Source organism: Thamnophis elegans, chromosome 8, assembly GCF_009769535.1.
Source record: "Thamnophis elegans isolate rThaEle1 chromosome 8, rThaEle1.pri, whole genome shotgun sequence".
Classification (NCBI taxonomy): Eukaryota; Metazoa; Chordata; class Lepidosauria; order Squamata; family Colubridae; genus Thamnophis; species Thamnophis elegans.
In genome coordinates, this window is record NC_045548.1 from 37,452,024 (window position 1) to 37,740,381 (window position 288,358).

The 288,358-nt window shown below is 38.8% G+C and overlaps 1 protein-coding gene across 2 annotated transcripts; it reads left to right on the forward strand.

Annotated features, from left to right (window-relative positions):
- Positions 1 to 10,176: 10,176 nt before the first annotated feature.
- Positions 10,177 to 146,847, forward strand: SNTG1 (syntrophin gamma 1). 2 transcript variants are annotated; one of them, XM_032222251.1, is made up of 17 exons: positions 10,177 to 10,203; positions 13,707 to 13,841; positions 16,547 to 16,603; positions 19,327 to 19,384; positions 22,271 to 22,314; positions 22,416 to 22,457; positions 59,891 to 59,993; positions 63,329 to 63,411; positions 65,027 to 65,157; positions 68,089 to 68,218; positions 78,869 to 78,907; positions 104,876 to 104,992; positions 105,528 to 105,599; positions 120,316 to 120,468; positions 127,391 to 127,483; positions 144,330 to 144,440; positions 146,375 to 146,847. In XM_032222251.1, the coding sequence occupies exons 1-17, from the start codon at positions 10,177 to 10,179 to the stop codon at positions 146,570 to 146,572; spliced, it is 1,593 nt and encodes a 530-aa protein (XP_032078142.1). In that variant the 3' UTR covers positions 146,573 to 146,847. The 2 variants fall into 2 exon arrangements, with proteins under 2 accessions (XP_032078142.1, XP_032078143.1); XM_032222252.1 differs by lacking the exon at positions 144,330 to 144,440.
- The last annotated feature ends 141,511 nt before the right edge of the window (positions 146,848 to 288,358 follow it).

Below are 288,358 nucleotides of genomic sequence, written 5' to 3' on the forward strand. Positions count from 1 at the left end.
GTTATCTAGCCATCGCAATTGTGTGTGTGTGTGTGTGTGTGTGTGTTCGCAAAGACATACACATACAAACAGACATGCACACACACATATACGATTTATAAAGCCATCATCATTAATTGTGATTCTGGATGGTGTACAATCAACAATTAAAACAATTTCAGCACTTTTAAAATACTTAAAAAATAATGCAAGATTTCAAGAGAATATCTCTTTAAATACAGTGAAATGGAAATGTTCCATAAAATCATAAATCATTCAACAATTTGGTTGTACCTTAATTCTACAAGAATTAATATATACCAAAACTATATGGTATAGGAAAAAAAAACAGAATGCTTATTTCATGAAGAAAGCAGAAGACATGTATTGAGTTCTTCGCCCTAATAATGTTGGAGCTCCACAATGAAGTATTTTGAAATAAGATATTTTCATCCTTCTTCACTTTGGTTTATATAACTATGATTTCGAAGGCTGCTGAAGATCCTGTTGACTGTAAGCTATTGTCCAATTTCCTTGTTAAAGGTTAATGTAAAAATATGCATCCGTCAAGCCTGACATGTAGATTACAGATGATGCTTTGATTTTACCACATGGACAGTCTTTTTTTAAATGTCACCAGACATCTCATTAAGTTAGAAGTGTAAAATGGGTGAGAACATTAACTCAAATGATATGGCCTTATTTTAGTTCAGCATCCTTATTTTTTATTGATTTAGTGTTTCAAATATCATTGTGGTTTAAATACGCAAATGCATTTTTGATTTCTATGTCACAAATTAACCGCTATGTAGAATTGTAGATGTATTAAGAATTGGTGATGACTATTTTCACATGGAGAGACCTTCAACCGAGCCGAGGTGGCGCAGTGGTTAGGGTGCAGTACTGCAGGCCACTTCAGCTAACTGTGATCTGCAGTTCAACGGTTCAAATCTCACCGGCTCAAGGTCGACTCAGCCTTCCATCCTTCCAAGGTGGGTGAAATGAGGACCCAGACTGTGGGGGCAAGTTGCTGACTCAATTTGCTAAAAAAATCTGTAAATTGCTTAGAGAGGGCTGAAAGCCCCATGAAGTGGTATATGTCTAAAATAAATAAATAATAAATAAATAAGGCAGGTGGCACAATCTTTGGAAGGAAGGCATGAATATCAAACAGTGTCTCCACATGATTGATCTGTTACCTGGAAATGGGATTTAAAATTCAGGTTATGGTAGGGTGACCAGACGTCCCGCATCTGGTGGGACAGGCACGACTTTTCATCAATTTTCCTGTGTCCCGCCCGGTTCTCAAAAAACCCCGCTTTATTTTGGGGCTTGCTGGCTCCCCGCCCATCAGCTGCCGCTAGCTCGCTCGTTAGTTCCCCCATATTTCTAAAAATCTAAGCCAGCCCAGCCTGCCGCTCACTGATTGGCCTGGACTCCAGACAATCAGTGAGCTGGCTGGGATGGAAAACGCGGCGTGCTTAAAGTTTTCCATCCCAGCCAGCTCACTGATTGGCTGGAGTCCGCTTAGTACGCAGCATGAGTTGCAGGAGTCTCCATTTCATTTCGCCTTCGCGGCCGTTTGTTTGCTTTGTTTTGCTGCTTCACTGGTGAGTAAACTGGGAATTAGTAACCTGCACGGGGTTAGTGAAACAGCTGCCGCCGCCCTCCTCCCCTTCCCTGTGTGCGAGAAAGGCGCCCGCTTGCCAAGCCCTGCCGCGCTGGTTCCTTCGCGCCCCTCCCACCCCTCTGCCTCCTCAGACCTCCACGCAAGAGCGGCAGAGCGAAGCGGCCACGGCCATCGTTTTAAATGAGGCTCCGCTCGCTGCTCATCCCGTTCCGAGCTGGGAAAGGGGCGCTTTGGCAGGGCTTCCGCAGCGCCCCCAAGGACCATCGCGTGAGGTCGTCGTCGTTGGCTGCTGCTGCCACCGCTGAGGACCTTTAGTAACCTGCACGGGGTTAGTGAAACAGCCTTTGCCGCCCTCCTCCCCTTCCCTGTGTGCGAGAAAGGTGCCCGCACCAGCCCGCTCACCCTTGGGCTCCGGGGGCAGCACCTTCCCAGCTCCGCCGCAGCCGCGCTGCTTCCTCCGCGCCCTGCGGAGTTTTCCCTGTGTCTGCCAGGTCGCGCCCGTCCTGTGTGCGAGAAACTCCGCAGGGCGAGAAGGAAGGCACTGCTCTTCTCCGCCTCCATGTGGTGTTGGGCCTTTTTTTCGCCGTCAGCGGGGGATCGCCGGAGACGCCCACCGGCAGATGGTGAGCGGGGCGCCTCCGAGGCGGGAGGGGAAACTAGTCTGGGCGCAGAAGTAGGGAAGGGAGGGAGCGCAGCGCTAATGGAGGATGCTCTTTCTCCGTCGCGATCTCCTCTTTTTATCTGTGACCATGAGCCGTTTCTTGTATGCTGCAAGGAGAGGCAGAAGCCAAGAAGAGCTGGGCCTGCCTTCTCGCTACCCTCGCTCTGCCCCGGTCACCGGGGATGGGGACAGCTCTCCACTAGACTCGCTGCCAAACTGGACGGGGAAAGGAGAAAGCTGTTCCCACCAGCCGAAGTCAGAACCATGCTGTGACCAAAGTTTGGAGAAAAATGGTTTGTGTGTGTGTGTGTGTGTGTGTGTGTTTGTTTGATTGAGCGAGGGATCCAGTAAGGGAACTGCGCCTATTTAGAAAAGGTAAATTATTGCAAACATTATCAGTCGAAGATAAGTACGGGGACAGGTTGGGTGGTAGAGAGAAAGTGATAAAAGAGTGGGAGAGAGGAAGAAAAAAGAGGGGAGAGAGACAGAAGGAGACAGAGAAGGAGAGAGAAAGTGACAAGAGGAGAGAGAAGGGAGAAGGAGAGAGAAAGTGATAGAAGAATGGAAAAGGAGGAGAAAGAGAAGAGACAAAGAGAAAGAGGGTGAGAGAGAGAAAGAGACAAAGGAGAGAGAGAGAGAGAAGGAGAGAGAAACTGACAGAAGAATGGAAAAGAAGAGAGAGAGAAAGAGAAGAGAGACAAAGAGAAAGAGGATGAGAGACAGAAAGAGACAAAGAGGAGAGAGAAGGGAGAAAGAAAGAATAAGTGAAGGAAGAATGGAAAAGAAGGAGAAAGAGAAGAGAGACAAAGAGAAAGAGGATGCGAGAGACAGAGAGAGAAGAGAGGAAGAGGAAAGAGTAGGAGAGAACCTCATTTCAACCCTGAGATGCAAATATTCTCTTTGATTGGTAATTTTATTTGGCCATTTACTATCCAATACTTTCATTTCTCCTTAAGTTCATGAAGAATTCCCTTCTTTTTATTGAATTTATCACAATACCTTGAGAACAACTTTTTCAGCATAGCTTTACAGCTATTTAAAATATATAGTAATTTAGGTCAGGTTTTCAGAACATTAGTCTATTTATAAGTCAATGGTTGCGACCATTTTTCAGACTTAGCGACCGTTGCAGCATCCTCATGGTCACGTGATCACAATTTTGTTTGGCAACAGATTCGTGTTTATGCTGGTTTCAGTGTCCTGGGGTGACCTTTTGACAAAATATAATTTTTTTAATCAAGCCCCCCCCCCCCCGGTCAATGGTGTCCCTCTTTACCAATCTGCAAATCTGGTCACCTTAGATTATGGCCATAATTCATCCAGTACCTTTGTGACATTTTCAACAGTTCAAGGACTCTTAAAAGTCTATGTCAGCCTTTGAACTACCTGGAAAAACCTGTTTGGATGATCTTCTATGAAAAACAGGGGAAGAGGTGGGAAATATTTTGCTGTTCCTTCACTGCCATGGCATAGGTTGCTCTATGTGTTCATTTCTGCTTTTGGTTTTATGCCAGCAGTATAAAACCAAAAATGTGCACTCCTCATTTCCTGTAGTTCTTCAGTGGACCTATCACCAGTGAGCTGACATAATATCTTTAGAAGCCAATTGATTAATTGCCCAGGATAGCTTGATATTCAAGTAAATCAGCAATGCCTTAATTGCAAGGTCTGGCATATCAGCAAGCTTTCCTACATTGAATTTTGAAAATTCCTCTTTCCCCCACCAAAGCAATAAGTCTTTGTAGCCAGGCCTGGAAAACCAACCCTGTAACTTCTGCAGAAGAAAGAAATATTTATCTACTGTAGCTACCGAGCTGATGATCCATCCATGGCAAATGTACCAAAACTGATTACTTCACTTAAGGAGCACCTTCACCAGTGCAGAAAATCACATTAAATGTGTAACAATTGGGGGAAGATATTATTTGAGATAAATTTATGACTAATGTTGGGGGACATGACCTTCTGAGATTCTTCTTAAAAACAGTGTCAACAAATATTTAAACACTCACATAAAACAATTGTAGGGTCCTTCTCAGCTTAGTTAGAGAGGCCACTGGTCATTCTATACTATCAGGATCCTGATTCTGTTTCAGTCACCCAATTTGAATCACACAAATTTAGAAATCTTGGTTTTGGTGAGACAAATTACTACTTGTATCCTGTGTCTCCATACCCTTTATATCTCTACTTCTGAACAAAGAAACCTTGGGAGAATCTGAGACCAGATGGTACTACTCATCTTTCCCAATGATCTGTCTGTCTGTCTGTCTTTCTCTTCCTCTCTCTCTTCTCTCTCTCTCTCTCACACACACACACACACACTCCTTTTATTCTGGATCAAGTCTTTCAGGATCTATTTTACCACCAATCTGGCATTTAACAGAAGAGAAACATCAGAAAACAGACTGAGGACAAACCAAAGATGGTAACAATAAAAAAGCCGTGACAGCAGCAACAGCAGCAGCAAAAATGCTCTTTTAGCCATGTCCACTGAGCCACTATGCCAGGCCATACAAACAAGAAGCAGAAAACCTGAGCAGTGGTGATAGAAAGGCTGAAAATAATAGAGATGACACTGACCGCAAAAACAAAGGCTTGGCAAAGCTGCTTGTGAACCATTCTATGAGATATATTGCACTATTTCTAGGCATACTGTGAATATAACACAAAATAGATTGCAGACTGCTTGTATTTTTGCATTTTAAGGTTTTAAAAACAATGAAAATTGTCTATATGTAGTCTTTTTACAAGATATATTTCTGTCAAGTATTCAATTCAGTCTCACTTCCTTAGCCTCTGTTAATAATATAATGTTATTCAATAACTTAGTTCGCCCTTTGAGGTTCTGAAAATTCAGAATTAGTTTTGCTTGTTTGGGTTGTGCTGACAAGGTTTAACCATTGACAGTATTTCATTTGTATTATGCTCCAATTTACAAATGGGAATATGTGAAAAGCATTAATCTGTTGGGCAAGTTCTTTTGTGCTGTTTTCTTGTGCAGTAATGGAAAGAACCCTTAGAACTGCATCTAAGATTTCTGGTATAGCCAATATGCAGTAAACAACAACAGCAATGCAACTTCACCAACATAAAGTTGATACATTATCCTGCTTTTAAGTAACATGACTTTCATAGAAAAGCAGTTTTAAGGTCAAATTCAATTTAGGAATGTACCTATAACTACATACTTAATGACACACTGTTGCACACAAGGCATTTCTTTGCTATATAATGGAGATGCTGCTTTTCCAAATGTCTAGAAGACATTTGAACAGTGTGGAAATTGGTACTGGAGTAACCCATAGGACCATGATGGCGAATCTATGGCACATATGCCACAGGAGGCATGCAGAACCCTCACTGCGGGTACATGAGTTGTTGCCCCAGCTCAGCTCCACTCTGCATGCATGTATGCCTCCTGCCGGCCATCTGATTTTTGGGTCTCTGCCCCACGTGCATGGGGAGTGGGGGGCGTGGTGCATCTACCAGTGGCCCATTTTTGGTCCCAGGAGGCTGCAGAGAGGTCTACTAGACCCAAAATGGGGTGCAGGGGGGGTATCGTGAGAGCATCCGTGGGGGGCAGGAGGTGAGCACAGGGGCGTCATGCACGCATGCTCAGAGAGTGTGGGAATATGGGGCATGTGTTGCACATGCATTACATTATTGGTGTGGGCGCACGCATGGAAACGTCGCACAGTGTACATGCTTTTGGCACATGACGAAAAAAGGTTAGCCATCACTGCCATAGGAGGAAGAAGGAGCCACAGAATCTCATCCTTTCCTCCACTGGGAAACTTCAATCTGGTCCCAGGTCTCCTTTTGACTAGAAGAAACTTTGACCTTTATAGAAATCTAGATACAAGCCTATTTATATTAGCGAATAATAATTTTAAAAAGGTTTGCTTTCAGGAGCACACAGTAGCATGCTATTGATTTCCCTTTGCAACAAAAATGATTTAATTGTGTTTTTTAAAATGCTTTTCAGTGTTACATAAAAGGGTTGTCTGCCAAGGGACTGTCAAGTATAATACCAAGCTGCCTATTCGGTGTTGTTTATTTGCACATCCCATCTGAGATTAGTTTAAATGAATCTGCTATTCTTGAAACTTGAGTGTCTGTCAGATGGAAGATAGAAGAAAAATGAGAATACAGCAGTTTATTTTTATTTAGGAATTGCCATATGCCGCCACCACTATCTAAAAAAATCTTCTGCATCAAAAATCTCAAATTTTGTATATTCCATTTGTAATATTCCCCTTTGACAACTTGAAAGTTGGTACTAAGTTGGGGCTGAGAAGGGAGTCAATTTTTCCACATTCCTACATATTGTGACTCACCTGTTTAAAAATATTCCACCAAACCATAAAAATTTGGAGAGTTCATTAACTAATAAAACAGCAGACACAACTGACCTTAGATAGTTGCAGTAAAATATTATTTCACAACTACCCCCAGTAGTCAGCAATATGTCCTCAATGTGAATATTTTTGCATGAACCAATTTTATATTCTTGGCTTTGAAAGCTGTTGCTATACAAGTGTAATATGTAGGCTTTTCTGAACAATCTCTATCCAAGCATAATTAAAATATGTGAGGTGTAATTGTAAAATTGCCATACAGTATTGCTTTTTGAATAGCTACCTGGTTACAAAAGTATAGTGTTGGTTTTGGCTATTTCTCTTGGTGTTCCACAACACTAAATGATTATTTAAAATAATAAATGGCTAAAATATTTTTAAAATATAAGAAATAAATAGGTGCACATTTTGGGAAGGTGATATAATTGTTCTGACCCTTTGGCTTCCCTTTGCACTTCTGATTTGGTTCATGTGCTGGCCCATATGTTCTTGTAACTTGGCAGCTTAGTGCTGATAGGACTCTATGGTGGAGAAGCAGGTTATTATCAGTAGTTGGATGGTGGGGATTCCCTTATGATCATCTCTTATGATCAGCACTATCCTTCTTTGTGTTAGCCAATCTGGTGAAAGCCTGCAACAAGGAGTTGGTTCATCTGTGCTGCCACCTGTTCATGTACTGCTGTTAGCCAGTAGGTCTGGATCACGTGCTAGTCAGGTGATGTCCAGTTCTTCAAGTTTGTGACTCACTGTTGTACTTCTGCTACTGTGATGGTGACTGGTTCCTGTTCTGGGAGATTTCTGGGATCTGCTCCAGATCCCGCACCCAATTGCACTGATATGTTTGTTTTCTTTCTTGCAAATGTTCTTCTAGTACTGTTCAGTTTTTGTTGTTGGTGGTTGTACTGATAGCAGGTTATTGCACTATAGTTGGGAGAATACCTTTGATGGTCTGAAAAATTGAACTTGGAAAAAACAACTTGCGAATGAAATATTTTATTTTAGAATAATAAATGCCACAAGACAGAGTGCTCTTATATTGCTGACCTTTGATTCTCCCAAATGTTTTCTAACAACTTATAACATAATTTTTTTTATCTCCAGTATCACAGTATAACTCCTCACCAGAGAGGATTTATTTGGGCAGAAAGTTTGACTCAATCTGAGTAAACCTTATTTTTCTGATTGGAAGTCTACCAAGAGGATAAAAATGAACTTTCCATCTTGGAAGAAATAGAATTTGTACACAGTAGTGATAGCTAAGAAAATGAAACTGAAATAGCAATGTGTAAGTCATATTGGAATCTTTTTTCTGTTTTTTCTTAGTTCTTTATTAAAAGAGGGAGCTTGGAAAGTTAAAGGTCAGATTATATGACTTAATTTTATTTTCAGACTGATGGATTATTCTGTCTTCCAACTTTTATTTCTTGTCAGTATTAACAGGTAATAATAAAGACCTTTTAAAGTAAGTTCAGTTAGTGAATATTATTGCCTGACAAAAATATAGTTCAATCTGTATTAAAGATACCAAATAAAATAATATTACAGGTAGTCCAACGTAATCTTTAGAATTTTGGTTACTAAATTACAGGATCATAAAAACACAGCATTATGCGACTGTGCTGCTTAGTGTCAGCAGCTCCTGCATTTCCAGTTGCTGTTATTAAGCAAATTCTACAATACCATTAAACACAGGGTCACATAGTCATAATTTCCTACCTCCTTCTGATTCCCCAAATATTTTGCTTTTTGGAAGCTGGCAATGAAGGTCAGAAAAGGCGATCAGAAATTATGATGTCACTGCGGGATGCTGTGACATTGTAATTTTAAGGTGATCACCAGATGGCCAGATTGTAATCACATGAACATTGGTATTCTGCCACAGTTGTTCAGCAGTTGCATTAATGAAGGACCATTTGTGGTTTAGCACTTATATTAAAATGGTCACTGAACAAGTGGTCATTAAGTAAGGACTACCTGTATGACTGGGGCATATATTTTGCATATATTTTAATGTGGGTTTTTTTTATGCCATAGCTTCAAAATTTTACACTTGTATGTATGCAAATAATGAGTGTCTGCAAAATGTGTAGACTTTAGAAGATGCACTGTGCATTGTGTGTTTTAGCTACCACATTAATGCAGTAATCTGGTGTACGTTCCTTTTTGGATGTTTTTAGCCCAGAAGCAAGCTTTCTACCATGTGATTTATATTTTATTCAAAGTATTGTACTTTAGTGTATATGAGTGTATATAGTTAAAAAGTAAAAGATTGATAAGTAAAGTAGTTCAATATTTGTTAAACTGATACTCTGAAATATAATGTATTCGTATTACTAGTTTGATTTGTTTAAAGTTGCATTATTTCCATTTTTAATTAAATATAAATAACGTAATAGTGAATTTCAATTTAGAATAGGAAAATGATAGATGTGTTCCTGATCCTAAAACTAAAGTCACTGGTTGAAAAGTACAGGAAATTCCTCTGTGAATCTGATGAAATTTCAGTTAGAAAGCAGGGCCCAGCTTCAGAAAACTGCAACCAAAGGAACTTTACAGATTAATTCATTTCTGGATACAATCTTTGAATAGCCTCAACTGTTTGAATGACACACTTTATTTCATGATATAATTTTTTTCCTCAATAAATTTGTCTGGTGGTGCTATCATTTTCACACTTACTTCATAGTATTTTGATTTATTTTTTTTTAGACGTTTATAACCACCTGTCTCACAAATGTAACAATAAGCAACCAGTTAAAACCATTAAAAACAATGAATCAAATCAAAATAATAATACAAAGGGTTTATTTGTTAGCCATGTTTGGTGGTTTTATATGCTCACACTGTTTCTTGATTGTGAAAACTGCACGCAAAATTAAATAATGTGGCAGGTATTTCCATAAACATAAACCTCACTCTTTTCTCTAAGTATGCAGATGGGATGATGCACTGTTTTGGCTTTTCCACTTCCTCACAGTACACAGATACACAAAAAAATATTATTTCTATTATCCTTTTCTTCTTCCTTTTTCAATACCATTTAGTTTTTTACTAATATTTCAGATTTTCATCTAGGAATTTACATTGTTAAAAATTATTTTGTACTGAAGTAGAATAAGCCAGTGAACTTACATTTATAGCCAAATTAGAATGTGGGATGATATTTCATATGCAATTCATTTGTAGGTAGTTTTAAATTAGCTAGCCTTCACCCAAAGGTGCTTTTCAAACGGCAGTTGGATTTTCCTTGTTTTTTTTCCCCTTGAAAACATTTTGCTTCTTATCCAAGAAGCTCATCCAGAACTGAAGAAGCAAAATGTTTCAAGGAAAAAACCAAGAAAGTCCAGTGGCCTTTTGAAAAGCATCTTTGGGACAACCATGACCTAGATGGTTGAGAATAGACATTTAGATAACCTTAAATGGTATTTAATGTATAACTTAGAATACCTTAAATTTGGGCATCTTTCTCCTTTGTTGTGTTAATTTTTTTAATTAAATATCTTTCTTTCCTTCCTTTAGACAATTATCTCTTGGTGCCATAGCACATGGATTTCAAGACTGCATGTGAAGAGGTGCAAATTTTTCTAACTTAAGCATGTACATATGTGCTTATTTTATCTCGTTTACTCTCATGATAAACTGTGTGGATTATATGATTTATTAAATGGAGGTTTGCATATTTAAAAATAAAGCAAAACTTTATCAGCTTCATAGCCAGGGCAGGGACAGGCGACTTCTCAAACTTCCATTCTTTGAATGTTTTGTGTTTACAAAATCAAGCTTCATACAAATGCAAAGATGATTTTAATAGGGCTACACTTCACTTAATATCATATCTACAATTATAACCATGTATATATAAGAAAACAATGAACCATAAAAAAAAACTCTTTATGTGTTCATGGACACGTTATGCATGCATTCTTTTTGTCCCCTTTAATTCCATGCTGACCATTGGACTATGAATGTGGTATGCAAAGTCTTTATTTTCATTTCTTTACCTAGCTTTTTCTACATTTATCTCCTAATCTTCCACTTCCTTTGTTTTCCATATTCTAGCATCATTAAGAACTAATTATAAATAACGCTAGAATTTTTTGAAAAAAGTGTTGTATGACTACTAATGAATTTATTAGCATTAACCCAAAACAAAATAATATGAGCTTTAATTTATTTGAGGCTCATCTGTCAGTTCCCTCTATGGGGAATTGAACTCATGGGTCATTGCATTTTTTATGTGATTATATGCAGTACATTAGTTTTAGATGGTCTTCAGGCTCTGGAGCTCAGGAGTGTTGGTGGGTGGAATATATAGGGGCCACCTTTAAAATACTCGATATTTAGCATACTCTTTTTTCTTAAACTCTGAGACTGGAAATACAGGTATTATATTAGGTCATGCTCTTATGTATGAGGTATGTCTATAGAGAAATCCCTTTTGATCTCCAATAAGGATAGAACTCATAAAATTGTATACTTGAGGACATGGTGTAATACAACCTCCATATCTCTCTAGTTTGAAAGTGTAAGTAAAAGGAAGTAGACTTAGAATAATGGATAAATTTGAATAAGAATGGAGTAAAATGATTAGAAACTATTCAGATAATTACAAACAGTTTTAAATTAGCAAGCTACTAATAAAAAGTGAAAGAGACAAAAGCCTAGGATGTGTTCTTCTAAACATCCCTGAAGTAGGGTGTATTGCAATGTTGAATAGCCAAAGTGGGATAAAAAATTGATGCTACTGATAATTAAATGTCGAGATCAAGAGCCGAGGTGGCGCAGTGGGTAGAGTGCAGTACTGCAGGCTAGTTCAGCAGTTCAGCGGTTCAAATCTCACCGGCTCAGGGTTGACTCAGCCTTCCATCCTTCCGAGGTAGGTAAAATGAGGACCCAGATTGTGGGGGCGATATGCTGACTCTGTAAACCGCTTAGAGAGGGCTGAAAGCTCTATGAAGCGGTATATAAGTCTAACTGCTATTGCTATTGCTATAAGCTTCATGCGTAATATGTATATATATTACATCAACATGAATGATTGTAGATCTGAAATAAAATTAGAATTCTATTCATTCTAAAGGTTAAAACTTGTCTTATTTATATAAATCACTGCTTTTTAGAGTCAGAACTGGAATAATAGGATGTATTGTATAGCCACAACTATTGTACTGTGAAATAATACTAGGGGGTTCATATCACTGAATTGGTTGTGTGTGTTTGCTGGGATATGTTTTGTTTTTGCTTTTCTCATGCTTAATTTCTTTATTCATTCTGAATAGGTTTTGCCTATGTGCATCCCACTGCTCACTCTTATTTTAATTTCACTGTGATGCTTAATTAGGCCTACTGTATAGTTAGATGTTATTTAATTCTTGCCCCTAGCTTTTTTCATCAAGCTGCTTGGGAGAGTTTATAAGGTAATTAGCCAGGAGACAAATATAGAGTCAATAACACAACTTAACTATGCACATTTTTTTCCAAGAAATGTTGTGCCAGGAAACCATCAAATGAATTAGGAACTGTTCTTCCAATATACAGATAGACACACATTTCTGCCATCCAGCTAACCTTATTTGGTGGAGATTAATAGAATTAAATGTCACCCTGTATTTGTTTTCCATCATTCCTGTTTTTTTTCTGTCTTCCAAAAATCATATTTGTTTTCTAAGCTGCTATCATCAAGTTCAAATGCAAAGAAGCAAGAAAATTTAGAGAGAGGGGTGTGAAGAACCAGAGCCAATCATAAAATTCTAAAATTGAGGACATACTATTGATTCCAGGCTGCACATAATGCTCGGACATGAGTTTGTTGGAATGGATGAATGTAATATTTATTCTTAATATTTAACATTTCTTGGCTGACATAATGACAGCAGATTTTATAACAGCCCTCCAGGGGTTTTGGACTATTCTTCCTTGTATTTAAAACCAGTACATCTGAAGACTTGTCTGGTTGAGGAAGGGTATTCGAGTCTATAATGTACTGAACAGGCTTACAAACTTGTTCCTTGTTTCAAGAAACAGTTCGTTTCCGATGGGATTTCCATATTTGGAGACGTATGCACCTGGCTACTCTACAAAGAGGTTGTTAGATGTTGGAGATATCTGTTTTGGGTAATAAAATGTAGAGAATAACTGAAGTAGAATAACTATCCATGTGTCAATACTACTTCAGAAATTCAAAATAGGAAAAAGAGGATGAAGTCAGAGATCATTGCACTCTCCAAGCATATAAACTGTCCATTCAGAAAATTCTGCATGTCCTTAAATTCCAATGAAAGGAAGGTGAATCAGAAAAATAATTAATCAATTAATTTTTTTAGAAAAAGAAGTTAGAAAAGTTTTGAAGTAGAAAGTCTGTTGTAGGTGATGCAACATTTCTAATAGCTATAGTGACCTTGGTCTTTTCAAAATAGCTGTGGATTAATTTTAATTAATTGATAAATTCACAAATCTAGGCTACAATCTGAAAAGCACTTGTATTGAATTTGTATTTGTACATTGAAGAGTTATTTACTGGATTATTATAATAAAACAGAGTGATGATTAATGGAACTTTTCATTGTCTTTCTGTGATCCCAGTTGAGATCTTGGCTGTTGAGTAATCCTAGTAAATTTACCAGTAGTTAAATAAATCAAATGCTGTAACTTAAACAAAAAAGTATCAGTGTGCAATTCTATCAAATAATGTGCAAGTTGTATTTTATTTGCCTATGTAGGATACTGAAACATAAGCCCTGCTATTGCAAAAATGTTTTTTAGTTTATGATCACATTTTAGAAGTTTTAGTCCTCCATCCATATACAAAGTACAGATACTTTCAATATTGAAATGTTATTAATGTCTGAGTTTCCAAATTTCTATTAATAATTTTTGCCTTGCATGTTTCAATATTTTTTACTTACGTCTAATAATTGGGAGAATTTTAATGGATCATTTGAGATATACCTTATTTTATTGGTTTTACTGAATATTCCAGTTAAAAACTAAAGGAAACTTTTTTGATCCTTAGAATAAATAGTCCATAAACAATTTGACAACTAATAAAACTTTCTTCTTCTTCTGCCTTTTAAAGTCAAAGACAGGGATTTGTTTGCTACAGGATGGTAATCAGGAGCCTTTCAAAGTGCGGCTGCACTTAGCCAAAGATATTTTGACAATTCAAGAACAAGATGTCATCTGTGTGTCTGGTGAACCATTTTATTCTGGAGTAAGTAACATACTTCATAGTAGCTTCCAGATTAAAGCTGTTATATATTTTGAACTTTCAGTTGTTTTTCCACATAGAAATATCAAAGTAGATGAAGTGATATATACTGAATTCAAAATGATATTGTGTCTTTAAAAAAACAGCGAGATAAATTAGGAAGACTTCCTGTTACTTTTTTCTGGAATAAGATCTCTTGATCTTTGGTTTCTGGCTTGCCTCTAGCTTCCATTTTTGGTTCTGGTTAACATCTTGTTCCATGACTACTTCTTAATTTTACATTGCTTCCCCACAATCTGATGAGTGCAGATAGATAGTATAAATATATATTAATAGAATAATGTCATTTAGAAAAAGTAGAGATTTCAAGCATCTGTTGTAAGAATGAAATGGAGTATGGGATTACTAGTAATAATTAATAATATTTTTGCATTAAAATTAAGAAGAAAAAATTCTTTTTTAAAGAATACACTGAACCAGCACTGGATGATTGAGATTAAAAGGTTGATTAAGTGAGTAAAGATAAATGAGGAGAATTTAGGAAGAGAACAACCAGCACACATAGAATTCCAAACAAAATCTACAATGTCAATCTAACTAATCAAGTTCCACAGATGCCAGTAAGATCTTGAACCCCAAAATATAGGCAAGGCTCACTGAGTGAGGATTGCCCCAAAGAAACCTTTGCTGGAAGATTATTAATTCAGCTTCCCCCCCCCACCCCCCCGATTTCTTCTTTAACTATATTCCAGTTGAGCTATAATCAAAACGATGTCTAGAAGACACTGGCCTTTGTGGGGGACATATCATTGTTTGAACAATTCGGTGAAAACACTCAGTTTTGGATGCCTGAAAAAATAAACTAGCATAAGATCCTAAAAACACAATGTTCATCCTTATTCTTATTAGTTGCCAACACAACACCAGCAATTTGGCCACAGATTATTACCAAATTATTCAACATAGTGAAAGCTAAATTCAGAACAGGAAAACAAAATGCCTAGCAACCTTGAATATCTCCCTCATTATGAAAGATTAGAGCATTTGGGCCTCTTAACATAGAAAATTGTAGACTGGTCAAGCTGTATATAACATCACAGATCGTATGAAGACAGTGAACAGATCTCTCAAAATACTAGGAGAAGAAGTGATTCTAGGAAGCTGCTGGGAATATTTAAAATATATGTTTACATTGTTCTCTGTACAGAATATAATTAATCCGTGGTGATGAGTATTAATTTGGATAACTTTAAAGAACATTACCTAAATTCACAGAAATTCTGTCATCTTGAAGTGTATTATACTTGGACTGTGGCAAATTGTCTACAAATGCCTGCTACATGGGAACAATGTTAAAACGTAAGAGCTATTTTCTGTGATTTTGGTTCAATTTCCTTTTAAAGCTAACAATATTAATGGCTAATGCCTCAAGTTAATGATTCCTGTATACATCTGGTTCCTAACAAAGAAAAAAATGCTGAATTTATGCAGATTCTGGCCCAATGTAGCAAGGCTATTCATGGGCTTTAATGCTGATTTTAAAAAAGATTGCCTTACATTGGTCAATGGAACATTTGAAAAGACCTAATGCCTAATTACAGAGATTTAGATGTTGAATAATGAGTGCATATATAGCTTTGTGTTATACATTTATAACGTATAATGTATAAATGTTATACATTTATAGTTGAATCACCCAGAAAATAAACAAATATAACTTAAGTGCAATACTTCTCAGTTAATGAAACTGTAATTTCCATTGCTAAATGATGCAGTTATAAAGCATGGTATTGTGTGACCACATTGCTTAGGGATGGTAATTCTGGCACTTCCAGTTGCTGTTGTTAAACAAGGATCAAAGGTCATTTAGTGGATATCTCCTGGAAATTTCCTACTGACTTCCAACAAGCAAAGTCAGTGGGAAGCTGGTAGGAAATTAAAACTCCCAGCCTGCTCACAAGCAGTGGTGATGGCCAAGCAGGCTGGTGGGCAAGTAAGTAGCTGCTGCTGGCTGCAGGAAGGTGTGAGAGTGGCCAAGTGGCACAGTGCAAACATAGTGAAGCTTGGGGTGGCTGCTGCAGAGTGTGGTAGAGTCCAGTGTGTCACATCTGGATGGAGACAGAGCTGGTTGCTGCAGAGTGCAAGATGCTGGAATGATATAAGCATGGCAGGTCTTGTGGCTATTGCAGAATACATGAAAGTGCACAATGGGCCAGCGAGGCATGATGCAAGGGGCTGAGGGTGACTGCTGCAGTGTAGAGGAGACGTAACAATTTGCAACCTTCTTTGCTATAGCTTTTCTTTGCTTTTGGGAAGCTAACAGGGAAGGTTTCCAATGGTGATCTAGCATATGGGAACAAACTCACTGCAACCATATAAGTGTAAGCCAGCTGCCAAGAACCTAGATCTCCATCATATGAGGGAAGGATGGCTGGAACATTGAGGGCCAATCATAAGTACCGCACTTTCAGCACTGTCGTAACTTCAAACTGTCACTGAAAAAGTGGTCATTAAACCAAGCACTAGCTCTATTTGTGTTTTTCGTTCAGATTGTCACTTTAGATACGTATATATGTTTTGCAATTTTATATGACAATACATATATGAAATTCAAAACTCGATAATGGTTATATAGCAAAGCCAAAAAGAAATAATGCAATGTGACTGTGTTGTTTTTAAGGAAATATTTAAATCTGATTTATTTTCAGGAAAGAACTGTAACAATTAGAAGACAAACTGTAGGAGGATTTGGATTAAGTATAAAGGTAGTATGATATTCTTCCTATTGCTCTGTGTGTGTGTGTGTGTGTGTGCGCGTGTGCGTGTGTGCGTGTGTGTGTCTGTCTGTCTGTCTGTTTGTATCAAGCATGGATTTTATATTTTAGGGAATATGTTTAATAAGATCAATAAGTTGCCATACATAAGTTGTATTTCTTTGTCCATTCAGTGTATTATGAAAGCTTTTATTATTTACTTTTAGAATACTGGAGTCATTCGAATTGTGGTCTTAAATGGCATTTAAAATGGGTCTTAATAAAAGCTGAGTTAAAATAGCTGTCACATTACAACCAATGAATAAATCTACAATTCTGCATTCTTCCAAACTTCCTTGTTAATAAAACATAAAATATTATTTGGTATTACAATTTTGCTGTAGTTATGGTAATTATATTAAATTATTCAATTATCTTATGATGATAAGATAGAAAAATATGTTGAGAATACAGACTGAAAGATAAGGCAATGGGCACTTCCTTATTCCATTATTATATATAAAAGTATGTAACAAAATAGAGTGCTGCCCAAAATTGCATTTTACTGTCCTTTCATGCAGTGAGAGATAAATATAAATCATGAATGTATTCTCCCCTGAAATAATTGCATAAAGCCTGAAATAGACAATGTATTAATAGTTTGTTCTCTTATGCTTTTGATAGTCATCTTTCTTTACTAAAGTTTCAGTCAAAACTTCAATATTTATGGATGTTTTTAGCAAATTAGGAAATTAACTTTTTAGTTGCCTTGTTTCTGCTTCTTTTCTTCTAATTATTTTCCACCATTATATTTTCCAAACCTAAACTTGTGATATGAATAGCTGACTATCTCAAAAACGCAGCTAAGGGTCTGATGCAAAAGCTTTGTTTTATCCTTGTCACTCTTTGGAACAGGCCATGATCTGAAGACTTATTTTTTTTACATTTGTTTGTTTAACCGAACAACAAGGAATAGCAAGCGGCTCCTTTTCTTTTGTCTGCATTCCATGTGAGACAATCACACTAGTGACATCACAACGAGCTGGTCTCCATGCATTGAGGGTTATTCTCTGCAGCAGAGAGCTTTTGTGTATGGATGTGTGCTTTTATCATTAGAGTTCCAGTGCACATGATAATAATAAGGCTTCTTTGTACAGATGACAGCACTTTAATCATATCTTCATTTATACCATTACTATAATCATAAATAGGGAGCAATAGCAATAGCACTGACTTATATACCACTTCACAGTGCTTTTACAGCCCCCTCTAAGCGGTTTACAAAGTTTACAGCCTATTGCTCCCAACAATTTGGGTCCCCAGTTTACTGACTTCAAAAGGATGGAAGGCTGAGTCAACCTTGAGCCTGGTGAGATTCGATCTGCCCAATTGCAAGCAGCCGGCTGTCAGCAGAAGTAGCCTGCAGTACTGCACTCTAACTACTGCTCCACTGCGTCTCTTAGGAGCTGTTTTTAGATCTTTTTATGTCACATTGAATGTACAAAAATGACTGAATGGGTTTATCTCATTAGCTTCTCCCTTCTTCTTCCTCTCAAGCCTCCGAATCACTTTCCCCAATCCCCAGAGATGCATTATCTTCTTCCTGGCTTCAGAATTACCTCAGTGACTCTTTCTCTGAAAGTCTCCATCAAAATCTACCTTTTTAAAATTTAGAAACAGTTCATTTATTGCTGTCTCGATTGTTGCTTTGAGGTTCTGCTTAACTCACACTATCATTTTAAGATTCTTTGTTATCAAAATTGGTTCAATCAAACTATACCAGCTTCTAAATCTGTTATTTTTAAAGTGGTAAATAGTATTAATTTTCAGAGCTATCTCTAGCACAAAGAAATTCCCATGACTATTGATTGTAGGTTTGATTACATATTGCATGCAATGCACATAGAATAGCTTTATTTTTACACATTAAAAAAATCTCAAAATTTCCAATAAATATTGAGATAAAACTTTTTTAATAACTCCAAAGGTTATGATGCTTGAATAGTGAATTTTGGTATAGAAAAGCCAAATAGGACTGTTTAAAAAATAATGTATACTTTCAAAGCTTTCTTCCTTCTTTTCTTCCTTGGCAACATGAATCAATGGACTGTTTAAAAAAATAGAAAAATGTACCTTCAATTATTTGGCTTTTCATTTTTTTTAACCACTCAATGTGGGGTAAAACATTGTTATCCCCACAATGTAAAACAGTAATTTCTAAACTATCTTTGAACTCTTATTTTATTTTGTGCCTGATTTTCTATTAATTTTCTTACTGACTTTTGTGAACGTAAGAATGGAAAATAGAAAATCAAAAGAAACCAGGGGAAACTTTACATTCCATTCATCCTTCAATTGTATGCTTTTGTTTGTATTTTCTTTTTGCCAGCCAGACAAGAAAATACTCATCCCTGTTTCAGAATTAGGCCCATTTCATTTTTATGAAGTGGATTTGATGCCATAATATGAGAAATCTAGGAAAAGCTACAATGAATTCCTTTGTCAATAATTTCTTCTTTTTTTCTGTATGCAGACTATCATGATATTGCCAGCATTTTTTCCCCTTTACAAAAGGATTGATTGTATCCATGCGGTCATTAGCAAAAAGAATGATGAAACAGTTATTTTACTCGTTTTGAATTTTCAAAAAAGAAGCTAAAGCTATAGAAATGTAGTAATAGAATATTTATAAGTTAACAGTAGACTCAATGAAGTATGATCTCTTTATTTTATAGGGAGGAGCAGAGCATAATATTCCTGTGGTGGTTTCTAAAATTTCCAAAGAACAACGAAGTAAGTTATTTCTCAGTTTCTGTAATAAAATTAACTATGTGTTTCTTTCTTCTTTTATTTTTATTTCCTGATTCACAGCCTGATTTTTTGGAGAGGGAAATCATTATAAATGTGAGCACAATATTTTCAATGTTCACTACTCACTAAGTGACTCAGAATACTAACAAAGACTAAAAACAGTAGTATTAAAAACAACAACAACAATAAAAGTATAACATAGACCAGTAATGGCTAACCTTTTTCAGACCGAGTGCCTAAACAGCATTGCCTGAACCCCCAAAATGCAATCTGTGTGTGCCCCCCCACATGCCACACACCCCGCAAGTGCCCCCATGCATTCCCATGCAGGGCCCCCGCACATACCCTGCCACCCCCATGCATGCCCCATGTGGGCCTTCCAACCCCCACACATGTGCAGCAGAAACCCTGAAGGTCAGCTGGCTGGCAGGAGGCATGCATGCATGTGTGGCAGAGCTGAACTGGGGCAATTGCTGGTGTGCCCACAGAGAGGGCACTGTGTGCCAATTCTGGCACATGTGTCATAGGTTCGCCATTACAGGCATAGACCAATCAAGAGCAAAACATGCACTTCATAAAATTACACCGTGTCTATATAATATTTATTTATTTATTTATTTATTTATTTATTTATTTATTTATTTATTTATTTATTTGTTAAATTTCTAGGCTGCCCAATCCCGGAGGATTCCGGGCGGCTTACAAAGAAAGAAAAAAGAAAAAAAGAAAAGCAAAATAAAAGAATAATTTAAAAATTCCCAACACGCATACATTTCTGATCGGGGCTGGGCCTTAACAATAAGGTCAGCAGCCCCAGGCCTGCCGGAACAGCCAGGTTTTAACAGCTTTTCTGAAAGACATGAGAGTGGGTAAGGTCCGGACCTCTGGGGATAGCTGGTTCCACAGGGTCAGAGCAGCCACAGAGAAGGCTCTCCTCCGGGGGCCCGCCAGCCGACATTGTCCGGCTGACGGCATCCAAAGGAGGCCCACCCCGTGGGATCTTATCGGCCGTTGGGAGGTGTGTGGCAGTAGGCGGTCTCGTAGATACACTGGTCCTGAGCCATGTAGGGCTTTAAAGGTAATAACCAACACCTTGAATTGCGTCCGGAGACCAATTGGCAGCCAGTGCAGCTCGCGGAGGACAAGTGTAATATGGGTGTATCTCGGTACACCCAAAATCGCTCGGTACACCCAAAAGCTGTAGTCTCCGAATGCGTTTCAAGGGTAGCCCCATGTAGAGCGCATTGCAATAATCCAGCCTTGAGGTGACAAGGGCGTGAGTGACCGTTTGAAGTGCCCCCCGGTCCAAGTAGGGCCGCAATTGGTGTACCAGACGAACCTGGAAAAGCCCCCCTGGTCATAGCCGACAGATGGTGTTCCATTGTCAGCTGTGAATCCAGGAGGAACCCAAATTGCGGGCCCTCTCTGAGGGGTGTAAGTCTTCACCCCCCCAGGATCAAGAACGGACTGTCTGAACTGTCCTTCGGGGGTAACATCCAAAGCCACTCGGTCTTATCGGGATTGAGCACCAATTTGTTCATCCCCATCCAGATCCTGACAGCTTCCAGGCATTGGCACATCACATCTGTCGCTACACTGAGCTAGCACGGGGCAGATAGATACAATTGCGTATCATCTGCATATTGATGGTATTTTATCCCGTGCCGTCGTATGATCTCACCCAGCGGTTTCATGTAGATGTTAAATAGGAGGGGGGCCTAGGGGTCGACCTCTGTTCCCCAACCAACACCGACTGCGACCTACCGGAGAGGTAAGAGGAGAACCACCGTAAAACGGTGCATCCCACTCCCACCTCCTCCAGACGTCGCAGAAGGATACCATGGTTGATGGTATCAAAATCCACTGAGAGGTCGAGAAGCATCAGGATAGAGGAATGCCCTCTATCCCTGGCCCACCAGAGATCATCGATCAGTGCGACCAAAGCGGTTTCTGTGCTGTACTCAGGCTTGAAACCAGACTGAAAGGAATCCAGATAATCCACTTCATTCAAGGTCTGTCGGAGTTGAAGTGCCACCACCTTCTCAACAATCTTCCCCAAAAAATGAAGGTTGGAGACAGGACGGTAATTTTCAAGACGGCTGGATCCAGGGAAGGCTTCTTGAGGAGGGATCTTACCACTGCTTCCTTTAATGGTTGCGGGAAAGACCCCTCCTGCAAAGAAGCGTTGGTAATCGCCTGGAGCCAGCCGCGTGTCACCTCCCTGCTGGTCGAAACCAGCCAGGAGGGGCACTGGTCCAGTAAACAGGTGGAAGTGCTCATCGCTCCCATGGCCTTGTCCACTTCCTCAGGGGTGACAAATTCGAACTCATCCCAGGAAATCCGACTTAGACTTACCCTCGGCATCTCGGCTGGTATTGCCCAAGCGGAGTCAAGGTCTGTCCGAAGCTGAGTGATTTTATCCGACAGAAACTGAACAAATTCCTCAGCTCTTCCCTGCAGGGATTCCCCCACCCCCTCACCTATATGCTGATCCAGCTCCTGAAAATGAACTAGACAAACACCTGGATCTCATCAGATCACACATTGTTTAATTGCTTGGATGTGGGCCATCTAAAGTCTTTGTAGATTTGTAGGTTGATCAGTGATAACTGGAGATAGTCTGCTTTTTATTCTCTGTGAAGTGTTGTATTTTTTAAGTTTGTGAACACATATGCTAAGATTTTTCTTTTAGGTTTTTAGGGAAATCAGTTAAGGCACTATTTAGGTCGGGATAAACCTGCAGTTTTTTTTCCAATTATTTTTCATTGTTTTATTTATATATTGCCCACTGATGCTGCCATTGGAAAATTATAGAGAAGACTGAAATGTAAAATGTCCTTCCTTCCTTCCTTCCTTCCTTCCTTTCAGCGGAACTCTCAGGCCTACTGTTCATAGGAGATGCAATTCTACAGGTAGGTAAACAAGTTGTCTTTTAGTCAAATCTTATTTATTTATTCTTCCTCTATGCAGAGTAGAGGACCCTTTCCTCAAATTATTATTTCTTCCTCAACAGATTAATGGAATTAATGTAAGAAAATGCAGGCATGAAGAAGTGGTGAGTTTTATAACCTTTTCTAACCCATTTTAGTTTCTAATGTAAATTGATGTTGCTACACTTTTATTAATTGTTCATTATGAACTCTACTTTACTCTGAGGTTGTTAAATGATTATAATATTTAGATAGTGTACCTTCTTTATGGATGTGACATCACTCATTATATTAGGATTTTGCCATTCAATTTTTTTCTGGAGATATTTTGTAGCTACAAAATTGTCAGAAAACTAACTTTTGCCAGTGTATTTTCCACCATAAAAAAATAGAAATGAAAATCTTTTCTTGAGCATATTTTATTTTCAATCCTCTAGAAAGAGGAAAAATGGCATTTTTCTGTCACCTGTAACATTTGAGACTACTTGCCTAGTTTGGGAATCTCTCTATGTAGGCTTGTAATATTGTAAGGCTAGACTCCTTCTCATATAGGTCTCACTTTAATAAGACAAATGAAGTGTGACTTACAGGACAGCAATTTATTTTGAAGGATTTTTTAGATGTTATTTTAAACCTTCAGGCTTTACAAGGACATTTAAAATCTTTCCTCATGCTTTATCTTCAGAACATATGATATACAAGATAAAAGGTTCAGAGAGACAAAACAAAATCAGGAATACGCAGTTTTCATTAAGTTATTACAGATATAAAATACATATAAAATCACAAGTTTGATGTGAAGATTTTATTTTTGCACCTCATTATAACTATTATTTGAACTGAAAGTAAAATTCTCACTTGTGTCAATAGGAACTATAGTTCAATGTAAATAGCTGGTATGGAAGTCCAGCTGTAATCCGGATTAGCACCATAATGGGAGATAAAAATGTTAAAATCTCTCTTATCCCATCAAACTATTGATTCAGGTCATATTACTTGTTCTTGTTAAGGACTTATTGCCTGCTTGGCTCTATTTTAGTTAGCTATCTTTAAAAATTAGAGGACGGATATGATCAAGGAATTTAAGAATGTATTCAGGAGGTTTGACTTCCTGTGGTGATATCATCGTGCTTGGAGCTGAGGAACGGGAGCTCTTCTAACCTCTAACTCTAACTTCTTCGTTTGGGCTCATTTCTGAGCGCTGTGGATCCTGAAGGGACCAGCAGATTAAGGGGGAAACTCTGAAGATGTTGGGGTGATAAGGCAAATCCCCCAGTGGGTAGGAGAAACCCACTAGAGATTTAGAGATTTAGAGATTTATTAATATTTGTAGGCCGCCCTTTTCCCTGAGGGGACTCAGGGCGGCTCACATAAAATCGGGGAAGGGGAGATACAGACATTAAGATAAGACATATAATAAAATAATAAACAACATACATTCATCATTCGGGAGGGGAATTATCCTTGTCCCCAGGCCTGACGGGCGAGCCAGTTCTTCAAGGCTGTGCGGAAGGCCTGGACGGTGGCGAGGGTGCGAATCTCTACGGGGAGCTCGTTCCAAAGGGTCGGGGCTACTACTGAGAAGGCCCTCCTCCTTGTAGTTGCCAGCCGACACTGGCTGGCCGATGGTATACGGAGGAGGCCTAATCTATGTGATCTTATTGGTCGCAGGGATGTAATTGGCAGAAGGCGGTCTCTCAAGTATCCAGATCCACTGCCATGTAGGGCTTTATGGGTGACTAATAGCACCTTGAAGCGCATCCGGAGATCGACAGGTAGCCAGCGCAGCTCGCGGAGGATAGGTGTTATGCGGGTGAACCGAGGTGCACCCACAATCACTCGCGCGGCCGCATTCTGTACTAGCTGAAGTCGCCGGATGCTCTTCAAGGGCAGCCCCATGTAGAGCACGTTGCAGTATTCCAGCCTAGAGGTCACAAGGGCCCGGGTGACTGTTGTGAGAGCCTCCCGATTCAGGTAGGGTCGCAACTGGCGCACCAGGCGAACCTGGGCGAATGCCCCCCTGGTCACAGCCATTAAATGGTGGTCAAACGATAGCTGTGAGTCCAGGAGGACTCCCAAGTTGCGAACCCTCTCTGAGGGGTGTAGAATTTGACCCCCCAGCCTGAGTGATGGAATATTGGTCGAATCTCTGGGAGGGAAACACAACAGCCACTCGGTCTTTTCTGGGTTGAGCACGAGCTTGTTAACCCTCATCCAGTCCATAACAGCTTCGAGGCCGCGGTTCATCACGTCTGCCGCTTCATTGAGTTGGCACGGGGCGGACAGATACAGTTGAGTATCGTCCGCATATTGATGGTATCTAATCCCGTGCCTGCGAATGATCTCACCCAGCGGTTTCATGTAGATGTTGAATAGTAGGGGGGATAAGACCGAGCCCTGAGGCACCCCATAAGTTAGGGGCCTAGGGGACGATCTCTGCCCCCCCACTAACACCGACTGCGACCTGTCCGAGAGGTAGGAGGAGAACCACCGCAACACGGCGCCTCCCACTCCCACCTCCCGCAGTCGTCGCAGAAGGATACCATGGTCGATGGTATCGAAAGCCGCTGAGAGGTCGAGGAGAACCAGGATGGAGGAATGTCCTCCATCTCTGGCCCTCCAGAGATCATCGGTCAATGCGACCAAAGCGGTTTCTGTGCTGTAACCGGGTCTGAAGCCTGACTGGAAGGGGTCTAGATAGTTTGCTTCCTCCAAGGACCGCTGGAGCTGGAAGGCCACCACCTTCTCAACAACCTTCCCCAGAAAGGGGAGGTTGGAGACTGGACGATAATTATTAAGGATAGCTGGATCCAAAGATGGCTTCTTCAGGAGGGGTCTCACCACCGCCGCTTTCAGTGCGGCGGGGAAGTTCCCCTCCCGAAGTGAGGCGGTGACAACCGCCTGGATCCAGCCTCGTGTCACCTCACTGCAGTTAGTAACTAACCATGAGGGACACGGATCCAGTACACAGGTGGAGGTACTTACAGCCCTCATGGCCTTGTCCACATCCCCGGGGGTAACGTCTTGAAACTCAACCCAGAGTTGTTCAAATTGATCCTCCTGTGCCTCGGCTGGAGCTGCAGGGGTGGAGTCCAAGTCCGACCGAAACCGAGCAATTTTGTCCGCTAAGAATTGGGCATACTCTTCGGCTCTGCCCTGCAAGGGTTCCCCCGCTTCCCTTTTGTTCAGTAGGGAGCGGGTTATCCTAAACAGGGCGGCCGGGCGGGACTCAGCGGACGCAACCAAGGTGGCTATATGGGATCTTTTTGCAGCCCTAAGTGCCCTGGTGTATTCCTTGGTGCAGGTGGTTACCATTGCTCGGTTCGCTTCGGACTTATCGGACCTCCAACGGTGCTCTAGGCATCTCCTCCGGCGCTTCATCTCCCGGAGTTCCTCGGTGAACCAAGGAGGTCTCCGGGATCCACCGCCTCGGAGGGGCCGCAGTGGCGCAATCCGGTCGAGGGTCTCCGATGCTGCCGAGTGCCACGCAGCAACCAGAGTCTCCACCGGACTGTGGGCGAAAGTGTCAGGAATAGCCCCAAGCTCTGTCTGGAACCTTGACGGTTCCATAAGACGCCTGGGGCGGAACCACCTGGTCGGTTCCTCCTCCCTACAGTGGGGGTTTGGTCTCCGAAAGTCGAGCCTCAGTAGGCAGTGGTCTGACCACGACAGGGGTATGATGTCGTTCCCCCTCAGACCAAGATCACAAATCCACTGCTCCGAGAGAAATACAAGGTCAAGCATGTGTCCCGCTGAATGGGTTGGGCCTCGAATTACTTGGGTCAAGCCCATGGCTGTCATGGAAGCCATGAACTCCTGCGCCCCCTCCGAGTTTTCACCGAGCGACGGCAAATTAAAGTCCCCCAGGACCATCAGCCTAGGGAACTCAACTGCCAGCTCGGCTACCGACTCGAGGAGCGAGGGGAGGGCTGCTGCAACGCTGTTGGGAGGCAGGTACGTTAACAGCAGACCCACTTGACCCTTGAGGTCCAACTTTAACAGCAAAGACTCACACCCGACAATCTCCGGAGCAGGGACCCTACGAGGAACTAACGACTCTCGGATAACAGCGGCCACACCCCCACCCCTTCCCTGGGCTCTCGGCTGATGTAGCACCTGAAATCCTTCTGGGCACAGTTCTACAAGGGGGACTCCTCCCTCTGGGCCCAGCCAGGTTTCAGTAATACATGCCAGGTCTGCCCTCTCATCTAAAATTAAGTCCCGGACGAGAGGAGCTTTATGTACAACAGACCTGGCATTTAGCGACAACAGCCTGAGACCAGGGTCCTGACTGCTTACGCCATCTGGTCTCGGAGTGGGACTCCTAGGGCCGGAAGGAGGGATCTCTGTAATGTAGCGAACCCTCCTTCCCCGGTAATGGCCTGCCCTAAAGTCCCCGCCGTATCTGCCTCTCCCTGTTACGACCGTAATACCCCGACCCTCTCCCGTGTCTCTAGTCCCCTCAACCACCCCCGTGGCCCCCGCATCTCCCGGCAGGTCCTCCGAATCATGCGTACTCATACACTCTTCCAAGCAGTCCCCACGTGAAAGTTAAAAAACACAAAATTTTACAACAATATGGTTATAAAAGTGGGCCATTCATTCATCTCACACATATCTCATACATATCCCATACAAAGAAAGAAGAGAAAGATGAAAGAAAAGGGAGAAATTAAAAATTGCGCAATTAATTAAGTTAAAGTGCGAGTTCAGGTGGTAAAAGTCGGCTCTCAATGTTCAGAGTTGGAATGGCTGGATAAAATCCAAAACAGAAGCCAACAACGGTCCATAGAAGATATATAGATAGTATGCAGGGGAATGTCTTGTCTTCCCCCTCGCCTATAGGCCTGAAAGGGTCCAAAGTCTGGTGGTGGCTGGAACAGGTTGAAGAAGAAGGGGGGGGTATGTTGGTTGTTAGGACGCCGACTCCCCCTCCATATTTCTGCCATCCTCTATCTCTCCTTTCATAAAACATATGCACCACAAAAGCACAGTCCATGGCGTCCTGAGAGTTGTAATTAAGTGGGCGCTGTCCGAGTTGGTATTCCAGGGGCAGTGACGGGTGGCAATGTGGTCAGAGGAGGTCGGATGTTGAAAGGCCAAAGTCAGATGGTCACAGGCCAGGATAGTGGAGAGCCCATGCTAAGCAAGGGAACAAGTGGAAGCACAGGCAAGCAACAGCAGCAGCAACAGGAGGGGGGGGGCAGCAGCTCAGATATCAGCTTCAGCGTTTCTTGGTGAGAGAACAGACTGCCCAGCTCTTAATCTCTGGCATACACACACACAGCTCCACGTAGCCCTAGCTAACCAGTTTCCAACGTCTGGCTCCAAGCAGCAACGGGAATAAGCTTCTCCAACAGGAGCTTCAATAAATCAAGGCTTCAATAAATCAAGGCTTCCCCGACAGCAGCAGTGTCAGCGTTGGCGTTTTCTTTGCCTAACAGCTCCTAGCAGCTCCGAGGAGACAAGTCTCCCCCTACGCTGCTGGCACAGATGTTCTGGGGAGTTTGTTTACCTTCAGCCGAGCTCCTGGGCAGATATATCTTTCATTTAAGCCATTTTTCGGAGGAGTCGAGCTGGAGCGAAAGACTCAGCAGCCATCTTCCAGGGACATGCGCACTTCTTCTAAATGGACGAGGATCTATCCTGCCACTTGGTCAGGACCGGAGCGATGGTGGCCGCATAAGAAGAAAGCAGAGAGAGAAAGCAGTTGAAATCGAGACATCTGTTATTATTATTGACAACCCAAAGAAGAGGAGGACAACGCAAAATTGGCAGAGAGGGTGAGCTGGAAAGAAAGAGGCTCTGGGAAGGAGACTGTTTTTGCAGTTCAGATTTTTGCCGAAAAGAAGTGAGAGCATAGACACTGAGTTGGAATTGACAGCCTAAATAACTTGAAGGAAATTGCCCACAGTGAGAACGAAAACCCGGCATGCACAACAGGAGTAGAATATAATAACTGCTGAGAAGACTTAGAAGGCACAGAAAGGATTGTTTAACAACCGGGTTGGTTGTTGACTTTTTTCTTCTTGCTCTTCCTTCTACTGTTTTGTTTTTCTCAAAGAATTGTTGAACTTACAAGTATTTGGTATTTATTCTCCTCAGAACTTGGAACGGTACCAGAGACAGTAGAGAGAGAACTGTTTTTGAACGATTAGAGGGTGTCTTTACCCACCCCCCTTTATTTTCCTTTGCTGCTGTACTTGTTATTAACTGATTGACACTAACAGTGATACTGAGGAGAAGAAAGGAGAGGAGATACTAGTGGATTATAAATTTGAACCGTGAAGTCTGATGCAAGAAAACCAACGGTGACATAAGCTTATATATATACATAGAGAGAAACTAATTACTAGAATTGAATACCTGTATAACTGATACAATTGAGAGACATCTATTTGTATAAGATAACAGTGTGATATATAACTCTATGATATATAATAATTAAGGATCAAAAACAGAATAGAATAATACATAGAAATGTTTAGATATTGAAACGTGATATTAAGGAAGGTTAATTATTGTTAAATATTGAGATATATAATTATTGATACCATTGATAGTGCTGATAAAGTAGAAGTAAAGTAGAATTTATATGCAATTGTGGGCAAGGATAAATAGGGGGATAAAAATGGCAACTTCAGTAAAGTTAGTGAAAAAAACTACACCCAATATGATTTCGGCAACACCCCCCCCCTCCTCAAATCAAAGATCAATTGAGAGCGCATTGGGGCTAGAGAAAGGTGGAACGATGGCAGGATCAACGGGACCAGCACCAACAATGCAGAGTATGCAATTGATGCTCCAGATGATACAAGAGACATTGACGAAAAGTCAAGAAGTGATGGCTACAAATCATGAAGGGACAAGGAGGAATCATGAAGAAATGAAAAATGAAATGGGAGAATTGAAAGAAAATATCAAAAACGTGGATGACAAAAGTGAAAGAATACAGAATGCCTTAGCAATCAATGAACAGAAAATCCAGAACATTGAAACAAATAAAACAAAAAGATCAGAAGATGGAAAAAATGGAGCTGGAATATAGACAAGTTAATAAAGAATTAGAGTTATCAATAATCCAACTTGAAAATGAAAGAGCTGCATTCTATCTAAGATTCCAAAACATACCGGAAGAGAAGGAGGAAGACCTTAAAGGAAAAATGATTGAAATCTTCACTGAAATTCTACAGAGAAAAGAACAAGAGTTGAGAGGGGACATTGATGAAGCTTACAGTGTGCATACTAATTATGCCAGAAGACATAGGCTCCCGAGAGAACTGCATGTAAGATTTGCCAAAAAAACAACTAGAGATGAAGTGTACAAAAAAACCCAGAGAAGGGACGATTACATTTCAGGGAAAAGAGTTGATCATGCTTAAACAGATTCCACACAGAATTCATGAACAACATAGACAAGACCAATTTTTAACAAATCAGTTAAATAAAAACAGAATAATGTACAGAAGGTTGGTACCAGAAGGGGTACTGGTATCTTGGCAAGGAAAAAGATATAAGATAGAGAATATAGAAGAATTGCAGGAATTCTATGAAAAATACTGCACAGGGGAAGAAGAACAAGGAAGTAAAGAGGACCTAGAAAGTAGAAGTCAAGAGGAAGAAACATCAGAAAACAAGGAAAGAAACAGGAAAGAAGAACAGAAGCAAGAAAGAGAGCGAGCAGAAAAGGAAGGTGCAAGAGGGAAAAGTCAGATACAAAACAGAAGCAACAAAAAATACCCCATCTAAAGATGGACCAGGAAATAACAATTATTTTGATAAACTTGAATGGACTGAATGCACCAAAAAAAAAAGAGCGCAGATGTTTAATAAACTTAAGAAACTGGAGATAGATATAACCTGTATACAGGAAGTGCATATTAAAAGGGAACATAGGAACTTACTGGAAAACAAAAAACTAGGGAAATTATATACAGCACTGGCAGATAAAAAAAAGAGGGATAGCAACCTATATAAAGCAAAAAATAAACTCCAAAGAAGTCTACTCTGATGAAGAAGGCAGGATGCTAATGATAGAATTAGAAACAACAGAAAAACCGATATTATTAATAGTCATATATGCACCAAATCAGAAACAAGAGGAATTCTATAGGAAATTACACAACAAAATAAATGAATTAGAATATGAAAATATTTGCTTAATTGGGGATTATAATGCAATAGTGAATTTTAAAAAATGGACTATGAAAGCAAAAAGAAAAATAAAACAAAAAAAATACATTACCCAAATCCTTTTTTGAGATGGCAATGGAATATAAACTACATGATATTTGGAGAGAAAGGCACAAAACAAGAAAGCAATATACCTTTTATTCCAACCCCCACCAGTCCCTATCAAGAATCGACATGGCTTAGATTTCATCTGGTCTATGTAATCAATTAGACGAAATTGATATAGAAACAAATGAGTGGGCAGATCATAATCCAATAAAATTATGATGGAAAGGTCAAAGAAGAAGAAAAAGATGGATGATGAATTCAAATATTGTAAATGAAATAGAATACACTCAAATGCTGGAGAAAGAATTAAAACTATTCTTTAGAATAAATAAAAAAGAAGACACCTCAATTCAAAATCTCTGGGACACTATGAAAGCATACACAAGAGGCCTCACGATTGCCTACATGGCGAGAAAAACTAGAAAACAAAAAGAGCAACAAGAATGTATGCAAAAAGAACTTATGGAAGCTGAAGATGAACTACAGAAAGACCCAAAAGAATAAAATTAAAAAAGAAAAAAGAGAGATGATAAGACATAAGATCAACTTAATAACTCAAAAGGAATTAGCACAGAAAATTAAAGCAGCCAGACAAAATTACTTTGAACAAGCCAACAAACCTGGACGATGGCTGGCACACAGATTGAAGAATGAAAGAGAAAAAAGGATGATATATCAATTAAAAGATGATGAGGGAAGAATTCAATACAAAGCGGAAAAAAAGAAGCATATTATTCATAAATACTAAGCAAAACTATACGCGCAAGATAGTATGGAGGAAATAAAAATAAAACATTATTTAAACACAGAAAAGATAACACCAATCTCAAAAGAACAAAGGGAGGCGATAAACAGGCCAATAACGTTAGCCGAAGTGGAATTAGTCCTGAAAAACCAGATAAATAATAAAACCCCAGGACCAGATGGAATACCGGTGGAGTTATACAAATATAATAAAATAACATTGGAAGAGCTAGGAGTGGAAATGTTTAATGAAGTTTTAGAAAAAGCCAAGATACCTGAATCATGGACAGAAGCAATAATATTGCTAATCCCAAGAGAAGAAACCAATCTACAAGAAATTCAAAATTACAGGCCAATTTCATTACTAAACTCCGATTATAATATATTTGCAGCAATTATGGCAGGAAGAATTAAACAGGTTCTAAATGAACGAATACACCCGGACCAAAACGGATTTTTACCTCACAGACACATTAAAAATAATACAAGAGTCATCCTAGACATAATAGAGTATTACGAGGCGCATCCAGAAAAACAAATGGTACTGGTTTTCCTTGATGCACAAAAAGCATTTGACAACGTAATCTGGAAATTTATAATAACACTATTGGATGAGATGAAATTCAGAGAAAAACTAATAAAAATGATAGAAGGATTTTATAACAGTCAGACAGCCAAAGTTCTGATGACTGGAGATCTAACAGAGAAGATTGAAATAAAAAAAGGAGTCAGACACAGATGCCCCCTCTCTCCTTTGCTGTTTATATTAACTTTGGAAATTTTATTAAATGAAATTTGGAAGGACCAGGGAATAAAAGGTTTAAGACTCAAAAATGAAGAATATAAGGCCCAAGCCTATGCCGATGACTTAGTATTTGTTCTAGAGGATCCATTAGAATCCAGCCTGAAATTAATTCAAAAATTAGAAGAATATGACGAAGTGGCAGGACTAAAGATCAATAAAGACAAAACAAAAATGATAACCAAGAACATGACAAAAAAGCAAGAAGAGGAACTGGAAGTAGCAACCAGAATGCAAATAATTAAGAAAGTGAAATACTTGGGGATCTGGATGTCGGCAAAATGTTCCATAATTAAAGATGATAATTATAATAAATTAGTGGTACAAATAAAGAAAGATTTAGAAAATTGGAAAAAAATATTCAGCTCTCACTCCTGGGACGTATAGCGACAATTAAAATGAATATTTTACCAAGAATCTTATTCCTGTTGCAAGCCGCACCTATTAATCTGGATAAAAAATTATTTCAAGAATTAAATAAAATAACCGCTAGGTTCATTTGGCAGGGACAAAAAGCGAGGATTAAACTAAAGTCAATGCAAGATAGCAAGGAGAGGGGAGCCTTAGCATTAGCAAATTGGGATTTATACGCATCAGCAGTAACAATAACATGGGTGAAGGATTGGATAGAGCTAAAGAATAAAAGAATTTTGACCTTAGAAGGCCATGATTTGCAAGCAGGCTGGCATACATTTCTATGGGATAATAAAAATAAAACGCACAAATACTTTCAAAATCATTTAATCAGAAGAGCATTATTGCAAAAATGGCTCAAAATTTAAAAAAAAATCCACTATGTGAAAATCCCGAATTGGCTATCACCAACAGAAAGGACGACTCTTCCAAATTTTACAGATTTGAACAAAATGCTAAGATACAGAGACTTAATTGATAGACAGGGAAATTTAAAAACAATTGAAAAATTGGCAGAACATGAAAGTTGACTGGCTAACCTACCTCCCAATCAAAACTAAATACAATAATGATACTAAATTATATGACATCGAAACAGAACCACACGAATTGGATAAAATTATTCAAAGTTCAGATAGAAAGATGATAGGGAGAATATATACATGTCTCTTGAAGTATAAAATGGAAGAGGAAATTATTATTTATTATTTATTTATTTTATTTATTTGTCTTGTTTGCCGCCCACTCCCGGAGGACTCTGGGCGGCTCACAAAAGACAAGGGAAAGGGGGGAACGAGACAAAGACAACATATTAAAAACAAAACCAACATTCACAATTTCTGTGGAGGTAGATGCTTCTCAGCTCCCCCCAGCCTGCTGGAACAGCCAGGACTTGGTGGCTTTGCAGAAGGCCGGGAGGGTAGTAAGGATCCGGATCTCAACAGGGAGCTCGTTCCAGAGGGCCGGAGCTGCAACAGAGAAGGCTCTCGCCCAGGGAGTCGCCAGCCGACATTGGCTGGCAGATGGAATCCGGAGGAGACCCAACCTGTGCGATCTAATTGGTCTGAGAGAGGTAATCGGCAGGAGGCGGTCTCTCAGGTACCCAGGTCCGATGCCATGTAGGGCTTTATAGGTAGCGAACAGCAGCTTGAAGCGGATTGTGGAATTGTGAAAGAACAAATGATAAAATGGGCGCAGAACTTTGGCTATAATATTGAATTAGACAAATGGGAAAAATTTTGGGGAACAAACTTAAAAATGACACTATCAGTTGCATACAAGGAAAACCAGTGCAAAATGTTTTACAGATGGCACCTGGCACCAACAAGGTTAGCTAAAATCTTAACAAATACCTTCCCAAAATGTTGGAAATGCAAATCAATACACGGAACATATTGCTATTTATGGTGGATCTGTGAGGAAGCTAAAAATTTTTGGAAAAGGATCAAAAATTGGCTGTAGGCAATAACGGGTTAAACTAGAATGAAAACTTTAGAATTTAAGTTTTTTTATTATGTCTGCAAAATACAAAAAAGAAATCCAGTATTTAATAGACATATACGTACAGCGGAAAGGATTGCCTTTGCCCAGAAATGGAAAAACAAATTAAATCCAAAGATGAAGATGAAACAATAAGAAAGGTTATGGATTGTGCTGAAATGGACAAACTAACTAAAGAAATCCAGGGAAAAGAAGAATCAGAATTCTACCAGATATGGGATAAATGGCATAGGTGGATGGAGGGAAAAAACAAGAATCAATGAAGGAATATAACAAAACTCAAAAATAATAGTTATGAGTAAAATAAGAGGGTTGAGAATGGTGAAATCCAAATGAAATATAATAGAAGGGGAAATAATATAAGGTGAACGGTATCGATTGATAATTGCTATTAGAAAGAACAGGAAACTCCTGTTCTAATTGTAATGTGTAAATGTGATGTACGTCTAAGTTTTGTGTTTGTGTGATTTTACATGTTTGTTAATAAAAAAAAGAATGTATTCAGGAGGTTCAAGCTGATAATCAGTCAAGTTGAGAAACTCAGATTTGAGATTCTTGAGTCGATTTTAAATTTTCCTGAACTTATTGAGAAAAAATTGTTACATTTTCCCGCCATTCTAATATATATTCATCTAAATTCTTAAGAAGCAAGCAGTTGGTATAAAAATGTACACAAGCATGCACATACAAACACGGATATACAGTATGTTATTTGGCTGCGAAGTCAATTCTATTGCTTTCAGTTCTATTATAATTGATAATTATTTTATCAATTTCATATATACATTCACAATTATATGATCTCATAACTGTTATTAATAATATGTATTTATAACATTTTTTTCCCTACAGTTGACAATATACTTGAAGATTGCTTTCTTACCATCCCATAGATCCATCTTATTTTACAACGGTCCTACTTCTTCTTCCCTCCCTCCCTCTTTCCTTCCCTCCTTTCTTCTCTCCTTCTCTCCTTCCTTCCCTCCTTCCTTCCCTCTTTGCTTTCCTTCCTCCTTCCCTCCCTCCTTCCTCCCCCCTTTCTTCTCTTTCTTCTCTCCTTCCTTCCTTCCTCCTCTCCTTTCCCTTCTCTCCTTCCCCTTCCTCCCCTTTACCCTTCCCCTCTTCTTCCCATTCCTCCCCTCTTTCCTACTCTTACATTCCCTCCCATTCTTCCTCTGCCTTTCCCTTTCTCCTATTCCTCTCCTTTCTCCTCTCCTTCCTATCTTTCCTTCTACTCCTCCCTCCATCCACTCTATCTGTTGTTGTGTTTACATATTCTCCTCTTCAGGGGATGACCTGGTTCTCTCTTTTTTTTTCCTTATTTGAAAGTTATATAAAAAAGGCAAGATTTACAAAATACAAGATACAAAAATAGATAAAGCTCTTTACATATTTTCATCTCCCATAGCTCATCTCACCTTACCTAGTATAAAACTAGGTTGCTAATTCCATGCAGGTAGTTATAACGGATTTCCTATCAGCTTTTCAAGTTTTTCCAACATTGTGGTCTAATGGTATTACTCGAATTCTCACCTCTAATACATTTCTACTCTCATTTGTCCCTCTGTCTTTGTGTATTGTTTATTTGAGTTGTTGCTTAGATCATTTTAAGTTAGTCAGCTATCTCCTTTTATATCTGAATCCTCACTGTCTCATCAAGCCATTTGTACAATTTCTCCCAGACTTTGTAAAAGTCTGTGTCTTCTTTTTCGTTAATCCGCATTGTCAATCTGTTCATTTCCGCTAATTCTAAGATTTTATTCATCACCATTGTGCTAGTGGGGGCATTTTCACTCTTCCAGCACTGCACGTAAGCGATCCTTGCCGCCGTCAAGATGTGGACGAGAAGGTGTTGATTGGTTTTACCTATTTTTTGATCTGTTATCCCTAATAGAAACATTTCCGGCTTAAGACTTAATTTAATTGACATGATTTCATTCAGCCATCTTAGCATTCGCTTCCAATATGTCTTAGCCACCGGACACGTCCACCACATGTGGTAGTACGTGCCCAGTGTTGTTTTGCATTTCCAGCATTTGGCCGATAATTTTGAGGAAATTTTTGCCAGTCTTGTCAGAGGGAAATGCCAGCGGTAGAACATTTTGTATATATTTTCTTTATAGGCCGTCGACTTCGTTAATTTCAGGTTCCACTCCCATACCCTTTCCCAGTCATCCAGGTTAATTGTGTGGCCGATATTCTGGGCCCAGGTTACCATGACTTCTTTCACTCTTTCTGCTTCCATTTTTCGGATCAGCAAGCAGTTATATATTTTCGAGATTAATTTCTCGTCTGGTCCTATTAAGATTTTATCCAATTCCTGGTCCTTGTCCTGAAAGCCAAATTGTGCTAGATCTGATTTGTATTTATTTTGAAAGTATGGCCACCAATCAATATTTATTCCAATTGCAGCCAAATTTTCCCTGGAATTTAGTCTATTTTGGTCATCTAACAGCTGTTTGTAAATAACATTTTTGTCAAAATTTATCAGATTTGGGTATCTCAGGGCTTCCGTCGGGGATATCCATTTGGGTAGTTGGATATAGAATTTCCTTCTAATTTCCAGCCAATCCTTAATCAGTACCCCTCTTAAATGGTGTCTTCTAAAATAATTGTGGACCTTGTTTCCCTCACACCATAAGTAATTGTGCCACCCCCATTGCAAGTCGTGGCCCTCTATCGTTAGGATTCTTTTGTTGGTTAACATTACCCACTCCTTTATCCACATTGTTGTTGCTGCTTGATAATATGCTTTCCATTCCAGTAGGCCCATTCCACCTTGCACTCTTTTATCTTGAAGATGCTTATATTTTATTCTAGGCTTTTTGCCATTCCACACAAAATTTCGTACCATTTTATCCAAATTGTTATAAAATTTTTCTCCTAATTTGACTGGTGCCGTTTGAAATAAATAGAGTATTTTTGGCAAAACAGTCATCTTGATTACTGCGATTCTTCCCATCAACGATATTTGTAGCTTCGACCAATTTTTTAAATCTTTTTGGATGTTTCGTAATAGTTTATCATAGTTATCTTCTTTTATAGAAGAGCATTTCGCAGATAGCCAAATCCCTAAGTATTTGACCTTTTTAGTTACCTTTAATTCCATTGCTTTCTCTAGTTCTTCTATCTGTTTTTTGGGAAAGTTCTTTATAATCATTTTTGTTTTTTCCTTATTTATTTTTAATCCGGCCACACGCCCCAAATCCTCAATGTCCTTCATTAATTTCGGTCCTGAGATTAGAGGGTCTTCCACAATAAAGACCATGTCGTCAGCGAAGGCCTGTGTTTTATATTGTTCTTTTTTTATGGTCAAACCCCTAATTTCCTGATTTAATCTTATCTGATTTAGGAGTACCTCTAACGACATAATAAATAGTAATGGGGAGAGCGGACACCCTTGTCTAACACCCTTTCCGATTTGTACCCTCCCTGTTAATTCTCCATTAATTATAATGTTTGCTAATTGCTGTGAATATATAGTTTCTATAATCTTAATAAATTTGTTGCCGAATTTCATCATTTTTAGTTGTGTGATTAAAAAATTCCAATCTAAGTTCTAAAAATGCTTCAGCCAACCAAAGATGACAACTAAGATTTTAACATGGAATGTCAATGGACTGAATTCCCCACAGAAGAGAAAGAAAATATTTCACTATCTCAAACAGTTTAAGAATGACATAATTTGTTTGCAAGAAACTCATATCAAATCAACTGATCAAAAATATTTGATTAACCCAAAACTTGGTCAACATTTTGTAGCTTCTGCTATGGAAAAGAAGAATGGTATAGTTGTATTTTTTAAGAAAAGACATGAAAGCTGAATTAATTGAAGCAGATCCCTTTGGAAGATATATCACTTTAGACTTAATCCTAGAAGGGAAAAAGACATTACTTTTGGGAATTTATGCCCCTAATCAACAGCAAGATGGATTCTATAGAAATCTTCATGCCGACTTCCTGGGGGCGTGGCCTGTTGCCGAGGAGGGCTCCATCGAGCTCCTCAGAGATCTGGTCTGTATATCTAAATAAGATCATAGATAGCACCCCTTTTTGGCTAAGAAAGGGGCAGGGAGGATAGTTCCGTAGGCTAGGGTCTATTCGTAAACCACAGCCTTTTTCTCTTTTTGGGCTGTGGAAAGAGATTAGATCCAGCCGGAGCGGAGCTTTTATCTCCAGCCAGTTCTTCTCAGCTGCCTTTTTTTTTTGGCAGCCCCAGACAGGCTAGCCCCCCCCCCAGGACAAAACAAAGTTTTTTCAAGCTAGAGTTGATACGGGCGGGTCCCACCCCTGTGAGATTTATGCTTTTATTACTATCTTAAATACCAGCACCATCTGTCTTAGAGACTTCTTTGTCTAAATTCAAAATGGCGATTTCTCTCCGTGGATGATTGATAGTGGATGTACTTAGCCGGTTTTATCTTCCTGCAGACCGCTCCTTAACAAAATAAACTCTTCTTCTTTGGAAATAGAGGGGAGCGAAGCGCTGCTTACTTGTTTATTTATTATGGCACCCAGGTCAAAGAAGCGTCTTGCTACAAATGTGTCTAAAGAATTTAAAGAATTTTTACTGGAACCACAGCCTTTGTCTCCTATGCCCTCTACTGGAGAATTTTTAACACAGGAATATCTCTTTAAAATGTTTAATGCCTTTAAACAAGAAATTAAGGAATTTGTATTGGAACTATATGATGATTTAAAGTCTAAAATTAATCAAATGAAGGCGAATACATTTGCAGCCGTGTCTGCCCTGTCAGATTACTCTGCTGAAATAGAGACTTCCTGACGCGCTTGGAAGAGAGGAGAGACAAGCGGAAGGAGAAGGCAAGCGGCCGGCCATGTGGCTGCAAGATGGAGGGGGTAGCCCCTCCTCCCTCGGAGAAGCAGAAAAACGGAGATCGAGAATTTAGACATTTCAAAATGCTTGCTAAAGTTGAGGACTGAATGGGGGTTTGAGACCTCTCTCCGGTAGAAAAAGCGGACTAATTTTTATCAGAAGGGAAAGCTGGGTGAAACTACTTTGAGCTAGATTTTAAATTAACGTTAGCATAAATTTGATAGTGGTAAATATCAGACAAGCAAGGGTTGAGGGTAAAATTTACGTTGTTTAAAGTTTATTAGAACAGAAAGCCGGTTGGGATTATCTTAAGATAAGTGTAAAAAGAATGCGGAATGATTTATGTTGTTTAAACTTTGTTAGAAGGGACTACTTTAAAATAGAAGGTTAACTGACTCTTGCTGAAAGTATTATTTGAATACAAGGAATGATCCATGCTATTTAACTTTTATTTGAAGGGAAAGTTGGTTGAAATCGCTCTGAGCTATATTTTAAACAAATGCTAGTATAAATTTGATAGTGGTAAATATCAGACAAGTAAGGGATGAGGGTAAAATGCATGTGGAATGAACTACGTTACTTAAATCCTATTAGAAGAGGAAGTCGGTTGGAATTATCTTAAGATAGAAATTGATTCCTGTGTAAAGTAATATTTGATCTACGCTGCTTAATTTTACTAAGAAGGGGAAGCTTGGCTAGATTATCTTGAATTACTGTTTGAAAAGGGGGTTAAGAAAGATCATTTACGCTGTTTAAATTTTACTAGAAGGGAAAGTTTGATTACTCGTCTGTAAAGTTATATCTGAATATATGGCATGAACCACGTTGCTTAAATTTTATCGGAAGGGATCACGAGGTTTAGGAAGAGGAACGGGAGAATCTACAGAAGGTTGGGGTAAATAGCAAAGAAGTAAGAGACGAGAATAAAATACAGATAGAATGATTTATACTATTTAAGCATAGATAAAGATGGGGGGCTGAGATCAACACAAAGAGTGGTTTCTTTTTTTTTTCTTTTCTCTTTTCTTTTCTCTCTTCTTTTTTTTCTGTTTTTCTTTCTTTTGATATATTACTTTTATTTTTTTTAATCCATATGTATACAAGATATTTTAGACAGAAGGTAGTGCCAGGTGTGGGCCCTGGGAAGTCGGGAGGATTAGGGATGGGGATTTGTGGGGGGTGGGGTGGGGGGTGTTAACATAGTCTTAATAAGAACAAGAATGTATTTATATACAGTGGTTCTTTTTTTTTTTTTCTTTCTTTCTTTTATTTTTTCTTTTTTTTTTTTTTCCTTGGTTCATTTTATCAGATCAAACAACACTCGAATAAAGGCATACACCAAGGAGGGAGGTAGAGGGAAAGAAGAGGGAGGAGTAAGGAAGGAGTAAGGGGAATGTAAGGAGGGTGTCCGGGGAGTAAGGGGAGAAGGAAGGTTTGAGGGGAAAGGGAAGTAGGAGGGGAGTGTTAGAGGGAGAAAGGAAAGTTGGAGGGGGTAGATGGGGTGTATGGAGGATGGAAGGGTTAGGTGGGGTTGTGAATGATATAGCAATAGCAGCAATAGCAATAGCAGTAGACTTATATACCGCTTCATAGGCCTTTCAGGCCTCTCTAAGCGGTTTACAGAGAGTCAGCATATTGCCCCCAACAATCTGGGTCCTCATTTTACCCACCTCGGAAGGATGGAAGGCTGAGTCAACCCTGAGCCGGTGAGATTTGAACCGCTGACCTGCTGATCTAGCAGTAGCCTGCAGTGCTGCATTTAACCACTGCGCCACCTTGGCTCCTATGATGAGTTGTGTTTCCTTTTTATTTGTTCGTTTTATTCCCTTTTTCTTTTTTTTCTTTTCTTATAGTAAATACCCTGTGATTGCAAATGGAATGTGAAAAATGAATAAAATATATTTAAAAAAAAAAAAAAGAAATCTTCATGCCAAATTAGTACAGTGGGACTATAGTTCCTGTATACTATTGGGTGATTGGAATGGAGTAATAGACACTAAGAGAGATAAGAAGACTTCTCGCCCAAATACTAAGATGCGAGCAAAGTTACCCAAACCTTTTTTTGACATCATGGATGACTTTGAATTGAGAGATATTTGGCGAGAAAGAAATGCAGAGGAACATGATTTCACTTTCTTCTCTGATAGGCATCAATCCCTTTCAAGGATTGATTTTATACTAACCACTAATGATTTGCTTTCTAGGGTCAAGAAGACAAAGATTGCGGCTAGGGTCCTTTCGGACCATAACCCAGTTTGGATGGAGTTGGGAAGGGTAGTGCAGGCAAGAAGGTCTTGGAGATTGAATGAAAACTTATTTAGATATGAAAAGTATATTAATGATTGCAAAAAATTGTTATCTGAATATTTCATTTTGAATATGAATAAGGGTACATCTATGGAATTCGTATGGGATGCAAGCAAAGCGTATATGAGAGGAGTGCTGATCAATATAAATAAAACACATAGATATAAACAAGGGTTAAAACGAACAGAACTGGAAGAGGAAATTAAGAGAAAAGAGTTGGAGTTAACAATGAATCCAGGCAATACAAAGGTTAAGGAAGTTATCACCATATTAAAATCTCAATTTGACATGCTGATCTCTGACCAGGTAGCTACTAATTTATTATATGCAAAACACAATACCTTTTGTAACGCAAACAAACCTGGCAGATGGTTAGCTTATCAGATTAGGAAAAAAAGGAAAACTCGAAATATATCTAAACTGATTTACAGAGGGAAGGAGGTGTTTCAACAGGAAGAGATTCAAAAGGTATTTCGGGAATTTTTTACAGAATTGTATAAAGGGGATAAAATTAATGGTCTAGATATAGGCAAATATTTAGATAAAGAGAAAATACCTTCAGTTAGAGAAGAACACAGGCAAAAATTGAATCAACCAATAACCTCGGGGGAAATTTTGCAGGTAATTAAGCAATTAAAGTTAGGGAAAGCACCAGGCACAGATGGTTTGACAGCGGTTTACTATAAACATTTATAGTTAGAAATGGTAGAACCTCTTAGAGAATTATTTAATAAGATTCAAACGGAAGGTAAAGTGCCTCCATCTTGGAAGACAGCATTCATATCTTTGATACCCAAAGAAGATCAAGATACTATCCAACCAAAAAATTATAGACCTATCTCATTACTTAATGTAGATTATAAAATCTTTACTAAAATACTAGCAAATAGATTAATGCTGGTTATTCAACAATTGATACACACTGACCAAACAGGTTTTATACAGGGGAGACAGATGAAAAGTAATGTCAGATTAATTATTAATGCATTAGAATATTTGGGAAAGAACAACCAGATCCCTGCTGCATTCATATTCCTGGATGCTGAGAAGGCCTTTGATCGAGTTAACTGGCAATTTTTGTTGAAGATACTGCAAAAAATGCCGATAGGAGATAATTTTTTACAGTCAATTAAAGCAATATATCAACAGCAAACAGCACAAATTATAGTCAATGGAAGTTTAACAGACTCCTTTCAAATTGGAAAAGGTACAAGACAGGGCTGTCCTTTGTCCCCGCTATTGTTTATTATAACTTTGGAAGTATTGTTGAATAAAATACGGGGCTTGGATGGTCTAAAAGGGATTAAGATTAGGCAGCAAGAATACAGAGTGCGCGCTTTTGCGGATGATCTGGTCATAATATTGGAACAACCGCAGGAATCCAGCAGGGTTTTAATGAATACGATTAATCAATATGGTCAAGTATCTGGTTTTAAAATAAATTTAGGAAAAACTAAAATATTAGCTATAAATATGAATACTAAACAAAAGGAAGAACTAGGAGGGACACTAGGTTGTGAAGTGGTCAAAAAAGTTAAATATCTTGGAGTCAATATTTTAACTTCAAACGGGAAATTATATAAGCATAATTATGAACCACTTTGGCATAGTATACAGATAGAGATGAAAAAATGGGAGAAATTGCACTTATCTTTGTTGGGCAGGATAGCAGCAGTGAAAATGAACATCTTACTAAAATTTTTATTTCTCTTTCAAATGTTACATATACTTTAAAAAGATGCAAATCTTTTAGAATGGCAGAAGGGTATCAACAAATTTGTATGGGCAGGAAAGAAGCCGAGGGTAAAGATGAAAATAGTGCAAGATGCATGGGAGAGAGGAGGCCTGAAATTACCTAACCTAAAATTATATTATGATGCAGTGGTGCTATCTGTAATTAGTGATTGGACTCATTTAACTAATGATAGAATATTGAATATCGAGGGATACGATCTGGTATATGGTTGGCATGCTTACTTGTTGTTCAACAAAAAATTGGATAGGAAGTTTAAAAGTCATATATTAAGAAATGCTTTACTGCGGGTTTGGAAAAAATACCAATATAAATTAAATGACAAAATACCCATGTGGGCAATTCCTAGACATACAATTGAAAATATGAACATAGCACAAAAACAGGATAGAACTACCTATAGACAGCTTCTCATCTTGGAAAGGGGGGTACTACAACTAAAATCTTTGGAGGTATTAAAAGAGGAGAAGGTAGTTCAAACATGGTTCCAGTATGGGCAATTACAGGCCAGGTGGAAAATAGATCAAAAAATTGGTTTTATTCAAGCTGAAGACAATTTGTTTAAACAAATAAGAGATCAAGGCTTAATGCATATAAAGAGGATATACAATGTATTAATACAGATGGATTCGGAAACAGAATTAGTTAAAGATTGTATGATAAAGTGGGCTCAAAATATTGAAGAACCAATAATGTTGGATACATGGGAAAGAATATGGATAACAAATGTGAAATTCACACAAGCTCAAAATCTGAGAGAAAATTTTTATAAGATGTTCTATAGATGGCATTTAGATCCTAAAAAGCTGGCTTCTATGTATCCAAATGTACAGCCTAAATGTTGGAGGTGTGGTTCTCTCGATGCTACATATTATCATATATGGTGGACCTGCCAAAAAGTTAAGGCATTCTGGATAAAAATATGGTGGATTATGCAAAATATCTTTAAAAGAAGGATAAAGTTTACTCCTCACTTATTTTTATTAGGTATATGTACTGACTTTACAGTGGTAGAGACTAACTTGATTCTGCACCTAATAACGGCAGCAAGACTGTTGGCGCAATACTGGAAGAAGGAAGACTTGCCTACAACTCAAGAATGGACATTGAAAGTCACAAATTTAGCCGAGATGGCTAAAATATCAGCATATCTTAAAGATCATTCAAATGAGAGATATAAACGAGACTGGAAAAAATGGATTGACTATATACAAAATAAATACGGGACCAAGAAATTCCAGTTAGCCTATGCTTAAGATCAGAAATGATTTAAATTGTTCAAAGTTAGCTCAGCAAGAAGAAGCTAAGGTCAATGCAGAATGTCATTAATTTCTTTGTTTCTTTTTTCTCAATAGATTTTAGACTGTGTTTGTTAAAAATCCATACCGTGTATGGGTTCTGGGAAGTCGGGGGGGTGGAGGGAGGGAGGGGCATACAAAAAAATTGTACTTCGATGTTTTATTGATTGAGGAATGTTGAAATATTTGTGTTTTAAAAGATAAAACTTTTGAAGGATAAAAAAAAAAATTCCAATCTAAGTTATCGAATGCGTTCTGCGCATCGACAAAAATTAATGCTAATTGTTTCTCAGATCTTGTTTCGTAGAATTCCAGGGTGTTAATTATTATTCTTGTATTGTTCCGAATGTGTCTTTTAGGGAGAAAGCCGTTTTGGTCCAAATGGATGTTTTGATTTAATATTATTTTTAATCTTTCCACCAAAATTGATATAAAAATTTTGTAATCCGCGTTTAACAAGGATATAGGTCTATAGTTTTGGATTTTACTACTATCCACCTCTTCCTTTGGTATTAGGGTAATGAAAGCTTCCCCCCCATGATTTTGGAACCTTACCGTTTTGTAGTGCCTCATTAAATAATTCTAATAATTTGTCTTCTACGGTATTTTGGAGTTTTTTATAGATTTCCGACGGAAGCCCATCTGGACCAGGTGTTTTATTGTTTTTTTGTTTTTGAATGGCCTTTTTCAATTCCTCTTGTGTAATTTCCTTGTCAAGCATCTCTCTCATCTCCTCCGGCAAGACTGGAAGTTTCTGTTCTATTAGGTATTTTCTGATGTCTTGTTCACTAATTTCGTCCGGTTCATATAGTTTCTTATAGTAGTTCTGTACAATCTTTTTCTTTTCCCCTATTTCCTGTTTCAAGTTCCCCTCCTCGTCCCTCAGTTGTTTAATAGTTCTTTTTGCATCATCTTTTCTTATTTTGTGAGCCAGCCATCTCCCAGTTTTATTTGCGTGTTCAAAATAGTTCTGCTTCATTCTCTTAATGTTTTGTGCTACTTCCTCTTGAGAAATCAGATTTATTTGGTGTTTAATTAACTCTCCTTTTTCCCTGTATTTGATATTGTCTGGCTCTTTCTGAATCAGCAGTTCTATCTCTCTTAATTCTTTGTTCAATGTATTAAGTTTTTCCCTATGCATTTTATTTCTTCTTGCTATATAGGCTATTGATGTTCCCTTCACGACTGCCTTCATTGTATCCCAGACATTTTGTATTGATGTCTGCTCTTTACCGTTTTCTTTGAAAAAGTATCCCAATTCCTTTTCTATTGATTGTACAAATTGTTTCTCTTGTAATACGTTCTGGTTTAGTGTCCACCTAGGTTTTATCCTTGTCTTTCCTTTCCATTGCCATAAGACTGGATGATGGTCGGCCCACTTGTTTGTTGTTATTTCAATATTTATAGTATCCATAAGTAGTGCCGGGTTTGACCTGACCATATCAATACGTGACCAAGAATTATGTGGTTGAGAGTAGAATGTGTACTGTTGTATCTTGTCATTCATTGTTCGCCAGACATCATAGAAGTCTAGTTCCTTCACCATATTTGCATAGGCAGTTGGTAGTTTCCTTCTAGTACTTTTCTTGTGTATACCCTTGTAATCCATTTTACCGTCTACTACTGCGTTGAAGTCCCCTAGAATACATATATTTTGCCACTTTATTTCATTTATCCTCTTGCGTAAATTTACATAGAATCTTTCTTGTTTTTGGTTTGGGGCATAAATTCCAACTAGTAAGATTTTTTTCCCACCATTCGTTATCTCCACCATTAATATTCTACCCTCTTTATCTGCATATTTTAATTTGGGGTTCAACCATTCTTTTATATACATCACAATTCCCCTTTTTCTAGTTTGTGCTGACGAACAAAATGCTTTACCTAATTTTGGGCATTTCAACAGGTTATTATATTTCTCTTTAATGTGGGTTTCCTGAACACAGATTACATCTAACTTTTCTTTCAATAAATCCAACAATACACATTTTCTTTTTGATGTTATGTTAAGACCATTTATATTTGCTGATAGTATATTCGTTTCCCATTCCTCAACTCCTTTACATGTTGTTTGCTTTGAGGGCACCTTTAGATCTTGTCTCAATTGGTGACCTTGCTCTTGATTCTTCTCTGCCATATCTCTCTCACTCTCTGACCTCTCTCGTCTCTCGCTCCTCCAGTTGGGATTCAGTTATAATATCTTCCTGTCTTCTACTTGAGGTTCCTTCTTTATTAAACCTCTCTTCGTCTGCAAATAAAAGTTCCTGGAATTCTTGAGCTTTCTCCAAGGTGTCTATCCGGTACTTCTTTTCCCTCCATGTTACTAGCATTCCTTCCGGAAGGAGCCATCGAAACGGGATTCTATGTCTATTTAATTGTGAGGAGAGGAAGTTATATTTCCTTCTCTTCTCTCTAACTCTCCGGGGGATCTGCTTTAAGATAAGAATTTCTTTACCTTTATATGTTAATGAGTCCCCTCTTATTGTGCTTAAAATATCCTCTCTCAATTGTCTTCTTAGAACCCTCACATGGAGCTCCCTTGGAAGTCGATGACGTCTCGCAAAGCTTGTGTTAATTCTGTAAACTTCATCCAATTCGTTGATGACCTCATTTTTGGGCCTGTCGAGTACTAGTCCCAGAATTTCTGCAATCAGCTCCCGAAGATTTTCATCTCTCGCTTCTACATTTTGTAGTCTCAAATAAAACGCTGATCTCTCTAATTCTAGGTGGAGGATGGCCTCCTCCAGATTTGTGTTTATGGATTCCAGTCTATCCTCTGTCTTATTTATTCTTTTTTCTGCTATTTCCCTTCTCTCCTTAACTTCTTTTATTTCCTGTTCATTCCTTGACAAAGCTGCTTGAATACCCCCTACACGCTCTTCAATCCTCCCCATATTATTTTTGACTTCACTCATTTCGTTCTTTACTCCCTCCAGGCCTTTGGTGATGTTTTCATTCATCTTCAATATTGCTTCCTGTAGAGAGTCCATTGTTACCTCCTGGCCTTGTGAAGTTGAGGCTGTCTTATCTCCCATCAGCTTGCCCTCAGGCGACTTTTCCCTCACCGGAGTGGATAGAGAAGTTTGTTTTTTGCTTCCTTTAGTTAAGGTTACTATTCTTGTTGCCATTTAACTTAATTCAGCTCTCCCCCTTTGATCTGTAGTTCCAGTACCTTCTAGCTGCTGTTAGAGTATTTATACAATTCTATTACATTAATCTATAAACTTTTAAAATAATTTATACTTAATTAATTAACTGATTAACCAATGAGTTAGGTATCTAGTCAGTAATTTTAACAATATATCAGTTACCCAAGTCTCAGTGTGTTGTTCAACAACAATCAATCCACTATAATGAACACCCAAAAAAAGATAGTTAAATTAGAGCAGTACTATACAGTAGAACAGTTCTGTAGTATCTAAGAGGTGTCCACTAGATAGGGAGAAAACGTTTCAGCATGGAGAGTCAAGAGACAGGAGAGGTCAGAGCTCACGATAGTCGTTTCAAAGCTCACCCATCAATCACTTCTTGTTGTCAGTGAGGTAAAGAAAAAGGCAGGGGGAGATGGGTTTTTTTTCCCCCCGGCGCTCAGTTTTCGCTTTCAAGATGTCGCCCTTCTGTTGTCTCTATCAGTATGCCTCGGCACCGCCTCACCAGAGTTTTAAAGCTGATTCAAACCCTCGTGACTCGCGGATCTTTTTCCCCTTTTTCCCACGAGGAGGACCGATCCAACCGACTGTCTTTCTCTTCACCATCTTGCCCACTGTTAATCCTCCAAATTTAAATATTCAAAAACTCAGTCCTTCTCTATCCGATCTGCCGCTCGGCTCTCTTAAATCTTTCCCTGTCCGTCTTTACTCGCCGCTTCAGCTCAATGCACCCACTTACGTATCCGTGCTCAGAACAATTAGATTATTAATTTCTTCAAATTTAGGTTCTTAAATCAAGGTCTTTCGTTTACCATCTTTCAATCCGATATGTTCCCTGCAGCTGTCTTTCCCTTCCTTGTTAAAGGCTGGCAGTCACGTCTTCTGGTCGGCCATTAATCAGCCGACCTCCTTTGCACTCGTTCTGAGGGAGCCTCTCGCTTCGTGGGGGGGATCGCCTTTCTCCCTCCGCTGCTCCACTGCTTCCCCTCTCCACTGGTCCTCACACCTCGAAAAGACCTTGCTTGCTACAGCCACGCTCGTGCAAAAGGCCGGGCGAACCGAGCAGAGGATCTGTCAGCAGCTCGCACCGGCGTGATGCCAAACCGGAAGTCTAACTCATCCTTCTTTTATAATATTTAGAATACCATGAGGTCACCTACCATATAGTTCAAATGGACTATATCCATTTGGGATACTTCTCTATAGGCATATAATAAATATAGTAACCAAGTGTTCCGGGATTTAGGATTTTGCCCAGCAAATTTCTTCAGCATTTCTTTTGATGTCTGATTCATTTGTTCAGTAAAACCATTATTTGATGATGATACACAGTACTGTAGGGAATAATCTTTTTAAAACAAACAGATACACCCTAAAATTTAAGAGATGATGTTGACATTTTTTGCATAAGTTATTAAGCAAATGGCATGGTTGTTAAACAAACCCATTCTGTCCAGTGGGATTTTTTTTTTTTTGCTGAAAACTAGAAATAAATGCAGAAATTGGTAAAAAAAATTTCAAAATTGCAATCATGACACTGTGGAATGCTGAAAATAAAGGTGACCTGATTGCCAAGCATCCAAAATGTAGTCACATGACCGCTGTTGTGATAGTGTGTGCGCAAACATTATAACTTCAAAATCCAGTCATAATTAGTTTTGGGAAATGTCTATGGTAACTCTGAATGATTGTTAAGCAACTGTTGCAGGTACTGTATCTTAGAACAGTAATATGAGAGTCATTAAATAGGATCTTCCTTCTTCTATGAGACAAACAATATGTAACTTAAGATATGTTATAGAGACAGATAAATAGGTTATCGTTGCCTCTTCCCATGTAGAGGAACAAGTTAAATATAATTTGTAAGAATTTCAAAGAATTCTCATTTAGAAATCTAAATAATAATAGGTGGAAAGAAACTAAAGACTTAATTGTAAAGCAGCTTGATGGCTTACAGGTTTTGATAGCCCTAAGGAATGTAATTTTATTCTCTGTATGCTTTAATTTTCTTGATCAATAAAGCTTTGACTCTATTAATATGTATCTGTTAAATGATAGCTGTTGGATATGAGAACGAGATACTGTTTTCATCAAATCTTTTAAATTGAACATATTCTTCATGGTGATTTTTTAAATTGGTATCGCATTATAGTTTTCTTTCAGTACCGACTATAAAACTTGTCAAATATCTCATTTTAATAATTTCAAAATCCCTGATGGATTTTCATGATAGAACAATCCATTTTTATTTAGTTGGCAATAGCTATTTTTAAAGCCAGAGTAGTTTGAAACTCTTTAAGAGGAATATCCCATAGTTTTATTTTAAATATTGGGTTTAGGATGTAGCTTACCAGCATGTAAAGTATATTTGTATTTGTATCTAGCAATGTTTCAATCTATTTCTTTTCATATTTTCCCTGCTCCCCCAATAAGTGAAGATTGTTAAGCCTGGGACAAAGCCATGAGAAGACCTATTGAAAACCTCTCAATAGATACCTTTTTCAATCTTCAAGGTTCCATATATAGTTTAAATTTTTAAATGCAAAAATAGTATTTTGCTGGAGACAAAAGCATATGAAGAACAGAAGAACAATTGGGTATGTCTAGTTTTATGAAAAGAAGGACTAGGGTGACCTGATAGCAGTGTTCCAATATCTAAAGGGCTTCCACAAAGAAGATGTGGTCAACCTATTCTCCAAAGCACTGAGAAGAAAGGACAAGAAACAATGGATGGAGACAAGCAACGTAGAATTAAGGAGAAATTTCCTGACAGTTAGAATAGTTAATTGATGGAACAAATTAATTCCCTCCAGAAGCTTTAGATGCTCCAACACTGGAGGTTTTTAAGAAGAAATTGGAAAACCATATGTCTAAAATGGTATAGGGCATCTTGCCTGAGCATGGGGTTGGTCTAGAAGACTTCCAAGGTACCTTCCAAGTATATTATTCTATTATTCTGTTATATCTACTTGCATCTTTTTTGAAAGCTTCTCTTTGATAACAGAAAGAAGCAAGCTTGGATTTAGAGTCCTCTGAGATGGTACTCTATTCAAAGAAGCATAAATAAATTCTGTTTTTAAAATAAGCTTATTATAGAGAAGTGGAGGAAATAGCATAAACGCTGACAGATGATTTATTTACTATTTGAATTAGTTTTCAAATCTTGGCTAAGTTTTTAAAGTTCTGAAAGATTTTGTTCAAGCCAATTAAAAGAGCATAATGTGATTCTGTTTTGAGATATCTTAATTCAATTCTGGAATAAAGCATCAGTTTCTTTCACTACAACTGTTGGATGGAATCATCATGTCATATATAAGAAAGGCTTTTCTTGTTGTTCCACAGAGATAGGATTCACCCATACCTTCATGAAAAGCTTCTTGTAGCTTTCATTATGGCTATATTTTTTCCTAAAGAATTTGGCAAATGCATGCAGTCTCCAAGTGATCTAGAAGCATAGAGTAGTATTAATCAACTTTGTGGTTATGTTTCATTTTCTAAAGATCTATGTTTTAAAAGAAGCATTGCTTGTTTTTGAAAAAGAGGGCCAAGGAAACTTTGAGAAGAATGTAAAGAGGTTTTAATTACTTAGCATTTATGTCAGCTGTGATTTGAAAGGATTTGACCAGTTTTCATCTGAAACTGCTGTGAAAAGAACTATAATTTCAATGCTGTCATTTCATAGCGTCAACAACATTCTATTTTTCTTGTGACCTACATCTTTTTGCTGTACTTAAATATTTGTTTATGTTTATTATGCAGTAATGTAATAATTTTAAATGTAGACAAGCAAAGTATACAATGGAATTCAAATGATAAAAAACTTAACATTTTTTCCTGTAAAGCGCTGCGGGTAAGTATATAGGCCTAAGTGCTATTGTTATTGCTACTATATTGCAGTCCTGTACAGTGGTACAATTAATTTATGAGTACCCTTCCCACTGGAAAATAAATTATTTCATTGGAATTAGACTCAGTAGAAACAAAATTTACAATGTAGCCTTCAAGTTGGAAATTATAATGGACCTCCCACAAGGTGCTTATGACATAATTCTGGAATTCTGATGACTACCACCACCTCATGGTCACCCGGCCTTTTGCAACATCTCACTGTCATGTGACCGTGATTTACATTTTTGATGAAAAGCAGTGTTTTCAGCAAAAAATGTCCCATAGTGAACAATGGGTTTGTATAATGACTGCAGCTTTTGTTTAATGACTGTGTCTTTACTTAAGAATCACTATGATTCACTTAACAACTGTTGCAAAAAAACTCTCATAAAAAAGATTGGTCCCATAATGAACCATTTTATGACCATCATGACCTAGAACCATAATAAGCCGGGTCCATTTTGGTCATAAATTAAGGACTACCTGTACTTCAATCTATATGTCAAATAAAACTATGATATAAATGTATAAGTTTACAAAGTAAAATCATTTCTTCAGAAATAAGCAGTAGGATAACATTTAAAGCATATATTTAATTGGCAGTATAATAGCAATAGCAATAGCAGTAGACTTATATACCACTTCATAGGGCTTTCAGCCCTCTCTAAGCGGTTTACAGAGAGTCAGCATATTGCCCCCAACAATCTGGGTCCTCATTTTACCCACCTCGGAAGGATGGAAGGCTGAGTCAACCCTGAGCCGGTGGGATTTGAACCGCTGAACTGCTGATCTAGCAGTAGCCTGCAGTGCTGCATTTAACCACTGCGCCACCTAAGGCTGCTTACTTTAATGAAATTCCTAAATTTGACTTTCACTTTGAAGGTAATCCTATTCTAGTAAATCAGGAAAAAATGGTATTTGTTTGGCTTAAACCATCTTCTGTTAAAATGTTCAACTTGCATAACAATGGAAGAATGTAAATTGCTTGGGACTTCTCTCTTAGCATACTGAAATAATCAAAGCCTATTTTCTTTCCATCTGCTCTTTCTTTTCCATCCATTGTAATTTTTTTCTGGGCAGTGAATGTCAGGTCAGATGGTTAGAGCTTTGCATAAAAGCACCTTGCCCTTCAGGCATGATTGTTCTTTCTTTAAGAGAAGAATGTGGTTTTCTGGGGAAAAAAACACCAAAGACAACACTTGGGTTTCATATAGAGCTTTGGAACTATTGCATGTTTTGCACATATACTTTCTCAATCAAACTGCTCAGAAATACATGTAAGGAAGGCATTGCCTTGGTCTATTTGCAAGAGATTGTGATCCACATTTAGAGAAATGTTATGTTACAGTGTTGTTGTATTCTTTTGCTTTGATTTTTCTGCTGGGAATTTTTTTATATTTAATCAGCAGAATAAATAGGTTTGTGTGTGTTTTTAGTACCTTTTTCTTGTTTTAATCTGATTTCCACAGAGTTGCCTTGTTTTCAATTTTTGTATCAAACAAGCACATAGCTTCATTCTGATAAGCCATCTGTTACTTCTCCAATACAAGGCTAACATAACATAGTTCTGTCATTTTGGTGCCAGTTTGTCAACAATAAGTTAGTCATCTCGCACTAGGAACCCATATGGATATTAAATATCTGTCACTTATAAATTAATGTAGTTATGGTTACATCAAGAAGAATGTACAGTAAGTGGTTACTCTACCTTGAAAAACTAGCTAAACACAGAGAACTTTGTTATGAATTATAGCTTGATATGTAAAATGAATTGTTTAAATTAATCCAAGTCTCATAAAAGAAAAAATAGCTGTTTTGCATAGAATGATGACAAAGCACATTAAGACAATATATTACAGAAAGAGAGCTTTACATAAAAGAGAGCCAGTTTGGTCTAGTGATTAAGGCATTAGGCTAGAAAGTGGGAGACTTGAATTAGTCCAACTGGATGACCTTGGGCCAGTCACTCCCTTTCTCTCAGCACAACTCATCTCACAGGACTGTTGTTTTGTGGAAAATAGGAGGAGGAAGATGTGTTTGATGTGTTCACCACCTTGAGTTATTTGTAAAAACAATAAATAAATGATTAAAAAAATCTAAATAAATAAAGAGTAATGCTTCACAAAATCATTCAGAAGGTTGCTTTGTTCTCTTTACAGAACGGCACACACACATACACACACACACACAGACACACGTACGTACACATAAATACCCCTGAACATTATTGCAAAATGTAAAGTTAATTAAAGCTACTGGATTGTAAAGTGCCCAGAGCTGCTTGGGATAACATCGTGAGCAGCAAATCAATTTAATATTTAATAAATAAAGTTATAGATAGTTCCAACTGGTTTTGAAAGATAGGCACAGCATTGTTTTTTTTTACATATTTCAACATGAAATACTTCTATATTGCTGAATATTTGTGCATTTTTTCAATAAAAACAATCCTGAATATGTGTTTACATATTTAGGATTTAAATAGAATGTACACAATTGGATTTACCTGGGCATTTGTAAGGTTTCCTTTTATAGTTAATGACTATTCTTTTAGACTTTCATAGACTATTCTGATACAATTGTTAAATAGATACACCTAGAACCTGGGACTTCAGCTCCTAAACCTGGCTTCTGACCATGCCTGATGAAGAATTTTGGAACTACTCTCATAATGCATGTAAAGAGTATCAAGGAAGTTAAAGCTGGTCTATGGAATCATTTGTTGATTATTGCAATGGCAATTTAAATATCATGCCAGTAATTGAAACAGTAGATTCTTGTCTAGGGGAAAATGATAACTCAAATGATTCTATCTATAAAAACATGCCTCCAATAGAAACCATAGTTTGCATATTAATTAAGTGCCATCAAGGGTATCTTATACTAAGATTATTTTCTAATTAGGAATATGAAATGGAAGTAAAAGAAAAGTCGCAATGGGACAAAATTAAAGATAAATTGTAAGAAAAAACTATAATCTCCAAAGAGTGCAAATTGCCATGCAAATGTCTTCATATGTGCTGCTTTGTCTTCAAATGTTCTGATCAATAAATGCTAGTTACATTTATTGTAAATAGCTCTATAATACTGAACTAATAGCTTGTGTTTTTATAATTTGTCAATATGCAAATCTAGAAACATCTTTTATTTATAACAATTAAGCAGGGTTTTTTTCTCTCCCCCATGGATCTTAAACAAAAAAATCTAATTTAGGAAACAAATAAATATATTTGTTGAATGTTATATTATATAAACACACACAGATACATGCACATATATCCCACCCAAATAAATTATACAATTATTGCATGTTTTATTAAAACTATTCATATTAACACTATAGGAAAATTTCTGCTATGTTCTATGCAGGATAATACTCATATTCCCAGATTACATTAGTTTCTGAATTGCAGCTGCCATCATTATGTTAAATATGATTATGGACATTATAATCTATAAATATTACCAGTTATGATTAATCCTACACTTATAGAAGAAAAGTGATTCTTCTTTCAGATAAATAAAACAGGTTGATTGAAAGATGACATTGTAAGTTTCACTCTAAAGGTGCAAGTTAGTAGAAAGTATTTCAACAAGTTGCTTTTCCTTGATATGCATTGGATGTTTTAAACTGCAGTTCATCTTTATGTTTTGCCTAATCGAAATGGAGCTAAAAATATATTTATGAGATTCAATGTGTTGCTGATATAACTGCTTACAAATGTGCAAAAATGTATATGAGAGGAAGCAAAATCTACTTTCAAGAGGTTTACCATCCCTGCACAGCAAATGCAGCATAATTATTCATCTGTACATGAAAGGCTATCATTATGTGGATGGATTTAAGAAATCAGGAAAGCAAATTTCATATGGTTTGCAAGTGATTTTTTTTTACTGCAGTACAGAAGTATCTTTCTCAGCAAATTCTGAAGACAGAACGGCCTTCACTATGAACCAAGATAGCTTCAAATATTTATCAGTACCATTACTTCAGAAACAGATCTGTCAAAGGATTTGGGTTTATGCCATTGTCAAGTTCTGAAGTAAGGGATGAGGGGAAAATTCATTGATGTTTTAAAAGGTTTTTGTTTTACCAATTAAGTTATTTCTCAATAAGAACTTTTTGAATTTACGAAACTGAATTTCAAGATTAGTATAGGAAGTGGCTTATAAGTAAAGCTGACTAATATATGTTAATCCAAACAATCCCATTTTGAGAACAGTGATATTTTGCCATATTATAACTGCTGAGACATATGGTTGACATCTTTATTAAATATTTTAAATGTATTCATATTCATTTCAGTGTCCAAAGAATAAGAAAACTATTTCCAAATACTTTGAGAGCAGCTTCATAACTAAGATCACTATTCTCTATAGGGAATCCCAGATAAACTTTATCTATCTTATCCTGGAGAAATTATCTGGCAGAAAGCATGACAGTGACTTTTGCTTCTTTTATCTGATCAGGATCCATATATATTCTGAGTTTTTCAATGTCATGTTTCTATATGTACCATCCATCCTTTCTTGTGATTGAGGAAGCATGTGCATGTGTTTGTGTGTGAGCTGTCATGGTGATTTCTCACTTATGGTCAGGATGGAGTTTAGTCTAAGAAAAGGGATATATTGCATCCTGTCTGTGAGCTGATGAAAAATCTGTACAGTGTGGTTGTTTATGAAAGTGCCAGTTATTGGATTCTTTGACCCAGAAACTGCAAGTACTGATATCAAAGAAGCAAGTAAAAAATTAACATGGGACAGTTATAACTCAACATCAGCTCCAAAACAGGCAGAGTAAACTTATTAGAAGGCGACATTGAAATGCAAAGATTATTTAAGAGACATGGTGCACATTTAAGTTCATTCTAAATGCTCCTTGAGACACTGTATTTCCAACTTATGACAAAATAAGGAAAAGTTGCTATCTTGTTCGTGGTTACCTGGAAAGTAAATTATATTGATACATACACTATTTAAATTTGAAAAATCTTCAAAGTTCAGAACTTTCTTTTTATTTTATTTTTTATCTTTTATTTTCACTTCCAGATTCATTTCTTAAGTAACCTAATAGAATGCTGTATTGTATTGCTAATTAATCTTGATTCTTCCCCCACCCCCAGTGGTAGTATATATAGTTTGACTCTAACAATATTTTGCTTTTGGTCATGGACACTCAACTGCAAAGGTTATTTCATTCATAATAATGAATGATTCACATGTGTTTAATTTACTGCTTCTCAGAAAAATATAAGGAAAAAAGTGCTATTAAATAGTTTGTGTAGGCAGTAACTGCCTAGATCCCAAATTGCTTTCTTTGCTTTAATATGATGTGTATTGCAAAACATACAAATTGTGAACTTAATTAACTGAACAAAATTTGGCCTTTAAACTGATATTTATGAGGGGGAAAGCTAAACTAGATAAAATATTAATTGGTAATGCACTTCCAATTTTATAGGAAATATATGTACCTATTTCCAAAATGCATTCTTGTTGGTTGAGAGCTATGGAGATATACAGTATATTAAACTTCTTGTAGCAGAGTTTAAATATTGTGAAATATATGATGAAAAGTAATTATTAATGCAAATACAAAGCACCAGTGGAAAAGTTGTATCCTATTTTTAAAGAAAAGTAGCAATTAACTGATAAATAAATCATCTCCATCTATCTTTCCTACCAACTATTAAAAGCTGCTGTCAGCCACTTTTGGACATTGTCTTTTCACTAAGTCCCTCCCAGTCAAACAGCAGAAATTCATACGGTATCACTAGTCCAGTGTGGTTAGATATGCAAATATCAGAGATAGAGGACTTGACTTGGTTGCAAAGCAATTCTGCAGTTGCAAATTGTAGTATTCATGCTAAGACAACTACTCTTCATTGTGTGCATGGAAAATATAGTCTCACAAAACACAAAATAAGATTGAATAAGCTAAAAGGATCATGCAAGTTATCCAATCAGCTAAAAGAAGAAAACAATGTTAAGCCATGGAAGGTCAGGCCTAAGGTAAACCGAGACAGTGAGAGAAGAGGGAGAACATTAAGGAGAGCTATAAATACAGGCTTTGAAATGGTCTAGTTGGAGAGGAATTCTGGGAGTTGAATTCCACAAGTCTTAAAGTTGCCAAGGTTGAAGACTCCTAGTCTAGGAATGTGGCAGTGAACTCATTTACTATGGGATACAGATTTTGCAGGAGATTCACGTTAATCTTAATTTGATTTAATTTAAATTTAATTTAATTTAAGCAAAAAAACAAAACCAGAAGGAATGTGATAGCATCTTTTAAAACACATTTTAATAAGATATATTTTTGTGAGCTGCAGCTTATTCCATCAGAAGTAGAAGGGTTAGATTGATGTAGGATTCAAATTTAGTGGGTGGGGCAAAAGGGAAGGGAGGACAGGTTGGATATGTAGATCCAGGATTACACATGAGAAATAACCACTTAACAATTACTATAATATGTTAAAACCCATTATTCAGACCTGATATTGCCTGCAAGTACAGTTGCAAGAAAAAGTATGTGAACCCCTTGGGATTACGTGGAGTTTTGCATGAATTGGTCATAAAATGTGCTCTGAACTTCATCTAAGTCACAACAATAGAAAAACACAGTCTGCTGAAAATAATACTACACAAACATTAGATGTTGCCATGGTTTAATTGCACATAACATGTAAACATTCACAGTGCAGGGAGGAAAAAGTATGTGAACCATTGGACTTAATAACTGGTTGACCCTCCTTTGGCAGCAATAACCTCAACCAAACATTTCCTGTAGTTGCAGATCAGACCTGCACAACGATCTGGAGTAATTTTGGACCACTCTTCTTCACAAAACTGTTTCAGTGTAGCAATATTCTTGGGATGTCTGGTGTGAATTGCTCTCTTAAGGTCATGCCACAGCATTTCAATCGGGTTGAGGTCAGGACTCTGACTGGGCCACTCCAGAGGACGTATTCTGTGCTGTTGAAGCCATTTTTGTGTTGACTTACTTGTATGCTTTGGGTCCTTGTCCTGTTGCATCACCCATCCTCTGTGGAGCTTCAGTTGGCGCACAGATGGTCATATGTTTTCCTGCAAAATGTCTTGATAAACTCTGGAATTCATTTTTCCATCAATGACAACAATCCGTCCAGGCCCTAAGGCAGCAAAGCAGCCCCAAACCATGATGCTCCCTCCGCCATATTTTACAGTGGCAATGAGGTTTTGATGTTGGTGTGCTGTGCTTTTTTTTCTCCACACATAACATTGTGTGTTTTTCCCAAACAACTCAATTTTGGTTTCATCTGTCCACAGTATATTTTGCCAGTAGTGCTGTGGAACATCCAGGTGCTCTTTGCAAACTTCAAACATGCTGCAATATTTTTTTTGGACAGCAATGGCTTCCTCCGTGGTGTCCTCCCATGTACTCCATTCTTGTTTAATGTTTTCCTTATTGTAGATATGTCAACAAAAATGTTAGCATGTGCCAGAGATTTCTGTAGGTCTTTAGCTGACACTCTAGGATTCTTCTTTACCTCATGAAGCATTCTGCGCTGTGCTCTTACAGTCATTTTTACAGGACGACCACACCTAGGGAGAGTAGCAACAGTGCTAAACTTTCTCCATTTGTAGACAGTCTGTCTTACTGTGGACACATGAACATCAAGGCTTTTGGAGATACTTTTGTAACCCTTTCCAGCTTCATGCAAGTCAACAATTCTTGATCATAGGTCTTCTGAGAGCTCTTTTCTGCGAGGCATGGTTCACATCAGACAGGTCTTCTTGAAACCAGTAAACCCAAAATAGGTGTGTGTTTTTAAAGGGCAGAACAGCTGTCAGCAACACATCCAATATCATCACACAAATTGGAGTCAAGGTTGGCTCACGCCTGGCTCCAATTAGCTCTTGGAGAAGTCATTAGGCTAGGGGCTCACATACTTTTTCCTCCCTGCACTGTGAATGTTTACATGTTATGTGCAATTAAACCATGGCAACATCTAATATTTGTGTAGTATTATTTTCAGCAGACTGTGTTTTTCTATTGTTGTGTCTTAGATGAAGTTCAGAGCACATATTATGACCAATTCATGCAAAACTCCTTCACATACTTTTTCTTGCAATTGTATGTGACTTCATCTATTTCTCACCCAGGGGTGGTGTGAAGATTCTATGTTTCCAAAAGAGTCCCTTTGAGTTCTGCTTGGAGTGTCCTGAATGATTGAAATGGTCTGTCCTTGTTTTGAGTTTTGGTGTCTCAAATTAGAGGTTTTGAAGACAAGGTGTTTATTTCGCTTGGTAACAGTTCCAGGATCAAGCTTTTTAAAGATCTTGTGGAGTTTTGATGATATAAACTCCATTTTTTAAATCCCATTCTTTCGAAATTTCTGAGAGTTGTTCAAATCTATATGCAATGAAGGTTGGGGTTTTTTGTTTTGGTCAAGCAGAAATTTAGGTTGTATATATACTTTAAAAAAAATCATTGAAGAATTCAAAAGAAAGTCTAAAGATAGCAAAGATGTTATTCAATCTCACTTTACAGTTTGCTTCTTCAGTTAAATAAGCAAGATAGGAAAGCTAAATCCCAATATTGTGCCAAAAAGAATGTTGTTTCAGTTCTTTTCATTTATTCCTTAGGTCCAGGTTCTTCGGAATGCTGGAGAAGAGGTAACCCTAACTGTGTCCTTTCTCAAAAGAGCGCCTGCATTTCTGAAACTGCCCCTTAATGAAGATTGTGCATGTAAGCATAAAAAAGGTTTTGAAACAAGTATCTACTGTTCTTAGGAACTCCTTTCGCAATCCTACTTTAAAGGCTGATCTCAATAGTCATTGGTACTTGTCAGTTGTCACAATACAAAATTTATTACCCTTTCTTTGGAAAAGCAGGATAGACAAACTATTAAAAAATGATCCTGTCTCTGGCCGCCTTTTGGTAGATTTGACATCTATGCAGTCACAGCTATTCCCAGTACATTTTTTCCTCTCCTGAAAATATTTCAGAAGGAGTTTTTCTTTATCACCTGTATTTTATTACAACATGAAATGTAATCTTTGCTTGAAAAGTATGTCTTCTCTTGTGATTAAAATTTGCTGTGAGGATGGTTAGAATTTATCATTTGTCTAGAGATCTTGCACTTTATATGCAAGAACTGTGGTGGCACAGTGGGAACCCTGCAGTGGCAGGTTCCGGATCGCCCACATGGTTGTGTGCGATGTACATGCACATTCATGCAGCGTGTGCATGCAACATACCTGCCAGAGACGCCTACACAATGGTCCAGCTGCTCGGTGGAGTGTCACGCAGGTGCTGTACATGGCGTGTGCGGACACACCGAAGGCTTTAAAGAACAGGTAAGGAGCTCGGGCGGGCAGGTGGGCCCTCAAGAGCACCTTACTGGAACGGTACCCAGTGCTCCGGGCAGGCTCCAGTATGCCCGTACCGGGTTGTACTTCCTGCAACGCACCACTGGAACCCTGATGCTACACTGGTTAGAATGCAGTATTTCAGGCAAACTCTGCCCACTGCCAGGAGTTCGAACCTGACTGGCTCAAAGTTGATTCAGCCTTCCATCTTTCCAAGGTTGGTGAAATGAAGACCTAAACAACTTAGAGAATGCTATAAAGCAATATGAAGCAGTGTATGTCTAAGCGCTATTGCTATTGCCATATTTTGGTCAGCACTCACAGGGAAGTTGAAGTGGTTTATCTTCACTCTGCAACCAAGGCTATCTTGAAGATTTTTCAATGTGAATAGTTGTGTACTTTAAGAGATAGTTCTGTTTACATGATTTTTTTTCAGGTTTCTAATACTTAGTATTTAAATTTCTACTGAACTGGTAGAAACAAGAACTACAGCATGACTTAAGTCTTTGATTTAGTTGCACATTAACCAGAAAATTATTACTTGCTGTTTTATTGACTAATGCATGCTTCATATTTTCATGCCTTGGGGAAAAGATTATAGAATCAGGAAACATTTGAAACAATAGGGTAAAGCAAAATGCTCCTTTTATCCTAGACTGGAATAAATTGCAGAATACTGAGTATTTTGTTCCAAACATAACCACACTCCAAACAGCATATCCTCAGCATTCCTGAGTCCCTTGGGAATATGGTGGCATACAAGTGTAATAAACATTGAACATATCCAAGTTCAGAATCTTGTAAATTCCTATTAGCATATCTGGATATAAGTGGACATTGGACTTGAAAAATATTCTTGATACATTAAAAATGGATGAGATGGTTGAAGGCAGTTACTGGAATATCATTGAAAGACTTATAGGTATTACTAAAACTGGTTGATACAGACATTTATCAATAACCTCCCAATAGAACCTAATTAATTAACTAATTAGCATATATTGAATATCAAATTGTGTTTAAGCTTAATGACATTTGCTCATGCAAGCCAACTTTATAGCCTACTAGACAAACCATGACCTTTTGGGTCATTGTTTCAGAGATAAGAAATGTAATAGCTAAATAGAATGACCAAGGGCAAAAAACCAATGGGAATGGAAACAACTTCTGACTTCCCTGCAAGCTTGACCATACCTGACATCCCTCTGGCACCTATGGAGGGTCTGGTCTACCTGATTTCCAGTGGCCAAAACAGGGACTGGTCTACTGGCCTATGGAGGGTTAGAGCAGGATCAGTCTACTGAACTTCTGGGTGTTAGTATGGCAGTGTAGCACTATTGAAGCTATCAATCCCATGGGAGTCATGGGTCTTGGATATTGGGAACATTTTAAAATTTGCCTTTTAAGATACCATGGTTCAAAAATTGTTGCCCTATGATGTATTGTTTCTTCCAGCTAAAGGTTACATTCATAAGAGTTCCAGTAGCATATAGATGTCTTGGGTTGTTTGAAGTTGGATTGTTTGAAGTTGGCACATATCAGCAAAATCTAGATAAAATTAACCATATTTTGCTTGAGTATCAAACCGAAGCTAGCATCTTCTCCCAGAATACCAGAACTCTGATAATGAAAGGCAACTCGCAAGTTATCTATACTACAGTGACCTTTCCCAGGCTGAGGAAGTATTTCTTCAAAGCCAGTCCCATATGCTACTATTGGCACAATTATAGGTCAGGTTTACTAACATTCTATCAATAGAACGTATCTGCCCATGTGCCTCTGGAGAAATGGAAACTAGCCAACTTGTGCGGTTTCATTGCAAATTTTACAGGGATCTGCATATATTCATTCAGATTCCATCTATAGTATTAACCAATACAGTGGCCAAATTCTATGTGGTTGCGGTGAAAATGTAGCAATATTTAGTGCAAATGTGATTAATTTTGCACCCTGGACTTATTTTATCAATTTTTCTGTCTTATTAATTCAACTAATTATAAATTATAATTCAATTATAATTTATAAATTCAACTAATTTTATTTTATTCTCCTTGTTCAAGTTCTTTTAAATTACTGATCTTTGATCATAACAATAAATTGGATTTTATTTGAAACACATTTTGTCAGCATATGGACATTGCAGTTAATGGTAACTAATCTAAAATGGAATGTCAACATTTCCAAATATTTTCTGGCAAGGGAAGAATGCTGGTTATTCTTACATACTAAATCAAAATTTGCTGCTCTTTACAAATAAAGCCACTCAGTTTTTAATTTCGTTTAACATGATAGTGTACCATTCAAAATATGTCTTAAATATAAAACAAATAAAGGCTGTCCTCAGGGTACACATATGACTACTTCATGCTCTTAATGCATTTTATTTTCCTGAGTTGGTTATTTGGGGGAGGGAAATTTAGCAGATCAGAGATTTTGCAAGCAGATTAAATATTGGGCCTTCTAACATCCTATCATTGAAAATTATTTTTTTTAAAAAACCAATGATTAAAATGAATATTGTAGTAAGTTACATGAGTGTCCTACATGAAATTCTCACATCAAAGATTGGTATCAATGCAACACTCCACAAAGCAGAGAAAATACTCTTCCTTCATCTGTTGCTGACTTCTAACCATGCTAGATAAATGTCAGTTTCGACTAGAAAGTTTTTATAACTCAGACATGTATTTAAATAGATTATATTTTTATTAGGTGTCCCTAGTGATCAAAGTAGTGGCACATCCTCACCTCTGTGTGACAGTGGTTTACATCTTAACTATCATCCCAATAATACGGTAAGAGAATGATTTATGAGACTGTCAAGAACTTGAAAATGTTTTTGATTAAGAAGTATGAACACAATCTAAGAGCATGTTAACAGTTTATTTTACATGAATTGAAACGGAGGTTGCTTAATATATGAATATGATTGGAAATGTTTTTATCCCAGTGCTGGAAGTATACAGTAAAATAGTAAATATTCAGTAGTGTTTTTACTGTTTGTTAATATACAATAGGAATCTCTCTAATTTGTAAAGCCAATATAAACAAGCCTTCCCTCTTAACTGTGCTAATTGGTGATGATGGGATACAGAGGATTAGGACTGTGAGAGATATTGTTAATGATTTTTCTCATGGTTAATATATTATAGTACTCAGTGACCCAGACACTCAAGAAACAACAATAATCAAAATTCTTTACATTTAGCATTATTATTCAGCAAGTTTCTAAAACAGGCTAGATGGAGTCAATCAGGAATATCTTCATTTTTGTTTTCTACATTTCACAAATGTAACTTTTCCTGGGGTCTTTGCATTTTTTTCATACTTTGTGTGTTTGGGGCCTCAATACATCCTATTTTTTCCCTTTGATCACAATAATATGTTGATATTAGAGAGTGCACAAGTGTGTGATGTGTTTCTTTTATAGTGAATACTCAGAATTTTCTTCTTCAAATAAGGAAGGACCTCTGACACTCAGACCTGAATATCATCCCATTGATTGAAACACCTAACTCTAATTTTCCCTTCAAATTAACTATAATCCTAGATGTTTTCATGCTTTTGCCACATAAAAACCTTTAGCTTTGGATCTCATTTGTTTATTGGGTTATCTTTTTTAGGACTTGTTTTAGGACTTGTTTGCAGAACAGATAATTTTAAGTAATATTTATATGGAAATATTGAACATTCAAAAGGATTCACATACTTTTAAGCACTACTATATATAATTAAGCTAAAGTTTTTGATATGATTCAAAACTATGAAAATGCTGAGATTAGGCCAGAATGAGTTTTAGACTCCATTAAAATATTCAACAACCAATTTATTTATTCATAGTGAAATATTGATGGATTGGTTGAATCTTGGTGTTGACTCTTTACAGCCATGTAGATAGATATCTCCATCAGGTCCCTAAGTTTCAGATCTTCCCTTTATATACTTGCATCACTACTGCATTGGAGTCCATCTACCTTATTGATTTTATCTTCTCTTTTTTTCTCAGTAATAGATCCTTCTTTTGACAACTAGATGTCAAAAGTAGTATAATTTGAAGCTGGTCATTTGTTTCTCAAGTGAGAATTCTGGGATGATTTGTTTGATGATACATCTGTTTTTTTTCCCCTTGGCTGTTCACAGTATTCTCAGGAGTCTGCTTGAAAACAATAAAAAATATTTACTTTCACTCAATTATAAGGTGTCAAAAAGTGCTAGAATTTAATTAGGGTGTACTTAATTTTGGTAGGGTATAATGAAACACAACTTGACAAAACCTAATGATATTTCAGTTGAGAGGCAAATCTAAGGGCCATGCATGTGGGCAAGAACAATGAAACAGACTAAATATTTATTAATTGTAAATACTTATTACAAAGTAAAACATCAAACATTTTTGACATCTGTGTTCAGGATACGCTTTCGTGTTCTTCATGGCCGACATCTTCAGGTGTTAGATGGGAAAAGAGGTGGTGTGACCTCCGATTAATACCTCTTCTTCATTCAAGATTTTCTCAGTATCTCCCAGGATCAGATATGTGCAGGTAAGTAGATAACATCGAGTGGTGATGATGTGATGGTTGTTGATAACGATGATAATCTGCTATTCTGTGATACAACTGTTATGAGTGATTGGTTGATTTGGATTAACAAGTTCTACATTTCCTATTTTTAGTCTGTACATCAATTAAATTGAATGGATGGACAAGTTGCAAAATTTCCAATTGGCAAAGCTAAAGACAGGTTGAGATCTTGAACCATGGTCTTCCTCCATGGCTACTTAGATCCATTATATTTCTTTAGGCTAAGTGCCAAAAAGACTATTAGCTGAAGACTTTGCATTCAGTTTGCTTTGCATTCTGTAGAATTCACAATTACTTATTACTTCGAGTCACTCAATCAATCCACAATGTATTCTAGCAGTCACCATAGATGTGCCAGACAGTGATATGGAACATTTGGATGGTTTTCCATTCCCTTACATTAATGGATATGTCATAGGTTATCCTTTAATTTTACTTTGATCTATTATTATAACACTGGAATCATAAAATTATACAGCTAAACTTCAAATTAAACTCTAACTCTTTCCCTGATTAATTTTTGAAACAAAAATCATTATCATCACAAAAATTCAGCTCTGCCAGCCAAAATGAGAGCTTGTTTTACATTATTCAGGCTGGATTGGGTAAAAGTGCTATTTTTTCATATAAAATATAATAATAGTTTTGGTTTTGCCATTGATGTATCACTTTTTACCTGTTTTATCTATACTTGTATTGAATTTTGTAATTGTAAGCTTACATACATGCTCATCACCTTATTTCTTTTTTTGGGGAGAAGCAATATTATAAGAATACAGATGATGAGTAAGGAATAATAAAATATTCTAATGTTCCATCTACCCTGGATACATAGACCTGTAGATTTTGCATACCTTGCTACTTTTTTCTTTGTATAGGGCAGAGGTGGTGAACGATGGCCCCTTTATGACTTGCAGACTTCAACTCCCAGAATTTCTGAGCCGGCATGGCTCACAAGTGATAAAAGGGCCATCATTATCCACCCCTGGTATAGGAGAATGGCAATGGCATTCTTCCATTTGCCAGGTAGAGATGCAGTCTTTGCATATTTGCTAAAACATCACAGGCATTCCATAATTTATATTTTGACATTTCACAGTTTACCCTCTCTAATCCTGAAACATTGCCGATTTTCAACATTCTTACCACATTTGTGATTTCTTTTTAATCATTTATTTTTCTAAGTCACAAAGATTTTCAGCGTTCATTCCATTTTTACTACCTGACACATTGAAATCATTCCCACACAATTTTCTAAAATATTTCTTCCTGCATTCCCTCACTTAGGTCTCAGCCTAAAATATTTCATCAATTCTTTATAAATAAATATTCCCTTATTTAATGTTAGATAACTTTTGAGGAGGTAGATATGATAGAATGAACACGGAAGCACAATTGGGGTAAAGGCTAAATTTTCAAGGCTGGAACCAAAAAGATTGATATCACATAGAGCTATTATCAAGACACAGGTCAAGTGCTCTCCAAAGTTGAGAAATGAGAAGTCCATTACTATGTAAGGACCACAAAAGGGAAAGATAGATTTAAACCCTGGAGTAATAATATATAGCTGGCTGAATTGCTGGATTCTACAGCAGCTGATCTTTATTATTGGGGTTTCTTATGTTTGCAATAAAAGTACTATTTCTACCTGAACCTTGTCCTTGATCCTTTCCACTGCTTGCTCCTGAGTGCTGATTATGCTCTGATACTATTGTATCCAGGCTGAAGCTCAAACAATAGTAGTAATTTTAGAACTATTTGTATGGCCACTACAAAATAGAATTAGAAAAGTAGACAGCAATAAGGGGTAATACTACATTCAGTCCAACTTTTATCTACTTTATGTAGTGTATAGAATTTAAATATAATTTTTAATTGCCTTCTGTCACCAATTGCATTTTCAGTAATATTAGGTGAGTTATGTTTTTATTTTATTGAAGTCCTTGAAGAGCTGCAAGCATTGGGGAAAATGAGGCTGTACCCCAGCAAGTCAAAGCAATCATATATGGGGAAAAATTGCCTCAGGGTGCCAAAAGTTTTTATTGTGGTTGTCTGTTTCTAAAAACATTTTTATTGTTTTGTCAACTGACCAGGTTTTGGCTCATGTATGAGCCACTGTATGAGTTGTATAAATGGATGGATGGATGAAATGTGCTTAGTGATTATAGATGATTTGGCATTCTTCAACGGTAATGAAAGATAAGACAAAGAATTTAAAAAGCCACATAATTCAAATGTAAATAAAAGAAAATAAATACAAATAAAATATAACTATAAATAAATATAAGCAAACTTGCAACTGTACTTCATTCTTGCTTAAGAAGTAATTTGATATGTTTTAATTTTAGAAATGAAAATTTGTTATTCAGAAATCTACGTAATATTTATGTAGAAAAATTGTGGTCTTAGTCATAATTAAGATCCTTGCAAAAAGTATGCTTCTTTACTTGTAGAGAAAGATATCACTAACGCTGTATAGATCTATAAAATTCCCCCCAAAATGTCACAGGTGGTAAGCCAGAATCAGTAGACTCAAACTGTATTACAATGTCTGAAAAATCACCTTGTATCAGCCATTATAGCTCCTACAATCTGCCAAACTCCTACATTTTCAAGCTTTTTGTGTAAGAAAAGCAGCAGTATAAGTAATTTGTATTCAGCTGGCCCTACATGATTTGCCAAGTTTTATCTCATCATCTGCCATTTAAAGTGCTAAATACAGAGAGAATTATATGATAATAACAGTTTAAAGAACAGCAAGAGTTTGGTGGCTAACTGGTATTGAAAGGAGTGTATAAGTGAGATGAATTTGTTCTGCAATATTATTAAATTGGTAATATTAAATTGGCAATGTTTGATTAGATCCCAAGTTAATCTATTTCATGTTTACAGGCAAAATGCATTCCAAGTAGTTGCTGTGGATGGTATTTGCAGTGGAATAATTCAGTGTCTTTCTGCTGAAGACTGTATTGACTGGCTACAAGCAATAGCGATTAATATCTCCAATCTCACAAAGCACAATGTAAGTATATTTCTTTATCATATTTCCCACATATATTTGATCCCAAGTCTCATAAGTGCCTCACAGGCCAAATGCTGGATTTTATGTGCATCAACTCTGCTTAAAGCTTTCCTAGAGAAGTCTACTCAACCAACCCAAATTCTGTGAAAATTCATTGCAAAACAAATCTTATCTTCACAGTCTGTTTTATTATTATTAGTATCGCTTCCTTTTTCACAATTCCAAACTAGAGCTGAAAATAAAACTAGATCAAAATTTGCTTCTTTATTTTGTAGTCATAGGAGACTGTCTCTGCTAGTAAAGTACAACATTACATGAGATAGATTCCTAGATTTATTTCCTTTACATTATAAGTTCAGAATAATGGAATAAATTTAAAAATCAGATGAGCAAATTCATGCTGTATAATTTTTTTCAGTCAATACTATGGAATCACCAATTAAAATCAAATGTTTGCATTTGATCCATTAGATCAGATACATTATAATGCAAATCGTCAACTGTTGGTCAAACTTGGTTTCTATTTCATATCTCTCTGCATTGTCATCTCTATTTATTTATTTTTATCTTTTTCAAGACCTTCACTTCTCTAATCCTCCACCTCTTTAGTTCTTGTTCAATATTCACAAACCAGAGTCTAAAGGAGGGGTGTCAAACTCAATTTCATTGAGGGCCACATCAGGATTGGGTTTGACCTAGGGGCATGGTGGGCATGGCCAGCTTGACGTCACTCATGTTGGAGACATCTATGCCCAAGCACTCTGCCAGCAAAAACTGGCTCCAGAGCTCCGTTTTCAGCTATGACAGCCTCCTGCCATCCTCTGCCAATGAAAACTGAATTCCGCTTTCACTGGCAGAGGGTGTCAGGAAGCCATCACAGCTGAAAATGGAGCCCGGGAGGGCTGCACACAGGCAAAAACACTGTGGGCCGGTCGTTTGCTGTTTTTAGAGTGGCTCTGTGGACCAGATCTAAGCACCCTGTGGGCCACATCTGGCCTCCGGGCCTTGAGTTTAACACCCCTGGTCTAAAGTAATTGAGTTTCAAATATTTATTTTTTCCAGTCTTTTTTGTTATAATCTTTTTAAAATGTAGCCTACTAACACTGTATGAGAGGAAGTATCATTTTCTATATTTTACTTCCTTTATTATCAAATGTTCTCTATCTGAAAGCGTTTAGAATTAATTTTAGCTGTAATGTTGAGAATCCATTGAGAAAATTTATATTTCATGGAAATGCATATCCTCTTACAAAGCACTTTATTAATACTGAAAATGTTGTGTGCTGTAGAAACATGACAAACATATAATTTGTCTACCAAAGTTTATGCTATGCAAGCCAGTTACATTATTACTTATTCATCCATATAATGCTGCCTCTATATCTGACTATACATTCTCTATAAGCTTGACAAATGGGAATAATTCTAACCTTTATGCTTATGCTAAATAATTTTATGTTATTAATTTTAACTTGTGTTCCAGGCTATTTTTGATATTCATAATAATAACTTTCTCAGTTGTATCCCGCATTTTAAGCCGAATTACAATTGCCTCTGATTAACTCTGTAATTATAACTGCCAGCTGAAATGATGATGATTATCACATTGGTCCTAGAGGGTTTATTTTTGCAAGAACATAACTTATTTAGTAAGCTAACATAAATTGAGCATAAGACCAGTATAGTCTCACTGGTTTTAAAAAAAATGGAGGAAATAAGGGAGAGAATTCACTTTGATACCATTACACTAAGCATAGAAGTTTAACTGTTAATAAATAAGTAATGATCATCTTTCTTAAACTAAACCAATAAAGATGTGATACAATGCAATACAATCCTATATTTAGGAAAAATATTAGGCAATTGGCTTAGGTAACAGATGGTTCTCCTGAACTCCCCCTAACTTTTCTTCTCTGTTGGAGACTCATGCTGTAGCATCTGTACTGTGCACCCTACATTAGCTTATTTTTTTTTCAAATGTAATGGATAACACTATCACAATTGTATTCCTGGGATTAAAGTACATGAAATAGGGAATTTCAACAACTTCTCTTTGGTCAGTCCTGCTGAAGGATTTCCAGATTTGAGCTACAAAAATAAGAACAATGACTAAATGGAAGAAAGAGAACTGTATCTCTCTGTTTCCTTTTATACTTTGGATCCCAGTTAACAATAAATATACAAATCATGACGTCTATTGAATATCATAGATGAACCCTACTTTCCTTTTTTCCTCCAAAATTCTTGTTTGCTTTTGTAGGTGTTGACCAAAATCCTGAAGTAAAATCATACATGAGTGTTTATAGCAATATGAGGACCGTAAGATAGGAATAACTAGTGATTCCTTATCAGAATAACAGAGTTGGGAGGGACCTTGGAGGTCTTCTAGTCCAACCCCCTGCTCAAGTGGGAAACCCCTATACCATTTCAGACAAATGGTTTCCCAATTTCTTTTTAAAATCTCTAATGTTGGAACACCCAAAACTTCTCAAATGCATTTATTATACTATATTGAATATAAATCTTGAATGAATTTATTATTATAATATTTGATAAAGCTGAAATACTTATCAGTAGAGATATGCCAAAATGAAATGACTTCTAGGGGCCTGAAAGTGGGTCCTTTAATATTTGTAAACTATTTATTATTGGACATATACTACCTTCATAACTAGTTAGTTAGTTAGTTAGTTAGTTAGTTAGTTAGTTAGTTAGTTAGTTAGTTAGTTAGTATGCTGCCAGATTCCCAATAACACTGGGTTCACACATAAAAATCTCAGAAAGAATTTCATGTCAGAACCAGAGAAGGTGCACTTCCATCTATAGGGTCCCTATAGATGTCATTGTTTATTCAGAAGAACTCAGATAACATTAACCTGCCCAATTCAATGTTACGAGAGACAAGCAGTCCTTCAAGTAACCAGGCCCAAATAATTAACTTTAGTAGCAGCAGGGCACTTATTGTAGTTTGTGAAACAGAGGTATGACATGCACCTCACTGTCCATGCTGTCCACATACCAGACAACTTGAAGCTTTTGGGGGTCTGTGAAGGCAGCCTCATGTAGCGCAGTGAGATGACCAGGGGATAAGTGACTTTCTTAATGGCTGCCCAATGAGGGAACAAGTGGAGTTGGTACACCAGATAAAGCTATGCAACTGTCATTGAGCAGGAGCTATTATCCCAGGAAGGTACCTGAGACTGCACAGCACTCTTGAATAGGGAAGTGCAACTCAACTAAGGTCAGAGATAGAACATACCCAAATCTGGAGGGCCGAAACACCTGTAGCCACAACAATGATTGTGGATTACTACAATGAAGAAAATCTAGAGTATAAACAGATTTAAACACTCATTAATTAAATAAAAGCTTGATTCATTTTGGTGAATTAAGAGAAATGGGTTTCTGATCTACTTATCAATTTAAACATTAGAGGGCAATAGAAGTCTAATAGAATAATGAATTATATTTAAGGACAAAATCAATTACATTTAGCCAGATAATTATAGAGAAAATACTTAACAACAATTAGGATATCATTAGATATATTTTGTATTCACCTAGTTTTCACATGGTAATGTCAGCACGGTTCAATGTAACCATTTTACATTTTATATTTTTTGTTAGTATAAGATAACTCAGTTTAGGTCATTGATTGTGGTTTCACTTGATGTGCAGTTAGAAGTACTTCTGTAGCTGTTCAAATAAGTTAAGATACAAAACAGGATGAACTATATTTGAATCTCATCCTTATTTGATGTTGGCAATAATGCCTTTTTCCCCAGTATCTCAGAAGTAATAAACATCATAAATTTATAGATTCTTGTTCCATTGAGAATTTCAGAATAAATAAATCAAGGTTTTGTAGGATTGAATAGTCTCAGCAGATATGTTGCTCAAAAGCCATGCCAACATATTGGTCTGGGATAAAGTTTATAAATTACCACTTAGCTTGACTCAGAGAATATTTTAGCTTGCTGATGTACAGAGCCATGGTGAGTGATTATCTGCCAGCTGATGCTGTTTTACTTCACAGCATTTTGATTTCTAATGAGGATCAAAAAATAATAGGATAAGGAAAGTTTGTCAAAGATGGGACATTTCTTCTCTCTATTGTTCAGCTACATGACTCCAGAAGCTGCTGTTATTTTTAAAAGATAAGCAGCACAAAATCGTAGTGGTACTTTCATCTAGACTGAATGGTAGATAATCTGGACAGCTGAATCTCAAAGAAGTGAGGAATAGAGAGAAAGAATTGCAGCAACCTCAGGATAGACAGTAGAGGCAATGAAGTACTAGATCGTGACATCAGAGGGAGGCTGGCTGTCAGTCTCTGATTTTCTATCTTCTGTATTATTTCATTTCCATACTCATTTCTAAGAAGCTTACAAATTCCTCTGCAGGTATGATATGAATGCAAGCCAAAAGAGTTTACCTCAGTGCAGACTTCCAAATGTAGTACTGACATACTAGGCACTGTTATGACTAGACATAGCAAAGATATTGTGCATAATGTATGTAGAAATTGTTTATCTCCAATCTATCTCTGATTAGTTTTGCAGCCCAAGAATGTATCTTCATATACCGTATATACTCGAGTATAAGCCGAGTTTTTCAGCCCACTTTTTGGGCTGAAAAAAGCCGGCTCGGCTTATACTCGAGTCTACAACTGGATCCGGCAGTGCTGTTGCCTGTTGGAGGAGGAGGGGATTCCTTCCTGCGAGACCCTGTCCAGAAAAATGCGGGGAGCGGCAGCGGAGCCCCGGGGCTGCTTCTGCTCCATCCGCTGGACTGTTTCCTCGCTTGCCCGCCCGCCCGCTCATTCATTCCGTTTCCTCCCCTGCCTGCCCGCTCGTTCATTCCGTTTTCTAGCCTGCCTGGCCACTCATTCATTCCGTTTCCCCTCCTGCCTGTCCTCATTCATTCCATTTCCTAGCCTGCCTGGCCACTTATTCATTCCGTTTCCCTCCCCTGCCTGCCCCCTCGTTCATTCCATTTCCTAGCCTGCCTGGCCACTCATTCATTCCGTTTCCTCCCCTGCCTGTCCTCGTTCATTCCATTTCCTAGCCTGCCTGGCCACTTATTCATTCCGTTTCCCTCCCCTGCCTGCCCCCTCGTTCATTCCATTTCCTAGCCTGCCTGGCCACTTATTCATTCCGTTTCCCTCCCCTGCCTGCCCCCTCGTTCATTCCATTTCCTAGCCTGCCTGGCCACTCATTCATTCCGTTTCCTTCCCTGCCTGTCCTCGTTCATTCCGTTTCCTAGCCTGCCTGGCCACTTATTCATTCCGTTTCCCTCCCCTGCCTGCCCCCTCGTTCATTCCGTTTCCTAGCCTGGCTGGCCACTTATTCATTCCGTTTCCCAACCCTGCCTGCCCCCTCGTTCATTCCGTTTCCTAGCCTGCCTGGCCACTTATTCATTCCGTTTCCCTCCCCTGCTTGCCCGCTCGTTCATCCTGTTTCCTAGCCTACCTGGCCACTCGTTCATTCCGTTTCCTAGCCTGCCTGCCTGTAAGATAATAAATGACAGTAAAAATATAAAGCATAATTATTCTTTTTCTTTGCCATTCTTATATTATTATTATTCCATTTGGAAGGTTATAAGGTATAGTTTAAAATGCTTTGAAATCCCCATTCCCTCGCCACTCCAGGGGAAGGATACTATGAAATCCCCCAAATCCTCCCCACTCCAGGGGTAGGATACTATGAAATCCACATTTCCTCCCCACTACAGGGGTAGGATACTGCAAAATCCCCAATTCCTCCCCACTCCAGGGGAAGGATACTATGAAATCTACATTTCCTCCCCACTACAGGGGTAGGATACTATGAAATCCCCCAAATCCTCCCCACTCCAGGGGTAGGATACTATGAAATCCACATTTCCTCCCCACTCCAGGGGAAGGATACTTTGAAATCCCCAAATGTCCCCACTCCAGGGGAAGGATACTATGAAATCCACATTTCCTCCCCACTCCAGGGGTAGGATACTGCAAAATCCCCAATTCCTCCCCACTCCAGGGGAAGGATACTATGAAATCCCCAAATCTCCCCACTCCAGGGGAAGGATACTCTGAAATCCACATTTCCCCCCCCCTCCAGGGGTAGGATACTGCAAAATCCCCAATTCCTCCCCACTCCAGGGGAAGGATACTATGAAATCCCCAATTCCTCCCCACTCCAGGGGAGGAAATAAATATTCAAAAACATTATTGGTATCTATTTTTATTTTTGAAATTTACCGGTAGCTGCTGCATTTCCCATCCTAGGCTTATACTCGAGTCAATAACGTTTCCAGGTTTTAGTGGTAAAATTAGGTGCTTCGGCTTATATTCGGGTCGGCCTATACTCGAGTATATACGGTATATGAAGTGCCTTAAAAATTTAAACCTAAAATGCCTTCCATTTTGATCAATTATTGGTATGGGTGAAAGATTAAATGCTTATTTTAAAGCAAAAGGAAAGTTATTGTAAAATATCAAATGTAATCAGATGAATATCTGTATATGTAGTCTAATAGCTTATCTTAATTATTATTTATGTTTGTGAAAGAACAAACATTTTAGTAAAGTTTTTACTTAGTCTCACAATTATTGCAATAAAACCAATATCAATTGATATTAAAATGTAGGCATTTGTATATTTCTCAATCATTAGCCTAAGGATTTTCAGTATGAAATAATCTTGGCATAAAATATAGTTGCAAGCTGTGATGCTGCATGAAGCAGATAGATGTGCCCCCACTGTCGTAGGCTTGTCATTTTAAATTAATTTCTACCTTCCTTCAACATCTCACATCTTGTCAATGCCATGCTCTGAGGAAAGGATTCTTCTTCACAGCAAGATCTTCAACACTACATTTAACAATGTACCTGGAAGGACTACACAGAGGCAGTGAGATTGAAAAAGGAAAGAAAAAAGGAAGTACCTGAGGAAAGGCAACATTTTTCCCATCAAGGGAGATCAAACAAACCACAGGGAGAATAGGTTCTGTTATGAATGTGGCAAGGTAGGAAACAGCTGAAGATTGTCAGTTACCTGTACAGATAAAAGAATGTTAGAGGCAAGAAGAAAATAATGTTGCCTTTCTGAAAGGGTGGAGGCATATAAGGAAATAAAACTGGGGTTGTTGGTCTGCAGTTGAGAAAAGCAGCTGAAGGCAGGAAGAAATGCTTCCCACTCCCACCTACCCAAGGATATCTTCAGCTCATTGCTTCTCTCAAAGGACAGTAAAAGTTTACAATCTCAGAAACTTGACAGAAGATATAGTCAGTCAGTCAGTCAATCATTCCCGCTACCAACTCACAGTTCAATCACAAGCATGCAAGGTGCTATTGTAGATGTCTGGCTAATTGAACCATACCAGCATTTTGGGAAACATGCCGATGTCCACAGGCAGACTCAACCCACCCAGGCCCTTAACCTGCAAAAGTCTTGAGTACATACAAGAGAAAAGGAGGAATAAAACAAGTAGATGAGAAATCAAGAAGCAATGTGTGGAACACACAATTACTGTATTATAGAAAACAAGAAGGGTATCAATCAACTGCCAGGACCATGAGCTAGGTCTAAGTATTTATGTAGCTCTGTATGTGTGTGTGTGTGTATGTATGTATGTGTATGTATGTGTGTATGTGTATACACACACACATATAATACACAAACACACAAATATACTGTGTATATATACAAACATACATTTAGTGTCACAACCCCTAGTATGCCCCAATTATGGGAGGAAGCTAACTGCTTCCATTATTTATCAGCACAAATAGAATACAAACATATACACACTAACACACACACAAACACACAAACATATATATGTATGTATGTGTGTGTGTGTATACCTATTCTGTGGGCATGGCCTATTTTGTGGGTGTGGATTGGTGGACATGTGACTGGGTAGGCGTGGCCAACTTGTAAAATGTGGTGAAACTCACTTAACAACATTTTTGCTTAGCAACCAAAATTTTGGGCTCGGTTGTGATCATAAGTTCTCTTTCTTTCTTTCTTTCTTTCTTTCTTTCTTTCTCTTTCTTTCCCTTTCTATCTTTGTCTCTCTCTCTCTCTTTTTTCTCTCTCTACCTTCTTTCCTTCCTTTCTCTTTTTTTTCTCTTACTCTTTCTCTTATTCTCTTTCTCCCCCCCTCTCATATACAAACATCCCTTCCAGTTTTATTCATAGATATATTCTATGAACTAAAACCAACACCCAACAAATCCTATGATCACGGCCATTCGTGTCCTACAAAGCAACTCACAGAGCCCCCAATTCAACCTCTTCCTGCTCTAGGGGTTAACCGAATATGGTTAGTCGCCCTGTTATCTCCTGGCTGCGGTTCCTGCCTTTTTAGCAGAGCGGCAGAGAGGACTAATTTCAAATGGCTTTTTTTTCTTTTGCTGAAGCCCAATTTCTATGCCGCTCAGCAGGTGACCTGGTGGGTGTCCAAAGGTGTTGGGTACACCACGGAAGAAACACGCGTCTCTCTCACACACACATACACATACCGTGCTTGTCGTAGTACAAGGTGTGTGTGTAAGGGGGGGGGCTGGATGGGACAGATCAGCTGGGAGACTGGCAAAATTTTCTTTTTCCACGCTGCTACGGCTCTCAGAGGAATGAGGCAGGGATGTTTGCCAACGCTTGCCGCTTTCCCGGCCAGCCACCCAGCTAAGCAGGGCAGGCGGAGCTGCAGCCGATGGGGTTGCAGCCAGCAGGCCTCAGGGGCAGTGGTGGCGAGCAGTAAGGGAAGCAAGCACCAGCCATCATCCCTGTCTCCTTCCTCCACGAGTGCTACCGGGGAGAAATCTGGAGGAGAGAGCGAGAAGAAGGCCATCCCTAGCAGAAGCTCGGTTTTCTCTTCCCTCTCTCCCTCTCCCCCTGATTTCTCCCCACGATAAGAAGGCGGCTCTGAAAAAAGAATGAAGTGCAGGTACTTCTTTCAACAGCCAAGACCTCCTCACACACAGACCTATAATCAAAGCATTTAAACAGAATAATTTGTTTTTGTTGTTTTTAATGTTTAGGTTTTAAAAATAGCATTTCTAAGGGAATGTTCAAGTTGGCCACTGCACATTCTTTTTTTCTGGGAAAGAACTGTTACTTAACTTTAATTGTAGAAATAAATGTTCATGCTTAACCATTAAATAAATGACCATTTTATAGTTGTCCTTGGAACTTGAAAACTTTTCCTCAAAGCATTTATTAAGCTCCTAACTATATAAAGTCTAAGAACAATCATAAATTTCTAGGAAAAAGTTCATTTTCGTGGTGTTATATGATCTATTTTAAAAAGGTACTCTCATAAACTATTGCCAGATCAATTATACACTTGTAAACTTATGTGTGTGTGTGTAAACTAACTAAGAAGAAGATATCTAAATTAAAGCAATACTAAAAATTGTTTTCCATCTTTTATGTAATAATGGGTTGCAGAAGATAAGGTTATTTGAGGCATATTTTGCTTTTGTCTTTTTGACTTATATCACACAGAGATATGTGGTTTACTAATCTGGATTGTTCTATGTAAGAAACATCTCCCCCCCCCCTAATCTTTGTACAAAAACTGGATATTTAGAAACAGGCAATCGTCTAAAGATATGTAGAGTTAGGTGCAGTTTAGTGTCTCTTATTTTTTTGTTATATATTTGAGTTGTTTACTTTGTTTTCTTAGTTCTGTTTTGCTCTATCTGTTTTTGCTCTATCTGCCTTTCTCTGGAAGGGCCTAAGGTGAATGTGTTTAGAAGCATTTTACAGTTTTCTCCAAGAAAGTATATTTTAACCAGAGAATAATGTGGAGTAGAATTGCATTATGAGCTTAATAGAGACGGTATAGAAAATACATATTGACCTAGAATGAGTTCAGATCTATTTTATATTTCAAAAGTCAGATGAATAGCATCCTTTGGAGATTTGTTATTTTTTCTTTTTTTAATATTTTCTGGAAGCGTGAAGCTGGGTCACATCTTTTATGTGATAGCATTTTGTTAGCATTCATCTATTCAGTATTTACCTCTCAATCTATTTTACTTTTTCTCTGAATGAAAATATAAATTTTCTTCTGAATATTGCCACACAAAATATGATGTTTATAAAAAAGATTATTTAAAAGATATTTACAAAATTAAATTCATATAAAATCAAGTAAACTGAAATGATATTTTAGTAGAATAATAACAATATGCACAATAATAATGTTATATTTGATAAGAGGACATTTAAGTACAAAATTCAAGAATGACACTTTGTCAATCCATCAAGATAGACCAGAGTAGGAAGCCAAGCATGTGCATATTAATTTTTATTATAAGATTATAAGAACTGAGTGTTCCAAGTCTAAATGAACTTCCCCCTTGGCTTCACAAGAACAGAGGTTGATGGCGGTCTTTAGACACTTATTCAAGTTTCAATTTTGGTCCAGACTCAGATACCTTTCATCTCACTGTTGTCTTGAATGTAGCTCTTTCCCGTTCCCCAAGGTCATTCCTTCTGCCCTTTACACACCTTAAAATTATTTTTAAAATGAACAACCTATTAATATATATCAGTTTCACAGAGGAAATATGTAATAATGCCACTTTGTTTTATGTGACTGAATCATAATTGAAACAGCTTATTTATTAATCCATTTTTCTTTTTCCTTTTATAGATTAAAAAAATCAACAGGAATTTTCCCGTAAACCAGCAGGTAAGAGACGAATATGTTTTGAAACCTTAATTCACAGTTGTTCTATATCTGGTAAAATACAGTTAATTCTCGACTTACAACAGTTTGTTTAGTGACAATTCAAAGTTACAATGGCACTGAAAAAGTACTTATGACCATTTTTCACACTTACAGCCATTGCAGGCATCTCTGCGATCATTTGATCAAATCCAGATGATTGGCAAATGACTCATACTTATGACGGTTGCAGTGTCCTGGGGCCATGTGATCACCTTTTCTGACCTTCTGACAAGCAAAGTCAATGGGGAAGTCAGATTCACTTAACAACCATGTTACTAACTTAATATCTGCAGTGATTCACTTAACAATTGTGGCAAGCAAGATCATAAAATGGGGCAAAACTCACTTAGCAAATGTCTCACTTAGCAACAAACTTTGGGCTGAATTCCTTTCCTTTCCAGCAGGCATGCATATGGCTGCTGTTGGGTAGAGAAGGGAGAGAGAGATTTAAAAACTGACTGAGATGTCATGGAACATTGAAAATGAAGATCACGTGATCATAGTAGTGGACCACCATCAGTGGTGGAATACGACTGGTACATCCTAGTACGGGCATACCGGTGCCTGCTGGGAGCACCAGGTACCATTCCAGTATGGGGCTCCGTAGGGCCCACCCACCCTCCCGTCCTCCTTACCAATATTTGAGCCGATTGGGGCTTCCGCACATGCTCACGGAGCATACGGCACCTGCGCCGAGCAGCTGGAGCATCACAGGCGGTAAGTATGTATGTGCACGCGTGCATGTGGTGGATGCCTAGCCCAGTTGCACTGTATTGGTTGCATCGGTATCCGGAACCCACCACTGCCCAGCATTGAAACCTGTAACACTGAAGCATCTTCAACTTTCCCAAAGTTCTTTCCCCCCAGATTTTGGGAACATTCTAAAAGATAGTCCATTTGAGGTACCTTGGTTCAAAACAAAGACCTATGGTGCATATTTTCACCCAGCTAAAAGTCATAATAATGAGAGACTGTATGTCAGCACTCCTTCATTCGATAATCAGGAAAGAAGACCACAAGGCTCCATTGATAGAAATCAAGTGTACTTTTACTAATTATAAATGAACAGAAGCGAAGCAAAGTGAAGTCTGATTATTTAGGCGCGAAAACGAATAATATATTGTATAATTCATTCCCCTCCCCTTGGCATCCCATGTGCAGTCCAATCATAATTCTCCCGAGTGTCAGGTGTGAGATAACTTCAAAAGGCATCACCAAGATGGAATGCTGGTGCTGATGGCCTTGGCGGGAAACCCTCCTCCGCATGCGCAGTAAGGTGGACAGTTCAAACTCCAGAATCTTCCTCCAGCACAACAGTCAGTCCCCTCCCAAACACCATGCCCCCTCTCCCCGTTTCAATGGCAGCCGAAGCAGCAGCAAAGCAGAGGCTGACATTGTATGTGTGTATGAAAGGCCAGTTAAAAAGGAAATGTCTATTGTATTCAGAAGGGAAAAGGCTCTATTAGACAACATGAAGGTGACATATGAGGGCTTCTATCTTTGGCTTGCCAAGTTAGGACACAAAGCACAGGTGTGTTAGTTTTCACATGGGAGAGATGGAAGTAGTTGGAAAGGCAGTACATTTTGAAAAATTACCCATATTTATGTAAGAGGCCCTTCAGAATAAAGAGACTCACAGCAGTATCAAGCCTAGGTTTCAAATTATCTCTGCCTAAAGTTCTTTTTTTTACACTTTGTAGCGCTTCAAATAATGTTTATTGTTGTTCCAGCATCCTGAAATTGATGGTAAAGTTCTAACTTTAACTCTGATCAAAAGACAGTCAATGTGTTTACATCATTTAAATTTCAGTGTCTGAGATATGAATGAAGAGTGCATGTTCTCTTTCCTAACTTTATTTCATGCTCTTAAAAAGGGAGAAAGAAAATAGAACTTCCAAATTCCTTTTCTGAACTGGAAATTTGTTTTTGTAAGTTTTCACATTCACACTATCAGAAGGTTTATGCTGATAATCTCAAAATATATTTTAAAAAGTTAAAAAGTTTTGTCTTTAGAATAAGGCTGTGGCTTAATTATAACAATTGTAATAGCACTTTTATTTTCCTGGTATTTATTTATCAATGGAAAAACAAATACACTGGAAAACAACAGGAAAACTGAACAAGCAAACACACTAAAAGTTTGTTCTAACAGCCCACTGTCCTATCTCCCAGAAGATGGATCTGAGAATGAGCCATGCTGCATCAAGACTATTGATCACTCTGACTTCATGAATTGTCCAATCTTTTTGAAGCTATTGAAGCTGGTAACCAGCACTACAAGTCAATTAATTAATTAGGCTTGCAGCATCCAGAAGTGTTGGGGTGGATAAGAAAATGTGTCAAGAGAGAATAGAGTGAAAAAACAGAAGACACATTCATAAAATACTATTTTAAGTACTTTACTAGATAACAATATATTTTTTCCTAATTATTGATGTTCAAAATTCAAATTCTGCATTCCCAGACTGACATGTATTAAACATCTACATCTAAAAATACATTTGTCCTGCAACCATCTGTTTTCAAAGAACACAGTGATCAGCCTCATTATGAAGAGGAAGGCACAAAGCTGAAACAACAATACTAAGTATGTATAAAAACACATAGGGGAGTTGGATTCTTGCTGTTAAATTAAGCAGAAGTGCACACCAGGGTGTCAATTATGCAGTGATAATTCCTGCATATTGCATTGTCAGCTGTCTGCAACTAAACATTGATTGTTTTGCATAGATGGGAGCTTGGACTTCATTTGTTGTAAAGGCTTTGTTTATGAAACAATAGGTTTCCTGCAAGAGATTTTCTAGGAGAACAAATGGAAAAAAATCATTACCACTTTAGATTCTCTTGAAAAGCCATAGGACATCAGTCTGATTCTCTGTGGGGTTCCTCTGGAGAATTGTTACCTGTATTGTTGCTTTTCAAAACTAGTATGTAGGTATAATGACAAAAGTTCTAAAAGCCTTTAGACATTTCTGTATATTGGTGTCTCCTTTACTATTATTAAAATATGTGCAGCATAGACATAATATTAATAGTCAGTTTCTTAATTGGACATTTTTAAACATATTTGGTAAATAAGTTCTCCTCACCTGAATATTTCAGTACTGGAAAATACAAATGCTGTAGGAGGTGCAATGACACCTGTAGAACTAATTTTAGGTCATGAGTTACTGAAATTATTATAGGTTTACATCAGAGATGGGATTCACTTACCTTCCCTACCAGTATACAAATGTGAGTGCACACATGCGCGTGGATGCTTCACACACACGCACTTCGCCTGCGCATTCACACTGCCTTCTGTGCATGTACAGTGCTCATGCATTACATCAGGGCGGGTGGGCGGAGAGAAGACAATATATTTTATAGTCAGTAACAAAAAAAAAGATTTCTAGAAACATCTGTTTATTGGTCATCTTTGATTATTCATTAGACACTGAGATTATCTTCTTATTTGTTCTTTAAGATTACTTTTTAAAATATTGAGGTAGAATTTAATGTCAGGCAAAATTAATAGTAAATTGTCTCTTTTAGACAGTTGCTCTTTGTAAGGCATCTGTCTTAAATATATGATGAAATGTTATTTTTATTTTTATTTGATATTTTGATATTGAAGGGTAAGTTTCAGTAAAAAATGAAAATCATTTGAAAATCATTTTATTGCTGTATAGATAAGCTTTTAGAATGCATTAGTGAAAAAATAATAATTTTGACATTCCTAATATAGTTTGAAAGCAATCTGGCATTACTTTACTTTCTCCTTATATTAGAGTATTGAAATCCTGTCAAATAATAATGAATATTCAACCCAGTGTCACAAACCTCCAATATATAGCCTAATATAACAGCCATGCTGTTTATTGTAGGAGCTGCAGGATAGAGAAACTATCAGTGCCTTGAGTCGAAGCAATTTAAAGTCTTACTTATTGACCAATCTGTGAAATATGGTATACATGCATCTTATAGTTTCATCTAGCTTATAGAAATTATGGACTTTAAATTTCTTGATATTTACATTTGGTTCATATTTCTGCTGAGGCAGGTTTTTTTTTTACTGACAATAGAAGTAAGATGTATTTAGATTAAAGAATCAACAATAATTATTTTGATAAATGTAGTTATATATTGCAGACTCTTCTATCTATGCATTTTAAGAACTTTGCTTTGCTAGAGATGCACGGTTAGGCAGTTCAAATCTTCAAAGAATTTGTTCACTTCAGCAAAGAATTAAAAAAACATGCTTTCAAAGCTGATTTCTGAAGCAATGTGGGCAGGCATCGTACCCATAATACAATGTGAGTGTGACCCCCTGCATATGCATGTGACCCCCCATGGGTGCCATGCGCATGCCTCCACATCCCCCTGTGCCCTATGCATATGTGCATGAACCCCCATGCTCCTCACGCCCTCCATGCATGTGTGTGTGACCCCCCGCATGCATCTCCTCACATGCACACATGTCTCCCGCATGCGCCCTGCCCCTGCACATGAGCAGCAGAGACTCGAAAACCAGCTGGCTGGCAGGAGGCGTGGTAAAGCTGAGCTGGGGTGACGGCTCACGTGCCCACAGAAGGCCGGCTCTGCATGCCACATGTGGCACGCATGCCATAGGTTGGCCATCATGGCTTTATCTAATAGAAAAAAGAATATATTAGTTATCTGTGAAGAAAAGTGTTAGGATTTAGTTTAATTTAGCTTTGTTTTTATTAAAAAGAATCAGTTCCACAACTGTTGTCAATGGTTATTCATCATGCTTCAGGTGATGGACTTCTGTCATAAGAGTAAATAGGGTCTTCTATTGTAAGATTAATATAAAACTGAGAGGAAATCTGTTAATCTGCCCAAAATCTTACATTAGTTTTCTTTCTGGATCTATATCTCCCTTATGCTTTACCCTTAATGTTAATATTAATTTAGTATACTTCAGTGTATGTCAGGTACTATCTTTCAACTATAAACCTGAAGTATATTTTTAAATTATTGATTCTGAAGAGGAAAGGTATTATGAAATGTTCATCTGCCAGATATTGTCAGGAACTTGAAAAAATCAATAAGAAATGAAAATGTTTTGGGGAGAGGAGAATTTAGCTCAAACATTAGAACAGTATTTTCTTTCACAAATAAAGCCAAATATAGGTGTTCTGGGATAATGTTGCAAAATCTAATCTAGGTTCTAGATTAGAGGGACCAGAGGTTCACTCTTAAAACATTTTTAAAGTATTTTCTTTTGCAGTATCCTGCATCCCCATTCCAACTGATTGATTGATTGATTGTACATCTGGGTGAAGCTAGCATAGTTTTTAAAGAATACACAGAAAAGCATAAGTGTACATTAGGGATTTACAAAATCAGAACTGGCCTAAAGACAAACCAGAGCAATTAGGAGTCAATGTGCATAATATCAATAAGAAACAATTAAATAGTTGAGAAAACATGTTTTCAAAGTTTTAATGTGCTATTTACAATATGGGTTTTCTTACATTAAGCTTCTTTAATTTAAAAAAGAAATTTTCAGTTGTAAGCAAGAATAAATGCATGCATGCATGCATGCATGCATGTATGTATGTAAAATGTGTTAGTTTACTTTACTTTATTGTCATTGTACGCATATACACAGTTTACACATACAACAAAATTCACATAATACCCAGAGACCAGGCCCAGCACACATAACAATCCCCAAGCACACACACACAGAGCAAAAAATTCCCCACTCCTAAACCACCCAAACATCCACACAACAGACCAAGTAGTGCTGTCCAATAGCTCACTGATGGTGGCCCTTCAATTCATTGTTGAGTGCAATTATAGCTCTGGGATAAAAGCTATTCAGAAGACGTATGGTCCTAGTTTTAATTGTTCTGTATCTTCTGCCAGAAGGCAACAGTCTAAAAAGATTGTAAGCATGTATTACCCATGAAAGCATGCATTATCAAAAGAAATAATGACCAATATGATGCCAATACTATATACAAATCTTTTTTGGTATAAATAATAGTAGTACTGGTTGCAATTTTGAGGAAATAGTTGCTCAGTATTTATTTTGGCATCAGCACTCTGCAAATAACATTAACTGACAGTGGCTTGGTTTTGTGTTCTTATTTTACTTCCTTATCAAAACTCACAGCAAAGAATTGATCACATTTTATTTCTAGGTTTTATGAGAGGTTTTCTAATTGATTATTGAACCTTCTTTCCCCCTGGGTTCACACCTAATTGTGTAACTGATATTACAATAGTTATATTGTTAGATGAAATGATCATTACCAAAAACTGGGAAAACTGCTTTTAATTTTTTTGAGCTTATGATGTTATCTGGATTGGAAATTGAACTACCTTGTGCATAGGCAAACAGCATGCTTGAAATTCTTCTTCAATATCTTATTATTAGCTACTAAAGTTCCTTGTAGTGCTATTTAAAAAGTATGTATGTATGTATATATATATGTACATATAGATAAATATTTATTGTAATACTTTGTGGGTATCTATTTATTTATTTAATTAATTAATTAATGTATGCCGCCCACTCTCAAAGAGACTCAGGGAGGCTTACAAGTAAAAAAAAAGGGAGGGGGGGACATACAAAAAATAAAAAACATAAAAAATTCAACAACATTCATAACTTAGTATGGGGTTGGATACATCAACAGCCCCAGGCCTGCTGGAACAGCCAGGTCTTAGTCGCTTTGCGGAAGGCTGGAAGGGTAGTAAGGGTCTGGATCTCAACGGGAAGATCGTTCCATAGGGCTGGAGCAGCAACAGAGAAGGCCCTCCCCTGGGGAGTCGCCAGCCGACATTGACTGGCAGATGGAATCCGGAGGAGGCCTAGTCTGTGCAATCTTAGAGGTCTCTGGGAGGTGACTGGCAGGGAGGCGGTCTCTCAGGTAGTCGGGTCCGATACCATGTAGGGCTTTAAAAGTAACGACTAGCACCTTGAAGCATGTCCGGAGACCAATGGGTAGCCAGTGCAGCTCACAGAGGATAGGTGTAACGTGGGTGTATCTAGGTACACCTACAATCGCTCGCGCAGCTGCATTCTGGACTAACTGAAGTCTTCGAACACTCTTCAGGGGCAGCCCCATGTAGAGCGTGTTACAGTAATCCAGTCTTGAGGTGACGAGGGCATGAGTGACTGTCTGAAGGTCCTCCCGGTCCAGATAGGGTCGCAATTGGTGCACCAGGTGAACCTGGGCAAAAGCCCCCCTGGTCACAGCCGACAAGTGATGTTCTAGCGTCAGCTGTGGATCCAGGAGGACCCCCAAATTGCGAACCCTCTCTGAGGAGCGTATAATTTCATTCCCCAGGCTAAGAGATGGAATAGCTGGACCATCCTTGGGAGGGAGCATCAATAGCCACTCGGTCTTGTCAGGATTGAGTGCAAGCTTGTTTGTTCCCATCCAGACCCTGACAGCCTCCAGGCACTGGCACATCACTTCTACCGCTTCGCTGAGTTGGCATGGGGCGGACAGATACAATTGTGTATCGTCCGCATATTGGTGGTATTTAATCACGTGCGGGCGTATGATCTCACCCAGCGGCTTCATGTAGATGTTAAATAGGAGGGGGGACAGGACTGAACCCTGTGGCACCCCATAATTGAGGGGCCTAGGGGTCGATCTTGCCCTCCAACCAACACTGACTGCGACCTGTCTGAGAGGTAGGAGGAGAACCACCGAAGAACGGTGCCTCCTACTCCCACCTCTCGCAACCGTCGCAGAAGGATACCATAGTCGATGGTATCGAAGGCCGCTGAGAGGTCAAGAAGCACTAGAATAGAGGAGTGACGCCTATCCCTGGCTCGCCAGATATCATCGATCAGCGCGACCAAAGCAGTTTCTGTGCTGTAACCAGGCCTGAAACCCGACTGAAAGGGATCCAGATAATCAGTTTCATCCAAGGTCCATCGAAGTTGAAAGGCCACCATTTTCTCAACAACCTTCCCTACAAAGGGGAGGTTGGAGACTGGACGATAGTTACTCAAAATGGCTGGGTCCAGAGAGGTTTCTTCAGGAGGGGTCTCACCACCGCATCCTTTAAGAGGTGTGGGAAGGATCCCTCCCGGAGAGAGGTGTTAATTATTGTCTGGATCCAGCCACATGTCACCTCCCTGCTGGTCAAGACCAGTCAGGAGGGGCACGGGTCCAGTATACAAGTGGAGGCACTCACCGCTCTTCCACTTCCTCAGGAGCGACAAGTTGAAACTCGCTCCATAAAATCTGCTCAAGACCTTCTCCCGGTACCTTGGCTGTTACCGTGCAATTGAAGTCCAGATCCGTCCGAATCCGAGCGACTTTATCCGTTAGAAACTGAACAAATTCCTCAGCTCTACCCTGTAAAGGGTCATCCGCATCCATCCTTTTCAGGAGGGAGCGGGCTATTCTAAACAAGGCAGCTGGGCGCGATTCAGCAGATGCAATAAGAGCGGAAAAATGCGCACATTTCGCCGCCCGTATTGCCACGAGATAGGTCCTGATATAGGCTTTCATCAGTGCTTGGTCAGATTCAGAGTTACTGGCCTTCCAGCGGCGCTGTAGGCGTCCCTTTTGGTGCTTCATCTCCCGGAGTTCCTCGGTAAACCAAGGAGCCCTCCTGGATCCACTACCTCGGAGAGGCCGTAAAGGCGCAATCTGGTTTAGAGCCCCCGCCACCGCTGAATTCCAAGCAGCGACTAAGGACTCTGCCGGACTGTGGACGAGAGCATCAGGTATTTCTCCAAGCGCTGTCTGAAATCCCATAGGGTCCATCAGGCGTCTGGGGTGGAACCACCTAATCGGTTCCTCCTCCCTACAGTGGGGGATTGGTTTCCAAAAGTCAAGCCTCAGTAAGAAGTGATTAGACCATGACAAGGGCAAGGACTTAATGCCCCTCAAATCTAGATCACATCTCCACTGCTCCGAGAGAAATACAAGGTCAAGCATGTGACCCGCTGAGTGAGTCGGACCCCGGATTACTTGGGTCAAGTCCATGGCTGTCATGGAAGCCATGAATTCCTGCGCCCCATCAGAGTGTTCACTGAGCGAAGGCAGGTTGAGATCCCCCAGCACCATAAGCCTGGGGAACTCTACCACCAGCTCGGCTACTGACTCGGTATGACCTTGAGGGATGAGTGGAAGAGATGCTGCCTAGTAAATGATCAGACAAGAGAGGGGAAACACAGCAATTGCTTCTCCATAATTGTTTAGGGTATAAAAAGAGACAGTGGGAGATTTGTACTTTCAGACTTGCCAGATTTTGTTAACATAAACAAAAAATAAAGTAGCATTAGCTCATCTAGTTGTATTTCCTCTCAGGTTTATTTGGGACAGCTGATACTCATAGGTCATTAAGCTGTTTATATTTTACTCTTATATAAAAGAGTAAAAAGAGAAAATATTTTTATCTCATAATAGCAGCATAATTATAATTAACTTTGTGTGTGTATAATCTAAAGTTTGGAAATTGATATTTCTTGATTATTTTATTCTCTTTCAGCTAGAAGTGCTGATTTCTCTTTGTAAGATAAATGATATCTTCATTGCTGCATAATTATGTTGTCATTTTTATCTTATATCTTTATTGTCATATTCAATTAACTTTGATGTTTATGTACCTAGTTCTTTTTTACACAAATTTGAATTTTAAAATATTTGAAGAGAGATATATTATAAAATGCAGAAACAGTAGATTTTTGCAGTGTTAATAATCACTGGCAATCTGTTTTATATTCCCTTGAGGCAGATTTATCTTAGATCATAAAACATTAATTAATGCATAGAATCTTTTGTCTATCTCGAAATGCAAGAAAATAAAAGTGAGATTTCCAGAACATATTCCAACTAAGTATTAATTAGATTTAAACTTAGGACATTTAGCTGGGATTTCTGCGAGTTGTTCTTTTATAACAGAAAACACACCTTCTCTCAAACATTAATAAAAATGATTTTAAACTTGATTTTAATCTTAAATGAAATAATTCACTCTGTTAATAGGCATAGCAAAAAGATGAGATAAAGGATATTTAGATAGATTAGGTGAAGATTTGTAACTTCACCTAAAAGTTGAAAGAAGTTATTGTGAACGTTAAAGTAGAATAGGTTACAGTGATTAATTTCCAGAAATACAAGCAGTGGCTGAGTGTTTGTGCATAAACAAAAAGATAAAATAATACTTAGGTCTTCATAGATCTCAACTGCTTTCTAGTATTCATGATTAAATAGTGTTGGTAGCTACAGGGGTTGATACAGTATTATTTAGCTGTGCAGAAATTAGCTATGGCTTTAAGTGAGTTGTGCAGGAAATTAAACACCCAAAGCTAGCTTTATATCCAGTGCTTAGCGCTAATAATTTATCTCAAGCTCAGTAAATCTTCCAATCTTCTATGTAGTCATGGTTTAATTTATATTTTTCAGCTATGAGTTTTACAATGGAAAACATTCTGCTATTAATTTTAGAGGAGAATGAGAGGAGCATGCAACACACTAATATATGATACGTAAATCCTGGAGAAAAGACTTAAAGAAATACAAAGCCAAAGGCTTGTGTAAAATGACTCTATTAAGATTAGTAAAGAATTAGTAAAGAAGGAGAAGTGAGAAGCATTAAAGAATTTATACTTTATGAAATATCATCTGCAAAACTTTTGATACCACCACTGAGAATTAAAGACAAGCTGAAAAAGGAAACAAACGGAGGACGGCAGCATCATATGAGAGGCACCATAAGCAAAAAGTTGCAAAGATTTTTTTGTATGGACTTGCTCATAAAGACGTTTGGAAAACTCGACTCACAAATGGCAACAGGATTAAGGAGGTTTTGTTACTGGAGAGACACAGGCTGATAGATGGAAGAATACAATTCAAAACTAGCTAAACCTAATTAAATTCATTTGTAATAATTGGATATGAGAAGGGAAGTTTAGAAATATTTTTGGACCATATATAAAGGTTATTAATTACAATAATTATTACTATTAAAAAATAAAATAAAACTATATACAGTTAAATCTTAACTAATATGGAGAAAATGCTATGATATACGATATAATTACATAAAGAAAGGAGAATGATAATAAACTATATACATGGAGGATGGAATTTTTGGTATTAAATATTATGGATGTTCAGCTAAAACAGGATATGAGGATTTGATGTTAATGGAGGATTTTATAAACAAGTAAATAAAATGCTAGCATGTGGTTATGGATTAAATCTTTGGCATAGTTAAGGATGAAGGATGTTTAAACAACTGTAGTCAACTAAAAGTGGAGGTATGATGATGTTAATATGGTAAACATCTGAGTTAAGATATTTGAATTAATATGAATTAATGGAAGAGATGCACAAAAACATGTTGTAACCAGCTGTTATACTTTTTATAACATATAGTTGTGGGTTTTTGTTTTGTTTTGTTTTTCTCTGCCTTGTTTTTTGTCTTTTTTGTGTTTTGATTTTTTTCCCCACTGTTGTGGGCATGTGTTGTTTATATAACAAAAAAATAAAAAAAAAATTTTTTTTTTAAAAAAGAACGTTCTATGTCCTTGAACAACATAGAATTATTTTGAAAGAAGCACAATGGGATTCTACTTGTGGTAAATGAATGATAACATTTTTACTTATTAGAAATAATCATGTGACAAGGAATTGAGAAATATTTCATGTTCAAGAAAGTTGGATTGCTTAAAATTAGACATATATTAACTTATGAAGATAATAACAACATAAGAATATTGTTTAAATATAAATAGTGTATACTGTCCATATTCTTTGGGTGGTTTGTTTTTAATCTTATAAGATTCATTTGGGTAAGTTGGATGCCTATATATAAATAATATAAATACCTGTAATAAAATGTGAAAATCAGGTACATTGCCATAATACCGTATATACTCGAGTATAGGCCGACCCGAATATAAGCCGAGGCACCTAATTTTACCACAAAAACTGGAAAAGTTATTGACTCGAGTATAAGCCTAGGGTGGGAAATGCAGCAGCTACCGGTAAATTTCAAAAATAAAAATAGATACCAATAATGTTTTTGAATATTTATTTCAAAGAAAAACAGTAAACTAGCGGTGTATTCAATGAAATACTTCACTCACCTCATGATGCTGATGTCCCGCTGTGATGATGATGTCCCGTGCAGCCGCGGGAGCGATGTCCCGCCTCCTATGACACACGGCACAGTGATTCCTATCATTGGATCACTGTACCAGAGGAGGTGGGACATCGCTATGTGGCTGCTTGCCATAACAAGGAGGAGGTGGGACATCGTTGCAGAGCGGCAGGAGGGGGTGGAAGGGGAATCGTAAGACAGCCCTGCATTACATTAGAACGTGAGGAGGGGGGATGGTGCGGTGCGCGCTGCGCGGCAAACTGACACAGAGGGAGGGGAAACTCACAGGGGCACTGGGCCATTCACGAGTGTCACCCAGCGGCATGGGCCCGCCCCTTTTTCTCCTCCATTTCGGGCAAATTTTTCACTGACTCGAGTATACGCCGAGGCGGCTTTTTTCAGCCCAAAAAGTGGGCTGAAAAACTAGGCTTATACTCGAGTATATACAGTATTTGACCTACTTTATAATTCCGTAGGAGATAAGCATACTTTTTTCTTATATTGGAAAGTTTGGGGTTTGGTTTGGACCTACAGCTATATTAAATCATTTGAAGAAAATATTGTCAGCATGACTGCTGGAGATATGTAGTAAAAAGTAGTTTCTTGTTGTGAAGGTATTATCACTGATAAAAGTTGAGAGCACACTTTCCTCTTTGTGTTTTATTTCTTATACAAGGAGGAAATATAGAAAAAAATGATAAAGGAAGAAAGAGAGAGAGAGAGAGATAAAGAAAAAGAGAAAGAAAGATAAGAAAGAAAGGAGAAAGAAAGAAGGAAAGAAAGAAAGAAGTATCAAAAGGGAGAACCTGTTTTTCTGTAAAAGTTCTTCATCTCTCTCTTCCCCTCCTTCCATCATTTATTGCGAATGATTGGAGAAAATCACTGTGCAGGCAGAAGAGTTTAAAAGTTTCTCTGCCACCAACAATAGCTAGTGGGGTGAGAATACACTGCCATCCAGTAATTCTGAAGTTCAAGGAGCTTTAGTGGGAATGGCAGAAAGCACTCATGTTCAATCATATTCCTGCCTTCATAAGAGACAGCTGGTGAAATCCTACAAGACAAAGATGATTATACATTGGCTAGAATGGCCTCTCAGATACCTTATAGGAGTGGCAAATCATGATTCATGAAGAAAAAGTATCTGACAAGAAAATAGATAAATTGAGGGTTATGTCATGTAATAGATATCAGATAGGGAAAAGGTATTGTGTACAAATTTATAAAAGAACTGGAAATAATACACCAGCAAATAACAAAGATAGCCAATAAAATGAGCAGTTATGAAGCTTGAATTGCATACTTTTCAATTTTACTGAAACCAGAAATATTTTGATCAATTCATCAAGGAAGAGACTATAGGGAACCAGTCAACACCTGATAAAGAAGAAACAGTGCAGTTCTGGGGGCAGCTGTGGGACAAACCAAAGAAATACAACAACAATGCATCATGGATAAAGGAAGTAAACAAAGTGGGGGAGCTGAAATTTAAAAGCTGTATTAACAGCAGAAATGGTGGAGAAAAGGGCAAGGAGGATCAAGAATTGGTCAGCAGCACATGAAGATGAACTGCATGGTTTTTGGTTGAAACATCTGACTATATCCACAATTGCTAAGGACTTTAGTAACTTACTGCAAGAAAGTGAAATTGAAGATTGGTTAACCTCCGGTAAAACCTACTTGATAATGAAAGATCCAACCAAAGGAGCAGCACTAAACAATTACAGACTAATTACCTACTTACCAACAGGAGTCATGGTGGCATTGTGATTAGATTACAATACTTCAGGCTACTTCTGCTGACTGCCGGCCGCCAGCAGTTTGATTCTTTCTGGCTCAGGATTAACTCAGCCTTCCATCCTTCCCAGGTCAGTAAAATGAGGACCCAGATTGTTGTGGGCAATATGCTGACTCTGTATACCACTTAGAGAGGCTGTAAAGCACTGTGAAGCAGTTTATAAGTCTAAGTGCTGTTGCTAAATTCTATTACCAACAACTTTTAAATTACTTACTGGCATGGTAGATGATGCAGTTCAACAGTACCTAAGCAAAAACAAGCCCTTTGCATCTGAGCAGGAAAAAAAACCACTCAAAAAGCAACAGACAAAAGACAAGTACCCAATGGATAAGATAATTTTTGGAAACTGTAAGGACAACCACCTTGAATGTAGCTTTGATTGATTAAAGGCTTTTTTTGTTTGTTTGTTTGTTTTGTTTTGTTCTGTAAATGTGTTTTTATTTTCCATTTTCATTTTCGTACAGTCACGTATATACTGTGCATAACCGGGGCCATATAACATTAAACAATAAACACAGCCATTCCTCTTGTCAATAATACCCCCCAAAATAGAAACCCAATGTACCTCTTCGACCCTCCATACACCCTTTCTTTCGCCCCCCTCCAACTTTCCATCTTCCCTCCATCATTCCCCTCTACCTTACTTCCCCTCCCCCTCTACCACTCCTCTCTCCCAGTACACTCCCTCCCTTCCTTCTCCCCCTCCCTCCAGTCCTCTCTCCCACCCTCTCTACCCCTCTTTCTTCTATCCCTTTACTCCTCCCTTCGGTGTATTTCTACAATCTATCAATATATTCAGCTTGTCCTATTTTTACAGTGGAATTAAAGAGCAACAGTATACAAGTACAGTCACGTTACCTTAAAATCTAACACATACTATGTATCCCCCCTCCCCCCTAACACCCCACCTCCCTTCCCCCCGACTTCCCAGAGCCCGTAAACAGTATAGATTTTTAACAAGCACAGTCTACAATATATTAAGACAAAGAAAATAAAAAAAGAAGTTAATAACATCTCTGCATTGAACTCAGCTTCTTCCTGTTGCACTAGCTATGAACAGTTTAGATTATTCCTAATCTCAAGCATAAGCTATCTGTAATTTCTTAGTCCCATATTTGTTTTGTATATAGTCAAGCCATTTTTTCCAGTCTCGTTTATATCTCTCATTTGAATGGTCTTTAAGATATGCCGATATTTTTGCCATCTCGGCTAAGTTTGTGACTTTCAATGTCCATTCTTGAGTTGTAGGCAAGTCTTCCTTCTTCCAGTATTGCTCCACCAACAGTCTTGCTGCCGTTATTAGGTGCAGAACCAAATTAGTCTCTACCGCTGTAAAGTCCGTACATATACCTAGTAAAAATAACTGGGGAGTAAACTTTATCCTTCTTTTAAAGATATTTTGCATAATCCACCACATTTTTATCCAAAATGCCTTAACCTTTTGACAAGTCCACCATATATGAAAATATGTAGCATCGAGAGAACCACATCTCCAACATTTAGGCTGTACATTCAGGTACATAGAAGCCAGCTTTCTAGGATCTAAGTGCCATCTATAAAACATCTTATAAAAATTTTCTCTCAAGTTTTGTGCTTGTGTGAATTTTACATTTCTTACCCATATTCTTTCCCATATGTCCAACATTATTGGTTCTTCAATATTTTGAGCCCACTTTATCATACAATCTTTAACTAATTCTGTTTCCGAATCCATCTGTATTAGTATATTTTATATCCTCTTTATATGCATTAAACTTTGATCTCTTATTTGTTTAAACAAATTATCCTCAACTTGGTTAAATCCAGTTTTTTGGTCTATTTTCCACCTGGCCTGTAATTGGGCATACTGGAACCATGTTTGAACTACCTTCTCCTCTTTCAATACCTCTAAAGATTTTAGTTGTAGAGCCCCCCTTTCGGAAGTGAGAAGTCTGTAGGTGGTTCTATCCTGTTTTTGTGCTATATTCATATTTTCAATTGCATGTCTAGGAATTGCCCACATGGGTAACTTGTCATTTAGTTTATATTGATATTTTTTCCAAACCCGCAGTAAAGCATTTCTTAAGATATGACTTTTAAAATTCTTATCCAATTTTTTGTTGAATAACAGGTAAGCATGCCAGCCATATACCAGATCGTGTCCCTCGATATTCAGTATTCTATCGTTGGTTAAATGGGTCCAATCACTAATTACGGACAGTGCCACTGCATCATAATATAATTTTAAGTTAGGTAATTTCAAGCCTCCTCTCTCGCGTACATCTTGCATTATTTTCATCTTTACCCTCGGTTTCTTTCTGGCCCATACAAATTTGTTGATACCCTTCTGCCATTCTAAAAGATTCGCATCTTTTTTAAGTATAGGTAACATTTGAAAAAGAAATAAAAAATTTGGTAAGATGTTCATTTTCACTGCCGCTATCCTACCCAGCAAGGATAAGTGCAATTTCTCCCATTTTTTCATATCGTATTCATTAAAACCATATTAGATTCCTGCGGTTGTTCCAATATTATGACCAAATCATCCGCAAAAGCGCGGACTCTGTATTCTTGCTGCCTAATCTTGATCCCTTTTAGACCATCCAAGCCCCGTATTTTATTCAACAATACTTCCAAAGTTATAATGAACAATAGTGGGGACAAAGGACAGCCCTGTCTTGTACCTTTTCCAATTTGAAAAGGGTCTGTTAAACTTCCGTTGACTATGATTTGAGCTGTTTGCTGTTGGTATATTGCTTTAATTGACCGTAAAAAGCTATCTCCTATCTGCATTTTTTGCAATATCTTCAACAGAAATTGCCAGTTAACTCGATCAAAGGCCTTCTCAGCATCCAGAAATATGAACGCAGCAGGAATTTGGTTGTTCTTTCCCAAATATTCTAATGCATTAATAATTAGTCTAATTTTACTCTTCATCTGTCTCCCCTGTATAAAACCTGTTTGGTCGGTATGTATCAATTGTTGCATAACCACCATTAACCTATTTGCTCTTATTTTAGTAAAAATTTTATAATCTACATTAAGTAATGAGATAGGTCTGTAATTTTTTGGTTGGGTAGTATCTTGATCTTCTTTGGGTATTAAAGATATAAACGCTGTCTTCCAAGATGGGGGCACTTTACCTTCCATTTGAATTTTATTAAATAGTTCTCTAAGAGGTTCTACCATTTCTAACTGTAAATTTTTATAGTAAACCGCTGTCAAGCCATCTGTGCCTGGCGCTTTCCCTAACTTTAGTTGCTTAATTACCTGCAAGATTTCCCCTGAGGTTATTGGTTGGTTCAACTTTTGTCTGTACTCTTCTCTAACTAGGGGTATTTTCTCTTTATCTAAGTATTTGTCTATATCTAAACCCTTAATTTTGTCCCCTTTATACAATTCTGTAAAAAATTCCTGAAATGCCTTTTGAATCTCCTCCTGTTGAAACACCTCCTTCCCTCTATAAATCAATTTGGTTACATTTCGAGTTTTCCTTTTTTTCCTAATCTGATAAGCTAACCATCTGCCCGGTTTATTTGCATTACAAAAAGTATTGTGTTTTGCATATAGTAAACTAGTGGCTACCTGATTAGAGATCAACATATCAAATTAGGATTTTAATATAGTAATTGCTTCCTTAACCTTTGTATCGCCTGGATTCAATATTAACTCCAACTCTTTCCCTTTAATTTCCTCTTCCAATTCTTTTCGTTTTAGCCCTTGTTTATGTCTATGTATTTTGTTTATATTCATCAGTACTCCTCTCATATACGCTTTGCTTGCATCCCATACAAATTCCATAGGTGTACCCTTATTCATATTCAGAACAAAGTATTCAGATAACAATTTTTTACAATCATTAATGTACTTCTCATATCTGAATAAGTTTTCATTCAGCCTCCAAGACCTTCTTGCCTGCACTATCCTTCCCAATTCCATCCAAACTGGGTTATGATCTGAAAGGACCCTCGACGCAATCTTTGTCTTCTTCACCCTAGAAAGTAAATCATTAGTGATTAGTATAAAATCAATCCTTGAGAAAGATTGATGTCTATCAGAAAAGAAGGTGAAATCCTATTCCTCTGCGTTTCTTTCTCGCCAAATATCTCTCAATTCAAAGTCGTCCATCATGTCAAAAAAAGGTTTGAGTAGCTTAGCTCGCATTTTAGTATTAGGGTGAGAGGTCTTCTTATCTCTTTTAGTGTCAATCACGCCGTTCCAGTCATCCAATAGTATACAAGACTTATAATCCCACTGTACTAATTTAGCATGAAGATTTCTATAGAATCCATCTTGCTGTTGATTAGGAGCATAAATTCCCAAAAGTAGTGTCTTTTTCCCTTCTAAGATTAGGTCTAGCACGATATATCTTCCAAAGGGATCTGCTTCAATTGGCCTTCCAGCTCCAGCGGTCCTTGGAGGAAGCAAGCTATCTCGACCCCTTCCAGTCAGGCTTCAGACCCGGTTACAGCACAGAAACCGCTTTGGTCGCATTGACCGATGATCTTTGGAGAGCCAGAGATGGAGGACATTCCTCCATCCTGGTTCTCCTTGACCTCTCAGCGGCTTTCGATACCATCGACCATGGTATCCTTCTGCGACGACTGCGGGAGGTGGGAGTGGGAGGCACCGTGTTGCGGTGGTTCTCCTCCTACCTCTCGGACAGGTCGCAGTCGGTGTTAGTGGGGGGGCAGAGATCGTCCCCTAGGCCCCTAACATATGGGGTGCCTCAGGGTTCGGTCTTATCCCCCCTACTATTCAACATCTACATGAAACCGCTGGGAGAGATCATCCGCAGGCACGGGATAAGATACCATCAATATGCGGACGATACCCAGTTGTATCTGTCCGCCCCGTGCCAACTCAATGAAGCGGCAGACGTGATGAACCGAGGCCTTGAGGCCGTTATGGACTGGATGAGGGCTAACAAGCTTGTACTCAACCCAGAAAAGACCGAGTGGCTGTTGTGCTTCCCTCCCAAAGATTCGACCAATATTCCATCACTCAGGCTGGGGGGTCAAATTTTACACCCCTCAGAGAGGGTTCGCAACTTGGGAGTCCTCCTGGATCCACAGCTATCTTTCGACCACCACCTGACGGCTGTGACCAGGGGGGCATTTGCCCAGGTTCGCCTGGTGCGCCAGTTGCGACCCTACCTGAATCGGGAGGCTCTCACAACAGTCACTCAGGCCCTTGTGACCTCTAGGCTGGAATACTGCAATGTGCTCTACATGGGGCTGCCCTTGAAGAGCATCCGGCGACTTCAGCTAGTCCAGAACGCGGCCGCGCGAGTGATTGTGGGTGCACCTCGGTTCACCCACATAACACCTATCCTCTGTGAGCTGCACTGGCTACCTGTCGATCTCCGGATGTGCTTCAAGGTGCTACTAGTCACCCATAAAGCCCTGCATGGTAGTGGATCTGCGTACTTGAGAGACCGCCTTCTGCCAATTACCTCCCTGCGACCAATTAGATCTCATAGATTGGGCCTCCTCCGAATTCCATCGGCCAGCCAGTGCCGGCTGGCAACTACAAGGAGGAGGGCCTTCTCAGTAGTAGCCCCGACCCTTTGGAACGAGCTCCCCGTGGAGATTTGTACCCTCACCACCGTCCAGGCCTTCCGCACAGCCCTTAAGAACTGGCTAGCCCGTCAGGCCTGGGACAAAGATAGCCGCTCCTCCCGAATGATGAATGAATGTTGCTTATTATTTTTACTATATGTGTCTACATCATTGTTTGTATTCCCCTTCCTGATTTTATGTGAGCCGCCCTAAGTCCCCTCAGGGAAAAGGGCGGCCTACAAATGTTAATAAACATTCAAACATTCAAACATTCAGTTCAGCCTTAATGTCTTTTCTTAAGTATACAACTATACCATTTTTCTTTTCCGTAGCAGAGGTCACAAAATGTTGACCAAGTTTGGGGTTAAACAAATATTTTTGATCAGTTGATTTGATATGAGTTTCTTGCCGACAAATTATATCATTCTTGAACTGTTTAAGATAGTGAAATATTTTCTTTCTCTTCTGTGGAGAGTTCAGTCCATTGACATTCCATGTCAAGATCTTAGTTGTCATCTTTGGTTGGCTGAAGCTTTTTTAGAACCTCCTGCATGGCCTGTTTAACCTTTGGTCTAGCTCCTCCCATGGCTTCTGAGCTTGTTGCTGTGACTCCTTGATCAGTGGCCAATGATTGTTGAGTTGTTGCATTGTAGCTTGTTTTTCCATTCATCTGGTAGTCATACGGCTAGGTCTTTGTTCCATGGCACCTTGCCCTTCCGGGAAGGGAAGATGGTGCACCTTGTCTGGTAGTTGTGTAGTTTGCCGTCTATCTTGTCCTTCTTGTGGTCTTTCTCCAGATCCAGATGGTGCAGGGTGTCCCACCTTCAGAATATTGTGATAGAAATCTCGAGCTTTCCATACAGAGTTGAGACAATATCTTTGCTTGTCAAATGTAACTATAATACCAAATGGCACATCCCATCTATACTGTATCTGATGGTTTCTGAGTTCTTTCACTAGAAAAGCATAATCTCTCCTGGCTCTTAGCATTTGAGGTGGTATTTCTTTCAAGACAATCAAATCCTGGCCGCCGATTTGAAGCCTGGTGTTATAGGACTCTTGTAGTATCATGTTTATGAACTCTCTTGTGGCAAAGTATATAACTACATCTCGAGGGAGTTGCTTCTGTTTTGCCGCCCAAGAATCAACACGATAAATTTTATCGATCTGCCAGTCAAAGTTGGACCCCGGTCTTCCCATCAGACGGTCAAAAGCCTCTGAAAAAATCTGTTTCAAGTTCTCCTGTTTATCCTCACGCAACCCCCTGACTCTTAATGCGAACTCCATCTGTCTGTACTGTATCATAATAATCTGTTTTTCAGTGTTTTCAACTTTTTGTTGCACCACCTCAGTTTTGGATGTCAAATTGGTATTAGCTTCATTAAGAACCTCTAGGTTATCTTCAATTCCAGAAACATGTTCTGTCAGTACAGTTACAAGTCCCAGCATATCATCATTTATTTTGGCAATCTTAGTATCAAGTTTATCATATAAGTCGATCTTAAACTCTTTTAATTCGTCCTTTATCTCCTTTATCTCCTCTCTGAATTCTCTGAAGGTTTCCAAAAAAAAATCTTTCGTTAGCACATCTCCAGTAGGGGGCAACTTTGTGCCAAGTATCGGAGATGTGCTTCTAGGAGGAGGTTTCCCAGGATTTAATTTTGATGCCATTATAAGTCTTATAAGTCTTATCTACGAGCAATTAATCAAGCTCTCCTGGCTCACTGCGCAGCTTATGAGAAAGAAAAAGGGGTATTAATTCACCCCTTTGATAGCTCTTTAGGATTTTTCAAAGGATTTCAAAAAAAGAGAAAAAGAAAAAAACATTGTAACGAAGCAGCTCGGCATATTCAGCGCCATTTTTGATTTCTCTATATCAGAAATATATATTAATAAAGTTGATAAGAAGAAAGTCTTGTAAACTCTTCAGAGAAGTGAAACTAATTAATAAGAAACTGCTGGCCGGCTGTTCCTCCCTTTGAACTTTTATCACTGTTTTTTGCAGAAGAATTAGGAATGTGGCATTGTTATGGAGAATGCACAATCGCCATTTTAGGAGCCAATTTTTTTTTAAGAAAAAAAAACCAAGTACACGAAGGAAGCTCTTGTAAAAAATGAAGCTAGGATTTAAAAAAAAACCAGATAAGGTTCTCAGATACGGACTCTGCTTGTATTAATTTCAGATAAATAGTTCAAATATTGTCCTAAGTGGAGGTTTCTTGCTTTGAGCTGTGGAAACAACAGTTAGAGATTTCCAGCACGGAGATAATGATTCAGCCTCGGCTGGCCCCCCTTCTCTTCACAGCCAAAAAAGCTGCAAACTTCAAAGGAAAAGCTCTTACCAGCTAGATCTTCTCTCCCCCTCTTCTTTGCCTGAAGAGTGAGGTATCTGCCAGATGTCTAGGCAGATAACGCGACCAGAAACCCGGGAGCAGCTCTATTAAGCTGCCACCATCAGCAAGATCCCGCCCAGGAAGCCGATTGATTAAAGGCTTTTGACCCCTTATCACATGACTAGATAAGTGTCTAGAAATATCAGGAGTCAGTAGAAACATCAGAACCTTTCTGCAAAGATCAATGGCACAATGGAAGACATACCGTATTTTTCAGAGCACCGGAGTGTACAACACACCAAGATTTCGAAGAGGTAAATTTTTTAAAAAAGTTTTTTTGTGTGTGAAAAACAGTGCATGCAGAGAATTTGAGATGCCTACAAAGTGCTCCTGGGGGCTGGGGGGCAAAAACAAGCAAAAAACCTGACCATCTTATGCAAAAATCTGCCCATTTTTGCCAAAAAAGGGCATGCATAGGCTTTAGGAGGCTTGTAGAGTGCTTCTGGGGGCAGGAAGGGGGTCAAAATTGAGCAAAAAAGGCATGTTTTTTTGCTTATTTTTGCCCTTCCCAGCCTCCAGGAGCACTTTGCAGGTCTCCCAAACCCTCTGCACATCCATTGTTGCAAAGGAGGTGGGGTTTTGGGAGGCCAAAAATGCTGTATTCGTATTCGGTGTATAAGATGCACCCAGATTTTTACCCTCTTTTCTGGGTGAAAAAGGTGCATCTTATACTCCGAAAAATACGGTAGTTGCTGATCAGTGCTGATAGACTGGGAATGGTTATCAGCATCAAGAGAGAAATTTTACATTATCGCCATCACTATTTGTTATTGCATTAATTCCTGGATCCACAATATTGAACAAGGGAGGCCCTGGCTATCAAACATCAGTAACATCTGCCAAACTATTCCCCCTCATTTACATGCATAATCTGAAGCTGAATAGATAATATGTAATCTGAAATAGAATTGCTTCTCAAGATTGTTTAAATATACAGTCAAGATCACAATTAGTTTGGACTGGACCAGTGACGTACAGTGAGCTTCATGGCTGGTGAGGCAAGCATGAAAGCCCCGCCGAAGCCCCAGCACCGCATCCGCCATAGAGCGGGACCAGGACCCACTCTATGGCGGATGCGGTGCCGGGACTTTAAAGCCCTGCCGCCAGGGCCCTGCCGCCACTTTAAAGCCCTGCCGCCCAGGATGCGGCGGCAGGGCTTTACAGTGGCAGCAGGGTCCCGGCGCCGTCTGCCATAGAGCGGTTCCGCTCTATGGCGGACGGCGCCGGGATGTGGCGGCAGGGCTTTAAAGTGGTGGCAGGGCCCCGGTGGCAGGACTTTAAAGTCCCAGCGCCATCTATGCCACCTATTCCAGACCCAGTAATTGTTGATAAGACAAAAAAGTCTGGATAGTAGACATGGTGGTACCTGGAGACAGCAGAATAGAAGAGAGAGAACTGGAGAAAAACCACAAAGTATAAAGATATGTAAATAGAAGTAGAATGCTTGTAGCAAAGAAAAGTAAAGTGAGTACTAATAGTATAAAACACCTTGAGTATAATTCCATACCATCTGGAGCACCACTTGAACACCATGTTGTGGTCCGCCAGTGGCCTGCAGAGCTGGCAGCAGAGTCAGACAGCAAGGAGGTTGGGGAGGAATAGGGGCTAGTCCTGGAGTCTGGGGAAGATTGGGATGATAGCTCTGTGTCGGAGGTAGAGAGGGGGTCAGGGCCATCTGGGAATTGTGTGCTGCCTCCGAAGTCTCCAGAGTCGGACACCAGCGAGGCAGAGGAACAGACTCCCCTGTTCCCATACGCAGAGCTGCCATAAGGCAAGAACAGTTAAAACAAACAGAAGGGATGACTCAGGAGTAAGGTTTGAAGGTGATTGGCCCCTCCCATAGGACATAAAGGAGGAGCAAAGTCACATGAGCCTTTGCAGGAAGCAACTTGGTTCATGCTGGTCAGTTTACCTTCTGAAACTCCATTTGGACTCTTTGCTCCATGTGGCCTTGCCAAGCTAATAGCTAATTAAGTCTTTGGCAGCGTTGATAAAGAAGATAAAGGTGGGTGCTTATCAGCCTTATTCCAAAGGACTTGGGCAGCTTCCTGTAGAACTCTTTTTAACTATTTGGGACTCATTACCGGCTTTATTGGACCTAATTGTGGGCTTTTTATTGTATCAGGAAGCGTAGGTCAGAACACACCATTGGCATTGTGACAAAATGACACCAATTAATTGCAAAAGGAAGCCTCACTTGGAACACATCCTTGGGAATGAGTCGATAGATGGATACAAATACCAAAGGCAATCTAAACATTTGGCTGACTCTGTGACCAACTGTAGTAATCCATATACCTCAGAGGGCTATTCAGCAGGTTCTGACCAGTCCTGGAGAACCGGTAGCAGAAATTTTGAGTAGTTCAGAGAACCGGTAAATACCACCTCTGATTGGCCCCACCCCCATCTATTCTCTGCCTCCTGAGTCCCAGCTGATCGGGAAGAAATGGGGATTTTGCAGTATTTTTCCCCTGGAGTGGGGAGGGAATGGAGATTTTACAGTATCCTTCCCCTGTCAACCAAGCCATGCCACACCTACCAAGCCATTCCCACAGAACCGGTAGTAAAAAAAATTGAATCCCACCACTGATATACCTAGGTATCATCATACTAACATTAATTTCTTGATATGACATGATGCATCACTAAGTAAGTGAAATTCATCATTTTAATAAAAGGCAAAATTAATGTGAATCACAAATACAAGGATCAAAACATCAAGCCTGAAGTTTCACAAGAGGGCTTTTTTAACTGTAATGTATAAATTTAGAGATGGAATTATTCTATGATGGAAGTTGCCAGCATAAGAAACTTTTTGGGTGACTCAGAATGGAAAAATTAAAAAAATAAAAGATAGTCAATTTTGGTGGAGGATGAAAGGGTTAGGGACCACCCGAACCTTAATAGTATTGATAGAGTAGTAACTATGCCTGTGTTCAATATTCCACATTCATTTCACAATCTGGTTTATAATCCTCTCAGATTATATTTTAGTATTGTAAGATCATCCTACGACTTTTTAAAAACTGTGCTTCATCATTTTGAAGTAATTTTACAGAAACTTTGCCTTGAGTAGCAACAATATGAATTTTATTATGGAATAGCAGCAGAAGCTAAACCAAATGTATAGGATTAAATTCCTCATTTGAATTCTTGCTTTAGGAAGGAAGCAAATGAATACTGTTTCTGGTATTTTGCATTAATAATTTGACTGCAGTTATGCAGTCTGAATCAGAAGTGCCTTTTTATGTTTATAAATCTTTAACCAAAGAATGGGTTGTGTGTAAAATCGCTCTAATCTCACGATATAGGCAGACAAGGGGAAAATGTTCCAAAGGCAATTACTGTTAAGTTTCATGAATGCTTTAGTACTGGGGAAACGTCCTGTATGAAATATCATTGAATTTATACAGAATACATTGCTTTGTTCTGTTTTCTGATGGACAGTATTAGAATCTTTATCAAGTATCATAAGCTCTTTCAAGAAAGCCTACTTAAATGAGCATTTCTTACTACTGTGTTTTTAATCATTCATGTTTAATTTTACTTTTATATACTGGGTCAAAATGCCTTGCTCAAGACTGAGAAGCAGATTCAATTTTCATTGCAAGGTTAATAGGTACTTAAAGGGTTATTATCATTTAACAACTTGATGAATGACAAATGTAAAGTAGTCAATAGTGGTTTCCTATAACAAAGTTGTCACCTTTGCAAGAATCACATAGTGGTAATTTAAATCCCATCTAACAATATTTATTGCAACTTCATCCTCATGGCATCATCCCATATAAACAAGCATACTTATTTATTTTCCTTTTTCTTTTTTTTCTTCCGGTGAAAATGCCACTAATCTCTGTATATTTACAAACAAAGCTGATGCAAATTCAGAATGTGATTACTTACTGATATAGCACAAGTCTGTTCATTCATCATCATATATTGTATGCACAGTTGGGGATTTTCACAAGATCTGATTTTATCCAATGAATCTCCAATTTCTGTATTATTATGTAAATAATCTTTTAGTCCTCTTGAATATTCAATGTATGTGTCTTTTATATAAATGATAATCTGTAGAAAGTAAAAATATGCTGTTTTTTTATGCCAGATAGTCTACATGGGCTGGACTGAGGAACGGGAACAAGATTCTCTTCAGGACCGAATGTACACACCAAAGTTTCTTGCACTAAGGGGTTCTTCACTTTATAAATTTTTAGCACCTCCAGTAAGTATCCTTCTATACCTTGCTTTATAGTTACATGTACAGATTGGAGGTGTACATACATTGATTTGGCGGTTATATGTTAATTCAGGGGGTTTCATTCAATATTGTATCAGAAAAAAAGTATGAAAGGATGACAAAGAAAAGATACTAATGGTGAAAAGTCAATAATGGTAGCAATAATGGGAAATAATTTGTAAGTACAGCTTTAATGGAAAACTAATCTGAAAATAGATCCTACTAATTTAATTTATATTTATAAATAAAGTCTTCCTCCTTTTGCAGTCCTTCCATTTTCATCAGGAGCAACTTAAAAATAGCTCTCTTTCTATGTACTAACTTCCAAGAATGGTACATTCATAGCCAGAAATAATTCACATTAGATAGCTATGCAAATAAATACTGTTTTTTCCAAAAATCATAGCATTCTTTCTTGCCATCTCATTGCATATACAGGTGTAGGTGGGTTGGTAGAATTGCTTTTCAAAATTGTATGAAAAATAAGTGTAATTAGTTTTTGTGTACATTTTTATTCAAGGTTACAACGTGGGACTGGACCCGAGCTGAAAGAACATTTTCTGTATATGAGATCATGTACAAAATATTCAAGGTACGAAGAACAAAAATAAATTTCATTTACATAATTAAAAATAAAAACTAAAGGTAAAGGTTTCCCTCGTACATTTGTGCTAGTCATTCCCGACTCTAGGGGGTGGTACTCATCTCCATTTCAAAGCCGAAGAGCCAGTGCTGTCCGAAGACGTCTCTGTGGTCATGTGGCCAGCATGACTAAACAATGAAGGCACGCGGAACCCTGTTACCTTCCCACCAAAAGTGGTCCCTACTTTTCTACTTGCATTTTTACATGCTTTCAAACTGCTAGGTTGTCAGAAGCTGGGACAAGTAACCGGGAGCTCACTCCATTACATGGCACTAGGGATTTGAATTGCTGATCTTTCTGATTGACAAGCGTCTTAGCCACTGAGTCACTGCGTTCCAAAAGAAGAATAGCATAGATATAAATGCATAGCTGAATTTCTACAGAATGAGCACTGGGTAGAAATTAGAAATTATTGCAAAGGGATCATGGCAAAATAACCTTAGTTCAAGGGGATGAGGGCTCTAAAACTATTTTGAGCACTCTGCCATTGTAATGGTATGTGGGAATGATTTTTGGGAGACCAGAGGAAGAACCACAGACCAGACAATAATCATGCAAGAGCTATTTCAGCTTCCAAAGGAAGAGGGGACCTGTGAACCATTTCAGAAGTGACCCACCCGGGTTTTCTAGAGAGTAAAAAGAAATATTTTCAGACTTGCAAGTAACTTTACAATACAGACAGAGCTAGTATTCACAGTTGATGCTTCTTGTCTAGACAGCTTGAAGGGCTAATGGCCATGAGGAATAATGAAAAATCAAAACAAATCTTTTACTCTTTTATTTTTATCCTAAGGTTATAAAAGTCAGGGCAGTGGGTAGCTCATTTCTACATACCATCCAACCCTTTTGCTTCTCAAGGCTATCAAAGCAGCATTTTTTTAAGTATAAGGTCAGAGGTGTCTTTTCATATTAATAATGTTCTAAAGTATCATACAGGTAGTCCTTGACCACAATTAAGCCAAAAAATTCCACTGCTAAATAAGACAGTTATGTGAGCTTTCATGGTCATTCTTGTCACAGTTGTTAAGTGAATAACTGTGATTTTTAAGTTAGCAACACAGTTGTTAAGTGACTCTGGATTCCCCATTTACTTTGCTTGTGTGAAGTTCACAAATGATGATCACATAAATGCCAGTTGCCAAGTGCCAAAATTTTGATTTTGTGACCAGGAGGATGCTGCAACAGCCGTAAGTGTGAAAAATGGTCACAAGTCACTTTTTCTGTGCCATTGTAACTTTGAACAGTCGTTAAATGAATGATTGTAAGTTGAGGACTACTTATAGCAGGGGTGTCACACTCGTGATGACATGTGGTCACGTGATGAATCACAACTTTTTTCCCCTTCACTAAAATGGGGATGGGAGTGTCCAGCATGTGACGCATCCATCCCCCAGGCTGAGAGTTTGACACCCCTGATTGTGAAGTTCAACTGACAGTGTTAGTGAAAGAAGTTTTAATAGTATCAGCTATGAAGTTCAACTATTCTTGTTTGATATTTTGCCATTTGCTTTTGCATTTTGTGAAAACATATAAACTAGAATTTAACTAGACTGTTAAATGTACAGACTTATATCAAGCAAACAAATAGTAATAACTTATTTGGAAGATATTAAACTATTAGTATTTATGTGTATGTATGCAAGAGTACTTTCATATACAATGTTTTTGGAATTGTTTATGCTGAAGTACAACTATGCTTCACAATATGTTTATCTCTGGAATTCTATATGCAGAAACTGCTGTTTGGCTAATGTCTTTTACTAAAAGCTGAATTCAGGATAATATTTTGCTAAATGCCACTTCATGATATCTGATGCTAGCAAAATAAATTCATATTTATTACAAAGTTATGATCTTTACAGGAAGTGCTAGATATCTTTGTGAGTAATTGGATCGTGGCAATTGGTCATTCATCTCGGAAGTTACTTGTCAGCAACATATTTCTTTAAGCTTAATTTAATATTCTTTCCAATCTTATAAATGGTGAGTGTCATTTAAGCATGTGATATGATCCTAGGTATATTGTGTGCATTAGAATATTTTTCACATAAAATGTTACATGAAAGATATAATTAATTAGTACCAATCCAGTCCCTTTGAATTATGTCAATTTATTGGAGGAGACATAAGTGCCTTATATCCTAAATCTGCTCCTTTGTCTCTCATTTGGCTCTCTTGTTGCATGCCCTAGCATACTTTCCAAGGATAGTCTTTTCCTTTTCAAGTTCGTTCTTTCTTTCTTTCTTTCTTTCTTTCTTTCTTTCTTTCTTTCTTTCTTTCTTTTTGACATTCTGTCTTTCCCTCCCTAACTATGCCTCTTGGCAATAGCCATTTGAGCCACAGTCAACTCTACTGATGGCCTTATTTCTCTGCTTAACTGAACATTGTAGCTTCTGTCAAGGCAAATTTTATATTGGTGAGTTGAAAAAATATATCAGTTCTGTTCTGGAGTTTGCATGTAACTACCAATATAGAAAAGTAGAAGTTGTAGAAAAAGAAGTTACAACTGAAAATTGTAAGACTGATGTCATCTTATTTTGAAGAATGATTACAAAACTATTCAAAGAGTGAAGAATATAAAATAATTCAGTCAACCTATGGAATTCTATCAGCTCTTGATTCTATCAATCCAGTGATTTTGATCAATGAAATAAAGTCATAGAAGAAATCTTGTACAAATCTGGAGGCATTCTGTCATCATTAACCCAAGATCATGATAATTTCACTCAACTATACAAAAGTATAGTTGTATGTTCTAAATACTGTTAAGACTCATTGTCACATTTCAAAATAAATATTCCCGTACTGGGGAGGGGTGTGATGAACTCACCCAAATAATTAAAGGCCAGAATATTGATTACTTAATTTAAAAAACTGACCTAAAATAGGAATTGGCCATTTTTGGGCAGATGTGAGAGTTACTGAAATTTAATACAGAGAAAACATCCAATGAATGTTGCTGTGGATTTGGAACAGAAAAAATAATAATCCTGGGCTAAATTTTGGATTTTTTTTATTCTTATGCCAGACAACGTTAAGTTGGGATAGTTTGACTTTATCTTCTACAGTAGGGGCGCAATAGCTCAGTGGTTAAAGATGCTGAGCTTGTCAGCTGGAGAGCTAATAGTTTGAGATCCAAGTGCCGCATGATGAAGTGAGCTCCTGTTACTTCCCCCAGCTCCTGCCCACCTAGCAATTTGAAAGCCATGAAAATGCGAGTAGATAAATTGAGATGAGTCTGGCCCTCTAGAGCTCCTCTAGAGCTGGAAATGATTACACAGGGGAAAGCTTTACCTTTACCTTCTACAGTATTTTACTCTACCTCAGGAGCTAAGCTATCTTTTCTGACCCCCAACCCCACCTTTTACCGTCACTCATTTTTTTCCCCATTACCAGGCCAAGTTTATTCCTTCATTATGTAAGTGTGTTTTTAGGATTCTCTGTTAACTTGAAAAATGAAGCTTATTATTAATTATAATGAGAAAATGTATATTGGTTTTTGAATTGGAAAACCAATGTAGGTCTAAGATTCAAGAATAGTTTATGTACTTCAAATAAACTGTTTTTATTTGTGAACTTGTATACTCTGCGATCATCAAAATTTATTCCTAATCACACACATAGCAGTACTTTCTTTGCTAAATTAAAAAGTAGTAGTGAATGTAGAATGAACAAACAAGATAGAATGAAGCTATCAATTTTAATAGCTCTTTAATTCTTATTTTTCTAAGCTCCATTTTATTATGACTATGCATTTGTGCTTAAAACCTCTCTGTGGAAAAAAAATTACACAGAGAGGCTTTACCACTTACTACTATTCATATAGTATGCGTTTTGTATAACCTTAAAATATTATTTGTCTCATAAATATAGTCTTTGCAAACAGCTCTTTTATAGTGTGGGTCAAAAGCATCTGGGCTGGAGGGAGTCAGGGAAACTAAGATGATAATTATGGCCTCTTGCCCAGAAGGCCTTTTTCAGTTACTTATCAGATTAAAGCTATGAGATAAAATAGGTCATGGTAGATGGAGACATTTATTTTTGCAAACAAAGGGGATGTGGTTCTTATTCTGGAAGCATCATGCATTTTGTGATATTGTACCTCTCTTTTGCAATGTGCACTGGGCCAATTTTATTTTAACACATTCCACAACACCTACAGATAATATTCAATCAAGAAAGGTTGTAATCTAAATCATACTCAAAATATTTTCTGTAGTTTTTTACTAATATTATTTTGTATAAGTTGATGTTTCTTTTGCATTTTTATTCAAATATCTTGGTTGCTGAGTTTGTTACTGCTTTGGTCAACAACATACCTAGAGTGTCCACGATATCACCTAGATTGATATATGTGTGAACCAGCTTGTGACGGGTTCCTGGAAGAAATAGACAGTATTCTTAGTTTTGTTCACATTACACTCTCTACCTTTGGTCCATCTGATCCTCTGAAATATTAAGTTTTTTCCATTTATCACTAAGCACTGAATGAAAGTGGCATCTTCTACCAGTATATCTGATCTTAGAATCAGAGTTGAGATTGAGAGTATTCTTATTATAGCATAAAGCTCCCAAACTGAAAATTGCAAAGTGGAATATTGCAAATGGAACTATCAAATTTATTTGCAATGGCATTGGTGTTATCAACCAATATAATCAAGTCTTCAAATACAAAACAACCAAAAGGATTTGATTTAAAGTTAACATTATGAAGTAATGGATTTTGAGGATTAGAACTTGGCAGCAATACATAAATCAGAATAAGCAGAGAGAAAATAATATGAGAGAGCAATAACTGACAGATTTCTCTGTTTCAATTCAATGAAATGCTTTGCTTGACATTTTGTTCAATTTGAATTTTAGGACTAACTTAGATAGCTTTTAGCTTTTTTCTGCCATGGGGATGATGTTATGGAAAAGATTTAGTGGGAGTACACACATATTAATTAATTGTTAACTACTATCTGCTAGAAGAGCTAGAAAGATACCACAGTAGACAGGGAATTAATTATCTTGTTCATTATAAAGCTGCAGCCTTTGGAATAAACGAAACATTGTTTTAAAATCTGGGCAATCTTAACTGGTTGAATTTAAATCAATCTATTTTGACATTGTGTGGTTGTAGTTATTGTTTTTGTTTAACATATAATAAATATATTAACATATATTTGATGAAAATATCATACGTATCTCATATCTACTTGTCAGATATGAAAGATCTGGACCACACATGAAATTGCAATTATTATTAATTATGCCTACAGACAGAAACTATTGAACTAACAGTTAGCATTAACTTGGTGTTAGATAAGGGTCAATAGAATTCAAAAGGAGTTGAACTTGGTATGTTGGTGGCTACATACAGACTCTAGGCTTATTCCTCTTTTGATTCCATCCCCAGGTTCTGCCATCATTCTCTTACACTTCTGCTAATATGGGAAGTTTTGCTAGCTAAATTACCATACTTTTCAGAGTATAAGACACTCTGGAGTATATAAGATGCATCTTAGTTTTGGGGAAGGAAAATGAGAAGAAAAAAACTGCCTCTGCCTACCAGCATTCATGCTATTGAGCTGGCTAATGTCCCGTCAGTGTGTGAGTTCATGGCTTGGTCAGGCAATTAATAGGCATAGCAACTAAGTCAGCCAATGAGAGCTATTTGGACTCTGAAACAGTATTTGCTGTCTGAGCAACAAGGAGACAGGAAGGAGCCTGGCTTAGCTGAGAACTGAAAGTGAAACTGCTTGGGTTTTACTTGTATTTACTGCTACCTTGGTAAAACCTGCTTTTGGTATTGTATTGTATATTATTATTATTTTGAATCCTGCTGAATCAGTTACTTGTGTGTGCTTTCTGAATGTTGTTGCTTCTGCCAATTCTGGCCAGCCAGGGTCACTGATTGCACTTATTGCAACTTGATTCAGCACAGCTGATTGGCGGGTGTATCAAACTGCCGGAATACCCCCAATCAGCTGTACCAGGCTGCAGGGATTTCCACAGACCATTGCTGCCTCAATGCCTCACATTTTTGGCTTCTGGTGTGGGTGAGTGGGGCTACATTCAGTGTATAAGTCGTACCCAAAATTTTCTCCCTCTTTTTTGGGGGAAAAGATGCATCTTATACTTGAAAAATATGGTAATCATGGCATTTTGGCTTTTTCCTCACATTTGTATCCTACCTATTTTTAAAGAAATTTCAATCGTTAAATTATCTTTAGTAGGATAAATAGTTAACAGGGAAGGCTATATAGTGACAGTGAAAGCTAATTTTACTTAGAATTACACTTCAAATCATAGATTAAAAAATTGAATAAAAAGCCCAGGTGAATTGTATCTAATAAAAATTCAGAGCATTGTACTTTTTGTTGTGTTGTTCATATCCATTTAGCCAGAATTGACTAAAGTGAGTTGTATGATTATCAGCTTCTCAAATTTATATCCAGAAAAGGGATAATGGAACATCAAAATATGACTTCCTAGGGTGTCAAAATGATTGGAATTGGCCTTGCTTATAGCATAGAAATCCTTCGGTATCATTTTTTAAAATCATATTCTCATCACATTGCTTTCAATGATCGCATGTCGCACAGCTGAACTTCGGAACTTTTTATTTTACTTTTTAAGCATTTTTTTACTACAGGTTCTCCAGAAATGCAGGAGTGGGGGGGAGGGGTCCATTTTTGCTCCCAGCAGGCTTCCCTAAAGCCTGCTAGGCCAAAAACAGGAGGGATGGGGGGAGGGTGCTGAGAATGAAAGAAAGAGAGAGAGGAAAAAAGGAGAGGAAGGAAGGACTACAAATCTGGCATTAGACACAGCTAGGCTGGAAGGGACCTGGAGGTCTTCTAGTCCAACTCTGCTCCAGCAGGACATTGTTAAAGTGAGTGTCTGTCTTTTGATCCCCCAGTTACATGACTACATAGCCACGCCCACCCAATCACATGACCCACCACCACCAAGCCATGCCCAGAGAACCAGTAATAAAAAATCTAGATTGCACCACTGTCTGAATCCATGATGAATCCATGAATGGCAGGCTTGTATCACTCTTAGCTGTTTTGATATTAAAATTGCATTTATTGCCTTTATTCTGATGTGAACCAAAGACAGTCTCAAGGTATATAAAAATGGTTAGCTTTTGTCAACCTTTACCTTGGAACAAAATCAGAGTACTGTTGTGATTTCAAAGAAAGACAAACTAGGAATCAGTAGCGAGGGAAGTTAGGATATTTTTCTTCTGACCCAGCATAGAATAATGAATAAAGGGCATCTCAATTCAATAGTGGGAAAGCTTTTCTGTCTCAGTATGTTGCGCTGCAATACACAGGCTAACACTATTGAATATGATCTTGACAAGTTTATTGAAAAAAATGAGAGGTGGGGGAAGGAGAACTGGAAACCAAGTCCTCTGAGGAAAATTGCAGATATGTGAAGCAGTCTAAAGTGTTGTCAGAGACAGTAAGGAATAGACTTGCTCTTTATTGCCTAGAGAGAAATGTTAATGGGTTGAAACTACAGAGAAGTAGAATCAGGGTAGGTGTTAAGACAAATTCCTTCATAATAACTAATGTTGGTAAGTGGAATAGCTTGCTTCCTAAGTTGTAAGTTCCCCTTCACTAAAGATCTTCACATGGGCTGGATATCTGTCCAATACTTTCTATTTGTCCAAAATGCTTCAGTGGATCCTGCATCAAGCAGAGGATTGGACTCGATAACTTTTGAGGTCACATCCAATTCAGTGAGATGATATTTTTATAAAAGAATAATCTGCTGAGCAATAAGAATAATTTAGCCAACAGCTAAGGAATGAAGTTTCCCTTTTTAAGACTATTAACAACTATAATAGATATGTCATACAATGCAGCTATACCTTCAAATTTGTACTGAGAATGCCTTGTGTGTGAATAAATGTGGATTATTGATTTCCTTACTTTCAGGATCAGAGGCAGTACTTAACCATTGCTGCTTTTGTTATTAAAGTTTTTTTTATAATTTAATATGTTTTATGTACAGTATGTATGCTTTTTATTTTTTGCAAAGTGCAGCTCAGTAACATTTTCAGCTCACAGACTGAGGTTCAATAATAATTTCTGTGAAACAAGCTGAGAGTTTTTCTACTCTTAACTCTTCCTGATTCCTAATTTGATTCACAGGCTGATTACTATAATATGTATTCAAATATGACTATGATTATCTCCAATCAGCAAGTCAAAAGCAAAGTGCATTTATTCTAATTAACACATGAATTTACCAGTCTAGGTGTACATAGTAGTATCTAATCTAATCTAATCAATCTAACTCTTTCCTTCCACTTTGTTATTTTCAAGATGACAGCTTTTAGCCACATAATTGTTAATTAATAAACTTCATTTTTTAAGGGAGAACTTTTTAATTTTTTTAGACTAGAAATTAATAATAATTTGTCTTTAGAAAAGAATCATAGCAAGATTGCCTGTTTAAATGAATTCTTATAGATGCACAGTTAGCTCTGAGATTTTTACACATATTTCAAAGTGGTAATCGAAAATAAAAGGACAAAAAAACAAGAAATACAAACCTGAACTAAGTGAGGCAACATTAGAGTAAAGTAATAGGAATTGGTATAAAAATTATCTTGAAGGTGGAATCTAACATAAGAAGTCTATGTGTGGAACTTAATCTAAAGAACAAGTCATCTTGAGTAAACAAATGAGCCTTCATATTTTTTAGGAGAAGATGTGCATTGATACTGAAGAGCATGTGTTGACACTAAACTTTGAGAAGAGTGACAACTTTTTTTGGACTGGAAAACAATTCTCAAGTTACACCTCACAATTTGTCTTTGAAACTGGAACATATGAAGTTTAAATTTCATTAGTGTAATTTCATCTGTATAGGAGAACCATTAATAATAAAATATATGTTTTTGTCAGCACCTCTTCATTGAGTAATTAGGAAAGAAGACCACGAGACTCCATAGGTAGAAATCAAGTGTACTTTTACTAATTATAAATGATTAGAGGCATAGCAAAGCGAAGACTGATTATTTAGGCGCGAAAGCAATTGATATATAAAATAACCCATTCCCCACCCCTTGGCATCCCAGTTACAGTCCAATCATAATTCTCCCAAGTGTCAGGTGTGAGATAACTTCGAAAGGCATCACCAAGATGGAATGTCGGTGACGTAAGCCTTGGTGGGAACCTCCTCCGCATGCGTAGTCCGACAGGCAGCAGAACTCCAGAATCTTCCTCCAGCACAATTAGTAACCCCTCCCAAATACCATGCCCTCCCTTCCCGTTTCAATGGCAGCCGAAGCAGCAGCAAAGCAGAGGCTGACATCCGGCCGTCCTCCGGAAAAAGGTGGTGAGGCCTGGAAAACGACAAAACACAAACAAACAGATGAACAACAAAAAACAGAAAAAGAAAAAAAAGGGGAGAGAAAGTCAGGAAGGAGAGTCAATCAGGGGTTGTCAGGATAAGCAGAATAAAACTGTCGGAGCAGCTGGGGAGCACAGACATGGGACTTGTCCACCCACTTGGCATGAGATGGAGGAAAATGCTTCCAAGCCACCAGGTACTGAATCCGATTCCGCCACCGCCGAGAGTTCAATATTTCCCAGACCTCAAAATGTTGTTCACTATCAATCAACAGGGGGGCCGGTGGCGGGTCCACAGGTGGACGTAAAGACGAGAACCAAACAGGTTTGATGAGATTAACGTTGAAAACTGGATAAACACGGCTGAGGTACTTGGGTAGCTGCAAACGAACCGAAACAGGGTTGATGATCTTGATTATGGGAACGGGCCCATGTACTTAGATCCCAACTTCTTAGACTTTTGCGTAGTTTGAAGGAACTTCGTGGATAAATAAACCTGGTCACCCACCCTGTACTGATAAGGTTGTGCACGTTTCTTATCAGCCTGTTTCTTATGCGCGCGATGCGCAGCATCCAAAGTACTAAGTGCCAAAGGCCAAATATGGCTTAATCGCTCACTCCACTCGGAGACAGACGAAATCTGTGGCTGCTCAAGAGGGACCTCGGGAATAGGAACAAAGTCTTGGCCAGATACAACTCGAAAAGGAGTGAATCCAGTACTGCTATGTACGGAATTATTATAAGCCACTTCCGCGTGGGGCAACAAGTCCACCCAATCATCCTGTTGGTAATTGATGAAACAACGTAAATATTGTTCTAGCACAGAATTAGTCCTCTTGCAAGCCCCATTAGTCTGAGGGTGGTGGGCGGAGCTTAAACCCTGGGCGGAGCCAATGCGCTTAAGAAACTCCCTCCAAAAAACAGAAGTGAATTGGACACCTCTATCGGAAATGATGCGATCAGGCACACTATGCAAACGGTAAACGTGAGAAATGAAGAGTTTAGCAAGTGCTTTTGCAGAAGGAATCTTGTGGCACGGAATAAAATGGACTTGTTTGGAAAATAAGTCAGTAACCACCCATATAACGGTGTGCCCCTGGCTCTCAGGAAGTTCGACAATAAAGTCCATAGAAATCTCCTTCCAGGGGGCGACAGGGCGGGCTACAGATTGCAGTAGACCTTGCAGCTTCCCTGGTGGCCGTTTAGCAGCTGCACAGACCGGACAGCTGGCAACATAAAGTTCAATGTCCTTTTTCAAAGAGGGCCACCAAAATTGCCGCTTCACCAAATGCAGCGTCTTCACAAATCCAAAGTGACCTGCTAACTTGGAATCATGAGCCCGTTGGAGGACAATGAGACGAAGAGAGGCAGGGACGTAAAGTTTTGCTCCAATCCATGGTAAATCGTCTCTTATTGTGCATTCACCTTGATGCTGCTGGAACCAGTCATCCTGAGGAAGGGCCTTTTTGAGATCAGAGAGAAAATCTTGAGACACTTCCACCTTTGAGCGTGCCTGCTGCCTAGTAACAACAGGAGCAGCAAGGCTGGATGTGGGAACCACGGGCTGGATAACACTGAGCTTAGAGCAGTTGTATTGAGGGAGTCTGGACAAAGCATCAGCCATGAAATTCTTCCCTCCCGGGATGTACTTAAGTGTGAAATTAAAACGATTGAAATGCTGAGCCCAGTGCATCTGCTTAGGGGAGAGGCGCCTGGGAGTCCTCAAAGCTTCCAAGTTCTTATGGTCAGTCCACACCTCAAAGGGGTGCTTAGCGCCCTCCAGAAAGTGGCGCCACGTGGCTAAAGCCCAACATACAGCAAATGCTTCCTTCTCCCAGATTGCCCAACGCCTTTCCGTGTCTGTGAGCTTACGGGAGGTGTATGCGCACGGTTGTAAATTACCTTGGTCGTTAGTCTGAAGCAAGACAGCCCCAACTGCCACGTCGCTGGCATCAGCTTGAACAACAAAAGGCTTGTCCATCTCTGGATGCTTCAGAACCGGTTCCGCTGCAAAGAGTCGTTTCAACTTCTCAAAAGCAGCTTGACACTCCATGGTCCAATCCAACGGCTTGCTAGGCTTAGGTTTAGGCCCACCATTGGACTTCAACAAATTAGTGATGGGAAGCGCAATTTTGGCAAAAGAAGGGATGAACTGACGATAGAAATTGGCAAAACCCAAAAATTTTTGTAATTGCCTACGTGTACGGGGCGCCTCCCACTCAGTGACCGCCTTTACTTTAGTGGGGTCCATTTCAATACCAGCGGGGGAGATACAATACCCAAGGTAGTCAATCTTCTCCTGGTGAAATTCGCACTTGGACAACTTGGCATAAAGCTCAGCGGCCCGGAGCTTCTTCAGGACAGTGCGGACCAACGTGACGTGTTCGTCATATGTTTGAGTGTAAATAAGGATATCATCTAAATATACGATAACGCCCTTGTAAAGGTGGTCATGCAAAATTTCATTAATTAATTGCATGAAAACTGCAGACGCCCCCTGCAGGCCAAAGGGCATCACCTGGAACTGGAAACAACCGAGGGGGCAGTTGAAAGCCGTCTTCCACTCATCCCCCTCCTTTATGCGGACCCTATAGTATGCTTCTCTTAGGTCCAATTTAGTGAAAACACGGCCCTTTCCCAGTTGGGCCAGCATGTCCTTCATCAGTGGTAATGGGTATAGGTTCTGAGCTGAGATGCAGTTCAGGTTTTTGAAATTAACACATAATCTCAGGGAGCCATCTTTCTTCTCTCTGAACAACACGGGTGCTGCTACCTTGGGTCGTGCTGGCTCAATGAAACCCCTTTTCAAGTTTTTATCAATGAATTTCCTCATTTCCTCCATTTCCCTAGGAGACATTGAATATATTTGGGGCTTTGGAAGCTTTACTCCCGGCAAAATATCGATGGAGCAATCAGTAGATCTGTGGGGTGGAAGTTTATCTGAAGATTTTTCACTAAAAACCCCTTTCAGGTCCCAATACTCTTTTGGAATCTTTTCTTCCCCCTCAATTTTCTCCTGGCCCCTGGCAGCCAATGCGGGGCTGGAGCCAGCAGGCTCTGGGGCGTCGGCCTCCCCGTCTGGGGCTGTGCTGGTCTGAATACGCAGCCACCCCTCCCTCCAATTAATGCGAGGGTTCCATTTACGAAGCCAGGGGAGTCCCAAAATAAGGGGTCTGTCCATTCCAGGAGCCACAATAAAAGAGATCAATTCTACATGGGTGCCCATTTTCATCTCTAGAGGTTCAGTGTAGAAATGGGCTGGGCCACCCCCTGCAATGGATCCATCGATTTGGCAAAACACAATAGGGGTTTTCAAAGTCCTTAATTTCAATCCCAGTTTTTCAATCATTGCAGGGTTATCATACATCTTGAACAGCCTGAATCAAGGAGGGCGGGAAGCTGTTCTGTCTCCCCATCGGAGTCATGACAGGAGCTGGTGGTGACATCCGCTTCTTCTTCCGCCTCCTGCCGGAAGCGCTGGGGAGCATTTTCAGCAGCGAAAGCAGCCTCTTTCTTCCTCCCCGGGGTCTTGCTCGTCTTCCCTTCCCTCTTGGCAGGGGGCGGGGCGGTTGCAGGAAGTTTAACGCGGCAATCCATGGCACGATGGCCCCCCTTCCCACAACGGAAGCACGTGAAAGGCTTGGCCTTGCCGGCGGAGCTTCCCTTCCCATCACCCCGATGCGGAATGGGGGCCTTTGAGCTGGGGGGGGTGATCTCTCTGCTTTCTCCTCTTTCACACGTTGAAGTCTAATCAAGTTGAGCTCAGCGTCTGCTGTATTTTTATACCAAGCTGTAACTCGCTTGGGAAGGTGTCTGTTAACGCATTGTTGGTAAATGTCCTCATTTAATCCCAATGCAAAGTGGTCGAGGAGGGCATCTTCAGACCAGCCTCTCATATAAGAAAGCTGTTGAAACTCCTGAATATATTCAGCCACCGGTCTATCTCCCTGTCTCAGGGCCATAAATTTCACCTTCCCCATTTCTCAATCAGCGGATCATCAAATCTCCTTTTTAATGCAGTCATAAAGGCATCAAAATTCCTCAGGAGGGGGGAGTTACATTGGTGTAAGCTGACCATCCAATCGGCCGCTTTTCCCTCCAAAGAAAGTAAAACCATTCGCACTTTCATTTCATCTGTTTCTAAATCGGGCCCATAAATTTCCATATAGTTCCAAATCTGTATAACAAAGAGACCCAGGTCCCTGGGATTTCCATTATATTTTAGTGGCAAGGGAGGGACTTTTGCCATTCTGCGTCTTCTGCCCCCCCCCCTACTCTGGCAGCAGCCCTGGCTGGGGGGGAAGCTGTTTCTGGGTTTGTTTGCTCCCATCCCCCCTCGGCCTCTTCACCCTCCCTAAATTTTTGCATAGAGTACCTTTGTTCAAACTCTTCTCTTTGTTCTCTTTCCCGGGATCTCCGCTCGGTCATGGCTTCTTCCCAGTCGGCTGGTTTTTTCTTTTGTTTTCTCCTGATAAGTCCATCATCCAAACTCTCACTATCGTCCTTCTGCCCCACGCCTAAAGTCCATCGAGTGCGGACTGCAGGCTCCTCTATTCCTAGGCCAGCCAGCCTTTCAGGTAAAGATGGGTCTGCAGTTTCCCTTTCAATCTCCTCTTCATCGCTCACTCGCAATGACATTTTCCTCGTTCCTTCTTGTGAGTACACCCCCCACGGTAGGTTGAAAATTCCTGGTGGGGTGTGAGTGAGTCTTCGCTTACTGTCAGCACCTCTTCATTGAGTAATTAGGAAAGAAGACCACGAGACTCCATTGATATAAATCAAGTGTACTTTTATTAATTATAAATGATTAGAGGCGTAGCAAAGTGAAGACTGATTATTTAGACACAAAAGCGATTGATATATAAAATAACCCATTCCCCACCCCTTGGCATCCCAGTTACAGTCCAATCATAATTCTCCCAAGTGTCAGGTGTGAGATAACTTCGAAAGGCATCACCAAGATGGAATGTCGGTGCCGTTAGCCTTGGCGGGAACCTCCTCCGCATGCGTAGTCCGACAGGCAGCAGAACTCCAGAATCTTCCTCCAGCACAATTAGTAACCCCTCCCAAATACCATGCCCTCCCTCCCCGTTTCAATGGCAGCCGAAGCAGCAGCAAAGCAGAGGCTGACAGTTTTAGTCAGAATACTGTTTAATTTATATAGAACCAGATTATTAAAATAAAGGCATAAAATTTACATGGTACGTTACTCTGCGTAGGTACTTTGTTCTGCATCTAACATGTGCATCAATACTAGAAGAAATTTTAATTGATATATGCAAGATTATATAACTCCAGGTTTTCATCAGGACAGTGATATACTGGATCGGCGAAAACACTGCTTTGGAGTACAATCTGAAATGGGAGAGGATCTCTACTTCTCTGTGGAATTAGAATGTGATCTCATACTATGGGAAAAGGCCTTCCAATCAGCAACTTTTTTAGAAGTGGAGAGAATACAGGTAAGACGTATGGAATATTCTAATCATAAAGCTTCTAATAAGCTGGCCTTCTGATTAGCAAGCTAGTTGGATATGAAGTGGATAAAATGTTTGTTTGACAGATCCACATAAATGTTAGATGAATTTGTATTCAAAGAGTGTCCACTGATAGTTTAATCATCAATAGAAATAAATCATTAGAGGAAATGCCTTTGGAATTAGCAATTGGCCTTGTATTTTTCAACATTTTCATTCATGACTTGTATGAGGTAGATGGAAGACTTATAAAACTTGTAGATTATACAAATCTAAGTGAATTAGATAAAAATCTAGAAGACAGAGTGAATTAGAAGGAACTTCATGGGTTAGATAAGTGGCTGAAAACAGCAGAATTTAATTTAATAAGTTAAGAAGTTATTTATATAGGGGGGAAAATTAAATGCAAAGCTTTTGTATGGGAGATACTTAACTTTTTAGTGGCACATAAAAACTTTGTAGAAATCACAAATTGAATACAATTTGGCACTGTGACTATTAAAAAGGCAAATGCAAGTTTAGATTGAGAGCCAATTTAGTGGAGTGGCTAAATTATCAAGGCTATAAACTAGGGGGATTGTTAATTCGAATTTTGCCTTAAGCACAAAGCCAGTTGGATCTTGGGCCAGCCTTTTCTTTTCTCAGTACTAGAAAGGTGGCAATGGGCAAACCACGTCTGCAAAACCCTGCCAAGAAAAGTACAAGGACTTGTCCAAGCAGTTTCTGGGAATCAGATAAGATGAAAGGAAAAAAATAGATTGAAACAATAAAAGTGAGTTTCTAAATAATAGGGAATACTCATTCCATACCTGGTTGACCTTAGCTGATACCCAAAAAACTAAGCAGCTAAGCGAATTCCAGGGCTTTAAACTAGACTGGGGAATTAGGGGGAAAACAGAAATCAACACAGATTTCCTTCTGCACTGATCAGACTCTACCTCATCTACTCAACAGTCCTGGTACAGAGAAAAGCAATGTAAGTTCAAGGGAATATAAACTCAATAAGGAGACATTGAGGGAATTAGAAAAGTTTACTCTCAAAAATAGCTAACAAAGGAGGATATGATAATACTTTTCAAATACCCCGAAAGGGAAAATACATAGAAAAAGGTAGCCTTTTATCTCAGAGTGCCAGATATAGCATAATTATTTAGGTTACTGCAGGGCAATTAGTAAGTTGGAAAAACATTCTTAAATGTAAGAAATTTATGGGGGGGGGGATTAAAAAGAAGGTGGTGAGTTTCCCCTTGACTGGATATATTCGGGCAGAAAGTGAGCATGGTCGTTTTAATTTGGATTACTGCGCTAAGTAAGGGAATTGGGCTTGATGATTTAAATAACCCTTTCAAATCTCTAAATTGTTAATGTTATATTAATGACCTTTGCGTTAAAAAAGATTTAAATCAAATATGTATTAGCTAGTTCTTGCATCCCAAACCTTCAGATTATGAATGAGAGAGTTTGGGCTGTTTGATACACTCAAACAAACCAAATGACAAGTTGTGCTACTAACAGAGACGATGTGTTTTGTTTGTTTTATTAGATTTTATTGAGAATGGGAAAACAGGCTGTTCAGCAAGGCTTTTTATTTTCAGGAAAGTATTATGTGATAGATTTAAATCTCGGAAACTTACTGAAAGCTGACTGAATGACCTTGGGCAAGATATTATAAGGATAACTTACCTCACAAGATTGTTCTTGAACACAGTAATTGCTCTGAACCCATTATGTAACAGATAAAACTCAAGACAATAAAAATGAATAAAAAGAGCAGACTTCTGGGAAACAGAAGTCATTGAATTCAATTGATTTTAGTGTATTAGGGCAAGTAAACTTAAAGAGCCCATTTTTGAAATGGAAAGTAAACAAGCCTACTGGGCTACACAGAAACTCCTTTAATATTTTTTTTCTTCCAATAGGGAATAATGTCCTCTTTTTTACCTAAACTTTTGAGAAGTATTCATATGCTCCAAGGTTAGGGGATGTATTGTGTGATCAACACTCTACATAAGAGTCTTGTCAAATCATATCTGGAAACATCACTAAGAAAAATTTCCCTGATCAATATATTTCATAGACATTTTTGTTTAATATGCAGTCAGCCAATGTTATGTCATATACTGTATGCCTCACCAGTTCCACCACAAAACCGCGTTCGACTAAAGCGCGCTCGACGAAACCGCGTACCTGACGTCATCACAGCGCGACGAAAAAAGCGCGCTGTGAGCGCTAAAGCTAAAATTAACCCCTAAACCTAACCCCCCGAAACCTAACCCTAAACCTAACCCTAAACCTAACCCTTAACCTAACCCTAAACCTAACCCTAACCCTAACCCTAACCCTTACCTTAACGTGAATCGGCTTGCTTTCAAAGCGCTTTTTAAAGCGCCCTTTTTTCTCCGCGGTCGCTGTTGTCGCGCTGCTGATGACGTCAGCGACACGCTTTAATCGGGCGCGCTTTAGTGGACCGCAGTTTTGTCATGCCACGTGCCTCACCTACATTCAATGATCATTTTTATGGTATGTGTGTGTTTAATTTTGACTATATATGTGGATTTGCTTTTCTTGTTTTGAGTGATAGGGAAGGGTTTGGCTCCCACTGATCTGATTCTTTTTGGTAAACTATGCATCTGGCAGATCATTAAAACCATAAATAACCATGAGTAACTGAAGGATAGTTTCCATGGATACAATCCTACTGGGTTACATAAACAGAATGAACAAGAGAATTGTTTGATTAGTAAAATATCTTACCTTTTTTTATCCCCAAATTACAATGTGCAAGTAGTGATGCAGAAAAAGTGTACATGCATGTATAAATAAATAAATAAATAAAGAATCTTCAACAAAGTACCAAGTAAGAATACTTTTGAATTCAGATATAAATAGCTATAACAGATCTGTGCATCTCAAATATGAAAAAAATACCTCAACATTCTTCTAGCTAAGTCTTTATAATTTGATTCATATCAAAAAGGCAATGGAACTAAATCAAATAGATATTATGGTCAAAGACCAGCATACAATAAAACTAATATAGTTCATAGTATTGCATTTTTAAATAATATATCATTCTAATCCATAATGCATTCCTGTTATGATTCCCTATTTTGCATTCTAACTAGAACTTTTGAAAAACCTGTTTTCATTTACCCTGTAGACCTTTCAATACCTTTAATATTCAAATTTCCTCACTAGCAATTACATGTGTTTCTTTTAATTGACATTGATTGCTTTTTAATGGTGTCTCTATATTTTTTTTATTTCAGAAAAGAGGTTCATTGAGCAGTATAATATATTATTATTTCCCAATTTTCACATTTCTTACTAAATCAATTCAAATTGCAAATCTTGACCATAAAAAAATCATGCTTTAGGCAGAACAATTCACAGACCCAATTTTAAGATTCTATATTTTTGCTAATGAGTACAAGTTAGAAAATATATTACCTTTCATACAGAAAATCACTTTGTTTAACTTTTTATGGTTTTGCAGTGTGACAAGTAACAAAAGCAAAAAAATCATTATGGCAAAATATTTATTGTACATTAATTAATTAATAACATTTGTTTAGCCATCCATCTTAAAACCAAACTCTGGGGTAGCTTACAACCCAGGAATAAAAGCAAAATATACAGCTAAAACAAAAACAATAAAGTCCAAAAGAGAAAAACCTGGTGCTGCAACTACAGTTCATTGATGCAGTCCATTACATTCTCATCCTTCCCTGTTTATCTACCAGGCATGCAGAAAGAGCAAAGTCTCTGTGGAAGATTAAAATTGTTATATTTGGATATCTATTCCATAGGTCAGGGGCTACAACAGAAAAATCTCACTTTTGAGGACCTACAAGGTAGCAATGTTTAAGAGAACTCTCTCCATTCTGGTGGGATGGCCAAATACTTTCAATAGAGGTAACCTGATCCCACACACACCATATAAGAGCTTAAAGGAGGTAGCCATCACCTTGAAAAGACCTCTGGTATTATGTACTATCTTGGCAGCATTCTTATTTTAATTTTGCAAAAGATTAATTAACATAAGCAGAGGAATTGTGTTTGAAATTTAGCCTAAGATTAAAAGCCATAAAGTAAGAGGATGACCTTTTGCCATTTGAGCTATGATGTACATTAAGTTCTTTCCACCAATTTGTAATAATTGCTCAAAGCCATTATAATATTTAACCTTTCAATGTTTCTTGGTAGGAATTGTGCTTGGAATTGATAGACTTGTGGGTAAAGAATGCACTCACAGAAATACTGTATTGCATAATTGAGGTTGGTAGCCAGTATGTTTAGAAAAGAACTTTCTCATTTATTAAGGATAGGATAGAAAAAGTACATACCCTTTATTACATAATTTAGATGACAATACGAATGTATCACCTATACAAAATCTCCAAGGAAAAAGGCACTTGTCAAATTAAAGAAGAATACTGGGAAGATAAGATGACAACTATTTTGATTGAAAGTAATTTAAATTCCTTTTCTGGAATCTGTGGCATTGTATTAGTTTAAATCAGGATTAAGATATATTAAAATATTGAGAGTTCAAGTGATAAATCCCTTGTTTGTTTCTTAGATAAGCAAACTTTTGAAAATAATGGTACATTGCAAAGTGAAGATATTCCAGATACTAAATGTATTTCTTGGCTATGTAATTTACTTTAGGAAAGCACATATTGAAAAGATGCATGCCAAGAAAATATTTCACGATTTGGGAAAAACTATAGAGTTGTCTCAGATTATCTATTTGTTTTATAAATATCTGCCAAACTAAGACATGAATCAATAAGTAACCAATTTGATTAAAAAGAATAAAAGAGAATTCATGTGGAATCAATTTCAACCTCCCTTTGCTCTTAAGCAACTTATTATATGTTTTATACAGACTTGATCAGCAATTATTGTAGCCTTAGTATAGAAATATGCTAGTAATTTAATGTGAATGCTGTGCCTTGTAAATCTATAATCTTTTTGATATTAGTTTAGCATATTCCAAGTTATCTTTTAGTAAAAGGCATATATATTTTCTAAATATAACTCAAGTACAAGCCATGGTGCTTGCTTATAGCCAATTCACTTCCAGGACTTTCTTAAAAAGCTCAGTCAGTTGTCAGAAATAAACTATTACAAAGCAGAGGTCTGCAAACAACAAGGCTTCACTTTTGGAGATACACAAGGGCCTGAAATTAAAACACTGCTAGACATCCAGTGAGACAAGGCATAGTTGTTGTTTTTTAAATCGAAGCCTGTGGGCACTATATATAGAGCTATGCCAAGCGCATGGACTATACACAGTCCTTAATATCTGAGTTAAATCTTATTCTTTGACTTGTTCAGTGTATACATCATGGAAGATCCTTTTCAAGCAATTACTGTGATGCCAACTGGGAAATAGTCCCATCCTATGCATTGGTAAATAGAGTTATTATAAAAAGTGAATTACATCCTTCGCATTCCTCTCTAACTTCTTTCTTAACTCGGAAGATAAGCATGATTGGAAAGTAAATAACAAAACCACAAAAAATACAGAATACAACAATGGATTGTTTCATATTGTTGCTAATAAAACCGTGCGATCCATTTATAGAATGACCTATTCACCTTTGGGTGGGAGGGCACAGGATCATTTTCCTGGCCATGGTAAGGAATGTTCATGAATGAAGAAATATATATATACCAGGATAATGTTGCAGGACCCAGTCTGGGTTGGTCAAACTTTCAAACTTTAATGGTATTTGTATGCCGCACACTCCCTAGGGACTCTGGGCGGCTCACAGCAAATAAAACAACAATAAAAACATTTAAAACATTTAAAATTACAAAATTAAAATCAACACAGCATCCATTTCATCAAATGGGGCTGGAATACTCAACAGCCCCAGGCCTGCCAGAACAGCCAGGTCTTAGTCGCTTTACGGAAGGCCGGGAGGGTGGTGAGGGTCCGGATCTCAGCAGGAAGCTCGTTCCACAAGGCCAGTGCAGCTACAGAGAAGGCCCTCCCTCGGGGAGCGGCCAACCGGCATTGTCCGGTCAACGGCACCTGGAGGAGGCCCAACCTGTGTGATCTTATTGGTGGTTGGGAGGTAAATGGCAGGAGGCAGTCTCTCAGGTAGCCAGGTCCGATACCATGACAGGCTTTAAAAGTAGTGACTAGCACCTTAAAGCGAGTCCGGAGACCGATAGGAAGCCAGTGCAGCTCACGGAGGATAGGTATAACATGGGTGTACCTCGGTACACCCATTATCGCTTGCGCAGCTGCATTCTGGACCAGCTGTAGTCTTCGGACACTCTTCAGGGGCAGCCCCATGTAGAGTGTGTTACAGAAATCCAATCTTGACGTGACGAGGGCGTGAGTGACCATTCGAAGTGCCTCCCAGTCCAGATAGGTCACCAGAAGCAGAGGTTTTGTATTCTGAGCTTTTGGACACATACTGTAGTTCATCCTCAGGGAACTTCACTCTACCAAAATGGGCATAAGAAGTATCCTGAGAATGGGCTCCAGCACTAGTCTAAAAGCTTGGAAGACTAAACCTTTTGTTCCAGTGACCGACTCAGATTGAATCCTAAGGAATGTTCATGCTATCTGGCAGACAAAGTCCCTCAAGTTAGCATGGGATTGCTCAGGATGAAATAGCACATTAAATATTGTTTCATGTTTTGCAAAGCCAATGATTGCAGCTAAGAACAAATGGTCAACAAGGAAATGGATTCCTTCAGCCTTTCCGGGGAGTGGGGGGAGGGGATGAGATTGCTCACATTGCACTATATATAATTGCAAGCATTTTATTGGGCTCATTTATAAGATGTATACTAATGTTCAGATTTTTCTTTTAACCACAATTTTACAAATATAGCCAGAAAAATGCCATTTAATATGTTGTATTGTTTTGATTTTTTCTAGTGTAAGACATATGCCTGTGTTTTGGAGAGTCATCTTATGGGGCTTACCATAGACTTTGGCATGGGCTTTGTATGCTTTGATGCTGCAACAAAGGTAAGGACACAAGAATTATATCAGTGCTCCAATCCCAAGAATCACATGATGGAGCTATTTCAGTGATTGATGAATGAAAATAAATAAAAAATGGTGAATAGTCAACATGTGATGCTATGGTAACTTGTACTTGAAGAAGGCTTTTACCAAAAGGTGCCAAGGTGAACATGTTGGAGAAAGTACTTTTAGTGAGAGAATCATGTGTCAGGAAGAAAAAAAATCAAGAAAATTGATTGATAAAAAAAAAAGATGATAAAATCATATGCAGATCTTTTTTTTAAAAAAATGGAATTGTGAAATTATGTTTTTGTAATCTCAACATCTAACTTGTTCTAGTAAAAATACACCTTCTGAAACTATGACCTATAGCTGTGATGGCAAACCTATGGCACCTGTGGCATGCGGAGCCATTTGATAGGGCACACAAGGCATTGCCCTGTGAGCTCCAGGGCGCATGTGCATGTTGGCCAGCTGACTTCAGCCTTCTTTAAAGGCCATTTTTTGCCCTCCAGAGGCTTTCCTGAATCCTCCGGAGGGCGAAAAACAACCCAACGCGCAAATTGAAAGTTCGGGAAAATTCACTTTCGGTTTGACCCGTTTTTCACCCTCCAGAGGCTTCAGGAGGCTTCCCTGAATTCTCCGGAGGGCAAAAAATGGGCCTATGGGCAAACCAGAAGTGTGTTTCTGAACTTCCAGTTTGCCTGTAGAGCCGTTTTTCCCACTCTGGAGGCTTCAGGGAAGCCTCCTGAAGCCTCTGGAGGGCCTCTGGGGTGGGGGAGTGGGGAGGCGGTTTTCATCCTCCTCAGGCTCCTAGAAAGCCTCTGGAGCCTGTAGAGGGCGAAAAACAGGTCCATTGCGTGCCAAAAGCGGGGGGGTGGGAGGGAGAGCAGGGGTCACGCACATAGCATTATTGTTGTGGGCACACCCATGCATGACCTCCCCTGTGCTCCCCCCACTTTTGGCACATGACGGGAAAAAGGTTAGCCATCACTGACCTATAGATTTCTCCCATGTCTGAATCTAAAAAAAAAGAAGCAATGGATTTTATTTTCTCCTGCCATTGCAGAATATTTGAATAAGTAGAAAACAAGATATAAAATGCAAAAAGTGATCGCAGCTAAAAAATATTTGCTTTGGACACAAGTACTATAAAGTATCTGATGTACAAATCTACTCTTCTCTGGTCTTCTCCCCATTCTTTCTGGACTACTGACTATATTTGTAACCTTACTGCCACATTCTCCATAACCTAATGCAACGAATCCTGAATAATATAAAACTCTAATGATGAAAGAATGGATACTGCCTCCTAATCAGAGTACTGGTGATCCTAAAATGAATTTAAGAGGAAAAACATAGAAGATTGCTGAATCACCAGGAATCTGAGATGGACTGGCTTTGGTTTGTAATTTGGTCAGACTAAATTGAGCTACATTTTTCATCTTGCTGATTATTTCAGTTTATCAAGATCAGTTGCAAATATTTAATACAGTCATGTTTACTCTTTGTTATAAAATTGTAATACAGTAATGACTCCACAGGCTGATTCTCCCAGGTTGCTGTTCATGTTTGCCTTTGGCAATCCTCTTACTTCCTGAGGAGTTTGGATCCTCTTTCATGTGGTGCTGTACCCATCTCCACTCTCTTCAGGTGTAGGATGCAGTCATCCTTGATGGGAGACTTGTGTGGTTGTGCTGCCAAGTGTATATATGCAGTGCACCATAAACTTTCCTGCTTTTTCCTGACTTCCAGCATCCACTAGGTTAGAGTTATCGACAGGTTTGTTGCAACTCAAAAGTTTGTTAAGTAGAAACTATACTTGCCTAGGGAAACAAAATCAGAGCAGGTGCCTTTCCTTAACAATTAATTACTCTGACAACAGTGATAACTTCTAAAGGTTTTAGTCTAAGGTGCCTAGAATAGTTTCTTCTCTCTACCACAACTTAGAACAAATGACACAAGCTGAAATAGCTTTCTATTTATAGATTGCTCTCAGGATTAGGCTATATTGTTCTAATCTAGTGGTTTAGCAAAAAAAAAAAATCACTCTCCACATTAGTTATAAATCAGGTTGTAGCTCTGCAATGGTAATAGCAAAGCAAGGAAGAGTCTATATTTTTTAAATGAAGGCAAATATACATGTCCCAAGTTAATGTTGCAGGATCCGATCTGGTCATTTGGACTAGTGGTTTAGTCTTCCAAGCTTTGGGACTCGTATTGGAACACATCCTCAGGAAACTTCACTCTCACCAAAATGTCACAATCTGGTAAGAGAAAAGTTAACCTGAGGATGGGTTCCAGCATAAGTCCGAAAGCTCAGAAGATTAAATCTCTGGTCCTGGTGACTAACCCAAATTGGATCCTGCAGCTTATATTTTGTGTCTTTTTTGTGCTTCTTTCCTATAAAATGAAAACCAATAGCCACTTAGAGAAACTGTTTTGTTTGATGAAATCCATCTGATATGAAACTGTATGAACAGAGGATATTAATGTAAGTATATATTTGTAGCAGAGAAAATTTAACACAACTGCATTAATCATAATACCCCACTGGCACAACGTATTGATCAAAGAGAAATACCAGCGGCCCTAGCAGACAGTAACCATTAGATTCAGACTCAGTCCTTGAAATACTTTTTCTAGCCTTATGGCAACATGCTTTGCTTACTTACCTGAAGCAAGTAATCCGTTTTGACAGGTCCATGACATACCCTAAACTCTCACATTACCATGATTACTGCAAGCTTGATGAGTGCTTTTCTGTTGATTTTGCCACTCCGGAAACATGCTTCAGGTCTTGTCAGGCAATACTACTAATTCTTCCAAGCTACTTATCTGGCCTGAAGACTAAATTTGGTTTGGAGCAATCCATGGGGCACACTCTGTATCCCATTGCAACAGATGTGTATGCATTTGTGTCAGATTAAGTTTTTCTTAGAGCTGAGTTTTAAGAATTTCAGTTTCCACACTGAAACTGCATATTTGGTAAGTGCTTCTGTAATATCACTCAGCAAAGTGTTTTTCACTCAAGTTGTCGAACATTTTTATAAAGGAATAAAGCTCAAAATGTTTCAATTCTTCTCTCCCAGGGGACAATGGACACTTGAAATAGGCCTAAGTACTATCTACCATACTACTAAATACTACCTACCAGCCAGCCCAGAAAAAATGGCTAGTGTGATCTATAATTTTAGTAATATTTAAACTTTATAAAGAGCTAAGTGTGCTGTTTGCAGCTGAATGAAGACAGAACACAATCAACAGTAATGGATTTTCTTTTGCACAGCCCCCAAATAACACAACCATAGCAGGAATGCATTTCTCTGACAGCTAGAATTCTTTTCAGTTAATTTCTTGCCACCTAATAAATATTCAAGAAGAGATATGGAAATTCTTGTTTTAAATTCTATTTTATGTTTGAAGTACTTATTTGTTTTATTTATTTATTTGTTTGTTTGTTTGTTTGTTTGTTTGTTTGTTTGCCAGCCAGCATACCATACATGGACTTCTTTTAGTTGCCATATATTTTGAGAACCAGAAAAGTCTATAGTTGCTAGTTTGTTTAGTTCTCACTGTCACATTATCCACAGTGCACCATAAGGAGGCGAACTAGCATCACACCCTAATAATATAATAATAATATAATCTTTGTTAGAGAACACAGTTCATTACAAAAAATTGCAAGTGTAGCTTTTTTGTGTTTGGAACTCTATTTAAACAATTAAAAGTTTCCCCAACTATAATTTTGATACTATAGATCCTGTCTACAGGATCCAAAATTTATGAATTATTGTGTATATGTTTCATTTTTATTATATTAGTTATGATTTAGATCTGTATTCAGATTGAGCTCTTTGTATTTTATTTAATCTAGTTTAATAATTTTAACCATGCAATATTACTCTTATTTGTTAATTTCTGTATTGCATTTATTGCTGTTCACTCATGACATATTTTGTTACATATTTCTTTTTTTTATTTGTAAAAAGCCATTGTCAATTTATTTTCCATCCACATCCTTCTGTTCTATTTTTTCATGCATTTCCATCTAATCAATATTAAATTCTTCCCAAAGTTCAAGTTTAACATAATAAATGTCTTTGACCAATTTGTCTAATGAACATGGCTTTATTCCCCTTGTAAATGTATTAGACATTAAATCCATCATTTTTCTTAATATTTGTATTCCTACATATTTTCCCCAGTCATTAGAAAAAAATAATTATTCACTGTTAACATATTATATGCTAAATCAAATTAAGTCAATTACTTACAAATCATTTCATTTATCTCGTAATTACTTACAAGTAGCTCAACAAATTATTTAAAAATTGTCTTTCAATTAATTTGCAACTAGCTATTTAATGGGTTTCAACATATTAGTGAGCTTTAATCAATTTCCAGGCACTTTAGTTTAAATTATTATATTTCAAGAATAAAAAAGCTAATTAAAGGTCTTGTTCAAATGTAAGTAGTTTACAGCTTATGAACTCCCATTCCATATATTTAATACTATGATTGTGTAGGATTATAGGTCTGTATTCATTAATCTTCTGTCACAAACCAATATAAGTAATCCTCAATTTATGACCACAATTGAGCCCAAAATTTATGTTGCTAAGTGAGAAATTTGTTAAGTGAGTTTTGCCCCATTTTACTACTTTTCTTGCCACATTTGTTAAGTGAATCACTGCAATTGTTAAATTAATAACACAGTTGTTAAGTGAATCTGGCTTCCCCATTGATTTTGCTTGTCAGAAGGTCGCAAAATGGGATCATATGACCCTGGGACACTGCAACCATCATAAATGTGAGACTTATTTCTTACTCACTGTAATAATATTTGGAGGTAGAAATACTGTGTGTTATCCAAAATCTGATATGAACATAGTACACCAGTTATTATTTTCTATTGCATTTTCACTGAAACTCCCCAGTTATTTCATCATTATTAATATTTGGAACATTCAGATTTTAAGCATCTGAGTTTTATTTATTCTGAACCCTGGATATTAGTCCGAACATATAAATTATTTTCAGTTATCTGAGCAAACCGAGTTGTGCAGTCTGACATTGACTGACATTGAAAATAAAAGATAAAGGAGATACAGAATACTACTCAACATGGGATAGATTTTATCAATGGTTAGATATAAGAGGTAAATATTATATGAAGAAAGATTATTGTTATGTGCATGTAAAAGATGAACGTTGTCTATAAGTATGCTAGTATAATGAACATGACCATAAATAAGCTAATATAACTATTAATATTGCTATAATTACTATGTATATTATTATTATCATTATTATATCTGTTGCTTTTTTGGTAAAACAAAATTCCTGGACAATACACTGTTTTCAAAATATTTATATATAAATAAAAAATACTATTAGAAAAAGCTTTATTTTACAATAATATCGGAACAGATAATATAGAGTATAAGTTGTTTCTCTTAATATATTACATCAACAAAATTTCTTATTGATTAATTACAAATTACTATTTAGTTCCTTGCAAATAGTATAGGCAGTCCTCAGCTAACAAAGGCAATTGGGCCCAGAATAGCAGTGCAATAAAGCTGAAAGGAACCTTGCAGTCTTCTAGTCCAACCCATTGCTCAAGCAGGAAACCCTATATACCATTTCAGACAAATGGTTGTCCAATTTCTTCTTAAAAATCTTGAGGTTGGAGCATCTACAACTTTTGGTGGCAAGTTGTTCCACTGATTAATTGTTCTATCATGGAATTTCTCCTTAGTTCTAGATCGGTTCTCTCCTTGATTAGTTTCCATCCTTGATTAGCTTCTTGTTCTGCCTTCAAGGTGCTTTGAAGAATTGGTTGGCCATCCTCTTCTTTGTGGCAGCCCCTTAGATATTGGAACACTACTATCATGTCACTCCTAGTAATTCTTTTCATTAAACCAGAAATACCCAATTCCTGCAACTGTTCTTCATATGTTTGGCTTCCATCCCCTAATCATCTTCGTTGCTTTTCTCTGCACTCTTCTAGACTCTCAACATTTTTGTATTAAAGCGACCAAAATGGATGCAATATTCGAAGTGTGGTCTTACTAGAGCATTATAAAGTGGTACTAGCAACTCACATGATCTTAATTCTATCCCTCTGTTAAAGCAACCTAGGATTTCATTGCTTTTTTGGCACGTACAGAACACTGCTAGATCATATTTATGTGATTCTCCACTAGGACTGGTGGTACCTGGAATAGATGATATATGTCTTAATAGTGTATTTGATTTTCCTTGCCTAAATGTAGAACCGTCCTTTTGTCACCATTAAATATATTTTTGTTATATATGACCCAGGGTTCAAAATAGAGCCCAGTGTAAGCCAAGATGCTTCTTATCTTGTGCCTATCTTCTAGAGTGTTGGCTCTTCCTGCCAGCTTGGTATCATCTGCAAATTTGAAGAGTTCCCCTTCTATCCCTTTGTTTAAATTATTATATTTAGACTTTTTATCACTAATCTGTTTCTGATTTTAAGCAAGAATTATGGGATATTAAGTGAGGAGCACCTTACAACTGCCTGCCAACTTCCAATGTCAATAGACAAGCTGGCAGGAAGTTAAAAGTCCCAGACATTTCGCAAGGAGTAGATATCTAGAGTGTATTGTACTGCTGTGGTGATTGTGCAGCAAGGCTGAAGTTGACTACTGCAAGGTAGAGGAGGATGTTTATATAATTCTTTTTCATTGTGAGCTCAAGTTGGCATACATCGAGTTATCACTTAATTTTATTTCTCACTTTCTAACATAAGATGGGATGAGCTGACTAGATCATGACTTGGTCAGAACTATCTAATGAATTCCATAGCTCTGGTCTTCAACATTTCCACACATTATCAGACAAAGATCATAATTATGTATTTCATAGAAAAAAAATTTATTCCCATCAAATGTAACAAATAAAAGCAATATTCCACAAAAGTAGCATATTTTCATATAATATTTTACATAATCTGCAAGATTGCAGACCAAAACTGTTTGATTACTGGGCAATGAAACCTCATATGTACTAACATTCACTCTGTGTCTTCCCAGCTCCAACCTTCCACTTTGCAAGAGCAATTTTGTACTGTAATTCAAGGGATGATAAATATGACTTTAACCAAATTTTCAGGACACAACCTTTAATCTATATAGAGATAGATATAACAGGGTTGAATATTTAGCAGATTTCAATGTGGAACACCATTTTTTTGTACTTAAAATATTTTACTGAACTGATTTTTAATCCAAAAGAAAGATAATATTTTTACTATCCATGAACTTTTAAATTTTACTTTTAGTTAATATTTTTAGACAAATTTAACACCTCAAGCATCATTTTTAATTATATATTAACTTTAATTAGTAGTATAATTAATATTTGAGCACAGGTAGTTTGCCCTACTTGAAACATAAAGGTTTAATTAAAACACTTAGTAATCAATGAGTTTATGATGAAGCAATAAATCCTTCAATCATTTCTATGTCCAGTTAGAAAGACATTACGTTATTATATCCAAATCAATTTGGTAAAGTAAAGATAGAACACACAGACACATAGACCCCCCAAACCAGGGGCATCTATAATTCTTCAATAGAATCATAGTCACAACTGGAAAATTATCCCTCACTCTTTTTTATGTGTTTTGCATTGGTCATAGCCGCCATCTTGATTTTTTAATCTGCTGAAACTCCCAATATAAACACATTAATAAAAGGTCATCCATACCCAACAGGTGAGAAGAGAACAACAAGTACCTTATTAAAACATCTCATCCCTTTTTTAATTAACTAGAATAGTTGGTATTGCACATAAGGAGTCACACATTAGTTGTGTCCCCTCCCCCAGGGTTGATACACCATGATCTCCCACAGAAAGAAAGATCAGATTAGATCACTCCAACCAGGCAGTTAATGGTTCCTGTGAAGTTATCCAAGAGTCTGGTAGGGATTTGAGCTGATTGTCCATAGGAATAAAGGGCAGCTGGGCCAGTTGACACTTGAGTGGTTATCTGTCAATCACTGACCCACTGCAGCTTCCTGATTCTCTGAGGAATTTGGAGAGAGGAATTTGGAGCAAGCAACTGAGGAAACTCATAGAATACTGCTAGAGGAAGTTGCATTCTGAATCTGGAAAAGAGGCACCCACAGGTTTATTTTAATTCAGAACCAGCTTGCTTCTGAATATCATTTGTTTTGCAGTAAACAAACATAGACACTTGTCTTCATGTTGTATTTTTTGGACTCCGCAAGACATCTGGCTGCCCACTGCTAAAGTATTCCTGCACTAAATTGGTCTTATTTTCTCAACGTTGCTGGCTCTAGAATTCAAATAGCTTTAGCAGTTCCATTTTTTCTGAAATTGGGTCTTATTAATAGGCATTGAAGCTAATTGTGCAGCTTCCAATTAAAATTAAATAATGTGTGTGCCAAGCAAGGGAAAGGGCCCTAGAAATAATTACAGCTTTTCACCATGCCAAAACCAGCACCCAGCATACTGCAGGCTATTTTTATTCATGACGAGTATAAAATTGCAGGAAGTGTGGCTGATGCTAGGATGGTAATTCAAGGCATAGCTAAATAGACTGGCTTTATAATACACATGATTGAAACTACTTTTTTTTTCTTTTTAAATGTTTTCATACTGAGGAAACCCATTTGATGCAGTAAAAAGAAGAATAAGAATGGGATTCTTCTGGAACTTGTCATGAGATCTTATGCAGTCAAAACAAAACAAAAATAGGGGAAAAATGTCTTGCAAGCACAAGGCACCTGGTTAAACAGCATGCAGAAGAAACAATTTCCATTCTTCATTATTTCCCTACACCACAATGGATAAACGTACTTCTATTTTATTCAGTGGGGTCTGGCCTTCCATATGATAACCCCTCTTACAATGTAATATGTTTTAAAGGGAAGGTTATCTGCTACCGTACTTAACATTTGTCACATTTGATACATTAACTCAGTCTGAAAATAGAAAGACGATAAGAGTTTGTTAGGCTATTATTATATGGAGAGTCAAACGGAACAGCAATTAAAGTGCTGGAGTAGAAGTCTGGAGACCAAGAATTCTGTGCATCTCTTAGGCACAGATGCTACCAAATGACTTTGGGCCAGCTACTCTCTGTCAGCCCAACTCGCCTCATGGGTTAATGTGGAGAAAAGAATAGGAGGAAGTGTTATATACAAAGTTGTACAAAGCAAAGGTAGGATATCAATCAAATAAATCAATAAGCATGCTACATGCTAATATAGAGTCAGGTTAACAAATCTTGCTCAGTTATGCAGTTATAGCACTTTTGTGCTTTGTTTATTTTGGCTTCTTGCTTCAGGCAGTTTGCATTTATTCATGAATGTTAAGTGGGTTTACTTCATTTATTTTAAGTCATTCTGTTCTTCAAGTATGGTTTCTGTGCATCTTATGTAAGCAAGGTATAAAACAAAGTCATTTTTAGTTGTGAAAATGCATAATCTACTGTTTAGAATATTCTAATATAAAGCCCTTTCTTTAAAAAAAAAGGAAATTGTCAATCGGCATTGCAAAGATATCAGAATAAGCAGTAGGTGAAGTTCTTTGGAGTAAAGATTTTACAATCTCCATAACTGAACCACCCAGAAATATCTTATGTGAAGATCTGAACAGCTGAAGATCCTTTTAGATTTAGAATATGCTTCATGTTAGCATCATCTTCTGGTCTCCATGCTTCTTATAAGTATAAAGCAATGCATAAGAATATCCACCAGCATGCACAGAAAAGTATAACTTGCAGCAACTTATTCCTAACACTGGGGAGGATTAGTCAAACTGCATCCTTGCTGCCTCTCTAATCCAGCTCTGAAAGTTTATATAAACATTTTGGGACCAGCATTGTATATATACATTCATTCATTCCCTTTATTTGAATCCTATGCCCATATTGACCATTTTTACCCCTTTTATACCTTCAGGGACTTTTGGTTGCAACAGAACAGTTACCAAAGGGTTGTCCCAAAAAATACTATTTTGCAATTGCTTATAGATAATTCCTTAGTCATGCATGTACTTTGAAAATCCAATTCAAGCGTATTTACCACAGGGAAGCAATGTTTCTCCCACCTCTCACTCAGCTACCAGCAATTTCAATCTCTAGCCATCAGAGCCACTAGTGAGGTTTGTTGGAAGTTGTAGGTAACCAGACAAATTTCCCATCTCCACAGCAAAAAAACAGGAGCAGAAAACATCAGCAAGTCAGGTGATGCTAAACTGGAAATGAAAGCTGTAATTTCTGTAGGATCACTGGGGCAAGGAACATTCTTTAATGGATGGAATCTTTTGACATTTGCTCCTAAAGTTATTTCTGTCTCTCCCTTTTCAGTTTAATGGAGCAGTATTGCTCCATAAGTTTAATAAAGGAATTGAAGTATAGAGAAGACATCAGTGTTCTGTCCCTGAAAACCTTTCTGAAATAACAGTTTATTTAATAATCATTCACTGATTAATGTTGATTTATAATTATATTTAAAGGCAATATTTTCAAATTAATAGAAATCTAATACATGCCAAAATTTATACAATTCACATATTTGGCTGCTTTGATTGAAATTCCATATTCATTTTCAAGAATTTATTTCTAAACATTTTCAGATATTTCCAAATTTTCCTGAACATACATATGTTGAACACTCCAAGATTGCTCATATTACTATTTATTTAGTTTTATCTCTCATTTTTGGGGGATGTGTGTGTTATGTGTTATTCCTGTTACTGAGACCAACATTTTTGACCACCAAATGCCTGTCTAAACTGAGAAAACTCCACAGGTGTCACCAATGGCATAAAAATCATGGGTATAACTGGGTGACCCAAGCCACAACTGTTTTTATGTAGGTGTAATAATAAAATGTATGGCAGAGAGTTTCTATAGCAGGGGTCCAGAATTCTCAGGTCATGGTCTATTACCGGGCCTTGAGCCTTTCAGAACTAGACCATAGGAGTGGCAGGTGAGTGCGCATGCACATCCCCACTCATGTGAGCATCGGGCATGTGTATGCATGCATGCTCCATTTGCATGAATGGTATTCATGCAAATGGAGCTGCATGTGCATGCACTTGCCTACTGCTCGCACTGAACCATTCCCCCACCAGTCCACAAAGCCAGAAAGGTTGGGGAATTTAGTTCTATAGCATAGAATTTGTCCATGTATATGGAGAGAGTTTCTATAGCATAAAATTTGTCCATGTATACGTATGTGTGTGTATATATCAATATATACATAATCACCTCATCTCATCAGAGATCAGGAAGGTGTGCGAGGCAGGATGGCCGCTGGTTCCCTCTGCTCTGTCCGGTGGAGCAGAAAAACGCTAAAATAAACCGGCGTTTCGGATCGGAGCCCTACAAAACAGGGTCCCTGCAACGGAGCGAGATCCAGGGGACCTGAATAATCAATCTCTCAGAGGGTCGATGCTCCCAAACGTTCCTTCTCCCACGCGGCAGCCTGGAGTGTGCTTTGCAGCTCGTTTAGGCTGGCGGAAATGGCGGCGCTACGCTAAAGGCTTCGCTTCGGCGTTTTAAGCCTTAGGCATTTTAGACATTTACAAACAGCCTCGGACCAGCGTTTTTACGATCTTTTATGGTCCTAGCTTTGGCCCTATTTCCTCTACTGATTGAGAGGACCCTGGTGTTTATTGTCTCCGGAAGATTACTGTTATCAAAGGAGGTGGGTGATTCGAACGAGGCTGGGTGAGGCAAGGCAGCTGGTTTTCTCCTGGCTGCTGTAGTCTCCCTAGGCACCCCCCCCTCCCTCTCTACTCTGGTGGGTTTATTACTGGATGTTTTGGCGTTTTTGACATCTTTGGCCCTGTTTCCTTAGACTCTGTTGACTGACATAGTGGGGTAGTTGGTCTAATATGGGGCAGTATAAGACCTGGCAGTCGGCCTTACAGTCACTACCACAACCCCTTAACCTACCCCCTAGGCCTTTTCTACAGCACGGCCTCTCTTTTTCTCCCTGGCCCTCGGTTTGCTCTTACTTATACGGGACTTCACCATATGATTCCTTACTTACGGCTACTGGACACTGGACACCGGACCTACGATCTAGTCCCGGTTGGTACAATCATTGCCGCCCGTTGCTGTTAAGAGACTCCGTCTTAGCCCCTTTGGTGCTCCTATCCCAAGACTACTTACACCACTTTTACCATCTATTACGCAAGAAGAGGGAAGATAAAATCTTTCTCCGTCTTTATATCTCTGCGAATCCACCGGACTGGACTTTATATGAACCCATCCACAGACTTTACCTGAACTTGCACACTTTTTACATCTTTTAATACTTGCGCAATTATTCTTGTATGGTGAGTGTATGGGATATGCATGTGATTGAGTGAATGATCCCACTTTTATTATCCTATTATTGTTGTATTTTCTGTGTTTTAATTACTACGTGGGGACTGCTTGGGTGAACGAATGAGTGTGTTTGATTCGGAGGGCCTGTCGAGGAATGCGGGAGCCATAGGGGTGGTTGGTGGAACTACGGACACGGGAGTGGGCCGGAGCATTACGGTCTTAACAGGGAGGGGCAGATATGGCGGGGACTTTAGGGCTGGCCATTACCGGGGAAGGAGGGCTCGCTACGTTACAGAGATCCCTCCTTCCGGCCCTATGAGTCCCACTCCAAGGCCAGATGGCGCAAGTAATCAGGACCCTGGTCTCAGGCTGCTGTCGCTAAATGCCAGGTCTGTAGTTCATAAGGCTCCTCTCGTTCGGGACTTAATTTTAGACGAGAGGGCAGACCTGGCATGTATTACTGAAACCTGGCTGGGCCCGGAGGGAGGAGTCCCCCTTGTAGAGATGTGCCCAGAGGACTTTCAGATGCTCCAGCAGCTGAGGGCCCAGGAAAGGGGTGGGGGTGTGGCCATTGTTATCCGAGAGTCTCTAGCACCTCATAGGATCCCTGCTCCGGAGCTTGTCGGGTGCGAGTCCCTGCTGGTGAAGTTGGACCTCAAGCGTCAAGTGGGTGTGCTGCTAACGTACCTGCCTCCCAACTGCGTTGCAGCAGCCCTCCCCTTGCTCTTCGAGTCAATAGCCAAGCTGGCAGTTGAGTTCCCTAGACTTATGGTTCTGGGGGATTTCAACTTGCCTTCGCTCGGTGAACACTCTGATGGAGCGCAGGAGTTCATGGCTTCCATGACAACCATGGGCTTGACCCAAGTAATCCGGGGACCAACCCACTCAGCGGGTCACACGCTTGACCTCGTATTTCTCTCGGAGCAGTGGAATTGTGATCTTGGTCTGAGGGGTAGCGAGATCTTGCCCCTGTCATGGTCGGACCACTACCTATTGAGGCTTGACTTTCGGAGACCAAACCCCCACTGTAGGGAGGAGGAACCGACCAGGTGGTTCCGCCCCAGGCGACTTATGGACCCTTTGGGGTTCCAGACGGAGCTTGGGGTTATTCCTGATACTCTCACCCGCAGTCCGGTGGAGACTTTGGTTGCTGCCTGGAACTCGGCAGCGACGGAGTCCCTTAACCGGATTGCGCCTCTACGGCCGCTCCGAGGCAGTGGATCCCGGAGGGCTCCTTGGTTCACTGAGGAACTCCGGGAGATGAAGCGCCGGAAGAGATGCCTAGAGCACAATTGGAGGTCCAGTAAATCCGAATCGAGCCGAGCACTTTTAACAACCTGCATCAGAGAATACATTCGAGCAATCAGGACGTCTAAGAGATCACATATTGCCTCTCTGATTGCGTCCGCTGAGTCACGCCCAGCCGCCCTGTTTAGAATAACCTGTTCCCTCCTAAATAGGAGGGACACGGGTGATCCTCTGCAGGGCAGGGCTGAGGATTACATCCAATTCCTCGCGGACAAGGTTGCTCGGCTCCGGGCGGACCTGGACTCCAATCCTGCAGAACCAGCCGAGGCACTAAGGGATAATCTGGTAAGCCATCACTGGATTGATTTTCAAGCTGTTACCCCTGAGGACGTGGACAAGGCGATGAGAGCTGTTGGCGCCTCCACATGTGTGCTGGACCCGTGCCCCTCCTGGCTGGTTGTAAACAGCAGAGAGGTGACACGAGGCTGGATCCAGGCGGTTGTTACCACCTCCCTTCGGGAGGGGGTCTTTCCCCCCGCTTTAAAGGCGGCAGTGGTGAGACCCCTCCTGAAGAAACCATCCTTGGATCCAGCCATTTTAAACAACTATCATCCAGTCTCCAACCTCCCCTTTGTGGGGAAGGTTGTTGAGAAGGTGGTGGCCTTTCAGCTCCAGCGATCCTTGGAGGAAGCCAGTTATCTCGATCCATTCCAGTCCGGCTTCAGACCTGGCTACAGCACAGCAACCGCTTTGGTCGCATTGACCGATGATCTCTGGAGAGCCAGGGATGGAGGCCATGCCTCCATCCTGGTGCTCCTTGACCTCTCGGCAGCTTTCGATACCATCGACCATGGTATCCTTCTGCGACGACTGCGGGAGGTGGGGGTGGGAGGCACTGTTTTATAGTGGTTCTCCTCCTACCTCTCGGACAGGTCGCAGTCGGTGTTAGTTGGAGGGCAGAGATCGACCCCTAGGCCCCTAACACATGGGGTGCCACAGGGTTCGGTCCTGTCCCCCCTTCTTTTCAACATCTACATGAAACCGCTGGGTGAGATCATTCGACGGCACGGGATAAAATACCATCAATATGCGGACGATACACAGTTGTATCTGTCCGCCCCGTGCCAACTCAATGAAGCGATGGACGTGATGAGCCAGGGTCTTGAGGCTGTTAGAGACTGGATGGGGGTTAACAAGCTTGTGCTCAATCCAGAAAAGACCGAGTGGCTGTTGTGCTTCCCTCCCACGAATTGGCCAAGTGTTCCATCTCTCAGGCTGGGGGGTCAAATTGTACGCCCCTCAGATAGGGTTCGCAACTTGGGAGTCCTCCTGGACCCTCAGCTGACTTTTGAACACCATTTGTCAGCTGTAACCAGGGGGGCATTTGCCCAGGTTCGCCTGGTGCACCAGTTGCGTCCCTACCTGAACCGGGAGGCCCTCACAACAATCACTCGTGCCCTTGTGACCTCTAGGCTGGAGTACTGCAATGTGCTCTACATGGGGCTGCCCTTGAAGAGTATTCGGCGACTTCAGCTGGTCCAGAATGCAGCCGCGCGAGCGATTGTGGGTGCACCTCGATTCACCCACGTAACACCTATCCTCCGCGAGCTGCACTGGCTGCCTGTTGATCTCCAGGTGCGCTTCAAGGTGCTACTTGTCACCTACAAAGCCCTTCATGGTATTGGATCTGGGTACTTGAGAGACCGCCTACTGCCAATCACCTCCACTAGACCGATAAGATCGCATAGATTAGGCCTCCTCCGAATTCCATCAGCCAGCCAGTGTAGACTGGCAACTACTCGGAGGAGAGCCTTCTCGGTGGCTGCTCCGACCCTCTGGAACGAACTCCCCGTGGAGATCCGGACCCTCACCACCCTCCAGACCTTCCGCGCCGCACTTAAAATCTGGCTATCCCAGCTGGCCTGGGGTTAAAGATTCTAACCCCTACTCGAATTGTATGACTGTTGAGTTCTTAAATGATGTAATGTTTTTATGTTGTAAATTGTTTGTCCTTCCCCCACCCCTTTTGAACTGTGAGCCGCCCTGAGTCCCCCCAGGGAAAAGGGCGGCATACAAATAAAGTGAACTGAATTGAACCCTTTATTTTTATTATTTATCTAATTGTTTCTTGGTATGCTTGTGAGGAGATGGATGGATGGATAGATGGATAGATAGGAGAGAGGGAGGGCAGGAGGGGGGATGTGAGGAAGAGAAGAAATAGGATATTAGCTCAAGGATTAATACTAGCAGATAGATATCTCTATCTTATTCTGCCTCTTTAGTTTTCATTTTTTATATTACTATAGGCAGAATATTGGCCAACATAGATTGTCTCAGTGTGACGTGTTATGATTTTATAGCTGAGTTTCAATATCTTTCATTACTGCTGAAGAAAATAATACCATTTTGATTACTGTTTTCCTATATTAATATACATATAATATCTGTTTTAGTTTTATTGTATGCTAAATTTTGCTTCACCTTTCTTCAGAAGCAGTTATATTCTTAATATGTATACTGGTATACTCCACTAAAGATGATATATCTAGTTAACAGGAGAGTGTTCTCTTTGTTCTCTGTGTTTAAGGCTCTTAATTCTGTAGTTTTCCAAGATGGGAACAAGCCCTGTCAATCCATGGTTTCTCTTATGTTGTGTCTCTTAAGGAAGTTTGATATTTTGTGACTATATGACATCAACCAAATTCAGATTCAGAACATTCCACAATATTCCCCCAATTAAAAAAAGGCAGTATTAAGCTAAAATTATACTTAACGTAGGATAATATTAAATCTTGGAGAAGGATTCCAAAACTACGTCATATGAGTGCATGTGGACTATGGAACAGGATCACATGGTAAGTTCCACTCTTTAGCATATTGAGAACATTGCCTCTAGATGGCATTCCTATTATCTCAGTTTATATTGCCAACGGTTACATATGACAGTTGTTATCAAATCACTGATTTCACAATGGGAAACCGATACCTTGTTTTAGTAATAAAGATGACCAAAAAATAGACCCAGATTACTACACTGACCATTCATTTAACAAAACGTAAATAAAGAACTTTTTTTTTCTTTCTGATGTCTCTGATGTTATTAAATAGGATCACTGAAGTTAAAAAAATCATTTCAGATGAGAGAAAAAATATATTTGCTAATATTGGTAGATTGAAAGTTTCCCAGATATGCATTTTCTTTTGCAGCAGTTTTGTACATTAATGTATATATGCGTTTTTATTGTTTGTTTCCTGCAGGCTGTACTATGGCGGTACAAGTTTTCCCAGCTTAAAGGGTCTTCAGATGATGGCAAGAGCAAAATTAAATTTTTATTTCAAAATCCCGACACTAAGCAGATTGAAGCAAAGGTAAAGAGGAGAACAAGATTCCTTTCCTATTATCCAATTATTGGTAACTAAGTAGCAATAGCAATAGCAGTTAGACTTATACCGCTTCTTAGGGCTTTCAGCCCTCTCTAAGCGGTTTACAGAGTCAGCATATTGCCCAAACAGTCTGGGTCCTCATTGTCCCCACCTCAGAAGGATGGAAGGCTGAGTCAACCCTGAGCCGGTGAGATTTGAACAGCCGAACTGCAGAACTGTGGTCAGCTGAAGTAGCCTGCAGTGCTGCATTTAACCACTGCGCCACCTTGGCTCTTCCTACATACATACTGTCACCCTTTTCTAACCAATTTGTCATGAGTCTATAACTGGCATAGCCAGAGCATTGTGTATTGAGTTCAGAAATGGCACAGCAATATGACTGTGGCTATCTAAGAGGGAAAAAAAGCAGCTTGGTGTAGTGGTTAAAGCATCAGGCTAGTAAGTAGTGGACCTTAAGTTCTGTTCCTGTATTCAGCCTGAAAGCAGCTGGTTGGGCCGTCACTCACTCTCGGCCCGAGGAATTAGGCAAGGGCAATTACTTTCAAAAATGTTTCCAAGAAAACTGCAGGGACTTGACCATACTGTCACTGGAAGTGAAAGCTAACTCAAAGATGTGTGTGTGTGTGTGTGCGCGCGTGCGTGCGCACACTCACATACACACACACACCCAAAGTAGGAGTAGCAGACAAAAGTAGAAAAATCAATCGTTTCTTTTTTAAAATATCAGGACTGATTTGGGCCAAATAATGATACATTCATTGTGTCATCACATCATATTGACAGTAACTTCTGCTGCTGAAAAATAGGAGATTAGAAGCTTGGAGGAAGAATCCCATAGAACTCAATTTTATTCTTTCCCAATTTTTCCTATTCAGTAGAATACATAAGATAAAATCTACATTTCAAAAAATTAGTAGTGTAATGTCACAGTGCGTTACATTGTAAGATCTTCTATTTTGACTTCTAATGACCAAAATAGGGATGTGCTTGACAAAGAAATGGGTAAAAAGAGTCTTTATATACAATATTCTGATATTTTGTACTTTTGATACACAGTCTTGAAAACCGAGATTTTAAAATTTGTTACAATTTTATGATCAGAAATTTTCTGAGTTTCTGCAGATTGATAAAAAATGTAAAGTATGTAAACTAAAATTTACTTTAGACTACTTAAAAGAGCAAACCACAAGGAGTATATCCATCACATCTTTTTTATTTAACTATCTTTTGCCAATTATTTAGAAATATAAAATAATTATAGTTACAAATTTGTTGTGACTCAGCAGCAGTCTTCTGTGAGTCTTTTCGGAATGCAAGATTAACGATGCAGCTGGGGCTCATTAGCAGGGTTTTGGGGATAAAAGGACAGATGGTGCCACGCCCTAGTTGCAGGAGTCAACATTTCTTGGTTCGTTCAACATTGATTGATGATCAGTCGTGGTTTATGTAAGATACACTTGGATAAGTGCTTTGTTTTCTGTAACCCTGATTCGTAGAGACTTTGGGAGAAGTGCATTGCTTGTAAGAGTTTTGTTTTGTATTCTGTTATCTAGTCTGAGACTTTATTTATGTTATTTTTGGGCTCGCAGCCAGTTTGAACCGAGAACTGATAAAGAGAGTCCTTTTAAGTTTTGTTTGCCTGTCATCTGTTAACAAGCGAAGGAGGGGGGAACAGAACACAAATTTATATTTTAAAATTATAAAAACTGAGTTTTGTAATCTGGGTGCAAAGAAAGTAATTTTGTAGTAAGACAAAAACATTTAGTTTCACAATGAATAGTAGAACTGGGTGTGTTATGAATATATTTGATTTTCCTAAGCCTTTGTGTTTGTGTCTCTGCAACTGGTTCTTTTATCACAATATATGATAAATAAATGGGTTTGTCTCTCATACCTGATCATTTTGCTTTCACTTTCAGGAATTGGAATTTTCAAATTTATTTGCAGTTCTGCATTGCATCCACTCATTCTTTGCAGCTAAAGTGGCCTGCTTGGACCCACTCTATGTTGGCAGTCAAGCCACAACTGCCACTACTTCTGCTTCTGTTGCTTCTTCTTCTTCTGCTACTACTACTGCCACATCTTCTGGCAGCTGCAAATTAAAATATATGACTTGATAACTCCCAGTCCTGTACTTGTTTCCTTCCGCAAGTATATAAGACTGCTGTATAAATATTTATCGGCTTATTCCTTGGAGAACAGCAAGCATTAGAACCGACTCAAGACATGTGGCAACTTTCTGCGGAACATGGTCATACGGGATCATAAATTAAATCTCAATTTTACAAAGCAGCAGTACACAGTGAAGTTGGAAATCCCATTGTGGAACAATCTCTTTTTAATTTGTAATTTGTTTGTGCTTTGACAGCATTCAAAGAAAAAGAAACAAAAATAATTGATACATCACCATGCTTAAGCATTTAATATAATTTTCAAATCTCAATAATAATCGAGCAGTATCATTTCCTCGTTTCCAAATGTTTTTATATGACAATTTACTCAGCTCTGTGTCTGAAGTAATATTCTCTTGATAGACTATATATGAAAGAATGACAAGTAAAAGGCATAGAACATGTCAGAACCATGAACTGGCTATGAAAAGTGATAACTCCTTAAAAAAAGAAAAAAGAAAGCACCTTAAATATCATAGCAATTTTGTGTCATTTGTCATTTTTATTTTGCTTTCAAACCATTATTGTAATGATCAACGTATAGCCATATTAGGCCAACAATTTTAAAATTAAATATAAATATATTGAAGCCATTCTCAGTTGAAACCTACAATATAAGCCAGTTAGACTGTGTTCACAGAGAGCAGAAAAGGGCTTATGGGGGGGAAATAGGAGGAACTTACATAATTGTGTGTTCCTCTTACACAGTTGTTGCATAAAAACAAAACGTTTGAATGTTTGTAGTATTTCTCCGAATGCCCCAATATACTTTATTTTTGTCTGTATAAAATGTTGGATTACAAACAATGGAACGAGATGTGTCATTTTCTGTTTTCTGCTGGATTTATAATGGTTAGACTTTTCTTTTTCTTTCTGGTTTCATTTTAAGTGTTTCCTATTGTCTCTTTTTAATGATCAGAACTGGAAGAGCTCAGGGCTAACAGTTTGCAAATCCTGCTGTATGGGAACTCTTTTCTTGCTATAGCAAATTATTGTGTCCCCTGTCATTCAATCTAAAAGATATGAGCATTTACAACATCTACATTTTCTCAAACTTAACATTTTATTCTGGAGTAGAATATTGAAACTGAAGTATTAGAATGAAACAGTATCTTAAATTTAAATTAAGAATAATTCTTAATAATTCTTAGCTTTAAATCAGATTGCTTTGACCCGGCAACTCTTTAATATACAAGGACAGCAGTTTCCGGATGAAGGTATCCATTTTAAGACACGCTGACATCATATGCATCATTGTGCTAATCACATGGATGATACTGATGCAAATTACATAATGCATATCACTTGCATAATAGCATCCTAAAACCCGTGCTGTCTCTTGCATTCCTATGTGCTTACTTGCTTCCAACAGCATTCTGTAGAAAAATTCCAAAAATGTCTATCTCAGTACATTTGGGTTCATTACTTTTGGGAAGGTTGCCTTAAATCCACAAAGTATTGTATTTCTAGATACAGATTTGATTTATTGGTGAAATCTAATATTCAGAATGGTTTTAATATGACTTAATTAGAAGATAATGTTAAAATTATGCCTCCTGCATAATTTTATATTTTATAAAGATATTTCTTATAACCTGCCAGATTTGGTTCTTAATTCCCAAACACACTGATTTACAATAAAATCTTGTACAAAGTTTAATTTTTAAATGCAATTTTCATATTGTCTACCAAAAAGCAACTAAGAAATAAGTTCCTTATTCTCATAAGGGACTTATTTACATTTTTGTAGCTTAACTAACAATTATTAAAAATCACCCCACAATAAACAAGTTTTTTTTTAATTCTCATAGTAGTTAGGAAAAGAATTGAGAAGTTCTAAAAAAAACTAAGATGGAATTCTTATCATTCTAATCCTAAATATATAATAATCCCTTTCTAGTTATGTTCTTTAATAAGTATGCTCTTCAACTATAATATTTATGGACTAAATATATTAAATATATTTAATATATTCCTTATTCATGAAATATTAAGTGTTTGGAAAAACACATTTCTGTGTATTCAAATAACCATTTTTGTTCATAATGTAAGGACTGGGCAGATTCTTCAAAAGAGATGTTTCATAACCTATGATAGGAAAATGTATGGCCAAGTAGCTGTTCGTACATTCAGAGGTAGCTGAGAGAAGTTTAGGGAGTAACCATTTGAAAAAAAGAGACATGACTGTGTGTGTGTGTGTGTGTGTGTTACAGATAAATCCTCCTTCAACTCTCATATTTAGAACAGAATAGAATAACAGAGTTGGAAGGGACCTTGGAGGTCTTCTAGTCCAATTCCCTGTCTAGGCAGGAAACCCTACACCATTTCAGACAAATGGTTATCCAACATCTTCTTAAAAACTTCCAGTGTTGGAGCATTCACAACTTCTGGAGGCAAGTTGTTCCATTGATTAATAGTTCTAATTGTCAGGAAATTTCTCCTTAGTTCTAAACTGCTTCTCTCCTTGATTATTTCCACCCATTGATTCTTATTCTGCCCTCAGGTGCTTTGGAAAATAGTTTGACTCCCTCTTCTTTGTGGCAACCCCTGAGATATTGGAACACTACTATCATGTCTACCCTAGTCTTTCTTTTCATTAAACTAAACATACCCAGTTCGTGCAACCGTTCTTCATATGTTTTAGTCTTTGAAAGTGCTTACAGTATTTCAACACATTGCATAATCTGAGTAAGAAGAAAGTTCCTCTCTGACAATAAAGCGATCATCCTAAATACATTAGAAGAGCCAGCCATTGTGATATAACTTTCTGTGTACTATATGCACACACACAAAATACTTAAAAGGAATTACATACATGCCTTTTAAATTATTTTATGATGAATATTGAGATGAAATTGTAAATTTTGAACTATTAGATGAGTCAATAACATGCTACAGTTCCAACAAACAATTATGATTTTCTTTCCATTAAATAAGCTTACTTTTTCACTAGGCATCATCATGCACAAATTTAGGGTGCAGAAACAAGATTTAAATCAGTGTGACCAAATTTTTATGTACAATTCTCTATTGCCATTAAACAAACAATGCACAGGAAAAACTCAGTTCTCTCCAGAGCATTCTAAGTTTTTTATTATTTTATTTTCCACCGAAGGTGGTTCATCTTCTACTTCTTTTGCCTCATCATGATTTACTAAAAAAAAAAAAAGGGATGTGATTTTCCACAAACTGTATGCCAATTTCTTTACAAAACCACAGTAATTTTTTAGATTAATACACATATTAGTATGCATGGACAAAAAGAATTTAAATGGGTTCACTTTACAAAATCAGCTATCTAGAAAATTGACTCTCTGAATTCTGATCAAATGTAAAAATAGTACAAATATAATGTAAAATAATAGCCTATTTTTAAAAAAGTTTTATTCTATTTTTAGTTACCTACAGTCCAATTATTTCTAGCTATCATTAAATTAATTTGGAAGGAAGAAATATATTTTAACTCCTAATATCACCAACATTTCATATTCTAACTAGAAAATCATATCTTGATTTGAAATTTATAGCAGTAAGTTAAAGGGGCAGCTATACCCCATGTCTCCCCATTTTCAAAGAAAAGAAAACAATTTTGTCTTTCAGTTTACATTGTATGATAGAGATAGCAAATGAAATTGGTATACTAGAAGAAAATGTTACTTGCATAATGGCAACAGTCTGCCTCTTTTTCAAAAATTGGGAATATTATTTAGTAGTGAACCTAGTGTACAACGTCTACACAATTTCCACATATTATGAAAGACAAAGAACATTTTGTAAAGCCAAGAAGAAAGATTTCCAAGGTGAATCTTCTATTCTGCTACACAAAATATATAAAAGCTTGTTTGAAGAAAATACTTTAAAGTATAAAGTTTAAAGGTTGATAGAATTATCAGTATTACCTAAACAAAATGATATATGTTATAATCAGGAAACTGTATCATGGTTCTTGTATATGCTGTATAGTACAATACAAATTCTGTAAAATCGTAATATTAGAACATTTTGCCAGAATGTTACTTAGCAATGTAACATGTGGTATATCAAAATACTCTCCTTGTACAGATGGCCTATGATATGGGAGATGGCCTATGATATGGGAAAACAAAGCCAAGATTCACTAGCATCTACCATTTAATGCAAACACAGCCATTTGTAGGAAGTTTATCATAGCATTTAGTGAAATTATTCCATGTTGTTTACAATTATGAATTAATGATAACATCTGACAGAATGACCCATCAGTCATTGGATTTGTTCATTTTGTGAATTATCTAAAACAAGGAATCAATACTTTGATTCATTATATAAATTCACAACTGCTTTCTATGGGAGAAAACATCTAAATATTTATAATTAGAACAAATAAATATATTGACTTTAATAGAAACAGTGAAAAGTCAAGTATATGTGTAAAGCATGATTACGTACAAAACAGTTACATTTATTATTCAAATTGCAATTCATGTAACAATGCATATTCATTAATGGAAATTGTCTTTATTGTGCCTTAAAAATGCCACTCTTTACCTGCTGCACAATTATAGTATAATTGCAATATATTATTTTCTTATACTTGTGACCAGTATACCTGGTCATATGCTCCAAACTGACTTATTATGAAATTATGTTAAAAGCCATAAAAGAAAATGACATTCAAGTAGATCTATTTGAATTACATATCCAAATAGAATTAAGGAATTAATTATCTAGTCCTACTTCATTTATTTAATGATTGTGTAATCTGTTGATATGGAGAATGTTTGAAAAATGTAGCATTATCATTTAAAATGAATATTTAAAGTCCACACATCTTAAAAGTAATTGAGGTTGAGAAACACTGTTCTAAAGAACCTATGCAAGGTAGAGAGTAAGTATCTATGATATTGTTTCAGTGACACCTCCAGTCCTCCAACGTAGCTTCTGGGTGAAAAAGCACGAGACAGAAAACCCATAGTAAATGTGAAGATCGCAGTAATAGAGTAATAGAAACAGAAAAGGATAGCTTAAGCTTGCAATATATGAGTTATTTTGAAAAGAGTATTTATATTTAAATGAAATGTCATCTTTCTATTTTTAAAGCCACAACATAGAGCAAATATTATCCATTTTAATATGAAGATTTAAGACTAATTGTTTCAATAGGCACTTTTGAACTATAACTTTTCTTGAAATTTTCAGAGCTTCACATAATAAGGAGGATGCATAGTTTACATAGAATAGGTAACATTATTTAACAGACAATTTGGAATAGTGATATTAGGAGACTGAATTTCAGTCACTCCTTAAGCACAATGTCAGCTAGGGATCCATGGGACAGTTATTCTCTTTCAGCCCTTGGAAGGAGGCAATAGCAAACTATTCCCCCCGCCCCAACCCAAAAAATATCTTGCAAAAAAACTGAAGGAACTAATCTAGGAAAAATTGACAGAAGTCAAAAACTGAAAATATGAAAACTCACACACACAAAGACATACACACAAAGTTTATAATAGCTCATAGTACTCAGTTGTAAAAGGAATTGGTATTTAAGATGCTAAACTTCCTAACTGAAAAAGATGAAGATAGCAAGGGAAGAAATGGGATTAATGTTTAACGAAGTCATCAAAGTAGGTAGTCATGAAGGACCATTCACCTATTTTTCTTTAAAACTATTTTTTTTTCTCTATAAATCATTTTAAAAGAAAAGACACTGTATATTACAATTTCTAGAGAACTGAATTTATGACTTTGGTACTTCTAGAGCAAATACTCCGACTATAGTGATCCAGATTCCCAGTTTTTAATATGGTGATCTGTAGTAAAGAAGCTTTTGTATGCCAATTGTTTGCAACTAATCCTCTACTCTATTGAAATCTATAGTACATTATCTTACAGAAGCCTGGAACAACCAGGAAGAGGTAGTTCCTACCGGTTTGGCTGAACCAGTAGTGGTATGCTAGCCTGGGTCGCAGTACTGGCAGTGACCCAGACTGCCCACGCCTCCGAACTGGCTCCCCAGGCAACCTGTCACCATTTTTTTAAATTCTGAGCATGCATAGAACAATTTTCATTGAACTGTGCATGCACGCGCAGTGCACGCACAAGCAGTAATGCTGGCCTGCAACCAGGTACAAAAAAATGAAGGCTCCTTCACTTTAAATGATATAACTAATGACATAAAGAAGCAAGCAGTCTGATTCCATTGTTGGTGGTGCTTACAATAACCTTGTAATACATTCTTCAGGGGAATAAAATATAAAATGTTCTTAACATTTCATATAATAGTGGATTCGGTAATGCTTTTCAATAATGTATCAGTTCTGCTGCCACTCACAACAAATTGTATATTATTTTCTCTACCACTATTATACTACAATCCTTAGGCTATTCTGTGTTATTAAAGACAGGAGCAAAGGGCACAAGGAAACATTTAAACAGAAATATTGATGGCAGAGAATATTATAGCACATGGCTGGTCATTTGAATTGAACTAATGTATTCATAGGGTCTTCGTGTGGAGTCTGCAGACATTTAAAGTTGACAATTATGTTAATCTGATTTTCATGAAAATAATTTGCAGTGTTTTGATAATATCAATCACCCTTAGAAAATGAATCCCTATGGAAATGACTGAAAATTTCATGAAATCTATAATTTTTATGTTACGAAGGAGAAAATGCTTTGATTTGCTTGGATTCAAGATATTGGCCTCCAGTTCAGAGATAGATTATTCCTTATTACAAAGTGAGTCGGTGTGCACACACAGTCACAGTGAATGCAGTCAGATCAGTGCAAGTACGAAACCCCTAGCATATATCTGCATTGAATGAAGAAATGTGTAATGTGTTTGTAGGTATGCTTTCTTCCTTTTGATACAAACAGAGCCACTGGACAATCAGTGACAGAGCAGCAAATTAAAGCATTGAAAAGGTTTACTTATTAAATTTAATTGATCATAGGATTATAGCCAAAATATGTCTCTAAATAATACAACCGATAAATGAATGAAATTGTCATAGAGTTATTATTAATCTATGGGAAGCTTTCTTGATTTAAAGTGTTATCCTATTCAAACACTCTAAAGTTATCCATTTTAATCATTCTTCTAATTAAATTCTCAGACATTACTGAACAACGTGGTTGCATTTACTTCTATAGTTTTATGTGTATTTTTCTCTCACTTTATGTTATAATTATGTCTAAGTAATACATACATACATGCATACATACATACATACATACATACATACATACATATATATATATATATATATATATATATATATAGGGTTGGAAAATGACTATTTTTGAAGGAGATACAATTTCTTGGCAAAGAATATTAAAATAATGTCAGCTATGTTTCCCCTTATATTAAAAAAAATGATCTGATTTAGGTTTATTCTCATTGCTTTGTATGTTGTAATATCTCATAAATTTTAAATACTGACTGGGGAAAATGGCAGAGCAAATGTAAGATAAAGTATTATATATTTTATAAATACTGAAGTTTAAAAGACCTCATGAAATGTTCTAAATATTTATTTTGTTTTTAGTTACATTTGTGGCTATTTGTAATGTTTTGTGACTCATAAGTCATCTAGTTCTTTAAGCTCCTTACCTCTAATAAAACCTTTCCTCTGTTTCATTTTGTTTCCTTGATTTGTAATCAACCGTAATCAAAACAAAAATAAAATACTTTTTTAAACTATTTCTGAAGTATCTGCTTATATAATATCTTTACTTTACAGCTTCACTGTTCATGCAAAGTTTTGTGCCCAGGGCCAGCTTTAGGCTAAGATTAGGGTGTAGGGAGCCAAATTTTAGGGAGCACCAAAATTGAAAAGAATTCCAAAACCTCAATAAAAAGTAAAAAACTGTAATCATGTATTCTAACCAGTGTTCCCAATTAAGAGTTAAATTTAGTTTCACAGTTTCAACAGGGAGGGAATGTCTGGTGGGGGGGGGGGGAATGTGCATAAAATCAAAAGTGTAAAGCTTAAAAACTCAAAGAAAAAATAAACAAGAGGAGGTCTTTTTTAAATGCCTAAAAAATTGGAAGATGAGTGAAACCAGAGAGCACCAGAATATGACTGTCTCAGGTACCGTACCAAAATGTCAAGAGCTGGCCCTGTTTGTGTTGATATGTATTGTGTGTATTATAGGGTGACCAGACGTCCCGCATTTGGCGGGACAGGCACGCCTTTTCATAAATTTTCCTGCATCCCGCATGGTTCTTAAAAAAACACGCTTTTTTTGGCGCTCGCAGATCCCTCGCTCCCCCATCAGCTGCTAGCTCGCTGGGCTGGTTCATCATTCCGTTCTATCCTACAAATTTAAGCCAGCCCAGCCTGCCGCTCACTGATTGGATTGGCCTGGACTCCAGCCAATCAGTGAGCTGGCTGGGATGGAAAATTTTCAGCATGCCGCGTGCTGAAAATTTTCCATCCCAACCAGCTCACTGATTGGCTGGACTCCGCTTAGCTGAGCACGCCTGCGCGAGTCTCCATTTCATTTCATCTTTTGGGGTTGCAGCTGCGCTTACTCACTGGTGAGTAATCATGTTATGGATTGGTACCAGTGGGAATCGGGAGGCGCTGGGGGTAGGAGATAGCCCTCCTCTCCTCCTTCTCCCCCTTTGTGGAGTTCATTTCACCTCCTCGCATCACAGCCAGCCCCTGTGCTGCGCCACCACAGGCGGCAGAAGCTCCGGAACCGAGTGGAAGTTCTCTGCACGAGTGAAACAGCTGCCGCCGCTCTCGCAGAGAACTTCCACTTGGTCACGGACTCACGGAGCTTCTGCCGGCGTGGCGGCGCCTGTGCTGCACGGTTCCCAGCAACCACGCCGCGTCCGCGAGGTGTGGTCGCATCCCGCCACCCTCCCCTGTGGCGGCGGCTGTTCACCTTGCGCAGAGAACTTCCACTCGGTCACGGAGCTTCTGCCGCCCGTTGCGGCACAGCACAGGGGCTGCCACGGGTGGCAGAAGCTCCGGAGACCGAGTGGAAGTTCTCTGCGCGAGGTGAAAAACAGCCACTGCCCTCCCCCGCCCATCAGCTGCTAGCTTGCTGGGCTGGCTCATCGTTCCATTCTATCCTACAAATTTAAGCCAGCCCAGCCTGCCGCTCACTGATTGGATTGGCCTGGACTCCAGCCAATCAGTGAGCTGGCTGGGATGGAAAATTTTCAACACGCCACGTGCTGAAAATTTTCCATCCCAACCAGCTCACTGATTGGCTGGACTCCACTTAGCTGAGCACACCTGCGCGAGTCTCCATTTCATTTCATCTTTTGGGGTTGCAGCTGCGCTTACTCACTGGTGAGTAATCATGTTATGGATTGGTACCGGTGGGAATTGGGAGGTGCTGGGGGGAGGAGACAGCCCTCCTCCACGGACTCACAGCTTCTGCGGGCATGGCGGCGCCTGTGCTGTGAGGTTCCCAGCGACCACGCTGTGAGTCCGCGAGGCGTGGTCGTGTCCCGCCGCCCTCCCCTGCGGCTCTCCTGCGGTAGCGGCCGTTTCAATCGCGCAGAGAACTTCCACTCGCTTCCGGGGCTGCCGCCACCCGGCAGAAGCCCCGGAACTGAGTGGAAGTTCTCTGAACGAGGTGAAACGGCACGCCGCCGCCTCGCTCTCCTGCTGCGGCGTCCGTTTCAGTCACACAGAGAACTACCACTCGCTTCCGGGGCTGCCGCCGCCCGGCAGAAGCCCTGGAACGGAGTGGAAGTTCTCTGCGCGAGGTGAAATGGCACGCCGCCGCCTCGCTCTCCTGCCGCGGTATTTCAGTCACTTCCCTCGTCCGTCTCGATTGCTGGAAGCAGTAACAAACGGCGCGTCCGCTCCGCAGCACCCTGACAGCCACCCCAGCCGGCGGCTACCGGGCCTCGCTGGAGTCAATTGCAAAACCGCATTCAGCGCTTTGAGGACCTGAGGCATCTTGGGAAATGCAGTTCCCTATCGGAAAGAATGGAGTAGCTGCGAATTTGTAACAACAACAGAACATAATAACTTGGTGCTTCGCAGGTTACGAAAATCTCGTTTGATTTGCACACTGTTTTTTAAAAGTTAGATAAAGAAATTATGCTGTGAAAGCGACTAGAAAGCTCCCCCTCCCCTTCCTGTGTGCGAGAAAGGGAAGGAGAGGAAGGAGGGAGGGAGGGGGGAAGGAAAAGAAGAAGGGAGGGGGGGAGAATATGGAAGGAGAAAAGATGGATGGAAGGAGAAAGAATGGAAGGAGAAGGAGGAAGATGGAAGAAGAAAGGAAGAAAAAGAAGAAGGGAGAGAGAAAAGAGGGAAGGAGGTAGGAAGAAAAGGGGAAGAGAGGGAAAGAGCAGAAAGACAAAGAGGATGAAGTTGATAGGCAAGAGGAAGGGGGAAGGAAGGAAAAAAGAAAAAGGGAGAGATGAAAGAAGAAAAGATGGAACTAGAAAGGAAAGAAGGGAGAGAGGGAGGAAAGGGGAAGACAGGGAAAGAGCAGAAAGACAGAGAAGGTGAAGGTAGATAGGCAGAAGGAAGGAAGAAGGAAGAAATAGGAAAGGAGGGAAGAAATAGGAAGGAACAGAAGCGAAGAGGAAGAGAGAAATGGAAAGAGCAGAAAGACAGAAGGTAGATAGGCAAAAGAAATGAAGCTGAAAGAATGGAAGGAGGAAGGAAGAGAAAAGGAGGAAGGGAGTGAGTGAGGAAAGAAGAGAGGATGGAAGGAGAAAGGAAGGAAGAGAGGGAAAGAGCAGAAGACGGATAAGGTGAAGATAGATAAGCAAGAGGAATGAAGGAAGAAGTGAGGTGTCTCGTGGAGGGGGAAAACATTTAGTGACCAAAGTTACAATGGCATTGAAAAAAGTGACTGATGACCATTTTTCACACTTCGCGACTGTTGCGACCATTTTTCACACTTAGCGACCGTTGCAGCATCCTCATGGTCATGTGATCAAAATTTTGTTTGGCAACAGATTCGTATTTATGCTGGTTTCAGTGTCCTGGGGTGACCTTTTGACAAAAAATAAAATGTTTAATCAACACCCCCCCCCCCCGGTCAATGGTGTCCCTCTTTACCAATCTGAAAATCTGGTCACCTTAGTGTATTATGTACTAGATCTGGTCACATTTTGTAAAGGAGCTGTTTTGTATCATTTGAAAAAACACCACTCTTTCAATCATTAGAACTTTTTGCATCACTCTGCAGACTTACTGAGCATTGCACTTGAAAATCAGCAAATTTTGAATATGAAGGACTGTTTTTGGCAATCGGCTTTGGAATAATGTACAGGTAATCCTCAAAATATGACAGGTGACAATGAATGTTCAAACAGGTGTAGTGGTGGGTTGCCAATTTTTTTACTACCGGTTCGGGCAGGCTCCTTCCCGGCTCGTGTGTGTGTGCAATGCTTCTGCACATGCGTTGAAGCATCCGGGCAGGTGGGCAGAGCTGCCTGCCACCACTACTACCAGTTCGCCTGATCTGGGCCAAACCTGGAGCAACTCACCTCTGAACAGATCCCTCAAAAGTACACTACATACAGAATTGGGTTTCTGCCAGTTCAGCCCAAATCGGGTGAATTGATAGTGGCGGCAGCGGGAGGCTCCACCCACCTGCCCAAACACTTCTGTGCATGCGCAGAAGTGTCACATGAGTGCACAAGCGAACCGGTAGTAAAATAAATTGAAACCCACCACTGACTACATACCGCCCTGTTTTAAAGTTACAATGACTGTTCCTTACAGTCATTCACCCTTACAACTAAAACAGGAACACTACGGCAACCTGCCTCTCTCCCCTCTCATCCCATCACACAGGACCCTGAAGTGCTTGGGCCCATCACCTATCCACCTTTGAAGCTCTCCATGCCTCATTTTGAAAGGAGGGCCACACTTGTGGATAACCTCCAAACAAATTGCTTCCTTCCTGCCTTAACAAGATTTGCACAGCACTGCAGAACCTTCTCAATGTTGCTGAAAGCTTCTACAGCACTATGTGGACCTCATTAATGCCCTAATATGTAGCACTAAGAAAGTCTTCAAAAGGTAAGTGAGGGGTAGGATGTTTGGCCTGGTGGGGTGGAAATCAGGCCTAAGGCTTGGAGGGATCTGGTAGGAGTGGGAAAAGGCATGTGTGGACCCAAGGAATGGGAATAGGAACATAGGCTGTCTTGCAGGGATGGAGGAGGCCTTGGGAGGGCCAGAGCACAAGGCCTCCAAGGGTCTTCTCACTCCTGGGGCACTGATTAATGACTCTTATTTGTTTAATAATTCATTGGGAGAACAAGGGGGGAGGCTTGCTTTACCTAACAATTGTCATGACATGCAACTCTAATTGACAGGCTTTATTACAGTCTTATGAACATACCAGCAAAATAAAAAAAACGTGTATCAATTTTCTGAGTGTAATATTCACAGTCAGTGTGATATTTACCAAAAGCTATCCAGTCTCCAATTTCATCTGTTACTAAAGTGCTTGGCAGACTCCCAGTGCTCACCACTTCTTGATCTTCTTTTGCCTTTTTCTCCATTGTTTCTGCTATTATTAAAAGATTTTTTTAAAGTTCAGAGGTTTTTTATTATTCCCACCCATCTCCTTTACCCATGCTGCATTGTTTGTTTTGACTTGTCCTATAGCTGCCCCCAGAACTGCACTTTTTTTTCTTTACCAGCTATTGACTGGTTCATTGCAGTCTCTCTATTCAGGAGTGATATAAACATTTCTGATTCAACTGAAATTGGAGATTCTGACTATAGTGTGCAATTTGAATGTATTGGCGGATTTTCTGGCTTATTTGTTCCTTTATTGTTTCCAATACTTCATTGATCTTCCTTGTTTCTAGCTGATGCTTCTTGATTAGACATTTTTTGGTCGTCTTATTTTTCAGCTTTTATTTCATCTGTTGTAGCTTGCTTCTTTCTGATTTTAGCATGCTAATCTTATTTTCCAATCTTATGTTCCACTTTGGCTTTTTTTTCTTGTTTGTTGATTTTTCATCCAATGTATTCAGCTACAACTTCAGCCACGCTGTACATTAGTTGTTGTTGCTTCTTGCAGTGAACTGGTGGTTATATTTGATATTAGGATATTGGCATCATTTAATATTTATGCTTGCTTTTTTTGCAACAAGCTTCAATTCAGACAACCTTATTCTTAGTCTTTGTGTTGTTCTAAATAGTCAGGTGTTCATTGTTTCAATTTATCTTATTTTTCAGTTAGAGGTCTTTGTGGTTTTTAAGAAGGCAGAGAAGAGAGTGCCTAATTTGGGATTGAAAACAATTCAGTAGTGGTGCCAACTCCTATATTACTAATTTGTTCTTGTTAGTCTCTACAGTGTGAGTTACTTTTGGCAAGGCTTTGATTTCTTTGCCTGGATAGACCTTTGCAGTTCTTCCAATTCTATTTCTGTGAATACTTTATTTCATATTATAAATCAGTGTTGACTTGCTAACCTTTATTCTGTTATTTCTTTAACTTGAGGTTGTTCTTTCCAGAACTGGTGCATTATTTTCAGATATCCTCACTCTCGTTGATCTTTATTTCTTTGTTTTCAGTCTTTGTATACTTGCATTAGTCCTGCAACTGCTGGCCTCTGTTGAGATCTGTGAGGTATGGTTGAATTTCTGGCATAGCTCTCATGCTCCTTGCAGTACATTAAGTTCCACAACCATATCAAAGTAATGCCTCACTGGGGATCTTTTTTTTTAATAGAGAAATTATGTATTCTTTTTCCTTCCTTTTTAAAGATGTATCTGAATCAGAGTTAAACATTAACAGTCATCCCCAAAATGCTAGCAAATAAGAAATAAAGCCCTCTTTCTGTCTTGGATATGTTCCAGCTATTGGAAGGTAAAATCACTGATTCTCAGGGGACTAGGGAAAATAAGGATTTATATCTTCAACAAATGAGCACATATTCAGGGACATCCAGAGGGAAAGTAGAAACTTTTTTAAAATATGCAATGGTAACACCCATTCAATCCCTGCCTGATAAACTAAAAAGGAACAAAGCTTTGATTACAGGGCTTTAACTGTCATCTTGACTTTTTTATATTGAGAAAGCAATTTCAAGATTGAATTATTATTAAAATATCTTATGTAACCTTGATTACTAATGTTTCTCTAACTGCCTTTGGCACCTCCAAGCTTTTGTACAGGGATCTCATGCATCAATTTGGATCCAAGTATGTTTATTCCCATAATGCATATAGTACAAATCTATATTTGTACTTGCAGCAAATAAAAAACACTCCCTAAGCTGGTATTCTACACTACACAAATTTGAAAATTTTTACTAAGAAATGAATCACCTCAATCTTGATTTAATTTGAAACTATACCTAGTAGACCAACAAACTGCTTAATAAAAAATATATTAAACTAATCTGTGTTATTTAGGTTTTTATAACATATCAGTCTTGTCATTAAAACTGAATATATAGATTTGTCATGCTATGGATAACTTTCCCATAATCTTCTTAGTGGTTTGAAGCAATAATGTATGACTAGTCTTGGAAGGAATAAATCTTGAAAAAACATTCTAAAACTGTATCAAATTAGTTTACTATTTTTGTACACATTAGCCATCCTGTTTTGCTAACAAATTGGAAAATTCAGGGTACAAAGAATAATATTATTTTCCTTTGTATGTTGGATTTTAGCTGTGGGACTCTCTTTCATCATAGCTGCTCAACAAATGTTCATGTACTACCAGAACAGTCATTGATTATCCTTTAGGCCTGCTGTTATTCATTATGCACAGGAACAATCAATGCAAATCAGAGTTGCGCATTATGCTTTCATTTAGAATTCATCATTCTTTAAAATCTTTTAAGTTTATAGTACCAAAAAGATTTGTTCTTACAAGATCTGTTTCTTCTATCTGATTAATAATATGCTCCTATCCATAAGCATCCATAAGGTAATCCGGGGCCCAACCCATTCAGCGGGTCACATGCTCGACCTCGTATTTCTCTCGGAGCAGTGGACTTGTGATCTTGGTCTGAGGGGTAATGAGATCATACCCCTGTCGTGGTCAGACCACTGCCTACTGAGGCTCGACTTTCAGAGACCAAACCCCCACTGTAGGGAGGAGGAACCGACCAAGTGGTTCCGCCCCAGGTGACTTATGGAGCCTTTGAGGTTCCAGACGGAGCTTGGGGTTATTCCTGATACTCTCGCCCACAGTCCGGTGGAGACTTTGGTTGCTGCCTGGCACTCGGCAGCATCGAAGACCCTTGACCGGATTGCGCCACTACGGCCCCTCCGAGGCGGCGGATCCCGGAGACCCCCTTGGTTTACCGAGGAGCTCCGGGAGATGAAGCGCCGGAGGAGACGCCTAGAGCACCTATGGAGGTCCGATAAGTCCGAGTCGAACCGAGCAATCCTAACAACCAGCACCAAGGAGTACATCAGGGCACTTAGGGCAGCAAAAAGATCTCACATTGCCACCTTGGTTGCGTCCGCTGAGTCCCGCCCAGCCGCCCTGTTTAGGATAACCCACTCCCTCCTAAATAGGAGGGATACGGGGGAACCCTTGCAGGGTAGAGCTGAGGATTATGCCCAATTCTTAGCGGACAAAATTGCTCGGTTTCGGTCGGATTTGGACTCCATCCCTGCAGTTCCAGCCGAGGCACAAGAGGATGAATTAGTTGACCACCTCTGGGTTGAGTTTCAGGATGTTGCCCCTGGGGATGTGGACAAGGCCATGAGAGCTGTGAGTGCCTCCACCTATGTACTGGATCCGTGTCCCTCATGGCTGGTTGCCAACAGCAGTGAGGTGACACGAGGCTGGATCCAGGCGGTTGTTACCGCCTCTCTTCGGGAGGGGCACTTCCCCACCGCACTTAAAGCGGCGGTGGTGAGACCCCTCCTGAAGAAGCCATCTCTGGATCCAGCTGTTCTTAACAACTATTGACCAGTCTCCAACCTCCCTTTTGTAGGGAAGGTTGTCGAGAAGGTGGTGACCTTCCAGCTCCAACGGTCCTTGGAGGAAGCAAGTTATCTCGACCCCTTCCAGTCGGGCTTCAGACCCGGTTACAGCACAGAAACCGCTTTGGTCGCATTGACCGATGATCTCTGGAGGGCCAGAGACCGAGGCCATGCCTCCATCCTGGTTCTCCTCGACCTCTCGGCGGCTTTCGATACCATCGACCATGGTATCCTTCTGCGACGACTGCGGGAGGTGGGGGTGGGAGGCACTGTTTTGCAGTGGTTCTCCTCCTACCTCTCGGACAGGTCGCAGTCGGTGTTAGTGGGGGGGCAGAGATCGACCCCTAGGCCCCTAACATATGGGGTGCCGCAGGGTTCGGTCTTATCCCCCCTACTATTTAACATCTACATGAAACCACTGGGTGAGATCATTCGGAGGCACGGGATAAAATACCATCAATATGCGGACGATACTCAGTTGTATCTGTCCGTCCCATGCCAACTCAATGAAGCGGTGGACGTGATGAGCCGGGGTCTTGAGGCCGTTATGGACTGGATGAGGGCTAACAAGCTTGTACTCAACCCGGAGAAGACCGAGTGGCTGTTGTGTTTCCCTCCCAAAAATTCGACCAGTGTTCCATCGCTCAGGCTGGGGGGTCAAATTTTATACCCCTCAGAGAGGGTTCGCAACTTGGGAGTCCTCCTGGATTCACAGCTGACTTTCGACCACCATCTGACGGCTGTGACCAGGGGGGCATTTGCCCAGGTTCGCCTGGTACACCAGTTGCGACCCTACCTGAATCGGGAGGCCCTCACAACAGTCACTCGGGCCCTTGTGACCTCTAGGCTGGAATACTGCAATGTGCTCTACATGGGGCTGCCCTTGAAGAGCATCCGGCGACTTCAGCTAGTCCAGAACGCGGCCGCGCGAGTGATTGTGGGTGCACCTCGGTTCGCCCACATAACACCTATCCTCCGCGAGCTGCGCTGGCTACCTGTTGATCTCCGGATGCGCTTCAAGGTGCTACTTGTCACGCATAAAGCCCTCCATGGTAGTGGATCTGCGTACTTGAGAGACCGCCTCCTGCCAATTACCTCCCTGCGACCAATTAGATCGCATAGATTAGGCCTCCTCCGAGTACCATCTGCCAGTCAGTGTCGACTGGCAACCACACGGAGGAGAGCCTTTTCAGTAGCAGCTCCGACCCTTTGGAACGATCTCCCCGTGGAGATTCGTACCCTCACCACCATCCAGACCTTCCGCACAGCCCTTAAGACCTGGCTAGCCCGTCAGGCCTGGGGATAAAGATAATCTGCCCCCACCCGAATGATGAATGAATGTTGTTTACTATTTTTACTTTATGTACTGTCTTGTGTCTATTGTCTGTACCCTCCTTCCCCATTTTATGTAAGCCGCCCTGAGTCCCCTCAGGGAAAAGGGCGGCCTATAAATACTAATAAATACTCAAAAAAATACTCAAATAAGCAACATATGAACATAACTATCCAATACATTCCATCAAGATGACTCTACATTGAAAACACTAAAAAGAGAATCTCCCTACTGTACATAACATCATCTGCGCATGATTTCCATCAACAGACAATATACTTTGATAAACAAATTTTACCATAAGATGCATTAATTTTATATATATGATCATTCAACATCATATTTTAACAATAACATTTTCTCTTCTGATTCATGTCAAGCAAATCTTGAGGCTATGGCTTTGCAGCCAAGGCAAAAATGGAATATTTCAGTGCCATCTATGAATGTCCAAAAGTCAGAGTTCCTAAATCACCCTTTCTATATGTAGTTAGCCTAAGACAGATGTGAAAAGTCATCCAGTACCAAAGTAAGCATTAGCTAATTAACATTAACCACTAAATGTATTCTAATACTAAACTATAATTCATGTTCTTTACATCAAAGAAAATATTGATTCCATCAAACTTAGTACACTTGTATTTTATAATATTTGTGGGTTTTTATTTAAATATATATAAAAATATTGCTTAAATTACTGTTACATTTTCAAACCAAGGGTGCTCATAGACAAGAGACTCCTGTGCTCAGTGAACTGACAAAGCACCATTCACACCCAGAAGAAGCAATCCTTAGATCCATTTACACCCCTTAAAGATACAAGCTGGTCTCTATCACTTCACAAGCTATCCTAAGAAAATCATCCAGATTTAAGGAAAGATCACCTGTCCCCCAAAAGGCAGCAAATTATTCAGTTATGTTTAATACAAAACCAGTGATGTTATTCTTAATCTTAAGAACTGATGCACAAAAACTTGTAACCAAACAACATGCTTGATGAAATGGAGGAAAGTTGTTGTTTTTTCTTGCTTTTGTTTTGTATGTGTTGTTTTGTTTTTTTTAAAAAAAAATTAAAAAAAATATTTTAAAAAATGAGTGCCAAGCTTGTATCCTGCCTCTTGGATGTATATCCCAAAATGACAGTGCCCGGAATCACTACAGCAGTGTAAAAAGCTTAAAACAACCCTTCCCCTTTAAGAATGTCAAGCCCCTAATAAAGCAAAGAAAAAAAATCCTCCAGAGAAACTCAGGCAATAGTAAGTCTGAGTGTACTGCCAAGAACCTTTAGCTATTACAATGTGATAAGGTTTAACCGAGAGGCAGTTTCTTAAAGCAGGGCAATAAAGTTTAGGCTAGAAATACCACCAGAATGTTTCCTTCCTGGTTTCCTTACAGGATTAGCCATGTAAAGTGGGGGGGAAAACAAAAGGAGATTCCTTCCAACAACTGGTTCTCCGAACTGCTCAGAAAGTTAACAAACAGTTCTCCCAAATAGGTGTGAACTGTCTGAATCCCACCAGAGTATATCTTACTGAGATTGGCTCCCACCCTTCTGATTTCCCTTAACCAATAGAATTAACACTTAAACTTATACAGTACCACTTCGTAGTGCTTTACAGTTCTCTGGAAGTGGTTTACAGAGTCATAATATTGCCCCCAACAATCTGGATCCTCATTTTTCCAACCTCAAAAGGATGGAAGGCTGAGTCAACCTTGAGCTGATCAGGGTTGAATGCTGGCAGTCAGCAGAATTATCTTGCAATGCTGCTTTCTAATCACTGTGCCACCATGCCTTACTGAAGTCCAAGTAAACTATATTGACAGCATTCCTCTAATTTTGTCACTTTGTCAAAGAATGCAATAAGATTAGTCTGGCATGATCTGTTTTTGACAAATCCATGTTGGCTTTTGGCTATTACTTTGTTTACTTCTAGGTGTTCGCTAATTCGTTGCTTGATTATCTTTTCCAGAATCTTTCCTGGTATTGAGGTCAGGCTGATAGGTCTATAGTTTCCTGGATCTATTTTTTTTTCCTTTTTTGAAGATGGGAACCATATCAGCTCTTTTCCAGTCCTCTGGCAGTTCCCCGGTGCTCCAGGATGTCTGAAAGATATAGTTCAGTGGTTCTGAGATCTCATCTGCCAGTTCCTTCAGAACCCTGGGGTGTAATCCATCCAGTCCTGGTGATTTGAACTCGTCTAGGGTAGACAGGTGCTCATTTTCTTCCCTATTTCAACTTATGTTCCTAATCTGATTTTTGTGGTGCTGTTTTTGATAGGTTGGACTGTTTTATTCCTTTGTGTAAAGACAGATGCAAAAAATGAGTTAAATAGTTCTTCTTTCTCCCTGTTGCTTGTCACCTTCTTGCCACTTTCTCCCAGCAATGGACCAATTGTTTTTTCTTGTTTTTAACATGTTGGAAGAAGCTTTTTTTTTGTTATTTTTTACTTTTGTGGCAAGCCTTTCTTCATTGTGAGCCTTAGCTTTCCTCACTTCATCTTTACAGGCTCGGGCTATATGCTGGTATTCTGCCTTAGTTATGTCCCCCTCTTTCCACTTTTTATACTTATCTTTTTTGTCTTTCAATTTGTCAGAGAGTTCTTTATGAAGCCATGCTGGTTTCTTTTGGGAGCTGTTATTTTTCTTCTCCATTGATATTTTGCTAGACTGGGCTTTTGTAATCTCATTTTTCAAAATTTCCCAAGCTTCTTGAGTTGTTTTCCCTCTGAGGATTCTCATCCATGGAATTCTTCCCAATCTCTCTCTAAGTTTATTGAAATTAGCTCTCTTAAAGTCCAAGACTCTAGTTTGACTTTGCTCTACTACTTGTGTTTGCATAATGTTGAATTCCAATATTGCATAATCACTTACTCCCAGGGTTCCTGTGGCTTCAACACCTTCTATCATTTCCTCTGAGAATTAAGTCCAATATGGCTGATCCCCTTGTTCCCTTCTCTACCTTTTGGGAAACAAAGTTGTCTGCTAGGTTTGTTAGGAACCTGTTGGCTCTTCCACTTGATGCAGAGTTTGTTTCCCAGTTGATGTCAGAGTAGTTAAAATCCTCCATTACTATTGTGGTGTGCTTCCTACATACCTTAGTTAGCTGACTAACAAAAACTTCATCTACTTCCTCTGCTTGGTTGGGTGGCCTGTAGTATAGACCTATGGCAATGTCATCCCTTCCCCCAACCTTCAATATTGACCCAAATGCATTCAAGATAGTTCTCATCATTGTTGTCCTCTATTTCTGTAGAGATGTAGTTATTTCTTATATATAGTGCAACTCCACCTTCTCTTTTATTTGGTCTATTTCTTTTAAATAATTTAAATTAATTTAAATCCTTCTGGCTGTATGTTCCATTTGTGGGTTTTATCCCACCAAGTTTCTGTAATGGCAACAATATCGTATCTGCCCTCATTTACTTTAATTTCTAATTCACCCTGTTTATTCCTCATACTCTGTGCATTGGTGTATAGACATTTGAGTCCATTTTGATTGACCCTGTGTTTACTGTCTACATAACCTGTGTTTGCATGACTGCCCCTATTTTCTTGCCACTTGTACGATTCATGCACATGGTATGGCATTCACTATTAAATGCTTAGTTTTGCTTGACAGCGGGAGTGATAATCTTACCTGAACAAATATCTATGTTACATGCACTAATAACCCTATGAATTTTAGATTGCTGGGGACAGAAATGTTCTATATCAATTAATTCTCTGTCCCCGCTGTTCAGTTTAAATGTTTATCCAGAAAATCTGTGAATTTAATGCCAAGTAACTCAGTCCTTCTTGGATGGGTGCAAACCGTCTCTTTTGTACAGTTTTTCATTGGACCAGCTGCAGACATTATGACTAATAAAACCAAAGCCTTCCCTTTTACACCACTCCTTTAACCACACATTAAACTCTGCTACACGCTGGCCCTTCCCTTTTTGTTCCTTATATACTGGTAAAACCTCTGAAAAGATAAGTCCACAACCTATACTACTAAGTTCATACCCCATTCAATGTGGCCATTGCATTCCTGCTTTGTGTTTTGTCAATGTCCCTTTTTTGCAACAACATTTATTATGTATCCTCATGTTTGTGAGCCCCCTTTTTATTACCTTGTGATCCCTCTATTTGGAGTAGAGTCAGGTTGGCTGAATGGAGGTAAGTATTTTCTAGCTGGATGCCCTTCATGATACCTATGTGGAGTCCATAGCAAATATTTTCTCTTTGCAACCTGTAAAGAGAAATATCTGTTGCTATCTAGGATTGAACTCTCAACCTTCTGAGAGGGAGGAAAATATCTTACCTTTAGGCCACCAAGCCACAAGTATGAAGCCCTTCTAACTCTCCCCAAATCCAGTTAGTCCTGCATAAACATAATTTTCTTTTTTTTTATTTTTATTTTCAAAACAAACATACAAATCCTCCTTCTTTACATACTGTAGAAACTGTATCAGTTGGTTACAAAAGGCTTTTGTGCATCTCTTCCACCGTCATCAAACAAATTCATATTAATTCTAATATCTTAACTCGGATATTTATTATATTACCATCATCATACCTCCACTTTTATTTGACTATGATTATTTAAACGTCCTTCATCATAAAATATACCAAGATTTAATACATAACCACATACTGGCATTTCATTTACTTATTTATAAAGTCCTCCATTAACATTAAATCTTCATATCCTGTTCTAGCTAAACATCCATAATATTTAATACCAAAATTTTCTAATCCTCCATGTATATAATTTATTATCATTATCCTTTCTTTATTTAACTATATCCTATATCATAACATTCCTCCCAAATAATTAAAACTTAGCTGTGTCTAATTTTATTCTTTTTTATTGTTATTGTTATTAATAACCTTTATATATAGTCCAAAAGTATTTCTAGCCTTCCCTTCACGGGTAACATTCAATATTCATATCCAATTATTACTTATCATAACAGCTCAACATTGTATACATTACTATCATTATCAATTTTTATTTAACTATACCTATTATCACTAAATTTAACTAAGTTTAGCTAGTTTTAAATTATACTCTTCCATCTATCAACCTGTATCTCTCCAATAGCAAAACAATCTTATGTCTTCTGCCATTTGTGGATCCAGTCCTCCAAACATTCTCTTGATCAAATCTGTATGGACTCCTTTTAACAACTCCTTGTTTGTAATATCTCTCATGTAGTATTGACGGCCTCTTTCTGTTTCCTTGTTCAGCTTGTCTTTAATTATCAGCTGTGTTATCAAATATTTTGCAAATAGTATTTCATAGTCCATAAATTCTTTAATGTTTTCTTCTTCTATGTCCTGTCCTTTGAAATAAATTTTGTCTCCATTTAATTCCTCTTTCAATATTCCATTCCTTCCTTCCTCAGAAATAAACCAATTGCCACAAATATCAACAGGCTCAATCTCTTTATATTCGTCTTCCATTTCAGTTTTTTGAATTTCTTCTTATTTTGTATTTGAAGAACATCCTCAGTTTTGTCATCATATTTCGTTGTTAAATGCACCAAATATTCCAATTTTCTCTCAATTCTTTCCTCTGTATCCAACACTCTCTGCAGCGCTAAAAGTACTCCTCAGAGATTCAAAGGCCCTGTGGACGTCATGTTCATACGCAGTTTTTTTTCTTAGAAGGTCAGCAAGGCTAAAACATACACTCACAAACTCTCTGTAAGTGAAAACAAACTTCAAAGGGACAGCTATAAAATCTTATCAGATCTTAAGCCAAACAGCCAAGCAATAAAAGCTTAGAATGTCAAAGTCAAAACAATCCATCTGTAGCTTACAGAAAGTCACAAAGAAATGTTAGAAGAAGAATCCATCCATTTGAAAAGGTTTTGCTTAGATTCAATCCATGTAAATAGCATTTAGAAAGTAAGATAACCACTGTCCAAAACCATTACAAAAATCAGATTTGCTGCTAAGTTCTTCTATTCTTTGATTTAAATTAGTTTTTAGATTTTATAGGCAGTCCATTTAAAAAAAAACAATAAAAGTTTCTCACCAGCTAGAAACACTTTCTCTTTCCATATCGTTCCGTTCCGTTCTGAGGCTGCCCTGTCTTTGTCAGTCTTGACAGACTGGAATTTTTATTACCAGCAGAAGAATTTTCCTTGCTTCTCTCAGAGATTTTGCGATATCCCTGAGATCAGCAAGATGTAATCTTCCTGTTCACCATCTCTTCGGGATGATTTAGGTCCATTGGGACCCCCCAGCAATAAAAGTGTTGACTGCGATCTCAGAGCTTTGAGATCGCACATCGTCTCATCACGGCTTCGGCCCCCATGAGTCAACATAATTTTCTTGATGGTTGGGACTATAATATTCACCCCATCTACTAAAGTCAACCATTCAAAAACTGCTTCTTTTTCTATTTGCTCAGAATTAAGTCTTGGGTTTTTTGCTCAGATTGTTTCTTCCAAACTTGAATGAAATCACTAAAATGCTATACTCACAGGCTTTGAAAGCTCGTAATAGACAATGTTTGTTATTAATAAGAATTCATGAAACAGCCCATTTTTGCCACATAATCTTCATCTATTGAATAGTAATTTCTTCCTTCCTTCACTAGACTCTCAGATGAACAGATCAAATCCCACAAAAGTCTAGTGAGAAAATTCAAATTGTACAAAATATCTTCATGATTGGCAGAGCTTGTTAATTGTTACATAATCTGAAAATGTTTTTATTTCGATTGAAAAGTGATGAGCAAAGTGTAAATTCTCAGTAAGTAGAACCTCTGGTCGCAACCATAATTCGTTCCATAATTTTGGTCACAACCCGATTTGGTCGTGCCCCAAACCTAATTTTGGAAATTTGGCACTTACAAATAAAATGGCACAGAAGGGGAACTTGGCGGTGAAAGAAAAAAATGTGATTTTTTTTTGGTCAGAACCCAATTTGGTTGTGGTCAGAAGCGTTCATGACCAGAGGTTCTACTGCATTTCCAACTTGATATTTCATTTCTAAAAGTAGAGTATATGTATTTGGGAACACAAGCTTGTTAACATAAACTTGTTGTACTGCTTACTTCTGAGAAGACATGCAACAAATTTGTAAGAGGCTAAATTCTTACAATTTGTTTTAGCCACCAAACTCCAGTCTTTAGCTCTTAATTAGAAACATAAACAATATTCCTAGCATTTTTGGCAGTTATTCTTGTATCATGACCACAAACAGGCCTTTGATCGATCAAATGTTTTTGCTCAGGTTCCTATACAATTTCCCAAGAAAGCAACAAAATATAACTAGCTATTGCTATAAAGCAACAAGAATTCCAGTGAGTTCTAGAAGTTTTGCACATAGATGTAAATTTAATATGGCATTTTGGAAATATATTATCACAGTTTATTAGACAAGTTTTTGAATAGGTGCGTGTAAATGTGCCACGTGAGATTTATGCTTCTGTTATCATGGAAGGGTTCCATGAACTCTTTAGTGGATTAAAAACTAGGCAGGCTAACTCTAATTTTAACACAGCATTTCAATTTTTAAGTTTTATTGCCAACATTTAAAGAATTAAAATGAGTTTTGAAGGCAAACAGCTCTGTAAAATTTATCTGTTTTTGATTTCCCCTGTTATTATATACGTTAAAATAATCAAACTTGTAGGTATCTACTTGGCAACTTATGCATTATTATCTTAATTTTTATTGTAAATCAGTTGTGTAATATATTAATGATATATGATCTGGGAGAAGGGTGCTTGAATTGGAGACCTCAAATTAAACGTCCATTCTAGAGGTTTTCCTAATTTGAAACTTTCTACTTTGGAAATATTAAAAAATGAGCAAAGAAGACATTGCAAAGTTCTTCCTGTCTTAACCTTCCCCAAAGTCATCCCAATTCTCTGTGAGAGACTGAAATGACCAGGAAGCTTGGATCATACATATACCAATATACTTCTCTTTCATAACAAACACGGTTTGGATGGTTCAGAAGAGAAGTTTCAAAAAGCTGATGAAATTTAATAAGGTAAAAAAGGGGGGGAAATTTGCTAAAACATATTTACCCTAACACAATTCATTGCACGTCTCTAAACATTTAATCTTTTCAAAAAGATAAATCTTTGCACTGCTTCCATCACATCCAGGTACTCTGCTTTATATATGTATATGTATATATGTATAGTATGTGCATGTGTTTGTAAATATAGATAGATGAGACAAGAGTGATGATAGATGATAGATGGATGGATGGATGGATGGATGGATGGATGGATGGATGGATGGATGGATGGATAGGCAGGCAGGCAGGCAGACAAGACAGACAGACAGACAGACAGATAGATGATAGATTGATGATAGAGATGGATGGATGGATGGTTGGAAGGAAGGATGGATGATAGATAGAATATAGATAGATGATAGATAGATAGATAGATAGATAGATGAATGATAGATAGATAGATAGATGATAGATAGATAGATAGATAGATAGATAGATAGATAGATAGATAGATAGATAGATAGATAGATGAAAGAGATAGATAGACAGACACAGACAGACAGACATAGATATGGATGGATGGATGGATGGATGGATGGATGGATGGATGGATGGATGGAGGTGGGTAAGTATGTATATAGGTAGATATTAAAAAAATTTAAGGACAATGGAAAATATTGCTGTCTACTCTTATTTCATCTTGCTAGTTTGTAGTTGGGAAGATATAGGATATAATGAATACTCAGTGAGTTTTAATTTTAGGATTACCGTGCTCATTCCAGAAAATGTCACATCTTTGTTGTGGGGCAAAAAATAGTCCAGGGGTGTGCAAATAATTTTAATGACTTACTTATTATTATCTGCAAAATTCCTCTATCTTCAAAAACGAATACCCTGCCATATATTCCCTGGCCAGCAGAAAGACATTTTTAATGCTTATTAGGAAAGGAAGTGGGGCATACAGAAATGCTCAACCAATCAGCAGCACATATTATATTAGTGGGAGGAAAGTACTGGATATTTTAAGATCTACCAATCGTGTACATTGTCATTTATTACCAGTCCATTTTTCCATAGATACAATGAAATGAGTTTCTGAGTTTACAGCAGAGTTGATTTTTTTTTTTTTTAGATTGGAAAGATGTACATTTTTTTCTACAGTAATTTTCTCAGAAAATGTGGCTATTGTTGTCATCATAATTGCTGGGTAGGGGGCAAATGGAGAGTAGTTTGTGTAGTAGTTAAGGCACCATGATAGAAAACAAGAGCCTGTGTATTCAAGTTCCATTTTAGCGATAGAAAACAGGTGGGTGACTGTGGCCTTACACTCTTGTTCAGCCCAATTTACCTGAAAGAAAGAGTGCAGAGAAGAGCAACAAAGATGATTAGGGGACTGGAGGCTAAAACATATGAAGAATGGTTGCAGGAACTGGGTATGTCTAATTTAATGAAAAGAAAGACTAGGGGAGACATGATAGCAGTGCTCCAATATCTCAGGGGTTGCTACAAAGAAGAGGGAGTGAAGCTATTCTCCAAAGAACCTAAGAGTAGAATAAGAAGCAATGGGTGGAAACTAAACAAGGAGACAAGCAGCTTAGAATTAAGGAGAATTTTCCTGACAGTTAGAACAATTAATCAATGGAACAACTTGCCTCCAGATGTTGTGAATGCCCCAACACTAGAAGCATTTCCAACCCTTCCAACTCTGTTATTCTATTCTATTCTATTCTGTTCACCTTACAGGATTGTTGTGAGGCAAATAGGAAGGTGTCATGAGTTTGAGTTATTTGTAAAAATAATAAAGATAGGATACATATAAATAAAATAAGAATATCACTCACTACAAATATATGGGCATTCACTACAAATAACTGGGCATCTTTCAAGCTGACAACATCCAGCATACTGAAGTATCTGACTATCCTGGTAAAATCCATGGAAAAGGAATTAGAAGTGAATACATCATGAGAGTACAGATATTTAAGTCAAAACTCAGTGGAGGAATTACCATCAAGGCAATGAACACTTGGCTAATTCCAGTCATTAGATACATGACTCAAATAGTAGACTGGTTTAGTAGAATTAAAAGTCCTGGATAGGAAGACCAGAAATACTGTATAATAACAATGAACCATGCCCTTCATCCTCACAGTGATGTTGGTAGACTCTACTTAGCAAGGAAAATACATGCGTGTGTGGAGTGATGCAAATACATCAAAAGTTTGAAGAAGAAAAAAGGCCATTGGAAGAATACCTGAAGGACAGTGGGAAGATGCACTGAAGTCAGTATACCAGGAGCAGGAGACCACATTTGAACAAGTCAGGATACATGGCATGAGTGTTGCAAGAAGACCCCACAGTCTGGCTACAAACAATAACAAGCCAAAGTAGAAACAATGGTGAATTGGAACATTTGCAAGAAATACCATTTTCCTGAAAGCAAGAACTGTTAAGACCATAAAATTGACAAAATAATAGAAAATGAGTAAACCAAATACCTCTGAGATTTTAGAATTCAAGCAGACAGGGACTTGGCCCATAATACTTCAGATTTAACAATTGTTGATTAAAAAATGTTGGATAGTGGAGGTGGCAATATATGGAGATAGCAGAATAGCAGAGAAAGAACTGGAGAAAATAAGAGACTTGCAAATAGAAATAGAGAAACGGTGGCAAAAGAAAATAAAATACACAAAAACATCCCATTGGGTGGAAATTCACTTGGGATGTCATGGACCTCTCTCTGGACAAAAGTTCAGAGGAGGAGGGTGAGTTTGAGTCTGCAAAGGAAATTATGGAGCCGAGTATTGGTGAGGATTGGGGCTCAGAGGCTGCAAGCCTGGTGGAGCAGCCTCAGCTGAGTCCATCAGATGAGCAACAGGCTGAGGCTAAGTGAGGCGAACCACAGCTGCAGCCAAGAGGCTCCAGAGGAGGACCAGCTGTCAGTCAGAAGGTGGAGTCCGTACCTCCTTCTGATCAAGGACACATAGAGCAGAGAGGAGACAGGCACAATGCTGATCATCTAGACTACTTGTGAGGAGACCACCTCACCTCTCATGAAAGGCTACACCAATGCCCACTTAATCCCGCCCTGAGGACTTGAGTGTTGCTAAGCAACATGCCCAGTTCTGTGTGCTCATTCCATGTATCCTGACCTGTTCAAATCAGGGACTGTTTTCCTGGACTTTGTGTGTACCTGTTGGACTCAGTTACCCAGAGACTCTTGCTGGGCTGAGCTTGGAATCTGAACCTGTGCAATGGGGGTTCTTTTTGAGGACCTGTTTAGGTAAGGTGACCAGATTTTCAGATTGGTAAAGAGGGACACCTTTGACCGGGGGGGGGGGGGGGGCTTGATTAAAAATTTTATACGGAGCAACAAAAATTTTCATACAATGCAAAATAGTATTGTAATATTTTTTTTATTTCAACATAACTACAATTTACAAATATAAATTGTAACTGTTGCCAAACATCAAAATTTTGATACGTGACCATGAGGATGCTGCAATGGTCGCTAAGTGTGAAAATGGTCGCTAAGTGTGAAAAATGGTCATCAGTCACTTTTTTCAATGCCATTGTAACTTTGGTCACTATACCACCTTTCTTGCCACAGTTCTTAAGTGAATAACTGCAGCTGGTATTTTGTATTTTGTATAGAATCTTTTTTTAAATAGTCTAAGGCAATTTTTAAAAAATAATCCACACAGAATAAAACTATTTTAAAAAATCCTATGCACAATAAATAAAATATTATTTTAAAATACATTTAAAAAATAAAAGAAAAAAAACCTAGCTCACTTACCAGCAGGCAGGCACATATAATGTTCAGACTGTAAAACTCCTAGGAATATTTATTTTAATCTGAAATATTGCTTCACACACACCTACCAGAATTATCTAATTACCTAATTCTGGCAAGTTAACCAAAAGATCTTATCTATAATCAGGAGATTAGAATTAATGATAATAATTACATTAAGGATATAGTAAGCATCAGAAAAAATGCTTTGGATCATGTGAAATGATAAATATAGCACCATCTGCAACTTTTTAAAGCAGATGCTTTCTAATTTTAGGAAAAAACATTTTTAGGGCAACAAAGATGTTATACAGTAGAACCTCTGGTCACGAATGCTTCTGACCAAAATATTCACATTTCCACCACCACCACCCCTCAGCTCATGATTTCCCCTTCTGCACCATTTTTTTTGTAAGCGCCAAATTTCCAAAATTAGGTTTGATTCATGACCATTCATGCCTTTACATACTCTATACCACCTCAAAATGTTGCACAGCCTTCATAAGTTTCTAATACAGATAAAATTAAATACAATATCAAAACCATAAAAAAGTAAAATTAACCTGGCTGGAAAATCCCATGCCTGTCTTGCTATTATTACTGAAACACTTGCTGCAGTATTTGATGGCTAAAAGAAAAAAATATTGTTAAAGTGTGTATTATGTTCACTCCCATGTCTTGTCTGCTGCGTTGATTTTGAATTCATTAAAAGAGCTTATTTTACATCAAATTCCTCTCATATTATTCTCCTATGTTCAATAAACCCTGAGAGACAGCATACTATACATGAAATTTCTGTAACTGTATATTTAGTAAATTGTGGAGCTGGGTTTATCCAATTAACTCAGTTTTTGGACTTGAGTAATCACATACAATAAAGGAAATAAAACTATTTAGAATGAAGTGTAGTTGGCTATTTGTGATCAAGGGTGTCATGCAGAAACAATTATAGTTTTGATCAGGAAAATACCCTAAAAAAAACCTTTTGTTCTTTCAGGTTTTTTTTTAACCTTGCTTTGGGAACAAAAACCATTCTTGCTACTACAGTTATTTGCCTCAAAGCAACTAGTCCTGCATTCTGTCTCCAACAGCTACTAGGCAAATAGTCCAGGATATTTCATCATGTTGGCAAAATTAGGTAATAGTCATCTCTTTGTTGTTTGTTGCTAACATCTGGTAATCAGAAGTATACAATTGCTCCACAGGAAGGCTTCATATTTGCTTTCCTGGTAAATATCAATTCAATGATTTTTTCATGGCACATCATAGTGTTACACATATTGTTTTGAATAAAAAAACAGCAGCTGCACATTTTTAAATACCTACATTATTTTAAAATACATTAAAAAATAAAAGAAAAAAACCCAGCTCACTTACCAGCAGGCAGACACTCCAAGTCAATCCAGAATGATGTAGATGTTAATACAAAGAACTGAGCAAATTAAAATGGTGAAATAGTCCCAGGGAAATATTTTTCAAAGAAAAATGAGGAGCCACCATTTTTTCCCACACAAGCCGACCTCCAACCTCCGTGCCCCTCCCATCTGGGAAATCCAGGAAGGAACAGTTGCTACTTCTCTAGCCAAAGTGTTTCCTGCAGCTCTATGGTACTGGGTCATTTTTTCTTATAAAATGAGGTAAAAGGGGCGTGGGGGTCCATTTTCTTGCTTTAACTTTTTAATATCTTCAATGAAAGTACTGAGACAGAGAGAGGGTTTAGACAGAGTGTATTTTGTCTTGCCCCGGTTAGGATTGAAGCCAGAAAATCGGGACTTTTTAAAAATGCCCCGGGACACTGGACAAATTGTTATAAATTGTGACTGTCCCACCAAAATTGGGACGTCTGGTCACCTTATGTTTAGGTGGATTGAATAAGCCCCTGTAGAACCCTTGCTGTGTGTGTGAGGGCAACGGGGCAGCACATAGGGTTAGGATTATACCTCAATGAATTCAGAGAGCAAAACACATGATGAACAGGTTTCTAAGGTGTTGGTATGCTTAAATGGCCTCTCGCGTTTCAAAACTGTCTTATCTGCATTGCTTGGTAAAATAAATGGGAATGGAAATCCACTTTAAGGTTAGGCCTTCATGAATTTTCAGAATAAAAAGACATCACCAATAGATGCGTAGGACACCAGTATACTTACAAAGCCTTTCACATATCAAATCTGCTTTATCTGCATTTCTTCAAAGATAGTGTACTATTTATTTTGACCCCTCTCCAATTAGGAGACCCCCGTTGGAAAAGCTTCCTAAGAAGTGAGAAGAAATCCCATCAGAAAAATACTTCTGTCTTTCCTCTTTCTTTCTAAACTGCTTGTTACCGCAGAAAAGCTTATCTGCATTCATAAAATGCAGTGTTTCCTTAACCAATTAAGATCCTTTCTGAAAGTCGGAGAAAGTAATAAACTCTAAGCGCTAGAGCCAATCCACATTTAAAAGGCATGGGAATTTAACACCTATGTCCATGCTTTTTACACTCATGAAAGACAGCAACAAAAAAAAACATATAAAAACCATATGCCTAACTGGAAAGTTGTTTTCTGATAAGGGAAAATAACAAACAAAATATTTCCTCTACGTTCCACTGGGCATAAAATCATATATCACATTCACACTTCTTTCCTAAATACAATACCAAGGGCTCAAAAATTCTATAAATATCTTGCCGATGTACCCATCAGTTGTCAGTTGCCCCCAAAGCAAACTTTGTATTGTTTTTGGAAATAAAGAGAAATGCTTTTCCAGCAGCTCGCCTTGTGTTTTGATTGCTTGCATTCTTTTCCCAGCTTGGAAGAAAAGGGGCCTAGGGAAATTCTCCCAACAGTAGTAGTAGTAGTAGTAGTAGTAGTAGTAGTAGTAGTAGTAGTAGTAGTAGTTGTTGTTCTTCAACAACAACAACAACAACATCATCATCATCATCAACAACAACAACAACAATAATAATAATGGTTGCACAATACACCAGACATCACACTGGTTGAGAAAAATAAGGTCACAATCATAGACATCGCAATACCAGGTGATAGCAGGGTCGCTGAGAAGGAACATGAAAAAATCGCAAAATACCAGGACTTAAAAATCGAAATTCAATGACTATGGCACAAACCAGCAGTGGTAATTCCAGTGGTAATTGGCACACTGGGTGCTATTCCAAAAGGACTGGAATTACATTTAAAACAGTTAAAAATTGACAAAATCACCATCAGTCAAATGCAAAAAGCCGCACTGCTTGGATCTGCACGCATATTACGAAAATACGTTACGACGTCCTAGGCCCCTGGGTGAGGCCCGACTAGTAACCAATGTCAAATCCGGCAAAACAACTGGCCGCTGTGATACAATTGTATAATAATATAGGGCTTGATTGTCTGAACAACTGCAGCACCACTTGAACAGGATTGGCATTGATAAAATCACTATTGGTCAATTGCAAAAGACAGCTTTACACAGAACAACTTATATCCTCTCACAATACCTTTAACACCATGAGACAACAACATTTTCATAACTGAAGTCTTTGGGAAGGAGACAATAGATTGATAAAATGCCAAATAGCAGTCTCACCATCCAGCTGGCTATGCAACAACCCATAATACTACAAAAAGGAGGAAAAAACCAGTAATATCTGGAAAAATCAAATTCTAGAGGACCTCCTTAGGAGCAGGGACGTGCACTCACTAGAGGCAGGGGAGGCGGGGCCTCACCAGTCTCCTCAGGAAAAGGAAGGAATTTTAAAGATTTTTTCTAAAATAATTAAGGCCAAGCTAGTTGCTACCAGACTTCAACTCACAGTGATTTGAAGTGTACATAGTGTTTAAGTATAGGAGGAGGCCAGAGAACTCAGGGCCTCCTTTGCATAAGGTTTTTTTTTGCCTTTTAAGGGTTAACCAAGGGTTAAAAAGCAAAAAATTAGTATGCAAATGAGGCCCATAGTTCTCAGGCCTCTTCCTGCAGAGGGCACGTGGTGGCTCTAGGAGCCACTATCCTAGCCTGCCTGGCCCTGGAGCCTAGCTAGACCGAATCTGGAATTTTGGCGTAGCTGGAAGGTATGTGGGTCAGAGGGAGGGGGCAGGGGGGAGGAATTCAATTTATTTATAATTTAAGTAATTGTCATTTGTTTTTATTGTCTGTCTCTCTCTCTCTGTGTGTGTGTGTGTGTTAACTTCACTCAAACAAGCTCTCAATTTGAGAGAGAGTTTGCTTGAGAAGAGAGGGAAGGAGCAGACGCAGGGAGGGGAGCCTTGTTTGTTTGAGAAGAGAGGGGCAGCCCTCTCCCCCCCATCCTGCTCCCCTCTTTCTTTCCTCCTCCTCCTCTCCCCTTTCTTCGCCGGCTGCCACCTCGCCCCCCTCCGCCTCCTCCGTCCCCCCCTCTGGGTCCGCCAGGCATCTCGCGTGAAGGGGATGAAGGAGGTGGGGGGCGAGGAGGAACCGCGGAGGCGAAAGGCGAAGAGGGGTGGGGAGGGTGTTTGCAGCCCTGGTTCCGTCTCCCAGCCAGCAGGCCCAGGAGGAAACGGCGAAGAGGGGTGGAGGGGTGTTCCAAGAAGCCCCCTTCCCTTTTGACACTCCGCAAGGCCTGCCGGAGCTCTGGAAGAAAGCAGCAGGAGCGGAATGCTGTCCTCTATTGCCGGAAAGTCCAACGAGGGAAGCGGGGCTCGTGGAGACTCGCTCGCAGCCGGCTTCTCTGGAGCGGAGGGGGGGGGGTGATAGAAGCGGAGTGGATCGCAGCAGCAAGAGATCCGCTCCACTTCTATCACCCCCCCCCCACTCCAGAGAAGTCTCCACGAGCCCCGCTTCCCTCGCCGGACTTTCCAGCAATAGAGGACAGCATTCCACCCTCGCCGCTTTCTCCCAGAGCTCCGGCAGGCCTTGCAGAGTGCCAAAAGGGAAGGGGGCTTCTTGGAACACCCCCCACCCCTCTTCGCCGTTTCCTCCTGGGGCTGCTGGCTGGGAGACCGCGGCTCTCGCTCCAGCCTGCTGCGGGGGGGGGAGCCGCTTTCTTTCTTTTTGCCTCACCAGCCAGAAGCTTCACCGCACGTCACTGCTTAGGAGTAAGAAGGTAAAGAAGTCCCTCCAGATTTTACTAATTGCTGCCAGTTATAGGGTCTTAGGAGTCATAAAGGACAAAAAGTGTTCTGGATTATTATCAATGAAATAGCATGATACTAGGATAAAGCAATCTACAAAAACATCTATCACCTCAAGATAGTACTCCTACATGCTGGGGTTCAGTAAAAGGTTTTCAAGGGAAAAGAAGTAAGATAGGGTCTCAGACAGTGGTAGTCACAAGGAACAGTCTATTATTCCTTTTTTTTTTTTTACAAACCTTTCTATGTAGTAGATAGCAATGGTGGATTTCAAAATTTTTAGAACCTCTTCTGTAGATGTGGCCTCTTTGTGGGAGTGGCTTGCCAGACGTGTGACTGGGTGGGAGTGGCTTGCCAGCCATGTGACTGGGTGGGTGTGGCCAACTTGTAAAATGTGGTGAAACTCACTTAACAATGCTCTTGCTTAGCAACCAAAATGTTGGCTCAGAAATTCTGGCATTTGAAGCATGCAAGTGTTAAAGCTGTCAAGTTATAAGACCCTTGCACTCCTAACCCTTTAGGAAAAAAAAACAGAGATATTCAAACTTGACAGCTTTAAGACTTGTGGACTTCAACTCCCAGAATTCCTCCTCTTGCTCTTCATCTTGATGATGTGCGGACGGGTGGTGAGAGGGAGCTGGAACTGGTTCTAAACGGCACTGTAGATTTGTAGAACCTCTTCTATAGAAGAGGTTAGAACTGGCAGGAACCCACCCCTGGTAGATAGAAAGCTACAGCAAAAGAATTACACTCTGTTCTATGAGTTGTCAGATACACTATAATTGATAATATTCGAGTCTTTTGACAGCTCTTATAGAATTGTGCGTGTGTGTATTTGGGCTACTTTGAAATTAACTGCTAATGAGGGTCAGTTCAATGATGAGTTATTTCTTGAATGGGATTATTTTTAAACAATGTTTCTGCCAAGGATTTAACGCTGTTGTCCAAGCACCTTTTCTCATTTCCCTGCTTTCTAGTAGATTCCTTCATGGTCAGATGACCTTTCCCCTTTTCTGTATACTTTTCCTGGGAGCTGTAGACAATAAAATGAAACAAGATCATAAAAAAAATGAAAAAAGTGAAAGAAAAAGAAAGAAAACCTTCGTTTATTAAGTCCTGCATGTGGGAGTTCAAAAGAAAAAAAAATCAACTATCTCCAACATACAATGATGCCCCACTGACTTTAATTTAAACAGAGGACAAGTGGCCACTGGGGTTATGATAATGTGAAGTTTGCTCTCATATAAAAATGAAAAGTTATAGAATTAGTTTTAAAATGCAATGGAAAGAATTAACCCATTTGAAATTATTCACCCTGCAATATATTTCTGATAATCTTAATGAAAATAACCATTATTATTTTTTTTGCTAGATTGGGCCTGAAAAAGATACCTTCAGTATTTATGATTTATGCTTTTAGAAAGGCATCTTTTCTCATGTTTGAAATGAGTGCATCATTTAAAATACTGTTTTAAAATTTTTATAATTAACATTCTTTTACTGCCTTTATTGAGACAGCTGCACATTCATTATTACATTAATTAAGTAATAGGAATTTCTCAAAACAATTCATCAAGCATTATCAGCAAAAACAAATACTTTATGAAAGGGAACTTAAAAGGGAACATAAAAAGGAAATTATTCACTGTACATCATTAGTAATATTCACAAGCACATTAACAATCATTTTAAAAAGAGTAACAGAATATGGATCCAAAAGCAATCTGACTATATCTAGTGAGATTACTCTTAGGAAATGCAGCTCTGTGTATCTTAAATGTACATTTTGGAAGTCTTTTACTTCAAAGCTACAGATTTATTTTATTTTAAAAGAATGAAATTTCTAAAGTACAGTGTTAATTATTAATTTAGAGAGAAGATAGGCAAAAAAAATCTTTGGGGTTTTTTTCTTACTTTTTGTGAGAAATTATATGCTGTCTTTCTAGGATGCAAATTTGAGCTGTTCTAGCAAAGCAATTTGCATTACATTTTCAAACAGGTGAGAAACATGAAAATAGATGTCAGAAACAAAATTTACTTACATGCTAACTAAATGAGTTTTGAAACAACTTGGGAACATTTCAAACTTCACCTAGTTTGTGATTCATCAAATAATTTTGCACTATTTTAACACTTATTCAGGGTATGCATTTTTTTAAAAAAATAATAACACTATTTTGTCTTTGAAATTTCACTAAGTTAGATAAACTCTCTTAAATTACGCTTAGTTGTTCTTTGTCCCTTTGATTGTTTGTATCAGGGCCGCTAGGAGGATTATTAAGTGCTGAAACAAGACTAATATGGGCCTCCAAAATGCAATGCGCATGTGACTCCCCCATGTGCCCTGCCCCCGGGCATGCACGTGTGACCCCCAAATGTACTCTGGCCCTCTGGGCATGCTGTGGGGTGCATGTGTGTGGGGGGGTGTTACTGATTTGCCAAAAACCCATGAGGTCACTGTTTCAACCTCTGTGTCAATATCTGCAGTTATTAAGTGAATCACATGGCTGTTAAGTAAATCCTCCTTTTCCTCTTCATGGGCCCCCTTTGAGCTCCATGGGTCCCAGAACAATGTAGCAACTGCACCCCCCCATCTCCTCAAGCCTGGTTTCTATACAGTATAATAACAGCAGAGAACCCATCACTCCTCAGTTTTGACTATGGTTCCTGAGAGCTTTGGTTTATTATTTTCTAGATGCCTGCAGATGTGCAAATGGAGAGCCATTTAGTAGAGTCAAATGTGTAATAGCACCTCACCCAACCAACTAAAAAAATATTAAAACAATTAAGAAAAAGAAGCAAACAGAAATAAGTTTCCTCGGTGATCTGTTTCTAAATGGGAAAGAGAATCAGAATTTATAATAATACAAGCTTTGATTTTTTTTCAGGATGTACCATATGAATCAACTGAAATCAGTTTCAGTGGTTTGCTTGTTTTTAAATGTTAATGCTCAAAGATGTCTTGGAAATGCAAGATGCTACAGTGCTTTATCTGATAGATTAATATTATGTTTAAGGAAAAACAACATTTTCTATAATTGCCATCTTCATGATGTTTGAAACAAAGTAATTCGCAATTCGCAATTTAATGAATTTATATGCCGCCCAATCCCGGGGGACTCCGGGCGGCTTACAAATACGAAATGAAATAAAATAACACACAGGGGGAGAATATAAACAATACAAACAATTTAAAAAACACAACATACATTTGGTTTAAGTGGACTTTTAAACAGATGCCAAAAGGCATACCAATGAAGTATCCTAAATGGGGTGGCCAAATCACTTTCAACCAAATCACTTCAGTGGAAAATTAAGTCATTTGAAATCTAAATAACCCCAAATATTTTTATTAATTCACTTCATTGTCCTGAGGCCCTGTGGCTTTCTGTCTCCTACAAATTAAGAAGAAAAGACACATGAAATTAAGATCTTAACCTGATTAAAAACTTTAGTGAGAAGAAGAAACTGTTGTGTGTGTGTGAGTGTGTATGTATGTGTGATAGCACTTTCACTATACATTTGCACATTATTCATAATGGATCTAGAGATAACTAGATCTTGGAAATAACCTCTATAATAAGAATAAATTGCCTTGATTTATTACATTCAGAAATTACTGTTCAGAGATTCTATAAACTAATAATGACCAAGGCCATGTTGATTACAGTAACAAAATGTTAACATTTGGAGTATCATAAAATGCCAAATGAAAAAAAAAATGTACGTTCACTACTGAATTCATCTTGAAATAAAAGATGGCATTAATAATAATAAAAAACCCTTAAAACATTTTCTCTCTAGGATGTTTGCATGTTTCTATAGGAGAACATGCATCCATAGATTTGAAGAAATCATAATCATGATTGTAATAATGATACTTGGTGAAAACAATTCTGATCCTTTGCTTTGTTCAGAAAGTGGCACATTGGGTAGCATTGACAAAACATTTTTGATTGTTCAGAAATGGAAAAATAGGCTTTTCTCCAAGTAAAATAAACAAATAGGAATGCATAACCTGCACATTTGTCAGTAAGAAGCAAGTCATTTCCATTTAGCAGAGTGAAAGTTTTTAACAAAGCAGGTAACTGATAGTGGAAAAATGTGTGTCTGTATTTTTTTTAACAAAAGAACCAATCTTCAACAAAACAATAATCATCTTGGCGGTTTTTTGACCATAGCTTATCCACTAAGTATCGGTCACATTGGGTAATGAAGAAAAAAAATACTCAAAAAAGCACAGTGTTTCTCAGCATGGTATCAAAGGAAGGAAGGACATATCTTGGTATAGTGCTTTGCTGTTTCAGTAATAAGATAATTGTTTTACAGAAGAAGAAAATCAAAGAATCGGGCACAAATAGATTAGTTCTTTTGAGATTGGCAGTTTCATGATTGTCTACATCTTATTACTGACACCATGATATGATAAGATCCTGTTTCCTAATCCCAACTGATTGATTACTGAAGAATTAGTTTAATGGATTTTTTTTAAAAAAGTATTAAATCTGTAAGATAAATATAATTAAAATTTATGTTTTGATGATATATAAAACATTTAGCTTAAACAATAGCATAATATAAAATTTAATTGATACATAAAAGCATGGAACAGCTTTTATTTCATAAATCTGAAAATAATCAGGTTTATAAGAATCAGATGTGCTTTTACTTTAATGGAAGATATTTAACAGACATGATTCATTTTGGATATGTGAACACAAACTAACTACCGTATTTATCGGCGTATAACACGCAGTTTTAAAACTAAAATTGCAAGCTTAAACCCTGCCTGCGTGTTATACGCCGATACTGCGTGTTATACGCCGATAAATACGGGTCCAACGCCGGGTCCACTGTTCCCTCTAAGGTGGCAAGAAACCCCCGCGCAGAGGTTTCTAACTCCCGCGCAGAGGTTTCTTTCAAAGCAAACGTGGGGAAGTCCTTTGCAGGCAGCTAGAACTGGCTGCCTGCAAAGGACCTTCCCAAACTTGTTTCAGCGGCAGCTCTCAGCCTGGCGGCAGCGTCACACAGACTGTGGAAGGAGGGGGAGGAGGAGGGAACCAAAGAGAGCTTTTACCGAGTCTGCGCCCCACAGCCAGGACCGTCCTGGCGCCTCCAGCCGCGTTTCTTCCTGCAAAGCCCTTCGGGCAACCCGAGAGTTCCGCTTGACGCCAGAAGGGCTTTGCAGGAAGAAACGCGGCGTTTCTTCCTGCAAAGCCCTTCTGGCGCCAAAAGGAACTCTCGGGTTGCCCGAAGGGCTTTGCAGGAAGAAACGCGGTTTGAGGCGCAAGGACGGTCCTGGCTGTGGGGCGCAGACCCGGTAAAAGCCTCTCTTTGGTTCCCTTCTCCTCCTCCTCCTCCTCCTCCTCCTCCTCCTCCTCCTTCTTTCTGGAGCCCCTTCCTCAAAGATTGGTACCAAAGCAATGGCGGTGAGGAAGTTGTGTCTTTTGGATTTTGCACTGTTGTCTTTTCAATGGTTCTCAGACTGGTTGAACCTTTAGCAGCTGGGGTGATATTCTTTACTGTTAAGGTTACAATTGGATGTGTTGGACGAATCTTAAAAGATGAAACTTTTATTAAACGTTTGACTTAACTAAAAACGTCTTCCTTTTTCTTCTTCTTCTTAAATATGATTTATTTATTTATTTTTACTTCAGAAGTTTGATGACCGTTGTACAAACTAATCCAACCTAAATGTAGAGGAGGAGAAGAAGGGGGGGGGATTTAAAAAGAGCAGAGGAAAAAGAAAAGAAAGCATGAAGAAAACATAAAGAAAGGGATGGGAGGGAGGGAAGGAAGGAAGGCACTTTATGTTGAAACAGAAAATATTATATAAGGAAGAAAATGGAAATAACTTTTTGCTCAAAGAGGTGTTTTTTCATTTCATATTTGCCTTTTAAGAGGAGTTAATGTTATAATTCATGTTCTAATGTTATAAATTTTAATCCAACATTAAGTTCCGAGCTTCCAAGTCATTTATTTTTAATGAAAAAAAATTTTACTCAAATTTTTGTGTTAAAATGGGGGATGCGTGTTATACGCCGGTGCGTGTTATACGCCGATAAATACGGTATATCATTCAAATTCTATAGGAAACTGCAGTGAGATAGTATCTATCATCTATCTTTACATTGTCAATTTCAAGCCAAGATGTTATAGACATCCTGATCCTCTGTCTGAACCAGAGTTGGTGCTCTCCTGGGCCTCTCCAGTTCAGATGAACTGGTAGCAGTGACTGCGGGAAGCTCCGCCCACCTGCCCCAATGTAATGTGCGACCTTCTGCACATGTGCAGAAGGTAACGTATACGAGCAAAGCAAGTGCAAGCGTGCTCACATTTGTGAACCAGTAGAGAAGGTAAGTAAATCCCACCACTGATCTGGACCTATTAAGATTTGAACAGGAAGAACAAACTCAGAGTAAACTCTAGGAAGATGCAGTTACTGTGCATCTTACTTTACAGATCAGTAATGTCTGTTGACAATGGTTCTTGGTATGCAAATCCTGATGGGTTGAGCTCCTCAGAAAGAGCTATCCTTCATCCTGAACCCTTGCATTGTGAACATAATAGAAAAGAGACCTACCAGTAGGTCTTCAAAAAAGTTGTTGAGCCTTTGAAATTGAGACTCATACTTTACCATAGTCACTGACTATTCCTTCCCTTTCGTCAGTACAAAGTCATAACAAATCTGTCATTATGACTTCTTATTGAGCTCATATTTAGCAGGTCAAAGTTCTACATTACTCAGGAGATGGATGGGATGCATAAAGAGTTAACAATTTTAAAATATTGTCCTGCAGGGATTTAATTGTAATCATTGCTTCTTTTTATGAGGTGCACTCGATAGTATGATTCTAATAAAGGCTTTTGCTATATCAAATATCAGCAATGAAGCAGAGTCTCTGTTGATTAAAAAAAATCTGTCATCCTTTTTGAAAATCTATCGACTTAATATATTTGATCTTAGCTAAAATGCCAAGAAACTATACTTAATACAATTATTGTAATTTAAAAAAGACAAATAAAAGAAAAACAAGAAAAAAAGATAAATTGAGAAGGAAAAGAGAAAGCAGCAGATAATTTCTACAGTTTATAATCTTTTTGTTTTAGCCAACGGTATCTATATAAAAATAAATGCTAGCAATTGAAAATAATCAGTTGGACACTTGATCTTTAACATACTGTAGGGTCAATAGTGGACAGTGAAAGTTTCCTGTTTTTCAGTAAGGTTTTATAAGAGTCAAAAATAGTATCATTGAGAAAGCATCTTGAGAGAGTATCCAATGTTCTGAGAACAAAAATGCATGGAAAATGAAAATTGACAATTCTTGTCAAAATCCAGGTTTCTTTGTGTGGCAAAAATCCCTTTAGGTTGTTGGATTTCTTTTTAATTCAACTTGGGGAGAATGAGAGTCTTACTCTTTCGCCATTAAATGACTCCAGTAGATCATGCTTTCTTTACTAAGAAACAGTATCAGCTGAATGAAATTGAGAGAACTTTCAGCATGTACTCTGTAAACTTTTTTCATGATAAGTCTTTCACTTATTAGTATTTTATTAAGCTGATGCTTCTCCTTTTGTTTTGGAAATCCTACTGCACATTAATGAACCACTAATGTATTAAGTACCTCACTTTATACTGAAAGCTCTTATTAGGTTTTATTAAATTAATAATACATGCATAGAGCTTCCTGTGCTCCTTCCACTGAGATAATCTGTTCTTAGTCTCATTCAATCTGGGGCAATTTTTATAACACTGATCTGCATAAATCACATCTTTTTCAATATCGGTGTCTATCACCTTAAAGATGGAAGATGGTAGGAGAACTTTCTTAAATGCCATCCAAGCAATTAAGAAGCAATGGGTGGAAACTAATCAAGGAGAGAAGCAACTTAGAACTGAGGAGAAATTTCCTGACAGTTAGAACAATTAATCAGGGGAACAGCTTGCCTCCAGACATTGTGAATGCCCCAACACTGGAAGTCTTTAAGAAGATATTGGGTAGCCATTTGTCTGGAACGGTATAGGGTTTCCTGCCTAGGTTTCCTGCCTTGGACTAGAAGACCTCCAAAGTCCCTTCCAACTCTGCTGTTGTATTGTATAAGAGCTAATCTATTGTAAAGCCAGCCTGCTTTTACAGCACTTCAGACTATTAACTGTGTGCCAAGCAGACATTCTTAATCGACATTTTCTCTCAGGCATAATCCTGAGCGTGCTGCAAAAGGAAAAATCTCCTCAGTCTCTCCCCTCTGCTACTTTAGAAAGGAGAGGTAGAAGCTGTGTATCAAACAGGGGTAGGATTCTACTGGTTCAGGCCGGTTCGGGTGAACCGGTAGCTCTGATGATCATCTGGGAGTGAACCGGTTTGCCCCAATGATCAGATGGGCTCATCCGCCCGCCCGCACTATTTTCCTACCCTTATCTTCTCAGCTGATTTGCGTGGCACAGCAGATTGCTGCACAAATCATCTGTGTTACTCCTCCGAAGAAACCCAGAAGTGAAAATTTCTTCAAACTGTGCATGCAGCAAATCGTGTGATTACCGAACCAGGAGGATCCCACCACTGGTACCAAGTAAAAAGAGAAAAGTTGCATTGCTCTCCCAAGTGTTGTATTTACTACTACATCCACAAGAACCTGGAAGATTAGGGAAGCAAGCAGGAATAGGATTTTAAGGAGTAGGTAATAACTTTAGCTAAAATATTTTCTAGCATTACTTTAAAAAAATGTGTGTTGTTATTTAAACTTTATAACATCTCTATGATCTATTGTCTCTACACAAACTCAGTTATAGTGTGTTCTTATGCAGCCCAGAACTTCTTTACCTCAAAGTTACTTCTAAATGGGAACAAACCACCATCATATTTTGAATAACTTAGAAAGTTATACTTTTTGTTCAAGGTTATTTTAAGATGCTGTCTATAAGTTCAGTAGTTCAGGATTTTTATTTTCTTTATCAATCACTGCTTTGTACATTCCTTAAAGTTAAAAACAGTATTTACTATGTTCTCTATTAAAATATGTTTGATTTTATTTATCTCTTGTGATAAAAGCATTAATCTCTTGTGACCTATCTATCCATGAAAGAATAGAGGCTGATTTCTCTATTCAATTCCTCACTTTACATGGCCATAAATAATATTATACAATTTAGTTCTGTTGTGGTCATTTCTCTCTTTTTCCTTGCCAGTAGGGGCCATCCATTGCAGAAGCTTTATTTCTTTTACATGACAGAACCATGGGGAACATGCTGTGGTTGCACTGAAAACTACCAAGTAACTAGGATATAGATCTAGGGCAGTGGTGGGTTTCAAAATTTTTTAGAACCTCTTCTATAGGTGTAGCCTGCTTTGTGGGAGTGGTTTGCTAGCCATGTGACTGGGTGAGAGTGGCTTGCCGGCCATATGACCAGGTGGGAGTGGCTTGCCAGTCATGTGACTGGGTGGGCGTGACCAACTTGTAAAATGTGGTGAAACTCACTTAACAACGCTTTTGCTTAGCAACCAAAATGTTGGCTCAGAAACTGGCATTTGAAGCACGCAAGTCTTAAAGCTTTCAGGTTACAACACCCTTGCACCCCTAACTCTTTAGAAAAAAAAACCCAGGGGTGTACAAACTTGACAGCTTTAAGACTTGTGGACTTCAACTCCCAGAATTCCTCCTCCAGTCATGTTGGCTCAGGAACTCTGACATTGAAGCGTGCAAGTCTTAAAGCTGTCAAGTTACAAATCTTTGCACCCCTAACCCTTTAGAAAAAAACCCCAGGGGTGTTCAAACCTGATAGCTTTAAGACTTGTGGATTTATTTATTTATTTATTTATTTATTTATTTATTTATTTATTTATTTAGTTTGTATGCCGCCCACTCTGGGAAGACTCAGGGCGGCTTACAAATAAAAAGGGGAGGGGAAGACATACAAAAACAAAACAACATTAAAAGTCCACAACAGTCACAACTTAGGATGGGGCTGGACAAATCAACAGCCCCAGGCCTGCCGGAACAGCCAGGTCTTGGTCGCTTTGCGGAAGGCCGGAAGGGTAGTAAGGGTCCGGATCTCTACGGGGAGATCGTTCCAGAGGGTCGGAGCAGCTACAGAGAAGGCCCTCCCCCGGGAAGACATTGACCAGCAGATGGAATCCGGAGGAGGCCTAGTCTGTGCGATCTTATAGGCCTCTGGGAGGTAATTGGCAGGCACTCCCAGAATTCCTCCTCTCGCTCTTCATCTTGATGATGTGTGAACGGGCAGGGGGAGGGAGCTGGAACCAGTTCTAAACAACACTATAGATTTGTGGAACCTCTTCTATAGAAGAGGTTAGAACTGGCAAGAAGCCACCCCTGATTTAGGGTGTGTAAACCAAGGTTCTGCGAGAATTGCTTTGAGACCTTCAAGCTTTCATCTTATAACTTAGGTCTGCCACAATACAGACCTTTTCTGATAACAAAAGTAGCTCTTTTGATAGTGACTTGTTCAATTGGCAGTATAGGAACCAATTAGGTTAGTGAAACTGCAGAAACTACACCATCTTGATCAGTGGGTGGCATTTTCATGATGTGTCATAATTTGTGCCACACATGTGCCAAACATATGTCCACATTTGGATCCCCTGTATCTCAGTAGATGTCCACGACAGGGAAGTTAGAATTGAAAATCCTAAACAGAAACTATGAATGGCTGCCAGTTGGTGGCAGTTGCCTTCTTCTGACAAATTTAAGTTATATATTTTATGCCTTTATGCCTTTATGTCAGAACAATAGTGAAAAATCATGTTCCTAATGTGTAAATATACTTAATTGCAAGCCAAAAATATCACCAGGCCAAAAAAAGAGTTACCGAAGAGCACAGGTTGAACCAAATGTTGAAGCTAATATCACAAAGCTTGTGTCCTTTAGTAGATGAGCCTTTTCCCCACTTCTCAATTTAAATATACTTCCACAATAGTCAGGTTCATTATTTAAAAAAAGTTGTATTATAAAAGCTTCTTTTTCTTCCATTGGCTTACTTTTCAATTAATCGCCCTGAGTCCCCCCAGGGAAAAGGGCGGCATATAAATAAACAATCCAATCCAATCCAATCTGGAGTGAGGTTATTTGCCTGTTATTCATTATTCACTTTAAAAAAATGTCATTGAAGTTTAATAAACTCAATTTTTTAAAAATACTTTTTATAGGAACTTTATTATATAATTAAACTAAGGTGACCAGACGTCCCACTTTTGGCGGGGCAGTCACAATTTCACACAATTTGTCCCCCGTCCCGCGGCGTTCTTAAAAAGTCCCAATTTTTTTGAAAAATAATTATCTTTACCAATGTAAAGAGGCTGCAAGGCCATGGCAGATACGGGCCGCCAGTGGGTCATACTGATTTTCTAGGATACATACAAGTTGCCCACTACGTCCTCCATATTCGGGGAGAGACACTCGCTCCCGTGCAGCACAATCACGCCGCAGGTTTTCAAAGCCACACTCTTGATTGGCTCGCAAACGTCACCAGAGATGGCTTCTGAAGGAGGACAAAAAGCGCTGTAGCTTCACGTAAAGAATAGCCGTCTCTGTAGGAATGAGAATGTCACTTATCCCAATCCATTGAGACAAATATTTAATCTCTCAGTTCAATGCTTTCGGAAAGCAGAAAGCCTAGATATTCAAGGGAAGACTTATCCTACTCGCGATTCTGCACTATAGCTCACAACGTTGCTATGCAGTAGTAAATTGAAAAGATATAATATGGAAAAACCTACATCATTAAGCTGTAAGTCCTGAACTAATATATTAAGGAGTAAGCCTTACTGAATTTCACATGGCTTTCTTGCGCCTCGCTTAGAACTACCCGCTAGAAATGAAGCAGTCTTGCAGCCCCCAGTGGCCCCTTTGCTCGCAGGGTGCAACAGCCCACCCTTCAACTCGCTGTTTCCTTCCAGGTGGTTGGAGAGCTGCTTGTGACAAGGCGCACCGCCTCGACCTACCTGCAGCGGCGCTTCCCTCCCTCTGCCTGCCTGCTGGCACCGACACTCCAGACGTCTTCTTCACTGGGCAAGCCCTCTGCAGGGCAAGGGGGTGTGACCGGGCAAGGCAGAGTCGGGGGACAGACAAACTCCATGCCCGTCTCTTTCTTCCAGCAGCACCGAGAGTCTCTCGGCGGTGTCGCCCGGCTGGAGGGGAGGGCGTGGGGTGCAGGAGACCAGCCTCCAGGAAGCTCACCTCTCCGGATGGCCCTGTAAGCCCCACATCCCCCTTCCGGCTTGCTCCGTCCCATCTGTCAGAACTTCTCCCATGTGCAGTAGATCTCTGTAGATCTGCCTCTGAGGAGCCTTCCTTTCTTCCTTCCTTCTTTCCTTCTTTCCTTCCTTCCTTCCTTCCTTTCTCTGTCTCCTCCTCCTTGTCATCTTGTTCCTTCCTTTCCTTCCCTCTTTCCTTCTTATTCCTAACACCTTCCTTCTTTCCTTCTTTTCTTGCCTCCTTTCCTATCTCCATCCATCTCTCAGTCTTCTTCTCCTCCCTCCTTCCTTCCTTCCATTCTCAGGAGGGGACGAGTGGAGGGCGAAAGGGTGACAGGCTGCGGGTGGCCAGGGACCCCTCCCCTTTGGACACAAGACAAGAGACCATGAGGAGAGCCCAGGATGAGGAGAGGGTGAGAGGTTGGCAGAGCCATGAGCGGCCGTGGTTGTCCCAGGCAGGGGCATGGCAGAGGTAGTGTGGGTAAAAGGGAGGCGGCGGGGGCTGCGGGGCCAGCAGGGATCGGGCAATGGAAGTGGCCAAACTCCATGCCCGCCTCTTTCTTCCAGCAGCACCGAGAGTCGCTGGTGGTAAAGAGCTCGGTGGCGTCGCCCGGCTGGAGGGGAGGGCGTGGGGTGCGGGAGACCAGCCTCCAGGAAGCTCACCTCTCCAGACAGCCCTGTAAGCCCCACACACACCCCTCCGGCTCGCTCTGTCCCATCTGCCAGAACTTCTCCCATACAGTATGCACAACTCTGCAGAGCATAATTGGATCCTACAGTAAATACATTCAGTAGCAGCAATGCATTTTCCAACCTGGCAGAATGGAGACTACAGCGCCCAGAATTCCTAAACAACAAATTTAAATGCCTGCGTGAGAATTTTGGGAATTGAAGACTCAGTACAGAGGTGCAGATCTTGAGCGAATTGGCTTGAAGGAGGCTAGAAGACAACAGGAGCCTCACTGAATTTAATAATACTTGTTGCTGAATCAAGCAGACATGCTTCTGCTGATTAAACTATTTCAGTGTTTTCCATATAATTCCTTTTACAAGATATAATCTTCCTTGAGTCTAGCTCAGTTCCTGGAGAAACCATAAACATATTTAAAAACTGCCAGGTTATTTTTGAAACTGTTGTTTTTCCCATTTAGCTTTCAATTTGTAGGGAAGTAACCTGGCTGTTTTTGCCCGCTCTCAAAAAGATGAGCAGGGTTGAACCTGGCTAATAATTGGAGGGGAACCCACCTGGGAATCTCAGTACTGTATATTTAATAGTAAAATATTAAAAATTCTCCAAAAGCAACAATGACAATTTCCATACTACTGCTAAGAAAATTACGACACATCAATAAAATTATAGGAGCTGAGTTTAACTCAAGAGAAACTTTTCTAAAGATAGACAGTTATATAACAATTCCACAATTCTGAAAGAACAAGCTTGTTCTATATGAAATTTAATGCTACAGCAGAATGAAGTAACACTGAAGATAAGTTCAGGTAGTCCTCAATGCATGACCACAATTGAGCCCAAAATTTATGTTGTTAAGTGAGAAATTTATTGAGTTTTGCCACATTTTACAATTTTTCTTGCCATATTTGTTAAGTGAATCATTGCAGTTAAATTAGTAACATGGTTGTTGAGTGAATCTGCTTTCCCCATTCTTTGCTTGTCAGAGGGCCGCGAACGGGAATCACATGACTCTGGAAAACTGCAACTGTCATAAATCTGTGTCAGTTGCCAAGCATCCGAATGTAAATCCCATGACCATGCGGATGCTGCAATGGTCATAAGTGTGAAAAACAGTAGAAGTCCTTTTTCTGTGCCATTGTAACTTTGAACTGTCACTAAATGAACTGTTGTATATTGAGGACTGCCTATATTACATTTATTTTTTTAAAAATAGCCAATAATTTATATCCTTGAATAAGACTGCATTTAATTCATATAATTATATTTTATGACTATTTACAGGAAGGTTCTTGGAGTGGGGCTGAAAAGTCCCAATTGTTTTTTTTAAAAAATTAATCAACATCCGCCCCCCCCCCCCGGTCAATGGTGTCCCTCTTTACCAATGTTAAAATCTGGTCACCTTAGATAACATGTACATCCATATGTACATAGAGAACAATGTTTTGCAATTGTAGTGGCATTTATTTGTACATACAAAGTATTAAAAATGTATATGCTCCAGATGAAAACAATTTTGGAAACTGAGCCCTCGGCAGCCCTCAGCTCTGGTGCGCGCATGCTCCAGCTCATTTTTGGAGGACTGGGGGTTGCTTGCACATGCGTGGAGGGGAGTCACCCATGCATGCACAGGTGGTGGTGGGGGGTCACTCATGCATACGCAGGTGGGTGGGCTTAGAAAAAGGTTAGCCATCACTGCCCTATATTATTTCAAACAAATGGTTGTCTAATCTCTTCCTAAAAACTTCCAATTTTGGAGCCTTCAAAACTTCTGGAGACAAGTTGTTCCGCTGATTAATTGTTCTAACTATCAGGAAATTTCTCCTTAGTTCTAGGTTGCTTCTCTTCTTGATTAGTTTCCATCCATTGCTTCTTGTTCTGCCTTCAGGTGCTTTGGAGATTAGTTTGACTCCCTCTTTTTTGTGACAATCATTTAGACAGTCTTGGGATTCAGCCAGTCCGCACCTGTTCGGGAGAACTGGTTGTTAACTTTCTAAACAGTTCAGAGAACCGGTTGTTGGAAAAAATCTCATTTTGGTTTTTTTCCCACTTTACAGGGCTAATCCTATAAGGAAGGCAGGAAGGAAACATTATGATGTTGTTTCTAGCCTAATACTTATTGCCCTGCTTATAGAAACTGCCTCTCCTGTTAACCCTTATTACATTGTAACAGCTAAGGTGAAGCGCCCATCAACCTGAGTGATGTTGAGTTGGCCACGATCACATGGTCACATGACCACCGAGCCCCACCTACCTAGCTGATCATTACGTCAGAGAACCGGTTGTTAAATTATTTGAATCCCACCACTGCCTTTAGATATCAGAACACTGTCATCATGTCATCCCTAGTTCTTCTTTTCATAAAACTAGATATACCCAATTCCAGTAACCGTTCTTTATATGTGTTAGCCTCCAGTCCCCTAATCAGTGATGGTATTCAGCCAGTTCGCACCACGTTGTGAGAACCGGTTGTTAATTTTCTTTTAAAAAAAAAAGATTTTTATTAACAAACATGTAAAATACACACACACACAAATTAGACATAGACCACATTTATACAATACAGTACGAACAGGAACTTCCTGTTTTTTATAATAGCAATTATCAATCGATACCGCTCACCTTATATTATTTCCCCTTCTATTGTATTTCATTTGGATTTCACCATTCTTAACCCTCTTATTTTACTCATAACTATTATTTTTGAGTTTTGTTATATTCTTTCATTGAGGGGCGGAGCAGCTCTCCCTCCTTCTTCCGCACCATTGACTATCTGAACTGTACCTGCGCAGTGCTTCGCACATTTTAGGAATGTAGTGTGAATGGTGTGCCTGGCTGATGTTTGTACCCACCTTTTTAACTTCATATTGTTGTATTTTTTGTGTTTAATTAATATACGTGGGGATTGCATTGATGAGTGGCTGTGTATGTATGTGAGGACTGAGAGTACAGCCTGGTGCCTCCTCCTCTGAGTGCTATTGCAGAAGTGGTAGGGGGCCCAGGCCTACTTTCCATCCCAGAATGAGTGATAAAAATCGCCTGCTGGATGGAGCGGAGGCTGTGGGAGGGAATATGAGGTCTACGGGTGCGGGGGTGGGCTGGAGCATTACGGTCACTATGGGGAGAGGCAGGTACGATGGGAACTTCAGGGCTAGCCATTACCGGGGAAGGAGGGTTCACTACATCACAGAGATCCCTCCTTCCGGCCCTGCTAGTTCCACTCCAGGGCCAGATGGCGAGAACTGTCAGGGCCCTGGTCTCAGGCTGCTGTTGCTAAATGCCAGGTCTGTGGTTCACAAAGCTCCCCTCTATCCTTGTGCTCCTTGACCTCTCAGCGGCCTTCGATACCATCGACCATGGTATCCTTCTGCAATGGTTGCGAGAGGTGGGAGTGGGAGGCACCGTCCTCCGGTGGTTCTCCTCCTACCTCTTGGGCAGGTTGCAGTCGGTGTTGGTCAGAGGGCAGAGGTTGACCCCAAGGCCCCTCAATTATGGGGTGCCACAGGGTTCGGTTCTGTCCCCCCTCCTATTTAACATCTACATGAAGCCACTGGGTGAGATCATACGCCAGAACGGGATTAAATACCACCAATATGCGGACGATACGCAGCTGTATCTGTCCGTCCCATGCCAACTCAGCAAAGCAGTAGAAGTGATGTTCCAGTGCCTGGAGGCTGTTAGGATCTGGATGGGAGCAAACAAGTTGGCACTCAATCCAGACAAGACTGAGTGGCTTCTGATGTTCCCTCCCAAAGATTGTCCAACTATTCCATCTCTCAAGCTGGGGGTGAAATTATACACCCCTCAGAGAGGGTTCACAATTTGGGAGTCCTCCTGGATCCCCAGCTGACTTTAGAACACCATCTGTCGGCTGTGACCAGGGGGACCTTTGCCCAGGTTCGCCTGGTGCACCAATTGCGACCCTACCTGGATCAGGAGGCTCTTCAGACAGTCACTCACACCCTTGTGACCTCAAGACTGGATTATTGTAATGCGCTCTACAGGGGGCTGCCCTTGAAGAGTGTTCGAAGACTTCAGTTAGTCCAGAATGCAGCCGCGCGAGCGATTGTGGGTGCACCTAGGTACACCCACGTCACATCTATCCTCCGCGAGCTGCACTGGCTACCCATTAGTCTCCAAATCTGCTTCAAGGTGCTGGTCGCTACCTATAAAGCCCTACATGGCATCGGACCTGGGTACCTGAGAGACCGCCTCCTGCCGATTACCTCCCTCAGACCGATAAGATCTCACAGGTTAGGTCTCCTCCGGATTCCATCTGCCAGCCAATGTCGGCTGGCGACTCCCCGGGGGGAGCCTTCTCTGTTGCAGCTCCAGCCCTCTGGAATGACCTCCCCGTGGAGATCCGGACCCTTACTACCCTCCTGGCCTTCCGCAAAGCCACCAAGTCCTGGCTGCTCCAGCAGGCCGGGGGGCTTGTGAAACACCCAGCCCCACGGAAATTGTGAATGTTGCGCCTTTTTTTTTAAGTGTTGTCTTGTCTATTTATTCCCTTTCCCTTGTCTGCTGTGAGCCGCCCGGAGTCCTCCGGGAGTGGGCGGCATACAAGACAAATAAAATGAAATGAAATTTTTGTTTCTTTCCTCCATCCACCTATACCATTTATCCCATATCTGGTAGAATTCTGATTCTTCCTTTCCCTGGATTTCTTTAGTTAGTTTATCCATTTTGGCACAGTCCATAATCTTTCTTATTATTTCATCTTCATTTGGGATTAATTTGTTTTTCCATTTCTGGGCAAAAGCAATCCTTGCCGCTGTAAGTATATGTAGTATTAAATATTGGATTTCTTTTTTGTATTTCACCGACATAATTCCTAATAAAAAAACTTCAGGTTTCCATTCTATTTTAACCCCTGTTATTGCCTCCAGCCAATTTTTGATCCTTTTCCAAAAAAAAAAAAAATGCCTCCTCACAGGTCCACCATAAATGGTAATATGTTCCGTGTATTTGATTCGCATTTCCAGCATTTTATTTATTTATAAAATTTATATGGGGAGGTATTTGTTGAAATTTTAGCTAACCTTGTTGGTGCCAGGTGCCATCTGTAAAATATTTTGTACTGGTTTTCCTTGTATGGAACTGATAGTGTCATTTTTAAATTTATTCCCCCCAATTTTTCCCATTTATCTAATTCAATATTATAGCCAAAGTTCTGCGCCCATTTTATCATTTGTTCTTTCACAATTTCCTCTTCCATTTTATACTTCAGGAGGAATTTATATATTCTCCCTATCATCTTTCTATCTGGGCTTTGAATAATTTTATCCAATTCGTGTGGTTCTGTTTCAATGCCATATAATTTAGTATCTTTATTGTATTTAGTTTTGATTGGGAGGTAAGTTAGCCAGTCAACTTTCATGTTCTGATCTGCCAGTTTTTCAATTGTTTTTAAATTTCCCTGTCTATCAATTAAGTCTCTGTATTTTAGGATTTTGTTCAAATCTTTAAATTTGGGTGAGTCATCCTTTCTGTTGGTGATAGCCAATTTGGGATTTTCACATAGTGGATTTTTTTGATTTTGAATCATTATTGCAATAATGCTCTTCTGATTAAATGATTTTGAAAATATTTGTGTGTTTTATTTTTATCATCCCATAGAAATGTATGCCAACCTGCCTGCAGGTCATGGCCTTCTAAGGTCAGAATTCTTTTATTCTTTAGCTCTATCCAGTCCTTCACCCATGTTATTGTTACTGCTGATGCATATAAATCCCAATTTAGTAGTGCTAAGCCTCCCCTCTCCTTGCTGTCTTGCATTGACTTTAGATTAATCCTCGATTTTCAACCCTGCCAAATGAACCTAGCGGTTAGTTTATTTAATTCTTGAAAGAATTTTTTACCTGGATTAATAGGTGCAGTTTGCAACAGGAATAGGATTCTTGGTAAGATATTCATTTTAATTGTTGCTATACGTCCCATGAGTGATAACTGAATAGATTTTCCAAATCTTTCTTTATTTGTATCACTAATTTATTATGATTATCATCTTTGTGGAACATTTTGCCGACAGCCAGATCCCCAAGTATTTCACTTTCTTAGTTAATTGCAAACTGGTTGCTACTTCCAGTTCCTCTTCTTGCTTTTATGTCATGTTCTTGGTTATCATTTTTGTTTTGTCTTTATTGATCTTTAGTCCTGCCACTTCACCATATTCTTCTAATTGTTGTTAATTTTCTGAGCAGTTAGCTGAACTGGTTGTTGGAAAAAATCATTAGGGCAGAGAACTGGTTGTTAAATTATTTGAATCCCACCACTGTCCCGAATCATCTTTGTTGCTCTTCTCTCCACTCTTTCTGAAGTATCATCCTTTTTAACTTTGTGGCAACCAAAACTGGGTGCAGTATTCCAAGTGTGGTCTTAACACTTCATACAATACTTTACTGAATGACGCAAAAGTATTCTATTCTGCATGTAGAAAACCTCAAGGCTGAGTTTCAGCGAAAATCAGGGAGGCGGGGAGAACTAAATACTAAATCTTACTATTTCCTATAATCTACTACAGCCCCGCTCTAAATTGCTTTTAAACAAGGAGACATCATTAATTAGGAAGTATTTGTATCAATTATAATCACCTTCAAAACTAAAATCAAAGTTGATATTGATCTTGCTCTCCCAACACCCACTTTTTAAAGCATATGTTCTGCCACATGACTTGCAAATGGCCCTACAATCAGATAATCTGCACAAGAATGTCTAAACACAATATTGGGAAACTACTATTTCCCTAATATCTATTGGAAAACTTGTTTTTTAATTTGTAAAACTTTTGTAACATAAAATTTGCAATGCTTATGAGTGAGGGTAGAAATATTTTTATTTAGTCTTTTTCTTTTTTCTCAACTTCCTGGCATTCAACTCTCTAGCCAAACATTATATGATAAGAAGTTCCTAAGCCTTCCTTGGGAGCAATAGAGAAATAAAGTATGTGCAATTCAGTTTCATTAAACTGAAAAAATATCCCAGACTTTACTGATATTTCCTAACTTTACATTAATATTGATACAAACATAGGAGAATTGCATGAGTAAACTAATTCAGATTCTACACAGAATTAAGAGTGAATTCTTAAAAACACTACCACTACCTCATTACCATTACGTGCTCCTTGGCACATTACTGTTAATATGAAAAAACCCTTCCTAACTTCCCTGAGCAATATTCTGTAAAAGGAGCTAAAGAGATTCGTTAAATGTTTAATGCCACAACTAGAGATTTATTTTTTTTAGTATTTTATCATTGCTGAACAGAGATAATTTTATGATATCCCCTCTACTTTGCATAATAGTTGCATAATTTTTTGTATAATTCAGGATTTCATTTTCATACATTAGAGGGAAATATGTCACACTCCTTTCCATTTCCCAGATGTCAACTTTCCCCAGTTTTGTTCATGTAAACAAATAAAAATGTTAAATAGATAAAAATGAAGAACCTCATATTTCCACATATTCACATGAAGAGCATTGAACAACACAATTCAGAAATTTTGGAAATATACATTCTATTAAGTTTGCATTTTCTGGCTTTTTTTATTTGCAAGCAAGGAATGACACCAATGAAATGAGTTTTTCATATTGTTAAAATCTATTTTCATTTGGTGCTGTCATTTCAATGAGGGTAATATCTAAACAATATTTGCCAGCAAGCTCCAGTGTTGCAATGCCTGTTGTATTTAGAAATGTGATGCCAACATTAGAGAATCACAGAATCATTTAGGTCCGTGATAGAGAACCTATGGAACACGTGCCACAGGAGGCACGCAGCGTCCTCTCTGTGGGCACACAAGGTATCACTTCAGTTCAACTCTGCCACGCATGTGCACGTGCCTCCCGCTGGCCAGCTAGTCTTACATCTCTGCTGTGCATGTGCGAGGGGGCGGAGTGCGTGCAAATGCGGGGGACAGGGGGCATGCATTGGGGCCATACACATTGCATTTTGGGGGTTCGTGGTGACTATTCAAAGTTACAATGGACCTCCCCAGAGCTACGTCCAACCCATTTTCAAAGTTCCCTTGTGATTGCATTTTAGCAATCAGTTTGCATTTATGATCATTTGCAGTGTCCTGCAGTCACATGACTCATGATTTTTGGTCAATTTCAGTGTTCCAGGCCAAAACAATTACAGTGTTTCAGGCAAAAACTCTCATTGGGGAAAGCGTGTTCACTTAACAACCACAGTGTTTGCTTAAAGAGACCATGGCATTTGATTAATGACTTCCACAAAAAAAGTTGTAAAATAAGGCATGGTCTTGTGGTGACCTGCTGAATGACCGCCATGAAGTAAAACTGTTAATTCTGAGTTCAGTTACGGTTGTAAGTCAAGAACTACCTGTATAAATAGTGACTTTACACAGGAGTGATGATATTGCCATTGTGTCTTTTCCTGCAAAATGTATAGGAAAAACTATGCTATTCCTCAAGGCCCAACATTCTGGGGTATATCAGTATTTATAGGAAATTTGCATAACTGACAGAGCCATGGCAGAAAAAATACTTCTCAGAGCTTTCCATTTTAATTTATGTTTGGGCAGAAGGTGTCCTCTAAAATTTGTGGAAAAAATGAAATAAGGCTGTAGTTATTTGTATTTTGCATTTGTATTTTATTGGTCTTGTATGCCGCCCACTCCCGAAGGATTCCGGGCGGCTTACAATAAACAAGGGAAGGGGATAAATAGACAAATAGACAAACAACAATTTAAAATGCACAACATTCATAGTTACCGTGGGGCTGGCTATTTCAACAGCCCCCCAGCCTGCCTGAGCAGCCAGATCTTAGTGGCTTTGCAGAAGGCTGGGAGAGTAGTCAGGGTCCTGATCTCCACAGGGAGCTCGTTCCAGAAGGCTGGAGCTGCAACAGAGAAGGGTCTCCCCTGGGAAGTCGCCAGCCGACATTGGCTGGCAGATGGAATCTGGAGGAGGCCTAGTCTGTGCGATCTGATCGGTCTACGGGAGGTAATTGGCAGGAGGCGGTCTCTCAGGTACCCAGGTCCGATGCCATGTAGGGCTTTATAAGTGACGACTAGAACCTTGAAGCGAGTTCGGAGACTAATGGGTAGCCAGTGCAGCTCGTGGAGGATAGATGTAACATGGGTGTACCTGGGTGCACCCACGATCGCTCGTGCGGCTGCGTTCTGGATTAGCTGAAGTCTTCGAACACTCTTCAAGGGCAGCCCAATATAGAGCGTGTTACAGTAATCCAGTCTTGAGGTCACAAGGGCATGAGTGACTATCTGAAGGGCCTCCCGATCCAGGTAGGGTCGCAATTGGTGCACCAGGCGAACCTGGGCAAAGGTCCCCCTGGTCACAGCCGACAAATGGTGTTCTAAAGTCAGCTGCGGATCCAGGAGGACTCCCCAATTGCGAACCCTCTCTGAGGGGCGTATAATTTCACCCCCCAGCCTGAGAGATGGAATACTTGGCCAATCTTTTGGAGGGAACATCAGTAGCCACTTGGTCTTGTCTGGATTGAGTGCCAACTTGTTTGCTCCCATCCAGACCCTAACAGCCTCCAGGCACTGGCACATCACTTCCACAGCTTCGCTGAGTTGGCACAGGGCAGACAGATACAGCTGCGTATCGTCCGCGTATTGGTGGTACTTAATCCCGTGCCAGCGTATGATCTCACCCAGCGGCTTCATGTAGATGTTAAATAGGAGGGGGGACAGGACCGAACCCTGTGGCACCCCATAATTGAGGGGCCTTGGGGTCGACCTCTGCCCTCCGACCAACACCGACTGTGACCTGTCTGAGAGGTAGGAGGAGAACCACCGAAGGACAGTGCCTCCCACTCCCACCTCTCGCAACCGTCGCAGAAGGATATCATGGTCGATGGTATCCAAGGCCGCTGAGAGGTCCAGGAGCACAAAAATAGAGGGGTGACCCCTATCCCTGGCTCGCCAGAGATCATCGATCAGCGCGACCAAAGCAGTTTCCATGCTGTAACCAGGCCTGAAACCCGACTGAAAGGGATCCAGATAATCGGTTTCATCCAAGGACCGTCAGAGTTGAGAGGCCACCACTTTCTCAACAACCTTCCCTAAAAGGGCAGGTTGGAGACTGGACGATAGTTGCTCAAAATGGCTGGGTCCAGAGATGGTTTCTTCAGGAGGGGTCTCACCACTGCATCCTTTAAGAGGAGCGGGAAAATTCCCTCCCGGAGAGAGGTGTTAACTATCGTCCAGATCCAGCCGCGTGTCACCTCCCCGCTGGTCGAAACCAGCCAGGAGGGGCATGGGTCCAGTATACAAGTGGAGGCACTCACCGCTCCCATGGCCTTGTCCACTTCCTCAGGAGAGACAAGTTGAAACTCAATCCATGAAATATGCTCAAGACCTTCCCCCGGTACCTCGGCTGGTACCGTGCAATTGGAGTCCAGCTCTGTGCGAATCCGAGCGATTTTATCCGTTAAATACTGAACAAATTCCTCAGCTATACCTTGTAAAGGATCATCCGCATCCCTCCCTTTCAAGAGTGAGCGGGTTATTCTAAACAAGGAGGCTGGGCACGATTCAGTGGATGCAATAAGGGCGGCAAAATGCGAACATTTCGCCGCCCGTATTGCCACGAGATAGGCTCTGATAAAGGCTCTCATCAGTGCTCGGTCTGACTCAGATTTACTGGCCCTCCAGCGGCACTCTAGGCGTCTCTTTTGGTGCTTCATCTCCTGGAGTTCCTCAGTGAACCAAGGAGCCCTCCTGGATCCGCTGCCTCGGAGAGGTCGCAAAGGTGCAATCTGGTTTAGAGCCCCTGCCGCCACTGTATTCCAGGCAGCAACTAAGGACTCCACCGGATTGTGGACAAGAGTGTCAGGTATTTCTCCAAGCGCCGTCTGAAATCCCATAGGGTCCATCAGGCACCTGGGGTGGAACCACCTAATCGGTTCCACCTCCCTACAGTGGGGGATTGGTTTCCGAAAGTCAAGCCTCAGTAGGAAGTGATCAGACCATGACAAGGGCAAGGTCTTAATGCCCTTCAACTCTAGATCACGTCTCCACTGCTCTGAGAGGAATACAAGGTCAAGCGTGTGACCCGCTGAATGAGTCAAACCCCGAATTACTTGGGTCAAGTCCATGGCTGCCATAGAAGCCATGAACTCCTGCACCCCGTCAGAGCATTCACCAAGTGTAGGCAGGTTGAAATCCCCCAGAACCATAAGCCTGGGGAACTCAACCGCCAAGTCGGCTACTGACTCGAGGAGCGAGGGGAGGGCTGTTGCAACGCTGTTGGGAGGTAGGTACGTTAGCAACAAACCCACTTGACCTCCAAGGTCCAACTTCATCAACAGGGACTCACACCCGACAAGCTCCAGAGCAGGGATCCTACGAGGAACTAAAGACCTTCGGACGATGACAGCCCTTCCCCCACCCCTTCCCAGGGGTCGCGGCTGATGAAGCACCTGAAATCCTTCTGGGCACATTTCAATGAGGGGGACTCCTCCCTCCGGGCCCAGCCAGGTTTCAGTAATACATGCCAGGTCTGCCCCCTCGTCTAAAATTAGGTCCCGGATGAGGGGAGCTTTGTGAACCACAGACCTGGCATTTAGCAACAACAGCCTGAGACCAGGGCCCTGACAGTTCTCGCCATCTGGCCCTGGAGTGGAACTAGCAGGGCCGGAAGGAGGAATCTCTGTGACGTAGCGAACCCTCCTTCCCCGGTAATGGCTAGCCCTGAAGTTCCCATCGTACCTGCCTCTCCCCATAGTGACCGTAATGCTCCGGCCCATCTCCGCACCCGTAGACCCCATATCCCCGCCCACAGCCTCCGCTCCATCCGGCAGGCAATTTATGTCACTCATTCTGGGACGGGAGGTAGGCCTGGGCCCCCTACCACTTCTGCAATAGCACTCAGTGGAGGAGGCACCAGGCTGTACTCTCAATCCTCTCATACATACACAGCCATTCATCCATGCATTCCCCACGTATGTTAATTAAACACAAGTTTAGTTATTTTGCTAACTAATTTACACTTATTTTACTGCTGCAACAATGTACCTTTGCACATTATTAATATCTGAGTTCAGTGTGTGCTATCCACATAAAAAACTAGTTTAATTGTATTTATCCTTTGTAGATACATTGAAATTTGAAAACAGGCATGAAAGAAGCAGAGGCTGCTTTGTCAAATTGTAGGCAGATTTCCAAGTTCATTAGACTCATTGGCCAGAAACCTAGCACAGTGACAGTAATCCTGCCACATCTGGAAAGTAGCAGGTTGGAAAAAAACTGTTCTAATGTTATATTAAAATCTGCATACACATTTCAGCTGCTGAGAACATATGTTCTATATTTAAAAAAACTAAATAGTAGGTGCTATGTCGGAAACTTCTCCCTCTAGTCCGTTTGCCTAGGGGGCGCTGTGCTCGTCTCTGATTGGTTACCTGTTTGACAGCTGGGATATATAAAGAGGTGTCAAACAGGGGCTCAGCTCTTGCTGTTAGCTGAGACGTTGTGAATTGCCGTGTTGGCAACTTGTTAGCAATAAACCTGTTAGCATTTTAAAAGCCTACCTCACCTCAGTGCCTACACCCGTTATTCTCTTCAGCTAGAACACTAGGCATTTAAATAAGTCATATTGCTTCAAAAGTTATTTAATAATTATTAAATTTAACTGTTTAATAAAGACATATTCTCTAGTTATTTTTTATTTATTTATCAAGATAATATTTGGAAGATGAATGTTGCCATCACTCTGAAATTCCAAGCCATAACTCACTACTCATGGATAAAATAGCAACAATTGACAACTATACTATGTAATAAGACCCATTAGGCACACATTTTTTTTAAAGTAGCACATGGGGTAGGAGAAGGAAGGAAATAGTGTCCTGTTATCCCAAAGTGCTTTTTCAAGAGGCAACTGAAGCTAAAGAAGCTTCTTGGATGAGACATGAAACATCTTAAAAGCAGTAGTGGGATTCAAAAAAATTTAACTACTGGTTCTTTAGTCACGGCTTACTGGGCATGGTGTGGTTTGATTGGCATGACAGGGGAAGGATACCGTATAATCTCCATTCCTTCCCCACTCCGGGGGGGGGGAATCCCCATTGGAATATCCCCATTTTCATTTCAGCTGGGACTAGGGAGGCAGAGAATAGATGGGGATGGGGCCAGTCAGAGGTGGCATTTACCAGTTCTCCAAACAATTCAAAGTTTCCGCTACCAATTCTCCAGAACTGGTCAGAACCTGTTAAATACCACCTCTGCTTCAAAGACAAATAAGAAAGTCCAGTTGCCCCTTAAAAAAGCAAAATATTTTTTCAATACCTTTCTCCACCATTGTTCTTCCCACTTGGTTCTCAGATTTCCTGGTTGTTTTCATTCCAAGTATTAACTGGGCCTGACCTTGCTTAACTCTGCTTTTCTCCAAGGTTGTCCTCTATCTGCTTTTTATATTTTGTTATATTTTATATTCCAAATGTTCAACATTTATCTTTCTAGTTTAATAACTAAAATGATTATAATGATTATAATTTACATTTACAATTGTAATCGTCAATGACTAATTTAGTTCTGTTTTCCGTTATGGTGAAATCTTCTCTATATAAGTAATTTTAATATATCTAGTTTAGTCCTATTATATCTGAGATGCAAACATAAAGATGGCCAAGATTGATGGGTTTTCAATTACTGCAATTTAGATTCACGGTTGTCTAGATTCTGGGTTTTATTAAAAAAAAATAGTGATGTAACTGGTATATACAGGGTCTGAAAAAGTTTAGTCTATTAGGCTCAACTCCAGAATTTTTATGAGATTGCATTTTCATTTAAGAAAATATAAACCTTGAAAACATTTAATTCAGATTCTCATTTGCATTTCTGGAAGCAAAATACCCTTAATAAGAAAAAATAATATTATAAAAATAAAACAATAAAAATCAGTGTTACACTACTTTGATTGCTTTATATTAATAAAATGTTACTCTGTTTTTGCAAATAAATGAAAATTATTCCCAGATGAAATTAAAGTGCAGGCCAGATTTTCATTGAAATCTGAGAAAATCTTACATGCTAAAAGAAATGGACATTTGTATGAAAATGAAACAAAGTAATAAGTGTATACTATGTTCCAAAGATTTAGTATGTCACAATATGTTCTAAGACATTAGTATCAAACTCAAGGCCTGCATGCCAGATCTGGCCCATGGGTTGCTTAGATCTAACCCATGGGGCTGCCCTGGAAACAGCGAAGGACTAGCCCACAGTGCCTCTGCCAGTGAAAATGGAGCCCGTTTTCACTGGCAGAGAGTTGCAGGAGGCCATCACAGCTGAAAATGGAGCTTATGAGGGTCGTGCACTCCATTATTGCTGGCAGAGGGTTGCAAGGCCACCATAGGTGTCTCCCATACGTGTTGTTGAGCTGGCCATGGCCACCCCACCCCCTGAGGTCAAACCCAGCCCTCGAGTTTGACACCCCTGTTCTAAGACATTCCAAAAATAATTCCCATGGATTATTTTATGGGTTTCTATAACTAAAGTGATATTTTGAAGGGAAAAGGAGGATCGTAATTCTGCTATATAGGGCTTTAGTCATACCCCATATGGAAGACTGTGTCCAATTCTGGAGACGTCACTTAAAAAAAGATATTGATAAGATTGAGTGAGTTCAGAGACACTCACCCAAAAATGGTGCAAAACCTATCAGGAGAGACTGTAGGAACTGAATATGTACAATCTGGAGGACAGGTAGGAAAAGGGGGACATGATTGAAAGCTTTAAATATATTAAGGTTCTAGAAGTGAATAAGGTTCTAGAAGTCAATGTTTTCAAGGTTAAGGAAAAATCAAGAACGTAGAGGCCTAACCTCAAACTGACAGGACAGAAGCTTGTAACCAACTTCTGTCAGAGGTTTGACACCCCATTTAAATATGCTTGGGATAAATACATGCCCACCACCCGACACAATAGCTCATTGATTAAAGATGCTGAGCTTGTCACCTGATAACCTGCCATGTAATGGGGTGAGCTCCTGTTACTTGCCCCAGCTCCTACCCTTCTAGAAGTTCAAAAGCATGCAAATGTGAGTAGATAAATAAATGCCACTTTGGTGGGAAGATAACAGCATTCCATGCACCTTGACATATGGTCATATTGGCCACATGACCACAGAAAATGTCCTTGGACAATGCTGGCTTCCTTAGCTAAGAAACAGAGATGAACACTAGCCTCCAGAGTCAGACTCAAAAGGGAAACATTAACCTTTATTACCACCATCTGACAAAAAATTAAGATAGAAAAGTAAAATAAAAATAAAATATAAAAATAATGTAATAAATGATAACAAAATAAAAAAACAGAAAGCCTTTTCTGCCATCAGTTTTCTAGATTTCTATGTTTCTATTTATCTGAGCCTAATCTGTTGCATGGATATTGGAATTATGTTTTGGTAATCTTGGCATAGAGTTTAATAATGGAGACCAGTTTAACTATTTAATTATTCTGATTAAATCCCAGAACAAGGTTGGAAATACTGATGATGGAGTCATTTTTCATATTCCTGTGGGCTGATTATAGCTAAGTCAGCTAAATCAGAACTTCATCTTTTTGGGCTGGCAGCACATCATGGTTGTTTTCAAAAGATACAGTAATGGTCACTGTAAAGGAAAGTGGAAATTGCTTCTTATTGTCCTTAATGAATGCTCCTTATAAATCCTGTCCCAACTTAGTTTTATCTATTTTATAGACAAATGGAAACAATTAATTTACTAAATTAATGATTTTAGCTTAGAGATATGTTGCTGGTTCTTCTGTTGATCAGTTTTTATCCATTTGTGCTCAACTACTTAGTTTATCATTTTTCACAATCTGCTTCCTGCACCATATTTTATAAACGGAGGCAGACAAGGTTGATATATGGAACAAACTATTTTGAACTAACTCTGAAATAGCCAACCTTAGCTATTTTTGAAAATAAACTGGATTTCAATATGTTTTATTTGTAGTTATTGCTGTCTGGCATACTGATAGTTGAGATACTGAGAAAGTTTTATTTGGTAAAAATTATGCTAATCAAAGTTGTAAAACTAACATTAGCATCAAATATAAATATGTTATATTTCTTAAGGTAATATATAAATGCATACATACATATGAGTATATATTCAAGACTTTTATTTGCTTCTTGCTGATTTTAATTGGAAACTATCTAATGGTATGGGAAAGTTTAAATCTAAGATTTAAATTCTCTAACTCTTCCCACCACCCATGCTAGTTGGGCTTGCCTTGCCATTGCGATTTAGCAAGTGATTGCTTCAGATTGAATAGGGTGATAATAAATGAATGCAAAAGTTTGGATCTAAAGAATAAAATGGGAAAAAGAGGAGAAACATTTGGGTTCTTTCAATAAGCAAAATGCCTTGGTTGGGATGATTGAACTGTGAACAATTTCTTCAGTGCTGTATGGAAACATTTACAAGTTTTTGTTTGACTATTTTAGGATGACTTTTTAGTTTGTCACAATGTAATTTGAAGCACGGGCAACCTCACAGAGACAAGAAAAGAAATGTGCCTCATAATGTCATGACACAAATGCTACTCCCTTGTACTTTTGTGGAGCTTATGTCATGATGTCACAAGACATGTTATCGGTTACAATTTCTTTTGGTTTAAAGGAAGCAGCTTGTTCTAAACTGTGGAGTATTATTCCTTTTTTTCCCCAATGAGCTTATATTACCTTCAAACATGTCAAGAATCAGTAATACTTGAGGTAATTCAGGAAGTGCATTCTGAAAATACTTTCTTCATCTTTCATGGCTTAAATGCCATTCCATTTTAAATTTGCAAAACCTCAAATTAGATGAAATTAGTAAACAAAATCTATTTTCTTAGAATTGTTTCATGAAAAGTAAATATACATTTCTAGTAACTTATTTTGCTACTTTAAGTATCAACACCATTTTCAGTTATAACTTAATTTCCTAGAATGTATTTTAATCAAGCAGGCAAGAAAATGGGCTATGAAACATAATGAAATCATCACTTTTATTATGTTCCCTTTTATCCCACAGCAAGAAAGCCATTTCTTGGCACAAAGGGCTATCTTCAACAAGGAGCAGGCTTTCTATTTCTATGATTATCCTCCTCTGAGTTAATTGGGGCAAAGGATGACAAACCTGCTATACTGGAAATAAGAGTTTAGACAGAGTGGTTTAGGAATGTCTATGGAGATTCTCAGTCATCCAGGTCATGGTTGTGCCAAAGGTGTTTTTTCAAGAGACAAGGGGACTTTCTGGTTTTTCTCTGAAGATGATTCGCTTTTCATCTAAGAAGCTTCTTCAGCTCAGATGAGAAACAAAACATCTCAAAGGAATTGCACCTGATAAATGCAAATATTAAAGGCATGCAACCCAGCTTGAAACAACTTGAAGATTAAAATATTTGTGGAATGCTTAAGTAAAATTGTGGTGCTTTAAGATGCCATAAGGTTTCTAGATGAGATTCTGGTTATGTTGTTGTTGTTTTTTTTAAAATAGCTGCCTTGCAACAATTTTCAATATTTTAGAAAGAGAGCTCTGGATTACTAAAAAATCTCTATAAAAACACTAATTGAAAGAGTTTGTCTTCTACCTTTTATGTTACTTTTTTCCCCAGAGAAACTTCATGTGGAAATAGTCTAAGTGTCCTTATATCATTTTATCTGTAATAAAGGCTGTACATTGCAGGGGTATCAAACTGGCGGCCCACAAGCCAGATATGACACCCATCCCAGCTCATGTTGTCACATGATGGCAACATGAGTTTAACACCTGTGCTATACAACATTCTTTGTTTGAACATGAAACCTAACTCATGACTAGGATTTATATGATGAATAAAATGAATTTGGCATTATGAACCTTCAAGTAAAACCCAACAAATGTGATTGGTTGCATTTCCTTTTCAATCGTACTGACTAGGAGAATTGATATGATCAGGAAAAAAAGATACCTTGTATTCTTTTGTACCATATAAGATTCATTGAGCATTGTTGGCCTTTTGTAGCAGCAGGTACTCACTACTAGAATCTGTGTTAGTGCTAGTTTTTAAGCCATTCTTAGAAGCCTTGAACATTTCCACAATTACAAAATGCAATGGGGATCTCCATCTCCAAATATCTCTTTTTTATTTCCTGTTTTGAATCTTGAGGTTAAACTGCAAAAAATATATACTCCTGCTCTTAGGAGTTGTATTTTTGTTCTCTACCAAGTGGTGAAAAGAGGTTCAATACACAGTATTGTAATAACTTTGGACATTTAATTTTATGGGTGACAGGACTCAGTGTGACTCCTTCAATATTCCATGTTTAAAACAATTCATGACTTAATATGTAACATAAACTTAATCTTTAAATCATATACCTGTAAATTATTAATGAAGGTTTTTTTAATGGATGAAGTAATGTTTTGATCTTTTAGCTTCTCTGTGCTTTTAAACATCTTTACCAACTATGCCTTTATCTAGGGGTTTTTTTAATTCTCTTTTTTTTACTTTCCATATAATAATTTATTCTGAAATGATATAAATGAGTAACAGATTATCAGGATCTTTCAAAGTCTTTTCATCAGGATAGGAATCATGATAGTAAGTTTTCATTTTATCCAATGTGAGAAAGTGTCATATGTTGTGATTGCTGTTTTGATCCTTGTAACCTTAACTTTCAGTAAATTTATCCAAGAAAAGAAGAAAAAAATAAAACAAAAAGGAATTAAACTGTACTAGTTTGATTAAACTGAACTGGCCTCATTTATTCAAATTCACAACAAGTCAGCAGAAGCAAAGCAATTAATGCAAATATAGCACAGGTGCCCAGACTGTCTTAATCAAAATTATCAAAGCAATATATCTTTAAAGTGATTCTGAAAGCAGCTACAGTTTTTTTCTGGCTGATGAAAAATATTCACAGCCCTATTTCTATGGATTGGTAGACAGAAAGAAGAGGTATGCCATTTCTATGAAACCCATGACAGCAACTGAAACCTATGAAACATTGCCAGAATAACTAGAGCAAAAAATAAAAATAAAGAAAAGCTTCGGTTCATAGATTTAAGTTGTGAGTACACTTTATGAAATTTAGTTTTACATACCCATATATGTATACACAGATGCCTTGGAACTCAACATTAATTGGTTCCAGGAGGTGCAATGAGTACCAAACAAATTTTTCCCATAGGAATCAAAGGTAGGTTTCAAAACCCGGCACTATCGGTTTGCTCTTGCTGGTGCACGTGCTTGTGCACGCGTACAATGCTTCTGCATGTGTCTGGGCAGGTAGGCAGAGCCTCCTTCTTTGACTACTACCGGTTAGGCCGATCCGGGCCAAACCGGGAGCAACCCACCTCTGATAGAAATAATGTAGTGAATCACAAGACAGTCAACACTGACAAGTTCTAAATTGTGCATTGAGTACTAAACGAATGATGAGTACTGGAACAAAATTTCCATGTCAAAAGGTGTTGAGTACCAAATTCAATGAATTTCAAAGCTGAGTACCAAGATACCACTGTACGTACGTACGTACACACACACACACACACACACACACAGACGTTTTGAGACTCATAGAATCTTGACCTGTGATATTTTATATTTCTTATAGTGTTATGAGTTCTAAAATAAAATATTTAAATTATTTTGTTGGCAATATCTATTTCCTTTATAGAATTCAAACATTTTTTTCAATCTAATTGGCTTAACCAAAACAGATAACTTTCATAGATAGTTAAGATTGAGGACTGGTTGTTTTGAGTTTCTCTATCTAGGTCAATTTTAATTTATTCCCTCTCCTGCTAGGTTCTTTTATATTCACGTGGAATGGAAACTGGGATATTATCAACAAATACTTGAGACAAGTATTCTTAACAATTTAGGGAAAACTAATCAACTTCACATTAGAAATAAGCAAAACAACTGACAACATAACCAGCATTTAGTATACAGCAAAAGAATGTGACTCCAATAGAGGTCAATTGACAGTACCTGTGGAGTTGTTGGTGCTCCTGAGCTGGGTTATTCGCTTACAGACATTTCATGACCCAATTTGTTGGCTCATGAAAGATATGCAAGCAAAAAAAAACCAAGAGTGTGATCCATAAAATCAGCATGCAGCTAGCATTCTACCTTTTAGAAAGAAGCAGTGCAAAGCTAATATAGCAATTACAGATAGTTCTTGAGTTACAACAATTCATAGTTCAAAGTTACAACAGCACTGAAAAAAGTGACTTATGGCCATTTTTCACCATTACAACCTTTGCAGCATTCCTGGGGTCATGTGATCGAAATTCAGATGCTTGGCAACTGCCTCATATTTATGATGATGCAGTGTCGCAGAACCATGTAATCACCTTTTGAGACTTTCTGACAAGCAAGGTCAATGGGAGAGCCAGATTCACTTAAAACAGCCATGTTACTAACGTAACAACTGAAGTGATTCACTTAACAATTCTGGCAAGAAAGATCATTAAATGGGCCAAACTTCATTTAACAACTATCTCACTTAGCAACAGAAATTTTGGGTTCAATTGTGATTGCAAGTCATTATACAATTTATAAACTATTTACACTGCAAACTATGCAGGGGTGGTATTGACTTACTTTCCCTACCAGTTCACAAATGTGAGTGTGCACATGCACACAGCCTTTTGGTGAAAAGGGGGCCTAAATGGGATGCCGTAAAGTGGGCAGGGCTACCTGTGATTTCCGTTACTGGTTCGGGTGACCTGGTTCGAACTGGCAGAATGCCACCTCTGAAACTATAACAATAGTTATGCCAATTATTAGGATCAAATACATAGTTAAGATGCTTGGGTGATTCCTGAGTTAGCGGTAAAATTCCTGAGTAAGACGTAAAGTATGTTGATTTTTTTTCTCCTGCATTTGCCTTCATTTTCTTCATTGTGAATAAGATTTAATTCAACCTTTTTTCCTTCCTGATGAATGAATATAGTTTGTGTCTCTTTCCCTCTTCCCTTAAGCAGAATTGTATGAAGAACATACAAAGCTGATGAAGTGAAACCTTCAAAAAAAAATTATATTTACACTTTTCAAATAAAGAGTCTTATCCACGGTTCCACCACAAATCCGCAAAGCCCTTATCCACAGAGACATAAGCGCGAAGACTAATTCACGCCGTTCGAAGCGCTAAGGAAAAACGCAACCCTACCGCAATGACATAATCGTGGAGAGCAAATCCGCGCATTCCCAAGCACTCAGTACCCTAAACCTAAACCTAACGCTAAACCTAACGCTAAACCTAACGCTAAACCTAACCCTAAACCTAACCCTAAACCTAACCCTAAACCTAACCCTAAACCTAACCCTAAACCTAACCGTAAACCTAAACCTAACCGTAAACCTAAACCTAACCCTAAACCTAACCCTAAACCTAACCCTAAAACAAACCCTAAAACAAACCCCTAAACCTAATCCTAACCCTTACCTTAATTGAAATCGGCTTTCTGCCGCGGCGCCGTTTTAAAGCGCCCTTCTGTTGCCGCGCTGTTGTCGCGGTGGTGATGATGTGCGGTGATGACGTCGCAGCTTTAGCGCCACGATTTTATCACCGTGATTTTGATGAGCGCAGTTTTGTCGTGCCACGCTTATCCACAGCATTTGGGGGGAGAAATAATGAAGGTTGAGATTGTTTGTTTAAAGTCCAGCCTTTTCATTTCAATGAATCTGTTATATGTTCTGAATTTACACTTTTCATATCAATAACAATGGTGTTTCAAGTTGACAGATACAGTAACCAATAATTGGAAGGGCTGAATAAAAGGTATAACAATAACAGTGAATAAAAGTAAATAAAATAAAATAAAATAAAAACAGTGAATAAAAGGTATAACAATAACAGTGCTATAATGGTCATCATTTCTATTAAGCTATATTCTTCCTTTGAAAGTAATTTATATAAGTCTATAACCTACAAATTTTTACATAATTCATAAAAAGAATAGTTTTGTTCCTAGTGTATCTGGAAAACATTAAGTTGGGGAAAGTTGCAATATTTCAGGAGTTGGTAATGAAGCTATTATGCAGCAACCCTGGCCTCTGTATGCATCCTATGTAATGTAATTTTCATACCTTGTTTTACAAGTATTATAAGGATGATTTGTCAGTCTAGAACCATATAAGATTCATTTATACATGAAGACAACTAAATTGGAATGGGGAATAATTTTAGCAAATAAAATCCCCATGCACTTAGCTACTGTATACAAAAACATAGTCCTACTCATGTAATAATCTGAACAATCAAATCCTGCCTTTTCTGATCCTGTCTTATTCTGTTATAAATTTAGCCTCAAAAGAAAGGCTAAAGTCAGATGGCCAGCACGCACATGCGCGCTGGCCAGCTGACAGGGCAACATCTCGCATGCCCTGACAAATGGCTCAGTATACGCCACCTGTGGCACGCGTGCCATAGGTTTGCCATTCCGGGTATAGATCATTTCTACAAGCTTCTTGTTTTCAACTAACAGAATCTTCCCAAACAAAATTTCCTTTTTATTGTGAAACATTGTCAGTGAAAGTTAACATTTTTTCTTTTTCCATTATCAATTTTTTCCTGGTATTCCTCCAAGGCTTGTAAAACCACACTTAATCCACATTCAAAGACATATTCTGTTATGGAGAATAATCTCCAAGGACTTCATGCATTTTAACACCTTTGATTGCTTACATGCATATTTCTTTCTCATGTATTTGTTGATTAATAAGATTAAGCTGAAATGAGAACCTAAATATTTGGTGCCCATGAGAATATTTTTTCCAAGTATTAAAAGTAAATAAAAACTTTTGCAGCCACGTTCTCCCCCACCTCATTTTTGACACAACTAGGCCAATGTATTCTGTCTTGCCAGTGCGGCATGGTTACCATAGTAACAGGATATTCTCTTGTATTTTCACATTTTCGAGGAGTTTACTAGTGAAAGCCAAAGTATAATTTTCTATGTCCTTCATCATGATTTATTTTGCCCTCCACAATAATATGTCTAAAGTCATGTGTGCTAGTTAGAATCACTCAGGAAAATAAACAAAAGGGGAAAAATGCTCAGCTTGCAACAGAAGAAGAATGAAGAATTATGAATTGCCATGAACTGTAGTGAAAACTGTCCTCCTAAGACTTAGTTATTAGGACTTTGGAAATAACATTTAGAACCTTCCTTATTGCTTTCAAGATGTTTGTGTGTAAGAATTCAACACACTGATAAATATCTCAATAATAAATGTAAAAATTCTCACCTCAGCTCTGTCGGGGAATTTGTTCTTGTTACTAGAGTTCAATACTGCACAGGGACGTGCACTCACTAGAGGCAGGGGAGGCGGGGTCTCACCAGTCTCCTCAGGAAAGGAAGGAATTTTAAAGATTTTATTTTAAATAATTAAGGCCAAGCTAGTTGCTACCAGACTTCAACTCACAGTGATTTGAAGTGTACATAGTGTTTAAGTATAGGAGGAGGCCAGAGAACTCGGGGCCTCCTTTGCATAAGGATTTTTTTGCTTTTTAAGGGTTAACCAAGGGTTAAAAAGCAAAAAAATTATATGCAAATGAAGCCCATAGTTCTCAGGCCTCTTCCTGCAGAGGGCATGTGGTGGCTCTAGGAGCCACTATCCTAGCCTGCCTGGCCCTGGAGCCTAGCTAGACCGAATCTGGAATTTTGGCGTAGCTGGAAGGTATGTTGGTCAGAGGGAGGGGGCAGGGGGGAGGAATTCAATTTATTTGTAATTTAAGTAATTGTAATTTGTTTTTATTGTGTCTGTGTGTGTGTGTGTGTGTGTGTGTGTGTTTCTTAACTTCACTCAAACAAACTGTCTCTCAATTTGAGAGAGAGTTTGCTTGAGAAGAGAGGGAAGGAGCAGATGCAGGGAGGGGAGCCTTGTTTGTTTGAGAAGAGAGGGGCAACCCTCTCCCCCCCATCCTGCTCCCCTCTTCCTTTCCTCCTCCTCCTCTCCCCTTTCTTTGTCGGCAGCCACCTCGCCCCCCCCCGCCTCCTCCGTCCCCCCCACTGTGTCCACCAGGTGTCTCGCATTTATGGCGGGCATAAATGCGAGACGCCTGGTGGACACAGAGGTGGGGTTGGAGGAGGTGGGGGGGCGAGGAGGAACCACAGAGGCAAAAGGCGAAGAGGGGTGGGGGGGTGTTTGCAGCCCTGGTTCCATCTCCCAGCAGCCCCAGGAGGAAACAGCTAAGAGGGGTAGGGGGGCGTTCCAAGAGGCCCCCTCTCCTTTTGGCACTCCGCAAGCCAGGCCCGCAGCGGCAAGAGGATCCGCTCCGCTTCTATCACCCCCCCCCTGCTCCAGAGAAGCCGGCCGGGCAAGTCTTTGCAGCCCCGGTTCCGTCTCCCATCAGCCCCAGGAGGAAACGGGCCAGCCCCGCTTCCCTCCCTGGACTTTCTGGCAGTGGAGGACAGCATTCTGCTCCCTCTTCCAAGCCCTGAGTGGCCAGCCTTTTGCCTCCATGGCTCTCGCTCCAGCCTTGTCCAGGCTCCTCCTCGGCAGGCCTGCCGGAGCTCTGGGACAAAGCGGCGGGAGCGGAATGCTGTCCTCTATTGCCGGAAAATCTGGGGAGGGAAGTGGGGCTGGCCCATTTCCTCCTGGGGCTGCTGGGAGAGGGAACCAGGGCTCATGGAGACTCGCTCGCAGCTGGGTTCTCTGGAGCGGAGGGGGGGGCGATAGAAGCGGAGTGGATCCTCTTGCTGCTGCGGGCCTGGCTTGTGAAGTGCCAAAAGGGGATGGGGCCTCTTGGAACACCCCACCCCCACCCCTCTTCGCCTTTCGCCTCCGCGGCTCTCGCTCCAGCCTGCTGTGGGGGGGGGGAGCCGCTTTCTTTCTTTTTGCCTCACCAGCCAGAAGCTTCACCGCACGTCACTGATACTGCATAACTACTAGTGAAATGTACACATCATCCATTTATTGGTCCAGGCTATACTTTTCTTCCATATGTACTTTAAGAAAAATTGAATAGTATTGGCACTATTACACAGGGTTTTTTACCCCACTTTTTCATTTATGCACTTTATGATGGCATATTTTACTTCAGATCACTATAGATCTAGAATGGAATGGTCATTTTAACTGAAAGTAGTAGCTGCAATTTTTTACTGGAGCAGAATGGTTTCTTTCCCGCTGACATAATGCTTAGCCTTCAGAAGCCAACTTTTTTATAGGCATCCATTATTCTTTTGCCCTAGTTTTGTCTCCAATATTACTTTTATATAGAGAGTGCTTTTAAACTTTATTGTTGTGAGGGGGCTGAATAGCTATTTATTTTGTTACACATTTCTCCATCACTTTGCAGCTTCCCTGCCTGCTTCTGCTCCTTTACTAAGGAATATCCTCTTGGTTTTCTTTTATATTCTAAAATGTGTACAAATAGAGAACAGCATATAGCATAATTTTCTAACTAAACTGTATTTTTGTATACCAGTATTCCGTGAGTTAAGGCCATTGTTTGATGCTTCAAGTAGTCTCAGAAGCTTTCTGAAGATTTTCCAAAGTATTGTGAGAAGAGCACAAATGATTTGGAAACCAGTAGGCATCATTTTCTTGCAAGGCAACTGGTCTGGCAGGCCAGCATGGCAAGTGAAGCACAGGGTAGCACAGCGATTAGAGTACAGGGCCCCAAAGCCAATAGTGGGGGTAGAATATAAGGTGACGAAAAGGACAGAGATAGGGGAATAGGTAGATGGAGGGAGAATTGAAGAGGAGGGAGTCTGGCCAGGCTAAATCTGGGAGTGGCTTCAATCAGGGTAGGTTCTTTCTTAATGATGGTGGAATTCAGTCAATGACAGCTGGGATTGCTATTGTTAAGTATTGCGGTCATGTGATGTTGTGCTTTACAACTTCATTGCTCCATTAGCAACAGAAATTCTGAACCCAGTTACTGTTAACAGATGACTACCTGTACATAGAATAATTGTATGTGGATGTTTAAGTTTATTTCCTTCTAGAGCTGAAGGCAGATTATGAACCTCCCTTCATTTGCCCATCATGTAACTATCTGAGGTATTGTAAAGTGGACTGCAAAATAATTACTGGCTCAGCAGAAACATTTGTAGGGAAGAGGGATGCAAACCCCCCAAATCAAAACAAGAATGGCAAGCACAAATGCACAATCAGAGTCCTCTCCCTTTCTATGGGTTGATGCATAGATCGGTTATATTTGTCACCATGACTTTTTCATCCTACTGCCTCTGTACATCCTTCAGCTGAAAGTTACCAAATTAATTTTCATTCTGAAAATGGATTTGAAGTAGGATCTCTCTGGTCCTACTCAAATACCTTAATCATCATACCACATTGACTTTCTGAATATGAAAAAGTTTGGCTATCACTACGTTATTCTGGCTGTTTTGCAGAGTTGGCCTTGTCTGGTTTACATGAACTTACATGTCATACGATTATCTATTTTAGGAGGCAGGTTCACATAATTTGGCTTTATCCACCAAGCCTACTTTGCTTAAATCCTGTTATTTAACCTTGTGATGATATAATTACATTATTAATATGTCCAATTTTAAACAGAAAATTCACCTTTTACCAAAAAAAGAAAAAAAGAGAAATTCTAGAGAACCTATAGTATCTCAAATGGTTAATGGTGACCTTAATAAAGGTTCTAAGTTTTTAAAAAAGGCATGCTGAGTTTATAAACAAACAAACTGGTAGATTCCAAACTCATGTTTAATGAAACTAGTATCACATAGCAATAGTTTTGGATTGTTTTGATTAAATGAGAAAAACTTCTATTAATTGTAGAGAACAATGCAAATGTCTGAAGGACCCAAAATAGATTCAAAGGATTAGAGGCAAGTTGTCCCAACTGTCTAGCACACACTATTACCAGTACAAGCATAGGTACATAATTGGCATAATTGACAATACAACCCACTGTGAAGTAAATCTTCTGGTTTCTTAATAGATCTGTCAAGTTCATTTCAGTGTAGCTCATATTTTATGCAAACTTGTTTCTTGTCCAGTCACTTTCTTTTGTTGGTGTTCACAATACTTCGGCAAATACTGAAAAGTGAAAAGCAGGTTTTCTAATATTAAACTATTGTGCATAGTTAGACCCAAGAAAGTAATTGAATTGAATTTGTAAATATACCGTAAGTAAAAATTACGACAGTTGAGAACAAATAGCATGTAAGTAAAATAATTATGTACAAGTATAGATATCTGAATGTCAGAAGATATGTTTTCTAGCTCAGCTTTCCTGAAATTATTACTTTAAAAAAAAAAAAATACCTTTACTTTAACCTTAATGTTGATGTAACAATGTAATGTTACAATCAAAAGGACAGGCTTCTTGTTATCTAATGCAGCCCAGATGTTTCCTATGGTTTAACAATCAATAGTGTGTCTTCCTTTCCTAATTAATTAAAAATTGAATTAAATAGAATCCATTTACTTAATTTCCATTCATTTTAAAAGCATTGCCAATAATGAATAGGTATAATGGCTTCTCCTGGCTGGTCAGGCTACACTCCTTGCCTTCCTGAACATATTGTAGGAATGGGAAAATTGGAAGCTAATCAGGCACATACAATGGTATGCTATTACGTTAAATGTAATATACCGCTTTCCCCTCCTTTCTGGATCCCTTTGTCATATATCCACTCTAAAATTACTGAATTATCTGGTAGGTTGAAAAGAAATTTTGTCATATCTCATGTCTGATATGAATATTATATATACATATTGTTAGCTATATAGTTGCTTTTATGATGGCTGTGCACTATTTTGTCTATTACATGTTACTATAATGGAGAAAATTCTGAATTACAGTACGCTAAAGAAAGCATATTAAGGACTAGCTAAACCTAACAGCTATTTTTTAAACTAAAGATACATTAAATTGTAAGGAGTAAGATTTCTCTTTCTTAAGCATTGTTTTATTTATTGTTTTCCTTGACACCTATTAAGGTAAAGGTAAAGATTCTCCACACACATATGCGCTAGTCGTTTCTGATACTAGGGGGGCAGTGCTCATCTCCATTTCAAAGCCAAAGAGCCAGCATAATCTGAAGACTTCACCATGGTCATGTGGCCGGCATGACTAAACACTGAAGGCACACGGAATGCTGTTACATTCCCACCAAAGGTGGTTCCTATTTTTTCTACTTGCATTTTTTACATGCTTTCGAACTGCTAGATTGGCAGAAGCTGGGACAAGTAATGGGAGCTCACTCCGTTACATGGCGCTAGGAATTTGAACTGCTGAACTGCTGACCTTTCTAATTGACAAGCTTAGAGTTTTAGCCACTAAGTTACTGGGTCCCTTATTGACACCTATTAGTTTAAGGTAATAAATAATATTTATTTACTGCTCACACATTTTCAGTTACAACATTACATAAGATTTTCTGAACTACTTATAGTGTGCCTACATTCTTTAAATCTTTCTCTGAGGCATTATCAAATAGCTAAGAAATATTAAACAACAAATTACAGCACATAATCTGATATAACCTTAGGGGGTTGAAGACATATCTAATATCAGAAGTCTAGTGAATTCAATTTGTATTAAATAGAAACACTTGCAATATTTATTTCTGCTGTAATAATACAACTTAATGTGTATTTAATTTTATATTTTGATTATTTGAAAGCATTCTATAACCATAGTGTCTAATTGAACAGGTCATTTTTCTTGGATGTAAAATGTCTCACTGAACTGTTTATAAATTATATGGAGCCTATTACACTGGCTGTGAAACATTTCTCAAGCCCTCACAATAATCATCTGGTTCATATCTTGAAGATACAGCTCTATTAGAAAATCATAAATTATAAAGAGTTTCAGGGAGCTATTGAAATGAAGAACTGCATCCTAGTAGTTGGATAGAAATGATATGGCTTTATTAAATTATTATGGCCTAACTTTAGGCTACCATAAACAATATGGAAAATGTTGTTAGAAGATAATTTTCTATTCTTGCCGCACTTGACATTGTTAAGCCAGGATATGTCAATAAATTCTTCATAAGTGATAATTAAATCCATGATGAGAGATTGGTATAACATGTTTCCCTAATGGCCTTCTGTTCTCTTTTTAGTTTTCCTATCAACATCCAGTAAGTACTCTCTTGAAGCATTTTGAATTTATGAACATACTGCTTTGCCTGCATACATGGTCTGCTGGAGTCTCTCATTCTCTCATTTATTATTATTTGGAAATTATGGCATTTAATTCTACATGTAAGAATATCTACCTCTCTTGCAATGCTCCTAAACCAATTTGAAGTACTTCAGCTCTTCACATAACTGTGAATAAAATAATGCCCATGAATGAAGGCGAATATATTGTACATGTCTCAGGCTAATGTTGCAAGATCTAATCTGGGTTGGTCACCAAGACCAGAAGTTTAGTCTTCTGAGCTTTCAGACTCATGCTGGAGCCCATCTTCAGGGAACTTCTCTCTAGCAGAGTGTGCTGTTCTGTGTGTGATATTTATAGTACCTATTGTAAGTGACTTTTTAGATGATAATTGGGATTTGTTGATGGCTGGCTTTTAAGTCATTTGCTGTAATTTGCTTGTGCTGCCCAGCCCTCGCCTTCTAAGTACTTGACAGACTGGTGGTAAATCAGCATGCCTGTTGCCTGATGAGGGCCCGTTTCCCAGGCTTCAATCACTTCCCTGGCTGTTTTTGTGCTTGCTTGTCCAACAATCTTAGTAGTAGTAACAGATTCAATTTTGCAGCTACTAAGCTCGGAAGAGAAAACCTCTGATCCCAGTGACCGACCCAGATTGGAACCTGCAAAATTATATCCAATAATATTAGGCACTATGACATTTCAACCTCTTGCAGAAATTGTCCTGCTAGCAGGAAGTGAATAGATTAGACCCAGTTGACTTTGTTAAGAACCACCTCTTTCTTTGTCCTCTGTATTATTCTGTATACTTTGGTTTGCCTAGAATATTTGACATCATTTCCCCAGTAACGACCCAAAATGAATACAATTGAATGCATATGGTCCAGATTGCTAAACAGTTATTCTCTTTTTAATACAAGAACAATCTAATTCATGTTCTTAAATATCTTTCATATGTCATCTTAGCAAACAGCTATTTCTCAAAGTAAACATGGAAGCCACAAAATCTTTGTCATTTAATGTCTTAATGAAGAACATCCTGCCATATTTGTTGTGGATTATTTGACAAACAGGTCTCAATTAACTACAGATAGCGCCACTTTGCTAGAAATTCTGCAGTTTGGTATGCAATGGTCAATGCAGTATATCAATATACATCTAAACATACATTCTATGGCCAATTCTAGGCCAATTCTATGCTCCTAAATATAGATGAGAGAATATGTGTAACCATATGCCTAGAAATCATTTTTGTTTGCTGCCATCTTCTGTTTACAGAAGAATAATGCAAGCAAAAATGTATGTACAACAGCAGATCTTTTTTCTATCTCTGGTGAAAGAGAATATAGAACAGAACAGCACAAAAGAGCCATGCTATTTTATGTTCATGTGTTTTAATCAATTATAAAGATAAGAACAGTCCTGCTGGGTCAGAGCAGACACCTTTAGTCCAGCTTCTTCTAGCCTATACTCACATGAACTACAATGCAAGCTGTTTATAAATCTACCATGCATATATTGCTCTAATCCTCTTTTGAAGTCATCAATATTAATTGCTTTGGTTTCCAGATATTATTTATGTTGTGAAGAAATAATTCCTTAGTCTCTGTTGTCTCTGTGGTTGATCAACTTCACTAGTGATCTAGATAATCAGAAAAAAATGCTCATAATGATATCATAGCTTTACTCAATCTTTTGTGTTCATTTGTTTAAAATTATAAGTTTAAGCATTTTTGTAAAGTAGAAACCCAATAACATGATTTGAAAATAAAAGTTCCAGAAATAAAATTAAACAAATCAGGCTAAGGACATAGATTATACCTCTCATGAGGAATGTAGCAATTTAATCAATTCAACAGCACCTCATTAAGCCTCTTATATGAAATTTTAAATGCTTATTAAAACATCATGCAAGCAAGCTTTTGAGATAAATACAGATAGTCTTCAGTTTACAACAATTTGTTTAGTGACCTTTTAAAGTTACAATGGCACTGGGGCAAAAGCAACTTATTTTTGTTTTTCACACAAGTGTTTCAGCATCTCCGTGCTTTTATGATCAAAAATCAGATGCTTTGCAAATGGCAACTATCAAATTTATGATGGTTGCAGTGGCCCAGGATCATGTGATTATCTTTTGCAACCTTCTTATAAGCAAATCAATGTGGAAGCCAGATTCACTTAACAATTGTGTTACTAACTTAACAACTACAGTGATTCACTTAACAACTGTGGCAAGAAAAGTCATACAATGGAGAAAAAATGCATTTAACAACTGTCTTGCTTAGCAACAGAAAATTTTGGCTCATTTGTTATTGTAAGTCACTACCTGTATTCTCTATGCATTATGGAGGTTCACAGTCCAACTGGAAGAGCCACAGTTATTCTGTTATACATTCAAAGTACTGTTTGCAAAAATGTACAATATTACTGTTCAGAATAGGAGAGTAATGGGATATTACAAGCTGACACATGTACAATATCAGTGTCTTGTCATCTAGGGTTTTAAAGTGTAGGTATTTTTTAAAAAAAAGGAAAATATGAGAGAAAAAGCAGAAGGAGAGGAAGATGCTGTTAACCTTTAACTATTGTCTGAATCTGTCCTCTATATTACTTTCGAATAACATAAGCTCCCAAGGCTGTTGTCTTGTGGCAGAACTAGCTTACTTTTTTATGGACAAAGAGCTGTACTTCCGAGATTTGCAAAATGATTGGGCTGAATAATCATGGCAGAAGGGCAGGCTAGCTTTTTTTGAATATGCTCTTGTGATTTGGGGAAATTTAGGAATTTGCTTTTTAAAACATATTAAGATGGTTTAAACATTCCAGGTTTGTTTTAATTATTTCCATTCTCGATCATGATGATGATGATGAAGATGACAACGAATATGTTTTAATAGTGTTGTGGTCAGCTAGACTCTGGTGATCTACAATAAAGATTCAGGGATTGCCTTTCCCTCTTTTAAATGAGAGAGATGACCAAAGGTAGTAAAATGGTAGGTGTTGGGGAGGGGATCCTGATTTTAGTTTTTTTTCCATGCAACACAACTTTCCAATACTTCTTGTGTGATCTTTCATTTTGTAAGTCAAGGCTTAACTCAATATCATTTAACTCAATATCACTTAATATTCCAAGCTTCTTGTCTTTCATGCTATTCCAGCTATTCCTGAGATGACTTAACCAATTGCAGTCCAACTGGTTTGGCAATAGGGTTAAATCTAGGCTATGGTCATCACATGACTTAGTCGGTCATTTGTGGCTTTTTTGCCCTTCCTACTTACTTTTTCACTTTTTGCTGCTGACCCTTGGATAAATGGGTTGCCACCTTTCAGAGATTATTCTGTCTCTCCTTCATTTGCTTTCCCCGGTATGGCTATCTCCACATCTACTTTCCTCCTTCTTTCTTTTGGCACTTGACATGGACATCCCTTATAGCAACAGCAGATTAGATTAACAGATTAACAGAGTTGGAAGGGACTTTGTAGGACCATGATGGCGAACCTATGGCACATGTTCCACAGGTGGCACATGTATCCATATTTGCTGGTATGCGAGCGGCCAGCTGATTTTCTGCCTTCCTGGGGGCTGGGGGAGGCCATTTTCGCCAACTGGCCAACCAGAAATTCAGAACTTCTCCCACCTCCCGAAGGCCCTCTGGAAGCTGGAAACGGATAGTTTCCAAACTTCTGGTTGGCCCATTGGGCCCATTTTTCATCCTCCCCAGGCTTCAGGAAAGCATTCGAAGCCTGGAGTGGGTAAAAACTCCCCTCGCGCACATGGAAGGGGAGATCATGCACACATGCACAGGAGATCATGCATGCATGCACAGGTGGGTGGGTGGGCCTTGAATCATGGGTGTGCACATAATTTTGGAACGGCTTTAGAAAAAGGTTCGCCCTCACTGTTGTAGGTCATCTAGTCTATTCCCACGCCATATAGCACCTAGACTTATATACTGCTTCATAGTGCTTTACAGCCCTCTCTAAGTGGTTTACAGAATCAGCATATCCTAAGTATGATCCTTAAATGAAGATTCAAAAATCTAAAATAAAGACTTTAAAAAGCTTTTAAAGTCTCCAGTCTTTTGGTAACAGCAGTGGAAAATCATTTTGGCATTTTATCAAGAACTCCACAGGGATGTGTCCATGAAGACATCAGGAGTCAAATTCAACTTGAAGGACACTTTATTTTTAACCCAACTGAATCCTCATTTAAAACTCTATGGATGGCTGAAAAATGCAGCCTTGAAGCATGTTATGGAAATATAGTATTTTGACTTTCATTTAATTTCAGTTTATAGAACAAATTTATTTTACCTTTGGAAACATGTTTTGATTGTTGTTCTTTTTTAAAGATATTTATGAAACACTGGTGCTCTGGTTTCTTAAAATAATCAAGTGTTTATAAAATAATAGCAATAAACAACAAAATTGTAGTGAAAAACTAACATTCTTTACATTTATCATTCACAATCCCAAGCCTCCTCTACTTCTTTGCAAACTGTATATACTCTTATATTTCTGCATGTATTTGTGGTAATCAATTTATGGATCCATAAGATCCATACTTAATACTTCTTTAAAGAGTGAAGTTCATCTATCCTTGACAGGCAAAGTCTACTTTTAACTTATTTCCCCAAAGATAAATTATAACTTAATCCAACCTATTTTATCTTTAACAAATGCCAAATTTAATTAAATTTAATATTTGGACCTTATCCATATATATTCTTTTCTCAATATGTTTGTTAAGCTTATATATAGAAAAAAAACCAACATTTTTTAAAAGAAGTGTAATTTCATGTCTGTGTGCTTCTTTAGTTTTAAACATCAGATATGAAGCAGCTTTACTCTCTTTTTTAAAAAAACTCTGAGACTTTATTTAAAATAGTTATGCATCATGCCTTTAAGCTGTAGCTAGTGACACTGTCAACATAACAGTTCACTTTGTATCCAGTTAGCCCAGGAGTGTCAAACTCACGTTGTCCCATCGTCACGTGACATATCATGACTTTTTCCCCCTTTGCTAAACTAAGGGTGGGCGTGGCCAGCCTGTGATGCATATGCCCCATGTAACGCATATGATCTGTGGGCCATGAGTTTGACACCTCTGAGTTAGCCAATTACCTTGACAAATTAAAGATGGGGCCAATGAAGCAAGTCCAATGTTTGTTGGAATGTCATATCTTTACATATCCTGCTAAACCACAATGCAGATTATTTGCTTTGTGTGTTCTGTGAATGTAGCCACTCTGGTTTCCAAGCTGTAGAAAAAATTTGGTTGCTTTTGCAAAGGAAACCTGGCTTATAATTAAATGTATTCTGGATATTTCATAGAAATATAGATCAAATAACTAATGATAAATATCAAAGAGTGTTTAGAGAAGTTTCAAGAAATATTCATTTTGGTATGTTCTGAGATTATTATCCAGAACGGTAGTTTTTCATTGATGCATAACAGCAAAAGAGACTTTAGCCTTTGCTAAATCAGCACAAATTTTGGTTCACTGTCTTCTTTCCCAGAAACTAAAATCAATAAAATTCATCACAACAGTAAGTAAGCACATTCCAAGTAGTTTCAATCATACTCTTTTATACAGAACTTCCAAAGCACACTGTAATATAGCTCAGTTATTGGTAAATAATAAAAAAGATATATTTATCCTGTATTTAACCTTTGTACACAGGGAGAAGGTCAGAATCATTATACTATTTAAAATCTAACAAAAGATTAATTAGCTATCTTAATTTATTACACAGTACATGAGGCAAATATTATCAAGTTAATGTTCTCTGTAGCTTGCACAGTATAACATTGTAGAAGTCCTCCCAGATACAAGGTTTTAGTTAAAGTTTCTATGAAAAATTTCCTGCAAATAATATGTCAAATTTCTAAATAATAATTTTAATTAGCAATTTGGTCAACATAAATTAAAATTTAGAAAGTAAGACTTCTGGGTTATGCACATTCCTTTTAGGTATGTTGATATTTTATTTATTATACCTTACAAATGGCAGGGTGGAATTCTACTGGTTCGGACTGGTTTGGGCGAACCGGTAGCTCCAACATCAGCTGGGAGCAAACTGCTTTGCTCCGACAATCATCTGGGCCCACCTGCTCACCCCTGTGCTATACTAACCTATATTCCCTTTTCTGAAGCTCAACTGATAGGCATAGCAGAGTGGATTGCCTCTGTTTTGCACTGGAGCTGCAGTAGAAGGTAAGTTTTCAAATGGACTGCGGGCACATGGAACACATGTTTGGCGCATACACGAAACAAACGCTCAGCAAACTGGTTGTTACGCTGGTTGAATCCCACCACTGACAAATGGTATTTATTGGAAATAATCTTCAAATGTAACTAATACATGGTTACATACAGTGGTTACCAACACAAATAGCTTTTAGATCTTTAGAACACCGGGTGTGTGCCTGACAAAAAGCTGGCCATCACACATGCATACAATGGAAACCCAGAAGTTTAGATGCCGGCATGCGCATGGGCATCAGAACACTGCTCTTCCGGGTTTCGGAGCTCCTTTGCATGTGAAGGGCAGCTGACCGGCAGAACTTTAATACCTTTATTTGCAAGCTTTCTTCTGTTCCTGATAAAAGGCAGGATATAAATCTAAACAATAGTAAAAAAAAAAAAAACCTTAACACCCCACTTCATATTGTTATCATACTGTAAACTTTGTTTATGCAGATTTGTCACTGAAACTTAAGCCCCAAGAGAGCTACATTGTCCTTGGTTTATCAGGCAACCAAGACTGGTCAGGTGCTCCTTGGTCATTACAATGAATACTTGAATATCTCAATGGCCTCTCCATTCCCACTGAAGTCTACCTGCCTTCAAACTCAGTGGTCTGTAGGAAAGCCTTGGAATTTGACTTTTACAACAGTCTTGAGGCAGGGAGTTTTGAAACATCCTCTTGATTATGTTTTTGCTGATTAAAATTTTGGTTTTGTATAATTTCTGTTTCTCTGCAATTATTGAGAACTTGTTTTTCTCTCATGTCTCTGGATATGCTTAAAGGTGCTAGTCGTCACTTATAAAGCCCTTCATGGTATTGGACCTGGGTATTTGAGAGACCGCCTGCTGCCAATTACCTCCCAAAGACCTATCAGATCCCACAGATTAGGCCTCCTCCGAATTCCATCCGCCGGCCAATGCCGATTGTCGACCACCCGGAGGAGGGCCTTCTCTGTGGCTGCTCCGGCCCTCTGGAATGATCTCCCCATGGAGATCCAGACCCTCACCACCCTTCAGGCTTTCCGCAAAGCCATCAAAACCTGGCTGTTCCAACAGGCCTGGGGCTGATGAGTTCCCATCCCCACTCAAATTGTGTGGCTGTTGTCTGCTTTTAAATTGTTTCCGTATTTTGTTTGTCTGTTTTTATTGCTTTTTGTCTGTATTATTCCCTTCCCTTCAGTTTGTTAGCCGCCCTGAGTCCCTCCGGGAATAGGGCGGCATACAAGTGTAATAAACCTTGAACCTTGAAATCATCAGCATAATCTAATCATTTTAGTAATGATCATCTAGAGCTTTTGACGCCTAAGGTTGAGAACTCATTTTTGTGTATGTCTGGTTCATGAATCCCACTAGAAGCTATGATTTACCCTCCCAGGAACAATTCATTCATGCATGCATAATTCAACCAGCAGTAAATGCCTCTTTGTTATGAATATCTTTGTTCAGCATAGTGGCAAAATACTAGCAAAGGATGCATATATATTGAAATTCACTTTTCCAAGATTGCCAAGTAAGCATAAGATTTATAATAAAAAAAGAAATAATAAAGTAAGAGAATGAAACTACACTTAGAAGCAGATTTAAGAGCAACATGGCTATCTACTTTATACCTACTATTGAATTTTCAATAGCTGGAAAATGAAAAGTGAAAACATATTTGAAATGGTCCACCAGGACCCTGGTCTCAGGCTGCTGTCGCTAAATGCCAGGTCTGTAGTTCACAAGGCTCCCCTCGTCCGGGACCTAATTTTAGACGAGGGGGCAGACCTGGCATGTATTACTGAAACCTGGCTGGGCCCGGAGGGAGGAGTCCCCCTCACTGAGATGTGCCCAGAAGGATTTCAGGTGCTCCATCAGCCGCGACCCCAGAGAAGGGGTGGGGGTGTGGCTATTGTTATCCGAGAATCTCTAGCTCCTCCTCTTCGGGGAAAAGGGTGGCATAGAAATATAATAAATTCAATTCAATTCATAAATGTTGAAAATGCAATAGTAAAATTATCCTGTTGAATAGGATTTTATTTCCTAGAAGCATCAGTGTCTTCAAAGATTCTCAAATACCCTCAATTTTTATTGACTCCAATTCTTTTTACTTTTAGTTTTTGTATTGAACCTCCAGTTTTATTCCACTTTGAGTTGGATTTTCTTAGGGCAGTCTTTCAAGTTTGGGTTAATGTGATTGGCAGAGCAAGTGTTACAACTCCTTGACACTTGGCATGTAAGATAAAGCAGAATTTCTGAAAGTCTATGTCTTTCTTAACTCTCAATCAATCTCTTGTTATATTCTGTCTCCAGTACTTCTTCCTTCCAGAGATCAGCATTTCAACAGGCTTGGGTTGGAGGCAATGTAGGCCCACTCAACTTGTGCTAGCAGAGAAGACCTACTGCAGATCCCATTGGTCAAAGAATTGTGGCCGGTGGGAGCTAGGAGAAGAGCCTTGTCTGCTATAGTGCTTGTCCTTTAGAATATCCTACCCCTAGGGAGAGATCTGTCCCCATCTTTCTATCCTTTTGTAAGGACCTAATAACCTGATTCTGCAAGTTTGCCTGGGGGAGTAGTTCATTGGAAAGGGTCACTGGATTGAAAGCAAACCTCACCTGCTCCCTTGGGCTCCTTGCTTCCCTCTGCCCATTTTAAATCTCATATTACTGTACCTTCATTTTTTATTCCACTGGTTATTGTTTCATTACTTGGATACTGTTATGTTTATAATTCTTTTCTTTTCTCCATTTTTTTTACTGCTGTAAGTCACCCAGAGTAGCCTCTCCATGAGATGGACAGCAAATAAAACTTTATAAACAAACAAATAGATTTTAAAAATAGCCCGATTTTCAACATTTGAGAGAAATGGGTGGTCTAGAAAGGTAATATAGAAATAAATGAAATAAAATATCTTTTTCACTGAACTCATTTATTTACAAATTGAAATATTTTTTCCTACTTTACCATTAATATAGGGGGCTCTAACCATTTTCTCTCCTAGCTCCTTTTCTTTATTTTACTGTTTTTTCTCTTTTCTTTTGGTAGCAGAGTAAAGACCAAAGGAATAATTTCCATGAACGATTTAGAAATTGATGCAGTTTACAAATACTATCAATTATTATTATGAAACATGAATATGCAAATGTCTTCTGAATTATATAGAAAAGTACTCCATTTTACTATAGCTGTGATCCAGAAAAACACTCTTTTACATTTTTTACTATAAAAAAGTAAATAGTTCCTAATATGTTTGTGTTCTAGGAATAATTAATGTCCTTAACTATACATTAAAATAATTAATTAAGTTAAACAAGTATATGAATGATTCTGTGAAAAAGTCATTGAATGATCAAGATTAGCAAATAAGGACCCTTGTTATATATTATCCATGTACTTCAATTCTTATTGAAGAAAAAAAATACAAGAACAGGTTGCATATGGTGTTATTTCAATGGCTGTAATACTTCTTTAACTACATTTTATTTCACAAAGACACTTTCTAGTAAAAATACATCTAGGGAACAAGTAGATTTATATTGAATACATTTGCAGACAATACTAAAGTTGTGTTTGCAAAGCATTCCTACAGAAGGTTGATTTTATTCTGGTTTCTCTTCAAATTGTATAGCAACAGCACTTAGACTTATATACTGCTTTATAGTGCTTTACAGCCCTCTCTAAGTGGTTTACAGAGTCAGCATATTGCCCCAAACAATTTGGCTCCTCATTTTACCCATCTCGGAAGGATGGAAGGCTGAGTCAACCATGAGCCTGGTGAGATTTGAACTGCCAAATTGCAATCAGCCAGCAGTCAAGAGAAGTAGCTTTCAGTACTGCATTCTAACCACTGCACCATCATGGCTCCTATAGATCTTTTGCCTTTTACCAATTTCTCGTTCTAACTGATAGTTCTGATCTGTACTGATGGCTGCTTGAAAAAAAAGTAAAAAGTTAAATACCATTAGGAAAGAAACTAAAAATAAACAACTCCAGTACCATATTGCTTGTACATAAACCTATGCGGCAAGTATACGTCAATAGTCCTGATCACTATTCCTTAAAAAGTATATTGTAGAAAAGATTCATGGGAATCATCCAAGGAATAATTGATCAGAGATTCAGAACAACAACAAAAATGATCATTTCCATATAGGTCATATTAAACAATTTATGACCCATTGGGTCATTGTTCAGACATATTTATTTACCTAAACAAATCAGCAGGATGACCATACAAAAAAGCAAAAAGGAGAGGGAGCAGAAGCAATTTTTGACTTTCTTCTGGTTATCTCACTGATTTGTTTGGAGAAAATAAATGGGGAAGCCAGCAGGAGCTAGCTGTCAGGCCTGCAGCCAGTTCCTTTTGGGATCTTTGGCCTGCCACACTAATATTCTATTCTACTATGCTGTTTCATTAGTGGGGAATTGGGAGGAGGAATAGTAAGGAGTAGAATGTGATGTTGTCAAAATAAAATTCGTTTCTAGAATCCAAGGTCATCCTATGTCTCTACACCTCTGCACCTGACCGGAACTGGATGGGTGGAACAGCCAGCATGGAAGTGGAAAATTGGACCATGTGATGGACTTGTGGGTGTGGGGGCAAGATCATCAACTCTCATGGGGAAAAACCCAGGAAGCTCAGATTCGGTTTTTCCCAGATGTGCCAACATGACTCTCTTAATAAATTGGAAATTTGAGCAATACTTTATCTTGGACTTTGATTTAATTTTGGATGTTATTTTTTTAAAATAAATTTTTATTTCTCATATATACATTCACAATTATATAATCTCATAACTGTTGTTAATAATATGTATTTATAACAATTTTTCTCCCCTACAATTGACAATATAATTGAAATTGCTTTCTTACCATCCCATACACCCATCTTATTTTACAACAATCCTACTTCTTCTTCCTTCCTTCCCTCCTTCCTTCCCTCCTTTCTTCTCTCCTTCTCTCCTTCCTTCCCTCCTTCCTTCCCTCCCTCCTTCCCCCTTCCCTCCCTCCTTTCTTCTCTTCTTCCCTCCTTCCTTCCCTCCTTCTTTCCCTCCTTCCTTCCCCCCTTTCTTCTCTCCTTCATTCCCTCCTTCCTTCCCTCCTTTCTTCTCTCCTTCTCTCCTTCCTTCTCTCCTTCCTTCCCTCCTTCCTTCCCTCCTTGCTTCCCTCCCTCCTTCCTTCCCTCCTTCACTTCCTCCTTCCTTTCCCTCCTTTCTTCTCTCCTTCTTAATTTTGGATGTTATTTGGAACCCTGACATTAACCTGAATCTACCTAAAATACTTCACCAGCTATCCCTCCGGATGCCTGCACCATCTCCCGCCCATCTTCTGGGACTCGCCCAGCGAAACATGTCCTGCTTTATGGCCAGGAGGCATGCCGCCGCCCCAGGCCTGGCCATACAGCCCACTGTATGGCCGGGGCGGCGGCATGCACTTTAAAGTGCCGGCGTGCCTTCCAGCCATAAAGCAGGTCCTGCTGTATAGCCGGGGTGGCGGCATGCACTTTAAATTCCTTATGCAAAGGAGGCGCGTAGTTCGCTCGCCCCCCCTGCAGTTAGCACTAAGCAGAATCATCCACTGTGACTCTGGCAGCAACTACCTTAGCCTTTTTCCTTTTAATTTTTCTCTTACTGATTCATGTAACACCTCCCTTACTTGTGCTGCACACTTGTAGACTTTCCCTAAAACTCATCATGCCTCTCCTGCAGCCCTGACTCTTGTTACACCTCTAATGCACTCCTTGTTTCCACTTGCACCTGGCAGCAGCCATTCACCTTCCTACTGGCCTTGGACTTGCAGCTTCCTGCTGGATTTCCCATTGACTTGTAGAAAGCTATCAGGGAGTATTGTAAATGACAATCATATGAGTGCAGCTGACGATGGCAGTATCAAATTTCTGCAGCATGGTGGTTCTGAAGCAGCCACAACTTTTCCAAATTTCAGTCAAATGGAAGGATCCTGCATTTTGGACAGATTCTGCAGGTGTCAGCCTCTGCTTTGCTGCTGCTTCGGCTGCCATTGAAACAAGGAGTGGAGGCATGGTATTTGGGAGGGGATTACTAATTGTGCTGGAGGAAGATTCTGGAGTTCTGCTGCCTGTCTTACTGCGCATGTGGAGGAGGTTTCCCGCCAAGGCCAACGGCACCGACATTCCATCTTGGTGATGCCTTTCGAAGTTATCTCGCACCTGACACTTGGGAGAATTATGATTGGACTGTAACTGGGATGCCAAGGGGTGGGGAATGGGTTATTCTATATATCATTTGCTTTCACGCCTAAATAATCAGTCTTCGCTTTGCTACGCTTCTGATCATTTATAATTAGTAAAAGTACACTTGATTTCTATCAATGGAGTCTCGTGGTTTTCTTTCCTAATTATTCAATGGAGGAGTGCTGACAGTAAGCGAAAACCAGGAGTTTTCAACCTACTGTGGGGGGTGTACTCACAAGAAGGAACGGAGAAAATGTCATTGCAAGCGAGCGATGATGAGGAGACTGGAAGAGAAACTGCAGAACCATCTTTACCTGAAAGGCTAGCTGGCCTAAGGGTAGAAGAGCCTGCGGTTCGGCCCCGATGGACTTTGGGAGTGGGGCAAAAGGAGGATTCTGAGAATTTGGATGCAGGAGTTACCAGAAGGAGACAAAAGAAAAAAAACCAGCAGACTGGGAAGAAGCTATGACTGAGCGGAAGTCCCGAGAGAGAGCGATGGAAAGGGAGCAAATGGAAGAATTTGAACAAAGGTACTCCATGCATAAATTTAGGGAGGGTGAAGAGGCCGAGGTGGGATGGGAGCAAACAAACCCAGAAACAGCCTTCCCCCCCCCAGCCAGGGCTGCTGCCAGAGTAGGGGGCCCCCCCAGAAGACGCAGAATGGCAAAAGTCCCTCCCTTACCAGTAAAATATAACGGTGATGTCAGGGGCCTGGGTCTTTTTGTTATTCAGATTTGGAACTACATGGAAATTTATGGGCCCGATTTAGAATCAGATGAGATGAAGGTGCGAATGGTTTTACTTTCTTTGGAAGAAAAAGCAGCTGATTGGATGGTCAGCTTACACCAATGTAACTCTCCGCTCCTGAGGAATTTTGATGATTTTATGACTGCACTAAAGAGGAGATTTGATGATCCGCTGATTGAGAAACAAGGGAAGGTGAAATTTATGGCCCTAAAGCAGGGAAATAGACCAGTGGCGGAATATGTTCAGGAGTTTCAACAGCTTTCATCGTATATGAGGGGTTGGTCGGAAGAGGCGCTCCTGGATCAGTTTGCGTTGGGATTAAATGAGGACATTTACCAACAATGCGTTAACAGACACCTTCCCAAGCAAGTTGTTGCTTGGTATGAAAATGCAGCAGACGTTGAGCTAGACTTGATTAGACTTCAATGTGCGAAAGAGGAAAAAGCAGAGAGATTGCCTCCCCCCCAGCTCAAAGGGCCCCATTCCGCATCAGGGGTGAAGGGAAGGGAAGTTCCGCCGGCAAGGCCAAGCCTTTCATGTGCTTTCGTTGTGAGAAAGGAGGCCATCGAGCCATGGATTGCCGCGTTAAACTTCTTCCAACCGCCCCACCCCCTGCCAAGAGGGAAGGGAAGGCAAGCAAGGCCCTGGGGAAGAAGAAGGAGGCTGCGTTCGCTGCTGAAAATACCCCCCAGCGTTTCCGGCAGGAGGCGGAGGAGGAAGCGGACGTGACCACCAGCTCCTCTGATGACTCTGATGACGACGCCTCGCCTCGTTGGGTGAGTTGAGAGACCGCCTACTGCCAATTACCTCCACTAGACCAATAAGATCCCACAGACTAGGCCTCCTCCAAATTCCATCAGCCGCCCAGTGTCGACTGGCGACTACCCGGAGGAGGGCCTTCTCTGTGGCTGCTCCGACCCTGTGGAACGAACTCCTCGTGGAGATTCGTACCCTCACCACCCTCCAGGCTTTCCGCATAGCCCTTAAAACCTGGCTGTTCCGACAGGCCTGGGGCTAAAGACTTGCAGCCCCACTTCGAATGGTATGATTGTTGTGTTTTTTAACTGTGTATGGTCTTTATATTTTGTAACTTTGTTTGTTTTTTCCCCTCCCTTGAATTGTGAGCCGCCCTGAGTCCCTTCAGGGAAAAGGGCGGCATACAAATAAAGTAAATTCAAATTCAAATTCAAAGTTCAAATAAAGGCCCCATGTTGATCCCAATTGAGTTAAGGGTGCCACCTGCTGGGGAGACAGAGCGACTTTCCGCTCTCCTTGACTTGGGTTGTTCTAGATGTATGATTAATCCAGCAATGGTTGAAAAACTGGGCTTGAAATTGAGGACTTTGAAAACCCCTATTGTTTTTTGCCAAATCGATGGATCCATTGCAGGGGGGGACAGCCCATTTCTACACTGAACCTCTAGAGATGAAAATGGGCAGCCATTTAGAATTGATCTCTTTTATTGTGGCTCCTGGAATGGACAGACCCCTTATTTTGGGACTCCCCTGGCTTCGTAAATGGAACCCTCGCATTAACTGGAGGGAGGGGTGGCTGCGTATTCAGACCAGCACAGCCCCAGACGGGGAGGCCGACGCCCCTGAGCCTGCTGGCTCCAACCCCACTTTGGCCGCCAGGGGCCAGGAGAGAATTGAGGGGGAAGAAAAGATTCCGAAAGAGTATTGGGACCTAAAGGGGTTTTTTAGTGAAAAATCTTCAGATAAACTTCCACCCCACAGACCCACTGATTGCTCCATTGAAATTTTGCCTGAAGTGTCGCTTCCAAAACCCCAAATATATTCTATGTCGCCCAGGGAGATGGAGGAAATGAGGAAGTTTATTGACAAGAACTTGCAAAGGGGTTTCATTGAACCAGCCACACCCAAGGTAGCAGCCCCTGTACTATTCAGAGAGAAGAAAGATGGCTCTCTTCATTTGTGCGTGAACTTTAAGAACCTTAATTCAATCTCTTCTCACAATCTCTACGCTTTGCCTCTGATGAAGGACATGCTGGCCCAACTGGGGAAAGGCCGCATTTTTACTAAACTGGACTTACGGGAGGCATACTATAGGGTCCGAATAAAGGAGGGGGATGAGTGGAAGATTGCTTTCAACTGCCCCCTGGGTTGCTTCCAGTTCCGTGTAATGCTCTTTGGCCTGCAGGGGGCGCCTACAGTTTTCATGCAATTAATTAATGAGGTTTTGCATGACCACCTCTACAAAGGCGTTATCGTATATTTGGATGATATCCTTATTTACACACAAAGACATGAAGAACACGTCAAACTGGTCCGCACTGTCCTAAAGAAACTCCAAGCCGCGGAACTTTATGCCAAGTTATTCAAATGTGAATTTCACCAGGAGAAGATAGACTACCTTGGGTATCGTATCTCCCATGCAGGTGTGGAGATGAGCCCCACTAAGGTCAAGGTGGTCACTGAGTGGGAGGCGCCCCGTACACGTAGACAATTACAGAAATTTTTAGGTTTTGCCAATTTCTATCGTCAGTTCATCCCTTCTTTTGCCAAAATTGCACTTCCCATCACTAATTTGTTGAAGTCCAAAGGTGGGCCGAAACCCAAGCCTAGCAAGCCATTGAATTGGACCATGGAGTGTCAAGCTGCTTTTGAAAAGTTGAAACGACTTTTTGCTGAGGAGCCAGTTCTGAAGCATCCGGAGATGGACAAGCCCTTTGTCATTCAAGCTGATGCCAGCGACGTGGCGGTGGGGGCCGTCTTGCTTCAGACTAACGACCAAGGTAATTTACAACCTTGTGCCTATATCTCCCGTAAACTCACAGACACGGAGAGACGTTGGGCGATCTGGGAGAAAGAAGCATTTGCTGTACGTTGGGCTTTGGCCACATGGCGCCACTTCCTGGAGGGCGCTAAGCACCCGTTTGAGGTGTGGACTGACCATAAGAACTTGGAGGCTTTGAGGATTCCCAGGCGGCTCTCCCCTAAGCAGATGCACTGGGCTCAGCATTTCAATCGTTTTAATTTCACACTTAAGTACATCCCGGGAGGGAAGAATTTCATGGCTGATGCTTTGTCCAGACTCCCTCAATACAACTGCTCTAAGCTCAGCATTATCCAGCCCGTGGTTCCCACATCCAGCCTCGCTGCTCCTGTTGTTACTAGGCAACAGACATGCTCTAAGGTGGACGTGTCTCAAGATTTTCTTTCCGATCTCAAGAAGGCCCTTCCTCAGGATGATTGGTTCCAGCAGCATCAAGGTGAATGCACAATGAGAGACGATTTGCCATGGATTGGAGCGAAACTTACGTCCCTGCCTCTCTTCATCTCATTGTTCTCCAATGGGCTCATGATTCAAAATTGGCAGGGCACTTTGGATTTGTGAAGATGCTGCATCTGGTGAAACGGCAGTTTTGGTGGCCCTCTTTGAAGAAGGACATTGAACTTTATGTTGCCAGCTGTCCTGTTTGTGCGGCCACTAAACGCCCACCGGGGAAACTGCAGGGTTTGCTCCAGAGTGTAGCTCGCCCTGTCGCCCCCTGGAAGGAGATTTCTATGGACTTCATTGTTGAACTTCCTGAGAGCCAGGGGCACACTGTCATATGGGTGGTTACTGACTTGTTTTCCAAGCAAGTTCATTTTATACCTTGCCCTAAGATTCCTTCTGCAAAGGCACTCGCTAAACTTTTCATTTCCCACGTTTACCATTCGCATGGTGTACCTGATTGCATTATTTCTGATAGAGGTGTGCAATTCACTTCCGTCTTCTGGAAAGAATTTCTTAAGCGCATTGGCTCCACCTAGGGTCTAAGCTCCGCCCACCACCCTCAGACTAATGGTGCTTGCGAGAGGACTAATTCTGTTCTAGAACAATATTTATGTTGTTTCATCAATTACCAGCAAGATGATTGGGTGGACTTGTTGCCGCACGCGGAAGTGGCTTATAATAATTCTGTACATAGCAGCACTGGATTCACCCCTTTTCGAGTTGTGTTTGGCCAGGACTTTGTTCCTATTCCCGAAGTTCCTCTTGAGCAGCCACAGGTTTCATCCATCTCCGAGTGGAGTGAGCGGTTGCGGCATATTTGGCCTTTGGCACTTCGTACTATGGATGCTGCGCATCGCGCGCATAAGAAATAGGCTGATAAGAAACGTGCTCAACCTTATCAGTACAAGGTGGGTGAACAGGTTTATCTATCCAAATAGTTCCTTCAAACTACGCAGAAGTCAAAAAAGTTGGGGCCTAAGTATGTGGGCCCGTTTCCCATAATCAAGGTCATCAATCCTGTTTCGGTTCGCTTAGAGCTACCCAAGCACCTCAACCGTGTCTATCCTGTTTTCCACATTAATCTCATTAAACCTGTTCGTTTTTCATTTTTACGTCCACCAGTGGATCCGCCACCTGCCCCCCTATTGATTGATGGTGAACAGCATTTTGAGGTTCGGGAAATATTGGACTCTCGACGATGGCGGAATCGACTTCAGTACCTGGTGGCTTGGAAGCATTTTCCTCAGTCTCATGCCGAGTGGGTGGACAAGTCCCATCTCCGGGGCCCCCAACTGCTCCGCCAGTTCTATTCTGCTTATCCTGACAAGCCCTAGTTGACTCTCCTTCCTGACTTTCTCTCCCTCCCCCCTATTTTTCTTTTTCTGTTTTTTGTTGTTCATCTGTTTGTTTGTGTTTTATCATTTTCCACGCCTGACCGCCTTTTTCCGGAGGAGGGCCGGATGTCAGCCTCTGCTTTGCTGCTGCTTCGGCTGCCATTGAAACGGGGAGGGGGGCATGGTATTTGGGAGGGGATTACTAATTGTGCTGGAGGAAGATTCTGGAGTTCTGCTGCCTGTCTTACTGTGCATGCGGAGGAGGTTTCCCGCCAAGGCCAACGGCACCGACATTCCATCTTGGTGATGCCTTTCGAAGTTATCTCGCACCTGACACTTGGGAGAATTATTATTGGACTGTAACTGGGATGCCAAGGGGTGGGGAATGGGTTATTCTATATATCATTTGCTTTCGCGCCTAAATAATCAGTCTTCGCTTTGCTACGCTTCTGATCATTTATAATTTAGTAAAAGTACACTTGATTTCTATCAATGGAGTCTCGTGGTTTTCTTTCCTAATTATTGAATGGAGGAGTGCTGACAGCAAGTTAGCCCATATGACGTTTAAAACTGGGGCCCATTTTGCTTCAAAAATGATTGCCTTATAATGCATCATTTCATCCCATTGAAGCTTACAAACAAATAAACAAACATGAGAGTTGACAAGCACCTGAACTGTGACCACATGACTGCAGAGATGATGTGACAGTTGTAAGTGAGAATACAGATGATACCTTTTTCTGAGTCCATTGTAACTTTGAAAAGTTGTTAAATGACCGGTAGTAAGTTTGGGACTACCTGTGTATTATCTCCAATATCATAAGCTATTTGACACTCAGAATCAGTTCTAGGGAAGCATTAGCAGGATTCTGTAGTGTGGGTGCAATGCTTAAGGTTTCCCACAACTTGTGGCCCAGTGAACAAAAAGCTAACAAGACAGAACCTTGGTTTGATGCAAGAGAGAGTGGGGGGGGGAGGGAAGCGTGGGAGGGGGAGAAAGAGATTCATTCATTCTTAACTAAGTGTGTAGGGACCTTATCTAGGATATATTTCTTAAATAAATTTATAAACATGCAGGTGTACCATTAAGAAACACAGAAGCTATAAGTTTTATATAATGCTGCTTTTTTTCTTTTTTCATTTAATGATCTTCTTTTGCACTTAAAGTAACCCTGAGAAAATGCTGAGTGGCCGATTTATTCATGAATTCTCAGATTCCCCATGCAATATCTTAGTGTACACTCCTGTGTAATCTAAAGTATCCATTTTCGACTTAAAATTTACAATGAAGAACAAAATAAAGGGCCACAGGAATGTGTTCTTTATTGCACGATGATATTTAAACAACCTTGCAAGAGTTTTGCCTCTCTGCTCCCCACAAAAATATTTTAGATTTGCTCAAACAAATACTTTGTCTTCCTATCAGCTTCTCATCAAGTTGCTAAGTAATTGTTTATTCCCATTTTCCACATAAGTATCCCCCAATGCTTTGGCTAAAAAAGAAAGTATGTAATGGGGTTATTTTTGTCAAGATATATTTAAATGATAAATCACAGGAAAGTTTTCATGTAGCATTAAAAACAAGATGAAAATATGCAGATTAGGAAAATGTGTGAGTAGATATATTTCCCAGGCAGAAATGTAGAGAATATAAATCAGCAATGTCATCAACAAGCAAGTGTAAACATTGGAAAACTATAGTTACAAAGAACATGTAGTCCTTGACTTACAACAGTTCACTTAGTGACTGTTCAAAATTACAATGGTCGAAAGTACGACCATGATCCCCATGATCATGTGATCAAAATTCAGACACTTGGCAACAGACTCATATGATGGTTGGAATGTCCTGGGATCATGGGATCACCTTCTGTGACCTTTTGCCAAGCAAATTCAATGAGAAAGCCAGGTTCACTTTCTAACTTAACAACTTTAGTAAATGTGGCAAGAAAGGTCATTAAATGGGCCAAAATGAGCTTAACAGTTATTTCACTTAGCAACAGAAATTTGGGGCTCAATTGTGGTTGTATTAAAAAGTTCTGAAAAGGGAGCAACAAATATTCCAGACCAATTTAGTCTGTTGGTTTGAGCTCCGAGCTTGGCAATTTGGTTGCAAATGTTTCACCACCATTTGAGGAGACATCATCAGTGCATTTTGAGTTGTGCTTCTCTGTCAGAACACAGGTCTTTAAATACCTTTTTGTGAGATCCAAAGTAGACTGAATGTTATTTGTTCAGATAGTTCTGATTTTGGACTGTTTGATTGGCTGTTGCTAGGCTATAGTTAAGAACTGTCTGTGTGATGCAGATTAGGATTAGAGCTATTTATCTGGGTGCTTCTGAGTCATGATCTGGTTTCAGCTTGTTTGATAATTTGAGTGGCTGGCTGTTGATTCCAGTCCAATGTTTTTTAATTTGGGTGGCTTTAGTATCTGTGGATTCAATTCTCAGAATTCCCTGGCCAGCAGGCTTGGTGAGAGTTGTGGAGAAGATATCGCTCATCTCTTCATGACTGCTTGCCAAAACTTTGTCAAAGGATATCTAGTCAGCCTTACAAATGACTTATTAAATGGGTGGATTGTACTTCATAATATTATGCATTTTACATTTTTGAGAATGGTGTTATGTTTAAAAAAGCTGAAATCCCACATTCTGAGGGCAAGTCTCCCCTAAATCATATATCAAAACTAAAGAAGACTGCTGAAACTTTAAAACAAGTAAGGTAGTATTATTATCAACCTGGCTCTTCCTGACACTAACATCTGATGCAAGAAAAGCTGAAAAGACATTTTATATTGTATGTTGTAACTGGAATGGATATGGATTTTCCTTCCAGAAAAAGGTAAAATGGAAGCATTTCTGTTCCACACTGTGGTCCAAGTATTAGTCTAAAAATATTGGTTGTGTTACAGCTTCCAGCAGTGGTGCACTTTGAAGGCAGGGTTTGAGTTGCTTCAAAAGCACACCTACTAATACTGTATCTTTGAACAAGTACTATGGTAATCATATTGTATAATATGCTATGCAGTTGATTAGTAAAGTCTAGTAGGTAGATAAGAAATAGAAATATATTTAATCAGAAGTGAGCTACAATGTTTGGGCAAGTTAAAAAGAACAATCGCCACACTTTTTTAATGATTGCAAATGAATGGCAGTTCCATAAATATACGTTCTGCAAACTTAAATGAAATTGAGACATTTAATACAACAAAGTGTTAATTCAAGTCATGCTGTAAATATTGCAATTATTTTCCAGGATCCAAATTAGTTCTTTAAATTAGTACTTTCAAGCCTGTTGTTCATTTCTTCATGTTGACATAACTCCCCAGCTTGTTTTCAAACAGTGAACTATCTACTTTTAAAAATGCAGACTCATGTAATACAATTATATTCAGAAAAATATTGAATGTAATGAAATAATATTAAAATAAAAGTTAAAACAAAAAGAGAAGAGGAAATTCAACTTCATATATTTTCTTGTTTGATGTAAGTTACCATAGTATAAATTGGAGCAAATAGTGGACTATAATTACTGTATTTTTCACGCTATAAGATGCTCTGGACCATAAGATGCACCTAGCTTTTGCGGAGGAAAACAAGAAAAAAATTCTGCCTCTGCCTCCCAGCAATTTGCTTCCTTGCAGCAAAGAGCAAACAGCCTGGTCAGCTTCATCACAGTCTGATTTAGTAGAAGTAGCTGATTGGCAGTTGGTTTGGCCTCCTGGAATACTGCCTATCAGCTCTTCCAGGCTGTGGGTATTGCCATGGCCCATCGCCGCCACCATCCATTGTTGCTGTGGGCTATCATAGTCTCCATGTGCTTCATTTTTTGCCTCCGTATGCCCCATTTTTTTGCCTCTGTATGCCCCATTTTTGGACTCCGAGAATCTCATTTTTGCCCCATTCCAGACTGCTGCTGCTTATCCTTGCCACCTAGAACAGGCCAAAAATGGGATACACGGAGGCCAAAAATGGAGGCCGAAAATGGGGTGCGCAGATGAGGCAATAAGCGGCGGTAATGGGCAGTGATGGTGGCAATGGGCGGTGGCAATCCCTGCAGCCTGAAACAGTTGATTGGCAGTATTCCAAGGGGCAGATCCATCAGCCAATCAGTTTCTCATGCTAAATCAGGCTGTGCTGATGCTGACCAAACTGTGTGCTGTTTGTTGCAAGGTGGCAAATTGCTGGGAGGCAGAGGCCAAAAGGTGGAGGCTGGTGGGGGTGGAGCTTTGGCAACATTTGCTTTGTAAGATGCATCTATAAGACATTTCTACCCACTTTTAAGGGGAGGTAAGGTAAGTCCTATACACTGAAAAATATGGTAACTCAGTAAAAAGTATAATTAGCAACTCAGAAAGCAATTAAGATAAATCATTTGAATGCTATAATAAACTGGACAAAGATTTAAAGTTGACTCAGTAGAAAAATAATGTATAAATATTATTAAATAACAGTAATATTCAATAAACATATTTGTTTTGTATGCTTTACAGTGTCTATTGTTAGTTTAAAACATTTTGGCATATAAATGAACATGTTTGTGGATCTGAAGAATATAGGGAAGGAAAGAAAGAATAATAAAGTCTAATTTAATAATAAGAAGCAGTTTGACAGGAATATCACTGACTGAATATCCAGTGTGCTAAATTTCATTTATGGGGGATTAGTCAGTCACAGTCTAATATTGCATGATCAAGGTGCTTAAAGGATATGGTTTTTAAAAAGCCATGATGATGGTTGCCTCTGTAATGTACATAAAAAACAAGCAGAGCTTCAATTGCACCATGCATACACTCCTATACATAAGATAATTCTGCTTTTATTTAGATAGCCAAAACTTTCTCCTTATGGTTAGAATTGTATGAAAATTGTTCATGTACCAATCTTTCAGAGAGATAAGAACCGCCAAAATTATATACAACTGGTAAGACGGATTTAGGTGTTTAATATATTTAAAGTTGCTGTTTAAGAAGATTATACACTATTCATTAGTTTTATATTTCACCATTTCTATATGAGTTTAATGAGGCTTGAATGGAGGTCTCCCTTCATTTTATCCCTGCAAGAAAGATCCTGTGAGTAAACCAGCCCATAGTAAACCAGTAAGGTTCATCGCCTGTACCTAAATTAAAACATGGGCCTTCCCAATGCCAACAAAATATCATGACTGACATATCCGTATTTTTCAGAGTATTAGATGCACATGAGTATAAGACACACCAAGGTTTGTTTTTTTTATTGAAAATTTTTAGAAAAAAAAAACTTTTGCAAATATTTACCTCCCCCCCCGCCCTCCCCACCCGAACCCCCCCCCACCTCCCCTCCGACTTCCCAGAACAAATTCAGGGTATAAATCTTTAACAAAGATGTTCTAAAATAAACTTAAAGAAAGTTAGTATCATCTTTCATTTGAGCTTTAACTCCTCTTTGCTAGGCTAACTCTAAACATATCATTCCTTGTTTCTTCAGTCATAAACTAGCTGGAATTTCTTAGTCCCATATTTATTTTGAATATAGTCAATCCATCTTCTCCACTCCAGTTTATATCTCTCATTTGAGTGATCCTTGAGATATGCTGATATTTTAGCCATCTCTGCTAGGTTTGATACTTTTAATGTCCATTCTTGAATAGTAGGCAAATCTTCCTTCTTCCAGTATTGCGCCACCAACAGTCTTGCTGCCGTTATTAAATACAAAATCAAGTTAGTCTCTATAACAGTGCAATCAGTAGTTATATCTAACAAGAATAACTGAGGGGTAAACTTTATCCTTTTTTAAAGAACATTTTGCATAATCCACCATATTTTTATCCAAAATGCTTTTACCTTTTTACAAGTCCACCATATATGGTAATATGTAGCATCGAGACAATTACATCTCCAGCATTTAGGTTGTAAATTCGGATACATACAGGCCAGTTTTTTAGGATCTAAATGCCATCTATAAAACATCTTATAAAAGTTCTCTCTCAGATTTTGGGCTTGCGTGAATTTTACATTTCTTACCCATATCTTTTCCCATATATCCAACATTATTGGTTCTTCAAAATTTTGTGCCCACTTTATCATACAGTCTTTGACTAATTCTGTTTCCAAATCCATTTCTATTAATACATTATATAATCTTTTTATATGCATTTGACTTTGATCCCTAATTTGTTTTAGTAAATTATCCTCATTTTGCGTAAAACCAATTTTTGATCTTTTTTCCATCTGGCCTGTAATTGCCCATACTGAAACCATGTTTGAATTACCTTTTCCTCTTTTAGTACATTCAAGGGTTTTAATTGTAAATTTCTAAGGTGAGAAGCTGTCTGTATGTAGTTACATCCTGTTTTTGTACTATATTTATGTTCTCTATTGCATGTCTAGGAATTGCCCACATAGGTATCTTATCATTTATATTGATATTTTTTCCAGACCCGCAGTAGAGCATTCCTTAAAATATGACTTTTAAAATTCTTATCCACCTTTTTGTCATATAGCAAGTAAGCATGCCAACCATATACCAAATCATGCCCTTCGATATTAAGTATTCTATCATCTGTTGAGTTAATCCAGTCACTGATAAAACTACTGCTTCATAATATAGTTTTAGATTTGGCAATTTCAAACCTCCTCTCTCACGTACATCTTGCATTATTTTTAGTTTTATTCTCGGCTTCTTACCTGCCCAAACAAATTTGTTAATACCCTTCTGCCATTCTAGCAAGTTTGCATCTTTTTAAAGTATTGGTATCATTTGAAAAGGAAATAAAAATTTAGGCAAGACATTCATTTTCACTGTTGCTATTCTTCCCAACAAGGATAATTGTAATTTTTCCCAATTTTTCATCTCTATCTGTATGCTACGCCATAGTGGCTCATAATTATACTTATATAGTTTCCCGTTTGAGGTTGAGATGTAGACTCCTAGATATTTAACCTTTTTAACTATTTCACATCCTGTTGTTTCTTCTAATTCTTCCCTTCGATTAGTGTTCATGTTTTTAACTAGCATCTTTGTTTTCCCTAAATTTATTTTAAATCCAGATACTTGGCCATATTGATTAATCATATTCATTAAAACCTTGCTAGATTCCTGTGGTTGGGTTAATGTTATAACCAAATCGTCCGAAAATGCACGTAATCTATATTCTTGAAGCCTAATCTTGATTCCCTGTAAATCATCTGATCCCCGTATTTTATTCAACAATAATTCCAGGGTTATAATAAACAATAATGGCAATAGAGGGCAACCCTGTCTTGTACCTTTCTCGATTTTAAATGGATCTGTTAAACTTCCATTGACTATAATTTGTGCTGTTTGTTCCTGATATATTGCTTTAATTGATTGTAGAAAATACTCTCCTATTTGCATCTTTTGCATTGTTTTCATTAAAAATTGCCAGTTCACTTGATCAAAGGCTTTCTCGGCATCTAAAAATATAAGCGCTGCAGGGATTTGATTATTCTTTCCCAAGTATTCCAGTATATTAACAATTTGTCTTACATTACTTCTCATTTGTCTCCCTTGTATAAGACTGGTTTGATCATTATGAATCAATTGCTGAATAACCAACATTAACCTATTCGCTAATATTTTAGTGAAAATTTTGTAATCTGTATTAAGTAATGATATAGGTCTGTAATTTTGTGGTTGACTAAGATCTTGATCTTCTTTAGGTATCAGGGATATGAAGGCTGTCTTCCAAGATTGGGGTCCCTTCCCTTCCATTTGTATCTTATTAAATAATTCCTTAAGGGGTTCTACCATTTCTAATTGTAAATTTTTGTAATAAGCCGCTGTGAAACCATCTGTACCCGGTATCTGCCTTTAGCTGTTTAATTACCTGGAGAATTTCCCCTGAAGTTATTGGTTGATTCAATCTGCTCATCTTTAACTATGGGTATTTTTTCTTTGTCCAGGTATCTATCTATATCTAAACCTTGTATTTTGTCATTCGTGTACAATCCTGTAAAAATTTCACGAAAGGCCTTTTGAATCTCATCCTGTTGATACACTTCCTTCCCTTTATAATGTATTTTCGATATATAGTGAGATTTCTGTTTCTTCCTAATCAACTATGCTAACCATCTACCAAATTTATTTGCATTACAAAAAGTATTATATTTTGCATATAACAAATTAGTAGCCACCTGGTCTGACATCAGCATATTAAATTGCGCTCTTAATAAACTAATAAACTAATTGCTTCTTTAATCTTCTTATCTCCTGGGTTTAATATTAACTCCTGTTCTCTCTTTCTGATCTCTTCCTCTAGTTCAGTTCTTTTTCCCCCCTGTTTACATCTATGTAACCTATTTAAATTTATTAGGACTCCTCGCATGTACGCTTTACTTGCGTCCCAGATTTGCATAGATGTGCCCTTATTCATATTAAAAACAAAATATTCTCTCAACAATTTTTTACATTCATTAATATTTTTCTCATATCTAAATAAATTTTCATGTAATCTCCAAGTCCTTCTAGCTGCCTTCCCAAATTCCAGCTCCATCCAAACTGGATTATGATCTGTTAAAGCTCTGGAACATATCTTTGTCTACTTTACCCTAGAAAGCAAATCATTTGTTGTTAATATAAAGTCAATCCTAGAAAAGGATTGATGTCTATCAGAGAAAAATGTAAAGTCTTGTTCTTTTGCATTCCTTTCTCGCCAGATGTCCCTCAGTTCAAAATCATCCATCATATCGAAAAAAGACTTGGGTAATTTCGCTCGCGTTTGGGTATTTTGCAGGAGACCCTTCTTGTCTTTCTTGGTATCCAGAACACCATTCCAATCACCCATTAATATGCAAGATCTATAGTCCCAGTGTATTAACTTAGTATGGAGCGTTTTGTAAAATTTGTTTTGTTGTTGAGCATATATTCCCATTAGAAGCATCTTTTTCCCTTCTAATACCAATTCTATTGCAATATATCTTCCTTGAGAGTCTGCTTCAATTAATTTGGCTTTCATGTCCTTTCTTAAGTAAATAACTATACCATTTTTCTTCTCTGGGGTGGAGGCTACAAAGTGTTGTCCAAGTCTTGTAGAGATCAAATATTTCTGGTCAGTTGATCTGATATGGGTCTCTTGCAGGCAAATTATGTCATTCTTAAATTGTTTCAAATAATGATTTATTTTCTTCCTTTTCTGTGGGGAGTTTAAGCCGTTAACGTTCCAGGTTAAGAACTTAGTTGTCATCTTTAGCTCCCTGAAGCTTTTTAAGAGCCATCTGAAAATCCTGTAGTTTGACTTTCGGCCTGGCTCCTCCCACTGCTTCTGAGCTAAAACCTGTGAGTTCTTGGATGATAGTGTGTGTTTTTTGCAAAGCTTGTTGCTTTTTTAACTCTTGTTCCATTTGCCTAGTAATCACATGGGTTTGTCTTTGCTCCTTTGTTCCTTCTAGTTCTGAGAGAGGAAGTTGATCCAGCCTTAATGATCCTTGGGTATCTTGCTGTCTGTCCTGTCCTTCTTGTTCTCTTTCTCTGGGTCCTGGAAGAGGGGGGATGTCCAGCCTTCAATATATTGTTATAAAAATCTTGAGCCTTCCATACTGAATTAAGACGATATCTTTGGCCCTGGTAAGTAATTGCTAACCCAGCTGGAGCTTCCCATCTGAACTGTATCTGACGGTTTTTGAGCTCATCGACTAAAAATGCATAGTCTTTCCTTGATCTCAACATTTTGGGTGGTATTTCCTTCAAAACAGTCACCTCTTGACCCCCAATTTGCAACTTGGTTTTATAAGACTCTTGCAATATCAAATTCCTCATAGCTCTCATGGCAAAATACACCACAATGTCTCTTGGGAGTTGTTTTTGTCCGGCAAGCCAGGAATTAACATGGTATATCTTGTCAATCTGCCAGTTGAAATCCCCTCCTGACTGTCCCATCAATTGATCAAAAGCTTCTGAGAAGATCTGCTTCAGATTTTCTTGGTTTTTCTCTTTGAGGCCTCTTATCCTTAAAGCAAATTCCATCTGTCTGTACTGCAACATTATAATTTCATTTTCTGCATTTCGTTGGACCACATCAATTTTTGTTACCAGGTTAATATTGGAATCATTCAGATCTTCCAATTTATCTTCGATTCCTGATACATAGCCCGATAAGCATTTAAAAGCCTCTAAAATATCGTCTCTAATTTGTTGATTACAAATCTGCACCAAATTCATAACTTCTTCTAACAATTCCTTAAGGGCAACAGATATCTTTTCCTGTATTTTAATTTCCATCGCAGCTGCATGATTTTTTAAAGCCTCAACTAAGGCCCCACTTAGTTCTTTTTGCAGTATTTTTTGAGTCAAAGGTTCCCCTGCAGGAGTAGGAGGGGGTCGGGGGGAGTAGTGACTGTAATTTAGATGTCAGAGCGGGTGAACTGCCAGCACTCTTTGAGTTTTTTTGCTTAAAGGCCATTTCTAAGTTGATCTTCTCCTACACCCAATTACTAAATCCAGGCAAGCTGCTTGTCCAGCAATTACTATTTAGTTTAGTAATAAATCACTACTGAATTAATGATCTTTAAATGGTCTAAGTTCCGTGAAAATCTGTAACATCAGAGCATAACCCCGCCTACAAAGCTGTACGGCGCCATCTTCTTTGTCTTTCTGGCAGGTAGTTTATCAGAAGGAGTTTTTTAAGAAATGGAGTTAAAGTCTGTAATACATACAATTAGAAGTTCTCCAGTATCAGTCTGCTCATGTTGGAATCAGTAATAAATCAATCATTGAGCTGTGGGTGGACGTATGCCTTCGTTCTGCAAAAAGGCAGAAAAAGTCCTTGGCATGGAGAATTCACTGAGTTGCAGGGTGGCTCACACTCTCCACCCCCAGATTTATGTTCTGGAGGGGGGGGTGTTGAATGGAGCACTTCCCAAACACAGCTTTCTCACCTCTCTTCCTATGCCTGGAGGAGAGGTAATCAAACTGTCAAACAGTTGATGGATGCTGTTTAGACAGCTTAATGCAGCCAAGGGTCAGGAGCTGTTAAAAAAAAAAAAAACTCCCCACAGACAACACCCAAACCAGAAGCTGACACACCAAGGTTTTGAACAGACATTTTTTTTTAAAAAGTAGGTAGGTAGATAGAGGAATAGACAGGGAGAGAAAGACAGAGAAATACAGTAGGTATGAAGAGAGGGAGAGTAGTTAGGTAGGTAGGTAAGTAGGTAGATAAAGGGATAGCGAGAGAGAGAGAGAGAAATACAGTAGATAGGTAGGGAGAGAGAGAGGGTAGGTAGGTAGGTAGGGAGGGAGAGAGAGAGAGAGAGAAATACAGTAGGTAGGGAGAGAGAGAGAGAGTAGGTAGGGAGAGAGAGAGAGAGAGAGAGAGAGAGAGAGAGAGAGAGAGAGAGAGAGAGAGAGAGAGAGAGAAATACAATAGGTAGGAAGGGAGAGAGAGAGTAGATATTTCCAGGTGTATTTATCCATGTGCTGGAGAAGGAAATCGCTGACAACCTGCAGCACCTAAGACTTGTTTATGCTGGCACAGCACTTGATCAATGTAATTATCATCAATCAAACTAACTAAAGAGCGTTCCAAAAGGGGAAAAAAAGTTTTTGCACTCTGCAAATCTCCCAAAAACGGCCCATTTTTCAGGAAAATGGGCCCATTTTGTTTCAAATAAAAGGCATAAATAGCCTTGGGGGTCTTGCAGAGTGCTCCTGGGGAAGGGGGGGAATGAGTAAAAAACACCCTGTTTTTCGCAAAAATGGAGCTGTTTTTTGTAAAAAAACCTTGCATGCCTTGCCTTATGGAGGCTTATAGAGTGCTTTTGGGGGCAAAAAGTGACCCATTCTTTTGCTCATTTCTGCCTTCCCCAGCCCCCAGGAGCTCTCTGAAAGCCTCCATAAGGGTATACATGGTCATTTTTGTGAAGGGGGCAGGGCTTCGGGAGGCAAAACATTGCTGTATTCAATGTATAAGACGCACCAAGATCTTCAGCCTCTTTTTTGAGGAAAAAAGGTGTGCCTTATACTCCGAAAAATATGGTAGATAAAATTTGAAACATGGTAACTGCTTTTGAGAGAGAGAGAGAATTTAGATAATGAAGTACAAAATGATAATTACCCATACATTCTATTTTTATTGTTGGAGGAAAAGAAATGGAACTTTTCATTTCAGAAACTGTCTTTGAAAAAGCAAGAATTTTATTGTACCCTTTCTTCATACTAGTGGATTGGGTGCCCATTCATTCATATTTTAAAATAAATGCTAATGTGCTTATCCATTATTAGCCTTTTGGTTTTCTTTTTAACAAACAGTTTATTTTGATACCATCCCTTCCCTTGTATTACAATTTAAAAACTTCTTTTGCATTAACATCAATATCTAATTATCAAAAGCAGTCTGATTAATTCCTGCCCCCAAATCAGAAGAATGCCAAAAATATATACCAAGTGGTATAGTCTCCCAGCAGGGCCTCACAAGATATGGGAGTCATCCCAGATGCCCAGTTAAAGCAATCAGGCACCTAAATGAAATAGCAATGATGAGGAAGGTGCTGGCCATTTAAGTGACAATAGCAAAGGCATAATTTAATACTGTATTGGGTAAGGCATTGCTAAACCATTTCTGTATTTTACCAGCAATACCACAAGGATAGATAATATCAATTGATTGCTGAAATAGTGCTAAATAATAGGCCTTTCAACATGCTACTGAGGAAGCACTGAGGATCTTTACTGATGGTGCTTATTGCAAAGCTGTATTAAAGCCTTCCAAATGACTCACTGTTTATTTTGTCACACAGAGACAGAAAATCTAAAGCTGCAAAGAGAAAATTATAGTGGAAAATAAGAGGCATGAACATGAGAAAGTTCAGCATGGATTGAGACTAAATGAGCACATTGACCCTTTAAGACATGGGTGAAATAAAATGGACTGTATTTGGATACTTTTAGTCAGAAGATCCTAACATGTAATAGGATACTAAAAACCAAAAAGGATCTGTTTTGTTTTCATAGTAGTAAGATATAGGAAATTCAGCACTTGGGCACAATACAGTCCATGACAAAATAATATCAATTTGTGGAGAGCTCGTTAATATGATTGTAATTCAATCACAGTTTATGCAGAAGAAGAGGTTAGTTCATTTCATGGCCAAATTCAATCAGAAATCAACAGAACATGAAAGCAAAATGTGGTTGAAGACTGATAGGCCAAAGCTTAAAATAGTAAGAAGAAAGAAAGAAAGAAAATAGTAAGGAGAGAAAGAGAGAAAATAGTAAGAACCGTTATTGTTAAAATGATGAAATAAGGTAAAATGAAATAAATAAAATAACAGAGATAAACATAATAAAACTTCTATTCTTTTCTCTCAAGTAGAATTAGAATTAGAATTAGAATTGATTTTATTTGTAGGCCGCCCTTTTCCCTGAGGGGACTCAGGGCGGCTCACAGAAACCAGGGAGAGGGGAATACAAAACAATACAATACTAAAACAACAACACATAATAAAATAATACACAACATGCATACAACATTCGGGCGGGGCAATGGTCCTTATCCCCAGGCCTGACGGGCGAGCCAGTTCTTCAAGGCTATGCGGAAGGCCTGGACGGTGGAGAGGGTGCGGATCTCTACGGGGAGCTCGTTCCAAAGGGTCGGGGCCGCTACTGAGAAGGCCCTCCTCCTTGTGGTTGCCAGCCGGCATTGGCTGGCCGATGGGATGCGGAGGAGGCCTAACCTATGAGATCTTATAGGCCGTAGGGAGGTAATTGGCAGAAGGCGGTCTCTCAAGTATCCAGATCCACTGCCATGTAGGGCTTTATGGGTGGTCAATAGCACCTTGAAGCGCATCCGGAGATCGACAGGTAGCCAACGCAGCTCGCGGAGGATAGGTGTAATGCGGGTGAATCGAGGTGCACCCGCGATCACTCGCGCGGCTGCGTTTTGTACTAGCTGAAGTCGCCGGATGCTCTTCAAGGGCAGCCCCATGTAGAGCACATTGCAGTATTCCAGCCTAGAAATCACGAGTAAAGTAAAAATAAAAAGAGCTGAAAAGCCCAAACTGAGATAAAATTGGATGCGAGCTCTACTGCAAATTGTTTGCCATAGCACTTGGAGTCAAATCCAGATTTCCTCTGAACAATTGTTTGAGAACAATAATTGAACATGACATCAATGAGGAAGTCAGCTTAACTGAAATCCCTTCAGGATATATTTAAATCAAAAACCACTGCATGGCATCTTCATTCTAAATTTGAGGATGATGTTTGCATGAGTGAATGTTACTGTCAGCACATTCACTGCTAGGAGTGGTTTCAGGGTTGCCAGCTGAGATTCTCCAGCTTCATGTACAAGATGCTTTAAAGTTCATTTTAAGGCTTCAAGTTCATGCAATAGTCAAAGCAGACAATCAATATAAGAACAACTCAATACAGCTTTCTATATTGAAAACATAAGCCTGCATGTCTACCCCAAGTTATAAAGAAAGTTGATTACATTATTTAACAAGAATCAATAAGTCTTTCCATCTACAATTTGTTCCCAGTTTTCAGGTGGTTAATACAAGATATTTTACTGCTTGAGAAAGAATAGTAAAACTCTACTGTCTCTTCTGTCCCATCAAAGTGCATATTTCAAAGCTAGCCAAATCTGGCCATTTATTCAGCAATTTCCATAATAATTTCTCCTTTGAAATTTAAAATAAATAAATTCAATAGCTAACAAGATGAAGACCTCTCAGGACAACCACAGCCAGTGAGTGGAAGAAACACGATATGAAAGGCTCAGAAACAGGGACATATTCAGTAAATTTAGCCAGGAGAAAAGAAGTGCAGAGAGGCTTAATGGCATTCTTCAAATAGGACTGTCGTAGAAAAATGGATAGAATTGTTTCAGAAGAAAGGACAAGAAACAATGGATTTAAATGACAAAGAAAAGAGTTTGGTTAGGCATCAAGAAAAATGTCCTTAAGGGCTAATATAGCAGTATGTTGGGAGGGAATAGAGTTTATTTTGCTAGTGGTGCTGAAAAAAAATCTATTTCAATCTATCTTACTTTGCATCACTATCTGAGCTTTAGAGAAATCTGCTACATGACCATTTAATTCTATTTGCATGCAAGCTTTAAAAAGTTGTATGAAGGGGGAAGAAGGCGGGGCTTAGCAGTGAGAAGATGGAGTTTCAGGCTATTCCTGAAATTCCCCTATTCCGAAGGAAATTGGACGGGTCGTTTCCGATCCTAGCTGTCCCGGAGAGACAGTGAAAGGTTAGGGGAGATCCAGTGACCTCAGAGACGTTCGCAAGTCTCTGGGGGCTTGGAATTTAACCCCTTTTGCCAGCTCCTTCTGGATTAGCTGTAAGCTAACTGAAACTGCAGGTTGCCCCTAAGAATGGTGGAAGTGGTTTCAACTGGTAAGCTGATTTTATTACTCAAAGAGATACGGTCCGCATTAAAATTTAAGCTAATTGAAGCCAAAGAACAGAAAAATCTAGCGGCGAATTGGTTTTTTTTAATGGATTTATGGCCAGTGGTTACCCTATTTCTTAAATGCTTTTAATGATATTTATGTGGATAAAGGAAAGATTACTCCAACATTCCCTCTGACTCTTCTTAAGTGGGCTGTAAACCAATTTACTACAATTTGGCTTTTCACAATCTGACACTTTTATTGCTTGGCTGTGTTGGTCTAAGATCAGATAAGATCGCACAGCTCCCAGCGTGTTCTTATTTGCAAATATTTTAAAGCTTCTAGCTGCGTCACAACATGGCGACTACACACACTTCAAATGATTCGTTTCAAATGATTTTCTCTGCATTTCAAAAGTTGTTTGACTCATATGAAAGATTTGAAAAAAAACTGGACTATTTAACATTAAAATATGAAGAAAAAAGTGAGAACGTTGAATGTTCGAATGTTCCTGAAATACAAATGAAGAATGTCAGAAATGAAGTCTTTCAACTTGCTGACATGCTGGGCGTCTGGTTTACTTCAGAGGGAGAAAGAGATGCAACACTTGAAAGTGGAGCAGCCATACAGAGGATTTATTTCAAAAGACAGAGCGCAGGAGGAATGAGAAGCATTAAAGAATCTATACTTTATGAAACATCATTTGCAGAATTTTCGATACCACCCTTGAGAATTAAAAACAAACTGAAAAGTGTAACAAGCCAAGGACAACGTTATTATTACATCAGAGGCATCCTGAGCAAAAAGGTGCGAAGATATTCCTATTTGGACTTGCTTATAAAAACATTTGGTAAACCTGTTCCGCGAATGGCAATAGGACTAAGAAGGTTTTGTTATTGGAGAGACGTAGGCTGATAGATGGAAGAATACAATTTAAAATTAGCTAAATCTAATTGCTCTTATTTGTAATAGACATAGCTGAATAGTAATTGATATTGATAGTAATGTATATAATGTGGAGTTGATACGATAAATAATAATTGGATATGAGAAGGGAAGGTTGGAAATATTTTTGGACCATATACAAAGGTTATTAATCACAATAATTATCACTATTAAAAAATAGAATAAAATATATACAGTTAAATGTTAACTAATATGGGGAAAATGTTACGATATACGATATAATTATATAAAGAAGGGAGAATGATAATAAACTATACTGCATGGAAGATGGAATTTTTGGTATTAAATATTATGGATGTTCAGCTAAAATAGGATATGAGGATTTGATGTTAATAGAGGATTTTACAAACAAGTAAATGAAATGTCAGCATGTGGTTATGGATTAAATCTTTGGCATATTTAAGGATGAAGGATATTTAAATAACTGTAGTCAACTAAAAGTCGAGGTATAATGATGTCAATATGGTAAACATCTGAGTTAAGATATTTGAATTAATATGAATTAATGGAAGAGATGCACCAAAACATGTTGTAACCAGCTGATATACTTTTTTTTATAATATATACCTGTGTTCCCTTTTTTTTTTTGGTTTCTCTTTTGATTTTTTCTTTTCCCACTGGTGTGGGCATGTATTGTTTAAGAAACAAAATTATTATTATTATTATTATTATTTTAAATAATAATTATAGTCAAATGAAAATGGATATATGATGATGGTGATATGTATGAATATTTGAGTTAAAATGCTCGAGTTAACATGAATTATGTTTGTTGACTGTGGAAGAGATGCACAAAAGTCTATTTGTAACCAACTGATACACTTTCTATAGCATGTATGTTGTATTTGTTTTAAATTAAAAATTAAATTTTTTTAAATAAATTGATATCCCATTGATTCCTTTTAGTACTGATTGATTTTAGGCAATAGTATCCAGTTACTCCCTAGAGCTAATTGAGCAATATCTGTTTGGTTCTTGAAAAATTAATCTATCATAGACAATTCAATTAGATTGTATTCCGCTTTAGTGAATAAAATTGTTTAAGAGAGGTGGTAAGGTGGAAAAAGTGCTATAGTAAACGCAAACAAAATTTATATGTACTTCCTTGTTGCTGAATATTCATAAATAAAATAAATCATGCTAAAAAAAAGTTGTATGAAGTGTACATAGTTAATTTATGTTAATTTATTTTTTGTTACACAGTTACTAGTTCTACATTAGTAGCAATAGCAATAGCAATAGCACATAGACTTATATGCCCCTTCAAAGAACTTCTGGGCAGTTTACATTGTTGGCATATTGCCCCCAACAATCTTGAGCCCTGTCAGGATCAAACTCCTGGCTGCGTGCAGAATTATCATGCACCTTTGGCGTTTAGTCATGCCGGCCACATGAACATGAAGATGTCTTCGGACAGCGCTGGCTTTTCGGCTTTGAAACAGAGATGAGCACTGCACCCTAGAGTCAGGAACAACTAGCACATATGTGTGAGGGGAACTTTTACCTTTACTGCATTCTAACTACTCCCACACTACCACAGCTCTATACTGCAATCTAATCTGACACCCTCTTCCCCAAATTCTGAGGAATTTAGTTCTACTGAAATTGAGCAATGATCATTTTCCTCTTCCTTCTCCTTTACCACAAGTATCTTTGTTTCAAGCGGAAGGAAGGAAGGAAGGAAGGAAGGAAGGAAAGTAGAAACTACATTATTTTAGTATCATTGGAATACAGGTAGGTGTATTTTTAATTAGTTTCACCATAATTTGCATTAAACATGAAGAACTATGTAGCTTTTCTTTTCTTTGAGAATTTTAGCTCATCATGCTATGTATGTATCTGAACCTGATAAAAACAAATCAAATGCATTAAAATGAAATATAACTATAGTCATTATGGTGCAGCATGTTCACAGTGTGACCACTATCATTAATACATCATTTATTGTCTTGTAAACAGAGCTTTGTCCTAAGATGAAAAGTTCATCAATATTTCATGCCATACTGGAGCAAAAAGATCCCCTCCAACTCCCACATTTTCAGCATATGGAGGGATGTGAACCTGTTACAAAGTCATCATGGATTTTCATGAATTTTTCATTTGTGTGCTGTCCTATGCATAATTATAACAGCTGATAAAAGTTTGTGACATTTGTTGAATAGTGTTTGAGTATTCAATTTATTCATGAATTATTGAATATACATTTTTGTCTAAATTAAACATTTTCTAGAAAAGAACAAGATGCAGGGGAAATGAAAGGTCAAGAAAAAAATGTGAGGGAGACATGTGCACAATGTGCTTATGTAAATTATGGAAGTGAATTAGAGTCCAGCTATAGCTAAAGCCCATCAAATTAAATCTATGTTAATGTTACAGAACAGTAACTAAATGGAGGTTCATATATGATCAGAAGCAAAAATAGAAACTACTCTCATTTTTCTGTTAGCTGGTGATGAGTCTCACCTCAAGCAAAATATTTCAGAAATATAATTAAAAAAGAGTAATTTGCCAATTATTTCAATTTATCATTCTGCCTTTTGTTTTTCCTAATATGGATTCTAGCCCAATTCTGATTTTCTACCTCATGTATAAAATGTCTCAGACTATCTTCATCAAAAGTTATCAATCCAATTGTGTGCAAAGAAGAAAAGGACATGTACAAGATATATGACATCCACTTTATCCCTTATCCAGAAGGCACATGGTCCACCCTCAGGGTGTCACATTTGTTTAAATGCACTATACTCACATTTGGAACAATGTTCAGTCAGTGGAAAGGAAATAGAATGGGAATATATATGAAGCATGATAAGGTAAACATTTGAAATAACTATAATCAGATTGAATTTACTACATCCATATTTCATTTCCAAGCATTGATGTCAGCAGCTCAATAGGATAAAAAACAAGATGCAAATTTCCTGTTACAATATGGAATGAACCCAGCTTTTCTCAGGTGTTGGTTACTCCTATTTATGATACACCCTAACGTTTCTACACATATTTTAATAAAAACCATTCAAGAAATATGGTCTTTCTTCATCAATACAAATAAGTTCTGTTTCCGTGTGTGTGTGTGTGAGAGAGAGAGAGAACATGTGTGCATGCATGCACTAAAATTGGGTGTTAAAGAATATATCATGCTAGATTAGATCCAGGAAATAATCTCTGCATTTTTCTTCATTTTGGGGAAAATGGTATATTATCATGCAGTCTAGAGGTGCTGTGCAATCCAAAACTCACTTCTGTGGATCAATCTATATTTTCAATTTGGTTTGCTTAGGTTTGGAAAAATCTATGTTTGTTTACTCATTATAGTGACAAATATGGCTATTTTCACCTTATCTTTCTAGTACAGTGTGACTTAGCACATCTGCTCACAATTAGTGTTTCAAAGCAGATGGCTTCTTTCACATTCCTTGTTTTCTGAAACATTGTATACCAAATTGCATACTGCAAAAACTGGTTTTTCTTCATTATGGTCTATCTATATTCCACTACAGTGGGCTTCTAAATTCAAGCCTAATTTAATCAGTCCATTTTAATAAAGTTGATCATGAATTAAATAATGTGCTGTGGAGCACACCACAAATTCAGCTCAGGCAACTGTTCCCTTGACAAAATGTAACATTCTATTCTTTTCTACTAATGATTAAAACTGCCTAACAGGATTGCACAAAATAATAAACAGACAATAGAATAGGCCAGCTTCCTGGATCCTGTAAAAAGGCATTGCTTAATTGACCAGATCTGGAGCATACCATCCCTGCTGGACCAAACCAGATAGCTAGAGAAGATTTCACATATATTGCTTATCAAGCACATAGAAACAAAAATATATCCATGTTATGTGGAGTCCTTGGTGCTCTCTAAACTTGATTGTCTATTTGCAGTCACTGTATAGGAAGATAAAAAGATCTGGAAACTAAGTGTTGCAAGGAAACTGTGTATATACAACATTCTAAAGGGAAGACTAAGGGAAATCATGATATTCATCTACAAATATCTAAGAAGCTGATATAAGTCAGAAGTGCAAACCAGTTCTGTCTTGAAACCAGGGCAGGGTGTGTTTCAGTAACTTCAAATAAAAAAATAAAAAAGATATTCAGATTAAATTTCAGGAAGAATTGGAATAGAATAGAATAGACCTTGGAAATTCTTTCATATTTGAAGTCTTGCATTGTAATGCTTTCATCCAATGGGTCTTATCTTGGTCTGGATAATAAATTCATACCTTTTGTTTGTGGCATCCATCCATACACTGGAAGACTTCTGTTTTACCTTCTCTTCATCAGGCTAAACATAATAATCTCCTTTAACTAGTCTTTGTAGGATTTAGTTCTATTTTTCCTTTGTTATAGGTAACTCTCCATTGTAAAACTTTTTTCTTTTTCGTTCTGTTTATCAGAAACATCTTGGTACCACACCTATTTCATCTCTTTTCTCCCCTTTTTTTCTCTTCCGTACTGTTTATATGTGGCCTTAATTATCATCAATTTTCAGAATTTTCCAAGTCTTTTGAACCATTTCTTTTTTCAGGATTTCCCCTAATAGATCCCTTCCTACTTTTTCTCTTAGTGTGCTGATGTCAGTGTTCTTGAAATCTAGGCCATGAGGGAATCAGGCATTTCCCATAATTTAAACCTGCATTTAGATAAGATAACCCTTCCCTGAAAGTACAATGTTTTAAAATGGTCTACCAAAATGAAAGCAGGAATGAGAAATGGAGGAAAAATGCCAACCAAAGCTTATAACAAGCTGAGCACATGGATCAGGAGGCAATTATCAATTAACCCTGTGTATCTTTCAGTGCCTACTTCTTTTAATTTGTAATACAGATAGTTCTCGATTTATGACCACAATTTAAGCCAAAAATTTCTTTTGCTAATCAAGACAGTTGTTAGATGAGTTCCATTTTAAGACCTTTCTTGCCACAGATGTAAAGTGAATCACTGCAGTCCCAAAGATGCTTTTTGGGTCAATCATCACCTGGATGACTGAGAATCTGCATAAACATGAATCAGTCTAGATGTTATGTTTAGTAAGTGAGTAAGTATAAATGAACCTGACTTTCCCCAATGATTTTGCTTATCAGAAGGCCAAAGGGGATTACATAATCCGGGACATTGCAACAGTCATAAATATGAGCCAGTTGCCAAGTGTCCAAGTTTTGATTATGTGACCAGAGAGATACTGAAATGGTCATAAATATGAAAAATAGTCATGTCACTTTTTCAGGGCTGTTGTATCTTTGAAAAGTCACTAAATGAATGCCTTTAAGTCAAGGAATACCTAAAATTATTTATATTATGTTTTGAGACCTACAAACCTTTCATTGAATGGAGTAAATGACAATTTTTATATTTCCCAAAGTAAATATTCAGTTGTTTCTTAAATACATAAGATTTGTGCATGCATGACAAAATTGTTCCAAAATGGCTGATTCCTGGCAGCTAGATAAAATTTGTTGAATAAGCTGTATCAGCTAGTTGTAGAGCAATAGGTTAGAATCATAAATCCTTCATTCCAAGATAGCTCATCACAGTTTAGATGCCCCTTCAATAGAAAACAGTTGAGCTAATTGATCTCTCACTTGAACCATCTATTCCTTACATGTAAGGCCCCTTGGTTTGTCTTCATATGAGGAAAAAATACCCAAAAGGGAAGACCAAAAGATTTTAAACATCCATCACAGTGCAAATGTGATAATTTTCTGATGACAATCAATATAAAATTTAATCAGAAAAGATGTATGCTTGGGAAGAAGGCGGGGCTTAGCAGTGTGAAGACAGAGTTTCAGGCCATTCCTGAAATTCCCCTATTCCGGAAGAAATGGACGGGTCGTTTACGACCCTAGCTGTCCCGGAGAGACAGTGAAGGTTTGGGGAGATCCAGTGACCTCAGAGACGTCCGCAGGTCTCGGGGGGGCTCAGATTTCAACCCCTTTTGCCATACCTTCCCGGATTAGCTGTATGCTAACCGAAACTGCAGGCAGCCCCTAAGAATGGTAGAAGTGTTTCCAACTGGTAAGCTGATTTTATTACTCAAAGAGAGAGACGGTCCGCACTAAAATTTAAGCTAATTGAAACCAAAGAACAGAAGAATCTAGCAGCGAATTGGTTTTTTTAATGGATTTATGGCTGGTGGTTACTCTATTTTTTAAATGTTTTGAATGCTGTTTACGTGGATAAAGGAAAGTTTACTTTACTTCAGCAATCCCTCACGGCTCTCCTTAAGTGGGCTGTAAACCAATTTACTATAATTTGGCTTCTTATAACCTGACACTTTTATTGCTTGGCTGTGTTGGTCTAAGATCAGATAAGACTGCATAGCTCCCAGCGTGTCCCTATTTGCAAATTTCATCTCCGTCACATCATGGCATCTGTACTTGCTTCAAGTGATTCATTTCAAAAGATTTTTTCCGCTTTTCAGAAGTTGTTTGATATTTATGAAAAATCTTTAAAAAAATCTTTAAAAAAATGGATTATCTCTTGTTTTTAACATCAAAATATGAAAGAAAGAGTCAGAGCGTTGAATGTTTGCGTGTTCCTGAAATCCAAATGAAGAATGTCAGAAAGGAAGTCTCTCAACCTGCTGACACGCCAGGCGTCTGTTTTACTTCGGAGGCAGAAAGAGAAAGAGATGTAACGTTTGAAAGAAGGGGGGCCATACAGAAAATTTATCTTAAAAGACAGATTCCAGGAGGAATGAGAAGCATTAAAGAATCTATACTTTATGAAACATTATTTGCAGAACTTTCGACACCATCCTTGAAAGTCAAAGACAAATTGATTGGAACAAGCCAAGGACAACGTTATTATGTCAGAGGCACCCTAAGCAAAAAGGTGCGAAGATATTTCTGTTTGGACTTGCTTATAAAAACGTTTGGGGAATTTGTTTTAGGAATGGTAAGAGGACTAAGGAAGTTTTGCTATTGGAGAGACATAGGCTGACAGACTGAAGAATACAATTGAAAATTAGCTAAATCTAATTACTCTTATTTGTAATAGATATAGCTGAATAATAATTGATATTGATAGTAATGTATATAATGTGGAGTTGATATGATAAATAACAATTGGATATGAGAAAGGAAGGTTGGAAATATTTTTGGATTATATATAAAGGGTATTAATTATAATAATTATCACTATTAAAAAACTAAATAAAATATATACAGTTAAATGTTAATTAATATGGGGAAAATGTTATGATATATGATATAACTAAATATTATGGATGTTCAGTTAAAACAGGATATGAGGATTTGATGTTAATAGAGGATTTTACAAACAAGTAAATGAAATGTCAGCATGTGGTTATGGATTAATCCTTTGGCATAGTTGAGGATGAAGGATGTTTAAATAACTATAGTTAACTAAAAGTGGAGGTATAATGATGTTAATATGGTAAACATTTGAGTTAAGATATTTGAATTAATATGAATTAATGGAAGAGATGCACCAAAGCATGTTGTAACCAGCTGATATACTTTTTCTTTTTTATAATATATACCTGTGTTTCTTTTTTTTTCTTTTTTTTTCTTTTTTGTTTTTTCCTCCCTGCCTTGTCTTTTGTCCTTTTTGTCTTTTTTGTTTGTTTGTTTGGTTTTTTTTTTGCTTTTTTTTTTTGCTTTTTCTTTTTGCTTTTTTCCTTTCCCACTGGTGTGGGCATGTATTGTTTAAGATTATTACCTTTATTAATATTTTTAAATAATAATCACAGTCAAATGAAAATGGATATATGACGATGGTGATAGGTATGAATATTTGAGTTAAAATGCTCGAGTTAATATGAGTTATGTTTGTTGACTGTGGAGGAGATGTACCAAAGTTTATTTGTGATCGATTGATACACTTTCTATAGATGTAAAGAAAGATGATGTACTTGTTTCAAATTAAAATTAAAAAATTTTATGTTAAAAAAGAAGAAGAAAAGATGTATGCTTTTAGAAATTGCAGTATAATCAAAACACTGTGAATTACAGAATCTGGTATATAATAGAAGATGTCATTCATCCCTAATCTGATGTTGACATTCTTCACTATGACAACATAGTCAGAAGAGGAACACAAACAGTGACTATTGACATAAATTTTCACTTATAGATCCACTAAAAGTGAGTAATGTTAGTATTATATAAATGGGAAAAATGAAGGATGACTGCTTGTACAAAACCCTCAAGTAGATCTAGTGGAATGATATTAATGCTGCGACTGACAGATATAAATGCTCAAACTTGTGTGAAATCTCCATCCCGCTCCAGGGACTACAAGGAATGACCAGAATTTACCTTCCTTAAAATACTGGTTTATAGCTACTCAAGTATCTTGAAACAAAAGAATATATAAACAATGTATTAAGCGCTGGTTTAGAATGACATGAAACATTCATCTTGTTATAATTTTATCTTGAATGCAGACATTGTCCTGATGTTGTAGAGAACAAAATGTGTTGGTTCAAATCCAACATATAAACATTCACTCGGTAATGCTATTAAATCCAATGGGTTTGCACTCATATGATTAAGACGAATAGATGGTGATTTATTCACCATTTTTGCATGGAAAGCCAGCAACAAGATTATTTATGTTCATTATAAATCATTGGATAAAAAAAGATAAAATGTAAGGAATGATTTCAGCTAAATATCAAAGCTTATTTCGATAAATAACTGTAAGATACCTTGTTGGACACTGCTTTATTCAGGATATGAAAAGATATGAACAGCCAACAGTGATACCTGAGGAACTCTATTCATAGATATACAAACAGTATATCTACTGCAGTAGCACAAGCACAAGTATATAACAATCTGTGTTCACACTCAAATGCAAATAAAAATTATGCACAGGGAAGTAGCTACCAATAGTTATCAAGAGCAACACAGAGACAATATATTATTATGACTTTGGATTTATGGCCAGGGATGAAGTAAATTGGCCATGCAGCTGGTATTAAAAAATGTCTGCTAGAGCTCTGCTTTTAGCAAATTGTGTCATCTCTTGATGAAGCAAAATTTTCATCACAGGAAATCTGCACTAATCTGAAAGTAGTTCTGGAACATTATCTTGTGGTACTCTTATGAAGAAGGCTAGCTGATGGAAAATTGGTACAGAATCTCTCAGAAAGGCAGAATTGCAAATCTTCCCTAGCAGAGATTGGTTCTGGATGACATGATGTGTTATGTTAAACTGGACATTTCTATTTCTGATTCTGCATGTTTTTCTTTCCAGAATTGGTGAATTATCTACCTATCTATCAGTGGTGGGTTTCAAATTTTTTTAGAACTCTTCTGTAGGTGTGGCCTGCTTTGTGGGAATGGCTTGCTGGCCATGTGACCGGGTGGGAATGGCTTGGCCATCATGTGACTGGGTGGGCATGGCCAACTTGTAAAATGTGGTGAAACTCACTTAACAACGCACTTGCTTAGCAACCAAAATGTTGGCTCAGAAACTCTGGCATTGAAGTGTGCAAGTCTTAAAGCTGTCAAGTTACAAGATCCTTGCACCCCTACCCCTTTAGAGAAAAAACCCCCAGGAGTGTTCAAACTTGACAGCTTTAAGACTTGTGGACTTCAACTCCCAGAATTCATCCTCTCGCTCTTCATCTTGATGATGTGCAGATGGGCGGAGGGAGGGAGATGGAACCGGTTCTAAACAGCACAGTAGATTTGTGGAACCTCTTCTATAGAAGAGGTTAGAACTGGCAGGAACCCACCCCTTCTGTCTGTCTGTCTGTCTGTCTGTCTGTCTGTCTGTCTATCTATCTATCTATCTATCTATCTATCTATCTATCTATCTATCTATCTATCTATCATCTATCTCTCTATCTCTCTATCTCTTTATCTATCTCTATTTCTCTATCTCTTTATCTATATCTATCTATCTATCTATCTATCTATCTATCTATCTATCTATCTATCTATCTATCTATCATCTATCTCTCTATCTCTCTATCTCTTTATCTATCTCTATTTCTCTATCTCTTTATCTATATCTATCTATCTATCTATCTATCTATCTATCTATCTATCTATCTATATGTATATATATATGTATATGTATATACGTGTATATATATTCTTCTCATTGGATTGAATTTGTAAATCAAATAATTATTTTTTTGTGTTTTCTGTCTTTGTATATTTATGACAGATAAGCAACTTTTCTTCCAGAATTCCTGCAGCTATTGACTGCTCATTTAACAAACCTGAGTCCTGTACTATGGCCCACTTATTACCAGATGTCCAGGTACCTGTTTATCTAGCAAGGTCTTTGGTGACCTGGGTGACAACTGATCCAGTATGGGTTTTCATAAGTTGTGTTTCACCATATTCTTTATGGGAGAGATGCTCCTGGTCTGGTTCTTCTGATGAGACTTGTCCATAACAGTTGAACCTCTGGCATTGCTCTCATCTTCCTCAGAATGTACAACCCTCACAACTACATTACAGTAGTGCCTCACTGTGTGATTATTTTTATTTAAATTTCCATGCTGCCCAGTCTCAATGACTCTTATCTTAAGCATCTTGTCCTAAGCCTCAATTTATAATCAGTTCATTACTGACCTCAAGTACCAATTCAGTACTTTCATGCTTCCCTTTAGCAAGAGGGAAGAAAAGGGAAGGTGCACTGTATGTTAGTAATTATTTGTAACTATAATATCTATCATTTAGATCTCAAAAAGCATTCACGTAGTGATGTTATAGGGATAGGTTGGCTCAGTGGCTAAGATGCTGAGCTTGTTGATCTGAAAAGTCGGCAGTTCGGTGATTCGAATTCCTAGCACCATGTAACGGAGTGAGCTCTTGTTACTTGTCCCAGCTTCTGCCAATCTAGCAATTCAAAAGCATGTAAAATGCAAGTAGAAAAATAAGGACCACCTTTGGTGGCAAGATAACAGTGTTCCGTGCGCCTTTGGCATTTAGTCATGCCAGCCATATGACCATGGAGACGTCTTCTGACAATGCTGGCTCTTTGGCTTTGAAACAGAGATTACCACCACCCCCGGGAATGACTAGCAGATATATGTGAGGGGAACCTTTACCTTTACTTTTAGTGATGTTATATAGATATTGAAAACCAGGCATAATACTTGAAACTTATGTATCAGTACCCAAGATGTCAAGCAATAGTTTTCTAGCACTGAAATAAAAACTTAAACGGTTCTAGAAAAAAAAAGGCTTGACAACTTGGCTATTGGTTGAAGTAGCTGAAACCACTGATATAATAACTTCAGAGTAGGCAGTTCAGAAGACACTTTAAGACAATTAAAGGACTCCAACAAATCTAACAAGGGCAATTTTATCTTATCTCCCTTCCACTACTGATAAGATGAGAAGGAAAACAGCATAAATTTGATTAGAATCAGGTTGAAGCAGAATAGCAATAGCTAATCCATTGGTTCCATGCCATCTTAGTTGTAATTTGACTGTATGAAAAACATAGCAAAATGCTTAATGATTAGGGCATGATAAATGTATCTTCCAGTACTATAAAGTTCAAAGCCTTTATTGTCCTTGTACACAACAAAATTGGTTTAGCCTCTACTGGTGCAGTCTATACAAGAATGCAAGATAACATGAATAATATAAAGAATAATCCTTATACAAGTAGTTAGGGGGGGAAAGCTAGTCATACGTTTCCATATGTACGTCATATTCTGTGCAGCATGTATATTACTCCATGTATGATCTTATATCATGGTATATACATATTACACACTGCACTGGCATCAGTGAAATAATTCCAGAGCAAACAGGTTGATATTGTTTTATGATCACAATTGGGACTGAAACTTGGTCTTTGAGCAAAGCAGTCATAAAGTGAGACAGCACTCCTAGTTGAGCAATCTTGTAGGTTGTTAAGCAGATGGAAGGTACCATGACCTTGGCCTGCTCCCCAGCTCATCAGGCTTGGAAAGTCTCAGCTGGGGCTAAAATCTTTTCCTTTCTTTCTTTACCTCAGCCATGTTTCCGCTTCAGTGCCTCCCTCTCTACCTCCCTCCCTTCCTTCTTCCTCCCTTCCTCTTTCTTTCTCAGAGCCATACTGGGAAAGGTTTCATCCACAGCAGCCTCCCCTTTCTTTCTTTTAACTTCCCAGTCATCATCACCATAACAAATTAGGGGGAAAGTTTCACATGAATACACAACACTCAGTGAATTCTTGAGCTGGCTGCCTGGGCATTAGAAAGCAATATAGAAGGGTGAATCTGAGCACAGATAAGAGTGTTTATTGAGGATTATCTTGTGGAGATAAGAGCAGTGAAATGCATTTCTCTGCTCTTATTGTGTTTACAGATTGCTCACCATCAGATTTAAGGAGATTCAATCGCACCTGAGTGGCTTTAAGAAAAAAAGAAAGAAATCCTGCTAGGGCTGAAACTTTTTACAGAGACATTCTGAGAAAGAAAGGAAGGAAGGAAGGAAGGAAGGAGGAAGGGAAGGAAGGAAGGACGGAAGGGCTTTCTGAGGTGGAGGTTTTAGTACAGGGGGCCAAAAGGGCATAGACAGAGAGTGACGTAAATGCTTAGGGGAAATTGCAGAGCCCCTGCAGTGGGACATAAATGTGGGCAATTTGCTATAAGTGCCCAAATTTGGATCATGTGACCACAGAAGTTCTACAACAGCCATAGAATTGGGCAAGTCCCTTTGTTCAGTGCCATCACAATTTCAAAAGGTTGTTGAATAAATGGTTTTAAGTCAAAGATTACCTGTGAACAAAACTTTAAATATATTCTTTTGCTTACACCAATGGTCAACGTGGTTCATAATTCTAGTCTTGTACTTTGTTATTGTGTATATCGATTTGAAAAAGTGGGTTAAAAATGAGAGAACATGTATCTTATCAGTTTAATTAATATGTTGCTTTTGAAATGTTTCTATTTGAAGGAACAGAGAAATCATTGAACTTTTCCTATCAATTGTGGATTTAATTTATATTCATTAGTGAAGTAGCTTGTATCAGGACTGTGTTGTCCTGCTCTTTCTAAAGTAAAGACCTTGCAATACTGGATAATTAATCTGAACTTTCTACATTGCATGCACTTTTCCAAGACAATTTTGGGAAAAGTACATTGGAACGATATTTCAAAATTAAAACATTCTAACAATTGCTCTGAGGGATTGCAACCCCCTCATACTGATTTAACCTATAATCATTTTTTTTATTTAAAAACCAGAAAGAATTGTATGGAAACATTAAAATACCTTTCAGTGTAAGTAGAAAGAAATAAGTGAGCACTACGCATAAACGCTAACTTACAATGAAATTCATGACAGAAATTACTTATATACTCTTTTTGCATTTAAAGTAAACTCAATTCTGGGTTATATAGAGCAGTCTGTTATTATGAGCTGCTGACTCTGAGTAACAGAAGTTTACAGAACAAAGTGTAGGTGATAGCTTCCAGTACCTTCACAGGAAATATACATCCTTTTCTTGCTGATAATAGCAGTAGACTTATATACCGCTTCATAGGCCTTTCAGGCCTCTCTAAGCGGTTTACAGAGAGTCAGCATATTGCCCCCAACAATCTGGGTCCTCATTTTACCCACCTCGGAAGGATGGAAGGCTGAGTCAACCCTGAGCCGGTGAGATTTGAACCGCTGACCTGCTGATCTAGCAGTAGCCTGCAGTGCTGCATTTAACCACTGCGCCACCTTGGCTCTTATAATGTCACACACGTCACATTGGTATTTTCTGAAGAGTATACACACTGTGTTTGGAAGGAACACTAAACTACTACTACTAAACTACCCACCGCATGGATCCTGCCCTCCCCCCCCCGCACATGCGCGGCAGAGACCCGAAGGCCATCTGATTGGTGGGAAGCATGTGCGCATGTGCAGCAGAGCTGAACTGGGGCAACAGCTTGCATACCATCATAAAGGGTATTGTGTGCCACCTCTGGCATATGTGCCATAGGTTCGCCATCATAGTACTACTGCATAAGAAACAACAACCTCAGACTTCCCCAACCTTTAAGCTATAAGGAGAATTTAATTGCTGTTAGTTCAAAATAAAGACAGATGATTCCAATCTCCTGTGTCATACCAAGTAAGTAGACTACAAGATGCATGTTTCCACATAAAATATTAGTCAATGATATTTACTTATCCCTAGATTAAAATCAGAACAATTTTACCATTAAAAGAAAAATATTCTCCAAACCCAAAAAACAGAACAAAATCCTAAATCCCCTCACCTCTCTTGAAAAAAAAAAGATTGATGAGGAATTTGCCTGTAATGCTTTTGTTTTGCTGCAAAATCCAGAACTTCAATATCTAGAGCCTTCTGAAACATCTAATGGATGGGCTATTCCCCCAGGTCTGCTTTAGGGCATAGGATTCCCCCCAAAATGGTGCTCTTCTTTGATTGTTGCCTTTTTAGATGAGCATTTGATGCAAGACAAGGGCTACATCATTTAATCTGATTTTCCTGTTTGCTGACATGGGATGGGTGTGGGGAGTTGGGGGAAGGTATCTAACAAATCTAGTGCTATGAAACAGAACGCTGGCATTGTGTTTAAATTATTGTCCTTACCTTGACATCCTTTTGATGAATGGAGGAGTAACTTGTTAGCTGTGTACAAGGATTTCTACAATAATATAAAATTCTATCAATCCTCGAAAATGAGTAATTCAAAACAATGTATGTACTCTGGATTAAGAGTCCTATTTTGTAAAAAGTATTATTTGTTAATCTTAGTATGAACGTAGTAAGTAGGTAGCATAAAGAAATCAGAATTTAACCTCGTTTCTTTCTCTACCTTGACATACTTTATAATTGTTACATGTTTGCATAGATAGTTTGCAGCATTCCTAAAGGACCCAACTTTTTCCTTTCCATTGCTGAGAGCTATGCCTGAAAGCATGTAGGCATCATATTTCATTATTTAGCTAGCTATAGCAGCACAATTGACAAAACAGATGAACATTTAAGAAACACAGACAGATAATTTCATGAAATATAATCAATTAGACAGACCTGTACAGTATAGAATGGCAAAAGACCATATTTTCAACAAGTTTGGGAACATATAATCAAAACTGAAAGTAAAACAGAACCAATTGTCAGGTACAGGAGACTGACTGTTTCTTAATAGGAAAAGAATTGACAAAATGTGGAACAAAGCATAAGAAATACAGTCAGAAAATCACAAATTGTTAGGACTAAACTTGCAAGACTATAAAAATAACCTTCTTGAATTTCATATGATCACATTAAATTTTCAGCCACTATTTGACAGGACATAAATCATCATCAGCATTTACATGACATTCATGCCTTTCAGTTTTATTGGCAGAGAAGTACTTTTTACGAAAGCACATTGTGAAAACGGGCAATCATTGCAGATGGAGAGGAGGGGGATTTTCTCAAAGCATAAAAGCATTATATCATACTAGCTGAGATTTATCTTGTTAAGATGATCTTTCCTTAATCTAAGGGCTGGTTTATTTATGATGGTTGATTGATTAATTGATTATGTGCCATTATGCTGTTGTGAACTTTTAATGACCACATAATAGCGCTTCTCCAGGATGATTTGTCACAACCTAGCCCTTCAGGTGTCCTAATGGTGCACTGAGCACCATTGAGCTGCACCATTTTTACTGCAGGCAATGCTCTCTCTTTTTCTTTTGATCTTTCCTGGCATTATGGACTTCTCAAGTGGGATGAATGTTCACATAAGGTAGTAAAATCTGATATGAATTTGATCACTGGTCAATGAAAATCTTATATAGATGGGAGGTTTTATGACCCATTTGGTTTTTTCCCATTGGCTATCCATAATATTCTCAACAGTCTTTTTCAACATCAAAGTTCAAAAGCATCAATATTCTTTCTAGTGTACTGGTCTCATTTGATCTTCTAGTTCTGAGTTTTTGTGTTAACTTTCTTGAGATATGTAATGGCTTTGACTTCTTCAAAAGCATCAAAGCATCAAAGCATCAATATTCTTCAAAATATCAAAACATCAACATTCTTCTTTAAACTGATCTCATTTCCTCTTCTAGTACTGAGATTCTTGTAAATGTAAAGTTTCTTCTAAGGTTGCAAATATGGATTATCTTCTAAGTATCTTGGGTGGTTCTCTAAAGTTTTTTCATTTTTCTTGAGATCCTTGATTCTCTTGGCTTTGACTTCTTCAAAAGCATCAATATTCTTTCTAGAGTAGGTCTCATTTCATCTTCTAGTACTGAGGTTTTTGTAAATATGGAGTACCTATTTTCCCATATTTATCACAGTAGTATCAATTATTATTTGTACAATGGCAACTTTTAGCATATAAGTTTGAAGCCGAGATCACATGGAATATTCCTCATTTGTTCTCTGTCTTTTTTCGTTTTAGATGTCTTTTCAGTTGTTGTTGTAATAGTGTTTCTTATTTCTTCTGACAGTTCTCTAAAAACATGTAATCTTTCTTAAGATCTTTGATTTTCTCAGCTTTGACTTCTCTTGTTGGCAATTTTTGGTGGCCACCTGTTTATTCTGACATTCAGATTGCCTTTTTCTGTTCTTGGTCCATGCAGTTTTTTTTTTACAGCCCTTCTAAATAACTTTTTTTTTCATTCCACAGTTCTTTCTGTTCCCTACCAATGAGGTTCAGGATTTCAAAACAATTCCTGAAGTTCTTGAAAATGCTGTTTATATTATTCATGGCAATCAGTCAGCATTCTTCTACTTTAATTTGACTTGGATCTTGCTCGGCGCATGTGCAAGGTGAGGATGGCCGCCAGGCTTCTTTGCTCTGGCTTGGGCAGGCAGAAAACGCTGGAAATACCACCGAACTAGCTTGGAGACCATGCGGGAAGGGGCCCCAATGGTGGAGCGTGATTCGGGGGACCCGAGCAAGTGGTCATCTAGGGGGTCGCCGCTTTCGGGTGGCTCCTGATCCATGCGGCCGCCCTCAGCAGCTCTTGTACTGTTTGGCAGCGAGAATGGTGGCGTCATGCTGACGGCGCCGTTCTTGGCGGTTTTCAACAGCCTTGGCCTCGTTTTTTTTTCCTGATCGGGAGGAGCCCTTGGATGCCATCGGACTGTTGGACTGTCATCATTCCAGAGAGGGGGTGGTTGACTTGGGACGGCACTGGATGAGATCAGGCAGCTGGCTTGTTTGCCGCTGCCGCAGCCCTCCTAGGCACCCCCCTCCACTCCATTGGCTTGCGGTGTTCCTGGCTCTTCTGGTGTCTTCTGGCGTCTTCTGGCCTCATTTTCGTGACCCGGAGGAGCCCTTGGGTTTGCATCAGATTGACATCGTTCCAGAGAGGGGGTGGTCGGCTGGGCAGCTGGCTTTATTGCTGCCATGGCACTTTTGGATGCCCCCCCTCCGCTTTAGTCGACTCGGCCTTCCCTGCGGCGCAACCTTTCTTCTGCTTGCCCTCGCAGCTATGGGTCCTCCCTTCTTGTCATCTGGCTCTCTCTGTTCATGGCCGCTGGGCTTCTGGACTTACGACCTGGTCTCATTTGTTGCGACCACTGCCACCCACCTCATCCCCCAGGGATGCCACCTCAGCCACTCCAGACTTTTGGACCCCTTGCTACACTGGTCTAGTGCACAGGAAAGGAGGGAAGACAAATCACTCTCCCTCTACACCGCCGCTGATCTCCATCTACTCGAACTCTATGAATCCGCCTTATGAACTCTATGAATCTGCTTGCACAATACTAATACTAATATCTGCGCAAACTTTCTGTATGTGGAGTGTGTGTGGTATGCATGTAGTTGAATGATCCCACATTTTTAATTTAATTTAATTTATTCTCTATTTTATTGTATTATTGTATGCTTTTAATGCTATAGTGGGGTATGTATGCGGAGAATGCCTAGCCAGGATACATGAGCAGATTGAGAGTGCGGCCTGGAGCCCCCTCCACTGAGTGCAGAAGCAGAAGTGGGTGGGGGCCTGGATCCGCCTCTCATCCTAGAGTGCATGATATGAATGGTCTGCCGAGAAGAACGGGGGCCATGGGAGGGGGGGTCTACGGGGATGGGAGTGGGCTGGAGCATCGCAGTTACAACTGGGAGGGGCAGGTATGACGGGAGCTACAGGGCTAGCCATTACCGGGGAAGGAGGGTTCGCTACATCACAGCGATCCCTTGTTCCAGCCCTGAAAGCTCAACTCAAGGACCAGGTGACGAGAGAAGTCAGGGCCCTGGTCTCAGGTTGCTGTTGCTAAATGCCAGGTCTGTGATTCATAAAGCTCCCCTCATACGGGACTTAATATTAGGCGAGGGGGCAGACTTGGCATGTATTACTGAAACCTGGCTGGGCCACGAGGGAGGAGTCCCCCTCTCAGAAATGTGCCCAGAAGGGTTTCAGGTGCTCCACCAACCACGACACCAGAGAAGGGGGGGAGTGGCAACTATTATCCGGGAGTCATTAGTTCCTTGCAGGATCCCTGCTCCAGAGACTGTCGGGTGTGAGTCCCTCCTTGTGAAGCTGGATCTGGGGGGTCAAGTGGGCTTGTTTTTGACGTACCTACCTCCCAGCAGCATCACAACAGTCCTGCCTGCGCTCCTAGAGTCAGTAACCAGACTGGCGGTTGAGTTCCCCAGACTTATAGTACTGGGGGATTTCAACCTGCCATCTCTTGGTGAACACTCAGATGGGGCCCAGGAGTTCATGGTTTCCATGACAACCATGGACTTGACCCAGGTAATTCAGGGTCCGACTCATACGGTGGGACACACACTCAACCTTGTGTTTCTCTCGGGATAGTGGAGACGTGATCTATGGAACTGGCATTAAGTGTAAGGGGGTTGCGTGAAGAGAAACAGGAGAATTTGAAACAGATTCTTTCAGAAGCTTTTGACTGTCTGGTGGGAAGACCGGGGGCTAAGTTTGACTGGCAAATCGACAAAATTTACCGCATTAATTTGTGGATTGCAAAGCAGAAGCAGCTTCCTTGAGACATTGTTATATATTTTACTACAAGAGAGGTCAGAAACACAATATTGCAAGAGTCTTATAATACTAAGCTCCAAATTGGGGGTCAAGATCTGACTGTTTTGAAAGAGATACCACCTCAAATGCTAAGAGCCAGGAGAGATTACGCTTTTTTAGTCGAAGAATTTAGAAACCATCAGATACAGTACAGATGGGACGCACCATTTGATATTATATTTACATTTGATAGGCAAAGATATCGTCTCAACTCAGTATGGAAAGCTTGAGATTTTTACCATAATATTTTGATGGCTGGACATCCTGCATCATCTGGACCTGGAGAAAGACCACAAGAAGGACAGGACAGACAGCAAACTACACAACTACCAGATAAGATGGAGCATCTTTCTCCCCTAGAAGCGCAAGGTGTTATGGAACAAAGACCTAGCCATATGATTACTAGATGAATGGAGAAACAAGCTAAAAGGCAACAACTTCAACAATCACCGGCCATCAATCAAGCAGCTACAGCAACAAGTACAGAAGTAGTGGGAGGAGCTAGGCCAAAGGTTAAACAGGCCATGCAGGAGGCTCTAAAAAAGCTTCAGGTAACCAGAGATGACAACTAAGATTTTAACATGGAATGTCAATGGATTGAATTCTCCACAGAAGAGAAAGAAAATATTTCACTATATTAAACAGTTCAAGAATGACATAATTTGTTTGCAAGAAACTCATATCAAATCAACTGATCAAAAATATCTGATTAATTCAAAACTTGGTCAACATTTTGTAGCTTCTGCTATGGAAAAGAAAAATGGTATAGTTGTATACTTAAGAAAAGATATGAAAGCTGAATTAATTGAAGCAGATCCCTTTGGAAGATACATCGCGTTAGATCTAATCCTAGAAGGGAAAAAGACATTACTTTTGGGAATTTATGCCCCTAATCAACAGCAAGACGGATTCTATAGAAATCTTCATGCCAAATTAGTACAGTGGGACTATAGGTCTTGTATACTACTGGGTGACTGGAATGGGGTTATAGACACTAAAAGAGATAAGAAGATTTCTCGCCAAAACACTAAGATGCGAGCAAAGCTACCTAAATCCTTTTTTGATATGATGGATGACTTTGAACTGAGAGATATTTGGCGAGAAAGAAACGCAGAGGAATATGATTTCACTTTCTTTTCTGATAGACATCAATCCCTTTCTAGGATTGATTTCATACTAATCACTAATGATTTACTTTCTAGGGTGAAGAAGACAAAGATTGCGGCTAGGGTCCTTTCAGATCATAACCCAGTTTGGATGGAATTGGGAAGGGTGGTACAGGCAAGAAGGTCCTGGAGATTGAATGAAAACTTATTTAGATATGAAAAGTATATCAATGATTGTAAAAAATTGTTAACCGAATACTTTGTTTTTAATATGAATAAGGGTACACCTATGGAATTCATATGGGATGCAAGCAAAGCGTATATGAGAGGAGTACTGATAAATATAAATAAATCACATAGACATAAACAAGGGGTAAAACGAACAGAATTGGAAGAGGAAATTAAGAGGAAAGAGCTGGAGTTAACAATGAATCCAGGCGATACAAAGGTTAAGGAAGCAATCACCATATTAAAATCTCAATTTGACATGTTGATCTCTGACCAGGTAGCCACCAGTTTGTTATACGCAAAACATAATACTTTTTGTAATGCAAATAAACCTGGCAGGTGGTTAGCTTATCAGATTAGGAAAAAAAAGAAAATTCGAAACATATCTAAATTGATCTACAAAGGGAAGGAGGTGTTCAACAGGATGAGATTCAAAAGGCATTTCGGGAATTTTTTACAGAGTTGTATAAGGGGGATAAAATTAATGGTTTAGATATAGACAAATACTTAGACAAAGAGAAAATACCCTTAGTTAAAGAAGAGCACAGGCAAAAATTGAATCAACCAATAACCTCGGGGGAAATTTTACAGGTAATTAAGCAGTTAAAGTCAGGGAAGGCACCAGGCATAGATGGTTTGACAGCAGTTTACTATAAAAATTTACAGTCAGAAATGGTAGAACCTCTTAGAGAATTATTTAATAAGATTCAAACGGAAGGTAAGGTGCCTCCATCTTGGAAGACAGCGTTTATATCCTTGATACCCAAAGAAGATCAAGATACTACCCAACCAAAAAACTATAGACCTATCTCATTACTTAATGTAGATTATAAAATTTTTACTAAAATACTAGCAAATATTTTAATGTTGGTTATTCAACAATTGATACACGCTGACCAAACAGGTTTTATACAAGGGAGACAAATGAAAAGTAATGTTAGATTAATTATTAATGCATTAGAATATTTGGGAAAGAACAACCAAATTCCTGCTGTGTTCATATTTTTGGATGCTGAGAAAGCCTTTGATCAAGTTAATTGGCAATTTCTGTTGAAGATATTGCAAAAAATGCAGATAGGAGACAGTTTTTTACAGTCAATTAAAGCAATATACCAACAGCAAACAGCTCAAATCATAGTCAATGGAAGCTTAACAGACTCTTTTCAAATTGGAGAAGGTACAAGACAGGGCTGTCCTTTGTCCCCACTATTGTTTATTATAACTTTGGAAGTATTGTTGAATAAAATACGGGGCTTGGATGGTCTAAAAGGAATTAAGATTAGGCAGCAAGAATACAGAGTGCGTGCTTTTGCGGATGATTTGGTCATACTATTGGAACAACCGCAGGAATCCAGTATGGTTTTAATGAATACGATTAATCAATATGGTCAAGTGTCTGGTTTTAAAATAAACTTGGGGAAAACAAAAATATTAACTATAAATATGAATACTAAACAAAAGGAAGAATTAGGAGGAATGTTAGGATGTGAGGTAGTCAAAAAGGTCAAATATCTTGGAGTTAATATCTTAACCTCAAATGGGAAACTATATAAGTATAATTATGAACCTCTCTGGCATAGTTTACAGATAGAGATGAAAAAATGGGAGAAATTGCACTTATCTTTGCTGGGTAGAATAGCGGCAGTAAAAATGAACATCTTACCAAAATTTTTATTTCTTTTCCAAATACTCAAAAAAGATGCGAATCTTTTAGAATGGCAGAAGGGTATCAATAAATTTGTATGGGCAGGAAAGAAGCCGAGGGTAAAGCTGAAAATAATGCAAGATGTACGCGAGAGAGGAGGCTTGAAACTACCCAACCTAAAACTATATTATGATGCAGTGGTGCTATCTTTAATTAGTGATTGGATTCATTTAACTAATGATAGGATATTGAATATTGAGGGATACGATCTGGTATATGGTTGGCATGCTTACCTGTTATTCAACAAAAAACTGGACAAGAATTTTAAAAGTCATATTTTAAGAAATGCTTTTCTGAGGGTCTGGAAAAAATATCAACATAAACTAAATAACAAGATACCCATGTGGGCAATTCCTAGACATGCAATTGAAAATATGAATATAGCACAAAAACAGGACAGAATTACTTATAGACAGCTCCTCATCTTGGAAAGGGGGGCACTACAACTAAAACCCTTAGAGGAATTGAAAGAGGAGAAGGCAGTTCAAACATGGTTCCAATATGGGCAATACAGGCCAGGTGGAAAACAGATCAAAAAATTGGTTTTATCTAAGTGGAGGATAATTTATTTAAACAAATAAGAGACCAAAATTTAATGCATATAAAGAGGATATATAATGTACTAATACAGATGGATTCAGAAACAGAACTAGTTAAAGATTGTATGGTAAAATGGGCTCAAAATATTGAAGAACCCATAATGTTGGATACATGGGAAAGAATTTGGGTAAGAAATGTGAAATTTACACAAGCTCAAAACCTGAGAGAAAATTTTTATAAGATGTTCTATAGATGGCATTTAGATCCTTAAAAGCTGGCTTCTATGTAACCAAATTTACAACCCAAATGTTGGAGATGTGGTTCTCTCGATGCTACATATTTTCATATATGGTGGACTTGCCAAAAGGTTAAGATATTTTGGATAAAAATATGGTGGATTATGCAAAATATCTTTAAAAGAAGGATAAAGTTTACTCCTCAGTTATTTTTGCTAGGTATAAGTACTGACTTTACAGCGGTAGAGACTAACTTGATTCTGCGTTTAATAACGGCAGCGAGACTGTTGGTGGCGCAATACTGGAAGAAGGAAGACCTGCCTACAACTCAAGAATGGACATTGAAAGTTACAAATTTAGCCGAGATGGCTAAAATATTGGCATATCTTAAAGATCACTCAAATGAGAGATATAAACGAGACTGGAAAAAATGGATTGACTATATACAAAACAAACACGGGACTAAGAAATTCCAGATAGCCTATGCTTAAGATCAGGAATGATTTAAATTGTTCAAAGTTAGCTTAGCAAGAAGAAGCTAAGATCAATGTAGAGATGTTATTAACTTTTTTTTATTTCTTTTTTTCCTCAATATATTTTAGACTGTGTTTGTTAAAAATCTATACCGTGTACGGGTTCTGGGAAGTCGGGGGGGGAGGAGGTGGGGGGTCGGGGGGAGGATGGGGGGAGGCTGGGATATATATTAGGTTAGACACGATGTGTTAGATCTCAATGTAATGTGACTTCACATGTATACTGTTTTTCTTTAATCATTCTTTAAAAATAGGATAAGCCAAGTACATTGACATATAGTGGAAATACACCAAGGGGAGGAGGAGTGGGAAAGAAGAAAGATGGGCAGAGAGGGATGGGAGAGAGGGTGGGAGGGAAGGGGAGAAGGAAGGTGGGGAGTTGATCTGGAGAGAGGAGTGGTAGAGGGGGAGGGGAAGTAGGGTAGAGGGGGATGATGGAGGGAGATAGAAAGTTGGAGGGTGGTGGAAGAAAGAGGTGTATGGAGAGTGGAAGAAGTATATTGGGTTTCTATTTTCTGGGGTATTGTTGACAAGAGGAATTGCTGCAATTATTGTTTAATACTGTATGGTTTTGGCTATGCACAGTATACATGTGAGTGTATGAAAATAAAAATGAAAAAATAAAAAATATTACTCAAAAAAAAAAAGAAGTCTTCTCTGGACCCAGCTATCCTTAAAAATTACCATCCAGTCTCCAACCTCCCTTTCTTAGGGAAGGTTGTTGAGAAGGTGGTGGCCTTCCAACTCCGACGGACCTTGGATGAAGCGGATTATCTGGATCCCTTTCAGTCTGGTTTCAGGCCTGGTTACTGCACCAAAACCGCTTTGGTCGCGCTGTCCGATGATCTCTGGTGGGCCAGGGATAGGGGACATTCCTCTATCCTGGTGCTCCTTGATCTCTCAGCAGCCTTCGATACCATCGACCATGGTATCCTTCTCCGACGCCTGGAAGAGGTGGGAGTGGGACTCACCATTTTACAGTGGTTCTCCTCTTACCTCTCTGGCAGGTCGCAGTTGGTGTTGGTCGTAGGACAGAGGTCGACCCCTAGGCCCCTTAAATATGGGGTGCTGCAGGGCTCGGTCTTGTCCCCCCTCCTATTTAATATCTACATGAATCCGCTGGGTGAGATAATTCGCCGGCATGGGATCAAATACCATCAATATGCGGATGATACCCAGTTGTATCTCTCTGCCCCGTGCCAACTCAGTGAAGTGGTGGAACTGATGTGCCAGTGCCTGGAAGCTGTCAGGGTCTGGTTGGGAGTGAACAAGCTTGCACTCAACCCTGACAAGACCGAGTGCCTGTGGATGTTTCCTCCCAAGGATAGTCCAGATACTCCATCTTTAAGCCTGGGGGGTGAAACTTTACACCCCTCGGAGAGGGCCCGCAACTTGGATGTCCTCCTGGACCCGCAGCTGACACTAGAACACGATTTGTCAGCTGTGACCAGGGGAGCTTTTGCCCAGGTTCGCCTGCTGCACCAGTTGCGGCCCTACCTGGACTAGGAGGCACTTCAAATGGTCACTCATGCCCTCCTCACCTCAAGACTTGACTACTGTAACGTGCTCTACATGGGGCTGCCCCTGAAAAGTGTTCGGAGACTACAATTGGTCCAGAATGCAGCCACGCGAGCGATACTGGGTGTACCGAGATACGCCCATGTTACACCCATCCTCCGCGAGCTGCACTGGCTCCCTATCGGTCTCCGAATGCGCTTCAAGCTGCTGGTTATTACCTTTAAAGCCCTACATGGCTTAGGACCCAGATATCTACGAGACCGTCTTCTGCCACATACCTCCCAACGTCCAATAAGATCACACAGGATGGGGCTTCTCCAGGTGCTGTCAACTAGACAATGTCGTCTGGCGGCTCCTCGGGGGAGGGCCTTCTCTGTAGCTGCCCCAGCCCTATGGAACGATCTACCCCCAGAGATCCGGACCCTCCCCACTCTCTCGGCCTTCCGAAAGTCTACTAAGACCTGGCTATTCCGGCAGGCCTGGGGCTGTTGACCTCATGAATGAGGTCCAGCCCCACTAAGATTGAGTGCATGATGTGTTTTTTAACCTGCTTTCCCTTTCTATTTTAATTTTTTAGTATTCTTTTTAGAGTTGTTTTTATGTAAGCCACCGGGAGTCCTTCGGGATTGGGCGGCATATAAATTCATTAAACTTTGAACTTTGAACATGAACAGTATATGGTCTGTTTCACAATCAGCTCCTGGCCACATTGCTGTTATAAATGAGCTCTTCTACCACCTTGAACCAATGATATAATTAACTTGATTTCTGTATGCTCATCTCATAATGTCCGTGTATATGGGAATCATTTTGGTGGTTTGAAGGATATATTAGCAATGACAAAAATTCATTGGTTTGGAAGAGACTAATAAGCCATTTTTCTGTTTCATTTCTAGTTCTTTGTTGAAATCTAACTGTTCCTGTTTGGTCACTGGTTGCATTTTACTCAAGTATTATCTTTGCGATAAACTTCCTCAGTATGAAGGTCCTGTTATTTACTCTTTTTGTCTCTGTATGTGTCTGTCCATCCTATATATGGTTTCTAATGAAAGATATCCATTTCCAGCCTAATATATCAATATGTAGTCAATTTATTTTATGTTCAATGTATTAAACTTTGTCATGTTTGTGTGTCTAGCATTCCATGTTCCCACATAATTCCTTTATAAATATTATTATTCCAAAAGATCCTCAGATATTCCTCAGTAGCATATTAATCTGAGAGACCCATCATTTGGCACTATATCCTCAATTATTTTATCTTGTCCATCTTTATGGTGTTCTTGATAAAATGCAGGTCTTCTCTCTCATAGTATAAAATGATGCCTTTTCCATTACCATTAAAATGATAAATATGAAGTCCAAAATCTTCCTATAATTGCTACTGACTGATACACATGCCTGATTGCTTTAGATGGGCAACTGGAATGGTCCTGCCTTGGCCCTTGGGTGACTTTGCTGGGAATATTTACTCTTGGAATCTACTCCCAATGTTCTTTGCTTATACTTCCCAGACTTTTCCCACTACAACCACCATAAAGCAGCATTGTAGGATTGGGAGGGGCATCTTGGGATATAAGGGAATAACGTATATTTCTCTTCCTGTTCAGTGATCACTAACAGATTGTCCCAGTTCTTGAATACCCGTCTCTACTTTGACTTATTGTTCTATGATATTCTGGAACCTGAATCTTCCTCAACTTGGATCACACATTTGCATCTGAGTCTCATTCTCTAACACCACCATCAAAACCTGGTTGCAAAAGGTAAAGGCTTGGGATCTGATTCTTATTGAGATCTGACACAATCTTTCTTTTCCACTGAAAGGGAAGGACCTACTTTGTGGCTGATTCTGGTACTTGGATTGACATTTCTGTGCATGTGCAAAAGGGTCATGTGCACGCACGAGCGAACCGGTAGTAAAATAAATTGAAACCCACCACTGGAGTAGAAGTACCTCTATAAGAGTAGAGGTACTCTATAAAGTATCTCTAGTACACAATCAATTATCAGATTAATGAAAAATTGTGCTAGAATAATCTTTTCTTTTTTTAAATAAAAAAAAAAAGCCACACTAGAAAGAAAGATAAGGCATTTCATTCTAGACCAGCATGTATGATATCAAAGATAGGCATAGTGCAGTTGGAAGGACGTGAGAAAGAGATCCTGTAATCAATAGCTGAACTACTTACCGTATATACTCGAGTATAGGCCGACCCGAATATAAGCCGAGGCACCTAATTTTACCACAAAAAACTGGAAAAGTTATTGACTCGAGTATAAGCCTAGGGTGGGAAATGCAGCAGCTACTGGTAAATTTCAAAAATAAAAATAGATACCAATAATGTTTTTGAATATTTATTTCAAAGAAAAACAGTAAACTAGCAGTGTATTCAATGAAATACTTCACTCACCTCATGATGATGATGTCCCGTGCAGCCGCGGGAGCGATGTCCCACCTCCTATGACACACGGCACAGTGATTCCTATCATTGGATCACTGTACCAGAGGAGGTGGGACATCGCTATGTGGCTGCTTGCCATAACAAGGAGGAGGTGGGACATCGTTGCAGAGCGGCAGGAGGGGGAGGAAGGGGAATCATAAGACAGCCCTGCATTACATTAGAACGTGAGGAGGGGGGATGGTGCGGTGCGCGCTGCGCGGCAAACTGACACAGAGGGAGGGGAAACTCACAGGGGCACTGGGCCATTCACAAGTGTCACCCAGCGGCATGGCCCCGCCCCTTTTTCTCCTCCATTTCGGGCAAATTTTTCACTGACTCGAGTATAAGCCGAGGCGGCTTTTTTCAGCCCAAAAAGTGGGCTGAAAAACTAGGCTTATACTCGAGTATATACAGTATTCTAATGAATGATTATATTTTGGAATACTAGTCTCACAAGCTAAAGAAAGCATATGACAATGTCTGTCTTCCTAAAGAGAGTAAAAATGCAATAACGCTCAGATTTAGACTAACTGAAAATTGCTTTTCAGAATCTAATGCATTGTTTTGCCAAATAGTAAAAAGAGGAGGAAAAATCAATTGATTCATTTATTTATTCAATTCCTAATTCAACTTCATTTTCAGCAAGAATGTATTCCAGCTCCTAACATCTTCCTATAATTTTTCATCTTGATGGGCAGGGAACATGACTGGTCATCACCAAATTTTACACCTGCAGATCTATTGTACGTGTTCAGACATCGGTAAGGTTTATCACCCGTGATTTTGCAGTGTAATGATCCAAATGTAGGAGCGGTTTTTTTGATCCACCCTTGCAATGGCAAATTGCATTCCACTAATACAGTGGGAGTAGGAACACTACATGGAGCAAAAACATATAGTCATGTAGAAAGTCAAGTCAAAGTAACACATAGAACACAATTATGATAAGGATATGGATTAAAGAGTGCTCATAATTGTGTTCCATATGACTTGATTTTCTGTGTTAATTCTCTCCCGTACTAACTTATATTAACATCAGCATGCAGCCTCCCTAGAATGGGATGACAGCTAGGCACATTCAAATTCCACCCTGTTCACCTTTCTGAGAAAGCAATGTGATGAACTGTGGATATCTGTAGGCAATTTATGCCAGAGCTGATAAATATATTAAAAAGTCAACTGTATTGGAACTTTCCGTCAGCAATCTGATGTATGAGTAATTGAAACACATTTTGTTGCCTTCTGTGGTTGGTGTATGCACTAGAGATATATATCTTAAATTAGCTTAAGGCAAGTCAGTCCAAAATGCTAGTTTTGCTCCAACAACAGCAATTGCTGATCAGATATCTTCTGCTGATGAGCAGAGAATACTAGTGCAATCACAGGGCACTTACAAACGCATAAGATTCTAAGTGAGGAATAAGAATTATTTGAGATATTATATTCATGTGGATATTAGGATTCCAAATGATGTTGCTTCTCCAGTTTCCCTCCCGCCCCCCTTTAAAAAGTATGTAGCCACGGGGAAGAAGGCGGGGCTTAGCAGTGAGAAGACAGAGTTTCAGGCTATTCCTGAAATTCCCCTATTCCGAAGGAAATTGGACGGTTCATTTCGGACCCAAGCTGTCCCGGAGAGACAGTGAAAGGTTGGAGGAGATCCAGTGACCTCAGAGACGTTCGCAAAGTCTCTGGGGGGCTTGGAATTTAACCTCCTTTGCCAGTTCCTTCTGGATTAGCTGTAAGCTAACCGAAACTGCAGGTTGCCCCTAAGAATGGTGTGAGTGTTTTCAACTGATAAGCTGATTTTATTACTCAAAAAGACACGGTCCGCATAAAAATGTAAGCTAATTGAAACCAAAGAACAGAAGAATCTAGCGGCGAATTGGTTTTTTTTAATGGGTTTATGGCTGGTGGTTACCCAATTTCTTAAATGTTTTAAATGCTACTTACATGGATAAAGGAAAGATTACTTCAACATCTCCTCTGACTCTCCTTAAGTGGGCTGTAAACCAATTTACTATAATTTGGCTCCTTACAATTTGACACTTTTATTGCTTGGCTGTGTTGGTCTAAGATCAGATAAGATTGCACAACTCCCAGCGCATTCTTACTTGCAAATACCTTAAAGCCTCTAAAGGGAAATATATTAGCTGCGTCACAACATGGCGTCTATGCAAGTTTCAAATGATTCATTTCAAATGATTTTCTCCGCGTTGCAAAATTTGAAGATTTGAAAAAAAGCTGGACTATTTGTTGTTTTTAACATCAAAATATGAAGAAAAAAGTGAGAATGTTGAATGTTTGAATGTTCCTGAAATACAAATGAAGAATGTCAGAAATGAAGTTTCTCAATTTGCTGACATTCCGGGCATCTGGTTTAAAGATTCTCAACTTGCTGACACTCCGGGCATCTGGTTTACTTTGGAGGGAGAAAGAGATGCAACGTTTGAAGGGGGGGCAGCCATACAGAAGATTTATTTCAAAAGACAGAGCGCAGGAGGAATGAGAAGCATTAAAGAATTTATACTTTATGAAACATCATTTGCAAAATTTCCGATACCACCACTGAGAATTAAAGACAAGCTGAAAAGTGCAACAAGCGTAGGACAATGCCTAGGACATTATATGAGAGGCATCTTAAGCAAGAAGATGCGAAGATATTCCTGTTTGGACTTGCTTATAAAGACGTTTGTAGAATTTGATCCACGAATGGTAATTGGATTAAGGAGGTTTTGTTATTGGAGAGACACAGGCTGATAGATGGAAGAATACAATTCAAAATTAGCTAAACCTAATTATTCTTATTTGTAATAGATATAGCTGAATAATAATTGATATTGATAGTAATGTATATAATGTGGAGTTGATATGATAAATAATAATTGGATATGAGAAGGGAAGGTTGGAAATATTTTTGGACCATACACAAAGGTTATTAATCACAATAATTATCACTATTAAAAAATAAAATAAAACTATATACAGTTAAATGTTAACTAATATGGGGAAAATGTTACGATATACGATATAATTACATAAAGAAAGGAGAATGATAATAAACTATATGCATGGAAGATGGAATTTTTGTTATTAAATATTATGGATGTTCAGCTAAAACAGGATATGAGGATTTGATGTTAATAGAGGATTTTACAAACAAGTAAATGAAATGCTAGCATGTGGTTATGGATTAAATCTTTGGCATAGTTAAGGATGAAGGATGTTTAAATAACTGTAGTCAACTAAAAGTGGAGGTATAATGATGTCAATATGGTAAACATTTGAGTTAAGATATTTGAATTAATATGAATTAATGGAAGAGATGCACCAAAACATATTGTAACCAGCTGATATACTTTTTTATAATATATACCTGTGTTTTTCTTCTTTTTTCTTCTTTTGTTTTTCCTTTTTTTTATTTTTTTCCCTGCCTTGTTTTTTGTTCTTTTTGTCTTCTCTGCGTTTTGATTTTTTCTTTTCCCACTGGTGTGGGCATGTGTTGTTTAAGTAACAAAATAAAAAAAAAAATTAATTTAAAAAAAAAGTATGTAGCCACTACATATACGAATAAGCACTATGTAGAATACAGGCAAATTACAAATAAATGCATATATTGGGGGGTGCGATGGCTCAGCAATTAAAGATGTTGAGCTTGTCAGAGAGGCCGGGTTCAAGATCTGAGCTTTGCACAATGGGCGAGCTGCCATAACCTGTCTTCTGCCCACTTATCCATTTAAAAGCATGAAAATGCAAGTAGACTAATAGGTACCACTTCTGTGGGAAGGTAACAGTGTTCCATGCACCTTTGGCATATAGCCATGCTGGCTACATGACCATGGAAATTGTCTTCGGACAAGGCTGACTCCCTTGGCCAAGAAACAGAGATGAGCAATGTACCCTAGGGACACAACCTGCAGGGAAGCCATTCCCTTTACATATATTGACCAATTTGTTCACTAAGGAGAAATGTCACAATGACTGTGGCTATTTTCTCTCCACTCACTGCAAACACCCCTTCCCCCTAGTTACTTGCTCATTTCTTTTCTTTCTGCTTATTTCTTTTTGACTGACCTTCTTTCCCTCCCTAAATATGTCTCTATATAATGGCTTATATTTCTCACCAACTTAAATTTTCAAAAGCAGACCAATTCTGCATTCAACTTCCCTATTCAAAGCTACTCTAAGAGCTCCCACAAGATCAAAACACATTTCATTTTTCAGTAAAAAGAAACTGCAATCTCCTAGAATAACTGTCACGAATGCCATCTTAGGGGGAAAATAGTGAAATAATGAGTGAAAATACCATCAGAAGCCTAGGTGGAGAAGCATGTCATATATTTCATGAATG

Coding starts and splice junctions, on each gene's coding strand:
- SNTG1 (XM_032222251.1), top strand. CDS start 10,177: ATGGATTTCAAGACTGCATGTGAAGAG. Junction 65,158..68,088: donor CCAGGATCAGATATGTGCAG/GTAAGTAGATAA, acceptor TCATGTTTACAG/GCAAAATGCATTCCAAGTAG. Junction 127,484..144,329: donor GCTTTGATGCTGCAACAAAG/GTAAGGACACAA, acceptor TGTTTCCTGCAG/GCTGTACTATGGCGGTACAA.